The sequence below is a fragment of the Nomascus leucogenys genome, chromosome 12 (genome assembly GCF_006542625.1).
Source record: "Nomascus leucogenys isolate Asia chromosome 12, Asia_NLE_v1, whole genome shotgun sequence".
NCBI classification, from domain to species: Eukaryota; Metazoa; Chordata; class Mammalia; order Primates; family Hylobatidae; genus Nomascus; species Nomascus leucogenys.
This window is the reverse complement of record NC_044392.1, coordinates 58,400,777-58,689,134: the sequence shown is the minus strand read 5'-3', so window position 1 is coordinate 58,689,134 and position 288,358 is coordinate 58,400,777. Positions and strand designations below refer to the sequence as shown.

General features: G+C 37.8%; 1 protein-coding gene, 1 long non-coding RNA gene and 1 pseudogene across 3 annotated transcripts; all 3 read left to right on the top strand.

Moving 5' to 3' along the window:
• The first annotated feature begins 12,216 nt into the window (after window positions 1-12,216).
• On the top strand, window positions 12,217-34,699 carry LOC101178232. The gene is made up of 3 exons (XR_179132.2): window positions 12,217-12,466; window positions 13,282-13,395; window positions 34,487-34,699. It is a non-coding gene; the product is annotated as an uncharacterized LOC101178232 (long non-coding RNA).
• Window positions 34,700-73,736: 39,037 nt separating this feature from the next.
• Window positions 73,737-250,194, top strand: MAN1A2 (mannosidase alpha class 1A member 2). 2 transcript variants are annotated; one of them, XM_030824769.1, is made up of 13 exons: window positions 73,737-75,406; window positions 108,744-108,999; window positions 118,293-118,389; window positions 130,061-130,179; window positions 136,219-136,299; window positions 156,107-156,201; window positions 174,259-174,382; window positions 180,137-180,230; window positions 213,807-213,922; window positions 217,434-217,653; window positions 220,034-220,206; window positions 223,472-223,587; window positions 244,148-250,194. In XM_030824769.1, the coding sequence occupies exons 1-13, from the start codon at window positions 75,105-75,107 to the stop codon at window positions 244,278-244,280; spliced, it is 1,926 nt and encodes a 641-aa protein (XP_030680629.1). In that variant the 5' UTR covers window positions 73,737-75,104; the 3' UTR covers window positions 244,281-250,194. The 2 variants fall into 2 exon arrangements, with proteins under 2 accessions (XP_030680629.1, XP_030680630.1); XM_030824770.1 differs by lacking the exon at window positions 73,737-75,406 and adding an exon at window positions 100,832-100,862.
• Window positions 250,195-270,264: 20,070 nt separating this feature from the next.
• LOC100593003 lies at window positions 270,265-270,773 on the top strand (annotated as a pseudogene).
• Window positions 270,774-288,358: the final 17,585 nt, after the last annotated feature.

The window sequence follows — 288,358 nt, the reverse complement described above, 5'->3', positions numbered from 1 at the left end:
ACCAAATTATTAGTTATCATTTCAGTGGGTTTGTGAACCAACTTGAATAGTCTTCCTCAGCCAAATATAGGATAGTTTTATTTTTGGAATTGATTTTGACTACAGAGTATCTGAGCTTGCTTGCCCACTGGCTAGAATTCTGTTAGTTACCTGATATCCTTTTAATAAATTCCTCTTTTGCTTTGAGTAAGTCAGAATTATTTTTTACTTTCAACTAAGAAACCAACAAATGAAACTTGCCTAGCATGACTGAAGGCATAATTGATGTTCAGTAAATGGTGATTTCCTCCCTAGGAGTCAAAAATCTAGTATGACTTCTTTTCAGATTTTAAAAACTGTGAGGGAAACTTCCTTCCTATGAGAACTTTCCTCTTCCACGAGGGAGATTCTGCCTCTGTTCACATCCCCTGCAGCTCCCCTACTCTCCTCTACTCAAGGGAAGAATGTCTGGAAGCCAATTGATCACAGTTCAAGGTTTTCACTGGGCCCCAGTAATCAGTGGGCAGGGCCACTGTGTCGAAATGTCAGCACCCAGTTCCTGTTCTCCTGCATTTTCTGCTTCCTATTTCCTAGTGGTAAGCAGATATAAGATCTCTTAGGTCTTCCTCAACTTGATGCTAGAGAGTAAATGCATTTAGTATTCCTCTTAGAGGTTGGATCTCTTTATCAAACAATATGCCTAAAATTTCCATTTGAAGAGAAGTGAAAAATCCCAGTTACACATTGAGGCTTAAGACATGCTCAAGTTTATCTTTTACCAGAAAACCCTGCATTGGGAATTATCAGGTGCTGACTTAGCTAGTAATCATATCATTCATTGATTCTCATTTTCTGCTATTCCTTTCCTGGCACAGAACTCCCTTGAGAAACTAAAGGCAAGATGAGACCATTTAAGGACTCAGATATTCTTGGGTTCCTCACAGAGAAGAAGACGGGTGATACCACCAAGTAACACCAAAACCCCTCCCTCATTCTTACAGAACCACCAAGAGATGGGAAACAAAGTGCAAAAGAATATAGCATGGATACTGACATTTCAACACAGTGACTCTGATGTTTATGCTTAGGGGCTCTGACAGGTCGGCATAGGGTAGAAAGGAGCAGAGGAGGAGGCAAGTGGGAGGAGAAGGAAGGCAAAGCGAGAGGATGGCCTCCTCTGCGGTCTTCACTCGATTCTCTTTACCTCACTCCAATCTCCCCCATTAATTCCCACCTATACATCCAAGGAAGAGAGTGATAAAAAGGGTAATGAGGATGAGTCAAGTTCAAAGGTATTTTATTGGCCACATTCTTTTTTTGGGTGTTCATGTCTTCGGAATTTCTCTTTTGTACCTCTGGTGTGCTAAAAGCACGCTTATACCACCTATGCTCCAGCTTTTAAAGAGAGGCTCATTTCTCTCTCCTTTTGTTGGCATGGTTTTCCTTGGATTCATCTTTTCTTGCTGTCAGAAAGTTAAAATAACAAAGCCTGAGAAAGAGGTATAAACTTAGGGGGAAAGTACCAAGACAGTCACTTGGACATTTTATTATTATTATTATTATTTTGTAAGGGTCTTGCTATGTTTCCCAGGCTGGTCTCGAAATCCTGGCCTCAAGTGATCATACCCGCTTAGCCTCCCCAAACACTAAGATTACAGCCATGAGCCACGACATCTAGCCAGGGCCTAGTTTTAGCATTAATTTTGCCTTTAGATTAGACAAAAAGAATCTTTCAATGGTTATCCCTGGCTTTGCAATGGCCTAGGGTAGTGTTTGAAGCCAAAACATTCTTATAAAATGCATGCATTTGCCTGGCCCTGTCCTCTGAGCATTATGTCTCCCTTGTGGCACTCATGGACAAGGGCAAAGCTCTGGCAGGGCAAGATTTGGGTGTTCAGAACCTTGAGCCCAAGCCCAATACTACCCCCAACCCCAAATACCATGTCTTCCAATTCAAATAACATGGGTGATAATGGGCCTGCCATTCTAAAATCATGTCTGGCTAATGGCTTGGCAGGTGAATAAGCTGCTGTGAGCCTACCTGAGCAGTGGCTGCTCTTGGGACCAGAGGATGCAAACACACACAGCTGTGAGGAAGCCCCAGCTCTTGGGAACTGTTGCTGCGATCTCCAGGTCTACTGGCCTTGCTTCACTGTTTTCTGATGTCTCCATCAGCCCCATCCTGATGATCTCCTGGTACTCCCCGACTTTAAGGAGACCTGTTTGCTATAGAAGCTCTAGGAAATGCATAATGGTATGAGGTGATGGCTTCCAGTAATGGGCCTTCACATTCTGAAGATGATGTGGTTGAAATGTGAATGAATCACTCTGCTTGGGAGATGATCTTTCCAAGACAAGCTCCTGAACTGATGCTGCCTTATCTTCTTACGTTTGTTCCTTTGTTCCCGAGTCACTTACTGGGGCTTCAGCTGCCATCTCAGGTCCTCTGCTTCCCTCTTCTGGTCAATTGAAGGGAATCTTTATAGCCATTTAGAGCTCAGGGGAAGGATTAATATATGATGCTACCTAGTAATAGAACCAAATAATAATCTCTTAGTGATCACTTTTCAATTCACAAAAAGCTACACCCAGGTACACCCAGGAAATAGGGTAATTAAACATAACATTATTACCTATTAAATATGCTCACACTAAGGCAGTCATAACATCTGTTCTACTATACAGACCCAGAGGGAAGATGTTGAGCCAGCAGTTCAACATGTGATATCAATGTGTGTTTTTGTAGAAAGGGTTCTTTGGTCAAATATATTTGGAAAATCTTAGGGTAAAATAAGTTACACAGGTTTCTTTACTAAAAAATTGCTCAGGGCCTTTAAATTGATAATGTGAATTGTGAATCTCCGGATTAGCATTCTATTCTGTAGAATATTCTGAGGGAAATGTGACACTAGACATTAAAAACGTGAACCTGAAAAAGAAAGATCTTCACATTTTGAAATGGCAAGTGTCATCTCACCTAAGCCAACAGCAGGTCCAGCGAAGCAAATGACCATTAATACCTCTTGAGTTGATATCAGCCTCAAGTTTTTTTAAACCACAAAGCTTAGAGTTGGGAAAAGGACCCTAAAGGCCCTAAAGGTCCTTTGCAGACCAATCCCTCCATTTTGTAGATAAGATGACTGAGACTTAGAGAGCTATAAAGTATAGTCTCAAAACTCAGTGAAGAAATACAATTTTACCATGTATTGGTGGGAATCCAGGACACACCACCGCTTGGCTGAGAGGAGCTGTCCATCACAAAAAGACTGCATTTTGACATATTCGATAAGCAGGTTTTTTTTTTTTTTTTAAACTTTGTTTAGGCCGGGTGTGGTGGCTCACACCTGTAATCCCAGCACTTTGGGAGGCCGAGGCGGGCAGATCATCTAAGGTCGGGAGTTCGAGACCAGACTGACCAACATGGTGAAACCCTTTCTCTACTAAAAATACAAAAATTAGCTGGGCATGGTGGCTCATGCCTGTAATCCCAGCTACTTGGGAGGCTGAGGCAGGAGAATCGCTAGAACCCGGGAGGCGGAGGTTGTGGTGAGCCGAGATCATGCCATTGCACTCCAGCCTGGGCAACAACAGTGAAACTCCATCTCTTAAAAAAAAAAAACAACTTAGTTTAGAAGAGTATATATCAGGCCATCCGCTTCACTGGAAAGATGTACGCAAGATGCTGCAGCCTTTAACAAAACAAGATCCAACTTATTATTCATTTATAAACCCACAGAAGGCACTTTTATAAAAAGACATCATCCTCATTCATGCATCAAATGGAAAGTCAGGAAATACAGTTTGTGTTAAACTCCAAAGGGCTTTGATGCTTTTTCATAAATGTTAGCACATTTGGGAGAACACCACAGCCTTCTGTGTTAGCTGAGACTATTCTGGTTGCTAGTGACAAGAACCCAGCTTGAACTAGTTTAGGCAGAATAAAAAGGAGGGTGGGGAGTAATTTATGGGAAGGCTCACATAACAAAAGGAAGAGCTGGCTGGGCAGGGTGAGTGAAAGAGCCATCAAGATTATCACCTTCACCTCTTGCATTTCTCTCTGTCAGTCAGCTTTACTCTTCTACTGCAGATGGGATCTGCCCCCTCATGGGGGTGGTGGCTCTGTTTGGCTCATAATTTCACAACTTCCCTACCAGAAGCAATGGTCTGTAGTTCAAAGGTCCCAGAGAAGGGCTCTGATTGGCCTTGCTTCTTCAAGGTGTACCTTTCTGAGGTAAGGGAAATAGGTCTTAATAGAGGCAGATAGCCTGGTAGGTATCAGTATGGGTTCTGAGTCAAACTGCTTGAGCTCAAACACTGGCTCCCCTGCCTACTAGCTGATTGATCTTGAGCAATTTACTTAAGCTCTTTTACCTCAGTTTCCTTATCTATAAAATGGGGACAATAATCGTTTACAGGTTTTATATCACGATTAAATGAGATAAAATATGTAAACAATTTTATATGGTACCCATCGCAAGGCAAGTAATCAATAGTCGTTAGCTATTCTCATTACTGGTTCAGCTTGGAGGGTTAGGAGGTCATGCTTAGATCAATCACCATGGCAATTTAATGGAAAAATTAAGAGCATAAGCTCTGTGGTCTGATGATGTGATTTCAAGTTCCAACTCCTGCACTTAATAGCTATACCTTATGCAAGTTGTTTAACTCTTCTGTGCCTTTGGTTTCTTCATCTATAAAATAGGGATAATAATCATTCCTATCTTATAAGATGGTTGCAAGAAATAAAAGAGATGACAAATTTGAATCATTTAGCATCTTGCCTAGCACATAGTAAGCATGCAACGAAGTTATTATTATTATCTTTAAGGCTGTGCAGGCGGTCTACCAAAAGATGATATCTTCCATTTGAATCATGACAGTAGGAGTATTTCATTCATTTACTCAATTAATATTTGTTGAGTGCTACTATTATGCTAGGCACTGTGCTAAATGTTAAGAATACAGGGTGATGAGCAAGACAGATAATGCCCTGGGTTCATGAAGCACGCATGTTAGTAAGGCTTTAAGCAGCGTGATATTATTCTGGGCAGGACAAACAACAAATGTCCACTATACCTACCAACTATTAAATCCCTAACTTCTGGCTGAGTGTGGTGGCTCACGCCTGTAATCCCAGCACTTTTGGAGGCCGAGGCAGGTGGATCACCTGAGGTCGGGAGTTCGAGACCAGCCTGACCAACATGGAGAAACCCTGTCTCTACTAAAAATACATAATTAGCTGGGCATGGTGATGCATGCCTGTAATCCCAGTTACTCAGGAGGCTGAGGCAGGAGAATCGCTTGAACCCAGGAGGCGGAGGTTGCAGTGAGCTGAGATCATGTCATTGCACTCTAGCCTGAGCAACAAGAGCGAAACTGTCTAAAAAATAAAATAAAATAAAATAAAATAAAATTAGCCAGGTGTGGTGGCACATCACTCTAATCCCAGCTACTCGAGAGGCTGAGGCATGAGAATTGCTTGAACTTGGGAGGTGGAGGTTGCAGTGAGCTGAGATAGTGCCATTGCACTCCAGCCTGGGTGACAGAGTGAGAGATTTGGTCTCAATAAATAAATAAATAGACCCCCTAATTTCTCTGTTGATAACCAGTCCTTGAGATTTCTTATCTTCTGCCCTGTCTCAAAAACACAGTCACACTTAACCATTATATCTCTTTCTCCTTGTAAAGGGATACCTCTTTCTATTCTTGGTAGATAATTATGACTATGTATGAATGTACATATGTACTGTATGTATAAATTATATTATATGTATATATTCTTTATGATATTTTGACGATCTGGTAGATCACTTACCTGTCAGGGGTTTGGGAGACCTACCACCTTGATTAGCCTCAAATTTAGGAGTAAAACCAGGACAGCAGAAGGTCAGCTTCTCCAAAAGATAAAAGAATCCTTCAAAAGTTGGTTAGTAAACTTACCTCACATTATATACAAAAATCATTCTTAGGTGGATTATAGATCTAATGGAAAAAGTAAAACAATAAAGCTTCTAGCAGATAACATAGGAAAATATCTTTATGAATTCTGGATTAGGAAAGGTTTCTTAAACAAGATCCCCAAAGCACTTAAAATAGTTTGAAAAAGTTGACTACATTAAAATAGTTTGAAAAAATTGACTAGATCAAATTCAAGAACTTCTGTTCATTAAAGTGCATGACTAAAGGAGAGAAAAAGCAAACCTCAAAGTGGAACAACATTTTTCAACATTTGTGTATAATCAACAAGGGGTTCAGGGTTCATATCTAAGATACATAAAGAAACCTACCAGTCAAAAGAAAACAAAAACAGACAACACAACAAAAAAAAGGGGCAGAAGATTTGACAGATAATGAATATGAAATGAGCATTAATTCTCAACCTCATTTGTTAGCAGGGAAATGTACACTAAAGCCATACTGATACACCACTATACCTCACTAGAGTATCAAACCAAGCTTACAAGGTTGTAGAACATCAAGAACTCTGAAATGTCATTGATGGAAGTGTAAATTGGCACAATTACTACAGCAAACAGATTGACATTATCAAATAAAATACAAGATATGCATAATTTATCACACAGCAATTCACCTCCAAGTTATATACCCTCATAAAACATATGTTTATGTGCACCAGTATACATGTTTAAGAATATTCTAGCAGTACTGAATAATAACTCCAAATGGAAACAACCTAAATGTCTATCAAGAGTGAAATAAATAGCAAATTATGGTCTATTCATACTATGAAATACTATGAGAAATAAGGAAAAAAGTACAGCTACATGACACACAGAGGATGAATCTTAAAGACACAATATTATGTGAAAGGAGCCAAACAGTACAGAATATATACTGTATAATGTACTTTATATACAATTTTTGTTTTAAGACTGAATCTCGCCATGTTGCCCAGGCTGATCTTGAATTCCTACGCTCTTGCAATCATTCCCCCTCAGCCTCTGGAGTAGCTGGGATTACAGGCACATGTCACCCAGCCTGGCTCTATACACAATTTTTTAAAAGGCAAAATTAAAAAAGTTTTAGAACTAAAACTATCAAAGAAGAATAAGGAAGTAAATACTATAAAAATCAAGAGAGTATTTACTCTTAGGGAGAGTGAGAGGTTACAATCAGGAAAAGGCTTTTACAGCTATTAGTGATGTTTTATGTCTTGACACAAGTAGATTACACAGAGGCTTGTTTTACAGATTGTTAACTCGTATATTCATTTTAAAAACCTTTCTGTTTGCATGTTATATTTTACACACACTCGCACTCAAGAATAAGTATAGTGCAGACACAATGGACAAAGTCAGATAAAGGGTAGGACTGCTCAAGTTCAAAGTCACAGAGCTCTCTAAAGGGGGGGTTGAAGGTCACCAGCTTAAAGATCATCACCATCTTAGAACAAGCACTTATGCAACTTGCTACTAAATGAGAAAAGTGGTGGCTTGCCCAAACACATTATGTATTCTATTGATATAACTTGTAGAGAGGGATTTAGTTATAGAGAAAATATACAACAAATATTAAATCCATAGGTTTCAAATGATCAAAGCTAAAAGTCTCCCAGAACCCCTATCTAGGGATGCATGTGCGACTCCACAAATTTATAGTCATTGGAGGGGAAACTCAGGGGACAGATGGAGAGTTCCAATCATCAGAGCCTCTGCTGCCAGGACATCCTTCATCCTAGCATGCCCATTTTTCACCAGACCTGGGCAACTGACTTGCTCCCCAGCTGCCACAGCTTCTCCAGCAGGAATTGCAATCATGTCTGCCCTGCACCATCACCTCCTCACCATTGTGATAATGCCATTTTGCATCCTTCTTGTCTTCCCACAGCTTTCATGTAATCGAGGGGTTTGTATGCTGGTTTGTTTGGCTTTGGCTAGGAAGAGAAAAGTTTCTATCATAAACATGCTCCTCACATTTTCCCCATGCTGTTTAGTTCATGGACCCTTCCTATATCACTCTCATACTGCCCTTTGCATCCTCCCTAGTGCCAGCAGCCAGGGATTTTTTAATGTTTATTGGGCACTTATAACTCTTAAGCTTCATAATAATGTATGAGATGGGAGTATTATTATCCTTACATAGGCTTAGAGGGGTTAGGTACTTAATTTTCACATCTCTGTTCCTTGCTCCTACTCACACACGTCCCATACAAATCTAATAATTTTTAAATATTTTCATTGAAATAAATATATTAAAGGCAATTTTGAAAGTGAATTTAATTTCTAATCACACCATTCTCACTCATTTTTCTGTTTTTCAAAGTTTTGCCATGTACATATATGTTATAATTACATGATTATATACTTTTTTATGTTTTTTAATCAGAAATCTTTTATCTTTTTCTTGAGCTTAAATAACTCTCAAAATCTCATTTTGGGATACAGCTTAGCATTGCATTGAGAAGATAAATAATAATCTGCTTAACCATTCCCATATTATTGGGTATTTAGGCTTTTTTAGTTTTAACTAATAAATATTGTGTGCAATAATACATTTATTAAAGCGAAATATAGAATTTTACATTTATCCCTGTTAAATTTAACTTCATTAGCTTTTGGCCAATTATTAAAACATATCAACAGCTTCTTGAATTTTTACTTTGCTATCCAATGTGCTTGCATGATTCATGGATTTGATGAGTCATTAATTAAAGCATTGAAAATGGCAGACCGAAGGACAGAAGCTTACAGAGGTATATGTGCCAAAAGCCACACTAGAATGTTCAAAATAACACCCATGATATTTCCAAACTTGCAATAGCCCAAATGTCCATCAGCTGCAGAATGTACAAACAAATACATATGCACAGAATGGACTACAATATAAGAATAAAAATGAATGCACTACAGCTAGAACCATTACTTGGATGAATCTCACAAAAAGAAGCCAAACACAAAAGAATACTTACTCTATGGTGCCATTTTAATAAAGTTAAAAAAGTAGACAAGACTGATTTATGGTGTAAGGTATCAATATATTGGTTACCTTTAAGGAGGAGGGGCAGTTTGTGATTGGAAAAGCATGCAAGGTAGGCCTTTGAGATGCTAATGAATGTTTTACTTCTAGACCTGGATGATTGCATGGGTGTGTTTATTTGGTGATAATTCATCAAGCGGTACTCTTAGGATTTGTGAATTTTTCTGTGTTTTACAATTCAATACTAAGTTTATTTATTTTGTTTTTATTTGTATTTATTTATTTATTTAAGATGGAGTCTCACTCTGTGGCCCAGGCTGGAGTGCAGTGGTGCGACCTTGGCTCACTGCAACCTCAGCTCACTGCAACCTCCACCTCTCGGGTTCAAGCAAGTCTCCCTGCCTCAGCCTCCTGAGTAGCTGGGATTACATTGCCTGCCACCATGTCCGGCTAATTTTTCTATTTTTAGTAGAGATGGGGTTTCGCCATGTTGGCCAGGCTAGTCTTGAACTCCTGACCTCAGGTGACACACCTGCCTCGGCCTCCCAAAGTGCTAGGATTACAGGTGTGAGCCACTGTACCCGGCCCAAAGTTTATTTTACAAATAACAAGAATAATGAATTCAAAAGTTCATAGTGACAGCTGAACACAGTGCTGTGTGCCTGTAGTCCCAGCTACTTGGGAGGCTGAGGCAGGAGGATTGCTTGAGCCCAGGAATTCAAGGCCGTAGTATGCTATGATTGTGCCTGTGAACAGCCACTATGCTCCAGCCTCAGCGACAGAACGAGACCTCATCTCTAAAAAACAAAAGTTCATAATGATGCTAACAATTACACATAAATCGATGAAAATTAAAAAGATAAAAATATAAGATTGGAGCCAGCTTGGAGTGGTAAATAGTGAGTTCAGTATGAATATGTTGAAAGGGAAGTATTGGAAGAACATGCAGGTGAAAATCTTCAGTAAATAGTTTTATATATGGGTCTGGGGCTCAGGGTAGAGCTCTGAGCTGGAGAGGAATATCTGGGGAGTCATCAGTGTATTGATAGTAATTGAAATCATGGAAGTAGATGAGATCTTATACAGACCAAAAAAAAAGCAATCTGAGGAGAGAACCTTAGGGGATTGTCTAGACTTATAGAAAGAAAGTTCATGAAGGAGGTGAAGAAGGAGCATTCAGAGAGAGAGAAGACCTAGTAGAGAGCAGTAGAAGCCAGGGGTAGAAGTTTTAGGAAATGACCCCAAAATGCCAAATGCCAGAGATACAGAAAGCAAGTTAAAGACTGAGAAGTCTCCATTGGGTTTAATAACTAGGTCACATGTGACTTTGGTGAGAATAGAGTCAGTGGCATAACGAGGTCTAAGATGGGTTTTCCACATGGATGTCATCTAGGAAGACGGCAGAGTTTGGGAAGGGAGGAGGAACTTAAGTTTGGTGGGGTTGGTGATAAGGAAGTGCAGAGAACAAAGTAGCTAGATGGCATGAATATTGAGCAGCACTGTTCTAAAAGCAGCGTGGGGCCTGGAAGAATGCTGACCACCTACCTTCCCACTCTTCGGTATATAGGACTAAAAAATTCTCAGCCTCGGGCCGGGCGCGGTGGCTCAAGCCTGTAATCCCAGCACTTTGGGAGGCCGAGGCGGGCGGATCACGAGGTCAGGAGATCACGAGGTCAGGAGATCGAGACCATCTTGGCTAACATGGTGAAACCCCGTCTCTACTAAAAATACAAAAAATTAGCCGGGCGTGTTGGCGGGCGCCTGTAGTCCCAGCTACTCGGGAGGCTGAGGCAGGAGAATGGTGTGAACCCGGGAGGCGGAGCTTGTAGTGAGCCGAAATCGTGCCACTGCACTCCAGCCTGGGGGACAGAGCAAGACTCCGTCTCAAAAAAAAAAAAAAAAATAAAAAATAATAAATAAATCAATAAATCAAAACGAAACAAAAAACCAAAGTGGGAAAGGAGGTACCTGACCGATGAGTTCATACAGGCTAATCTTTCAGACTTCTGGGGTTCATTCCAATAAAGATTTGATTTAATTAAAGAAGAATCTATAAAGTGTCTATTTTGCATGCAGAGCAATATGAGAAATACATAGAAGAAGCATGTGTAATAGGCTGCATAATATCTCCCAAGGGCATCAGGTCTTAATATCTATGATTAACCTCTATTTTTCAAATATGTTAGTGTTAACATATCTGGGAAAAGGGTCTTTGCAGATGCAATTAAGTTAAGGATTTTGAGATGAGAAAATTATTTGGGATTATCTGAGTGGGCCCAAAATGCAATCACATGTATCCCTAAAATAGAGAGGCAGGCTGGGCACGGTGGCTCATGCCTGTAATCCCAGCACTTTGGGAGGCTCAGAGGGGTGGATCACGAGGTCAAGAGATCAAGACCATCCTGGCCAACACGGAGAAACCCTGTCTCTACTAAAAATACAAAAATTAGCTGGGCGTGGTGGCAGTTGCCTGTAGTCCCAGCTACTTGGGAGGCTGAGGCAGGAGAATCACTTGAACCCGGGAGGCAGAGGTTGCAGTGAGCCAAGATCGTGCAACTGCACTCCAGCCTGGCGACAGAGCAAGACTCTGTCTCAAAAACAAAACAAAAAACAAACAAAAAAGAGGCAGAGGGAGATTAGACACACATACACAGAGAAGACCACTTAAGGACGCAGCAGAGAGAGATTTGAAGATGCCGGCCTTGAAGATGGGAGCAATGCAGCCAATGAAACAAAGAATCCCGGCAGCTGCCAGAAGCTGGAAAAGGCAAAGAATGGATTCTCCCCTAGAGTGTCTGGAGGGAGCACGACCCTGCCCACACTCTGATTTTGGCCTAGTGGTGCTGATTTCAGACTTCTGGCCTCCAGAACTGAAAGAGAATAAATTGCTATTGCTTTATGTCACCAAATTTGTGGTAATTTGTTATAGCAGCCACAGGAAATTAATACAGCATGTAACAGTTTGGAAACAGCCCAACTCTCTGGAAAGGACATAGGAATAGGTATGCTGACTTACACACACACACACACACAGACACACACACACACACACATCCCCCAAGGTGATGAAACAAATAATACAGGGTCAAATCCAGCATTAAAGTGCGTGCCATCCAGCAGCAGTATTTTATGGTGTAGATGTCTTAGTTCACTGGAATCCCTGGTGTCATTTGGTGCCTCTCACTCAGCATTTCCACATAGGCCCACCTCACACATGACACCACCCATCACAAGGCCCTGCACAAGGACCAATCCGAACCTCAAGCTCAACACAGACAAGAGTTCTGTTGGAACTCTAGGAAGAAAGCCATTCTCTGAAACCACTTGTTCTCTGAAACAAGTGCTGGAGCACTTGTCAAGAGTAAATAGAAAAGGAATAAAACTTGCCTCTTTTTTTGAAAAGCCCAGCTGGACAATGGGCATATTCAATGGCCAAGGCCTCCTCTAATTGCTGGCTTGGGAAGAACTGGAGATAACTCAGCAATGGAGAGACAAGGAGGGCTCCTAGGGAACAACTTGGAGACCAAGGAATCTTGCTGAATGCCAGCAGGTGGTAGACACCAGGTGGTGGCTCTTTAGTTGCCATTACAGCCCTGAGGATTGAGTGCGGATTTATTTCATCTTGAGAAGTTAATATTACTTAATCACAGAAAGTAAAGGCTCCATGTAATTTCATTGGAGCAATCAATGAAAGCATGAGAAATGCCATGCAAAGTCATAACAGTAAATACCCCTAGCACCACATTCCGGCTAGCAGAGGTAACAGTGGAGGTCTGTGGGTAGACACTCTCAAAAGGTTAGGAATGTGTACTTCTCTCCCTTCCTGAACACCTCTAACTCCTCTAAAGTGTGACCCATTAGCACTGTTAGCATCCACTAGCTGTGTAATCCTTTGGTTTGAGAATTTAGGGCAAGGACTCTGGCCATTATATTTTCTGCTTAGATGCTGAAAAAGGCAGGGCTTCCCTTCATAGTTCAGAATGGTCAGTGGCACCTTCATAAAGTCCTTAACAATCAGTCCCAGATTAAGGTCCCTGTCAGCACAAGCCTTGTCCAGGTGACAGTTTATTTTCTATTGCCCTTCCATATGGAGAAGAACAATGTGAGTTGTCCCAGTGACCAGTATATTATGATACTTCTGACTGTGACTGCACAGGCTGAATTAACCTCCCTGTGATTTAGAAGTGGATGGGTCTGAATTTCATTATAGATACGACTTCCATGTTCTTCTCCTTGGCTAGGGCACAGGGATTCTCTTGGAGGGGTGTTGTAATTACTATGCAGATTGCTTTCCTATCATTTGATTGAAATTTCAGGAAGAAGGAAGGTCATTAATGTAACTTCTTCCTCAATTTCTCATTTTAGAAAATCTGGAAGTAGAGCCAGTATAATTCAGCATAACTGAGCCCACTGAGCTCTCCAGGGAAGTATAAATTGAGCACAGAAGCTCTGAAATGGATTGTAACCACAACTTCAGAGGTATTCTCAAAAGATCCATTCTCTTGGAAAAAAGTTTGCCAAGTGGAGCTGGATCCACAGCTGCCACTCAAGGCCTGTTTTCTGCAGAGTGCTGTTAAAGAGACTTTACCTGCTTCATAACCCATCCAGTGGTGTAAAGCAGAGGGTGTGAGGGCAGCCACTGCAGGGGTGAGTTCATGGGTTATTCTATGGGTCTATTCAGAAAGAGAGCTGCTGTTATGTCAGACCCACAAGAAGCAAAGCATGCATTAACCAACGCACCACCCCATCATTTTACCCCCAGAGCCCATTTGGCATCAGCCACCATAAGTAAGGCAAATCTGTTGAAGGCAAGACACTTGTCAGGCCAAGTTCCCACCATGGCTTTTAGCTCATTGAAGCCTGAACTGGACATACTGCTGTGATTCCACTTCATTCTCCTTACTTAACCAGTATATCAAGAGTGAAATAAAGGACACTTACTGAAGTATCAAAATAGTATGAGATCAGAAAGAATCAATATCTACTAATAAAAGATGGATTAAACTAGAGTACATCTATACCATGGGATACCACATATCCAGTAAAAAAAAAAAAAAAAAAAAAAAGACATGGGCTGGGCGTGGTGGCTCACACCTGTAATCCCAGCCCTTTGGGAGGACGAGGCAGGCAGAACACCTGAGGTCGGGAGTTCGAGACCAGCCTGACCAACATGGAGAAACCCTTTCTCTACTAAAAATACAAAATTAGCTAGGCGTGGGGGTGCCCACCTATAATCCCAGCTACTCAGGAGGCTGAGGCAGGAGAATTGCTTGAGCCTGGGAGGCGGAGGTTGCGGTGAGCCAAGGTCAGGCCATTGCACTCCAGCCTGGGCAACAAGAGCAAAACTCCATCTCAAAAAAAAAAGAAGAAAAAAAAAACAAAAGAAAAAAGAAAGACATGGATTGACATAAACCGTATGAAATTCCTTCAAAATATATTAAATGAAAAGGGTAAGGTGCAGAAACTATGTATCACAGGAACACTTTGGGTAAATACAAAATTATTTGTAAACGTACATATCTATATAGTAGTACATAAATGTTATACATATAAATTTTATGCTAGACATTTTTTTTTCCAGAATATTCAAGGAAGTGTCAAGAGTGGTTGCTTTTGGGGATATAGGGCTTCTTACTTTTACTTCTTTCTATATTTTTTAATGCTAAGTATATATTGTTCTTAATTTTACTTTCATAACAGCTTTCCAAAGTCTCTCCGACCATCCCTCAGAAGACTTTCCAGCCTCTTCCTCTTGACTCCAGGGTAACTTCTATGGTTATGTAGGCTGCATTCTGAACGTAAGCTCCTAGCCCATGGGACAGAATCCAGTCTGAAGCATGCTTGTCTAGCTGTGAACCCTGTCACTGTGCTGCATCCACTTAGAGGCATATCTTTTTTTAATTACCCAAAATGCCACCATATGGGCTGGTGGCAGCTCTGCACAGCTCTTCATTCTACCTTTCCCTACCACCCACCCTTTATCTCCGCCACAGTTTGATTTAGTTCTTGCTTCTCACCTACCCCCTTCAGTTTACCTCTTCAGAACATCCCTCACATCCTGCCTTCCTATGCATAGCCCGGGAATCAGTGAAACTCTAGGCCCATCCACTGCCATGCCCAGCCCAGGCCTGAAATCAAACAGCCCTCCCAATTTACCCGAAGGAAAGCCAGGCAAAGGTGCTCCTGCTGCCCCAACTTCTGCATGCATACCTGCTGGTATTTATCGTGCATAGTTTACGGACGGCAGCTCTGATTATCCACACAAAGGGCAGTAGGCATTGGCACGTATCATTCAAAACAGCAGATGACCACAAAATTAGGGCTTTGGAAAGTTGTCCTTGGAAGGTCATTGGTGATTCTTTTTAATATAGATTTTGCCACCATAGATTTACTCGAATTAAAATTAACTCATATTCTGTTTCATATCTACTGAATATAGTAGGACTGAAGTAAAAAAAAATCTACCAGCGATTAAATTGACCAGAGATAAAAAAAAAAAAATGTTTGGGACAATCTGCCTAGAGGGGGCTATATTTAAAACCACATTAAGTTTTTCCTTTCTGTTTTAACATAGTAGCCTTTTCTCAATACTAATATTCAACCTAAGGCCAAAGTACACATTCTTCAAACTTTTTTCTTATCTTTTATAAAAGTCTTGTGTGAGTGCATATGCTATTAGTGAAATTGGTTTTACAAAGCACCCAAAACCTGCTCTTATTTAGTTGTAGCTACTTGAATGTCTGTCAGTTTCAACTCACTTTCTTTGCTGCTCCAGTCTCTGAAGGGAAAAATCACCAGCTTATTGATCTTTACATTGCTGGCACTAATACCATTATTTCGGCTTGCTTCTTTGTCACAACTACAAACATAAATGAAACTTCACATTTTGACTGTTGACTTACAGTACCAGGAGGCTTACAGTACCAGAAGGATAAAGGTTTCCAATATATTAGTTATAATCACTAGGGGTGTGTGTGTGTGTGTTGGTGGGGGGGGTTGTTTTGTTTTGTTTTTCTTTTGAGACGGAGTTTCAAAAGGCTGCAGTGCAGTGGTGCAATCTCGGCTCACTGCAACCTCCACCTCCCGGGTTCAAGAGATTCTCCTGCCTTAGCCTCCTGAGTAACTGTGATTACAGGCATGCACCACCACGCCTGGCTAATTTTGTATTTTTAGTAGAGATGGGGTTTCTCCATGTTGGTCAGGCTGTTCTTGAACTCCCAACCTCAGGTGATCTGCTCATCTCGGCCTCCCAAAGTGGTGGGACTACAGGCATGAGCCACTGTGCCCAGCCGTGTGTGTGTGTGTGTGTGTGTGTGTGTGTGTGTGTTTACTCATCTTTTGTAATGGTTATTCCTGACTTAGGATATTGGCACATTTTATCAGAATAATATATATCCACAAAGCCATACTGCTCCTACATGTGAGGATTTAGTTTATGCATTTATGAATGGGTCTATCCATATCCATTCATGAATGGACATCTTCTTTAAAAAGTATAAAATAGATTATTGTATTCTATAACTATGAGAGCATTAAGAAACAGTAAGTTTTCTTTCTTTCTGTTTTTCTTATTTTCATGGGGTCTCTACTGCCCTGCATGTGGCAGTCTGTATGCTACATGTGATCGCAGAGTTTCTACCTAAGGAAGGAACAGGAAGTATCTACCTAGCCCACAAAAAGACATGACTGTAGCAGCAAACTGCAGCTTATAGCTCCCAGATAAGTTTGTCAGGATGGAAATGTCAATTTGAGCCAATGTGCTTTCTGTTTTTATAAGACAATTTAGGGAGGTGGAATGGTTGTCACAGTGTAGGAGTTGTTATCAAGAGTTTTAAATTCAATTGAGAAGGAACCAGGAGGTACATACATAAGCAAGGAATGAGCAAGGCATTTCATAATTTAGCCAGAAACTGACACTTCCCTCATATCCTTTACTGCAAATATTTTTTTTTCTTTTTTTTTTTTTTGAGATGGAGTCTAACTCTGTCACCCAGCCTGGAGTGCAGTGGCTCCATCTCAGCTCACTGAAACCTTTGCCTCCCGGGTTCAAGAGATTCTCCCACCTCAGTCTCCCAGTTAGCTGGGATTACAGGTGCCCACCACCATGCCCAACTAATTTTTGTATTTTTAGTAAAAACAGGGTTTCACCATATTGACTAGGCTGGTCTGGAACTCCTGACTTCAGGTGAAGTCCACCTGGCTCGGCCTCCCAAAATGCTGGGATTACAGGCGTGAGCCAACCACACCCAGCCTACTGCAAAGATTTTTAAAAATCAGTGATGATAACCGTAATTGCTAACAGTTATGCCATGCAGAGATGACCAGAGTTGTTCTGTGATGAGAGGAGCCTTGTTTGTAACCAACTTATTGCTTCATGCCTGAGAGCAAAAGTGGCTTAGGTTTAGCTGGGGTTAGATCTAGGGACTGACACTTACTAGCTATGTGACTTTGGACAAGAGGCCCACTTTGTTACCTACAAAATGGGGTTCGTAATAGTGCCTATCTAGTAAGGTGACTGAATGGATTACGGCTAACAATACATGTGAAGGGTTTAGCACAGTGCCTAGCGCATAGTAAGTGCCCAATAAAAGTTTACTTACCGTTCTGCTTAAGTATTTGAAAGCAGTTTACCTTGTTAAGTAGACTAACCCACTGAATATTTTTCAACAAATGCTCTTTCTCAAAACATAAACAAATAAACTCCAATCAAGTCTGGGTGAAATTATTATAAATTCCATATTAGCGGTCACCTAAATAAATGAGGTGTCACTGTTTTCCACTATCTGTGTCAATACTTCCCTCCTTTTGTACAGATCAGTGAGAGCTGAATTAGCCTAAATAAAATGTTAAAGTTGTAATGCCCAAGTGGAACTTATTTAAGGAGTGATTGTGGCTAGAAAGTGGTCTGTAAAAATAGCTCTCGCCCTTACATCACATCACTTGCTTCCAGCGGCGCCTTGAAGTCGTCCTGACAAACAGGCCTGCCCTCCTGCAGACCCAGGATTCTATTCTGCCTCACACATCCCCAACACAACTGCCAGCTGAGTTCTAATTGCAGAATCTTCATTACCAGGGATGATTGAAACTATAAAAAGAACCCAGCTGAATTTTTCACATCCTGCTGGGTGAGCACAAGGACCAGCTCTCCTGTTCCTGCTCCCTCCCCCCAGCAATTATCCTTGGTACATGTGTGGTCTGGCTTCTGCAGGGAGCTCTGAGCAATTGATAGATGTTATCTTCCTTCTCCTCCAAACCTCCCTGCCCAGGAGGTGTGTTGATGACCGTGACAAATATGCCTGGTCTTCCTCCACAGCTGTGGAGACAGGAGGTTCATTTCTTAACCTTTCCTACCTAAGTATCTTGTCCAAAGTATCTTGTCCTAAGTATCTGTCACCTAGAAGTGACAGATCAGAGAGAGATAAGAATCATTTCTCCTAGCCCCCTAGGCCTTTGTGACAACCTATTATACCCTATGTGAAAATTTGCCTTTTTTTGTTTTGTCCTTTCTTATTTCAGTGAGCATTTCTAAAGCACCTGCTGAGTGCTCAGTACTGCATTAATTGTAGTGAAAGGGGATAGCCAGAAATAAGAGGTCACCAAGGAATTTGAAATCTAGCTGGAAGGCAAAATGCAGGACTGTTCTTGGTTCTGTAGCTAATAACTTTAAGAATCAAGGAAAAAATGCATGCAAGTTTTACATAAAATTTATGCAAAATAACTTTTCCTATCTGAAAGAGAGACAAAAAGAGCACATGTATCTGTATATTTAGAAAGAAAAAGAAATGTCTGGAAGGATGTGCATCAGAAAAGTTAATGGTAGCCATCTCTGAGACGCTGTGTAACAAAACAATTGAGAAGGTGGTCTCTGAAGACACAATGACACAATCTAGGTTTAAATCCTAATTCTGCCCCTGACTATTGCCTTGTGCGTGTTACGTTTCACCTAAGTTTCAGTTTTCTTACCTATACAATGGGATGGTAATTGTAGTATCTGCTAGGTTTGTTGTGAGGATTAAATAGGATAATACAGATAGAGCATTTAGCAGTGTCTGGCATTTAAATTCAAGTGCTCTAAAAATGCAACTGTTTCTAGTGATAAGATGTTGGAGGAGAGGCATAAGAAGGGAAGTCTTAGAGGAGGCACGACTTGAACTGGTCCCTGGTGAATAGTGAAGACTAGAATAGTCAGAGGGGAGAGCCAGGGGCATTCTGGGTTAGGGAAACATCTTGAAGAAAGAGACAGAAAGGAGCCTCGGCTGTTCTCAAAAAGAGAGAGGCCTGTGCATGAACTAAGGAAAAGGTTGCATAAGGAGACACACAGTGGAGACAGAAAGTTTTGTTGCTTTCTCTTTTGCCCCAGCCCCTACGCATGCGCAGCCTCTCCCATCATCAACATCCCTCATCAGATTGGTACATGTTACAACTGATGAGCCTACCTAGGCCCATCATTATCACATAAAGCCTATAGTCTAAATTGAGGTTCACTCTTGGTGGTGTACATTCTGTGGGTTTGGACAAATGTCTAAGGACTTGTATCTAGATGGTCTGGTTTTTTCATCTCCCTGACTCCCCTCCACAAAAAGAGATGCAGCAATTAGGACAGCAAACAAAACCAATAAACAAAACCACCTGCAGATAACATCTTGAACAAAACCAGGTATCAAGGCACCTCCGTAAACTCCAAAATATCAGAGGGTGAGGCCAAAGCACCAAGTAAAATGACCTTATTGATGTGAACAACAAACTAGAAGGAAGCAGAGGAAAGACAAGGAACATATGACAGTTCCAAGAGCCAGGGAAATCAGAGATCACTAATAAATACTTGGCCTCAAAAGGAGGGGACTCCACTGAGGGGATAAACTGCACAGACCCAGCTGAGGTCGACTCAGGCTCTAAATGGTGGTTTGTAGTTGGCCAACTTCCCTTTCAGGGGGAGATTCAAAATAGAGAAAACTTTTTAAATGATTCTGCCTGCCCCAACATTATTGAGAGACAGAAAAATTGAGTTCCAGGCCAGTAGAGGGGTGGTATGTTCACTGTATGACTCTGGAAGCCTGCTGTGAGGAGGAGGGATGGACAGGAACAGAAAGGGATACCTCAGTGCCCCTTCTTTCTGCCTTCCCATCAAGACAGTACAACATCTATGGAAAAAGAAAACAACAACAAAACCTCAACCAGTACCTAGGACAGAGCTATGAGAACTTAGATTATGGCAGCAGGGTCACCTTATGAAGAGGCAACAACCAGCCATGATCAAACCCAGACTCTGATCCGTTGACTCCCTTCATCTTCCTTACAATCAACAGGAATGACCCCAGTGAGAGGCTGAGATTAGGCTTCTCCCCTCTACATCAAATGTCCTGTCAAATAGCTGACACCTACATGGCAAAATGAAATTGCAGTGAAAAATACCAGATAACTGAAGAATGCAACCACTAAAAGAAAGGTAATAAACTTCATCACTCCTACTAGGTGGGATAGATGTTAAAAAATTAAAATAGGCTGGGCATGGTGGCTCATGCCTCTAATCCCAGCACTTTGGGAGGCCAAGGCAGGCGGATCACTTGAGGTCAGGAGTTTGAGACCAGCGTGGCCAACGTGGTGAAACCCCGTCTCTACCAAAAATATAAAAATCAGCTGGGCGTGGTGGCACATGCCTATAATCCCAGCTGCTCAGGAGGCTGAGGCAGAAGAATAACTTGAACCTGGGAGGCAGAGATTATAGTGAGCTGAGATTGTGCCCCTGTACTCCAGCCTGGGCAACAGAGTGATACCGTGTCTCAAAAATTAATTAATTAATTAAAAATTAAAATAATCATAACGTATACTATCAAAGACAGAGGTTATCGTATATTGTTTGTTGTTGTTGTTGTTGTTGTTGGTTTTTTGTTTGTTTGTTTTTGAGATGGAGTCTCGCTCTTGTTGCCCAGGCTGGAGTACAATGGCACGATCTCTGCTCGCTGCAACCTCTGCCTCCCAGGTTCAAGCGATTCTCCTGCCTCACCCACCCAGGTAGCTGGGATCACAGGTGCCTGCCACCATGACCAGCTAATTTTTTGTATTTTTAGTAGAGACGGGGTTTTGCCATGTTGGCCAGGCTGGTCTCGAACTCCTGACCTCAGTTGATCCACCCACCTCGGCCTCCCAAAGTGCTGGGATTACAGGCGTGAGCCACTGCACCCGGCCTGATCGTATATTGTTAACATGAAGTGAATACAATCATTTTTAAAAGAACCAAGCAAAAATATGAGGTAGAAAAAATATAACAGCTTAATTAAAGAAATTAAGTGAAGAGAGAAAAAGCAGAATAGATTCAGAAAAATCTGAATTCATGAACGCAAGATTCAGTTGAGGAACTTCACAAGGCACCAGGAAGAAAAAAGTGAAAAAAAAAATTAGAAAATTTTAACATCCATGTAATAGAAGTCCCAGAAGGAAAGACAAAGGAATTGTGGTAGATTGCAAAACTATGCTCCTCAGTGAATCTCACCTCTTACAATGCATGATCAGTCCCACCTCGCATTCATGCTGAACTTGATCATTTGCCTTATTTTGCCCAATGGGACATCCATAAATGCGATGCAAGCAAAAATGTGTTAAGTACATGTGCTTTGGGTTTGGGGTGGGATATGTGATCATGTAACTTACTTTAGCCAATGAAATATCAGTGAATTGGAAGCAAACAGGCTTAGTAAGCACTTGTGCCAAAAGCTGCTCTGACCATCTGAGGAAGCCTACTATAGCCTTCTTGAGGACGAAAGATCACATGGAGAGAGGGGCCTAGCCACTGCTGTCTAGATGAACCCAGCCCCCTGGATTCTCTCCAGCTGAAAGCAGCCACATGAGTACGGCCAGAGAAGAGCAGTGGAACCACCCAGCCAACTCACAGAACCACAAGAAATAACTGTTGTTCTTTCAAGCCACTAAGTTTTGGGTAATTTGTTATGTATTTAGCAATAGATGATTGATATGGGAGATAATATATGAATAAAAAACGACCTAAAATTCCCAGAATAAAAGATTTTAGATGAAATAAATATTTTAGATAGAAAGACTAATACAATACCAAAAGAAGAAGAAGAAAAAAAGGCGGAAAAAAACCTCCCTTAGAATTTATAGTATAATTCCAAAAGGCAATTCTACAATCATGCAGAAAGAGAATATATGACTTACAAAGTAACACAAATACATTTGACATCATTTGTCTCAATTGTGACATGGGAATCAACAAGTCAATGGAGTGTTATTTCCTTTTTTTTTTTTTTTTTTTGAGATGGAGTCTCCCTCTGTAGCTCAGGCTGGAGTGCAGTGGTGCGATCTCGGCTCACTGCAACCTCTGCCTCCCGGTCCTGGTTCAAGCAATTCTCCTGCCTCAGCCTCTGGAGTAGCTGGTAGCTGGGATTACAGGCACGCACCACCATGCCCAGCTAATTTTTGTATTTTTAGTAGAGACGGGGTTTCACCATGTTGGCCAGCCTGGCCTTAAACTCCTGACCTCGTGATCTGCCCGCCTCAGCCTCCCAAAGTGCTGGGATTACAGGCGTGAGCCACCATGCCCGGCATAATGGAGTGTTATTTTCAAGGAGTAGAAATAAAAGGACTTCTAACCTAGAACTAAACTTTCCCATTTAAATGTGAAGATTCAATAAAGATATTCTTGGGTAAACAAGGCTAAAGGAACTTTAACATGCAAGAGACATTCCAAAAAATACTCCTTGGCTAAAAACTAATGAATTAACTCATCAACTCAAGAAGTTAAATACAATAAAGAAGAAAAACAAAACCAAAAGTGTTTTCTTCAAAAAGATTTGTAAGATAGACAAACCTCTGGCAAGAGTAATGAGGGAGAAAAAGTAAGATACAAATAAATAAGATATAGAATAAAAATGGAAAATAACTAAAAATATAGTAGATTTTAAACGTAAGGAAAGAATATTATGAGGAATGATATACTAATAAATTTGATTACACAAATAAAATGGAGGCAGAACCTTCTCAAGCAAAATTATGAGGCAAGAAGAAATAAAAGACTGGAATCAACTATAATCAATTAAAATAGTTATCAATAACTCTGTACCTAAATGTGCACACACACACATACACACACACACACGCACCCCTCTTCCATGCACACCCACACATGCCTCAAGTAAATTTTATGAAACTTTCAAGGAATAGATACTCTCTCTTATCAAAGATGTTTCAGAAAAATTTAAAGGCCTGAAAGTTACCCAACTCATTTATATATAAACCGGGTTCCAAAATTGAAAGGACACAAAAAAGCATCCTGTATGCTCGCAACAGCCAGCTGAAAAATATAATATAAACAAAATACTATTTTCAATAGCAACAGAGTAATAAAATATCTAAGAATTAACCTAAAAAAAGAACCTCATAGGGAAAATTTAAAAACTCTATTAAAGGACTTAAATGTCTATGCACAAATAAAAAGACATACCATGTTTGTGAATGGGGAAAGTTCAAAATTATAAAGAGGTTATTTCTCCTCCAACTTAATCTGCCTACTATAATTTTAATATTTTAAGATCTTAAACATATACATGGAATAAAAGTTTATAAATACCTTGCAATCTTGAAAATAATGAGTTCGTGACAAGAGGGAGAGATGACAAAAGAGAAATAGGGCAGAACTCACTGTGGCAGATATTAAGTATAGAACATAAAGCTGTAATAATAAATATATTGATATACTGGAGGAAAAAATCACATGAAGGTGTACTGAAGACAAGGAGATCAGCTGAACTCTCAGATGATCACAAAAGTACAGGCAAGGAGTGATGAGTCTCAGCATTATCTTGGTAGACTAGCAGTGGGAACAGCATAGCAGGGGCTGTGAGATATATTTTATCAAAAAGCCTGGAGGATTTCCCGACTGAATGGATATAGGGGTCAAGGAAAAGAAAAGATTGACTTGTGCAATGGGAGATGAGTCTGACAAGATGGATTAAAGATAGACTGTGCGGGATCCTTTGTAAGAAGCTAATCTTAGAAATGTTAAGTGTTGAGGCAGCATAGGAAATGAATCAACAGAGAAAGAGGCCAATTAAGCTAATTGGAGAAACACCCATTAAACTGTTGCAATTGTCAGGTAGGGAATGATGAAGGACGGAACTAAAACTGTGGGAATTGGGATGGGAAGCGGGGAGGTACAGATGAGAGATATTTAAAATGTTGAATCTAAATGACTTGGTACATTAGCTAAAGTGGATAGCAAAAGAGAAGGATTCAAGAAAGCTCTGAGTTTTCTAGCTTTGTTAGGAGGTAGGTGGCAGCAGCCTTAGTCAAGGAAATTCAGAGGTCACCATTTCAGCCAGAAGTCAATTTAACTTTGAATATCCAAGTTTGGATTCTTCCTACAAACGGGTAACTGGAAAGGAAGCTCTGGAACTTCAGAGAGAGGTTAGGCCTGCAGATATAGAATCGAGCATCTGACCAGAGTTTGGGAAAGTAATCGAAGCCATGGATGTGGCCATATTTCACAGGAAATGAACATAGAAGAGGAAAGTCAGGTGGTCGAGTTCTCCAGGAGTCTGTGGTCCCAAGGCAGAATCCAGCACTGCCTTTGAGAGGCACAGGGAATGCCAGGAAAAGTGAGAGCCACATTTGGCAACTGTCACATCACATCTGCTCTCTGTGGCATGGTTTCCTCACTGACTATCAGAATACATAAATATATGTAGCACATCAAACAGACAAATCCACTCTGCACAGATCTGCCTAAATATTTAGACAGAGCAAAGCAGTGACAGAAATGATTAAGAAATTGAAATTCCAGTCACTAAAGGTGATCAGTGAAACAGAGAACAGCTCTCATTTCAACCTCTCATCATCAGACCCGTGGTTGACTTGTCACTTCCAGAATGAGGAACTAATAGTTCAGCAAATGTGGGAGGCTTTGTGGATTTCTGATGGTGTGTGGGTTAGCCTTTAATTCTCCTTTGGTGAATTTTCTTCTTGTGGCATTCAATCATCAGAGGTTAGGCTGGGGAAGTGAGCAAAGGGCAGGGGATATGTGCAGTTAAAAGAACATTGAATTTGGCACCAGAAGATTGCATTCAAGTCCCAGATCCACGGGTTACTACCGATATGACACAGCCTCCCTGAACCTGTTCTTATCTGTAAAATAAGAATGTTAATTGCTGACCTGCCTACCTCCCAGGGCAGGTGAGAGTCGAGAGGTAATGTGTGTCAGTGGTTTTTGAACTGTGTTCTTCGGGGTTCCGGGCTTCCTCTCTGAGCCCTTAGGTGCCACAGCTACAAGGGGGAATGAGCTTAAGAGGTATAACCAGAGGCAGTGCTTTCGCTCCCCCATGCCTGGCTATCCCAAAGCAGCCCGACTTCTATCTGTATCTGCTGCTAAAAATACAGAGGGCAAACTCACTGTCCTGGATTAATGTTGGATGAAAAAGAACATGTGGCTGAGCGTGGCTCATGCCTATAATCCTAGCACTTTGAGAGGTTCAGGTGGGTGGATCACTTGAGGCCAGGAGTTCGAGATCAGCCTGGCAAACTTGGTGAAGCCCCGTCTCTACTAAAAATGCAAGAATTAGCTGGGCGTGGTGGCATGCATCTGTAATACCAGCTACTCAGGACGCTGAGACAGGAGAATTGCTTGAACCTGGGAGGCAGAGGTTGCAGTGAGCCGAGATCATGCCACTGTACTCCAGCCTGGGTGACAGTACGAGAAGACTCTGTCTCAAAAAAAAAAAAAAAAGAAAAAGAAAAACAACAAGTATCTGAAATGAGCTTTTTGGATTATCTGTGAACTGCAATTTCTGGTATCCTCTCTTCATTATCAGATAATTAAGAATTCCTTGTATGTAATTTTTTATTATAATAAGTTGGCTCCTAGTACTATCCTAAATTACATCTCCTATAAGACCACAGATTTACTTATCCTGATTACATCTGTGGACTGGGTGCTGAGTTGCCAGGTGAAGACTGCTACCATCTTCAACTACTCCTGGTTTAATTGCAATGCCCCATCCTGCAGCCCAGCAGAATTGCTGTGAAGATGCAATGTCCCAGCTGTTCTCTACTGCAGAGACACCATTCAGGAGACTGAATCCCTGCTCAGCACCGAGTTCCTGGGGAAGAACTCAATTTCCCTCAAAGTTTTAACACAGGCTGGGCACGGTGGCTCACGCCTGTAATCCCACCACTTTGGGAGGCTGAGGCAGGCAGATTGCCTGAGCTCAGGAGTTTGCGACCAGCCTGAGCAACATGGTGAAATCGCGTCTCTACTAAAATAAAAAAAATAAACAAATAAATTGCCGGGCGTGGCGGCGTGCGCCTGTAGTCCCAGCTACTCGGGAGGCTGAGGCAGGAGAATTGCTTGAACCTGGGAGGTGGAGGTTGCAGTGAGCCGAGATTGCGCCACTGCACTCCAGCCTGGGCAACAGAGTGAGACTCCGACTCAAAAAAAAAAAAAAGTTTTAGCACATTATTTCACACCATTAGACCAAGCTCCATCACAAAAGAAGGTGCCAGGGACAAGACGCAGAGCTTAGGTTTTCTGCAGGCAGATCATTAATGATTTTACTCTGGTGTGTCTTAACAGGGTTCCCAGGAGCTCAGGATCTGAATGGTCTGTAGCAAAGTAATGTGAAATGGGTTGACAAAGGAAAGAATCAGCTCTGCTCTAGTTTTACAAAGAGTGGCATAAATCCTGATCAAGACAGTAACCACAAGAGCTGGAGCTAATTAATTATTATTTGTGTATAAGAATATCATAAGTTACCCATGAGTCCCTCCTTTATAGCAATAACACCCAAGAAATAGTAGTCAGAAATAAAAGGAGTATTTACTTTAGGAAAGCTCTTAAATTCTCAATTATCTTAACCTCTGAAGACTGCAGGGCTTTCAATCTGCATCTTTCCAGGCAGTAGTTTTTGTAGTCAACCCACTGTTTCCAAGGTCTGTTTCTACCTTCTCAGGGATGCGTCACACAGGGTTTGTCTCTCCTCAAGTGTTGCTTTCTCTAATGCCATCTGGTCATCCAGCCAGGACATGGGAGGAAGTATGGCAGATTTTGTCATTTCTTTCAACCAGGGAAAAGGGAGGATTGGAATAGTGTTTCCTAAAGTTATGTTCAAGGCCTTGGTAGTTTCTGGATATTAGCCCTTTGTCAGATGAGTAGGTTGCAAAAATTTTCTCCCATTCTGTAGGTTGCCTGTTCACTCTGATGGTAGTTTCTTTTGCTGTGCAGAAGCTCTTTAGTTTAATTAGATCCCATTTGTTAGTTTTGGCTTTTGTTGCCATTGCTTTTGGTGTTTTAGACATGAAATCCTTGCCCATGCCTATGTCGTGAATGGTATTGCCTAAGTTTTCTTCTAGGGTTTTTATGGTTTTAGGTCTAACATTTAAGTCTTTAATCCATCTTGAATTAATTTTTGTGTAAGGTGTAAGAAAGGGATCCAGTTTCAGCTTTCTGCATATGGCTAGCCAGTTTTCCCAGCACTATTTATTAAATAGGGAATCCTTTCCCCATTTCTTGTTGTAGTTTCTAGCATTATAGGAAAATGAGAAAAGTTTTGGGTCTTGAAGTATGGTGAGCAACAACACCCTATGTAGGAGCTAAAGGGAAATTCCAGAATCCTTCCTTCATTTGCCCCAAGTTGGAGCAGGAAAGAGGCACACAGCCCTGTTGGCAGCTAGGAGAGCCATAGGATCCCAGCTCCCATCAGCTTGCATCATGGAGGTCTGGAGTGAGGACCACGTAAACTGACGGCCAGGTCCAAAGTACAGAGTCCATACTGTCAGACCTAATTTGGAGATTTCTAGAAACTTATCAGGAGCTCCACTTGCTTCTTCAGAGAATTTAAGAACACAAGAATTACCACATGAGCTCAAAACATGATCCATCCAGCCTAGAAGTTGCTTTATCATGAAAACTCCGGAGATGTGTTATGGCAGGACATGCCGCCCCCAAAGCCTCAAGCCCCAGATGTCTTTAGCTATTGAGAGTATTTCTAAGAGCAACTCTCCATAATTTGGAAGAACCCTTCTATAGCATAGGCTGAGGAGAAAAACAGAAACTGGGAAGAAAACTAGTTAGTTGTGGAAAATCTATTTGTACAAAGCCCTGTGGTAGGTTCTTTTACAATAAGCATCTTTAAGACTTTCAATAACCCTATGAATTCGGTAATATTACTGCCCATTTTCCAAATGAGGAAACAGAGAATTAGAAAGGTCAAGCCCTGTGCCCAAAGGCACGTCACTAATAAGAGATAGACTGAGATTTTCTTCAGCCTTTGCATTCAATTAACTAATTGCTAAATCCTAGGGGTTCTGCCTCTTAAATAAGTCTCAAGTCAGTCTCCTCTTTGCCAGTTTTATTACCATGAGCCTGCTTCAAGCCTTCACTGTTTTGTTTTGACCATTGCAATGACCACTTAACTGGCCTTCCTACATGTCTCACTACCCCTGCTTTCCCCTTCCCTCCCCACCCCACTCCACCCACTACAGCATCCTCCATTCTAGCCATGTTTTGCCCATACCACTCACTATAGACTGCTTTAATAAAGTCTTTTTTCTTCCTTTAAGTCCCAACTTATGGCATCACCCCCTCTGTGAAGCCTGCCCTGATATCTCAGGCAGACTTAGAAGCTCCTCCCCAGTGCAGTACCTCGCGCATGGGTCCTTCACAGCAGTGGTTGCACTGCAGCAGAATTGGCACTTTAAGTGTCTATATCTCGCCAGACTATGAGCCTTTTACAGACAGGGACCAAGTCTCTTTTCATCCATTTATCCCCCACACTTACAGTGTCTTGCCTACAGTAGGCACTCAAGAACTTGTTGAATAAAATGAATGAATGGAATGAGTGAAATTTTTAAATACTTATCGAATCAAAGAAATGAGTAAATGAAATTTTAAACAAGTTATCTCCGACTCAAAAGATACACTAATTAAAGAATCTTGAATCATTACTAGAATGTTAGATTTCTCTTGTAAACACAAAAGGAACTAGAAAAATAATTATAGAGTAAACTTGATATGTAAAATTTGAATTTCAAACAGATGAAATAATATTATTACTCACTTCAGCTACAAAACGTACACATGGAACCATAATACACTATATTTATGTAACACTTTATAGTCTTCAAAGGATGTTTATATACTCTATTTCATTTGAATCTAACAGCAATCCAGTAGGATAAAGCAGAGGAGGTGTTTATTAACCCAGTTTTTCAGATGAGGAAACTAAGGATCAGGGAGGTTAAAGTGACATACCCAAAGTCACACAGAGGCAGAAATAGAACAGGTCCTGGCTGGGCGCGGTGGCTCACACCTGTAATCCCAGCACTTTGGGAGGCCTAGGTGGGCGGATCACGAGGTCAGGAGATCGAGACCATCCTGGCTCACACGGGGAAACCCTGTCTCTACTAAAAATTAGCCAGGTGTGGTGGTGGGCGTCTGTAGTCCCAGCTACACGGGAGGCTGAGGCAGGAGAATGGCGTGAACCTGGGAGGCGGAGCTTGCAGTGAGCCGAGATCGGGCCACCGCACTCCAGCCTGGGCGACAGAGCGAGATTCTGTCTCAAAATAAATAAATAAATAAATAAATAAAAGAAATAGAACAGATCCCAAGAATTCTAAGTGCAAGTTCAACAGTCTTGTCTACCAGGTGACCTCTGATAGCAGGCTTTGATCATTCCATTGACAGTGAAAAGGTACAATGATTATCATTCTCACTAACTTCGAAAATCCCCTCCTGACTACAGGCAAAAGGGTCCCGGGCATCTTAAGGGGCCAAAAGACTGAGGGCAGGCAACTCCTTCAGAGTCAAGACTCCATTCCGTTTGACAAGTCTCAATCTTTCTAGCAGACAGCTGACACTATGATTGATTCGGTTGCTCCATTGTCTCAAGCTCTAGGTTCCTTTCTGAAGGTTGTGGCCCGAAAGGATAGGTGGGGCAAAGTCAAGGCATGGGAGTGGGGCAGAGAGGTAGTGAGGGGAAATAGAGGCAGACAGACCTGGGTTCAAAATCTAGTTCTACCTCCTTGCTTTTCCAGATGGACATCCAATTGCTCTAGCACCAGTTGTTGAAAACATTTTTTTTTCTCCATTGGATTGCTATAGAGCCTTTCTTGAAAATCATTTGACTGTATGTGTAAATGGTCTGTTCTAAGGCACTCTATTCTGTTTCAATGATTTATCTGTTTCTCCTGATGCCATGCAGTCTTGATAGTGTAGCTTTATAATAAGTCTTGAAGCCAGGTAGTTTAAGTCCTTTAACTTTGTTCTCTTCAGCATTTCTGTAGGCATCCTAGGTTCTTTGCATATAAATGTGAGAGTCAGTTGACAATTTCTACAAAAAACCCTAGTGAATCTACAGAACAATATGGGGAGAAGTGATATCTTAACAATATTGAGTCTTCCAATCCATAAACATGGTATATCTATCTATTTATGTAGGTCTTTAAAATTTTCTCTTAGCAATGTTTTATACTTTCCAGTGTAGAGATCTTGCACATCTTTTGTTAGATGTATTCCTAGGTATTATATGCTTTTGCTGTTATTGAAAATAGAATTATAGGTTTTATTTTTTTATTTTGCAATTATAATAACAGCAAATGTGAATTTACCTTGGAGTTAATACAGCTTAAGCTCCAGAGTTCTCCTTTGCAAAGGCCCTTTGCAAAACCTTCTGAGGTAGCCTAGCAGTTTTATAATCATAATTTTATATTATTTTTATTAAGTAGGGCCCTCCAAAATTGTACACCATCCAGACCACACAATACTCAGATTCATCCCCTGCCTGATAGTAACGTTCTTGTCTCTCTGAGAGCCTCAGTATTCTTATCTCTAAAATTGAAATAATCTTTATCTATCTACCAAGCTTATTTTTTCTAATGTGGTAAAACACACGCACACACAACAAAATTCACTGTTTCAACCATTTTAAAGAGTACAATTCAGTGACATTAAGCACGCAATGTTGTGCAACCATTACCTTTATCTAGAATTCTAGGTGCAAGTTCATCAGTCTTCTTTACCAGGTGACCTCTGATAGCAGGCTTTGATCATTCCGTTGACAGTGAAAAAGCACAATGATTATCATTCTCAGGAACTTCTAAAATCCCCTGCTGACTACAGACAAAAGGGTTCCAGGCATCTTAAGAGGCCAAAAGGTTTTAACCTTTTTAAATTGTTAAAATGGCTGACCTTTTCAAATGGTTTTAACTATTTTAAAGAGTACTGTTCAGTGATATTAAGCACACAATGTTTTGCAACCATTACCCCTATCTAGTTCCAGGACTTTTTCATTATGCTAAAAGGAAATCCTATAACTGTTAAGCAGACACTACCCATTCTCCCTTTCCACCCTACCCCTGGCAACAACTAATCTGCTCTATTCATGGGTTCGCCTTTTCTAGATATTTCATATGAATGGAATCATACAATATGTGGCTTTTTGTGTCTGGCTTCTTTTATTAGCATAATATTTTCAAGATTTATCCATATCGTAGTATGTATAATAATTTCTTTTTATGACTAATATTCTGTTGTAATATACCACATTTTGTTTAACCATTCATCTGTTGACGTACATTTTGGCTGTTTCCATCTTTTGGCTATTGTGAATACTGTTGCTATGAACATTGTGTGCAAGTTTTTGTTTGGGCACCTGTTTCCAATTCTTTTGGGTGTATACCCAGGAATGGAATTGCTGGGTCATATGGTAATTCTATGTTTAACTTATTGAGGAAACACCAAACTATTTTTCCTCCTAGAGTTATTTTGAGGATCAAATGAGCCAACACATTTGTAAAGCTTTTAGTATAGTGCCTGGCACATAGCAGGAACTCAATAAATCCTTACTCAAAGATATAATTTAAATTATACACAAGTTATCAGCAATAGAGTACATCTGCTGTAAAATGTGTCATATGTTGGAGGGAACAATTAGTCCCTGCTCCTGATTTTTTGTGTGAAGTGACCTCCATTAGAATAATATTCCAAGCCTCTTGCTCCATCCCCTTTCTCATTCCTTCCAGAAAAAGAGGAGTGATTTACCATCTGGAAGACCAAAGTAGGCCTATTCTTATCAGTCCATTTTACTGTTCCCTTGGGATCTACATGCCTGTAGGGAGCATGTATTCCAACCTCCTCTACAATTCTGTGCCATAAAGTTTTAAAGGGCACAACCCTATATTGGAGGTCTGAGGCTGTTTCACTCAAAGATTGGCATGGCAGATGTAGTGGGCAAATTTAATCTCAGGGCACAGTACTAGCAAGTATACTCACTAATGGAGCCAAACCACCTTCTCTAAACACCTTCATGGGTAATAAAGATTGTATTTTTGATTTACAGCTGCCTGACTCCTGTGTATCTTACACAATTGGTTCTGTCAATGAGAAGAAAGGGATATTGTATATTGCTTTCCTCCAAAAAAAAAACCCCTGATATACCCAGGTAAATTAACAAGGCTGCTTCAATCCCCAAGTTCTCCTACTTCAAATCTAAGTAGGTTAAAAAACAAACTTTAAATTGAGATCAAATATAACGAGTGACTGTCTTTTTCAGAGAGTTTTTTATTCTTTGATCTTGGAAAAGTTAAAATTAAAATAGAAAGGCATTGGACTATTCTGTGGTATCATTATAGTAAACCTTGATATAGAAAATGCTTTGCAAGCAATTCTCCATTGTGGAGAGCCTTTATTTCAACGTCCCTATATTCTTAAATTACCAACCTTGAGATGGCATTTGTTTTCATTTTTGCACTTAGTAGAGCATGATATCACATTCACTCTTTTTTTCTCCTGGAGTGAATGCAGAATTGATAAGTAGCGAATGTCTTCTTTTAATTCAATTCAACAAACATTTGTTGAGCACCTGCTATGTGCTAGGCACTGTGCCAGGCATTCTGGGGGAGACCAAAATGTGTATCCTTCAGTTTCATATGCAAACGGCTTTTAGTCTAGTGGCAAATGAAAAAAATGATACCTACATAAGTATGAGGCAAATTGTAGCTGATTTGGCTTTAAACGGGTTTCAGCCATTTTGTTTGGATGATTAAAATCTAATACAACTCTACAAAGGAAATTGGATTCACAATTTTTATTTCCTTACTATTCCCATGCTAGTTATCCTCCCTTCTGTCGGATTAAATTTCTCTCTTCCTTTGGAAAATGACATGTTTTCTACAGTTGCAAACATATTCCAACCTATTCAACTAGTTTATTAGCTTATTTTATCTTTATGAACCCATCCTTTAAACAGCTTAATTGAGTAATTTTTTGCTGCTGTTATATTTTTCAGACAGGTAATAGGCAACATCAGGCTAGTGAATGAACAAATTAATGGATAAATAGAATTCCAGACTGAAACTCAGAAAACTTGAATTTTAGTTTTATCCCAAATATATCCTTTAGAAATTCCTTTCCCCAAAGTTACCTCTCAGGGTTTGGGATCACACTGTCTAAATTTATGTGTTTGTTAGGTAGACTGAAAGGAGCAGAAAACAACAACATCTAGAGTATTTATGTCCAGGAAAACCTAAGTATGAACATATTTCCATAGATGGATACATTGATCCTTTCAAGGCCCAAATGAAAGCTGGCTGTAGCAAAATTATTTAAATGGGGCTATGAAGCCAGGCTGCTCAGCCTTGAATCCTGGCTCTTTCCCCTGCTAGCTGTGTGACCTTGGACAGGTGAGGTGACTTGGTTTCCTCATCTGTAAAATGAGGATAAATCATATTGTCTGCCTCGCAGATTTGTTTTGGGGAATAAAAGTGAGTTAATATTTGCAAAGCACTTAGACCAGTCCCTGGCACATGGTAAAAACTCTGGAACATCAATTGAAGTGCAGTCATGAGTTTGGGATACAGAAAGAGGGCTAAAAAACAGTGCCCCCAAAGGACATAAGAAGGTAGAAGGAGGTAGAACGAAGTGAAACAAAAGAATGGGCCAAATGAAGAGAAAGTGGTAAATGAACACAAGGCAAGTGTTTGGCTCAGAGAAAGATAGTGACTCCATTGCAGAGTATAGAAAGAAAGGACCCAAACCTTTTTGTTTCTTGTTCTATATGACCCTGTGCAACTCACTTGACCTCCCTGTCCTCTAATTCCTCCCCTACAAAAAAGATGACAGGCAGTAGAAAGTAGTGGTTAAATACCAACATCACCATTGACTAGCTGTGTGACCTTGGGCAAGTTACTTAACCTCTCTGGGCCTTAAGTTCAGCTGTTCCATGAGAATATTAATAGCTCCTAACGTTGGGGCTCAGAAAATGATACCCCAAGCATGGTGCTTTGGCATGCTGAGTATTTTGAACTAAAGGAGATTGGAAGCTTCAGAAGCAGCCTCAGAACCAAGGTTTCTCCAACCTTCTCCTGCCCTCCAGTCTCTTGCCCCTCTTCCTTCCCCAAAGTGTCACAGAAACCAGAATTCCTCCTCCCCAATGCAAGTCATAGAAACTGGAACACCTCTACCCCCAAAGAAAACTGTAAAACCTAGATATTTCTCTAACTTTCTCCTGCCTTTCTGTGTAGGAGCTGGTCATAAAGAAATTCTCTGACTTACTGTGTCTGATTATAGGTTTTAAGACCCTCATTCCAGAGTGGTACTGCCTTGTGTCTGGGAAGAAGGAAGGCCACACAGAGAGACTAAGAAGAATCCTAACAGACAGGCCTTGCTGAGTTTCCCCCTCAGTCTCTTACTGTTAGATCAGACCTCTTTGGTCCAACCACATTTCTACACGGTTGTCCATTCTTCATCGAATCTAAGAATAAAAATGGATAGTTTTCCCTGGGTCTTTGGGTCTTCATTTCTGAAGGCTTCCTGTATCAGGTAAGCCTTCGATTAAAGAAATCTGTTCTGTTTTCCTCTTGTTAACCTGTGTTTTGTTACAGAAGTGTCAGGCGTCACCCTTATGATGGGTGAGGAAAGGTATCAAACAAACACTCAAGAGGTCTCAGGATATCAGTTTGCATGTAAAAGCATTTTATACACTTCAGAGGCCTCCACCCTATAAATATTAGAGATTATTACGACCTTCAAATTTATTTACTGTTTTCCATTTAGATAGTGACATGGCCTAAACATTTTCCTTCTGTCTTCATCCAACTGATTTTTAAAACAAATTGAGAATCTCGGTCAGTAGTGAGATTTCATAGCTTCTATCTCTCCTCTCTGTGGGCTGACTTCTTAGCTAATTCTCTCCCTTTGGATAGCTGTAAAAGCAAGAACTACTGCCAGGACAGCTCTTATCAAAATATTTTAGCACTTCTGCATCTGGTCCTGGCCATAAAATAGAAGTGAAGAAACACTTATGTAAAGCTTTCAGAGCTGTGAAGGAAAAAGAAAGCTCTTATATTATTGGCTCTGGTTCATATATCTCCGGGACAGCAAGGAAAAAATAACTAAGATTTAAACCAAAAAGGCATTCAGTGAAAGAAACTTAAAGATGTGACATGAGCACCAGCAACTAAGATAAACAAGAGAGCAAAAAAGAGTCAATGTTGTTGAGTGAATTATCTTTCCCCTGAGCTCCGTTCAGCTCTGTGTACCCAGTAAACTAATGAGCTGGGCCAGTGGGAGAACTCAATGATGCATATGCTAACAACTCAGCTTCCGAGCAATTGTTCCCACCCTTGTCCGATTGCTGTGCTGGCAGCTCACGTCCATACCAGTGGGTCCCCGGATCCCAAAACCTCTTCCTCCTCTGCAGTCAAGTTCTTTCTGTCCCAGCACTTCTCATGATCAAATAGGAAATGGATAACAAAGACAGCATTCATTTAATATTTACTGGGCATCTACCATGCTCCAGGCACTGAGCTAGGATCTGGGGTATGCAGATAAACAAGACAAAAGCCTTGCATTCAAAGAATTCTCTTAAGTAATGAGAAAGACCATAGCAGTAAGATGTGGCAAGAACCAAGGAGGTGGGGTGCCCTGAGCGCACACATAAAGGAGTTACTGTTCTCTCCGAAGGAAGTGGGAAAGACAAACGCCTTAACGTGGCATTTCTTATATATCAACTGTCTTATAATCCTCATGACATCTCTTATGAAAGGGATATGATTTGTATCACTTTATAGATTAGGCAACTGAGGCTCAATGTAATTAAGTCACTTATTCCATGTAACAAGACGCTGAATCTGATTCTTACTCCAAAGCCTCTGCTCTTCCCAGGAAACTTATTTTGTTGACATGACAGGATGATGATGCTGCTGGGATTCAAAGGGAAAGGGAAAGGGTGGGTAGGAAAACTAGGTGAAATTGAGTAATTTCATGGCAGAGAGGGAAGGTAACTGAAAGAAACAGGGAGGAGTGAAGAGAGAGATTATATGAAGAAAGAGAGAAGGCAGCATTGTTGTACTGAAGCCTGCCCTAATCTACACTCATATTCAGGAATTTTGCTATCTGGTTGTTATACCCTTGGCAGCTTAATCCACAATGGTGGGAGTATTTATAGGACAGAAATTGGCAAATCTTACAAATTAGTGTGTTTCTGTCTCCCAGAGACCCAGTTAACCAGCACACCACTGGTGAGAAGGCTGGGAGAGCACGTGGATAGCTGTGGAAGCATTTACAAATAGTAAATTTCTTTTGGGGGAAAACTGAAGTCTTAAGTCATACACATCCCATCTGTTCACATACCTCTATTTCTAGTGATGAAAAAAGTGTGCTGAATGGAGACACTGGTGTGTAAACGCTAATTGATTTTCCTCTTTCACATGCTATAATAGTGAGGATTCTTTGGATTGTAAGTGACAGAAACCAGTGTAACCGGCTTGATCGAAAAGAGGGGTTTATTTGCTCAGACACTCTTATCAGCAAGTCCAGGGAAGGATTTGACTTTAGGGATCCCTGAGAGTTAACAAGTGCTGTCGGTTGTCAGTTCCAAGTTCTTTTTCTCCCTCTCCATTTTTCGCCCTTATTTCTGGGTGTTTGCCTTGCTCTTTCCAAATGCATAGATACATACTTTCTATGCAGAAGTAGTGCAGAGAAGGGAGTCCTGAGTAGGAAAGGGATGAAATGGCCCCAGGCATTGCCAAGCTTGCATCACACCAGCTTGGTGACCCCAGAGGAAAGAGACAGCTTTTCCCTTCTAGCATCCAACTCTATCCCAGGGCACCATTGTGATAGTCCTGGCTTAAGTGATACACCATGTCAGGATCAATCACTGTGTTCAGAGGAATGGGATACTTTGATCGGCTAGACCGGGGTGATGTGCACACCCCTGATTCCAGGGAAAGTAGGATTCTGTTTGGAAGACCTACCTGGATTGGGGTAGGTCAAGAGGGTACAGTTACCAGAAGAAGTGAGGGAAACATGTTAAGTGGACTAAACCAAAAGATTTCCTTTATATCTGCTCATATTATTTTTAGGAGCACTAGCATTCTGGATCTTTAGGGTACCTTAAATGAGGCACTTAGATGACATGAGGAAGAATGCAATCATTTGACCTTATGGTTATCTCTCTACAAAGTTGATTTATTTTGAACAAAGTCCAAAATCCTTGTGAAGTCCTGATGAGATCTGGCCCCTGCCCACAACTACATTTCTAGCCTCCTTCTCTAACACTCCCTAGCCACCCCAATTCTCCCTTCATTTATGCCACTTCAGTCACACTGGCTTTCTTTCTATTTCTAGAAGAGGCTGTTCATTCCATCTCCCAGCTTTTCAATGACAATTTACTCTGCCAGAAATGCTCATCTCCTAGACATTCCCATGGCTGTCTCCTTCTCATAATTCATCTCAAATATTACCTTTCAGAAAAGGCTTTTTCTTAACCACCAGGTACAAACTCACTGTTGCCCCAACCATAAACAACTTCTATCTCATCATTCTGTTTTATTCCACTTGCATCTAGCACCATGTCACCTTTTCTTTTTATGAATATGTTTCCTTGTTAATTGGCTCTCTCCCTCTATTAGAAAGTAAGCTTAATCGGAGCAAGAACCATGTCTGTGTCTTATTCTCTGATGTGTCCCTCTATCTTAGCACAGTTCTTCATTCATAATAGTGCTTAACAAATACCTGTGTGATGAGCAAAGAAACAGAATCGCATGTATAGTTGACCCTTGAACAACACAGATTTGAACTGCATGGGTTCACTTATACACAGATTTCCTTCCACCTCTGCTATCCCTAAGATAGCAAGACCAACCCCTCCTCTTGCTCCTCCTCTTCGGCCTACTTAACTGAAGATGGTGAGGGTGAAGACCTTTATTATGATTGAGTTCCACTTAATAAATAGTAAATATATTTCTCTTCCTTATGATCTTTTCTCTAGTTTACTTAATTGTAAGAACACAGAATATAACATCTATAACATACAAAATGCATGTTAATTGACTATTATGCTATCAGTAAGGCTTCCAGTCAACAGTAGACTATTAGTAGTTAGGTTCTGGAATCAAAAGCCATACACAAATTTTCGACTGCACGGGTGGCTGGTTCCCCTAACTCTCGCATTGTTCAAGGATCAACTGTACTATGCTACTGTTATCAGCAGAATGAGCTTGAGGCAAGAGAAGAGGTTCAGGATTTATGGGTTATTAACTCAATGTTCTTGAGGCATTCCCTCTGTCTTCTATCCTGCCTTTCCTTCCACTTAAACTGCTCAAAAGTAAATGATAATCACTTTATGGCCAAAGCTAATGACATCTTTTTGATTCATCTTATCTTGATCTTTCTGTTGCCTTTGACACTATTGCCCAATTACTGACTTGATTTTTCTTTTTCTAGTTTCAACTTCCACAATTCTATGATATCTTCTCCCTCCTACCTTTTCTGCCTTTCCTTATCTCTCCTTTCCTGGTTTCAGGTCTTCCCATTAATCCTGGGTATCTATCAAGTCTTAGTCTGTTTTATTTGCATATTTACCATCATGACAACACAGATCAGCCCAAAAGCAACTTCTAGAAGCCATAAGATGTACAGGATCAAGAGCTCTGTAAACTAACCAAAAATAGGAACCATAATTCTCAGTGCTATTGACATAAACTTATAATGATTTTTCCAGGAACTTTACTATCTAAATCATTTATATAGTAATGAGAATGGATTTAGGAGTATTACCAAGGAAGTTATCAATCTATTCACAAAATCTGGTGTCAGAAGATATTACTTTAATGCAAAGGGAGAAATTAGAGATGAAGATGAATATTTATACCTAAAGTTCTTCCTCACAGTCTTATTCATGATTTTAAAAATAGTATGAGAAGAACCAATGTTCAATAAAGGAGGAATAAATAAGATACCTTTAGACATCATGATTGTTTAAAATATTTAATGTATGAGCAAATAATCTTGCTATAATCCTGAGTGAAAAATGGAGGACACAAAATATGTAGGAAGAGAGAAAAACAAAGGGCAGACTCTTTTATGAGTGATTTTCAGTATGTCATTAGATATTTTTATACTTCTAAAATATTTTCTAAACTGTCTACAATAAGCAAGTATGATCTTATGAAACTATTAATTTTCAAAAAGAGTATATTACTTTACAATAAATACCTTCGATAGGCTGGGCGTAGTGGCTCACGCCTATAATCTCAGCACTTTGGGAAGCCGAGGTGCGTGGATCATCTGAGGTCAGGAGTTCAAGACCAGCCTGGCCAACATGGCAAAACCTCATCTCTACTAAAAATACAAAAATTAGCTGGGCATGGGTGCTTGCCTGTAATCCCAGCTACTTGGGAGGCTGACGCAGGAGAGTCACTTGAACCTGGGAGGAGGAGGTTGCAGTGAGCCAAGATCGTGCCACTGCACTCCAGCCTGGGTGACAGAGCTAGACTCTGTCTCAAAAAAAAAAATAAATAAATAAAAATAAAAATAAATAAACACCATTGATACATTTATTTGCATGTATAGTGTATTTCACAATGTAATTTTTAAAAACATGACTTTGGATCATATTTTTTAAAACGACAAAATACACGCAAAGTTCTGAGAAACTATGATCCATGTGGAGGTCAGGGGTGTGTCGGTCCACATATAGACAGGGTGGAATAATTGTAACTACACTAAGGAGTTGCCCATCAACTGTCCATGTGGAAGGAGGAAGTGGCAGGGTAAAATCTGGAGTCAGCTTTTAAACTTCTGTCAGTGAAGCTTGGCCTTGTTTCATTAGTGCAGGAGACTGTTTGTAGATAGTGGCTTCCTGAATTTTACAGACAAGCCTCATAATGAGAAAAGAACTGAAATTACAGATGATGAGATAGATATTTAATAGACAAGAACAGCTGATATGTAGAAAATGGGATGCTGAGTCATAAGTTAAAATGCATAATTTAATTACTAGAGATAATCAGTAAATCTTTACATCCATGAATGGAATAAAATACAAATTACATAGCACAATTCAGGGCTTACAAGCTATGAGACTAAAGCAAAATAATAAAAAACAGCAGCTAAGTTAATTGACCATTTCCATTTTATTAATTGAAGAATGATACGGCAATCATTTAAATGGAAAAGAACCATATTTTGTGGAAAATACATATTAACCATTCCAGATACTTTCTTCAGTAAAATATTTTCTTCCTGTTATCAGAGTATTTTTATTATTGGTGCTCTTAATATTTAAAAAGTATGTAATATCTCTGGGCCTTAATTTTCTCATCTGTAAAATAAGGGTGTTGGGGCACTGGTTTTAGTACTTCATTCTATGAGAGTGGTACTGCAAAATTTTCACAAATGTTTTATTCCATTTCATGGAAGCTGATATTGACCAAGACTGTGATCATTATCCCTATTCCTGGATTTCAGTTTCTGTTTATCAAACAGCCTTATTGATCTTATTGATAAGCTTTATAATTAACAAATAGTATACATTCAAGCTTATAAAATAAATGTATTCTGATGTTTCAAAATGGTTTTACTTGTTGAGTTCTTTGTCAGATTTTGTTGGGGGAAACACGGTTTTATTGCTTACACAACAACAATGACAACAACAAAATTGAAAAGGATTGAGCTTCAAGGTTTGCCTGGCACTCAGACTCTGAGAGTATATACAAGTGGCATTCCCAAGCTTGTAGGTCCAAGAAGTCATAGATGCAGGCTTTTCCCTAACCTCGCTCATCACCTCGAAATAATACCCTTTCCACTTTAAAAAGTCACTCAAAGGATTTAATCGTCTCTTTGCACTTTGCAAACTGTCCCACAAGGGAAGAAGTTCATGCTATATCTGTAGGCGAACAAAGCAAACTACAAGGAAATATGAATACTTCCATCTATTTTATAAAAAATATGTAGCTGAATCTAGACAGATAAGTGCTAGAAAGATATAGATTGTGTTACCTTTATAGATGCACTAGGCGCTATATGAAGCGCTCTTTTTTTAAACTCATGTTTTGTCCTCAGTCTCTCAAATGAGGCAGATATTATTATCATCTTCATTTTACAGATGAGGAAACTGATGCATAGCAATTATTTATAAAACTTACCTTACAAATGCATAGAAAAAAATTCTGGAAGAATTTACTCCAAAAGTTGTAAGACTATGTGTGATGTTTGCTCTTTTGCCTGTGTATAATCTCTAAAAAGAGTTTGTATCACTTATGTAACAAAATGAACGGGGAGACTGTCAGTTCCCACGTTCGCGGGGAGACTGTCAGTTCCCACGTTCGCGGGGAGACTGTCAGTTCCCACGTTCGCGGGGAGACTGTCAGTTCCCATGTTCATTTTCCCATGTTCTCATTTGGCGTGTGAGCAGTGGAGGGCTTGGGATCACAGACTGCGCCCTGCTTGGGAATGGGACTATGATCCATAAAGATTTGCAGATGGTTTTCTGCTCTGTGTTATATGGGATGGTAGTGATTTTTATTCAGTTGGAAGGAAGGGCTGGGTGCGATTGCTCATGCCTATAACTTCAACAATTTGGGAGGCTGAGGCAGGAGGATCACTTGAGCTCAGGAGTGCAAGACCAGCCTGAGCAACAAAGTGAGACCCTGTCTTTCCAAAAATTTAAAAATTAGCTGGGCATAGTTGTGCCTGGCTGTGGTCCCAGCTACTTGGGAGGCTGAGGTGGGAGGATTGCTTGAGTCTAGGAGGTCAAGGAAGTCAAGGCTGCGAGTGAGCCAGGATCATGTCACGGCACTTCAACCTGGGCAACAGAGCAAGACCATGTCAAAAACAAACAAACAAAAAAACCATTGGCAAGAAGAAGTGGTTACAATAACTTGGAAAGAACCCTTGCTCTAGGCCTCTTGCATTTTATTAAGGGTGAGTCTTCAACATTCCCTAGCAGGCTAGGATCATTCTGTCAGAGCCAAACCCCAGATAAGTCAGGCTTGCAGAAATTGTGTATTTATCTACCTGCGTCTATGAGAACCAGGGAACTAGTGCTAGCTCATGCCACTATTCTATTGAACTGCTTATTTTTGGTTTGTGTTATTAATCTGCATTGTTTAACTTCTTCAATGAGATTATAAATTCCTGGGTAGAAGTGATGCTCTGGGAAATACCTCTTCATTTTTCCCAGAATGGATTAAACATAAAAAGTGTTTGATGAATGGTACTTGAATGAAATGGAATCAAATATATATATATATATATATATATATATATATATATATATATATGGTAGATTTTTGGCAATTTGGGGTATTTATTTTCTGTAACAAATAAATCAATAAACAAAAAATGGAAGGGTCTTCCCTTTCCCTTCCCTTCCTTTTCCTTTCTCTTCCCTTCTTCTTTCTGAGCAATTCCTTCCTAAATCCATTGTATGGGGCAGAGAAAGGTAGACATCCATTCAGTTGGGTGGCCTGGTGTAAGATGTCAGAGCCCTAATGGGATGGGGGCTCTACTCAGGGACAGGGGCAGCAATGATGATAAGAGATTGGCTGTATACAGGGGATTTGATCTAATAAAAAAATTAAAAATAATGGGAACCAAGGTTCTCGTTGTAGAAGAGAGTTAGAAATAAGGAAAGAGAGAAAATTAGAATGAACACTGTGGTGTTGAATTGATATCAGAGATACCAGTGTGAACTCATCGATTTCAGTAAATATATGTAGATATGGAAATAAATTTAGATGTAAATGTGTTTATGTATATCTTTGTCGATACGTGTGTGTCTGTGTGTGTCTGTCTGTGTGTATATTCCTTACCTAAATACTTTTCTTTGTCGTGTTTTCAATTCCACATTTAATTCATCTGGGATTTATTTTTATGTGCAGTATGAGATGGGTGCCACATCTTTTTGACCAAATAGCCAGCCAATTTTCCCAACACTGTTTATTAAATAATTCACCTATCTCCATTGATCTGAGATGTTTCCATTCTGATATGCACATATTAGGTTGACTGTAAACATCTTAGAAAAGCAACATTGATCTTGTTAATGATGGAGCAATGCTGACACATCTCCATTTCTCCTGCTCTAACATCTGGGGCATCAATAGCCTATTTCCAACTGAGTGTTCAAAAGACATCCTTAAGGTCAACACTTCCCAAACTAAACTGATCCCATTTGTCTTCATGAATTCCTGACCTCAGAAAACAACATCATCAGCAGCCTAACTGCCCAGTGATCTTTCAACTACTCTGACCCTGTCCTCCCCTCTCACTGTTAAATCCCTTCCTTCTTTCCCTATTCTCTGCAACTCCTGAGTTTGGACTTTTCCCGTGAGCTATTATGATTATATTATATTTATTTCCAATGTAATATTGAAAATCTTTCAAAAATTGAAAGAATCCATGAGAAAATAAAGCATTTGGCCCGTTTGACAGTCAGGGCTGATTTGATGAATCTGAGTGACCAGATCCCATCTAATCTACCTTTCACACTGATTTCTGAATAATAAATAGAAATAATAAGTAAATAAATATAATATAGTCATATGGGCCTGTGCCTGTGATTCTGCAACTCAAAAACCTTCAAGTCTGTATGTTGTCTTAAACACCATAGCTGAACATTCAAGGTCACTGGGGTTGACCTTCTAGATGTTCTTTCTTCTACCTGACTTGCACTTTCATCACTTGCATTAAGCTCCGGTCCTGGAACATGCCAAATATTTTCCCAATTTTGTACTTTTTCGCCTTGCATGGAAAGCTGTCCCTTTCCCCTCTATCAAAAATTATATTATCTTTTAAGGTCCAGCTTAAACACAGCCCTCTTCCATAAAGTGCTTCCCTAATCCTCCAGCTGGAATTATTACTTACCACCTGTTTTCAAAGCACTTTGTTTGTGCTGTATTGTACTATGTGTTTCATTATGCTTAGTATGGAAGTGCTATAAGCTTGGTTTTCAGATCCAGATTTTGGCCCCTGAAGCCAGGACTGCATCTTTGTTACCTCTGACCACCGCCTACAGCTAGCAGTTTTAGTTCACTCACTTTGGCACCTAGCTAAGTGCTCTTACCCCTCTTCTCCTCTTCCCTTCCCTTCCACATTGATTTAATGAGCCACAATGTATACCAGGCACTGTTCTAGCACTTAGGACACTGTGATGAACCAGATAAAGTTCTTGTCCTTATGAAGCTTATATTTTACGAGGAGTCTTAACCCTTTCAAGAACCCTGTGACATAGGAGCTATTGTAAATTATTCAGGAGTTGAGTAACATATTTGGTAAGTAGCATAACTGGAATTCAAACTCAGATCTATGTGATATCACTTGTCCCTAGCACCGTAGCTTGTTGAAATATTTGTGGAACTGGAAATAAGTTTGGTACTTCAAGAGGATTAAATAGGATACTTCTTTAGATGCTGAACTGAGGGGAAAATAATTATGTGCCACTATTGAAAAAGCCATGACCCCCTTTGCTCTCTCCATATGCTCAGGAAATAAATATAGAAACCAAGTCTTATAGCCAAGTTTGATCTCCAATTCTGACTGAGGGCCCATGTTGCTTTATTACAGAAAGTTGAAAAGAAAGAGAAACTCACATTTTTTTTTGAGGTAGATGCATCTACATATTTTATTTTTTTTAAATCTTCATAAAAACAATGCAAGGTAGATATTGCTGTCTCCATTTCTACAGGTAGAGAAACAGATCCAGAGGGGTTAAATAACTGTCCACAATCATAGCTATTTCCTGGTATTACGTTTTGAATAGGAATTTTATAAGCCACATATAGAACTTATATCAATTGAATCATTTTAAATGTACATGGAGAAGATTCTATTTAAAGGACTCCTATAAAAGGTAGATTAATTCAATAAATGGTAATGGGATTTACTGATTTGCCATTTTGGGGTAAAAAAAAAAAAGACAAGTAAAACTGGATCCTTTTATCACCGCTTATACCAAAATAAATTCCAGATGGATCAAAGATTTACATGTAAAACACGAAATCACAGACGTCCTAGAAGAACTCATGGATGCATATTTTTATAATTATAGAATGGGCAAGACTTTACAAAATTTAACCCCGGCTGGGCATGGTGGCTCACGCCTGTATACCTAGCACTTTGGGAGGTCAAGGCAGGCAGATCACCTGAGGTCTGGAGTTCAAGACCAGCCTGGCCAACATGGTGAAACCCAGCCTCTACTGAAATACAAAAATTAGCTGGGCATGATGGCAGGTGCCTGTAATCCCATATACTCGGAAGGCTGAGACGGGAGAATCACTTGAACTCGGGAGACAGTGGTTGCAGTTAGCCAAGATTGTGCTGCTACACTCCAGCCTGAGCAGCTGAGTGAGACTCCATCTCAAAAAAAAAAAAAAATATATATATATATATATATGTATGTATGTATGTATATAACCCCAAGCTCAGAAATTATGAAAGAAAAGATTAGTAAATTTGATTATATAAAAATTTGAATTTTGTATAGCAAACTTTAGTCTCTTTAAAAAAAAAAATAAGCACAGGTTAGCTGTGCGTGGTGTCTCATTCCTGTAATGCCAGCACTTTGGGAGGCCGAGGCTGGCGGATCACCTGAGGTTGGGAGTTCAAGACCACCCTGACCAACATGGAGAAACCCTGTCTCTACTAAAAATACAAAAAATTAGCTGGGCGTGGTGGTGCATGTCTGTAATCCCAGCTACTTGGGAGGCTGAGGCAGGAGAATCACTAGAACCCAGGAGGCGGAGGTTGCAGTGAGGCAGGATCGTGCCATTGCACTCCAGCCTAGAAAGCAAGAGCAAAACTCCGTCTCAAAAAAGAAAAAAAAAAAAAAAAAAAAAATAGGCAAAGGCAAAAAGAAAAAGAGGAGAAATATTTTCTTTCACTTTTTTTTCTTCTACCCTTTCTTACCTTCAAGGAAAGGAGAAATATTTTCTTTGGTTTCTAGACCTTAGGTAGATCTCACCAAAGGACTGCTTGGGTATTTGAAGCCAAATCCCTGCAAGTAATGCAGGACTGTATGGCCTGGCCATGCCTCACATGACAAAGTGATAGTCGCCAGCCAATCAGAAACAGAATTGGGGATCAGTATCTATCCTGGACTGTATGTTTCCTGCAAGTCTCAAATTACAACAGAATTCACAAATTACTACCTGGGGACTTGATGGAGGAAAATAATGTGATTCACTGCTTGAGGCTTCAAAAATTGAAAGAATGAATGTGGAAGTACAGCATTTGGACTGTTTGATAGTCAGGGCTGATGTGATGAATCTGAGTGACCAGATCCCCAGAGCTCCCTGTCATTCCTTCTTGAAGCTGGGTTTCAGTCATAGGAGAGGGAAGAAAAGCAAGAAAGGGCAGGTGAAATCTATTTGATTCTTGGTGGAAAACTAAGTTTTCTGTGCGAAGTGGTGCTTTACTATTTTTAAAGGATACTTACCTGACAGGAAACTATAACTGAGTTTATGTGACTTTTCTCAGCAAAATTATGGAACATCTCCGTACAGTAAACATTGGGGACTGGGTTAGAGGGCTATAGGGGACTTGCTGTGTATTTGTGTTACATTTATATTTGCCAAGTGCATATTCTCTCTTAAGCTCTTTCTTAGGCATAACAAATGTGAGCTTATTTGGGATGAGAAATAGATATTTTATTTTGTATAGCTGTGCTTCTATTCTCCATAGTTACACCAGTATTTATTTTCTAATGAGACTTTCTGCATTATGCTGAAGCTTTGCAATAGGAAGACCCGAGTTTAGGAAGTCCATTGACCAACCCCAGCCTAGTCACCTTTGCTTTGTAAGGGAATCTCAGTGTTTGTCATTGACCCAATCCAGTCTAGTCACCTTTGCTCTGTGATAGAACCTCAGTGTTCGTGGGGTGTGTGTCAGAGGGAGAAAGAGAGATAGTCGAAAGAGGGGAGCATAATCAAAGAGCTCTAACACTTTGAGGCCCAGGTGGCTCTGATGTGGGATATCCTTAAAGGAATATGACTCTGGTAATCTTCTCCTTTGCATTTCAAAAAAGATTAAGCCTGGCGCAGTGGCTCACGCCTGGAATTCCAGCACTTTGGGAGGCCAAAGTGGGCAGATCAGTTGTGGTCAGGAGTTTGAGACCAGACTGGCCAACAAGGTGAAACCTTGTTTCTACTAAAAATACAAAAATTAGCCAGCTGTGGTGGTGGGTGCCTATAATCCTAGCTACCTGGGAGGCTGAGGCACGAGAATCACTTGAACCTGGGAGGCAGATGTTGCAGTGAGCCAAGATTGCACCACTGGGCAATAGAGCAAGACTCAGTCTCCGGAAAAAAAAAAAAAAAAAAGATTAATGAGCTGTCATAGAACCCTGAGAATGAGACATGAGACATGGAGAAGACAGTGGAAACCAGGTGAATCTTCACACCTAAAAACTTGAGTAAGAAGACAAGGGAGAGAAATTCCCAAGCACACCTTATCAAGCTGGGCAGTTTCTCAGTGCCAGCCTCATTAGCAAGCTGGAGTGGATGTGTAGAAACACTCACATTACTTCATGGAAACAGTTAAACAGTGGAACCCAGAAAAGTTTGGACTTAGGGCAAATCAGCAAGGGGATAGGGTGAGGGCAGGAAGAGTGTGCTCAGAGATGTTGCAATTTGGGTATAAATGCCTATGAGGCCTCCCAGGCAAGAGAAGTCTGAATACTGTTACATTTTAGGGTTCATTCAGGATTTTCCTGAATCCTAATGCTGTACACCTCTGTTGCAAGGACAAACTATTCCAAGAATTACGGTCAACTAGTATTTGGAAATGGTGATACTGTAGGGGCACTAATGCATGGAAATAGGTGTGGAATCTGAGCTTGTTTGTGACTGCCAGTAAATAGTGAAGAGCCTGAAATGAAAAACACCTGACAGGTTGCTTGAACGACCCTGGAAAGGGATAAAATGCTTGGCAAGTTTTTTAGGAAGGGGGAAGAAGCAAATGTAGCCTTACTAGAGCTTAATACTTTGCACCCTCGGAGGGATGTTGGGAAAGTATCTGGAAACTAATCTTTCAGCCCAGTCTTTTTTTTTTTCTTTTGAGATGAAGTCTCGCTTTGTCACCCAGGCTGGAGCGCAATGGCACGATCTTGGCTCACTGCAACCTCCGCCTCCCAGGTTCAAACGATTCTCCTGCCTCAGCCTCCCGAGTAGCTGGGATTACAGAAGCATGCCACCATGCCCGGCTAATTTTTGTGTTTTTAATAGAGATGGGGGTTTCGCCATGTTGGCCAGGCTGGTCTTGAACTCCTGACCTTAGGTGACCCACCCGCCTCAGCCTCCCAAAGTGCTGGGATTGCAGGCATGAGCCACCGTGCCCAGCCTGAATACTTAATTTCTGTACAGACTGAAGCTACTCCTAGATCAAGATAGACAAGGAATGTCAGACATGACGCAAATCCTTAAGTAATAGTTCACCCAGTGGATTTAAGCCTAAGCAGGCCATGTGTCATATGCATATGAGCTCAAGTTCTGGAACAGACATGGTGGAAACCATGGAGGCGAGAGGCAAAAGCTAAGTGTGTTTCTCAAGAGTATCACCACAGCAGCCCTGGGAGGAGAGACATTTAAACTCTGGCTAGGGAAAACCGTGTGACACTGCGAAAACTGCATGTACCACAAGTGAAGTAATAATAGCCCCAAACACAATCCTAACAATAGCTTACATTTACTGATTGCTTACTAAGTCGCAGTCATTGTGTGGAGCACTTTACGAGCTTTATCTCGTTTAGGAAATTGAAGGCGGTTGATGGAGAACTTTAGAGGCTTGACATTTGAGGTCATATATATCCTAAGGGATGTTGTACTTCAATAAGAGTGGTAAAATGTTCAAGAACTCTTCAGGAGGTATGCGGAAGTCCTATAAACTGTAGAGCTACACACGTAAAATTGCTAAATTATCAGTGAACAAATTTTTTAAAAGCTTACTTTTTAAAACTGGAAATCCTATGGTGGAAGATGGTCAAGAAGAAAGCATGGATTAGACTCTCTGTGAACAAGCAATTATTGGGGCTGCCTGGAACAGAACACTTCAATCAAAGCCCCAGCTGCCAGTCCAAGGACAGGCTCCTAATTCCTTCCAGCTGCCAAGACTAGAGACAAGCAGCATGAAATGCCTGTCCAAATCAGGGGGGAGTCACCCAGACCAATTGGGACAGTCACTTAACTGCTAGAAAGGCAAAGGCCTTACTTCACCCTAGGGCTTCTGAGAAGGCTGGTAAGTGGCCTCCTGCCAGCTTCAAGGGTCAGTTGGCCAGGAAAAAAAAATGTGAAACAGGGTGCCCATAAAACGGCTAAACAAAACTGTGCTTTCATGGACAGTGCAGAGAACAAGGCTGTATGCAAACAGAAAATGATCAGGATGAAAACCCATCTTTACTATTCCCAATGTAAACTAGCATTATAGTGAGTCAGACATGGCAATGTGGGCCAGGACATGAACTGGTAATATCACAATAGCAGTCCTTAGGCATGCAGAGATTTAAGGATATCAGAGTGGAGTTGAAAAGGAACATAGAGAGATTTGGTGTTCAAGCAGTGCAGGAGAGTGGATCCCAAGCAATGATTTCTTCTCAGTCTCCCCATGACCTATACCTGACCTACCTCCCTTTGCAAGAATCTGATGGATTAGGGTTTGTGGTTTTAGCATAAAGGTTACCCCAACCTGCATTTTTTATGGGAGGACAGGGTCTTGCTCTGTTGCCCAGCCTGGAATGCAGCGGCACAATCACAGCTCACTGCAGCCTCAACCTCCTGGGCTTAAGCAATCCTCCTGCCTCAGCCTCCCAATTAGCTGGGACTACAGGTGTGTGCCACCATGCCCAGCTAATTTTTTTTTTTTTTTTTCTTGAGACAGAGTCTCATTCTGTCGCCCAGGCTGGAGTACAGTGGCGTGATCTCGGCTCACTGCAAGCTCCGCCTCCCGGGTTCACACCATTCTCTTGTCTCAGCCTCCCAAGTAGCTGGGAGTACAGGTGCCCACCACGACGCCCTACTAATTTTTTTTTGTATTTTTTTAGTAGAGATGGTGTTTCACCGTGTTAGCCAGAATGGTCTCGATCTCCTGACCTCGTGATCCACCCGCTTTGCCCACCTCAGCCTCCCAAATTGCTGGAATTACAGGCATGAGCCACCACACCTGGCCACTAATTTTTTTTTAACTTATTTTGTTGCTCAGGCTGGTCTCAAACTCCCAGCCTTAAGCAATCCTCCTGCCTCAACCTCCCAAAGTGCTAGGATTACAGGCATGAGCCATCACAAGCAGCATCTTTATGCACTTTGGAGCTGTGGGTAGGGTTCCAAAGGCTTGAATTTCCAGAAGGAAGGGAAGAAGTGGATGTGGATGGCAGTGGCTGTGTGCTTGAAATGGAAAGATAGGACCAAGTGAGAGGTGAAGCCAGCTGGACTTCCTGGGTCAAGTGGGGACTTTGAGAATTTTTCTGTCTAGCTAGAGAATTGTAAATGCACCAATCAGTGCTCTGTGTCTAGCTAAAGGATTGTAAATGGACCAATCAATGCTCTGTAAAATGGGCCAATCAGCAGGATGTGGGCAGGGCCAAATAAGGGAATAAAAGCTGGCCACCCCGGCCAGCAGCAGCAACCTGCTCGGGTCCCCTTCCACGCTGTGGAAGCTTTGTTCTTTCGCTCTTCACAGTAAATATTGCTGCTGCTCACTCTTTGGGTCCACACTACCTTTATGAGCTATAACACTCACCACGAGGGTCTGCGGCTTCATTCCTGAAGCCAGCGAGACCACAAATCCACCAGAAGGAAGAAACTCTGGACACATCTGAACATCTGAAGGAACAAACTCCAGACACACCATCTTTAAGAGCTGTAACACTCACCACAAGGGTCCGCAGCTTCATTCTTGAAGTCACTGAGACCAAAAACCCACCGGAGGGAATAAATTCTGGACACACAAGGAGAAGCTGCATGAATAAGCACCTACTCCAGTTTATTGCAAGTACTTCCTCCACACTGTGGGCAGCATGTTGGTATCACAGAGATCTGGACATTCTCTTCACCCACCCCTGCAGCCCAAAGCCTACAGGAGATAGGCTTGTGAAGGAGCCAAAGGCATCTACTGGGTCCCCAAGAGTAAACTTAGAAATATTAGAGCATTCCACTGCTAGGCGAAAAAACAGATTAAGGGGAATATAATTCCCTAAAAACAAATGTTTCCTTTCTGTCAATGAGACTAAGTGGTCTTCAGGGAAACAGCATAAAACAGAGCTGCATGATCCTTTTCCCTCTAGGGGAAAAGTTTGCAAAGATTGTATTGCTTGGGTAAATGAGATCACCTGAACTAATTCCTAATTGATAAATGACAAAGTTTTGAAGTCTCATGGCCTGTATGCCTTCTCTTCATGGCAGTGGGGGGGAAAATGGGTGAAAAAAGTGGTGTACATTTTAGCACTCTAAATAGATGAATTAAACCAGATCAGTGTACACGATACCTGCCCCAGAATAGTAACCTGATGGACAATCACTGATTATCAGTGTCTCTTTGAGGAGACTGTGAAAACCTTATGATGACTGAAGGGAATAAAAAAACACCATGAAATAATCTGTGTATAATTTCAACTGGAAAAATTTGTAAGTGGAATGAGTTGTCTGTAGGCCTAGATATTATCAACAAGTATGCTTTAAAATAACATATAATGCTATAAAGCAATAGGAAGATAACAAAAGTTGTTGGAGGGGGTGGGGCATGATGTCTCACACCTGTAGTTCCAGCACTTTGGGAGGCTGAGGTGGGTGGATCGCTTGAGGTCAAGAGTTCAAGACAAGCCCAGCCAACATGGCAAAACCCCATCTCTACTAAAAATGCAAAAATTAGCCACGCCTGGTGGTGCGCACCTGTAATCCCAGCTACTTGGGAGGCTGAGGCATGAAAATGGCTTGATCCCAGGAGGCAGAGGTTGCAGTGAGTTTAACATTGCACTCCAGCTTGGGTGAGAGAATGAAACACTGTCTCAAAAACAAACAAACCAAAAAACAAAGTTAATGGAGTGATTCTAGGCTGGTACTTCTCAAACTTCTGACATTCTAGTACTACCACCTTCAAGATTTTTGCCACATCCTTGTATTTAATGTTTTTCCTTAAATTGGTGAGTATTTTAAACTTACATATACTTTTTTAAGGAAGAAACTTCATATCATGACTGTAAAAGAAAACCAGTATCATTTGCCATAAATAGGAGGTAACAATGTAAACAAGTACTTACGTAATAAAAACCAAAACAGTGTTGTAAAACCCTAGCTAGATACCATTACAAGCCAAAGGCTCTCAGCCTGAGGTCTTTTCTCTCTTTTAAAAAGGGAGATTAGCAAGTGATAGACCATACAAGGACCAAATGGAAACTTTCTCCTTGGAATAATGAACAGGAGTGTGAGAGAAGTGGAAAGGGAATGACTCACTCACTATGTGATTCAATGCCATTTAATGTTGTTGTCTGGGTACCACTGATAATCGTCTCCAGTGTCAGTTAGGCTCAAATCATGATTTGTGTTCTGTATACTGTGGGAAACACAGTTCTTGACCCTCTTAGAATGATGTAAACCTCATCCACCCAGAATAGAGTGAAAATAAGATGGGAAATCAGAGAAAAAAAGGTATTTAAAAACTCTTAAAAGCAGATTAGGAAAATTAAGAAGCAGCAACATGGCAGGAGCAAAAGATACACAACCATAAGGCAAAATATAAAAGAAGGTGAGAGGATAAACTCAATGTTTGAAAGTAAGCAAAGACAGCTCACAAAAGGAAGAAGCAAAGCTAATTAAAGACTGAAAGTGGATATGAAGTGACATCACATCCAATCAAGATAAGCATGAACAGAAATGCAGAAAGCTATCCAAATAAGCACATGGGCTAAGTCTGTAGGCCACATCAGCTGTTACTCCCTGCCCTCTGTTCTTGAGGGAAAATGGGGGAGGTGTGAGAGAAATGGCTGACACTTCTGTGTGTGCACCATGAGATCATTACACAACTGAACCTACTGATGGCAGGAACAGGACCGACTGGAGAATCAGGCATTTCAGCTACTTTCAAACAAACATATTCTTCATTTGCCCATGATTTAAAAAATGCGCATTTGTCCAGCTGAGTTTTACTTCTCAGATAGCTGTTTTGCATGTAGAATTTAAATTGCCCAGTACTTAATTTGTTTTTCTAGAAGGCAATAAAAGGTAATTTATAACTGGTAGGTTCGGTGGCCAGAGAAAGTGATAAAATTCTAAACCCAAGGCATTGGTATTCAGTGCTTTTAGCTGTTCCTCTATATAATCCAATTTACAGCAAAGTAAAGATGGGTCACTTGGGGCTTCTATAGTTGCCATTTATGCCTCAGAAAATAATAGTTAACGATTGGGGCAAGGTAAATAAATAGAAGATCAATAAAGCTCAAGGTGAAAGCTGTGTTCAGATCACACCAGAAGCTACACATATGCTAATTAACATAAAACTGTTTCATTGCTGTAAACATTCCACTGTCTGGATTCTAACAGTCACATGGGCATAAAAAGCATCAACATGTAATAACATAATTAATCTATCTAATATAAACTTTATAAATGTATTTTTAAGCTTCAAGACTGTTTCTCGAGTACTGTTACAAATGTGATTTTCTGAATTTTGAAACTTCCTTTCAATTTTCTTTTATTCTCACATTGACAGAATGAAGTGGGAACCATATTTATGATAAGACTTGCTAGATTTTAATGTAAAATAATTTTAGAATAATATTTTACATTTATATAGTATGTTACAGTCTATAGAGTATTCTCACATCCCCACTGACCTTCACCATGACTCCGTGAGGCAAGTAGACTTTACAGAGGAGTTAACAGGCTCAGCAAGATTGAATGACTTGCTCAAGCCCACACAGCCAGTAAGTGAGGTTGACATTTAAAATGAGCATGTGTTGAAGCTAGTGTGTGTTGTCAGGGGAGAAGAGGCTGACTATGTCCTCAGAAGCCTCCCAGGTGACCTTACTTCATGAAGTCCCCAGGTTATATGGTCTGTCCCGAGCTTGTCAATGTCCCAGAATGTTGCAATCCAATTCAACCGAAGTACCCTGATCAAACCCATAGGAGACTGAATTCTAAACCAGTAAGCTGGTTTGTTTGTTGTCAGAAACATTACTGCCATGTGAACCGGAAAGAATGCAGTTGCTGGTACCACCAGTATACTCTCTTCCTGTAGGCAGAATTACATGGGATGACGCACTACAATCATGAGATTAAATGATAGGCATGGAGGGAGACTAGGAGACAGATGTTGAGGAGCGGGCAAGGAAAAAAGTGACATGTATTGATACAAGATGCCTATCATTATCATGACCAATTTCATTATTACCTGTACTTATTGTCTTCATCTGTCCCATTCTAGAAAGGAAGAAATTGAGACACAAAAAGATTAATTAACTTGCCCAAGCATTTGTTGGATTTCATTTTTAGGTAGTGCTTCTTGAGATGGATTTCTCACACTTAAGCCAGAAGGTACTCGTTCTAATTACAGCAGAAAAAAAGATAGAACCCACATAGTGGGTTGGGGCATACAAGCTTGCAAGGTGTAGATATATCTATGGGTAAAAACTCACATTAAGGGCCAGGATGATTCGCTTTGAGTCTTGGCTCCTCAACTGGCAGCATCAGTGAATTTATATTATGTATTTATTTAAATGATACCCTCAGAAATGTAGCCCCCTCTGTAGGTGATCTTATATAATGGATCCAGCTGAGAGGTGGTTCAGGACTTGAATTTAAAGTTTTCAAAAATTTCTTGGAAATTTTTTATTAAAGAGTGATATAAACACCCTATTACTAATATTTAATCTGATGAGCAGCCATAGGGGACCCTTATGCCTTCTCCTTTTGCAATTTTATAGCTTCCACATTATTTTTTAGAGGTTTAAATATATCAGCTCTTCACGACTCTGTAGGTTTTAATTATCAAAGCAGCTACATCAATTTTTACCAAAAGCAGACTGACCTTATTTTATAACTGAAACAAAGTCCAAAGCTTGGTCCCAGCAGCAGGCAGTTAATAGGTCATTCCATAAAGATTTACGTACACTTTGTGGATACAGAAGAATTTTAAATAGGGGAAGTCAAACTTATGGACTCACTTGTCTTTCATTACTTTAGGCAAGATAGGATTTACTTCAATTAAGAGCTGTATCCTGGCTGCATGGGGCTTATTTTTATGAAGACTCAAAAAAAAAAAAAAAAAGAGAATACTAAATTCAGCAACTAATCTTAATATACCTTTGGGGGTAATAAACACAATAATCAAGTTTTCTTTTGTTTCAGCATGAAGGTAGCTTCACTGCGGGATGAGAGAAACAGGCAGTGTTTCATAATTATATTTATACACCTGACATAAGAAAAATATTCCTCCAAAGCGAAAGCAAAACCTAGGGCAGAAATAGCTGGGTGTTGGAGGGAGGTGGGTATGTGTGTAGGAGAGGGTGAGGGACATGTTTCTATTACCTCTTGGATCTAGCAGTATCAAGACCAACCTATCTTCTAGCTCATTTTGCCACTGCAAAATTCTTTAGGAAAAAAAATCTGTGATTAAAATCCTCAATCTCTGCATCCCTCATTCCCATACCCACTGTCCTCTTCCCTGAAAAAATCTGCTGCCAGCGCCTCTTCCGTGATCTTTTCTTGCATGGGTTTTCTCTCTAGAATAACAGCTAAATCAGGAAAAGGTCTTGGGCACAGCTCACTGCTTCAGTGACTACCTTGAGACCAGCTGGGGACTGACAGTCTCAGACTCCGACCAGTTGCCACAGATGCAATTGCTTTGAAAAGCAGATTCTCTTCTCTGCTAACCTCATGCAGAAAAATGAAAATGAGAAATGCAGTGATATTTTATTTTTCATTTTCTCCTGCTCATTCTAGGAAATAGAACCAAGGGAATGTATTGGAGTGAAACAGGGTTTTTCTTAGTAAATAAACATTCCACCTGCAGAATCAGTACCAAATGCGGGTTTGAGAGTGTTCTAAACAACACTATATGGCCATTCTTCATCTTCTTATCTGTGAGGGACTAGGGCAGTGGTGGAGGGAGTGTGTGGAGAATAAATGGTCAACACTTAGAGAATAGACCTCATTATGCTCATTTTTAAAAAATAGCATTCAAACAGGTGTAAACTTTATAATTTTGTCATTCCAGAGAGTAGTATCCTTTTAAACATGTTTTGGATGTGGTATGAGGAAATAAGATTGTTGTGATGTTCTAAGGTCTCTTAATTAGGACTATTGGTATTTTCTGCAGTACAAGATATCCATTATTTGCAATTTAAAGACCAGAGCACCTTTCCTCACAGGTGAGAGATGGAGAGAGGCTGCACTTCAAAGTGAGAAAGATACAAGTGCAAGTGGAATGGATGTGGCAGCTTGCTACCTAACAGAATCCACATCATTTAGCCCTAATGCAGTGAACACATGCCCCTAATAACCTGCCTTATTCCTGGCTCTCTCTCCCCCGTAAGCTCATACTGCCAGTTAGTAGTCTCTTGCATCTCCTGAGTGGCTGTGCTTCCTTAGTGAGGGGGCTCACTGGGGCCTGGGTGCCTAAATAAGCAGAGATGGGGGCACCCCATGTGATCCTGCCATGTAATCACTGCATTGTCTTCACTGCGAGAAGGGCAAGGGCCTGGTTCCCTACAGTCCAGATGTCTTATGAACCAGCAGTAAATATCACCCGGATTAATCAGATTGAGAGAGATGCTGCTTAGCTCAGGGACTAGAGGAGCTTAGCCTCAGGAAACCAGACTTCAGAATGAGAGTCAGAATGATGGGAAGCTGGAAGGCAGAGAGGGGGCAGACCTGCCTTGCCAGTGGGAGAGAAGGCTGGCATCTTGGGAGGTGAGTTCAGTGCAGTGGTTATGAGTTCAGGCTGTATGGCTAGGCAAGCTGGTTTTCTACTGACCAATTGATTGTGGGCATATTTCTAGAACTCTACAGTTTCTGTGACAGCCCCAAGTTTCCTTCCCTCTAGAATGGAAATAACTATGTTCTGAAAATCCAAAGAGACAATGTATATAAATTGCCTGGCATAAAATAATGTTAAATATTATCATCACAAGCAAGTAGAGGCCAGGTACAGTTGCTCACACCTGTAATTCCAGCACTCTGGGAGGCCAAGGCAGAAGGATTGCTTGAACCTAGGAGTTTGAGACCTGGATAATATAATGAGACCCCATGCCAACCAAAAAAAATTTTTTTTTTAATTAGCCAGATGTGGTGGCATGAGCCTGTAGTCCCAGGTACTTGGGGGTGTGAGGTGGGAGGATCGCTTGAGCCATGGAGGTCGAGGCTGCAGTGAGCCGTGATCATGCCACTGCACTCCAGTATGGGCAGCAGAGCAAGACCCTGTCTTAAATAAAAAATAAAAAAAAAAAAGCAAATAGATATGGATTTTTTAAATGGCATCTGGGATGAGACTGACAGTTATTTTTTCCTTGTGCCTAAGTTCTTGCTTGGGCAAGTAGATAGGCACGTGCAGCTGGACTTTAAATTATATCTTTTACTTTGGTCCTGCAAATGTTGATTTTTGTGTTGGGTTAATTTCTGTGTGGAGGAGCTGGCATGAAGGCAGGCTGAGCTATCAGTTGGGGATTTTCCCTTTATGTTCTGCCTGGTCTCTGTAAGTTGTCTAATGAATATCAATCAGTATTAATAAATGTCTACCTGAGAGAATTGCAGAGCAGTAACCACTGACCTTTCATCCTGTCTCCCGTTTTCTGGGGTTTTGATAGCTACAATTATAGTTGTAACATCCATTTTTATTAAATAAGAAAAGGGACACAATTAGGAAATTGAAAGGTTTCGTTGCACTTGGCTATGCTGCTTTATAAAACATGTACTGACTATTAACGCTAACTCTGCCAGCTGCTTTCCTCATACTATTTTGGTCGTTACAAGAACCTACAAGAAAGTTATTTCAGCTCTACTTTACTGAGGATCAGAGAAGTTAAGTAGCCTGTTTTAAGTTAACAGCTTCAAGTGGCAGAGTCCTAATCCATCAATAGTTAGAGCTATCTACCTATTTGCTCCTCAGATATTTTTGGATTGCCTCTTACGCGTTGTTCACCATACTAGGTGCTGAGGGGATAAAGGTCAGTGACACCTACCCCATCCTGGACCTCACAGAGCTGCTAGCCTGTGAGGCTAGCAAGGCTGAGTGGAAGGCTGACAAGTTAGGCAACTGCAACTCCATGTCACAATGTAGAGGGTGTGGGGTGACACAGTCATCCCAGGCAGAAAGAACAGCCTCTGCAAAGGCCCAGGGGTAGGAAAGAGCAAGGCACTTTGGGGGAAGCGCAAGGAGTTTGCTATAGTGCTAAGTGCTACGTGATAAATAAGGGCACAGGCAGAATACTGTGGGCTCTCAGGACAGAAACCCACTATGTCTGCCTGAGGAGTGTTAGGTTGAATTTGAATTTATTTGAGGAATTGTGCTGTCAGACTCTCAAATATTTTGCAAAGCAGTAATAATAAGCTCTGGGGATGCTGATGTTCATTTCTCTGATTAGAATTTTCCAAAAAGGAATGGGACTTAAGGCTCCTCCAGGTTTGTTTCATGTTCCTGTGCCCCAACGTGAGCTGAGGGGCAGCTCTGACTGGGTCCCAACACATCAAGTAAGACATAGCCGAGACCCGACTGGCCAATATGGTGAAACTCCGTCTCTACTAAAAATATAAAACATACCCGGGCGTGGTGGCGGGTGCCTGTAGTCCCAGCTACTCGGGAGGCTGAGGCAGAAGGATCGCTTGAACCCAGGAGGCGGAGGTTTCAGTGAGCCGAGATCGTGACACTGCACTCCAGCCTGGGCGACAGAGCAAGACTCCTTCTCAAAAAGAAAAAAAAAAAAAAAGACATAGCATGTGTGTATGTGTAGATGCATATGGAGGTCCACTGTAGGATCCTGGTGTCCCAGAGGGGTTAAAATATCTCTCCTAATAACATCATTTGGCTCTGTACACCTAACACTTTTGTGCCAGACTATTTTCTTGAGCTGGTGAGGTACAGACTCATTGTCTTCATAATAATCCTATCAGGTAGGAGCAATTATTCCTAATGCTTCAGATAAGGAAATTGAAGCACAAAGAAGTTAAGATATCTATGCTCACACAGCGAGTAGGTACTATAGTCAGCACTTAATCTCAGAGCAGTGTGGGCCTAGAGTCTGTGCTCTTATTCGTAGTCCTCTACCCCAGACTGTACCTCTCCTCCCATCATTGCTGAAAATTTAGAACTTTCAAAAGTTCATGAAATCATTAACGTAAATTATGAAAGATAAGCCACAGTTCTGTTCTCTGGTACATAAGAATCAAGACCATTTATGGGCAATCTCAGAAATAAACCTACCACATCTGCCCCCAGTGCCTTTGACTCATTACCTCTATCCCTTTGCCAAACAACCAGATGTTGTAAAGCTGGTTACCTTCAATGGAGCAGTAAGCAAAGGCACCCCACTCAAACCTTGTGATCTATCACGGCAGTGGAGTCACTGCCTGTAGGTGGATATTGTGTTTGTTTTTCTCCCAAGCCTGAATCCTGGCTCCCCTGCAGAGAGAGCTCCATAAAGGCTCAGCCAAAGGTGAATGGCAGTGACACTGTGGCAGTCTTTTGTTCCTAATGAAGCACCCTAGGGTTCATTATATGACCAGGTTCTACCCCAGGAGATCCTAATTTAGTAGCTTAGGGAAGAAGCTGAGGCATGCAGATTTAAAAGCAAAACAAAACAAAACAAACTCCATGGGTGATTATGATATACAGATAGAACTGAGAACCCCTGGAATGGGTTAATTGGATGGAGGTCTTTTACCTGCCTGTGAAAGGTAAAGAATGCCTGACATCAATAATGATAATGATAACAAATTAAATTAGTAGAATGAATGAATGCTTCCATGAAGTCTTGGGATTTAATTGCTTCTTATTTGGTAATTTAATTGGAAATAAGCATATTTGGGGGTCTATAGTTCCTAGCCTCAGCATCATCAAGAGACCCATCTTTTATAAGAAGTTATGACCTGGCTCAAGTTAGTTCTCTCTGTGTCCCTCACCCATAATTGACTCTCAGCTCTGTGCCCCTTGGTTCATCTTCCCTACAGGTTGCATTTAGATTGCTCCCCAATATTCCTTTTTCTATCTTTATGCCTTGCATAGTTTGATTGGTTACCCTGGGGTCCCCAGCTCTGCTTTTATATATACAGTAGAATTAATTTCTTCTTCTACTATTACATTACCCTAAGTGAACCTGATGCCCAGGAGCTGCTGTGACTAACCCATTTCCGTGTTGCCTACAGAAATCAGTAGATAGAGAAGTTAAGGCAGAAGAGAGGTTCAGTTTAGATGTAGAAAACAACTTTGTATGAAATAGCAAGACAGACATTTGATGAGTCTTTGTTTTACCTAAATTAATAGAAAAAAAGTCATCATCTTGTGCGGACATCGTGAATATCTTGCTGAAAAATAAGAGAAAGCACTAAAAGACCTTCCCAAGTTACTTGTTATTATGTTATATGTTATGTTATTATGACTAACATTGCTTCTGAGGAAATGCAATTAATTTTTTTTCCTGTTGGATGCTGATTCTATCTTTGAATCTTGATGAATTTTTCTGAGTAGTGTGTGTAAATCTTGTGTATTATTCACATCCACCGGTGCATCACTCTCTTCCTTCCTTCCTTTCTTGCAGTATACATTTCTAGGAAACATGAAGATTAGAAGGAAAAATTACCAAAAAACATAAAAACAAAAGCAACTCAACCGTAATACATTTCTGGCTCAACTGGAAATGTAAAGAACTATAATTTAATTCTCATGGCCTAATTTTGTCCATGCTGTTTAAAACCATTAAGTGATTATAATTTTGAAAAATACCAGAGAAGCATAGTGCATCTGTTCTTTCATCTTACATTATAGAGAAGAAGAAACCTACAACATCTACGTTATAGAGAATAAGAAACATACAACATTAAGTGATTATAATTTTGAAAAATACCAGAGAAGTATAGTGCATCTGTTCTTTCAGCTAACGTTATAGAGAAGAAGACACCTACAACATCTTGATAGCAGGACCTCTGTGTTTTTAGCATGTCTCCATTAAGGGAGTGATGCCTGTGTAGCAGATGAGAATGAAATGATGCTTTGGGTTGGGTGACAAAATATAACGTTTGTCACTAAAAGAGAAGAGCCCATTTTGCTATTTTGCTTGCACTACCCTTCAATGGAAAGGGCTGCAATTGAAGAAGCAATATGGTCTGGAGCAAAATTATATGATAATGACTCATAATAAATAGCGGACTCTGTGTGTGAAATTTAATGTAGTATCAGTCCTCGACTAAGTGTTAACATTAAAAGTCAGATACAAAAAAGATTTTGTCTTTTCAAAACGCATCTTTATCATCATTCAAGAGGCAATACTAGAGTCAAACATCTCATTATAGCTCTATTACTACCAGGAAACTTCCAGTCTGCAGACTTCCAAACAAATTCCTTTTAATGGGAATTAAACCAAACCAAAAGGTTTTGTGACTATTTGAGCAGTCCTGTTCTGCATTACAGGCTAAAACTTTATTCAGCTTTTTAGCCTAATAGGCTGCAGTTGCACAGCACATTTGGAACTTTAAAATCTATATCTCATTTGCATTTTGGAATTGCTATAAAATAAATACAAAACCTTAAAATTAATAATTAGAAATCTGTAAGTCCTTTAAACCTTCTTCATGCTGGAAGATAAGTAAAGTAACTTTGGAATAATAGCTCCTTAATTTCCAGCATTTATAAGTAACCTCAGTTTGGTTGTATAATATGTACCCACCTCCCTAACTCCAGCCAATGCAAAATCATTTCTGAAGGATAAACACATATTATAAACTCAACATTAGTTTAAGGTAATTAATAGCAGCTAAGAAAAAGAAGGGAATGTATGTGCTATGAAATCTGTGACTGTAAGAATTCACAGGTCAACAGATTGGATTTACTTGATCCTAACAGCAGCTGTACACAAAGGAAAGCAAAGTCTTCGCTGGTTTATTACCTCAGTAGTTAAGCATTTAGGAGTGTTTGAAAATCCACTATGTATAGGAAAGTAAGAAAAGTTGGCCAGGTGTGGTGGCTCATGCCTGTAATCCCAGCACTTTGGGAGGCCGAGGTAGGTGGATCACCTGAGGTCAGGAGTTTGAGACCAGCCTGGCCAACATGGTGAAACCCTGTCTCTACTAAAAATACAAAAATTAGCCGGGCAGGGTGGTGGGCGCCTTTAATCCCAGCTACTCGGGAGGCTGAGGCAGGAGAATCGTTTGAACCCAGGAGGCGGAGGTTGCAATGAGCTGAGATGGTACTACTGTCCAGCCTAGGCGACAAAGTGAGACTCCACCTGAAAAAAAAAAAAAAACTGCAATAAAAATATAATCATAAAGAACTATCATTGTTATTTGAAAAATTATTTAGAACATACACGTTTCTGACATTGTTAAGGTGTGATTTCCTCTAGATTACTGAAAAGTCCCCTAAGCATCAGTAGTTTAAAATAGAATGCTTTTAGATAGATATTTTTAAAAATTGATTTACATACTCCTTGTGTACTGAATATAATTTAACTTTTTAATGAACAAGTTTGAATGTCAGAATTGTGGGACTAGCAGTTAAGTGCTATAATCAAAAACAAGGGGAAGCAATATCTTCTTCTCTCCCCTACCCACCACATGTGCTTTTCCTCCAAGATGCCATGTATCAAGTTGTCTAGGGGAGAAGTACGTATGTTATCTTTGATCCCCTCTGCTGCCATCCCATCAACTACGTTATCTGAATGCTTCTTTAAATGCCTGTTCTTTCTTTGCCAATAATACTGCTATAGTTCAGGCCATTAATATTTCCATGTTAGATGACAGGAAGTTTTCTAACGGGTTTCTCTGCCTTTATGTAGTCTGACCACCCTGAAGTCCTTTTCCATTTTATAGCTAGAGTGATTCTTCTAAAAATGTGTATCTTATCTAATCATTCCTCTGCTTAAAAACCCTTTAATGACTTCCTACTGCTTTCAAAATAAAACCCAACTACTTAATGTGGCCTCTTTCAGGCCCTATATGATTCAATTCACTATTACTTGCTTTTTGTCTGCTTGATCTAGCTGTTTCTGATTGTTAGAATCTCTCATTCATATGGTGGGCTTGTCAATTTATCTTGGTAATTCTAGAGGTTTTGCTTTCTATAATGGAAAGCTGTGTTGTTAGGTACCTTAAACTTCTTGGTAGTGACCCTCTATTTCTATTAATACATTTGATTTAAAAGACTATTTTTTGTCTGAGATTAGTAATGTTTCATCAGCTTTCTTTTTGTGTGTATTTCGATAATTCATCTCTTTATTCTCTCATATTAAGTCTTTTTGTTTAGTTTTGTGGGTTTTTTTTTTTTTTTTTTTTGAGACAGGGTCTTGCTCTGTCTCCCAGGCTGGAGTGCAGTGGCAGCCTCAACCTCCTAGGCTCAAGTGATTCTCTCATTCAGCCTCCCAAGTAGCTGGAACTACAGGTGTGTGCCACCACACCAGGCTAACTTTTGTATTGTTTGTGGAGATGGGTTTTTGCCATGTTGCCCAGGTTGGTCTTGAATTCCTGGGCTCAAGTGATCTACCTGCCTCAGCCTCCCAAAGTGCTGGGATACCAGGTGTGAGCCACAACACCTGGTCTAATTTTGTGATGCTTTAAGCCAAGCTGATAATCTCTGTCTTTTAAAAGTAATTTAAATCTGTTTAGTTATTGTGCTTATTAATACAGATTTGGAATTAATTCTACTTCATTTTTATATTTGTTTTCTTTGCTATAATTTTTATTTTTTATTTTTTGAGACGGAGTCTTGCTCTGTTGCCCAGGCTGGAGTGCAGTGGCACGATCTCGGCTAACTGCAAGCTCTGCCTCCCGGGTTCACACCATTTTCCTGCCTCAGCCTCTCAAGTAGCTGGGACTACAGGTGCCTGCCACCACGCCCGGCTAACATTTTTTTTTGTATTTTTAGTAGAGATGGGGTTTCACCGTGTTAGCCAGGGTGATCTCGATCTCCTGACCTCGTGATTCGCTCACCTCGGCCTCCCAAAGTGCTGGGATTACAGGCATGAGCCACTGCGCCTGGCCTATAACTTTATTTTTTAAAACTTTTTCTGCTTTGCGTTAAGTTAGCAGTTTTCTATATTGGATCTCCCCAACACTTGGCCACTCTTTCCTCTCTGCTTATTTAGAAGCTCTAGATGGTATTTTTATTAATATAAACTATCTTAAGTACAAAGTATTCAGAGAAGCCAGGCACAGTGTGGCATGTTCCTGTAATCCCAGCTACTTTGGAGGCTGAGGCAGAGGACCCCTTGAGCCCAGGAGTTCAGAGCCAGCCTGGGCAACATAGTGAGATCTTGTCTTTAAAAAACAAAACAAAACAAAACAAAACAAAAACCAAAGTATTCAGACAAAGTCATTATTTCTAGCCCTATTCCAAACAAATATGACAAAGTCCTTAGCTTACTTTACCCATTTTACACTTCCTTCCCTCTTGTTATTTTTTTAAACAAAAAGTGGTTATTATTTTTAATTCTACCACATATTTTAATTTCTTCCCTCACAAATATCTCTTATATGTTTTCCTCTGGGCTTATTTTTCTTTAGTAGTTCTTTGGGCATTGGTCTGTTGGCAGTAAGCTCCCTTAGTCTTTCATGATTGAAAATGTCTCTTTTATCCTCTCCCTTAAATGGCAGTTTATCTGGAAATCAATTTCTTGGTTGATAGTGTTTCATTCAGCACTTCTATCATTTAGTTGTCTTCTTGTTTCTATTGTTGCTTTTGAGGAATCTAGTTATAGTTCCTTCGTAGATAATCATTATTTTTTCCCTTTGGTAGCTTGTGATTTTATCTTTATCTTTATTGTTCTGTACTTTCACTATAATGTGACAAAAGTGTTAGTTTATCTTTATCTATGTGCTCAGTACACATGATGTTCTGATGTTTTCATTAGAAAACCTCAGCCATTTCTCTTTTTTTTTTTTTTTTTTAAGACGGAATTTCACTTTTGCTGCCCAGGCTGGAGTGCAATGGCATGATCTCGGCTCACTGCAACCTCCGTCTCCTGGGTTCAAGCGACCATGCCCAGCTAATTTTGTGTATTTTTAGTAGAGAGCAGTTTTCACCATGTTGGTCAGGCTGGTCTCGAACTGGTGATCCATCCGCCTCAGCCTCCCAAAGTGCTGGGATTATAGGCCTGAGCCACCGCACCTGGCTGGCCATTTCTTTTTCTTCTCTACTCTTCCTTTCAGTGTTTCCTTCCAGAACTTCTATTACACATATGTTGGAGCCACTCAATCTAACCCCAGGAATCTAAACTTTTCTTTCACATTTAAAATTTCTAAACTCTGTTCTGGGTGAATTCTTTAGTACATCCCTTTAATTCACTACTTTTTCTCTTTGACTTTGGTTAGCTCCATATATCTTTTGATTTCAATGACCATATTTTTATTTTTCAAATTTTTATTAGTTTTCTCATATTTACCTGTTTTTTAATTCAGCCTGTATCTGTTCCTTAATTTCCTGTCCTTTCAAAATGGGTGCTATGCATCCATTTATTGCATATCAAATTCAAAAATATTTAATTTAAAAATATTTGCCAGATGGTTCCATAGAATTATTTTTATTTGGAGTAAATACATGCTCTGAGTGTCCATTTTGTTGGCTATCTTTCATAGTATTAGATATTTTTATGTGATTGAAACTTGGTGGTCAGGCTCATTTTGAGGGGAAATTTTTATTTGCTTTTTCCTGTTTTGTTTTAGTTTATTTTCTTTTTCTCACTCCTTCTGGGCTCACCTCCATGCTTAGTGATTTTGCCTCCATGTGTCTCCCCAGACCTCCATTCTAGAATTAGATCTAAAGCTGGCATCCTCATGCTCCTATTCCTAGTGATGCCACAGGCCAAGTCACATGGCCAGCTGCTTGGCTTGGTTCCTGATTCCAAGGCTGTGTCTTTGTTCTTCTACTTTCCCAGGTAGTGGGTTGGCAGTGGTTTATTTTCAGCCTCCTTTCAGGAGTTCCTGGCTTCAAACACTAAGCCTGGCTCCTGCCCTCAACTGAAGCATCTGTAATTCCTTTCACCTTGCAGGAGACAATAATCTTGGCTTTTGAGCCTGAGACCACAGTGAGCTTGTAGCTCCAGCCTTGCTGAATGCTTTCTGTTTGGTTCCAGTTTAGATCCATGAAAATGATCATTTTGTTCTTGAGCCTGGTTATGTCTTTTTGGTTTTCTCTATTTTTCAGCCATCATTTCTCTTTGTGTGGAGGAAAAGGAGTAGATGAAAGCATGGTGTTACTGCACCAAGTTGAGTAGAAATATTTCTGTGTGTACTTCTCCATTTTTACCTCTCACCATCGCTACCTGACAGTTTATGTTCTAGCCATAATGAACTACTTTCAGTTTCCAGCGGGTCAATAAATTGCATGCCTGTCTCCCAACCCCCAACTTTGGATGAAATAAGACAACAGACGAAAGTCAAATAGAGACTTGAAAAAACTGTTATCTATATTATATCTATCTACCCTTATGCGTCATTACAGATAAGCTAATAAAACTAGGTTATAGATCTGTAACCCAAAAGGGCTTGCCAACATTCTCTGCTGACTCTCAACCCCCACAGAACCTAGCCTTGGAACAGCCCGCTAAAGGGGAAGTTTGGGTCTGCAGCCAAACGTGTTTATCCGAGATCATTGTCTGCACTGATCTAGGGCAGAAAGAGAAAAAAAAGAAGGAATTTATTAGATTAGTTCCATCCAGTCAAGAACTATGAGCTAATGAATGTAATAGTACTCACCAATCAAGTAACTCACTCCTGAGTGTGAAGAATAGTGGTATAAGAAGCCAGAACTAGCACTCCAGTAGAAATTCCCCTCTCCTCCCATGGAAACATGGTGCCAAGGGAGAGGAGGTTCCCGTAACACCTTAACACACAGGCCATGCTCCTTCTCATTCCTCTAAGTCTTGTCTCTTTCTTTTTTCTTTCTTTTCTTCTTCTTTCTTTCTTTCCTTCCTTCCCTTCCTTCCTTCTTTTCCTTTTTCTTTCTTTCCTTCCTTCCTCCCTCCCTCCTCTCCCTTTTGTCTCTTTCTTTTCTTTTTTTTTTTGAGACAGAGTTTTGCTGTTGTTGCCCAGGCTGAAGTGCAATGGTGCAATCTTGGCTCACTGTAATCTCCGCCTCCTGGGTTCAAGAGATTCTCCTGCCTCAGCCTCCTGAGTAGCTGGGATTACAGGCATGCGCCACCATGCCCGGCTAATTTTGTATTTTTAGTAGAGACAAGTTTTCTCCACGTTGGTCAGGCTGGTCTCGAACTCCCGACCTCAGGTGATCTGCCCACCTCGGCCTCTCAAAGTGCCGGAATTACAGGTGTAAGCCACCGCGCCTGGCCCTTTTGTCTCTTTCTTTTGAGACAAGCTCTTGCCAGTTTGGAGTCTAGTGGTACGATCATAGCTCACTGCAGCCTTGAACTCCTGGGCTCAAGCTGTGGGAGAGGAGGTTCCCTTAATACATGCCATGCCCTTTCTCCTTCCTCTATTCCTTGTCCCCCCTCCCTTCTTCCCTTCCGTTCCTTCCTTCTCTTCCTTTCCCTCCTTTCCTTCCCTTCCCTCCTCCCCTACCCTTCCTTTCTCTTCCCTCTCTTTTCTTTTTCTTTTGAGACAAGGACTTGCTCTATTACACCTTGAACTCCTGGGCTCGAGCTATCCTCCACCTCAGCTTCCTGAGCAGCTAGGACTACAGGCGCACAACACCGTGCCTGGCTAATTTTTAAATTTTTTTGTAGAGAGACAGTCTCACCATGTTGCCCAGGCTTCCAAAGCCGGGATTACAGGTGTGAGCCACCACACCTGGCCCCTAAGTATTTTCAAAGGCTCTTCCTTCCTCTCTTTATCTGCCAACTCTTACTTTTTCTAATGCCTATAATAAAAACAATAGTTAATACTTATTGAATCCCAACTATGGGGGGAAGCACTATCACATACATTATTGAGTTTAATCCTCATAACAACCCTATGAGGTGTGTATTTTTATCCTGATTTTATGGATGAATAAATTAAGAACAAGTAAAATTTCCTTTGTTTCCAATATAATGCAAGTAAGTGTCGGAGGCAAGATTAGGCCCAGGTTTCTCCAACTCCAGAGCCCATGTTCTTTTTATCATATACAGCTGCCTCTCATGTTTTATTCATCCCTGGATGCCTAGAACACAGCATAACACCAACAGTGAGTGCTCAATAATAATGAATGAATATATAAGTCAATGAAACATATTTTCAAACTAGCTGCCGAGTGGATTTAAAACAATTTTAATGTAAGGATTTATAAAGAATTCCTAACCTCTTTTGGAGTCAAATTCCTTTTCATAAAGGTGGATATAAGGATCCAGCTTTGAAGGTTTCTGTAGGGGTTGCTAGGTTTGATATACCTCTGCAGTCACATCTGTCCAGCCCTCCCAATTTTAGGTTTTCTTCCCCTGGCCGACCACAGAGACATCTTCTCTGCTGGTTTCATTCTGCTTTTGTCCCTGCCCAAACTTGTTGCCTATGTGAAAGAGTGGATTTCTTCTAGTCCCTGATCACTTATACTTGTAAAACTACTGAAGCTTCACATACTACTACCAGCCACAGTACCTCCATGTAAAGATACACTGTGTATTAGTCAAGACTCTTGAATGTAAGCCACAGAAACTAATTCTGACTGAAAAGGAAATTTCTAGGCTTATATAACTGAGAAATTCCAAAGATGAAATAGCCTTAGATAGACCTGGATTCAGAGAAGTAGATTTACAATGAGCCCAATGAAGTTTAAATTTCTGGGTTACTAATTGCTCGGTCCTGTCTTTGGCTCTGGGAGAGGTCCTAGCAGTGTGTATACATAATCACGTTTTTCTAAATCTTGTAAAAATAAAATATTTCAATCACAATTGGTTAAGATTGTGGTTTCTTTTCTACTCTGATTTCCTATCCGTCACACTGCTTCATTGGTCGCATGGGTCCTGTGGTGGTGGTGTGGTCTCAGCATTATTAAGACATACTCACTTGTAATGGAATTCAGTTTAGCAAAATCCTTTTTTTTTTTTTTTTTCCTGAAATGGAGTCTCACTCTGTCGCCAGGCTGGAGTGCAGTGGTGCGATCTTGGCTCACTGCAATCTTCGCCTCCCAGGTTCAAGTGATTCTTCTGCCTCAGCCTCCTGAGTAGCTGGGATTACAGGCGCTCGCCACCACACCCAACTAATTTTTGTATTTTTAGTAGAGACGGGTTTTCACCAGGTTGGCCAGGATGGTCTCAATCACCTGACCTCATGATCCACCTGCCTCGGCCTCCCAAAGTGTTGGGATTACAGGCGTGAGCCACCACACCTGCCCTAAAATCCACTTTAATAATTCATTTTGTATTTGTAATTTTGTATTATTTTTCTTAAAGAGGACTCCTCAAATTATGTATGCTTCTGGCCCCACAAGACCCAGATCCACCCTTGCCAAGAGCACAAGTGATACCATGTGGATACTTTCTCTCTCAGTGTTTCAGCTCTTTTCTTGTCTGTTTGCTTCATTAGTAGCAAACTTCCTCACATGGTGGCAAGAAGGCCACTGGCCGCTCTAAGGTTACAGCACACTCAGGGCTGGGAATTGTAAGGGAAAGAGATACCACTTTTGCTGATGACATCAGGAAATGACCTAAGGAGGGTTTGGATTAGCTTGATTTGAGTCACTTGCCCTTCTCCAAACCAATCATTATGGTCAGGGAAATGTGGAACACAGGTTAGTCAAATCTGGGTAACATTCCTGGATCTAGTTAATGGCGGGAGCAAGTGCTATGGTGGGTGGTTGAAAGGTCATCCCAATCTAGACCCATGGACTAAGACTGGGGAAAAGATAGTTTTCTAAAGGGATGCTAGAGAAACTGGAATTTCATGTTTCCAAGTCACACAAACACTACAACCATCAGCAACCTATTTTTTGAATAGAACAAACAAGTCTTTAGAGCATTTTAGAAACAATAGCTCATTTGATCCTTAAACAGTCCTATAAAATAGGTAAGGACTATTATGTTTTATAAATAAGGAAACGCAGTAAGGAGTAGAGCTAGGTTTGAAATCCATGTCTTCTGACTCCTAGCTCAGTACCTCATATACATTTAAAGGGCTTCATTTTATTAATGGATTTAAAGAGGTAAAACATTGCCTGAAACAAGAGGGTACTGATTGCGAAAGCACGAATACCATCTATGTCTTGATTACAGAAACATGTTGGCAATACCCATTAGTCATTCTAAACCCATTTTACTTGCAATGTAATAGCACTGCCCCACCATTTTCACTTTCCCAGCTCAAGAGTGTTGTGAGATTAGGGCCAGGCAAGCTATTTACTGGAAGAGTAGAGCAGGAAGTGTTCTGCGTAAATGGCAGGAAAAACCAGCTATGGGTGCCTGAGCATGCGCTGCTCCCTAGGCTGGAGCATAACCCTTCTCTTATGGTTCAAGGCTCACCTCAGGTGACACTGGATTGGGGAACTTCCCCAATCCACCTCCTCTCACTCTGGTGGCCCCTTCAGTGTTCCCATAAAGCCCATGACACTTTGGTCCAACAGCATTCTTCCCACTGTCTTGTAATCGTCAGTGTTCATCTATTCCTCCACACCAGACTGCAAGCTCACTGAGCATAAGGACTCTGACTTATTTCTCCAAATCCCTAGCACCTGGTACAGGATTTGTCAAATAGTAGTCCTCCAACAAATGAGTCTTTTATAAGCAAATGAGCCTCAAGTACTTTGGCTCAGAGAGGCAGCCAAGCTTTTTTGGCTTTGCTGACTTTCACGGATCTAACTTGAGGGCTTCACAGCACTGAACTTCAGTTTATCCCTGACCTCTGAGGAAAATGCCTCATACAGGAAAGCAAGAGCAGAAGGAGCAAGGCTGAAGCCTGTTATTTCCCTACACATTCAGTGGTCACATCCAGTAATTTCTCCTCCATTATCTTCCTCGTACAATTTGGGCACCAGTTGGAACAGGTTACATAAGTAAATCAAAAGCCTCTTTTTGCATACCAGCTTTATATTTTTTTCCTGTAGCACTTCAGTTTCACTTAAAACAGAGCTGGGGTGTGTGTGTGTGTGCATGTGTGTGTTTGTGTGTATAATAGGTGTGAAAATGGTTTCAATAATAGAAAAGTCAACATATGGTTGAACAAATACAAGTAACTTCCACATTGCAAAACACGAGTGGATCTTAGGAGTGGTCCTCTAAATCTGCAGGAGTAAATTTTGTTAGTAATTTATTAATTCTAATTTCTAAAATGTTAATTTATATGGATTTGTAAAAGGGAAATCATCACTTTGGAATCTCTGATCAAAGGTTAACTACCCTTTGAAAATGAAATATTCTTTTTAGGCTCTCTGGAATGCAATCCTTCCCTGTTGTATGTGTACACACACATACACACCTACATAGAACAGGCTGCAAACTGTTTCTGCTGACTGCCTTCAGATGGGCCGGTCTGTGTGTTCATCTTGATATTACTGAGTCCACCTATTTGAAATCTGATCTTAACTTTTTCAGGCACCAGTTCTTTTATAATTTTTATTTAATTGTAAATATAATACAACAGAATACAATGGAGAAAATCATATGTAATACCGGTATCTTAACAGAATAGTTGCAATCTTTTTCAAATATTCTGTCTTTTTCTGTTTTTAAGTGCATATAATTATAATTAATGGATACATTTGCAACTTTTTTTTAAACAACATGGTTTTTTAAAAACTCAGACTTGCCTTTAGAAGAGTAGATATATGTAATACTGTATATACAATATTTTCGTTGTTGGTGTAGGAGTGTGATAACTGATGGTATCATCAATGACTTTAAATTGCTGGCTGCATTTGGACATCTGCAATAACCTCTAAATTGTCTTTACTCTCATGAAGGAAAAATGAATTCTGCAAAACAGACAAGCAAAGAAAAAGGGGTCTTCCCCATCAGCAATGAGGTCTTACTTGCTTAAGCTACACTTGTCAACTAGGTTATGTCGGGTTTCATGATTGAAATCTCTTGTGGTTAAGTTTGGTGTTAACCTAGGTAATATTTACTTTTCAAGATTTATATAACTTGCTATTTCATTCAGAGTTCAGTATTTATTTCCCCTGAACTTTTCATGGAAAATAATGATCTCAACAGTAGGAAAACAGTGTGTTCTTCCCCACACCCCCCGCCTCACTTTGGCTTACAGAGTCTCAACATTAGAGACTTATTCTTAAATTTGGCACATTTTATAAAGACACATTGGGAAGGCTAAAAGTTTCTTACATCTACTCTTCACAACTGTCCAACATAAATCTCACTAGGGACCAGGCACTCCTTGCTTACCAGTCTCCCTGGGTGAACTGGTGAGAGGTGACCCTCAACATTTTTACTTTTTATTTGGTGAAGCAGGATCAATGACAATGAGTTCTTTTGTCATGTGGTAGGCAGTTAGATATGCAGAGCTTCTAGAAATAATGCAGACTGGGAGACTGGAATGTAGTTACAAGTGTGCCAATGAACATGAGACATTTTTGCTTGATTTTTAAGCTAAGGCTGACTTACTCTCCTGACATTTAAGGGCCTCCTCTCTAATTCTCAGTCATCAATAAAGGATGTGTACAGGGAATAACAATATTAGAGCAAAAACAACCTGCAAGTAAATCGGATGCAAAAGTCTATGTATCTTGCAAGGAAATCTTTTGCACTTAATCACAACATGGCTCTCCTCAATACTATGGAGAACAGAATTGATTCAGATTGTTTTTAAGCCTGAACGTAAACAATATTGTCGCCTTTTTGGGTTTCAGCACCTCCTTATTCATCCCTATTTTCTCTTTTATGGGAAGGGGGGTGGTGAGGTGTGTGAAGATGATAGAACGTGCCCCAGAAACTGAACCATGAAGAGGCGCTTGTCATATCGGGGGTACCTAGATTCCTCTGAAAGGAAGCCCAGCTGAAGGAGCAGGGTCACCACTTTATTTTAAAAACGTAACATGGCACATGTTGGTGCTCCCTCTATTAATCGAGCCTCGGCGGCCCAACAACGTGAGCATGGGCTGCTGCATGGAAGTTTGAGACCCTGTTGCTGAATCCTCGGGCCTGACGGTCTATCGCTGAAGACAAGACTTCCACAGAATCACACTAAACGTTAACCTAAGCCATCAGAAGCCGATAACTCCGGTGACCCTACATTTCAGCGAAACCTTCGCGACCCAACCCCTCGCTCCCTCTCGCCCAAACGCTGGGTCAACCCCACGAACTGGCGGTGGCAGGGCCCTGGGCACCGGTGAAGTTCTCGGGGCAGCGCAGATCGGCGATCTTCTCTTCTTTCGCGCTCAGACGGCGGCGGCAGCAGTATGCTTTCGGGCTGCTGGAGCCGGCAGCGGCGCGAGGCCGGAGCCCGGGAGGCCAGGGGGGTGGGGGAGGGGCGGCGGCAGCGGAGCCGGGAGCGTGCGCGCGCACCTCACACTCCGCGGCCCGGGGACGCCCACTCGCGAGTCGGGGCCGGTAGGCCGGCCCGGGTCCCATCGCCCCCGCCCTCCGGTTCCTCTCCGGCGTGAGCCCAACGGGTGTCGGCCCAGCAGCTGCTGCGCTCACCAGGTCTGGGGAGGCAGGGTACGGGGACCAGGTCGCAGCCCCGCGCGGCGTGGGCGCGCTGCCTCTCCGGCAGCCGCCGCCAGAGCGAGCAGCTGCGAGCCACCGGAGGCGGCGCAGAGGAGGCCCCCGCGGCTGGGCAGGAAGGGGACGCGGCCTACCTCTGCCCGCCCGAGGCGCGGCTGATCCCGCGCGCCCAGGGCCTCCCGCCGCTCCAGGGCTGAGCAAGGAATGAGCTGGCGCCTGCCCCGGGCTCTCGGAGCGTGGACCGCGGCTCGGCTTCTTAGGCGCGGGGGCTCGGCCACTGCGGCGGGCGGCCTAGCTCGGGGAGCAGGCGCCGGGGTTCACTGAACCGGCCGCGGAGAGGAGGAGGAAGAGGAGGAGGAGCTCGGCGGGGGCGGCCGCCGCGCCTCCCCTCCCCCAGTACACGCCGGGGCTTCTCAGTGGCCGCCGGAGGAGGAAGTTCCGCTCCCTGACAGACCCGTGTGGTAGCAACAGCGGCGGCGGCCGCGGCGGCTGGCCGGGCTCAGGTATTTCGGACGCGATTGCCCTTCGCGCCAGCCGTCGAGTGGGCATCCGCGGAACTCAGCCGGGCGCCGGGCTCCTGCCAGGCAGCGCCGGGAAGCGCGGGCGGCCGAGAACTCCTTCCTGCTACTTCGCCCAGCGCCGCTGCTTCGGCTTCCCAGCGAGGTGGGAGAGCTTCCTCCCTGTTTGCAGACGTCCGTGGGAGACCCTTATTTTTTCCACCGCCAAGGTTGAGAGATTCTGGAATAGAAGCGTCGAAGGAGATCAAGTGAACCTTCTACAACTCCTCGTATGTCGCCAGGCTCCCTTTCGGGGCGGAAGACTACGTTTGAGCATCTCACCGAGGTGCGGGAATGGAAGAACCCACCTTGCAGCTTTTCTGCAGTGTGGCTTGCCTGATCTACCACTAGGAATGAAGAGGAGGCTTGTAATAACCCAGTGAAGTACAGATGTTAAAGAGGATATCGCAGGACCTAAACTTGTGATCGTCTGGGGGAGGTCACACACGTTTCTGAGTGGGAATGGACGGGCGTGAATGACGTGCCCTCTTAAAAAGCACAACAATCCTTTAAGAGGAGCGAAATTGAGTTTTCCCATTTCGGCCAAGATTTTGAAGACAGTTCAATGTATTGTACATTGGACATAAGATGAGAACTTTCTAAAGTATTCTCTCTAAGAGCGTAAACGATGACTACCCCAGCCCTGCTGCCCCTCTCTGGACGTAGGATACCACCTCTGAACCTGGGGCCGCCCTCCTTCCCACATCACAGGGCTACCTTGAGACTTTCTGAGAAGTTTATTCTTCTCCTTATTCTTAGTGCCTTCATCACCCTGTGTTTTGGGGCATTCTTTTTCCTTCCAGACTCTTCAAAACACAAACGCTTTGATTTGGGTTTAGAAGATGTGTTAATTCCACATGTAGATGCCGGTAAAGGGGCTAAAAACCCTGGAGTCTTCCTGATCCATGGACCCGATGAACATAGACACAGGTTTGTTTATTTCAGAAGTTCTGGTACTAACATTTGGCAGAGCAAGGTACGGTGATTGGATCGAATCTGTCTTTTTTTTTTCTTGCAGTAAAATGTAATTTTTCGAGTCGTAAGTATTGTATTGTTACTTCAAGACTGGCTGAATAAAACCATAGATTGGAGGGACTCATAGAGTCCTACCTAAGTCATTCTTCTGTTCGGTTTTATATAAGAAAAACATTTGCGTTTAGAGTCGTGTCTAATGTGGACATCTGGGAAGGGAGGTATGAAAACTTAACCTAAAGAAATGGTGACATAAGCTGTGCCTGCATTTATTAATAACGTGTTGCAGTCAGTCATTGTGCCACCATGTGAAATCAAAGCATCGAACCTTGACAGCTCTTTTGGGTTTGCTCTCCCAGAGGGCTCTCATTTTCTGGCTTGTAGTTGAAGCTTAGTAGTGAATCTTAGCTTTTTAGGATGACAAACGTGGGCAGAATATACCTGTCATTTCTTAACGTGAAAATATCCTGATTTTTGTTCTTTTTTTGGAGATGTGTGTTGGTGCTCTATATGAAATCAGTTAAGTTAAAAGGTATTGAATCCTAAGTTATTGCACTTTGTGAGGCTTGTAGACAAGATTTATTTTTGCGAAACTTAATTTTGCTCTCTCTTTTAATGTAATAGATGGACTGTGGCAAGCAACTATTAGAATTTGGTTGATTAAGGGGTTGACATCCTTTCAGATCACTAAATCTAAAGTGAGCTCTGGGGAGAGCATAGCCAAACTAGGATAAAATGGGAGCTCTAGTTACAATTTTTATAATTTTTATATTTGTACTCAAAAGAAGAGTTTAGGAAAGTAGTTGACTTTTCTTAAACCTGCCATCTTTTCCTTGTTTCTTAAAATAATTCTTGAGTATGTGGGAAAAAAAATCATATGTTGAATTCATTTTCCATCTGATGATAGTTTTAACTTTTTGTCAAGCAACGGAAAAGCTCAGGTTCACGTGTAAGCCTACATTAAATATTTGGGAAAATGCACTGCTTTATGAGAACTGGTTTTTCTTTTTTTCTCAACCTAGTTAATTCATTACTTGTGTGATGGTTCTTTGACTTTTGGATGAATTTTATGGAGTAGTTACTTCTAATATTGTTTCATGCCATTCTTTTGTAACTAAGTTAATTTGGAATTTTTGCCATTTTCAGCTACTGTACTCCTGGATTTCTTCAATTTTGCACTTTGCTTGTTGTGACTTTAAGAAAACACTAATATGATCTGTGAAATATGTTACTGAAAAATTAACAGTGAAAGTAGTTTTCCTTGAAAATCTTATTTCCCATGGTATTTGTATAACCTAAGAAATATATTGAAAAAATGTGTTAAGGCTGTTTTTAGAGCTGTTTCACAGTAGCCACACATTAACATTACTTAGCTCTATTATTAATAGTATCTGTCATGTACTAGGCAGTTTAAAAAACACATTTTGCATGGTCTAAAAGTTTAAAATAATATGACCACATTTTAGTTTAAAAACATTTACACAAAAATAGTAAGTGGAGTTAAAATATGAAATTTGAGTGAAAATACAGATATGTGCCTTTTATTCACACTTTTAACAGTCTGTATAGTTTAAACAAGAATTCTTAAATTTATAAAGCCCTTGCATATATATGCATATGTATTTAGCTATCTAAAACTATTGGGTTCCTGAGTTTGGAATGAGAGATTGGTTATTGTTCTGATAGCAAGGGGTGGTTTGTGAGCCATGCCCTGAGTTTTGGCTAGTTAAGAGTCTGGATAGCAAGTGATACATGTGAGTCTGGATAGATTCCAATGCAGTTTTTGGAATCTGTTCGGTTCCTGAGTTTAGGAAAACGAGAATTCAAATAGTGAGAGTTCAGGTAGCAAAGGATCCTTGTATTATCTCTTTATATTTCTTTGGTTATATCAGTTGACATTTGCTTTAGCATATTATTTGCTGTTGTTTAGTATATCAGAAAAGAGTCTGTAGTAACAAACTTTCTTTTACTTTGACCAAGGAAATACTTTTTAAATTAAGTGTATGTTTAAAATGTGGAAACAGAAAACATCAAATGTATAAACATTAACTTATTTAAAAATAATTCAGAAAAATAGCATTTTTACAGTTGGTACTAAGATCATATGTATTTTGGGTATGGGTCAGAACTTACCTAATTTAGAAAAAACAAATTGACAGTTTATCTTCATTTAGTGTGTGTGTGTTAAGAGTACAGGATAGAGGGCTGAGGAATGTTACTTTAACTGATAAGTAATGGAAAATAAGTCATGGCCACCATTTATTTGCAGTACTTAAGAGATACCTGTTTAGTTAGTATTTCTTTATTAATAGATTAGTATAATAATTTGGTGTTTAAGTTCTGGAGTCAGACTGTATAGATTCATACCCTAGCTTGCCACTGATTAAATTTATGATACTGAGAAATTTTAAAACTCTATGTTGTTTCCTTTGTATCACAGTGGCATGTATCTACAGATTGTTTTATTGAAAGAGATAGTACATGCAAAGCACTCAACATAGTTCCTGGCATTTAGTAAATGATCAATAAATGTTAGCTATTATTATCATCAGTGATTATAATTGTAATGGAATAGTTTTATTCGGAATCTATTTTCCTTTAAATACTGTATCTTTTCTGAAAAGTTGGGTACAGTTTGCTTAATATTTAAAAGTATGCTAGGATCTTATTGTCTAAAGGAACATTTTATAACCAAACTGGTTGGCAACAAATGTATGCCTACTGTGGCAGGCCCTGCTTTTATGAAACTTTCCATCTAGGGAGAGATGATGGGCATTAAATAAATAATTTTGTTTTTGAGGTGTGATGAATGTTATGAAGTTGTACTCAGTGCTATCAGAGCAATGAGTGACCTAGTCTATAGAGTTGGGGGTGGAGGGGCAGTGGGAATAAAGAAGACTTCATTGAGCAAGTGTGCCTCAGAAACGTAGAATGAGTAGGAGATTGCTTAGTGAAGTGGAATTGGAGGTTGAGGGGAGGTTGAGGGTCAAAGCAGAAGACACAACATGTGTGGGAACTCTAAGGGAAAAAAGCTCGGCATCACTAAGGATCTGAGAAATGTTAAGTATGGCTGTTGTAGAGTGTGTGGGTCTAGGTGATGAGACTAGATGAGAGGTCAGGTTTGGCCTGCTTACAAGTTTTTTGGCCTCCTTATTGTTACAAAAGTTTGAATTAGTTGTCAGCATTCACAGATCAGGAGATTTCATGTAAAAGTCTGGATTTCTGATTTCTCTTGAAAAACTAGAGGTTATGGCAACATCCAATGTATTTTCAGATGGTAATATTCAAGCCACAACCCAGTAGCAGCTGCTCCCTCTAGCGGGGTGGGGGGGCATGTGCCACTCAGAGTGCGAAATAAGTAAATACAAATGAATCAATATTTAACCTGGTTATTGTTGAGTTTGCAAATTCTAGTCAGGATTCTAGAGAGTTTGTAGTTAAGTATTTTGGTCTTTATCATAAATACTAAGAGAAGTTATTGAAGGATTATAATAAAAGCAAGAGAATAACATGATCATTTTAAATTAAAAAAATTAAATAATCACTTTGGTTGCAGTGATTACTTACTGGATGGTAAGAAGCAGGAAGATAACAAGTTAAGAGGGTCTGGGTCACAGAGGATATATTGGCTTAGACCACAGTGGTGATAGTGGAGAATGAGATAAATTGGTGGAGAAAAGTGGTTGATTCAAGAGGTGTTAAACTATTAAGTTTCACAGAAAATGGTGGTTGGTTAAATATGGGGCCAAAATAGAAAGAAAAGTGAGTCCAAGATAACTTCTAGGTTTCTGGGTGACATGGCCATGGATTAGTAAGAAATATATACTATATTTAATTAATGCTCTAATTTATAGATAATAGTGGTATTACATGAATTTAGTATATTTTCATGAGGAAACCAATATGTTCCCTTCTATTAAGTAGTTCATAAATCAGAATTTTCAAACACTGTAGATACACTTTATAGATGATAAAGATATATCAAATGTGTAGTTTGATATTGATTATGGTTATTTATAGTATCTATGATTTTGCAGTACCCAAAACCAGAAGTGGTCATAATATACATATTGTTATAAGCTAATATACATAAAGTAATATACATAAGTATACTTTGTATACATAATAGGTCTCAATAATTAAAAACTTACTGTTTTTTTTTAAAACTGACATTTGTTTTATATAATGGCATTTTATAGATGGGCTTTGTGAGTTAAAAAAAAAACCCCAGCTTATGAGCTGTTTATTTGAATAGCTAATAAGCTTCACCCTCCAGTCAGAATTTTGTTAGTCTGAATTGAATACTTGAGGGTCAGGTATATGTTTACCTTTGATAGTTTCCTCAAAGGCATTGAGTTATAAATAAGGCTGCATCTTAGTTCTACTAACTAGCTGTGTGACATTGTGCTAGACGTGGTCACTCAAACCTGTGCGCTGTCCAGTACCATAGCCACTAGTTATATATGACTATTGCACCTAAAATGTGGCTAGTCCAGGCTGTAGTGTGCTTTAGTGAGTTTCTCAAGTTCTTCATGTCATGATTTGTGTTTTTTTTTTGCTTGATTCAGTTTTATTACAAGAGTAGAGATTTCAAATCTCAGTATTGCAATTTTAATTTTCTTGTCATCTTTCTTCGTCTCATCCCTCTTCTGGACCTTTTTTTTTCTATCCTGTTTTTTATTTAGGGCTTTCTGCTCCTGTTTGGGCGACGTCACATTGTTTTATGCACTAATATTAAAGTCTGCTGGATGTTCCATTTCCCTTATAAATTGCTCATGGTTATTTTTCCCACTTCCCTTTACTCAGACATGAATTATTGTGAGGTTTGTTTATATTTGACATTTGTCAACAACAGACTGGTGTAGATGCCTTTGCTGCATTTGGTTTTTTTTTTTTTTTTTTTTTTGTGGTCCACTTGTATACTGAATGAATACCCTTTTCATCTTTGTAGTTGGAGAGAACAAATTGATCTATACAGCTCTCAGTCTAGTTTCCTCTGTTATGATGGTAGCCTCTTCAGTAGTCTCAACTGTTTTTGGTGCTAGAATAGATTTTTATGTAATTCCCAAACTCAGGGTACATTTGGAAGTGTGGACAGTCACTAAGATTCTTCTTGTCTTGCCTCTTACCACACAGAATGCAGTTGTTCATCAAACTTCACTCGCACAAATCCTCCAAGAGTTGCTCTGTGACAAAATGTAGCTAGATAAAAAGGTAAGAATTAGGAAGGGACTGTGTGGAAAGGGAGATTGAACTGCATGGAGGTCTCTGTCGCATTTCGTCATTGAGACAGACCATTGGGTCCTTGAGATAGGGTACAATTGGAATAAGGTAATAGTTTAGACATTTTTTGTTTCATGAAGTAAGGTGTCATTCTGGCAAATCTAGTTTTTTTTTAGTAAGTTCTTTCAGATTCTGACAGTAGCTTCATGATGGCTCTTATGTTTTTGATAGTCTGAGTTTTCATCATTTTCTGTGCCTTTCACAGATATAGTAATTTAGAAGAGGCTGTATGTTCTGGGGCGGCTTATCAGATGTATACACTTGTTTAAAGTCTAATTTTGATTTCTGACAAAGTAACAGTGACTTTGCTTTTGTTAGTTCAGCATTATAAAATCACTGAATATCTCAGTATGTTTCATTCTTCTCAGAAATGAGGAGTATTATTATGGCATGGTTAAAATGTAGAATGCCAAAGTGTGAGTCTTGATTTTCATGTAGGTCAGTGAGGGTTGGACATTTCAGGAGGTGACATAATGTACAACGTCCGTAATAAGTGAAAAGTATTTATTGGATATAGTTAAATGTTCCAGGGAATTCAAAATTGTTCAAGTACTAGTTTATTTGCTCTAAAAGCTATAACTTTTACACAGTTTTTCTTGGGTTTTATAAGAAGATTTTCAGGGCTATGAAATATTTATTTTCTCTTGTTAATATTTCTTTTGGGCTTTCTTGGTAAATATCAAATTCATAATCAGAATATTCTTCCAATATTATAATGGATTTATATAGATTATTTAGTCTCTATGATATGTAGTTTAAGATTTTGTTTTCTATCATCACTGTTTATTGTAAATCTTTGCTTCAATTACTTTGAGTTTTTTCACTTAATGTTATTTCTAATAGCATTTCCTGATCTTCAGGTTCTTGTTAATATTTTACTTGTTAACGGCTGAGGGTAGCCCACATCCACATGTCTTAGTCAACTTTTTGTTGTTAGAATACCACAGCCTGGTTAATTTATAAACAATAGAAATTTATTTGGCTCATGATTCAGGATGAGAAGTCCAAGAGCATGGCATTGGTATCTGATGAAGACCTTCTTGCTGTGTCATCCCATGGAGAAAGGTGGAATGGCAAGAGAGTGAGTGAGAGAGAGCAAGAGGAAAGTGGGCAGAAATCATCCTTATATCAGGAACCCACTCCTGTGACAATGGCATTAATTCATGAGGGCTCTGCCCCCAGGACGTAATCACCTCTTAAAGGTCTTACCCCTCAACACCGTTGCCATTGTTGCATGGCGATTAAGTGTCCAACACGTGAACTTTGAGGAAGACACATTTAAACCATAACATCACGTATGGACTTACTCCCTTACCTCCCCTGTCATTAGGTAGTTTTTCTTTTTTTAATCTTTCTCCTGTATTGTTCATGATTGCATATTTAAAGTGTTTTTTAATCATTTGCTTACATGTGTGTCTCTTTCAATAGAAGATGCACTCCTTGAGAACAAATTACTATATTTATGTTTGTATCTCCAATGTTTGAAGTACATTTGGTCCTTAATAAAATTATATGCCTGTTGAATGAATGTTGTCCATGGCAAGGTAACAAATTCTACAAGAGAAGATATAAACAAAATACAAGGAAGTATTGAGAGATAAGATGCAAAAGCAGGGGGAATGATGTCTTAAAGTGAGAATACAGTCTTTAATAAAGTCCCTTTATAAAAAATAATAAGATTAGGAATAATTTGTAGTTGCCCTATTTAGAACATACTTCTTTAAATGTATCTAAAATATTTTGCATGCCTCCACGTGGATTTTTTTCTTATTTAGGAAAAAAGGAAGAAAATAATAGAGAATATGTGACACGTGTTTTCATATATTTTCTTTAATCTTTATGTCAGATTTGTAAGTTAGGTATTAATATATATATATTTTTTTGAGACAGGGTCTCATTCTGTGGTCCAGGCTGGAGTGCAGTGGCACAATTACAGTTCACTATAGTCTCAAACTCCTATGCTGAAGTGATCCTCCTGTCTCAGCCTTCTGAGTAGCTGAAACTATGGGCATGAGTTGGGACTACAGGTGTGAACAACCACGCTAGGTTAAGTTTTAATTTTTGTAGAGATAGGGTCTTACTTGTTGCCCAGGCTGGTCTCAAACTCCTGTGTTCAAGTAATCCTTGTACCTTGGCCTCCCAAAGTGTTAGGATTACAGTTGTTAGCCACTGCACCCAACCGAATCTTATTTTTATAGATATGGACACTTTCAAATGGAGCTCATGCCTAAGATTGGAAAGTTGGTAATGCAGAAGCTAAGTATCTTCTAGAAATCAGTAGTACATGGTAAATGTTAATTTTTTTTTTTTTTAAGTGAAAGCAAGTTTATTAGAGGAGGAAAGAAACAAAGGATTGGCTACTCCATAGGCACAGCAGCCAATTTATTTTTAACTGGGCAAATGTTTTGTTTACTATTGTTTGAAAATTATAGAATATTTAACTTATATGGGAGGTGGAGGTGGGAGGATTGATTGAGGCCAGGAGTTTGAGACTAGCCTGGGCAACATAGTGAGACCCTGTCACTGCACACACTCACCCATGCACGCACATGCACACAGCAGGGCATGGTGGTTGGTGCCTGCCTGTGGTCGGAGGCTGAGGTGGGAGGATCACTTGAGCCCAGGAGTTCGAGGGTGTAGTTAGCTATGATTGTGTCCCTGCATTCCAGCCTGAGAGACAGAGGCTCTGCCTCTTTAAAAAAAATTAACTTCTGGTTTGGGCTGACTCCACATATTTCTTGGATAGGAAAATCATATTGCTACTTTTATTTTCCCTAGTTGTGCAAATTCTGTCAGAAAAGTTTATTTTCACTGCTATTGAATTTTTGCTAGAACTTTATTCCTGTTAGAACATGGTTGTAATGAAGTCTGCACTGGAGTTTTATTTTCAGATTGGGTATTAGGATTTGTCATTTAAAAAAATCTCCTTCAAAGGGCATTCTTTCCAATGATCTGTTTTTGAATTTAATGTAGTCCAGAAGGAAGGCATTATTATATATTAGAAAGAACATTGGACTCAGTGTTAAGAGACAGGGGCTTTAGTTTCACCGTTGTCCTTGGTTGTTGAAGTATATTTAGATAAGCTATTCAACTTCTCTGTGCCTTGATGTTCTTATTTATGAAATGAAGGAATGGATTGAATCTTTAAAGATTTTTTTCTAGCTCATGCATATGAAATACAAGTAATTTTATGAAGTAGGGAACTGAAGAGTGTGCAGTAATTTAGTTCATACGTCTCAAATATTTCAAAGATAAAATGTATTCTACTAAAGGAATTAGTGTCTTTTTTCGTATATAAAAATTAGTTTAAAATCACTTTGGAAATGACTAAAATTTATTTACATAATATTATTTACATAATAAAATCTATACCGATTTAAAATGTGAAGATGAACAAAATGACTTTTATACATTCTTGTTTCTCGTTAGTTTTAAAGTATAGTTTATTGAGCATTTTATATGCCAGCCTGAAGGTAGTGGGTATATTTACAAAATTGTTTTCAGGTGTCATTTCTTGAGCCCAGTTATCAATTACACGTCTTCACCTGTTACCTAAGACTTTAGGATAGATTCTGTGGAAAACAGTCCTTGACCGAGGCCTCAGACCCTTTGAAGGCTCTTACTGCTCCTGTGGCACAATTTTCTTTGATTTAAGGCTATAATTTCCTTTTTTAAAAAAATTAATTTTAATTTTTTAAGAAACACCTCTCATGGGAAGGACTATAATTTCCTAACCTTAATATTGAGAGATACCACTGAAAGTGTTCTCTCCTGTTCTCCATATCTTAAGAACAACTTTTGGGACAAGTTATACAAATAGTTTTTTTAAAAAAAGAGGAAATTAAGTAATCTGGAGATTACAAAGAACATAGGTGTTGTTTTTCCTTTTGACTTTTTTAAAAAATATTTATATAATCAACCTGTTATGTAGATCTCTTGGCCTCCCCTTAGTGATGTTGATATTACCATTAAAAAATATTAGTTACAATCATTTATTCAGCAAGTGTTTTGAGTGTTTATTAGGTACCAAGCATTTTGCTAAGTATTGGAGATTATTAGTGAATGTTACAGAAGATTAATTTTGACTATTGAAAAATTCAGATCTTAGACTCACATCTTAATATTTTTCTTAAAGCATATTATTATGTTTGGAGCCAGATTCCAGGGGTCTTAGAGATAACTTTCCACCTATGGGAGGTTCTGGTACAGGCATTTAGGTCATTGGCATTTTTTAAGAGTTCAGATAAGTTATTGTTCTGTCTTTCCCCATTTTTGTTTTCTTTTTTAAGATGTATTTAAGATCATTAATTTATGGTTTTTTTTGTTTGTTTGTTTTTGTTTTTGAGACAGATTCTCGCTCTGTCGCCCAGGCTGGAGTGTAGTGGCGCCATCTCGGCTCACTGCAAGCTCCGCCTCCTGGGTTCACGCCAGTCTCCTGCCTCAGCCTCCCGAGTAGCTGGGACTACAGGCACCCGCCACCACGCCCGGCTAATTTTTTGTATTTTTAGTAGAGAAGGGGTTTCACCGTGTTAGCCAGGATGGTCTCGATCTCCTGACCTCGTGATCCGCCCGCCTCGGCCTCCCAAAGTGCTGGGATTACAGGCGTAAGCCCACTGCGCCCGGCCCTAATTTATGTATTTCTAATATACGGTCTGGGTTATCTGGTATAAAGAAGATGGATGCTGTGGTCAAGAATAGGTCGAGGCAGACATCAGGTCCAGCATGACTCAGTGAGTTTGGAGTGCAGGCATACAACTCCTCTTATTATGTAACTATGTCATGTGAGGCGCATTAGGTGATCACCCGTGTGAGTGTGTGCTTGGCTTGGAGCCACTGTGGCCTTTGAAAGGTCTAATTACCCTGCTAACGTGGTACAAAAGGCTCGCACCAAGGCTTGCTCACGCCCAGAGAGTAAAGCCATGTTGAAACTGTCTATGATTCCTCCAGTGTTTTTCCAGCTACCTGCCACACACCCACCAACTCTCTTCAGACCTCAGTTAGAACCTGACATCTGGAAATAAGAGACAAATATTTTGAAGCTTTTTGGTAAGGAATCAGGCTCTGGCATCTGAAAAGAATTCCTAACATTGCGTGAAGTTGAGATCTGGTACATTTGTATGTACAGTTGGCCCTCTGTATCCATAGGTTCCACATGTGTGGATTCAACCAACTGCAGGTTGAAAATATTCAGAAAAAATTAAAAAAGATGATTGTGTCTGTACTGAACATGTACAGACTATTTTTTCTTGTCATTATTTCCTAAACAATACAGTATAACCAATATTTACATTGCATTTACATATTAGGTATTATAAGTAATCTAGAGTTAATTTTAAGTACAGGAGAGGATGTACATGGGTTATATGCAAATACTACACTATTTTATATAAGAGACTTAAGCATTTGTGGATTTTGGTTTCCAAGGGAGGTCCTGGAACCAATTCCTCATGGATATCAGGGAACAACTGTGTTTATATTTAGCCATATATACATAAACATATTTGCATATGGCTATATATGGTTATAGCTGTATGTTTATAATGTTATACATGCATACATGACTTTTTTCCAATTAGTTGGCAGTCAGGTGGCATCTGATACAAAGTTTGTATGTGTTTGGTGTATCTGTTAAATATAATAAATGAGAATTATTTTCTATTAATTTGTGATGTCATTAATAAGTATGTTTTCATGACCTAGATTTTTTTTTCCCCTCTACATAAAAAGATTGGTAACACTCTGGGTAAGGTGAACACTCAGCCTCTGGCTCTTCTTCAGTGCTGTTGGTGTAAATGTAAATTAATAGCATTTTCATAAGGAGCAATTTATTTATATCAACTAATTTATAGTGCATGTTCTTTGATTCAGCAATTCTTCTAGGGATTTATCCTTGGGAAATTTTCACATCAGTGCACAAAGAAGTGTTCAAGAATGTCCCCTGAAGCTATAACATGACATATTGTAAGTGACCTAGATGTCTGTCAGCAGGGTATTAGTTAAATAAATGATATATCCCATCCCAATATATACAAAGGATTTTTTTGTTTTTGTTTTTGTTCGTTTTGTTTCTGGTGCTGTGAATCTTTCTGGTTACTCCCAAAAGCACCACACTATTTTAATTTCATAGTTTTATAATAGTATGCCTTCATATCTGGTAGGTTAAGTTTAATGTATCATTCTTATTTTAAAAGTTATTGGCTCACGCCTGTAATCCCAGCACTTTGGGAGGCCAAGGCGGGCGGATCATGAGGTCAGGAGATCGAGACCATCCTGGCTAACACAGTGAAACCGCTTCTCTACTAAAAATACAAAAAAAATTAGCCGGGTGTGGTGGTGGGCACCTGTAGTCCCAGCTACTTGGGAGGCTGAGGTAGGAGAATGGTGTGAACCCGGGAGGCAGAGCTTGCAGTGAGCCGATATCACGCCACTGCACTCCAGCCTGCGCGACAGAGTGAGACTCCGTCTCAAAAAATAAATAAATAAATAAATAAATAAAAAAGTTATAAGCGTACGTGAAAAGTCTTAATGAATAATATTACTGAATGTGACGTGTAACTACTAGTTAGCTTTGTCAAATCTTAACATTTTCTTATTTTAGCTGGATTACCTTTCTTGAAGTAAATTCCTATACTGAGTTGGACATTGTCATTGTCAGTACATGGTTTTATATTTCCATAACGTGTATTTGTTGATATAAATTATATACAGTTTTTCATGTTTTTAAACATTACTTATCATTCTGCAAGTTGTTTTCCCCTTCATGTTATCTTTACAATTTGATGTTTGGGCTCTGGTTCAATTATATAATTATATTATCCGCCTATTCAGTGATTAAACCTCAAGTTATTTGTGTATTTCCCTGTTGATAGATTTTTAGTTTTTAGGTTTTTTTTTTGTTGTTGTTGTTGCAAAAACATTCTGTACATATGTTCTTGGGCACATGTGTTTTTCTCCAAGGTAAAAGCTTAGAACTATAGTTATACTGGGTTGTAGGGTATGTGTATCCTTGACTCTAAATTTTTTTGTTTACAGCCCCTGAAGTGGTTATTATACCAGTTTATACTTCCACCTGCATCTTAACAAACCATGATATTGTTAGACTTTAAAACTTTTCCAGCCTGATGTCAATTTGTTTGTACTTCCCTGATTACTAATGAGGTGAAATACGTACTTTCAACCCATTTATTGGCTGTTTGAGTTTCTTAATCTTTGAGTTACTTGTTCAGTTTTTTGCCAGTTTTCTTTTGGGTTGTTGCCTTTTTCTTATTTATTTGTAGAAGTTATTTGTACATTCTGGATGAATTCTGTGTTAATATGCATTACACGTTTCCTCCTGTGAATACCTTATTTTTATATTTGGATTATGATGTTTTTAGTTTTACACAAGTTTGAAATTTTAATATATTTAAAATTGTTAATATTTTCATTTATGGTCTCTACTCTGAAGTAACAGTTTCCTGTATTTTCAGTTCTGGTAGTTGTAAAGTTTTGTTTTTCACACCTAGGGATTTAATCTAGTTGTTGATTTTTGTGTATGATGAGGTGGGGACTGAGTTTATATTTTTCCATATGGGTATCTAGTTGTCCCTGTGTGACTTACTGAAGAGTCTGTTTTTTTCTCATGGATTTGTAATGTCATTTCTGCAATATAAATTTTTCATATATTCATAGGTTTGTTTATGATTTCACTTGGTTCTTTTGTATATTTCTGTTGGAATAACATGCTGTTTTGTTAAGTATAGCCTTTAGATACATCTTGACATTAGATAGTGTGGGCTCTTCTACCTTGCTCTTCAAAATTTTTTGCCCTTAATTCTAAGCTCTTTCATAAGCATTTATTTTTTTATTCAGGTAAAGTTCATTTAACATAGAATTAATCATTTTAAAGTGAGCACTTAGTAGCATTTACAACATTCACATGGTTGTGTAACTACCACCTCTAGTTCAAAAGCATTTTCGTTACTCCAAAAGGAAACTCTATACCCATTAAGTGGTTACTCTCCACTCCCTCCTCCCTGCTTCCCCCTAGCCTCTGACAACCATCAATCTGCTGTTTCTATAGATTTACATGCTCTCCATATTTCACATAAATAGTATCATGCAATCTAAGACCTTTTTTGTCTGGGTTCTTTCACTTAGCATAATGTTTTTGAGGTTGATCCACAGTGTAACAGGTAACAGGTATTAGCACTTCATTTCTTTTTTATGGCTGAATAATATGCCATTGTTTGTATATATGTGATTTGTTTATACATTAATCTGCTGTTGGGCATTTGGGTTGTTTCTACCTTTGGCTATTGTGAATAGTGTTGCTGTGAACATTTGTGTGCCTATATTCGTTTTGAGTACCTGTTTTCAGTTCTCTTGGTTATATACCTAGGAATGGAATTACTGGATCATGTGATAATTCTATGCTTAGCTTTTTGAGGAACCACCAGACATTTCTGTAGCAGCTGAAATGTTTTCTGTTTCCATCAGCAATATAGAGGTTCTAATTTCTTTATATTCTCTCTAATATGCATTCATTAAAAAATTACATCCATCCTAGTGTCTTTGAAGTGGTGTCTAATGATGAATGAATGAATAATGATGAATAGGAATGAATAATAATGTTGAACACATTTTCAGGTGCTTGCAGACCATTTGCGTTTTTGAAGGAATGTCTATCCGGGCTTTGTCCATCTTTTAAATTGGTGGTTATGTCCTTTGCACAAAAGTTTTTAATTTTGGTGAAGTCCGATTTATCTGTTTTCTTTTGTTGCTTGTGCTTTGGGTGTCATATCCAAGAATCAGTTGCCAAATCCAGAGTCATGAAGATGTACCCCGGTTTTTTCCTTAAGATTTTTTTAAAAAGAGTTTATGGTTTTAACTCTTACTTAGGTTGTTGATTCATATTGAGTTAATTTTTGTGTATGGAGTGAGATAGAGGTCCAAATTAATTATTTTGTTAGTGGATATCTGTTTGTCCCAGCACCATTTGTTGAAGAGACAGATTTTCCCCTATTGAATAATATTGGCACTCTTACTGAAAATCAGTTGGCTATAGATGTATGGGTGGGTTTCTGGACATTCAGTTCTATTCCATTCATCTATGTGTGTGTCCTTATGCCAGTATACACTGTGTTGCTTAATGTAGCTTTGTAGTAAGTTTTGAAATTGAGAAGTGTTCCAGGTTTGTTATTCTTTTGCAAAATTGCTTTGGCTATTTGGAGACCACTGACCATTCCTTATGAATCTGAATATTGGCTTTTCAATTTCTGCAAAAATGACTGTTGGAATTTTGATAGAGATTACATTGAATCTGTAGATTGTTTTGGTTCTATTATCATCTTAATAATAGTAAGTCCTCCAACCATGACCACAGGATATCTTCTCATTTTTGAGGTCTTCTTTAATTTTTCAGCAATGTTTATAGTTTTCAGCATACAAGTGTTTTACCTTCTTCATTAAATTTATTCCTGGGTATTTTGCTCTTTTGTATGGTATCGCAAATGCAATTGTTTTCTTAATTTTCTTTTTTGGTTTTTAAATTTCTGGTGTATAGAAGCACAACTAATTTTTGTGTTGACGTTATATGCTACAATTTGCTAAATTCGCTTATTAGCTCTAGTAGTCATTTCATAAAGTCATTGGGATTTACTATCTATAGGATCATGGTCATCTCTGAGTTGAATTAATTTTACTTCTTCCTTTCCAATTTGGATGTCTTTTATTTCTTTTTCTTGCTTAACTGCTCTTGCTGGAACTTCCAGTACAGTTTCAAATAGTAGTGGTGAAAGTGGGCATCTTTGTCTTACTCCTTATCTTAGGGGCAAAGCTTTCAGTCTTTCACCATTGAGTATGATGTTAGCTGTGAGTTTTTCATAAATGCCCTTTATCATGTTGAGGAAATTCTCTTCTATTTTTAGTTTGAGCATAAGTCCTTTCACTCTATTAATGTGATAGGTTACATTCGTTGATTGATTTTCTTATGCTGAACCATCCTTGCATTTCTGGGATAAAGTCTACCTGCCTATGCCTGTAATTCTTTTAATATGCTGTTGGATTCAGTTTGCTAGTATTTTGAGGATTTTTGCATCACTATTTATAAGGGATATTAGTCTGTAGTTTTCTTGGAATGTCTTTGGCTAGCTTTGGTATCAAGATAATTACTAGTCTCATAAAATGAATTAGGAAATCCTTCCTCTTCTGTTGTTTTTAGAAAAGCTTGAGAAGGATTGCTGTTAATCCTTCTTTAAAGGTTTGGCAGAATTCACCAGTGAAGCTAGCTGGTTCTGGGCTTTTCTTTTTTGGGTGGTTTTTGCTTCTTGATTCAGTCTCTTTACCTGTCACAAATCTATTCAGATTCTCTTCTTGAGTCAGTTTTTGTAGTTTGTTTTCAGGAATTTGTCCACTTCATGTAGATTATCTAATTTTTTGGTGAACAATTGTTTATCATATTCTTTAAAAAAGGTTTGTTTTTTTTTTTTTAGCGTTGGGGGTCTGTGTTGCCCAGGCTGGAGTGCAGTGGTTATTCACAGCTGTGATCGTGGTGCACTGCAGCCTTGAACTCCTGGCCTTAAGCTATCTTCCTGCCTCAGTCTCTTGAGTAGCTGGGACTACAGATGCACACACCAAACAAACCGGGCCATAAGATTCTCTTTTAAAAATCTTATTTATTTCTGTAAGGTCAGCCGCAGTGTCTGCACTTTTATTTGTGATTTTAGTTATTTGCATCTTCTCTGTTTTTTTTTCTTTGTCATCTAACCAGAGTTTTGTCAATTTTGTTGATCTTGTCAAAGAACCAACTTTTGGTTTCCTTAGATTCTCTCTATTGTTTTTCTATTCTCTGTTTTATCACCACTCTAATTTTTCATGTTTTTGTCTGTTGTGCAGGTTATGGGCTTGGTTTGCACCTCTTTTTCTAGTTCTTTAAGTTGTAAAGATTATTGATTTTAGACCTTTTAAATGTAGATATTTACTACTATTAATTTTCTTCCGAGGATTGCTTTTGCTGCATCCCATCAGTTTTGGTATGTGTTTTTGTCTTCATTTATCTGTATTTTCTAGTTTTTATATGTCCTTAAATTGACTTCCATAAGTATTTTAGAATGAGGTTATGAAGATACCATCCTTATGCTTTCAAGTTTTGCTTTAGTGCTTCCTATTGGTGGAACCTAGTAGGGAACCAGCTGACAAAAGAAAGATGTAATTTGCAGGGTCTAAGCCTCAGCATCATGAAGCATAGACGACGGAATTTGGAATTATATAGAAGAGTGGATTTGGAATTGAAAATTTTGGTTTACTTACTGATGCTGTCTGGCTGTCTGAATTTTAGTGTATGAACTTTGATTAGGTCTTGATAAGCAGTCAGTGGAACAGCCTATGAGGGACCTCTTCCTTGTAGAATTGGAATTGAATAGCCAGCAGCTCACCTCAGACAAAATGGATGCCTGGTGGAATGGGCCTTTTCTCAGTAGAGCCTTGCAGAATTTTATGACTTGTGCAGTCTGAGGTTTTGCCCCAGGTAGATGAGCAGGAGGGTGTCTTTCCAGTAGTAACAGAGACAAGCTCTCTTAACCTGTGCTGGAGGATATACCAGTTCTCAACTCAGACATGTGATAGACTTGCCAAGAGAAGAACCTATATAGGTGAGTTCCTTGCTAGGTTCCAGGTCTCTTCCTAGGTTCCTGACAGTGCCTTCTATCTGAATGTGTAGTAGTAATTATGGTCTGGTTGACTGCCTTCCTGCATTCCACCCTATTCTCATCTACACCATATTCAGAGTAACTTGGAGTGTTAATCATGTAGGTAGGATCCTTCTCTATTTTTCAGGGACGTTGTGATGGATCAAAGTTTTCTATTCTGTATTGTTTGGCTTGCCTTAGCAAGAATTGAGGGGGTGGGGTGGGGAGTTAAAGGCATGTGCTTAGATTTTATTCCCAGAATACTTTTCCATTTGTATTACAAATAATTACAGGAGAGGAATCCTGGATACAGACAGTAGACAGCCACTATAACACATGCAGAAAATGTATTTATTGGAAGGATGTTAGACTGTAACACATGCAGAAAAGGTATTTAGGTTGGATATTAGGTTGGATATTAGGTTGCTTCAGAATTGACATAAAAGTCTGAAGAACTAGGTTTAGTAAATAGGCATTAAGTGAAGCCAGATACACAGAACCACTGTCAGTGCTGCTGATTAATGAGCACTGGTTATGGCATTGCTACCTCTGGATACTGGATGTCTCTGCTTCCAGAGTGATTTCTTAAATTGAGTCCTTGTTTCTTTACAGGTGTATAGTACCAGCCGTAGCATCTCATTGCTTACACATAGGTGATAGGCAGTACCCTTGCTGGTAGATGTTAGGAAGATTAAGTATCTTGAATTTTTCTGGCTTCTGTAGGAAGAGGAGGGATTCTGCTACCATTATACTAATTAATTCCTGAATGTTTTGGCAGCTTAAGAGACATAAAGGAAACTGAAAGGAATCCTGCATTTCATTACAGTGACTTATAATAAAATAAGGGGATGATGTTTTTATTTGTGCTGTGCTATTTAGAAATGTAGATATAAATAGAATTTTCTAGACTCTATCCTTTTGGCACTTTCTGTTCATGGGTTTAAAGTAGGGGTTGGTACTGTTCACCTGAGAGGGAGCTTGGAAACATGGGGACATTTTTTGGTTGTTACAATGATGGGGATGAGGGCACTATTGCATTTAATGAATGTGGGCTGGGTGTGCTAAACATCCCATGGTGCCTTGGTGGTTGTGCACAATAAATAATTGAATTATCCTCATAATGCCAGTAGTGCATTTAAGAAAAACCAGGTTATACGGATATCTTGGTGAAGGACTAAAAGTTATTACTAGCTTCCTTTGCTTCACTGTCTGAACCCTCTGGCTGAGGATTATTTCTCATTTCGTTGCTTTGCTGTTTTCTTTCCTTAGTTCAAGGGACTTGATTCCTTTCAAGCTCCAAAAATGTTATTTTTAAACTCTGGCTTTGGCTGGGCTCAGTGGCTCTTCCCTGTCTCTAGAGTCCCTGTTTCTCTAGAAAAAAATTAAAAAATTAGCCAGATGTGGTGGCACACACCTATATTTCCAGGTACTCGGAGGCTGAAGTGGGAGGATCATTAAAGCAGGAGGCTGTAGGGAGCTATGATTGTGCCACTGTGCTCCCACCTGAGTGATAGAGTGAGACCCTATCTCTAAAAAAAAAACAAACAAACAAAAACTGTGAAAAGGTGCCTGGTAGCATGGGAGAAAATATTTGCAAATCATATATCTGATAAGGCATTAATATCCAGAATATATAAAGAACTCCTACAACTCAACAACAACAAAAAACCTGGTTTAAAAATGGGCAAAGGACTTGAAAAGATATTTTTCCAAAGAAGATGTACAAATAGCCAATAAACGCATGAAAAGATGCTCAACACCACTAATCATTAGGGAAATATAAAGCAAAACCACAATAAGATACCCCTTCACATCTATTAGGATGGCTGTTGTGAAAAAAAAAAAAACAAAAAAAACAAAGTAACAGGTGTTGGAGTGGATATGGAAAAATTGGAAACCTTGTGCATTGCTGAGAGGAATGTAAAATGGTGTAGCTGCTGTAGAAAACAGTATGGTGTGTTCCTTTCAGCAGTCTTTGTATAGCCAGTAGTTGTGATTCTAATAAAAGTAGCAGTTGGTTTGGGACTGATAGTGGTTGTTATGATTTCAATTGGGTGTTGCTGACAGTATGTGGTTCTTGGTATCTGTGAAGACAAACCACATAAGCTATCTCATTTCTATCTTACATGAGTGGTGTGGATCATTCCATATCGGTAAGTTCACTAACGCAAATAAAGTACATTTAAAACAATGTAAAAGGTAGTAGTAAATGCAGAAGTATGGAGGTAAAGGTGTACCATTAGTTTTTAGGCTTCAAGGCTTGGAGCTCAGGGTCGGCGGCTGTCTTAGTTTGCATGAGCTGCCTTAACAAAGTACCATGGAGTGGCTGGTTTAAGCAACAAACATTATTTCCCACAGTTCTGGAGGCTGAGAAGTGATGAAGATGCTGGCTGATTCAGTTCCTGGAGAAAGCCCTCTTCCAGGCCTGCAGACTGCCACTTTCTCTGTGTGTCCTCTCATGGTCTTTTCTCCATGTGTGCTTGTGAAGAAAGAGACAACAGCTCTCTTTCTCTTCCTTTCCTTATAGGGCCCCACCCTCACTACTTAATCTAATCCTGATTACCTCCCAAGGGCCCCCTCCCCCCGCCCGTCATCTCCAAATACCACCCCCCATCATCTCCAAATACTCTCACTTTGGGAATTAGGGATTCAACATATGAATTTTGGGGGGACACAAATATTTAGTCTATAATTGAATCAGTCTGAGAGATAATATCTTAGTAACAAACCAGATAAATCTAGGCTGACCACAGAAACAAGTTGTCAGTTTGGAGAGGCCAGACAGAAAGGAAAGATGTGAGCCAATAAGACAAATTAGAGACACTTGAAGAGAGGGAAAATTCAAAGCCTGAGAATGGAATGGCAGAGATTTGAGAAATTATCTATAATAACAAGGAGTGATGGCTATAACAATTTTGTTTTGGGGTTCTTACTGCCTTAGATATATGTAGGCAGAGGAGACATGGTAAAGATGCTGTATCAGGCTGTTCTTGCATTGCTATAAAGAAATACCCGAGACTGGGTAATTTATAAGAAAAGAGGTTTAATTGGCTCACAGTTCTGCAGGCTGTACAGGAAGTATGGTGCCAACATCTGCTTCTGGAGAGAACCCAGGAAGCTCATAATTGTGGCAGAAAGTGAAGGGCAGAGGGAGTAGGCATCTCACACAGTAGGAGCTGGAGTGAGAGAGTGAGTGGGAGATGTCACAAACCAGGTCTCATGAGAACTCACTATTGTGAGGACAGCACCAAGCCATGAGGGATCCATCCCATGACCCAAACACCTCCCAACAAGCCCCACCTCCCCAACATTGGGGATTACAATTCAACATGAGATTTAGTGGGGTCATATATTAAACTGTATCAGATGCCTGTAGTACTAATAACAGCTTTGGGCCAAGGGCTGCACAAAGACTGAATGGGTGATGTTTTACTCCACAAGATAAGAATGGTGTACCAAAACCTTTTTAAAAATAATATTTACAATAAATTATTTTCATGTCTTCACAGATACCCATAATGACTTTTTGCTTTGTATTGATGGTGATTTCTGATAATCAACATCCTGGTGTATCAGTGCTGTTTCTGACCTCTTTCTGATGGTAGCTTTTGATGAAAACATACAAATTTTTGGTAAAGGATCTTTACGGTGATCAGAAATCCACTTCAACTTTTATCCTTTATACTTCAAAATGTCAATGAGAATGACTACTTAAGATACCAAATCCCATCTAAAACAACCCCCCAAAATCTCATACAATATTGAAGCTAAAAGAAAGAAAGAGTTACTGTGTGCATGATAGTTTCTTCTTTTTCCTTTGAGTTTTATACCTTTTTCAGTTTCTGATTTGTTACAGCAGCGGTCCCCAATCTTTTTGGGACCAGGGACCGGTTTCATAGAAGATAATTTTTCCAAGGACAGTGGGTGGGGTGGGGGATGATGGCTTCAAGATGAAACTGTTCCATTTCAGATCACCGTGAGGAGTGTGCAACCTAGATCCCTCACATCAGCAGTTCAAGATAGGGTTTGCACTCCTGTGGGATTCTAATGCCATCGCTGATCTGACAGTACGTGGAGTGCAGGTGGTAATACTTGCTTGCACAGCTTACCTCCTGCTTGCCAGCCGAGTTCCTAACAGGCCCTGGACTGGTACTGATCTGTGGCCTGGGGGTTGGGGATCCCTGCATTACAGGAAGGCCAGGCCTTATTTTATTTAGAACCTGTATACTGGGGTAGTGATTTTCAGTATTTTTTGCATTATGTGTTTTAAAACTACAACAAAGCAATTTAAAGGTTTTATAAGGTTTATACCTTTTTTTTTCTTTTTTTTAGTGTGTGTGTCTAATTGCACTGCTAGAACCTGTAATAGATTTTTGAGTAGATTTTTGTTCTTGATCTTAATGGGGAAGCTTTCGGTCTTTCACCCTTGAGTATGATGGCTGCTGTAGGTTTTCAATAGGTGCCCTGTATCAGATTAGGAAATACCCTTGCATTCCTAGTTCGCTGAGAATTTTCATCAGGAATGGATGTTGGATTTGGTCAAATACTATTTCTGCATCTCTTGATGATCATGAGGTCATTCTTTTTAAGTCTTTTAATGTAGCAAGTTGTTACATCGATTGAGTTTTGAATGTTAGACACCCTTTGGTAATTATTCTATAATCTTAAAAGTAGTTTTCTATGTTTATGAGGGATATTTGTTTGTTTATTTATTTATTGTATTTGTCTGATTCTGGTATCAGAGTAATATTGGCCCCATGAAATGAGTTTGGTTTTCCATTTTCAGTGTCCTGAAAGAGTTTCCATAGAACTGGTATTGATTTTTACCTAAATGCTTGATAGAATTCATCAGTGAAATAATCTGAACTGGAGTTTTCTTTGTGGAGAGGTTTTAACTATACATTCAGTTTCTTTAATACATACAGGCTGTTAAGGTAATCTAGTTCTTGAGTTCACTTGAGTAGTTTTTTTTTTTAAACAAGGAATGTGAATTACTGAATTTTTGATATAAAGTTGCTAATAATAGTTTCTTACTGTCATTTGAGTATTTGTAGGATTGTAATTGTATCAGTTCTCTCATTGCTGATATTGGTAATTTGTGGTTTCTCTTTTTTCCCTTCTCTTGTCATTATTAGAAATTTATCAATTTTATTGATCTCAAATAACTAGCTTTTGGATGTATTGGTTTTTCTCTGTTCTTTTGTATTTTAATTCTTGTTTTGCTTTTATCTTTATTATTTTCTTTCTTCTTCTAACTTTGGGTTTAATTTTCTCTTTTTTCCATTTTCTTGAGTTAGAACCTGAGGTTCTTGATATAAGATCTTTTTTCCCCCAATGTAGATTGCTATAATTGTCTCTTTAACTTTTCTTTTTTTCTTCATATTGGCATTTAGTGCTATGAATTTCAGTCTAAGAAGTACTTTAGCTTTATCTACAGTTTGATGTTTCCATTTTCTTTCGGTTCAGGGCACTTTCAAATTTCACTTTTTAAAAAATGCCTTTATTGAGATATTATTCACATACCATACCATCCACCCATTTAAAGTATACAATTCAGTGGTTTATTCAGTTTGGTATATTTAGTATATTCAAAATTATCTGCAATCATCACCAGTCATCTAGTTTTACTTTTGATTTCTTCTTGGACCTGTGATTATTGAGAAGCGTTTTATTGAGTTTATAAATATTTGGAGACTATCCAGATACTTTTATGTTACCTGATTTCTACTCTAATCCCATTGTAGCAAAAAACATACTTTATATGGTCTGAATACTTTTAATTTCATTGAAACTTGTTTTATGGCCTAGAAAATGGTCTGTATTGGTACATGTTCCGTTTGCATTTAAACAGAATGTATATTTTGTTGTTGTTGAGTAGAGTGTTCTGTAAATGTCAATTAGGTCAAGTTGGTTGACAGTGTTGTTCAAGTCTTTTATGTCCTTATTGATTTTCCTTCTATTTTGATCAGTTATTGAGTGAAGGATGTTGAAATTACCTACAACATTGTGAATTTGCTGACTTCTTTCATTTCTGTCAGTTTTTGCTTCAGGTATTTTGAAATTTTTTTATTACGTGTGTAATGTTTATCATTGTTATATTCTCTTGACATATTGACTGAGCTCATTAATACAAAGTGACCTTTTTTATACCTGCTCTAAAAGTTACTGTCAGATTTAATATAGCTGTTCTCACTTAAACTTTATTCAGTTACTTTACACACTGTAAAATTTACCCATGTTAACTGTACAGTTAGGTGGGAGCTATGCCTCCTGTATATAGGATGATGATTTCCAAATCTGTGTTTTCAGCCTTTGACATCTGAAGCTATGAGCTTTGTTGACTTTTTAAACTTAACAGGTCTAAAATCATACACATTCATCTCTTTCTCACTCCTTCCCTTTATCCCAAATCACCCTTTCTTTCTTTATTCTTGGTTCGGTTAATGGTATCCCTTTCAATCCAGTCAGTATTGTGAAAAATCTATTATTGTTAATTCCTTTTCCTTCTCATGTTTAATCACTTGCCTAAATTTCTAGCTTTCTAAGGTCACTTGTTTTGGTCCTTCTTCTCCGTATCTACTTTAAATACATTTTATTAGGACCTTGTCATTTTTTGCCTGGGAGGATTGCTGTGACCTCCTGACTCCTTTTCCTACTTCCAGCTTTATATCCTCTCCCTTTGTACTCCCACATTGCCCCAGGTCAATCCTGAGGAGGCATTCTTTCCAAGATTTAAGTACAGTCATGCCATTTTCAAGTTGAAGTTCTTTAGTGCCTTGCATTTTTCCCCAGGCTGCATTGTTAGGTCAATTAATGATTGAGCTTTTGTCTTCTCTAGCTTCCTTGCTAGGCTGTCTGTCCTACTTTACTGCACTCTCCCCTACACTGCACACTATACATTAGTGGCCACACCAAGTTAATTGCTAACTAGTAAATTGTGTTACTTCTTCTGTGTCTTTGTACACTCTGCTTTCTTCGTCTAGAATGCACTTATTACTTGATCTGCATGGCAAACTCTTATTATTTTAATTTTTATTCGAAGATCATGTATTTCTTTTGCTATTTCCCTATGTAAATCTGCTTTCTAGTCATATACCTGTATGGTTAACAAGTGACTATTCTTTTCTATGTACGTCTTACCTTTTCTGTAGCTGTCCGTGGTATTTATTTTCTCTTTCACACATTTTGTACTTACTTTGTTTGTGTATTCATTAGATTGTGAACTCTTGTGGGCAAATCATGTGCCTTATTTTTCTCTGTATCCCTTGCCTTTCACATTTGGTAAATTTTATTGAGTTAAGCTGAAATTACTTGAATGACAGATAACCACTGATTTAATCTGAAATTACCATAAACGCAAACTGAAATCCTTTGAAAACCCTAGTTAGAATAATCTATAACTGCTTTCTACAGAAACAAAATCTTTTAATAGCCAAATAGGTGACCTATACCTAACTAAAGATAAAGACAGTAAGTTTGTGTTGATGGTCCATGGCTGCATTATTAAAGTGGGAGTGCTAAAGCACTTAGTATTTTGTAGAGGCCACATGACCAAAGTAATTGGATTTGGTATAAAAGCTTGAGGTTCTGTGGATTTCTCAGTGCTTAGCCTTAAATCTTTTTTAGCCTCTTTCATGTGGCCAACCAATTCATATTGAGAAACAGTTGGGCTTCTTCATTAACATGTTGTTTTAGGAATGGGATTACTGTTAAGGAGTGGTGATCTCAAATGTGATACAGTTTGTCCTGTTTGGCTTTGAACTACAGTCAGTACACTGGAAAGTATGTGATTCTTAAAATGATAATGTTCAGAAACTTTTGGTCGTTTGTAAGACAGTATTATTCTGTGCAGGTAGAGTACGTTCATTTGCTGTTGAAAATCATCTTAGACCAGATTTGTAAACATCTCCCTTATGATAACACCGTTTTAATTAACCTCTTGGTTATTTCCAAGTTTAAGGAGATCTTCTTTTTATTACCTTGAAGGCATGGCATTTCTTTTTGGAAGGTCTTAAATTCCTTCAGGCACTTGCCAGTAAAGCAGTGTAGAATGCTGTTGTTTCATTATTTTCTGTACCAGTTGCTGACTATCCTATAGTCATTTCCCAAAATCATTCTTGGCCTGTATTGTGCACAAGTAACTATTTATATAACTGCTTCAACTATTTTGTGTGTGTGTGTGCGTGTCTTCCTGGATTCTCTGAAATTCCTTTTGAATATTATTAAAATATAGGATGTTTGAGAAGGCTATTTAATATCTAACTTTGTCATAAAAAAACTTTTAGTATTGGCCATTGTTACTTATCTTTTAAAAGGTAGCATTACATTGTTGATTCATTCATGCCTGGCTAATTTTTTGGTATTTTCAGTAGAGACGGGGTTTCACCGTGTTAGCCAGGATGGTCTCAATCTCCTGACCTCGTGATCCGTCTGCCTCGGCCTCCCAAAGTGCTGGGATTACAGGGGTGAGCCACTGCACCTGGCCTTCATTTTCTCTTTTTATGTTGCTGGCTGGCTAGGACTTCTAGTACAATCAAATAGAAGCCGTGATAGTGAGCATCCTTACTTGCTTCCTTCACTTTGAGAGAGAATTACTTCTGTACTTTGATTATCAGGAATGTGATTTGCTGTAGTTTTTGGAAATATATTTTATTAGGCCGAAGAAGTTCTCTTTTTCTCCATTCACTTTCTTCTTCTGTTTCTACTGAATGAGTGTAAGGGCAGAAGTGACCAAAAGGCTGGAACACTATACTTTTGAGGTTACATTGAAGATGATAAAACCAATGATCAGAGGCCTGTTGGTAAAGCAGGTTTGAGGAAGAGGCAGCGTCAAAGGAAGGATCAATTTTTAACGGTGGTGGATAGAAGAGTGATGTAAAGTGTAGGAAGTGGAAACAGCAAGTGTAGTACTGTTTGAAAAAGTAAAGTGAAGGAAGGGGAACACCAATGAAGGCTGAAGTGGAGGCAGTTTTGAGGGGAGTTTTTATTTATTTTTAAAGGACAGGTGAAACTTCATATTTGTAAGTAAAGGTTAAAGCTCCAGTAGAGAAGGAAAGAGGGAATATAAAGGAAAATTTTTGCCAACCAAAATTCCAGTGTAATTTTATGTATCCCTATGTAAATTAGAATCATCCAGAATGCTTCCAAACATGATTCAAGAGGCTCAGCGGCTTAAGCAAGACAGAAGTTAATTTCTGTTCACACATATGAATTCTGCAGGACAGTTTCAATAAGAGAGGCTGAGAAATAGAGTTTTTATTTAGCAGGATCATGGGCTTAGCCAAAACTTGAGGGCTCTAGGACTAAGGAAGAAGAAAGAAAAGATTTTGGGAGACAGTTTTCAGTATCTGCACAGTACGTGTGAGAAAACTCTTAAATAAAATTTGTCTCTCTCAGTATTTGCATAGTGTTTAAGAAGTCAAAATGCATTTGTCTGTATCTAGACTCTTACTAGCTCCTTGACCCTGAACAAAGTATTTTTCTCTTCATGCCTTAATTTTTTCATAATAAGGTAGAGAATAATGGTGTTTGATAGAGAGTACCTCGTAAGTTGGTATGAGAATTAAATAAGATAATATATGTAATTGATGAAGCCATTGCCTTGTACATCTAAGCTACAATTACTAGTTTTGTTGTCATTTGCCCTTGCTCTTCAAGGATCAGGGCTGTGTTGAAGGACAAAACACACACACAAAAAATAAAATAACAAAAACAACAAACAAAACCTTATATTACTTATGGGATATCCAAAAGTTAATTAAATATTACACATCAAGATACAATTGAAAAGAGTAACTTCAAATCTCATGAGAACTTGTAGATATAGAACTAGATTTTATTTGAAACCTTGGAAGGTACTCAGCCAAACTGCAAAGTTTGAGGGCGCGGTTCTTCACATGACCACTCTCACATCTGGCACCACTTGCAAATTCAGAAGGCTCCCCAGACCACCCTCTGGCTTGATAATTTGCAAGGACTCACAAAGGGATTACAGATTACAGGGATCGAGATTAAAATCAGCCAAGGGAAGAAACACATAGGGTGAAGTCCAGGAAAGTTCCAAATGTTGATCTGCCAGTGTCCTCTTCCCATAGAGTCAGGACATGTTCTTCCAGCACCAATGTGTGACAGTATGCATGATTGCCAACCTGGTAAACTCATTCAAGCTTCAGTGTATAGAGTTTTTATGGGGCTTCATTATGTAGGCGTCATTGATTGATTACTCAATTGCCTGTATGGTTGAACTCAGTCTCCTAATGGACTGATACTGTGTAACCCAGAGCCTTGTCCTAAGCCATATTGTTGGTGTTTATGACATGGCTAGCTTTTACTTTAAAACTGTTAGTTGTGGCCAACCCTACCTGAAGATCTGGTATGGCCAGCACCCATCATAAACAAGCAGACTTCTATCAACTATGACACATTACCTCCCAGAAGCTGAAGTCAATGGTGAGACTTCTCTTTGCACAAGGCCAAATTCTTTACTACACAGGAAGATACAAGACACTGATGAAAAGGAATGATCTTTACAAATGAAAGTCTAACATAATTATCTGTTGAAAATACCAAAGTTAAAAACAATCTTAAAAATATATAAGAGAAAGATCATCCAAGTGAAAATAAAACCCCCAGCTGGAGTAATTTAAAAATCTAGAAATTTGGCTGCCAAAGCAAAATTTGAGGAAGCATTTGCATGGAGATCAAAATGAAAATAAAATTTTGAGTCATATAGGGAAGAAAACTAGCAAGAAAGTTCATAGTGCTACTAAATAGTGCTACTAAATAATTATTGTGAAAACTCAAGGAAAAAAGGAAATAAAGTACATTATTTGCTTTGGCAGTTGTAAAGATTGCTGCATTCACTTGTAATTTGGAACAGAGAAGTTAGAAGGATTGAAATTATTGACTTACATGTGTATAGAACATTACTTTTTACTTGATTCCAAGGTAAGTACAAGGAATTACTTAGCAAAAAAGGGTTATAGTGTTTTTAAAGTGGTATAGTCAGAGTAGTGTATGTTTTCCTATCTCTGTTAATGAAGGTACTAATCATGGAGGCTTTTGTTTTAGTGATTGTTCCAGGTTGTAGTGTGAGGCATGGGCAGAGCTGGGACTAAAATCTTTGTCTCCTGACTTTTGGGTTAAGTATACTTTTTTCTAACTGCAAAATGATTCCTCTTGGAACCCAGTTAATAGGAGGTCTGATTGAATTTCCTGGAATTCTGGAGTTTCTCTTAGGACCAGTCTGGTTAGTCTTTTCTTGCCCTCTAGTTGATATTGGTTCTTCTGAAATAGTTTACTCACTAAACGCTTAAGCAAATAGTGCTTTTTGAGGGACAAATAAAAATAGATCTATAGATTATTTAGATTTTCAAAATGTGTTTGAATAAGGCTCTTCACAATATTGCAACAATGTAGGTTCTCTGATGAGCAAAGTTTGACTGCCTTAACAATAACAAGTGGGATAAGATGATTGGAGCTTTCCTTTAGAGCAAACATTTAGAGGTCTCAATTTTTTATTTTTAAAAATAATTATAAAAATTATTATACATGTTGCTATCAAATGTACTTTTCACCTGTGGAGGAACAACTGATGCTAACACGAAGTTAATAGCAATAGTAAGTGAAAATGGAAAACTGTTACATGGCAGTGTTATTAAGGGGTCTCACCATAACACCATGTCATTAATTTTAATATGGATTTTAATATTTAATATGCATTTGTATTGCCTACCCTGTAGTGAGAGCTGCTGTTTATAACCCTTTTTTTCTTTTTTTTGGAGACATAGTTTTTTTTTTGGAGACCCAGTTTCGCTTTTGTTGGCCCAGGCTGGAGTGCAATGGCACGATCTCAGCTTAGTGAAACCTCCGCCTCCCAGGTTCAAGCAATTCTCCTGCCTCAGCCTCCTGAGTAGCTGGGATTACAGGCACCTACCACCATGCCCAGCTAATTTTTGTATGTTTAGTAGAGACGGGGTTTCACCATGTTGGCCAGGCTGGTCTTGAACCCCTGAGATCAGGTGATCCACCCACCTTGGCCTCCCAAAGTGCTGGGATTACAGGTGTGAGCCACCACACCCGGCCTTACAACTCTTTTGACTGTTTGTAGCCTCATGATGGTATATAGACTTTCTATATCATATTTACTTCAGATGGGGTCTTAGAATCTGTATTTGCATTTTAGTGTTTTTAAACACCTACTATATGCCAGGTATTGTCCTAGGCATTGAGGGATACGTTGGAACAAAAATCAGATAGGGTCTCTGAACTTAATGGAGTTAATAGTCATCAGGAGAGACAGGCATTACTCAAAGAATCACATATGGTTGAGTACTATGAAGGAAAGATACATGGTGCCATCAGACTGTATATTAGGGAGATTTGTCTAATCTAGGAGATACCTGAAGAAGTTATGATTGATCAGTGACTTGAAGGTAAAGAAGAAATTGTAAGAGTGTTTTAAGCGAGGAAACCTCATGCATATGGGATGCATATGGGGCTATTGATGGGAAAGAAAATGATAGGTAAAAGAACTGCAAGAAGGTGGCTGGGCACGGTGGCTCATGCCTGTAATCCCAGCACTTTGGGAGCCTGAGGTGGGCGGATTGCCTGAGCTCAGCAGTTCGTGACCAGCCTGGGCAACATGGTGAAACCCCGTTTCTACTAAAATACAAAAAATTAGCTGGGCGTGGTGGCGTGTGCCTGTAGTCCCAGCTTGTTGGGAGGCTGAAGCAGGAGACTCTGTTGAACCTGGGAGGCAGAGGTTGTGGTGAGCCAAGATCGTGCCACTGCACTCCAGCCTGGGTGACAGAGGGAGACTCTATTTAAAAAAAAAGAAAAAAAAAAAAGAAGAACTGAAAGAAGGTGTGTGGCTGTAGAACAGAGAGCTAGAGGAGTATGTATGAGATGAAGCTTGAGAGATAGATAGAAGGTACATTATACAGAATTCCTTAATAGTCCATAATATAATAGAATTCCTTAGGATAAGGGAAGCCATGAAGTGTTTTAAGTGAGAGTGAGGCATAGTCTGAATAATTTCAGAAAGCACATTGGGTCTATAGTATGGATGGAGAATAGCTTGTGGGTGGGTTGGGGAGTGGTTGGAGAGTGAATGTGTGAAGACTGTTGGAAGCGTATTACAATAGTTCAGGTGAGGCATGATGGTAGCCTCCTTATTGTGGTTCCATCGCACGCTAAAAAGAGTATGCAGAAAAGGAGGACTATGACTAAGTAAGTTCAAGAAGTGTTGTGTTAGGCAACTCTATTGCAGAACATCTCAGGGCTTTTAAAATGCCCATGTGCATGGTGAAACTCTGCGAGGGGATATGGGATGTTTTGTGGCATATATGTCTTGCCCCCCACAGGGTGGGCTCTAGAAAGTGGTGTGTAACACCTGTTCGTGGAAGCTCATTGGTAGGTGAAGATGCTTTCTGAGTGATAACATATGAGCTATTGCAAACATGGTTGGGGATTCCACATGCCATTTAGCAATAACTTGGGGATAACATGGTACTTGGAGATAGAAATGGAAAGCTTGTTTTCCTGGGGAAATCTCCCCATTTGTCATCAGGATGGAAAATTACCCTTGAAAGAGCCAGTCTTCCCCATTTGATGTTGCTCTTCTTTGGGGCCCATTTCCAGGTCCTCTGTTTTTCTGAATCTATGTGCATGCTTGCATAGTGAGTGGGTGAGTTGGGGAAATTCTCGGCTGGAAATGTCAGAATACCCACTGATAGTTACTCCGTAGAATCTGAAATCTTGGGACAATTGAGGGCCGTGGCGGTAATTCATAATAGCAGGCACTTTCCCTCTTTCTCTTCTGTCATGAACCATGTTGGCCATTTGACCTCAGGCTTATTGTCTCTTGATTGCAAGATGGCTCTCTTAGCTTTAGGCTTCACAAATACATTTGAAGACAGGAATAGGTGGTTGGGTGGGTTTAGACTTAGCAGGTAAATGTCCTTTTCTCAACTGGCTCTGTGCATTTGTTAATCTGTAAAGGAAAATTCCTGATAGTTCCCTTTTTTCTCTTTGGTTGAAATAGGGTTTTATGGCTACCCTTAGCTGCAAGGGCAGCTGGGAAAGACTTGATTAACATAGACGGATTATGATCTGTTCTCTGGGGGTAGTAGTAGCACAGTGTTTTTCTGTTGGTAAAATGTGGGGCTGGGATTGGAAGGCTCTTGGGTGTTTCTGCCTTGGATATCTTATATAAGACTTCAATCAGCACCTATGTGCTGATGATGCCCTTGTCTGCCTGAGTCGCCTGAAAAGATCAGCCCTCATGTCAGTTTCTCATGGATTCATTCAGGGACCAACCTTAGTTCCCTGCCCCATTCCTCCCACATCCATCCAGTCTGTAGGCCCCATGGATTCTTCCTCCCTGCTGAATGACCTTTTGTGTTACTGACGGTCTAGCCTACTTCACCTCCCTCTCCCTTTTCTCTCTCTCGTTTCTCTTATCAGCACCTTTTCAGTGCTAATAACTCATTTTTTCTCTAGTGTTTAACATTTTATTGTTAATATTACATAATATTAGATTGTGAATTTTTCTTTTGGCATACAGGTTTATGATTTAGCACGTGCTATTCATGTAACTACCATCATAATTATATATGTAACAATTCTATCATTTAAAAAAAAATACTCCCTTGTGTTATTCCTTTATAGTTAGCCCATCCGTCATCCATAATTCCTGGCTACCACTAATCTATTCACCATGCCTCTTTTTTGTCTTTTTTGAGAATATCATATAAATGGAATCATATAGTATACCTTTTGAAATTGGCTTCTTTCACTCAGATAAGAATGCCTTTGAGATCCATTCAAGGAGTGTGTATAAACAATTCACTCCTTTTTATTGCTGAGTAGTAGTCCGTAGTGTGGATATACCACAGTTTTGTTTAACCATTTATTTTTGGAGGATACCTTGATTGTTTTCAGTTTTTGCCTATTATGGATTAAGCTGCTATAAACATTTGTGTATAGTCCTTTGTCCTCCATTTTTTTTCATTATGGCAAAATACAATTAACATAAAATTTACCATCTTAACCATTTTAAATGTATACAATTCAGTAGCATTAAATACATTCATATTGTTGTACAACCATCACCGTCATCCATTTCCAGAACTCTTTTCATCTTGTAAACCTGAAACTCTGTACCCATTAAACAATAACTTCTCATTATCCCATCTCTGGTTCCTGGCTACCATCATTCTACTTTTTGTCTCTAGGGTTTTGCCTTCTTTAAGTATCTTCTACAAGTGGAATCATACAGTATTTGTCTTTTTGTGCCCAGCTTATATAAAGGTTTTTTTTTTTTTTTAAATGATCACGAGTCTTTATTTCTCTGAGATAAATGCCGAGAAGTGCATTTGCAGGATTCTGTGATAGTTACATCTTTAGTTTTTTTAAAAAACACAAACTTTTCCAAAGTGGAAAAATTTACACCATTTTACATTCTCACTAGCAATGCTATAAGTTCAGCCATCTGCAGAGCTTGAATTAAATTTCTGGAGAGATGACCTATTGACTCTCGGGTTAGGTGTTTACCCTTAGAGTAGTCATCGTTGGTTGATTGATTTGGAAAAGAATGGTTTACAGTAAGTACCACTCTTGTATTCATTCCTGTGGATTGGGGTGGATATAGAGGGAATATTGAACTCTCTTTCACAAAAGTAGGGCTGAGTAGAAAATGGTGTAGGTGTCCATTGCAGTAGTGGTTTCCAAATCTGTGTGTACACCAGAATCATCTGAGGAGCTCTTCATGATACAGATTCATGGGTTTCATGTAGACCTACTAAATTGGAATCTGTTTTTAACAAGAGTTCAAGAGAGTTTCAAGTAGTCATGCCCACATCAGTTGGGAATGTTACATTATAATATCTATGCACTTTTGAAAATTTAAAGGTTTTAGAAGCATATGCTGTACTATATAAATGAAAAACTTCCTGTTCTCTTATCTTTTCCTCTTTTTCTTTGGCCTTATGTTTATATTTTTGTCTCTTCTCTGATACTTATTCTATTTTTGTTTTCTCTCCTCCGTTTAGTTTTCACTGGTGTCTATTTTTTGCAAGTGTCTGTGGATAAGTTACTGTTATCTCTGCTCTTAGTCTGGAAATTGTATAAAGAGATTATAAACAGAGTTTGATCTTAGGTATCCAGGGTGCCTTTTCTTTCTCATTCCAGATCCGAATCTGTCTCACTGATAATTCTTTCCTTTTAATGGCAAAAGTAGAAAACAAGTTCCTGGGTTTAATGGAGAGGTCTTTATGTTTTATATTTAAAGGTTGACATTCTTAAGTAGGCTCACTCTTACGTTTTATTTCCTTCTTTTCTCACAGGGAAGAAGAAGAACGTCTGAGAAATAAAATTCGAGCTGATCATGAGAAGGCCTTGGAAGAAGCAAAAGAAAAATTAAGAAAGTCAAGAGAGGAAATTCGAGCAGAAATTCAGACAGAGAAAAATAAGGTAGTCCAAGAAATGAAGATAAAAGAGAACAAGCCACTGCCACCAGTCCCTATTCCCAAACTTGTAGGAATAAGTGGTGGAGACCCAGAAGATAATGACATAAGAGAGAAAAGGGAAAAAATTAAAGAGGTAATAAGCTGAGTTTTGTGATATGGAGTGTTTATGGATTTGTATTTGGATATAAACAAATTATATAATCTATGGTATCCTGTTTTGATCTGTTTGTTCTTGGGTCGTAGTTGTAGTATAGTTTCCAGGTTGGTAATAAGGACTAGAACTCTTTCTTGTTTTTTTTTTTTTTTTTAAATGTTAATTATAATGTAATTATTGGACACTTAAAATATTTTTGATACAACTTTTGGATGGTTAGTGCCACTCATTCTTTGTTCAGAGATCTTTTGAAATTCAGCATTTTATTAATAATATATTTGTATATAACTTATTGTCTAAGCAGTTTCTTAAATGTTCAGTTACAAAGGGACTCTGCTAGATACTATGCAGATCACCTCATAAACATGCTTCTAAAGAGCTAGCATTATATCTCCAATTTTTTAAGGAATATGTCATGATATCCCTCAACTATACTGTAGATTAACACATTCCTTCCAAAAAGTCTCCATGGATTGAAAAATGGGAAAGAATTGATTTCAAAATTCTTTAAATTTATTTAGCCTCAGAAGTCTTTCAATTTGTTATTCTGTAGTTACTTAAAAGTAAAGAGAATACCAGATGGGAAAAATCTAGTGAATATTTGAGTTAAACTTTGTTAATTAGAACTCCTGAAAATTCTGGGTGAAGTTTGTAATTATACTGCCTGTGAAGACAAATATTTTATCAGAGTGTAATTGTACCAACAATATTTCAGAAGGTTTAATTATTATGAAGTAAGATAAATTTAGTTCAAGTAATCAAATATCTATTTGGATATATTCTAGTAATAGATACAGAAGGTATAGCAGATACTTTAAGCTTAGCCTTATGAATTATTATAAAACGTTGACCTTGATGGAGTAGAAATAGAGCTGTGCTCTGATTTTACCTCACCTCTAGAGTCTGTTTTATATGTAGACTACTTAAGGCACTTCCTTCCGACAGTGTTGGGAGAGACAATGATAGATTTTTTTTCAGATGCCTGACTTGCTTTTTTTCAGATGTCATTACAATGTACTGAAATACTGTTTTCAAATACCTAATAATTCAGATAGATAACCATGTGTGTTCAGGGGACCCCCAGATGATCCTCAGGGTCAGTGACTCACCAGAAGTACTCATGGAACTCAGCATATAGAAATATATTTTAGTTTGCTGAACTTTTATCCTGTTATTTTACTGAAGTTATTTATTCTTACAGCTTTTTTGTAGATTGCTTGTGATTTTTCTTATACATAGTCATGTCTTCTGTGAAGAGATACTTTTACTTTTTCCTTCTTGATTTTTATACCTTTCATATTTTTTTTCTTGTCATACTGCAGTGGCTAGGAGTTCTAATACATTGTTCAAAATAAGTGGTGAGAATGGACATACTAGGTTTGTTCCCAGCTTTAGGGGTTAAGCGTCCAGTCTTTTGCCATTAACTATGTTGTGTCAACTGTAGGTTTTTTAAAGATGCTGTTTATTAGGTTGAGGGTGTCTCCTTGTAGTTGTAGTTTGAGAGTTTTATCATGAATGAGTGTTGAATTTTGTCAGATGCGTTGTCTTCATTTTTCTCTAGATGACTGTATGATGTTTTTCCTTTATTCTGTTAACATGGTAAATTACATTGTTTTTTGGATGTTAAATTAGTCTTATATTCCTGGGTTAAACTCCACTTTGTCATGGTATAGTATCTGTCTTAGATGTTGCTAATTTTTCTTAAGGAATTTTGCATCTGTGTTATTGAGATACATTGGTCTTGAGTTTTCTTGTAATATCTTTGCTTGATTTTGGTGTCTGATTAATGCTGGCTGCATAAAGCAAGTTAGGAAATGTTTAATGAATAGTACGCTGTTAAATGAATAGATTTTTGGTCTACTATTATATAATTCATCTGATACATAATTAAATAGTCTGCTGTTGTATAACTCAGAACTCCTTGGGTTGTAAGACACTCAGCTCAAACTAAGTGATACAAATAGTATTTATTGGTTTAATGGCTCTAAACAAGGGCTTCAAGTTTGGCTGAATCCAAGCCTGTAGATATTATTGTGAGTGTTAAGCATCTGTCTCTTTCCTTTTGCTAGTTTCTCCATGCTGGCAGAGAGCCATTATGAGCTCCAGGATTATATATTACATAGACCATGAGATTGCAGAATAAAAATGTCCCTCTATCTCCTGATGTCTATAACAATATGTGTAAAAAGAACTTGATTGTTCCTACTTGAATCACATGTATCCACTCACTTTGTTTAGGGCAGGGGTTGACAGCTACAACCGTGGGCCAAATTCTGCTTGCTGTTTGTTTTTTAAAAATAAATTTTAGGCCGGGCACGGTGGCTCACACCTGTAATCCCAGCACTTAGGGAGGCCAAAGTGGGTGGATCACGAGGTCAGGAGATCAGGACCATTCTGGCTAACATGGTGAAACCCCGTCTCTACTAAAAATAACAAAAAATTAGCCGGGCGTGGTGGCGGGCGCCTGTAGTCCCAGGAGGCTGAGGCAGGAGAATGGTGTGAACCCGGGAGATGGAGCTTGCAGTGAGCTGAGCTTGCGTCACTGCATTCCAGCCTGGGTGACAGAGCAAGACTCCATCTCAAACAAAAATAAATGAATAAAATAAATTTTAATTTGAACATAACCGTGTCCATTTACTTACATATTATCTGGGACTGCTTTTGTGCTGTAACAGCAGAGTTAGTTTGTTGATCTCTGGTCTAAGGATAAGGGATTTTCTAGCTAGGCTGAGTTAATTGATGGTAGAAGCAGAGCCCCTTGATTGACAGCTCTGTTATATGTGAGGAAAGGGGAGCTGTCCCCAAAAAGACTTAACATTTCTCAAAAGGAAGGAATCCCAAACAGATATGTACCTCCTGAAGAAAGAGGACTTGTCTATTATGCCGATTTTTTTCCTGTCATATAAGATGAGATTAAACATAATTATGTATGTTTTCATACTGATACAAATTTTTTTATTTGTTTATTTTTATTTTTTTATTTTTTATTTATTTTTTTATTATTATACTTTGGGTTTTAGGGTACATGTGCACAATGTGCAGGTTTGTTACATATGTATTCATGTGCCATGTTGTTTTGCTGCACCCATTAACTCGTCATTTAGCATTAGGTATATCTCCTAATGCTGTCCCTCCCCCCTCCCCCCACCCCACAACAGTCCCCAGAGTGTGATGTTCCCCTTCCTGTGTCCATGAGTTCTCATTGTTCAATTCCCACCTATGAGTGAGAACATGTGGTGTTTGGTTTTTTGTCTTTGTGATAGTTTACTGAGAATGATGTTTTCCAGTTTCATCCATGTCCCTACAAAGGACATGAACTCATCATTTTTTATGGCTGCATAGTATTCCATGGTGTATATGTGCCACATTTTCTTAATCCAGTCTATCGTTGTTGGACATTTGGGTTGGTTCCAACTCTTTGCTATTGTGAATAGTGCCGCAATAAACATACATGTGCATGTGTCTTTATAGCAGCATGATTTATAGTCCTTTGGGTATATACCCAGTAATGGGACGGCTGGGTCAAATAGTATTTCTAGCTCTAGATCCCTGAAGAATCACCACACTGACTTCCACAATGGTTGAACTAGTTTACAGTCCCACCAACAGTGTAAAAGTGTTCCTATTTCTCCACATCCTCTCCAGCACCTGTTGTTTCCTGACTTTTGAATGATGGCCATTCTAACTGGTGTGAGATGGTATCTCACTGTGGTTTTGATTTGCATTTCTCTGATGGCCAGCGATGATGAGCATTTTTTCATGTGTTTTTTGGCTGCATAAATGTCTTCTTTTGAGAAGTGTCTGTTCATGTCCTTTGCCCACTTTTTGATGGGGTTGTTTGTTTTTTTCTTGTAAATTTGTTTTGAGTTCCTTGTAGATTCTGGATATTAGCCCTTTGTCAGATGAGTAGGTTGCAAAAATTTTCTCCCATTCTGTAGGTTGCCTGTTCACTCTGATGGTAGTTTCTTTTGCTGTGCAGAAGCTCTTTAGTTTAATTAGATCCCATTTGTCAATTTTGGCTTTTGTTGCCATTGCTTTTGGTGTTTTAGACATGAAGTCCTTGCCCACACCTATGTCCTGAATGGCATTGCCTAGGTTTTCTTGTAGGATTTTAAAGGTTTTAGGTCTAACATGTAAGTCTTTAATCCATCTTGAATTAATTTTTGTATAAGGTGTAAGGAAGGGATCCAGTTTCAGTTTTCTACATATGGCTAGCCAGTTTTCCCAGCACCATTTATTAAATAGGGAATCCTTTCCCCATTTCTTGTTTTTGTCAGGTTTGTCAAAGATCAGATAGTTGTAGATATGCGGCATCATTTCTGAGGGCTCTGTTCTGTTCCATTGATCTATGTCTCTGTTGTGGTACCAGTACCATGCTGTTTTGGTTACTGTAGCCTTATAGTATAGTTTGAAGTCAGGTAGCATGATGCCTCCAGCTTTGTTCTTTTGGCTTAGGATTGACTTGGCGATGCGGGCTCTTTTTTGGTTCCATATGAACTTTAAAGTAGTTTTTTCCAATTCTGTGAAGAAAGTCATTGGTAGCTTGATGGGGATGGCATTGAATCTATAAATTACCTTGGGCAGTATGGCCATTTTCACGATATTGATTCTTCTAACCCATGAACATGGAATGTTCTTCCATTTGTTTGTATCCTCTTTTATTTCATTGAGCAGTGGTTTGTAGTTCTCCTTGAAGAGGTCCTTCACATCCCTTGTAAGTTGGATTCCTAGGTATTTTATTCTCTTTGAAGCAATTGTGAATGGGAGTTCACTCATGATTTGGCTCTCTGTTTGTCTGTGATTGGTGTACAAGAATGCTTGTGATTTTTGCACATTGATTTTGTATCCAGAGACTTTGCTGAAGTTGCTAATCAGCTTAAGGAGATTTGGGCTGAGATGATGGGGTTTTCTAGATATACAATCATGTCATCTGCAAACAGGGACAATTTGACTTTCTCTTTTCCTAATTGAATACCCTTTATTTCCTTCTCCTGCCTAATTGCTCTGGCTAGAACTTCCAGCACTATGTTGAATAGGAGTGGTGAGAGAGGGCATCCCTGTCTTGTGCCAGTTTTCAAAGGGAATGCTTCCAGTTTTTGCCCATTCAGTATGATATTGGCTGTGGGTTTGTCACAGATAGCTCTTATTATTTTGAGATATGTCCCATCAATACCTAATTTAGTTAGAGTTTTTAGCATGAAGGGTTGTTGAATTTTGTCAAAGGCCTTTTCTGCATCTATTGAGATAACCATGTGGTTTTTGTCTTTGGTTCTGTTTATATGCTGGATTACATTTATTGATTTGCGTATGTTGAACCAGCCTTGCATCCCAGCGATGAAGCCCACTTGATCATGGTGTATAAGCTTTTTGATGTGCTGCTGGATTCGGTTTGCCAGTATTTTACTGAGGATTTTTGCATCAATGTTCATCAAGGATATTGGTCTGAAATTCTCTTTTTTGGTTATGTCTCTGCCAGGCTTTGGTATCAGGACAATGCTGGCTTCATAAAATGTGTTAGGGAGGATTCCCTCTTTTTCTATCAATTGGAATAGTTTGAGAAGGAATGGTACCAGTTCCTCCTTGTACCTCTGGTAGAATTCGGCTGTGAATCCATCAGGTCCTGGACTCTTTTTGGTTGGTAAGCTGTTGATTATTGCCACAATTTCAGAACCTGTTATTGGTCTATTCAGAGATTCAACTTCTTCCTGGTTTAGTCTTGGGAGAGTGTATTTGTCGAGGAATTTATCCATTTCTTCTAGATTTTCTAGTTTATTTGCATAGAGGTGTTTGTAGTATTCTCTAATGGTAGATTGTATTTCTGTGGGATCGGTGGTGATATCCCCTTTCTCATTTTTTATTGCATCTATTTGATTCTTCTCTCTTTTCTTCTTTATTAGTCTTGCTAGCGGTCTATCAATTTTGTTGATCTTTTCAAAAAACCAGCTCCTGGATTCATTAATTTTTTGAAGGGTTTTTTGTGTCTCTATCTCCTTCAGTTCTGCTCTGATTTTAGTTATTTCTTGCCTTCTGCTAGCTTTTGAATGTGTTTGCTCTTGCTTTTCTAGTTCTTTTAATTGTGATGTTGGGGTGTCAATTTTGGATCTTTCCTGCTTTCTCTTGTGGGCATTTAGTGATATAAATTTCCCTCTACACACTGCTTTGAATGTGTCCCAGAGATTCTGGTATGTTGTGTCTTTGTTCTCGTTGGTTTCAAAGAACATCTTTACTTCTGCCTTCATTTCATTATGTACCCAATAGTCATTCAGGAGCAGGTTGTTCAGTTTCCATGTAGTTGAGCGGTTTTGAGTGAGTTTCCTAATCCTGAGTTCTAGTTTGATTGCACTGTGGTCTGAGAGACAGTTTGTTATAATTTCTGTTCTTTTACATTTGCTGAGGAGAGCTTTACTTCCAACTATGTGGTCAATTTTGGAATAGGTGTGGTGTGGTGCTGAAAAAAATGTATATTCTGTTGATTTGGGGTGGAGAGTTCTGTAGATGTCTATTAGGTCCACTTTGTGCAGAGCTGAGTTCAATTCCTGGATATCCTTGTTAACTTTCTGTCTCTTTGATCTGTCTAATGTTGACAGTGGGGTGTTAAAGTCTCCCATTATTATTGTGTGGGAGTCTAAGTCCCTTTGTAGGTCACTCAGGACTTGCTTTATGAATCTGGGTGCTCCTGTGTTGGGTGCATACATATTTAGGATAGTTAGCTCTTCTTGTTGAATTGATCCCTTTACCATTATGTAATGGCCTTCTTTGTCTCTTTTGATCTTTGTTGGTTTAAAGTCTGTTTTATCAGAGACTAGGATTGCAACCCCTGCCTTTTTTTGTTTTCCATTTGCTTGATAGATCTTCCTCCATCCCTTTATTTTGAGTCTATGTGTGTCTCTGCACGTGAGATGTATTTCCTGAATACAGCACACTGATGGGTCCTGACTCCTTATCCAGTTTGCCAGTCTGTGTCTTTTAATTGGAGCATTTAGCCCATTTACTTTTAAAGTTAATATTGTTATGTGTGAATCTGATCCTGTCATTATGATGTTAGTTGGTTATTTTGCTCGTTAGTTGATGCAGTTTCTTCCTAGCCTCGATGGTCTTTACAATTTGGCATGTTTTTGCAGGGGCTGGTACCTGTTGTTCCTTTCCATGTTTAGTGCTTCCTTCAGGAGCTCTTTTAGGGCAGGCCTGGTGGTGACAAAATCACTCAGCATTTGCTTGTCTGTAAAGTATTTTATTTCTCCTTCACTTATGAAGCTTAGTTTGGCTGGATATGAAATTCTGGGTTGAAAATTCTTTTCTTTAAGAATGTTGAATATCAGCCCCCACTCTCTTCTGGCTTGTAGAGTTTCTGCCGAGAGATCAGCTGTTATTCTGATGGGCTTCCCTTTGTGGGTAACCCGACCTTCCTCTCTGGCTGCCCTTAACATTTTTTCCTTCATTTCAACTTTGGTGAATCTGACAATTATGTGTCTTGGAGTTGCTCTTCTCGAGGAGTATCTTTGTGGCGTTCTCTGTATTTCCTGAATCTGAATGTTGGCCTGCCTTGCTAGATTGGGGAAGTTCTCCTGGATAATATCTTGCAGAGTGTTTTCCAACTTGGTTCCATTCTCCCCATCATTTTCAGGTACACCAATCAGACATAGGTTTGGTCTTTTCACATAGTCCCAAATTTCTTGGAGGCTTTGTTCATTTCTTTTTATTCTTTTTTCTCTAAACTTCCCTTCTGGCTTCATTTCATTCATTTCATCTTCCATCAGCGATACCCTTTCTTCCAGTTGATCGCATCTGCTACCGAGGCTTCTGCAATCTTTGCGTAGTTCTCGAAACTTGGCTTTCAGCTCCATCAGCTCCTTGAAGCCCTTCTCTCCATTGGTTATTCTAGTTATCCATTCTTCTAATTTTTTTTCAAAGTTTTTAACTCCTTTGCTATTGTTTTGAATTTCCTCCTGTAGCTCGGAGTAGTTTGATCGTCTGAAGCCTTCTTCTCTCAACTCGTCAAAGTCATCCTCCGTCCAGCTTTGTTCCGTTGCTGGTGAGGAACTGCGTTCCTTTGGAGGAGGAGAGGTGCTCTGCTTTTTAGAGTTTCCAGTTTTTCTGCTCTGTTTTTTCCCCATCTTTGTGGTTTTATCTACTTTTGGTCTTTGATGATGGTGATGTACAGATGAGTTTTTGGTGTGGATGTCCTTTCTGTTTATTAGTTTTCCTTCTACCAGACAGGACCCTCAGCTGCAGGTCTGTTGGAGTTTACTAGAGGTCCACTCCAGACCCTGTTTGGCTGGGTGTCAGCAGCGGTGGCTGCAGAACAGCGGATTTTCGTGAGACCACAAATTCTGCTGTCTGATAGTTCATCTGGAAGTTTTGTCTCAGAGGAGTACCCGACTGAGTGCGGTGTCAGTCTGTCCCTACTGGGGGGTGCCCCCCAGTTAGGCTTCTCAGGGGTGAGGGACCCACTTTAGGAGGCAGTCTGTCCATTCTCAGATCTCCAGCTGCGTGCTGGGAGAACCACTACTCTCTTCAAAGCTGTCAGTCAGACAGGGACATTTAAGTCTGCAGAGGTTCCTGCTGAGTTTTTGTTTGTGCCCTGCCCCCAGAGGTGGAGCCTACAGAGGCAGGCAGGCCTCTTTGAGCTGTGGTGGGCTCCACCCAGTTCGAGCTTCCTGGCTGCTTTGTTTACCTAAGCAAGCCTGGGCAATGGTGGGCGCCCCTCCCCCAGTCTTGCTGCCGCCTTGCAGTTTGATCTCAGACTGCTGTGCTAGCAATGAGCGAGACTCCGTGGGCATAGGAGCCAGGTGCGGGACACAATCTCCTAGTGTGCCGTTTTCCAGGCCCGTTGGAAAAGCGCAGCATTAGGGTGGGACTGACCCGATTTTCCAGGTGCCGTCTGTTACCCCTTGCTTTGACTAGGAAAGGGAACTCCCTGACCCCTTGCACTTCCCGAGTGGGGCAATGCCTCGCCCTGTTTCGGCTCATGCACAGTGCGCTTCACGGACTGTCCTGCACCCACTGTTTGGCACTCCCTAGTGAGATGAAACTGGTACCTCAAACAGAAATGCAGAAATCACCCGTCTTCTGTGTCGCTCAGGCTGGGAGCTGGAGACTGGAGCTGTTCCTATTCGGCCATCTTGGCTCCACCTGATACAAATGTTAATTGAATAATGTACTAATGTAGATCTAGAAGAATGGGCAAGGATATAGTAATAGAACCCAAAATTGTATGAAATAAACAGTTTGTGAAAATTTAAATTGATGGATTTTAATTTTTCTCTTTTCAGATGATGAAACATGCTTGGGATAACTATAGGACATATGGGTGGGGACATAATGAACTCAGACCTATTGCAAGGAAAGGACACTCCCCTAACATATTTGGTAAGTTTACTTTTTCTAATTACCATTTCCATTTTCTACCTCCATCTTTTAAAACAAGATGTAACTTTTCAAAGTACTTTCTAAAATCTGAGTATTTCTGTGGAACTATAATTTGAAGAAACATGTATGATTTTTTCAAGTGTCAGTCATGATTAAGTTCCAGTTACTTTGGAGTACACATGTATGTGGTAGATTTTCTATTTACATGTGAATGCTTTAGTCATTTATCTGAGTATTTTAAAGTTTTTTTTTTTGGTATTTTTTTCTTTAGTGTCAGGAAAAGTGGGCACCTACTTGTCATTTTTTTCTTCAACACAATACCTATTCTGATATTCACATCACAGAGGAAGAGGGGAGGGATAGGAAATTCTTGTAGTTCTATGTACTTTTTTTTAAAAAGTTACATACTTGGGATGATTGGGTTACTGAATTCAGTGGGTTATGTTGTACATTCACAGCTCCTAAGGAAAAATTAACAATGTGTTCTGTGAATGAAGGTTTGGGGAAGAGCTGTGTTCATCTTGAGTTTGTTCATCCTACTTTCCTTGAGCTCAGTTCACTTATAAAACTTCCCAGTTTAACTTAACCAATTTAACAACTTTTACTAAACCCAAAGATAAGTCTTCAGAATTGTTAAGCTACTCTTTGTAGTCTTCACTCCTTTCCCCCATTTTAAATGCTTCTTGATGTGACTTGATGATTATCTTTTAAATAATGATAGATGAAGGCAAGAAAATTTTAATGGGCTAAAAAGACACAAACTAGTTATATGCAATCTGATTTTATTACCTGTAGTAAACCATCACAATAATTCAAATAACAGGAATTTTCTTTTTGACACTAGGGAAGGATTTTTCTAATGCTGTGACTTTTGTTATAATTTGTTCATTGTTGCTTGCTTTTGGTCAAAAAAGAAAATGTCTTAAAAAATAATTTCTGTTGGGTTTCAGAGATGTTGTGGTAGAGGAGTAAAGGAAAAAAATTTCCTCTAGGTAATCAGTGACTACTAGAGACTTCATAATATGATATTTAATTTATCAGCCATTATGTAATGAAATAAAGTATATTTTCTTAGCAGAGTTTTGGACTGGAAAGTTCTTACTGCTTTGTGGATGTCACAATATGAGGCATTAGTGCAATACAGACATTCCACGGTGAAACCCCGTCTCTACTAAAAATACAAAAAAATTAGCTGGGCGTGGTGGCGGGCACCTGTAGTCCCAGCTACTCGGAGAGGCTGAGGCAGGAGAATGGCGTGAACCTGGGAGGCGGAGCTTGCAGCGAGCCGAGATTGCGCCACTGCACTCCAGCCTGGGCCACACAGTGAGACTCCGTCTCAAAAAAAAAAAAAAAAAAAAATTTTAGAACCTCCCTTCAAGTAACTGTTCCTTTATGTTAAACTCAATGGTAAATTGTGAGCCTTCTAAAAAATTGGAGTATAAAAATATATTGAAAATAAAAATTGGATGTCAATTTTTTATTTTTTTCAAACAATATTTTTCAGAACATCTAATATATTAATATTTATCAAATAGATACTGGTCCTATCTGTTTACCAAATAAATATTGCTGCTTTAGTAAACTTTAAAGATAGAAGAAAATTAATTTTGACACTTAGGAAACATCTATTGTGAGAAGAAAATTATAGTGAAATGGTAGAAAAAGAAAATCTACAGAATTTTCAATAGTCAAAATTAGGTGCTGCTTATTTTTTATTAAATTTTTGAGTGGTTACAGTTTCTTTTCCAGCCAGGTAAGCTAAGTAGGAATAGATCCATTATTATGTTTTGTCTTATGTTTGTAGCTATGCAGTTAGTTAAAGGATTATTTTTTATAGTTTAATACTTTGTTTTCTACTTACTCTGTTTTGTGTATCTCAAATTCTTGCCAGTAAGTACAATTTGAGTTTTTTTAATCTATTTTTTATCTTTTTCTTTTTTAAAAAATGGTAAAAGTCTAAGGGAAGGGTGGTAAGTAGTTCTCAGTGTCTCATTTGACATCTCAAATTTAGTATGCCTTTACAGAATAGGAATATATAGGTGGATACTGAACCTTTGCTTGCAGTATTCTAGATTTTAGGGAAAACATTAACTTAAAACACTCTCCTTTTTGTTAGCCTTGATTATTAAACAATTCTTTTATATGGTAACTGAGATAGGGGCTCCTCTGACTTCTGTCTAGTTAGTTCTTGGCATCAGAGTCCTCTTTACATGCAGATAACAGAAAATCCATTGCAAAATGGCTTAAGCTAAAAAGAAAACTTAGTCAGCTGAATGAATTCCTGGTGTATATCTGATTCTACCTGAGCTTTTTTACTTTTCTTTTCTGTTTTCCTGTGTGTTGATATAATCAAGCTGGTTTCTTAGCAGGATGGCTGCAGCAGTTTGAAGCTTCGTATCTTCATACTACCACATCTGTGGGAAAGAGAACATTGTAGAGAAGAGAGCACTCGGATGTCTTAGAAATATAATTGAAATACTCACTGTTTCTTATTGTCTCTGATTAGGTCTTGTGCCCATTGTTGAACCAAATGCTGTGCTTAGGAGGATGGGACATGTTCTTTTTGTTTTGCTTAGTTAGGGTCTGGCTCTGGAGCCAGGAGAGGGGAGAAGGAAATGTTGCTGGATGTAAGTTAGCACTGATACTAATTATTCTAACAGTGATTAATAGTTAGAATGGCTGGGTGCAGTGGCACATAGTCCCAGCTCCGCAGGAGGTTGAGATGGGAGGATCACCTGGGGCCAGGAGTCCAAGGCTACGGGGCGCCATGATCATGATGCCTGTGGATAGCCACTGTGCCTAACCTGGGCAACATAGCAACATAGCAAAACCCTTTCTCTTAAAAAAAAAAAAAAAAAAACCCAGAATGAGTTCTTCCTATTTAGATGTTCTGGAAAATAGAAAGTTTTGTTAGGGATAGGTCTTTTTGCATGTAGAAGAAGTTATTTTAATTTGGAAAAAGAGTATTCTTTGATTTTGCAATGCTTTCTGAGGGGTGCATTTTATTTTCCAGGTGTGTGTGTGTGTGTGTGTGTGTATTTATATGTAAATATGTTCCTTTTGTTATTTCTGACTTAACTGTGATTTGATTTGTACATGTTTTGTTGAAGATTGTTGCTTCTATATTAATAAAAGATACTGCTCTGTACTTTTCTTGTATTATCTTTGTCTTGTTTTGATATCAGTGTAATGCCAGACTCAGAAAATGATTTGGGAAGTGTTTTCTGCTCTTCAGTTTTCTGGATGAGATTGTTTAGGATTGGTTTTATTTTTTTCTTTAATGTTTGGTATATGTTGCTGAAGAAACCACTTGCATCTGGATTTTTTTTTTTTCTTGAAGGTTTTTAAACTACAAACTTAATTTCTCTGATAGTAAGGACCATTCAGTTTATCTGTTTCATTTTGGGTGAGTTTTGGTAATTTGTGGTTTTTGAGTAATTGGTCTGAGTTATCTAAGTTATTGATTTTATATGCATAGAATTGTTTGGAGTATTGCCTTGTCATTTGAATGTCTCTGGCAGCTTTAGTAATAATCTCCTTTCATTTCTAATATTAGTGATTTATGTTTTGTCTCCTCTCTTGTCCTGCTAGAATTTTATTAATTTTATTGATCTTTTCAAAGAAACAACTTTTGGGTTCATTGATCTTTGTAATATTTTCTTTGTGTTTTCATTTCTTTGATTTCTACTCTTTACTGTTTTCTTCTTTTGCATGAGGGTTGATTTTGCTCTTGTTTTTCTAGTGTCTTGAAGTAGAAGCCTAGATTATTGACCAGAGATCCTCTTTTCTAATGTATTTATTACTGTAAACTTTCTAACTACTGCTTTTGCTGCATTCCTGAGGGTTTGATATGTTTTCATTTTCATTCATTCAGTGTTTTAAAATTTTCCTTGAGTAAGTTTAAGTATTTAGAGTTTAAAAAAATCCTTCTGTTACAGATTTCTCGTTTTAATTCTGTTAGGATCAGAGAATGTACTTCACATAATTTTAATTCTTTTAAATTATTTTGGTTTGCTTTCTGACACAGGTTTGTCTTGGTGAATTTTCCATTTGTGCTTAGAAGGAATGGTATGTGTATATTCTGCTGTTATTGTGTGGAATATTCTATTGATGTCAGTTAGATCCCATTGTTTAATGGGGTTGTTCAGGCTATCTCTATCTTAGTTGGTTTTCTGTCTCGTCTGTCAGTTACTGAGAGAGGGATGTTGAAGTCCTCAACTCTTATTTTGGACTTCTTTCAGTTCTGCCAACTTTTGCTTAATGTAATTTGAGGTACTCTTGTCAGGTGTTTGTCCACTAAGGATGATGTATTCTTAGGAGCACCACTAAAGCCCTAGTATCAAAACCAGACAAAGATATTTATAAGAAAAGGAAACTGTAGAGCAGTATCCCTTATGAACATAGACATAAGAATATTTAAGTAAATTTTAGTAAATCTTGTTGAGTAATACAGTTGTCCTTTGGTATCCATGGAGGATTGGTTTCAGGACTCCAGAGAATACCAAAATCCATGGATGCCCAAGTCCCTTTTGTAAAATAGTATATAATATTTGCATATAACCTAATCATATTCTCTCATATATTTAAAATTATCTCTAGATTACTTAGAATACCTAATACAATAGAAATAGTTGTTATTCTGTATCTTAAAATTTTTGTTTTTTTAAATTGCTGTATTGTTATTTTTAAAATTATTTTCCCCAAATATTTCCATCTAGTGTTGGTTGAACCTGTGGATATGGAACTGGTGAATACTGAAGGCTGAGTGTATATTACATTATGACTAAGTGGAGTTTGTCATAGAGATACATGGTAGGTTTTACATTTGGAAATTAGCTAGTGTAGTTTAAGATATCAGTATAATAAAAGAGAAAAATCATAGGATTATCCCAGTAGTTGGAGAAAAAGCATTTAATAACATTTAACATCCATCGATGATAAAAACTGTCAGCACACTAAAAAGGGGTTTTCTTTAACCTGATAAAGAGAATTTCAAAACAACAACAATAAGCAAAAAATACAAAATACCCCCCACACACTTAATATTGAAAGACTATATGCTTTCCCCTAAGATTGCAAGCTAGGCAAAGGTGTCTACCCTCTCACTGTTGTGTAACATTGTACTGGAGATCCTAGCCAGTGCACTAAAGCAGAAAAAAGAAAAAAAAAAAGAATAAAGATTGGAAATGAAGAAGGAAAACTATCTTTACATTTTTAGTCAACATAATTGCCCATAGAGAGAATCCTAAAGAAGGTACCAAAAAAAGGTACTAGAATAAACAAATTTAGTAATGTTATAGGATACAAGTTTAATATGCAAAACCAATTATGTGTCTTGGTATATTTGCAACAAACAGTTATAAACACAGTTTAAAAAATAAAGTCATTTGCAGTAGTATCAAAAAATATGAACTATATGTGTATAAATTTGACAAAATATGTACAGAACCTATACACTGAAAACTTCATGTTGTTTTTGAGAGAAATTTAAAAGGACTTAATGGAGAGAAATGCCATGTTCATGAATTCGAATACTCAATATTGTTGAGATGTTAATTCTTTCTAAATTTATGTTTAAATTTAGAGCAGTCCAATCAAAATGACTAGGCTTTTCTGTAGAAATTGGCAAGTTGATTCTAAAATCTATGAAAATACAAAGCACTTAGAATAGTCAAGTAATTTTTTAAAAAAACCAAGTTGAAGGATTTGCACTACCTGATTTTATAATTTACAGTAAACCTACAATTCAGGACAGTATGGTTTTAGCATAAGGATGGGCATAGAGATCTGTGGAAAAGAATAGAAATAGAAGTGTACATACATGGTTAATTGATTTTCAACAAAGATGCAGAGGTAATTCAGTGATTAAAAGGATAGCCTTTCCAACAAGTGGTGCTAGGTCAACCGTATATTTCTATGGGAAAAGAATGAGCTTTGCCTCTTCCTTCAACATTGCATACGAAAATGGACCACAGAGCTAAATATAAAAGCTAAAAGTAAAAAAAATTTCAGTAGAAAACACTCGAGAACATCTTTGTGACTTTGAGGTTAGCAAGGATTTTTTAGAATACAAAAAGCATCAAGTATAAAATAAAAATGTTGGTAAATTGGACTTAATGAAAATTGAAGATTTCTGCTCCCCAAAGACATCAGGAAATTGGAAAGACAAACCACAGACTTGGAGAAGATATTTGAAATATATACATAAGGATGTATACAGAATATATAAATACTTCCCCACCCAAGGAAGTATATGAATAACCAGTAAGCACATCAATAAGCAGGGAAAGTAAAATTCACACCACAGTGGAATATTTCTACATACCCATTAACATGTCTAAAATTTGAAGGTCAACAGTACCAAATATTGACAAGGATGCTAGAGCAACTATAACTGTTATACGTTGTATTGGGAGTGTAAAATGGTACACTGTGGAAAGCAGTTTGTCAGTTTCTTATAAACTTACTGTATAGCCTAGCAATTCCACTCCTAAATATTTCCTTGGTGCTCACAAATGAGATCAGGTGTAGTTGTATGTTTCTTAGTAAATTCGATTTTTTTTCCACCAATGATATACAGAATTTACAAATTGAATTTTAAGATCTTTTTCCCTATGTTATATACAAGTTTGTATAGAATAGGAGTTATCACTCTTAAAATTAAAGTAGTATTCATTCTATGAAACTTACAGAATATGGTTATTTTGATAGCAGGTAGCTCTTTGAAAACTTCTTTATTTCCTCTGTTTTTCGGTCTGTTTGTTTAGATTTTCTGTTTCTTCTTTCATAAGTCAAAAATAGTATTTCTCGAGAAAGATCAAATTTATTGTGAATATATGAATAAAATGGGCCTTTTATAATTTTAAAAAATTTTCTCTGTGCTTATCTGTTGTTACATTTTTCTTTATTATTTTGTGTTTTTGTCTTGTCTACCTTTTAAAAACGAGGTTAATGGTAGATTCATTGTATGGTTCTTCATGGAACCATTTCTTGAATTTATTATTTCAATAATTTTCTTCATTTCTAATTCATCCATTTCTGCCTTTAGTTTTTCTCATTCTTCTATTATTTTGCTCAAATTTGTTTTTTCTTAGAATATTCAGTTATTTTCATTTGTTCTTACTAACTAGTATAAATATTTTAAGTTTTTTTGTGAGAACTGCTTTAGTTGATTCCCATGCTCTCCTACCAAATTTTTATGATGTTTTATATATTTTGCAATGTCATGTTTTGCTGCTTCTTTGACCCAAGAATAGTGTTAGGCTTTTTCATTTTTTCCTGTTCAAATCTTGACTTCCTCTAGGTAAACAATCGTGATGATAGCCAGTAATTTCAATTTTACACTTTTCTTCCTTGAGCCCTTTAGCTCATGGCACCTTGTGCAACTAACCAAGACTGGTACAGAATAGGTGGGTCAGGCCTTTCTCCACTCCAGAATAGTCAATACCTTAGAGAAATATGTACTTAGAGGACTAAATAAATAACTAGGTAACTGGAGGAGCAGAACTATCTACACAAATTAAAATAAGGACACAAACACTAGTCTCAAGGATTTAAAATAAGTTTGGTAAATGTTTTCGATGAAATGTCAAAATTAAAAGAGATACATATTCAAGACGTTATGCAAGAGATAGAGATATATGAGTGATTAAATGGCTTGATACCATTTCTATCGTAATAAAAAGCTGAGGAACGTAACAAAAATAAAAAGCTGAGGAACGTAACAACACATAACTAACTTTCTGGATAATATCAACATGAAGGGAACTTAGTAGGTAGAAGACCAAGGAATTTATCAGTGTGTTGAAGTACTTGTCTTGTTAGCTAAGAGATTTTGTGTAATTTTGAGTACTTGTCTTGTTAGCTAAGAGAAGATAGATGTATTGATAAGTTGAAGAAATTATTAGGAACACATGAACAAGAAAATGGCATGTAAATTAAGAACAACCATCATAAGAACAAATTTGTGTAGCTTTAAATCATTGGAAGAAAACAATTTCTACTCAGTAGAAAGAGGAATGGAAAAAGAAAAGAGGAGAATAGTAAATGGAAAATGTGAACTAAGTAATGTTGAATGCTGGCTCTGAATATGTCACCAAGAAAACCTGTTGATAAGACAAAGCTATTAATTATTACTTTGGTAAGGAGATCAGTACCTCACTGGAGTCATAGCCTTTCAGAGTTTTGGAGTATAAATCATCATTTGATACTTTCTATTGAAGAGTTGATTCCCATGCTCTCATACCAAATTTTTATGATGTTTTATATATTTTGCAATGTCATGTTTTGCTGCTTCTTTGACCCTGTCTGTCTGGAAGTTCCTGGAATGAACAATAAATTTTTTTTGCAACTTTTATCTTTCCGGGCAAAAGCTCCTGGAACAGTAAATTCATGTTGAAGACAATGTAATATAGTAAAGCCATGTTAATGCAGGCAGTAAGCTGTGTGGATCATTTGCGTTTTCATAGAACATAATAATTGCATTAATGGGATTGGGGAGAACCCATCTGCTCCCTGATGTTTATTTTTTTGCTGTACTACTAGATTTTTTACTCTACTAGTAGCAAAACTAGGTGGTTTTGCTACTATTTTATTTAGGATTTGTACAGTTATATTCATTAGTAAGATTGGCCTGTTCTCTTAAGTTTTCATTATCTAGTTTTGGTATCAGGCTGGTTTTGAATTAATTCTTACCTCTCTTCCTCCCTTTCTCTCTTGCTTTCTTCCCCGCGGAACATTTTTTTAATGACAAGGATTATCTCTTAAAAGTGGATACATTTTATTATTTTGATTTTCTCTACTCATATTTTGTTTGATGGTTTCCGTTTTTCTTTTTTTTTATGTTTTCTAACTTCTATTGTACATTTCATTTTATCAACATAAAATTAACCTTTGGTTACTAAAAAAAATATATTGATAGATGGCAAGCATGCTTCCAAAGGGATTGGACTTGTTGTAGTCAATTGATGTTTATGATTTAAAAAGAAAAAGAAAACAAAACCTGTTCATTTAAACAATCATTATTATTTCCAGGTATTTTATGAGGGAAGGGCTTACACAGACATTTCTGTAATTAATTATTTTTCTGCTTCCTTAGAGTTAATTATTCACAGTTACTTTGCATAGTTACATGAGTTAGCTCTTCCCAACATTAGTAGTATTTTTTTGTTTTGTTTTGTTTTTGGAAAATTTTCATCTAAATCACCATGGGATGTAATCACCATTCCACATGTTGCTTTGTTCAGTTGTACAGTACCTACCTTAGCCTTTGTAAAATTTGGTAAATATTACTGCTTTCTGGTTAAGTTCTGTGGAAGAAGGCAGAAAAAAAAAATTGCACCTCCCTTGTCCCTTGTTGAATTAAGAGTACACAGACTTCTCTTTCTCTTTTTTTAAAATAAGTATCTTGGCAGTTGAAAACAGGTGCTAATTCAGTTCATTCACAATATGAGAAAGATCAATGTACATTTGAAACTCTCTTCAGAGCAGAAAATTGTTAAGAGTTGAGCAAAACAGAAAACAGAGTCCTTTTCTAAATATAGCAATGTCATATGACCCCACTGGTCTTTGTACTCAGAGAATTAAGGTATTAGACACATTGCTCCATGGATGCAGCATATAATTACTCTGGGGAAGAGGCACTATGACCAACGAGCACAGATATTGATATAAATGTTGGGCTTGTGTCTGTCCTTTTTGATCTAAGGAAATAGACTTTTGAATGTTGCTGGGACATCCCCACATGACAGCTTGTCATCTGTGTAAACTTTCCCACTGCACACAGAAAACAGTTCTTCCATCTCTTCGGTTTTATTTTTATACCCCTTTTCACAGCAGTCGATGTTTAAACACTTTTCAAGCAGTAGACTTTTTTTTCTGTTTCCTTCTTTAACTGTGAGGTCTCAAACTAATGCTAATTCAGTTTTGTCGGTTATCATGATCATTGTTTTTTTCTGAAGAGTGGGTGATTTTTTTTTTAAAAGAAAATATATACTTTTATTTTTCCGTGATTACAAACACAACTGAATATCAAATGCACAAAGTAAGAATTATACGGGGAAAAAAAATCAGGTAAGTTCATATATATATCACCTTTTCAAGGCTATTTCCATCCAGAATAACCTTGGTTTGCCAGGGCCAATAGAAAGAAGTCACAAACTCGCCTTTAGTCAAATTTGTGTGTTTGCTTTCTTCTATAATTCCAATACCTCCACCATCAACGACTTGAGATAGCTGCCAAGGTGTTATATAATCAGTGCCAGTGTCTTCCTTCATTCTACAACGAAGGCTGTCACTTCACACTTGGAAGGTTGCACAGCGGCCAGGCAGAGCCGCTCCTCACTTCCCAGACGGGGTGGCGGCCGGGCAGAGGCGCTCCTCACTTCCCTGACAGGGCGGCCTGGCAGAGACGCTCCTCACTTCCCAGACGGGGTGGCGGGCAGAGGCGCTTCTCACGTCCCAGACGGGGCGGCCGGGCAGAGGCGCTCCTCACTTCCTAGACGGGGTGGCAGCCGGGCAGAGGCTGTAATCTTAGCACTTTGGGAGGCCAAGGCAGGCGGCTGGGAGGTGGAGGTTGTAGCAAGCCCAGATCACACGACTGCACTCCAGCCTGGGCAACATTGAGCACTGAGTGAGCGAGACTCCGTCTGTAATCCCAGCACTTCGGGAGGCCGAGGCGGGCAGATCACTCGAGGTCAGGAGTTGGAGAGCAGCCTGGCCAACACGGCGAAACCCCGTCTCCACCAAAAACACAAAAACCAGCCAGGCGTGGTGGTGTGCACCAGCAATCCCAGGCACCAGGCAGGCCGAGGCAGGAGAATCACGGGAGTTCAAGGCAGGGAGGCTGCAGGAAGCCGAGATCATGCCGCTGCACTCCAGCCTGGGCAACAGAGGGAGACCGTCAAGAAAGAAAAAAAGAGAGAGTGAGGGAGAGAGAGAGAGAGGGAGAGAGAGAGAGAAAAGAGAGAGTGAGAAAAGGAGGAAGGAAAGGAGGAAGGGAGAGAGAGAAAAGAGAAAGAGAAAAGGAGGAAGGAAAGGAGGAAGGAAGGGAGGGAAGGAGGGAGGGAGGGAGGAAGGAAGGAAGGCAGGCAGGCAGGCTGGTTTCATTTTTGCAATTTGATCTACCTGCTTGTTGATTGCTAAGGATTGTTATGTTTTTTTTCCCACTGTGGTTATCCAGCCCTGTTGTACATTTATTATTATTTTTAAATATATTTTTTGTCCTTTCTATGAATTTGGACTAGATCAGAAGGACATGGTTGTCTTATTACTTAGCTTTGTCATCGTGAACTACTCTCCCCTTTTCTTGAATTAATCCCCTTTTTTTTTTCTTTCTCAGTTAAGTAGATAGATATCTTGTATTCTGACCAGGCAGAAAATTAAGGAAAAGTATGCTTTTAGTTTTCTTTTGTCTTCCTATTTTTAGTAAAGTATTATTTTTAGTAAAATATGTTAAACTATGTATATTATCTAATATACATATAATTTCTAATGTAAAAGCAAACAATATTGGGTATTCTAAATTTTTAGTCCTTGTACTCTTACTTTAGTTTACTTTTATATGTAAGTAATTAAAATACACTGAATGTGAAGGGAATCTTTTTTCCCCCCCAAAGAGAACAGGAGCCTAAAGGGATCTTTTTAATGATAATTTTTTTCTTCCCAAATATAGGAAGTTCACAAATGGGTGCTACCATAGTAGATGCTTTGGATACCCTTTATATCATGGGACTTCATGCTGAATTCCTAGATGGGCAAAGATGGATTGAAGACAACCTTGATTTCAGTGTGGTGAGTGTATGATTGATAACTAATCTCTTAGATTGGCCATGAAAAGGCACAATGTCTAACTGCTATTGTCTGAACATTTGTGCCTTCCTAAAATTCATATGTTGAAACCTAATCACTAATATGATGATACTAGAAGATGGGGACTTTGGGAGGTGATTAGGTCATGAGGGTTGAGCTCTCATGAATGGAAAAAAATATATATATATATTTTAAAGTTTAGTGATTTTCATAGTTAGGCCTACACCCATTCTTCTGGCACTTTAGCATGGTTAAGTGGCACTGCTTAGGTTTGGCATAGTTGTTAAGTCACACGCCCAGCACAGTTGCATTCTTGGTGTGCAACTTGAGAAAGTTCCTTATCTTCCTAAACCTGCCATAAAATTGCTATTCCATTATAGTATTGTGAGGATTATTTGAGATAATCTGGTACATATTAAGTGCTCAGTAAATAGTAGCAATTATTTTCATTATCACCAGTCTTCACCTAAAAGATGTGTGGACTGTTTTGTCATATTCACATCTTTTGTGTTATTTATGCTTGCTTTTCCTTTTGACTGTATTATCCTTCACTACTTCTCTATGTACTTCTCTCTGGCAGACTCTTCGTTATTTAAATTGTGATAAAAGTCCATAATTATTTCTTCTCTGATGCCTTTCTTGGTGCCAACTAGACAAAAATGGTTCACTTTCCTTTATATTACTGTAGCATTTGGACGTATCTCAATAAGAACAATTTTTATTATCAGTTAAGTTTAGGTTTGATGGTGAATGATAGAAAACCTAATATAAAATAGCTTAAACGAGATAGATATTTATTTTTTTTCATGTAAATCAAGTACAGAGATAAGCAGTTCAGGGCTGGTTTGGGTGGCTCCTTGATCATCAAGGATCTAGGATCATTTGTCTTGTTGCTCTGTCGGCTTCAGTGTATATCTTAGATCTCATGGTATAAAATGGTTCCTAAAGATCCAGGCATTTTATCCAGTTGACAGAAAGAATGTGACTGTTCTTTAAGAAGACGTCTCAGGAGGTAGTCTCCCCATTTTTGCTTGTAGAGTTTACTAATACAGCCTCAACTAACTCCAAAGGAAAGCTGAGAAATGTCTTTTTTTTCTGTGTAGCTATGTAGCCTTTATACAACAGATTGTGCTTTTTGTATCTTGTTTAAGAAAGCCCTACTCCTAGATCATGAATATATTTTCTTATATTTTATTCTGAAGGTTTTAGAGTTTTGCTTTTGTATTTACTCTTTAATCTAAATGGAATTGATTTTTTTTAATGTAGGATGAAGTAGGCCACTATTAGTTGATCCTAGTACCATTTCTTTTCCTGCTATTTTTATATGCCGCATTAGTCATGTATTAGTCATATTATAGTTTATTCTTTAACATTGGCTTTTTTCTTTATCCATATATCAATACTAAACTATCTTAACTACAATTTTTTTTTTTGTAAGAAGCTTGATGTCTGTATCTGAATCTTGGTATCTGATCTTGTTCTCTGCGGAAATTATCTTAGTTCTCAGCTTTTTGTTCTTTCAAGTTCTGGAAAACTGTGTGGAAATTTTGATAAGGATTGCATTTAATTTGCAGATTAATTTGGGGAGAATTAACATCTGTGCAATACTCCCATTCATTGACAGTGTTAGGTAACATGGGGTACCTTAAAATGGCGCCGTACGTTAAGATGGGGCCGGTTCTGGGTTCTTCTCCCCTCCTTGACCGGGCACTGTCTGAACCCGCCAAAGGAGGGCCCATCAGAAAGAAGCATCTCCCGCCTTCCCTTGGGCCCGCCCCTAGCCCAATCCACGTAGGCCCAAGGGATATAAAACCCAGCACACCAGCAGCCCTCTCTCTCTTCTCTTCCTTCTCCTTGCGTGGTGCCGCTCGATACCTCCAATGAAGATCTCTTGACTGCGACGGGTGTAGTTTGGTCTTCGCCCGGCCCCTTTCAGACAGGACAGCTTTATTATGGCTAATAATTCCCTTGTATATCATTGTTATCAGTCAGGGTTCAATCAGGAACCAGACTATACCATTTATTTTAACTAGAGAATTTAATGTTTAGAATTGTTATCCAACTAATGGGGAACCAAAAAGGCAAAAAGAGAGCATTGTGATATCACCAGAGATATTAACTCTAGGAAACAGGAAACAGCTGCCACCTGTGGGGGCTGTAAGAACAATGGGAAGAGGTTGGGATCATTAAAATGCAGTAGCTTGGGCTGTATAGAACTAGTACCTGTGCTGCCCAGGTGTTACTGGTACCTCAGGAAGACTGTGTCAGAGCTGGGACTCAGAACTCTGAGGAGGAGACACCTAGCCAAGTGCTTGATATCGGTAAAGGAAACCATGAGGCTGATTTGGGGATTGTGTGTCTGTATGTGTGATAGGGGAACAGTACTCTGGAACCAATTGCCACTGCCAGGGTGAACCTGGCTGGTGTGACACTATCAGAAACTAGAAGTAAACAGGAGGGAATAAGACTCTTCTTCCTCCAGTCTTGCATTGTCTTTTTAGAACCTCCTAATGTTAGTGCCTAAAAGGGAGCCAGCTGGTAAATTAAATGCATTTGTGTAGTTCCAACTCCCATATACCAAAGTAGAGTATAGAAGAATGGATTTGAACCTGAGAGAAGTAGCGTAATCATCAGCACAGTCATTTTTGTTCCTTTCTTTCAACCTTTAAATGTCATTACGTTTTAGCTGCTTATTTTGCATATATAGTATGTATTTGGGTTTTGTTATTTTTATCCAACCTTAGAGTCTTTTTAACTATTAAGTTTGATATATTTACATTTACTATGATAACATATTTGGAGTTAGGTCTTTCATCTTTGTTTTGCTACCTATATTATGATTGTACTTTTCATTTGTTTTTAGTTTGTTTTCCTTATTTTGGATTAAATTACATCATCTCTCTTTTTCCCTCTACTAGTTTAACATTATACCTTCCATTTCTATTGACTTTGGAGATACCCTTGAAGTTTAAATATATATATATATGTGATATATATATATATTTTATAAAAATATATTAAAACTGAGTTTTATCTCTTTTTTGTGTTTGTGCTCTGGTGTCAGGAGCAAAACAATAAACAATATATATGTTTAAACTGTAAGAGTAACTCCAAAGTAGGCGTGCACACACACACACACACACACACACACACACACACACACTTTCTCTCTTTCTCTCTCTCTCTCTCTCTCATCAAAGTATAGTATATATAAGTATATATAAACTTTAAGTATAACCCTAAGTCGGCAGTTTGAAATTAATCAATTTCAGACCAGGAGTCATGGCTCGTGTCTGTAATCCCAGCACTTTGGGAGGCTGAGGCAGGAGGGTCGCTTGAGCCCAGCTTGGGCAACATAGTGAGACCTGAACTCTACAGAAAATAAGTCCCAGCTACTTGGGAGGCTGAGGAGGGAGGATTGCTTGAGCCCAGGAGGTTGAGGCTACAGGGAGCCATGATCATGCTTACTGTACTCTAGCCTGGGCAACAGAGTAAGATCCTCCTTCTGAAGAATATAAGGATTTTTGAATGCTTTAACTTAACTCATCTCCCTTTTGTTTTATGTGTCATTGTTGTCCAGTTGATCCCAAGTTATATTTTAGACCTCCAAATTAAGTAATAGATAAATAAGTGCACACATTTATCAAATGCAACAGGCACTGTTCTAGATTCTGTGGATATAGTAATCCACAAAACAGAGTTTTATCTCTTTTTTGTGTTTGTGTTCTAGTGTGGGGAGCAAAACAGTAAGCAAGTTATATATAGTACATCAGAGGGTGATGATAAGTGCTGTGGAGAGTAATGGTGGGGTACTGCTATTAGTATTTTACATGGGGTGGTCATGGAAGAACTCTTTGTTAAAGTGACACTTCTGAGAAGAGACCCAAGGGGAGCCATGTGGATATACAACTCTGTCTTAATAGATATTAAAACTAAGAATAGAGGTACAGTTCCCTTGTCTTTCCTGCTTCTGTTATACTATTGCAAAGTGTGTTTTCAGTTTAATTTTAAAAAGGCAATCTATTTTTTCCCTTGTTTTAATATTTTATTTTTCACTTTGTTGTTCCGTAATTCTATTACCATATGTCTATGTGTGGGTTATTCTTTAAAGGACTCATAATGTTTCATCAATCTGAAGACTTATGTTTTCGTCAAGTTTAGTAGATTCTCAGTTATTACTTCTTTCAAAAATGTCTCTATCCTATTTTTCCATTCTGTCCCTCTAGAATTTCTCATACCTTTTGTTTTTGTAGTGAAGGAAGATTGTTTTACAAATGAAACTGTTTTATTACCATGTGATTATATATAGTTAGATGATGATGTGTTAATTAGGGAAATAATGCAAGGTAATTGGTATTAATATTTTATATTAGATAGAAAAAATTTCTGATAAGGTGACATTTATTCAGAGACCTGTAGGAAGTGAGAGTGATTTGTTCAGTTATGTGAAAGGAAGGCATCCAGATAAGAGGGTAACAACTGTAAAGACTGACATAGGAGTCTCACGTTTGACAATTCTGGGTACAGCAAGTAGGCCCATATAATTAAATGAATCAAAGGGATATTAATACGAGAGATGTCAAAGAGGTTGTAGGGGATCTGAGCATGTTAGATCTTGTTGGTCATTTTACTCTGAGTGTTATGTGAAGGCATCGTAAGGGTTTGCACAGAGTAGTGACCTAAACTGATGTAAGATTTAAAAGGCTCATTTTAACTATAGTGTGCTGAATAGAGGGTAGGGGAGGAGGGTAAGTATTAAAGCAGGGACTGGTTGGAAGGTTATTGTTGCAATTCTGGTAAGGGATGGAGGCCCTCCTACCCTTTTTTCCTTCCTCCTCATATTTAGTGAATGTCTACTATGTGCCCTATAGTATGTTACATGTTGGGAATATATGAAGTAATATTAAGCACTTTGCTTTCATGGTGGGATGGAATGATGATCGTGCTATCAAAAAATTACATTATATTGTAAAAATTCTATACTGAAGAAATATGTTAGCATTTGATGTGCCTGCCTATGAATGTTGGAAAGACTTTAGAGTAATACAGTTTCCTTTTAATTTTTATTAAAATTAACTATGAATGTTTTTATGTTAGTTGTATATCTTCTGTAGATTCTTTGATTATGTTCTCTGCCACTTCTGCTTTCTTTCCATGTGTTAGAATATTTCTAGCAATATCTATATCAATATGTAAATACAAACATAGAGACTCTATTTAGTAGGGTTATTAATATTACTATATTTGTGCTGTTTCCATCTGTTTGCCATTTAGTTTTGTTCATGATTCTTTTTCTTATAGGTAATTTGCATTTTAGAAAAATTTCATGTCATCAATTTATCAAAACTATTGGTTTTATGCTTAAGTACCTGCTTTTGCAAGGAAATTTATATATTGCCACACTTCTACTTTTTAAATTTTTTTAAACATTTATTTCCAAATAATTTAGATTTCATTTTGATATTTGTGAAGTTAGTATTTATGTTAATTTCTTACCCAGGAGGCAATTTTCCCAACATTATTATTGAATAATCCATCATTCTGCCATTTTTTTGGTGCCTCCTTTAACACTTATTATATATTCTAGGAAAAATACTTAAATCCAGGAGGAGAGAGAGAAGTAAAAATTATGCTGTAGTGATTAGAACAGAAGAAAAAGGACCACCAGTAAAGAGTGCTATTCTAGAATCATGACCCAGAATTCTAGAAATGAAGGCTTTCATGAGGAAGGGCAATAGTTAACAGTGTTAAATATCCTGATAATTTCACAGTACTGTGTAAGGTACATAAAAAATGGCTTGTTGGTTTTGGGAATTAGGGAGCTGTGGTGACAGCAGTAGAGAAGTTTCAGTAACATTAACAAACGAGAGGAGAGATTGCAGTTGCATGAGAAATGAAGGTGCAGAAAGTAGAAAAATATTTTCCACAGGGTGTTTGTGAAAAACAAATGAAGTATTGATAATATTTTGAAAACTATAAAGCATTACGTATTTGTGAATGTTTTCAATATGTTTTTCACAGAATTCAGAGGTGTCTGTGTTTGAAGTCAACATTCGATTTATTGGAGGCCTACTTGCAGCATATTACCTATCAGGAGAGGAGGTGAGCAGAATCAAGCAATGCATTGTTTGTTTTGGAGGGGAGGGTTGGAATTTAATAAAATGAACAATTTCCCTAGAAGCATATTATTTTTCTAAATTGGTAATATTGAACCAGTCTAGAACTGGATGCTTCAGGCAGAACTATTCCTTGGGAATAATAATTTTTCCATTTTGAGAATCTCAATAAAACATGAATTCATCACAGATCCTAGCATTGTATACACCATGTCTCCTTTGCAAGAGGGATCCTTCTCCAGGATTTTGCCATTGCAATTAATTCCATGGCCCAAGTAAAGGGGGAAAATAAACTAATAAGGACAAAATTAAAGAACGAATCAGAAAGAATTAATGTGGATCCTCCTAAGACCAAAAATTAATAATTCAAACTTACTGTTTAGAAATTGAATCCAGTTTTTGGCTATAAATAATAACAACTCTGAATTCTCCTCTCTGGAAATCTTGGTACAGAACACATGGAGACACTTGAGACCTAAGGTGATGGAGAAGTGGTTGTAGGAAATTCTCTTTTACTATTCAAATAGGTTAAAGAATGAGGTTGAAGAGTGGGAGAAACAGAAACTAAAGGAAGAGGTTATAAGTCATTTCTTTGTTTCTTGAGAAACTGTTTCACCCATGTTTTAAAATTGGTTTGTTGATCTAGACAACTTGTAAGAGCTCTTTGTAGATTTAAGAAAATTCACCTTTTGTTATATGTATTATAAAGATATATATCTATGTTAGCCGTATTTTGTTTAATTTTTTTTTGTTGTTAACGTCGAAGTAATCATTTAAAGGATTTTTTTCCCCCACTGTTATGGCTTCTAGATTTCAGTCCTTAGAAAGCCTTTCTTATGTCTGTGTTATTACAAAGCAAAAATTCCCATTTTCGTCTGGATTTTTATGACTTCATATACTTTTATCTATATATTTCATTTATTGTTCCTTTGTGTGTAAAGAGTGAGCTATTTATGTACTACTTTTTTTTTAGAAGAAATATGTTTAAAGATGCTGGTATTTAATATATAATATTAGATTACATTTATCTTAATGTGTAATTTTATTGTCAAATTATATTGTGTGATTTGTTTATACCTCTAACCTATATTTCTATAGTCAGAACATTTAAATTCACGTTTAATAAAATAGAAAACAAAGATATATACTCTGGCCAAAAGGTTATCAAACTTTAGTATGTATTAGAATCACATAGCGTGTTTTATAAAAATGAGGATTCCAAGCCCTACCCAAAGGACCGATTCAGTGGGTTTAGCGTGGAGACCATTATCCTACATTGTTCATGCCAAATACTCCTTGCTAAAGGTGATTTTGGAAACATGGGTTCTATATTTTGAGAAACTGACCTGGCCTATAGGAATAAAATCATTGTGAATTGTTATTTTTAGTAAGGTTTATTGAGGTATTATTTACGTACAGTAAAATTCAGTAGTTTTATGAGTTTTTACAGTGCATAGTATCGTAATCACCAGCACGATCAAGATACAGAATTTTATTATCCTAGAAAATTTCCATTTACCATTTTATAATTACCCTATCCCATTGCCAGCCCCTGATAACTACCTCTTTTCTGTCTCTACAGTTAAGAATGCTGGCTTCTTTTACTTAGCATAATGCATTTGAGATTTATCCATGTATTAGTAGTTTATTCCTTTTAACTGTATTACAGTACTCCATTATGCATTTTATATATTTATCAGTGGAATTATTTACAGTTTTGGAGATTATGAATAAACCTGCTATAAGCATTTGCCTATAGATTTCTGTGGGAAAATAATTTTTTATTTATCTTGGATAAATACATGGGAATGGGATTTACTGAGTCAAAGGTTAAGTGTATACTTAACTTTGGAACAAACTGTCAGATTCTTTTCCAAAAATTGCCTCTCATTGTTGTGAGTACTTTGTATTGTGAGTCTCTTTATTATTGTTAGCCATTCTAATAGATGCATAGTAGTATCTCATTGTGGTTCTATTTTGCATTCCCTGATGACAAGTGATGTTGAACATCTTTCCCTGTGTTTGTCATATGTATTTTTTGAATTAGCTGTTCAAATCCCTTGCCCATTTAAAAATTTTTGTTGTTTTTTTGAATTATTAAATTGTGATAGTTCTTTACATGTTTTGGACATAGGTCTTTTGTAATCCATACATTTGCAATTATTTTCTCTATCTGTGGCTTGTCTTTTCGGTGATTTAACAGTATCTTTTGAAGAATTGATGTTGTTAATCTGGAAGTACAATTTACTAATTTTGTCTTTTATGGTTCATGCATTTGCTATTTTGTTTAAGAAATGTTTGCCTAATCCAACATCACAAAGATTTTCTCTTAAGTTTTCTTCCAAAACTATTATAGTTTTACTTTATTTGTACTTTTAAGTCTGTAATTGATTTTGAATTAAATCCTATATATGCTGTGAGGTATAAGTTGAAGTCTATTTTTTCCCATATGGATGTTGAAAAGACTACTTTTTCATTAATTGACTTTGTACCTTTGTTGAAAATCAGTTGATTATGTATGTGTGGGTCTACTATAGACATTCTGTTTTGTTCTCTTGATTTATGTGTCTGTCTTGGGTACTACCACATTGTGTTCATTATTATGGCTTTACAGAAAGTCTTGAAATCAGGTTGTTTTCAACTTTATTCCTTTTCAAAATTGTTGTGGCTGTTTTAGTTACTTTTCCTTTTTGTATAAATTTTAGAATCAACTTGTTTATTTCTATGAAATCTACTGGGATTTTAATTGGGATTATAAATTTTGAGTGATTTGACATCTTCACAGTATTGAGTGTTTCAATCCATGAATATGGTATATCTCTCCATTTATGTAATTATTTTTTTATTGGTGTTTCTAGTTTTTAGCATACAGATCTTGCATGTATTTTGATAAATTTATACCTATTTCATGTTTTTGGTAGTTCTGTATTTTAAATTTTAGTTTCCCATTGTTCATTGTCAGTATATATAAATACATTTGATTTTTTAAAAAAACCTTTAATAAAGACTTAAATTCTCAGCTGTCTCAGGACATTTTGTTTCTTCTAGAAAACTTTGTGATACTATCATTTAAAAAAATGTGCTAAAAGGTACACAACATAAAATTTACCATTTTAACCATTTTAAGTATGCAGTTCAGTGGCATTAAAAACAACATTTGCATTGTTGTGCAATATGTAATTGATTTTTCTTTTTTTCTTTTTTTTTTTTTTTTTTTGAGATGGAGTTTTGCTCTTGTTGCCCAGGCTGGAGTGCAATGGTGCGATCACAGCTCACTATAACCTCCGCCTCCCGGGTTCAAGTGATTCTCCTGCCTCAGCCTTCCTCAATTGATTTTTATATTGACTTTTTACCGTGTGATTTTTCTAACTTCATTAATTAATTCTAGTAGCTTTAAAATATACTTTAATAGATTCTTTGGGATTTACCTTATAAACAATCATGTCACTAGTAAATAGAGATGAGTTTTATTTTTCTGTATAGAGAATGGTTATTTATTTATTTTTGTTCTTTTCCTGCTCCTTCTCCTGAGGCAGAGGATGGTTTTATTTGTGTGATCCTTTTCTTTTTCTTGCCTTACTGCATTGCCTAGGACATCTATTACAAAGCTGAATAGTAATGGGTAAAGTAGGCATCCTTGCCTGGTTCCTGATCCTAGGAATTGCAGTGATAGCTTTATTCTCTTCCACAATCATGGCATATGGCTTCAAAAGTACTGTAATCCAAGAATGTTTATTATTTCTCTTGGTCTGCTCCTTTAACTCTCCACCTTTCGTACCTGTAAGATTTTTGCCTCGTTTATCCTTTCTGTGCCCTGGAGCGAAGATAGTTCCTGGAAAAACTAGTCCCAGAGGGAGAGCTTTTGCTCATGACTTGGGAAGGAGTGCTTCTGCTCATGACTTGGGAAGGAGTGGGATTTATGACTTGGACCCCTAGTCTCTTTCAGTCCCCTCAGCTCTCCTATATGCGTTTCACTCCTCTGCCTTGAGTCTGCAGTCTGCTGTGTACCCCATCCTCCATCTGCCTCAGCCTTACATACAAACAGTAAGTCTGGGCTCTTCCTCTCAAAGGTCACTCAGAGAGGTGCCTTTCTTCATAAAACCTTTGGGATTTAGATTTCCCCGGGAAGGATGGAACATTCATTCTTGGGTCTCATCTTTTCCACTTGACCCAAAACTTCCTCCCCACAAAAATGTCTTTAAGAATCTTCTGAGCTGCTTCATCTGCTAACTGCCAATTCTCTAACACTGAAATGTGGTAGGTAACTGGACATATTTGAAGGACATCTTTATGTAAGAGATGTATGGAGTCAGGAGATAGCCACCTTCGTATATTGCTCTGTGCCAAGAGAAATAAAACCAATTTCTTTTTCCAAAAGAAGGAGACAAAACAGGAGAGGGGGAAGGGAAGAAAAGGAGGGGGAAGGGAAGAAGAGGAGGAAGGGAGGAGAAGGGAAAGGGGGAAGGAAGGGGAAAGGAAGGAAGAAAAGGAGGGTGAAGTGGGGAGGGAAGGGGGAAGGATCAGAACTGTATCTATAAAAAAATGCAAAGTTTTAAAACTTGGAAAGGAAAAAACAAAACTCCAAACCCAAGTTACTTCACCGGCAAATTCTACCAAATATTTAATATCGATTATATGTAAACTTCTCCAGAAAAAAAAGAAGAGCAGTTTTTCAGCTCATTCTATGAGGTCAGCATTAATCCTATGTGACACACACACACAGAGGTATTAAAGTAAAACTGTAGATCAGTATCTCATGTGAATATTATAGATGCAAAAAATTCTCAACAGTATATCACAAAATCAAATCTAGCAATATATAAAAAGGGTAATACAGCATGACCAAGTGGGGTTTCTTCCCAAGAATGCAAGGCTGGTTTGATGTTCAAAAATCAACCAATATAATTCACTATATCAACAGACTAAAGAAAAACATCATATAATCTTATTACATAACCACAGAAACATCTGACAACATGTAACGTCTGTTCATGATAACAACTCACAGCAAACTAGAAATAGAAGGGACCTTTCTCACAGTGATAAAAGGCATCTACAAAAATCCTATAGCTAACAATATTCTTTTTCTCTTTTTGTATATGTTGTTGTTATTATAGATTTCAGTTTTATGCTGCAAATCCATAGTACGTTGCTGCCATTTTTACCTTAGGTGGTCAGTTATCATTTAGAACTATTAAAAATAAAAGAAATGCCTTTTTGTTTGTCTTCATGTCAGTCATTTTTGTTGGTATTTTCTTTTTGCAGGTCCAGGTTTCTGATTTTTCAGGTTTTTCAGATACTTTATTCCTTCTGTGGGAAGAGCTTCCTTTAACATTTTTTATAGTATAGGTCTATTGGTAGTGAGTTCTTTTAGTTTTTGTTAGTCTGAAAGTCTATTTCCACTATATTTTTGAAAAATTTTCTTTGGGTATAAAATTTAGGTTTACAGTTTTTCCTGTCAACGCTTTATACTTTATAAATGTCACTGCATTATCTTATAGCTTGCAAAGTTTGTGATGAGAAATGTCCTTTAATTGTTTATTCCTCTATATGTAATAGGTCTTTTTTTTTTCATTTGGCTGCCTTTAAAATTTTCTGTTTATATTTTGTTTTGTATGAAGGGTCTGAGTGGTTTTACTTTGTGTGTGTATGTGTCGGGCAGTGGGGGTATGAGTAAGACTTATTTATTTTGCTTGAGGTTCTTTAAGCTGCTGGGGTCTGTAGGTTGATATCTTTAATTATTTTCTAAAAAATTCTCAGTTATTGTTTTTTAAAATATAGACATCCATTGACTTATGATAGGATTATGTCCTGATAAACCCATTGCAAATTAAAAACACCCTAAGTTGAAAATGCATTTAGTACACCTAACCTACCAAATATCATAGCTTAGCCTATCTTAAACATGCTCAGAACACTTACAAATTAGCTTAAAATTGGGCCAATTCATATAACACAAAGCCCAGTTTATAGTAAAGTGTTGAATAGCTCGTGTAATTTATTGAATACTGAAAACGAATAACAGAATGGCCATACGAGCACTTGAAGTGTAGTTACTACTGAATGCTTATTGCTTTCATACCATTGTAAAGTTGAAAAATCATGAGTTGAACCATCCTAAGTCAAACTGTCGTAAGTTAGTGAACATCTGTATTTTTTCTTATCAATACTTTAAAAATGTCACTACATTACCTTATAGCTTGCATAGTTTGTGATGAGAAATTTGCTTTAATTCTTTGTTCCTTTATATGTAATGTCTTTTTATGTATTGCAAGAGCCCCCTGCCCCACTTCTGGGATTCCAATTATATACATATACTAGGCTATCATAGCTCTTGGACTCATTGTTAGATTTTGAGTTTAGCCAAATTTAAATGTTTTTTAAAACAAAAAATGAGCACTTATCAGAAGATATAACAGAATCAGCTTCCTCTAAAGCCTATCAATCACAGTGATCAGGATACAGTTTAAAAATTACTCAATGTATGAAAAAAATAGAGAAAATGATCCATTTTTTTTTTCCAAAAGTCAATCAATGGTGACCTGTTCTAAGGTAACCCAGATACTGGCATTAGTTGACAAGGATGTTAAAGCAGCTGTTATAACTATGCCCAGTGACATAAAGGAAAATATTTCTGAAATGACCAAATAGATGAAAATCTCATCAGAAATGAAATAACATGGAAATTCTAGAATGAAAACTTCAGTGTTTAAAACAAAAAGTCATTGTGTTGACTGTCATCATTGGAAAGGTAAGAGTCAGTGAACTTGTAGATAGATCAATGTAAATTATCCAGTGTGAAGAAAGAGAATTAAATATTTATTAAAAATGAATGGAGCTTCAGAAACTTGTAGGACAGTATTCCAACATACATATAATTGGAATCCTGTATGAAGAGAGCAAATAGCTATAAAAAATAGTTGAAGAAATAATGACTGTATTTTTTCTATATTTGGTGATAGACCTGAATTTCAAGAAGCTAAGTAGATCCTAAACATGATAAATACCAACCAAATGTAGGCATATCATGGTCAAACAGCTGAAAGCCAAATACAAAGAGAAAAGTTTGAAAGTATTCAGAGAGAAATGACACATGTTACATGTGGAGGTACTTTAATTTGACTGATGGCCGAACATTCATCAGAAACCACAGAGATTACTTTTTCAAAAGTTCTTTAAAATTACGTGAATGCTTAGGCAAAAACCATAGCATTTTATATTGGGTTTATAACATACATAGATGTAATACATGCAGCTGTGGAATAAAAGACGGAGGGAGGAAATGGAACTACAAGATTGTAAGGTTTCTCCATGTTATATGAAGTTACACCATATTACTCTTAATAGTCTGTGAAAAGTTAAGGACATAATTAATCCCTAGGACAAACACTAAAGAAAAATATTGCAAACACGTATAGCTTAACCACCAATAAATAAACTGTAATTATATATATATACATATATATGTGTATGTGTATAGATATATATGTGTATGTGTATATATATATATGTGTATGTGTGTATTGTTGGATCCTTCACATACACATATATATACACACATACACATATATATATATACACATACACATATATATATATACTTTTTTTTTTGTCGGGGGGGGGACAGAGTCTCATTCTTGTCACCCAGACTGGAGTGCAGTGGTGTGATCACAGCTCACTGCAACCTCAACCTCCTGGGCTTAAGTGATCCTTGCACCTCAGCTTCCTGAGTAGCTGGGACCACAGGTGCACACCACCATGCTTGGCTAATTGTTTTATTTTTTGTAGAGGTGGGGTCTCTCCATGTTGCCCAGGCTGGTCTTGAACTCCTGGGTTCAAGAGATCTTCCTGCCTTGGCCTCCCAAAGTGCTGGGATTATAAGTGAAAGCCACTGCGCCCTGCCTAGAAAATATTTAAATAAAAAAACAGAAAGGAAGGAATAGAGGACAACAACAAAAAGCAATGGAAATGGCGAACAGAAAACTAAAAATAATATCATAAACCTATATCCAGTAATATCAATAATGCCATTAAGTTTTAATGAATGAAATATTCTAAGTCAAAGGCAAAAATAGTTAAAACGACATAAAAGCAAGACCAAACTATTCACAGTCTAAAAAAGACACACTTAATAGACAGGTTGAAAGTAAATGGATAGGAAAAAAGATACATAATATATGAACAGCAAGTGTAGAAAGGTTTAAATGACTACATCAATATCAGAGTATACTTCAAGATGAAAAGTATTGTCAGAGACAAGAGGAGACCTTTCATAATGAAAAAAAGGATCCATTCATTAGAAAGACATAATCACAACATTAAAACATAAGCAAATGTGTAGGCATCAAATAACAGTGCTTTGAAATGTATGAATCACAAATGGAAGAATTAAAAGGAGATTCCTTTTTAATTTTTTATTAAAAAGGTAATTCCACAAAGATTGTTGGATCCTTTAACATTCTTCTCTTAAATTGATAGAATAAGCAGATAGAAAATCGAAGATGATGTAGAAGTCCTGAATGACACTGTGAGCTATTTTAAATGAATTGATATTTATTTATAGAGCACTTTACTCAACAACTGCTGAATACACTTTCTTTTCAAGTGCACATGGTATGTTTACCAAAAATAAGTTGTATGCTGGATCATAAAACACATTCAGTCAATTTAAAAAGTTAGAAATAGTACAGAGTATAGCCAGGTTCAATGGCTTATGCCTGTAATCCCAGCACTTTGGGAGGCTGAGGTGGGTGGATTGCTTGAGCTCAGGAGTTTACGACCAGCCTCGGAAAACATGGCAAATCCTCATCTCTACAACAAATACAAAAATTAGCCGAGTGTGGTAGCATGTACCTGTAGTCCCAGCTACTCAGGATGCTGAGGTGAGAGGATTGCTTGAGCCTAGGAGGTTGAGTCTGCAGTGAGCATGATCAAACTACTACACTTCAGCTGGGGCAACAGAGCAAAACCCTGTCTCTCAAAAACAGGAAACAAGCACGATCTTTGACCATGATGGAATTAAATTAGAAATCAATAATAGACGTCAGGAAAAACTTCAAATATTTGAAAATTAAGCAATATGTTTTTAAATAAATAGACATCAAGTAAGCAATTAAAAAGGAAATTGAAAATATTACAAAGTTGATTCTTTCAAAGTATCAACAGAATTGATAAACCTTTTTAGCTAGATTGATCAAGAAATAACAGAAGACAGATTACCAATAGCAGGAGCAAATGGTATTGCCAATATTAGGCTATATTGCAGATTCCACATGCATTAAAGTCATAATAATGGAATATTATAAGCAGTTTTTTTGCAAAATTTAATAACATAGACAAAACAATTTTTCTAAAACAATCTTATTGAAACTGAGTCAAAGTAAAGCAAGAAGTATGCCATTTGCAGTATTAATTGAATTCGTAATAAAAAGCTATTTCACAAAATTAACTCCAAGTTAAATGGCTTTATTGGTGAATTATATCAAATAAGAAAGAAATATCATTCTTCCACAGAGGAATAGGGAACATTTTGCAACTCTACTTCAGAGGCCAGCATAGCACTAACATCATAGCCTGAAAGGCAATATAGGAAGAGAAAATTACAGACCAGTATACTTTTTTTTTTTTTTTTTTTTTTTGAGACGGAGTCTCACTCTGTCACCCAGGCTGGAGTGCAGTGGCGCGATCTCGGCTCACTACAAGCTCCGCCTCCCGGGTTCACGCCATTCTCCTGCCTCAGCCTCTCCGAGTAGCTGGGACTACAGGCGCCCGCCACCACGCCCGGCTAATTTTTTGTATTTTTAGTAGAGACGGGGTTTCACCGTAGTCTCGATCTCCTGACCTCGTGATCCGCCCGCCTCGGCCTCCCAAAGTGCTGGGATTACAAGCGTGAGCCACCGCGCCCGGCCATATACTTTTTAAATACATTTGCAAGAATCCTGAACAAACTATTAATATTTGTAAAGCATAGCTAGCAATAGTATAAAAGATATTATATATAAGAATATAAAAGATAAAAGATATATAAAAGATACCTTTTATATTTTTATATAATATAAAAGATACTTTTTATATTTTTATATAATATAAAAGATACCTCTTATACTTTTATATAATATAAAAGACACCTCATATTTTTATATAATATAAAAGATACCTCTTATATTTTTATATAATATAAAAGATACCTTTTATATTTTTATATAATGGAAAAGATACCTTTTATGTTTTTATGTAATATAAAAGATACCTTTTATGTTTTTATGTAATATGAAAGGTACCTTTTAGGTTTTTATGTAATATGAAAGATACCTTTTAGGTTTTTATGTAATATGAAAGAAAGATACCTTTTAGGTTTTTATGTAATATAAAAGATACCTTTTAGGTTTTTATGTAATATAAAAGATATCTTATGTTTTTATGTAATATAAAAGATATCTTTTATGTTTTTATATAATATAAAAGATATCTTTTATGTTTTTATATAATATAAAAGATAATATGTCAAGAAAAATTTCTTTTATCGTAGGAAAGCAAAGTTAAACATTTGAAAAAGCAGTTAATGTAATTAATCATATTAATTAACAGTAAAGGAGAAAATCATATAATTATTGCAATAAATTTAGTAAAAGCATTTGACAAGATGCAACACCCATTCATGATTAAAATCACTCAGTAAACTAGTACAGCATGATTATTCCCAATCCAAAAACCTGAAATGCTCCAAAATCCTAAACTTTTTGAACACCAACATGGAGTGCAAGGGAAATGCTCATTGTAGTGTTTAGGATTCAGATTAGAGATGCTAAACTGGTGTAATGCAAATAATTCAAAATTTAAAAAAATCCAAAATTGGAAACATTTCTGGTTCTAAGCATTTCGGATAAGGGCTACTCAACCTGTACTAGAAGGTAATTATTATTTTTCATTCTGATAAGGGACACCTACAAAAACTCTACAGCAAACTATATGTTAATTATAAAATATTAAAATATTTTTACCCAAGGATCTGGAATAAAGGAAGGTGTTCTATTTTCACTGTTTACATTTAGCTATTCACTATTTACATTACATTACACTGTAATGAAAATCTTAGCATTGCAAGAAAGCAAGAAAAACACCCTGTTCATATTCGCTTGTATAGTTTTTTTGCTAGATTCCTTTTGATTTCTGAGATACACAGTCGTGTTGTCTGCAAATAATGACAGTTGTACTTCTCCTTTTTTTCTAAATTCTGTGTAGCCAGGAATGCCATCGCAATACTGATTCGTTGTAGTCATTACTGCACACACGTTGGCAGTTTGCACTGATGGTCCCACTGATACTGGATACTGTCCTTAAAAATTTTTGGAAATGAGATGAGCTTGCCACTACCTATTAGCTGAATGGCTAAATGGATTCCCCACCATCTCTGGTCTCTAACTTCCCTTTACCTAACCTAATTTGCATACCCCTGAGTAACAAGAGAAAGGCCGTGTTGCTTACTACCTTAGTTGCAGAGGAGGCTTGGAAATGTGATTATATGGCATTTGCAGAAGCTTTAAGGTAATAGATGGAATGGAGTTTCTTGTTTGCAGACAGATAGAATGACAGTTTCCATAGAAAGTAGAGGGAGTACTTTCTAAAGAGGTCAAAAGCTGTAAAAGAGATCATCTGAGGGATCTATTTACTATTTCCTGAGATTCTCCAGACTTGACACTTACATTAAACCACAGTATTGTGAAACTATTTATTTAGACCACATTGTTTTATCTCCCTGTGTTTATAGAGCTATATCATGATTTTCTGTCTGTAATAGCCTCTCACCCTTCCACATTCTTTGCCTGGTAGAGACTTTCAAGACCTTACTGAGGTTAATTTATATGCAATAAAATGTACCTATGTTGTATGTATAATATGTAATTAAATGTATACTTTGCATTTTAACAAATGTGTGATAAACTGTTAGAATATAAATTGATATTATCTTTTCAGAAAATAATTTGGCTGTGTGAAGTAAATATTTAAAATTTAAAATACTCTGACCCAGTGACCCACTTCTAGGAATCTATTATCTAAAAGTAACAGAGTAGATACACAAAGGTATACTCAAAAGGATGTTAATTGCAGTACCATTTGTAGTAGAAAATATTTGAAAAAGACCTGAATATTCATCCATGGGAGAGTGACTGAATAAATTGATATATCTGTTACCATAGGATAAAGTTCAACTATAAACCTACATTTATATATTTTAACTAGGAAAAATGTGCTTGATATATTCAGTGACTAAAGCAAGTTATAGACAAGTAGTTGGTTACAGCTGTGTGTGTGTGTGTGTGTGTGTGTGTGTGTGTGTGTATCCATTCAGTCAGCTAGTCATCACAGTATTTTGCCAAGAAATAATGGCAACTCAGACTAAGATGGTGTTGTAGAGAAGAGAGATATAAATGATTTCAGGGTATTTTGGAGATAAATTTAAAAGGATTGGGTGATTTTTGGAGGGGGATATAAGACAGAATGAATTGATTTTGTCTCTCAGGTTTCTGTTTTTGGTGCTAGTTTGATGGTAGGATAGTTATTAAATAGCAAATGCTTGAATACTAGATTAGAGGGGGAAGATCATGAGTTAATTTTAGGTATTTTGAGTTTGAGGAGATTTTGTTTATATTTAAGTGAAAATAAGTAGTAGAGAGATGTAATGGGTCTGGTGTTCAATGGAGAAGTATTGACTAGATATGTAAGTTTGGGAGTCAGTTGCTGGGTAGCTGATAATTGAAATCAAGCACATTGTGAAATTGTCCAGAGAGACAATTTAGGATAGGAAGAGAAAGGGGCCTAGAATTAAGCCCCAAGAAATACAACATCAAAGGCCAGATAGATGAGGATAAACCAAAGGAAGCAGGGAGATTATAGGATTATTGAACACAAAGGAAGAATGTATTTTAAGGAAGAACTTGTGAATAATAACAGAATGCTTTTGCTCACATGTGTGATCAATCCTTAGTAAGATCTATTTCAGTGAAATGATGGCAGCAGAAGCCATGTTGGAATAGGTTGAGGAGTGAATAGAAAGGAGAGGATATGGATATAGTAAATTAGACAATTTTGTAAAACTGGAAAAGTTACTTGTGTTATTATGTCAGTAGCAGCCAAACATGGAATAAAAATCCAGCTACTTAATTGTATGTTATGTATAGAAAAAAGGGATAGAAATACATAAAAACATTAACAGTATTTGGGTCAAGATAGAGGAACTGTTTATGATTTAAACTTTTTTATTTTTTAGTTTTTCTATTTTTGAAACTAAGCAAATATTTTGTAATAGGTAATAAAATATAGATTATTGGCCTTTCGTGGTGGCTCATGCCTGTAATCCCAGCACTTTGGGAGGGCAAGGCGGGCGGATTGCCTGAGGCTGGGAGTTTGAGACCAGCCTGGCTAGCATGGTGAAACCCCGTCTCTACTAAAAATATAAAAATTAGCTAGGTGTGGTGGCAGATGCCTGTAATCCCGGCTACTCGGGAAGCTGAGGCAGGAGAATCACTTGAACCCAGGAGGCGGAGGTTGCAATGAGCCTAGATCATGCTGTTGCACTCCAGCCTGGGCAACAGAATGAGACTCAGTTTCAAAAATACATATATATGGATTATTTATTTTTCAGAAGTCTAGTCAAGAGACAGAATCCATCTAGTTACTTGAACAGAGAAAATTTAATATAAAGATTAATTAGGTATAAAGTTGTTAACTAGGTAAATGCTAGATTAAAAAGAATACTCTGTAGGAATCATAGAGGTGGCTCCTACAGGAAGCAAACAGGGTTGACATAATATGGGGAAGAGGTTTTAATTAGTAAAACTTAGAAACTTTAAGAGGAAGGGGTATCCGAAGCTGAAACTCAGACCTCTGATGAGAGTGGGCTAGCAGGTTATTGCTGGTGCTGATGTCTTTGGGGTGGGTGATAATGACTGATGTCTTTGAGGGTGATAAAGCTGGTTCTACAAGTATTGGAAAAACTTCCAAATGGATCCAGCTGCTGCTATAGGAAGGAACTCCCCTTGCTGACATGAAGGCTTAGAAAAGCAGTCCAACACTGGGGCCTGAGCATGTCCCTGCACATTTGTGCTGGATGTACCAGCAATGCAAGTCCCTGACTGCTCTTTACCCATATAATCACAACTGTGCTTGTAGGGATGAGGTAATGTCTTACCCCGGATAAACAGGCTTACTTTCGCTTACCATAGAAGAGATACCACAAGCTGAATGTTCTCCTATAATGTAACCCACTGTGTGTACAGGCATTCATCATGGGCCCTGTGCATCATCCCAGTGTGATTGGGGTGGAGGTGGAGCATGTATAGTCCAATGCAAATGAACTTGAAGCTTTGGCTGCTACTTTGCTATAAATAATAAAGCCTTTTATCTCTGACCCAGTAGTCTTGTGTCTTCTGCCAACATTTATGAAACTGTGGAAGGCTGACTTATTAGCTTGCAAGTATAATAAAATCTTAGATTTCATTTTGAGTTTTAAAATTATCATTTGCAGGTGCATTTTAAGAGGGAAATGTGTGTGAATGTGTTTCTGTCTCTTTGTGTTAACCCTCAGTTTTGCAGTGACCTTCACTTGGTCCTGAGGAACAGCCATCTAGCCTTTAAGGGTACTTGTGCTCTCACGGTGATACTGAAAAATTTATCCAGAATGCAGTATAGAGAGTCAAAGAGGGAAAATAAGCAAAAGAGTTGAGAGATGAAAATAGATTGAGAGGTTTCAGAGAATATTTGGCAGAAATCTCAGATGAGTTTAATGGAACAAATAATATGTGAAAAGATAATCAAGAACAAAGAGGAAATATTAAAAGCTACCAAAGAGAAAGGGCCGATTACTTAAAAAAGAATGACAGCTGACAGTGGAGTTCTCAGTAGCAATTGATGTCAGAAGATTTTAGAGTGGTATCTTTAAACTGCTGAGATAAAATAGCTACCAACCCAGAATTTGAATCTGTCATTCAAGAGGGAAGATACAAGATAAAAGACAAAGAGGTATACACATCAATTAATAAAATATTTTTGAGGAATTTAAATATTAACTATAAAAATTAAGATTAGATAATGCAAGGTGTAGGAGTGTGTGTGCGCGCGCGTGTGTGTGTGTGTGGGGTCAAGAACATGGACTTTAGAGCTGGACTGCCTAGGTTTAAATTCAGACTAACTGCTTAACTACCTGTATGACCTTGGGAAATACATTACTTATTCATTTTATATCAGTTTTTCTACTCTGTAAAATGGGGGCAAAATTAATACTTACCTCACCAGCTTGTTGTGAGGATTAAATGAGTTAATATGTTTGTCATCATCATCATCATCATCATTATCCCAACATTTATGTAGAACATATTAAAAAGTCCTTAAAGCCCTTGTATATTAATATCACATATTAGGGGGATAGAGTTGGTATGGAAATGGGAGGAGATAATTTGATTATTTTAAATCTCTGCACCTTTTGTCTTAATTTAGTCAATACTTGTTGAGCATCTGCTATATGCCAGGCACTGTTTTAAGCATTGAAAACAAACAAATTTAAAACAAACAAATTCTTGTACCCCTATGGCTTATGTTTTACTGTGGAGGAAATAGGCAATAAATAAATAAGATAGATATGTGAGAGAGTATGTATGTATACACATATACAGTCATGTACCACATAACTGTGCTTCAGTCAACAATGGATATGATGGTGGGTCCATGAAATTATAATGGAGCTGTAGAATTCTTATTTCCTAGTGATGTTTTAATGATCCTGACCCTGTGTAGGCCTAGGTATTGTTTGTGTTTGTGTCTTAGTTTTTAACAAAAAAGTTTAAAAAGTAAAAAAAAATTTTAATAGAAAGTAGCTTATAGAATCAGGATATAAGGAAAGAAAATATTTTTGTACAGCTGTAAAATGTATTTGTGTTTTTAAGCTAAATGTTATTATAAAAGAGTCAAAGAGTTAAAAAAAAACTCTAAAAAGTTTATATGGTAAGGTTACAGTAAGCCAAAGTTAATTTATTATTTTGAAGGATAATTGTAAAAAATAAATTAGTGTAGCCTAAGTGTACAGTGTTTAAATCTACAGTAATGTTCAGTAATGTCCTAGGCCTTCACATTCACCCACCACTCATCCTCTGACTCGCCAGAGAATTTCCAGTCCTGCAGGTTTCATTCATGGTCAGTGCCCTGTACAGATACACCATTTTTAATCTTGTATTCTATATTTTTACTGTACTTTTTCTATGTTTAGGTAAACAAATACTTAGCATTGTGTTAAAATTACCTACAACATTCGATACAGTAACATGCTATATAGGTTTGTAGTATAGGAGTCATAGGTGTACCATATAACCTAGATGTGTGGTAGGCCTTACCATCTAGCTTTGTGTAAGTATACCCTATGATGTTTGCACAATGACAAAATTGCCTAATGATGCATTTCTTAGCACTATCTCTGTCATTGTACATGATGGAACATACACTGTTAGCAGTAAGCACCAAGGAGAAAAATAAAGTGGGATGGGGCATAAAGGATTTTAAATTTCAAATAGGATGGTTAGGGAGTCCATGAAAAGGTAACATTTGTGTGAAGACCTGAAGGAGATTAGTGGGTGAGGATATTTTTTGTAAGAATATTTAATAGGCATAGCAAATAAAAAGACAGTGAAACAAAAACATACCTGGCATCCTTAGAGAACAACAAAAGAGGCAAGTGGAGCTAATATAGAGTGCCTGAGGGACAGAGTGAATGAAGGAGAGTGCATGAAGGAGGGGGTGAAGCCATAGAAGGTAATGGGGATACATCTTTGATATAGGTATATACCCTTTGTAAGGACTGTGGCTTTTGCTCTGAGATAGGGAGCCATTTGAGGATTCTAAACTTCTAACACTCCCACATTGACTGCTAGATTGAGAATAGGCTGCAAAAATATTATCTTAGTAACTTAAGCACTCTAATAAAGAAAACAAGCATAAGAAGCATATATAGATCCTAATGTCACTTCCCTCCTCAAGAATCTGCAGTGGTTCTGTGTTACCTATTGTGTTGTCTTACTTTTTTTTTTTTGGAGACAGAGTCTCGCTCTGTTTCCCAGGCTGGAGTGCAGTGGCGTGATCTCGGTTCACTGCAACCTCCGCCTCCCGGGTTCAAGTGATTCTCCGGCCTCAGCCTCCTGAGTAGCTGGGACTGTAGGTGCGCACCACCACACCTGGCTAATTTTTTGTGTTTTTAGTAGAGATGGGGTTTCACCATGTTGGCCAGGCTAGCCTCAAACCTCTGGCCTCAAGTGATCCACCCACCTTTGTCTCCCAAAGTGCTGGGATTTTAGGGGTGAGCCACCATGCCCAGCCTAACTTTCGTTACTTATACTTTAAAGCTCTTTGTGTTAACAAAGATATCATGAAAGAGCCACTCATAAATTGCTGGTAGAAATATAAATTAGTAAAGCGTATATGGAGGGCAAATTGGTAGTAACTTACCAAAATTTCAAATGCTTATACTGATTGAGACAACAAATTCACTTCTGGAATTTATCTTAAATAGCCATATGCTGTAGAAACAAATTAAATGTCCATTAATAGAGGACTGAGTAAATAAATTACAGTGTATCCATAAAAGAGGAAATTCTGCAGCCACCAAAGAGAATGAGATGGTAGCCCTTTGTAGGCTGCTTTGGAAAGCTCTCTAAGGTACAAAACAATATGTTAAAGAAGCAAGTTCAGAATGTGTGATATTCTGTGTTAGAGAGAGACAGAGACTCTGAGTGTGTGTAAATTGCAACAGAATTTCTGTTTTTGTGAGGTTTGGGAATGAAGATTTTATGTGACTTGACCAGAAACCATGTGTACCATGGGACTGATTTGGCACAAAATACAAAGAAGCTAACAGGTGGTTGCATTGTAAAAGGAATTGTGTGGCTGATGGACAGAACTGAAAAAGAGACTTAATTTTTTACTTTTGATACTTTTTGGATTTTGTATTATTTGCCTGCATTGCATACTGAAAACTGATTTGCTGTTGCCTACCAAAATATTTTTCTGAAAATAGAGAAGATAAGTCTAAAATACATTGTTAAAGAGTTTATATATTTATAAATTAAGATTTATATACTATGTAAGGGATTTTTTTTCTCAATGACATTAGGGTGTTGTTTTCTTTTAGACCTGTCTACTATAACTGTTTATATGTTAATTGCTATTAATGATACAATATTTTTAGTTGAAAATTAGACAATATATTACTGGTTTATTCTGGAAGTGAATTGAGCATGCTTTCTATTTAGAAAAAGTTTATATTTGTAGGTCATTTTATCACTTTTAAGTTTATATGTAGAAAAGATGTGATACAAAATGTGTGATTAACAAAGATATAGTATTAATATTAGTTTCTAGATAAGAAAGTTAATTTCTTTGTCTTTATGGTAAACAGAAGCAATACTGTTTGCTATATAAGGTAACTTGTCTTTACTAACATGTAAATGTTAATAAAGAGAGAACTGATTTTACATTTGCTTTTCCTAATTAATGAGATGAATATGAGAACATTATTACAACTTTGACTTTATAATGTTTTTCTTTGGGGTTTTGATGTTAAAGTAGATATTGAAGGAAATGGTAAATTGTAGATGTGTGAATATATCTAATTAAAAGTTCTGCTAAGAAGCTTTTGCCTTGTTGAGGGAACTTCGGAACATCTTAATGAGGGACAGAGTGAAGGAGAGTGCATGAAGGAAAGAGTAGTGGGGATACATTACCTCTATGATATTTCCTTATTTACTTGTACATATTTCTCTCTAATATTTTCTTTCCCCAGTAATGTTGGTATGCTTTGTTATAATCTCAACTGAAAATTTTGATTCATTCCAGATCTTCAATTACTTATTATATTATTAGAAGAATCTAATAATATTTTTATCAAAAGTATTTGGCTGCAGTAAAAAGATGGAATTTTAAATAACCACTCAATTTGGAGACCATTTGAGAGGGGATAGACTTGATACATATAGGAGAATGTGCTACTTTTCCTAATAGAACATTATGACCCAGTCACAGTTTGGAATCTGTTAAGTCAGTGGTCTCTAAAGTTAAGTACACACACTTACGTATTGGGATATACTAAGAAAATAGTAGAAATTTTACTGTATACATCTTGATAATACTACATACTAAGAAAATAGTAGAAATTTTACTATCTATATGATTTTAAAAGTTTGGAAACCACTGATATTTAGGCAATTATTTTTGAATACCAAAAAAGCAGCAATTGGGACTGACAAATGAAGCATTTATAACTCTCAAAGTAAACTTAGCATGTGAACTCAAATGTTTTCTTTCCTTTTTTATAATATGATTAAACCTTGATGGAAAATTTTGAGACATAACATGTTCAGAGTAATTTAAGGGCATTTGTGCAAATTGAGTTACCTCTTTCTTTTGCTTATATTTTGAACTAAACCTGTTTACCGTGGATGAAAAGTCCATAGCCTAATGTTTCTTCTTGAATTTTTTGCCAGCTGAAAATAGACTATCAACACCAAAACTATGTCCTTCCTTTTCAATTAATTGTTGTTTTAGGCCTTTGCATGGTTAACTTTCCTTAGTATCCAGTTTGCAAACATACTCTCTGATTGCCAAATGCTGCCTGGTACCAATGAGATGCCTTTTCCCACCCTGTGCTCCCATGTACCCAGTACCTTGTGCTATGTATACTGTGTGAGAGAGAGAGAGCAATAAGTAAATGCGTACTAATGGCTATAATTTATGAATATTCATGTTTTAAATCTCAGATATTCAAGATTAAAGCAGTGCAATTGGCTGAGAAACTCCTTCCTGCCTTTAACACACCTACTGGGATTCCTTGGGCAATGGTGAATTTGAAAAGGTAACTCTATGTGGGTATTCTTATTCTGGAATAATTATTTTGACCTTTTTAGTCTTAGAAATTTCTAATGAGTCACCTCCACATTTTTTTTAAGACTTATATTGTTTTTCTCTCTATGTATAATCTTTGTTTTCTTTTGTGTATATGCATAAATGTGTTTCTTTAAAACATTTTCTGATTTTTAAAATAAGTCCTTTGAAACAGGTTAACTGTCTTAATTAACTTCATTGCAGTTTTTACTACTTGTTTCTCTAAGTCTAGATTTCTCTTCCTCACCTGTATGGTATACAATATTTGTTTCTTTTATTTGCTTATTCATTTCCATTTAGTGCTAGAATAGAGTCAAAGTACATCCTCTCTCTTTTTCTTTTTATATACCACCTGCTGATCTTCTAAGTGAAAATAGAAAATAAATACCTAGAAATGAGGGCTTCCTATTGCTGAATGTCATATTGAAGATAAAGAAAGACATAATTTATGATGTTGACTGCAGGGTTTTTATTATAGCATCTACACTATTGAAGTTCAAAGTGAACTCTTAAGCATCAATCTTTATAATCTGTTTTATAAAATATTGGTTTTTTACTTAGAAATAGATGAAATGTTTTCTTTGGACAACTTTATAAATTATGTAAAGATGCACAATTAACATTTGAATAATATCAACATATTTGAACTTGCATTTAAGTAATTTATGCGGACTGAAATTTGTTGTGCTCATTTTTTCTCTTAGTAAAATTTATTCATCATAATGTTGGAATTTGGAAATTACCTAAAAATTTGATTGTTGTTCTCTTTGCACTCAGACCCTTTAGAATAAAAGTTAGGAACATTTATTTTTCTGAAGATGTGAATCTATGACATTATTTTTAAAAACGACTCGACTTTAGTAAAATTTTTCTAATTGAAGAACTTTATTGAGTTTAGATTTACATTGAGATGTCAGCAGCACTTAATACTGAACATTAAATCTAACTTTACTATCTCTGATTTCATGCACTATATATAGTGCAGATTACCTCTTTGGTGAGGAAAAAGCTGGCTGGAGTTCCAAAGCAAGCTCCATGGAAGGATGTGGCCAAGTGATGTTGTGTATACGCTTGTTCTCTTTCCTTAGTTTTGTGACAGATTTTGTGATATTTCCTTCAGGATCATCGTCAGAATCAGGCATTATTATCTACTTAGATAATAATTAAAACTTAATTCCGACAGGAAGACAGACTGGAGGCTCTTTTTTTGTCTACATAGAGGGAAAGAACTTGAAAATCAAGTTTAAATTGCAGAACTTCTAATTTAAGATTGAGATTAAAGTAAAAAGGTTTCCAAGGACCATGTTGTAAGCTTTTTATAAGATTAATTTTAATTTAATTTCTTTGGTATGTAAACAAATACATAATTTTACTTGAGTTTTTATATCATAAATGTAGTTATTTACCTATTTAAAAATTTTTAGGTGTGAGCCACTGCACCTAGCATTATTTACCTGTTTTTGAAATTTTTTTTTTTTGGCTGGGGTCTACGCATTTCCCACCCATAGGCCTTCCCTCGGTCTTGATGACTGAAAGCCAACCCATCTTAATCATATTTATCTTCTACAATATGATACAGCAGACAGAAATAAAAGCAGAGCTTTTTTTGTAATGTTTATTTGGTTTATCACTTTAATGGCTTGCTTTTCTGCTTCTTATCTTTCTCACTCAATAATACTCCATGGAAATACGATTCCAGGTTACTCAGTAAAGATCTAAATAAATCTTTGTGATGAATACCAAGTGAGAAATAGGATAGTTATACTATAATTTATTCATTAATTTTCATATCAGTGGTATTTGTTTCCATTATTTTCCTACCACAAACATTGCTACAATAGCATCCTGTTATACATGTTCTTGTGTAGTAGGAATTTTATTTCTTGGAAAATGGTTCTCAAGAATACAATTGCTGGATCAAAAAGCATATGCTTTTTTTTTTTTTAATCTGTGGGACAGATGTCCAGATGTAGCGTTCCTGGATCAAAGGGATATGTATTTTTAAATTTAATAGATATTGCCAAAATGTGTTCCAGAAAGGCTGTAGTACATTTCCACCAACAATGTGTGAGAGTCTCTAAATGTCTGCAGGTATAAATTCTTTTTAATTTTTGACACAATGGTTGCTATAAAATATTCATTGTTTGTATTTTCTGACTAGTGAATTTGAACATCCTTTTCATAAATTTATTGGGCATGTAGATTTGCTTTTTGGTGAATTGTCTATTCCTAAGTTCTGCTTGAGTTCTTTGTCTTTTTCTAATTAATTTATAAAGTGTTTTGTAGATTATAGAATTAATTCTTCTTTGTCTACTCTTCTGCTAGTCTGTTGTCTTTATAATAATTTACGACTCTTTTAAACTTTTATATATACAAATACATGTTTTATAACTTTTAGTTTACAATCTTCGTTAAAAAATTGTCTCCTTCTATATTTTTTACATTCTTCGAGATTTCCATAAAAGCTTTGAAATACTGCTTTTCTAAAAATAATTGAAGTATGGCATGAGTTGTGGAGTTTTCATCAGTTATATCAATTTCCTTTATCACATTGAGGAAATTTCCTTCTTTTCCTATTTCACTGAGATGTTCTTGTTGTTGTTTTATCATGAATGGATGTTAAATGTTGACAGATACTTGTTTTCCATCTATGGAGATAATCATAAGGTTTTTCACCTTTATTCTTTTAATGTGGTATATTACTTGTAAGATTTTCAAATGTTAAATCAACCTTGAATTCCTTAGATATTCCTTGGCCATAATGTATCCTTTTTATATTTTGCTGTATTTTATTTCCTAATACCCTTTGAAACTATATGATGGATATTGGTAGGAATTTTGTTTTTGGAATGCCTTTGTCAGATTTTGGTGTGAGTTACTTGGTCTCATTAAATGAGATATTATTAAATTACTAAAATTGTTGTTTGCAGAAGTAATTCATGGAGTACTGTAGTTACTTCTTTCTTAACTGTTTGATAGATAGACCTAAATGCAACTACCTGAGCCAGAAATTTTCTTTGTTGGAAAGTTTTTAATAACAAATTAAAATTTATGTGTGTGTGTTTGGAGGCGGCTGGTTTAGAGACAAGGTCTTGCTCTTTTGTAGAGACAAGGTCTTGCTCTTTTGTACAGACTGGAGTACAATGGCACAATTACAGCTCACTGCAGCCTTGACCTGCCAGGCTTAAGTGATCCCCCCATCTCAGCCTCTCTAGTAGCTGAGACTACAGGTGTGTGATACCACACCCAGGTAATTTTGTTTATTTTTGTAGAGATGGGATCTCACTGTCTTGCCTAGTCTGGTCCCAAACTCCTGATCTCAAGTGATTCTCCCTCCTTGGCCTCCCAAGGTGCTAGGATTACAGGTGTGAGCCACTGCACCCTGCCCAAATTTTCATATGTGTGTGTGTGTGTCTCTGTGTTTATATATATAATGTATATATGTAGATTTATATGTATACATATAAAAGAAAATTTATATATAAATTTATATATGATGTATTTATATATGAGATATATAAACATATATCTTATATTCAGATTTTGTTTTATTTTGTGTCAGTTTTAGTTAATTTTAAAAAAATTTCTTTATTTCACTTAATTAGAAAATTTGGTGTAAAGTCGTTCTTCTGTTACTTTGTTTTACCTTTCATCTTTGTAGATTCTGTAGCAACAACCACTTTCATTCCTGATTCTAGTAATTTGTATTCTTTCTTTTCTCTTTACTAGTTTAATGAGGCATTTGTCAATTTTGTTAATCTTTTCAAAAAAGTACTTCTGTTTTTGTTAATTTTTACTTTTTTTTGGTTTTATTGATTTCTGGTTTATTTTTATTATGTCCTTCTCTTTTCTTATTGGAGTTACTTTGCTCTTTTCTGGTTCCTTACATTGGAACTGTAGGTTGTATCTTTCTACACTGATCTTATACCTTTCTGTCTTTCCTCCCATAAACTACTGTTTTTCTGTAGAGCTATAAATTTCCCTCCAAGCACTGCTTTAGCTGCATTCCAGAAATTTTGATTTTTTTTGTTATTATTCAGTTCAAAATAGACTTCTCATTTCCTGTAGAATTTTTTCTTCAATGCATTAGTTTTTTATAATTGTGTGGTTCAATTGCCAAATTTTAGGTCGTTTCTTAGATATCTTATTGTTTTGATTTCTAATTTAATTTCATTGTGATCCTAAAAATTAAAATTTGAATCCTTTCAAATTTATTACAACTTGTTTATAGCTCCGCTTATGGTCTTTCTTGGTAAATACACTTGATAAGGATGTGTATTCTGCAGTTGTTGGGTGTAACATTCTGCATATATCAGTTAGGTTAAGGTGGTTAATGGTGTTTAGATCATGTATATCTTTCCTGATTCTTTTTTGATATAATTGTTTTATGCATTCCTGAAATGAAGTGTCAAAATATCCCAAGTATGATTGTGGAATTGTCTCTTCTCTATTTCTGTCAATTTTTTGCTTCAGGCATTTTGAGGAAGCTTTACTCTTAGGTACTTACACATTTATTTTATGCTTTCTGATGACTTGAGCCTTTTGTTATTCCACTGTGTCTTCATCTCTGGTAATGTTTTTGTCTTGAAGTCTATCAGATATTTATGTAGCCGCTCTACCTTACGCTTACTGTTTTCGTGGTTTATCTCTTTTTTTCCATTTATTTTCAGCTTCACTGTATTGTTTTAACTATAGTCCTGCTTTTGAAGACAGCATATAGTTTGGATCATAATACAACTTTTGTTATTCAGTCTGACAATATTGACATTTTACATCATTTAGCAATAGATCTAAAAAATTATTCTGTATCAACACTTTATATATAATCTCATTATTTTTAAGAGCTTTGTAATGCTTATGAATATATTGTGACTTAAAATTAATTCTGTATTAGTGAACTATTAGATTATTTCTAGATTTTAATACTATCAAAAAATATTAGAAGAAGTATCCTGCATATGTTGGGAATGGTGTGTGTGTGTATGTGTACATATACATGTGTTGGCATGACTTTGGTAGAAATAGTGGATCAAAGAATTATATACATTTTTTCTGTTGGTAGGTACTGTCTTCTAGAGAGGATATGCCAGTTGACATTTCCTTAATAAGTGTGTGAGAATGGCTCTTATCAAAGCTTTTGAAAATATGGTTTACTTTTATTTATCAGATAGGTAAATATAAAATCTTGTTCCAATGTTTGTTTTATTAATTTGTGAGTGAGATTGAGTTTATTTTATTCAGTAGATAGCTTTTTTATGTCCGTTGTTTTTGATTGGCTATTTTTAAAAAAATCAGTCCTTATGATATTTTTGTGTATTAGCTAGATTAGTACTTTGTCATATAAATTGCAAATTTTTTTGCTATTAATAGTATAGTTTCAAGTTGGGTAATGTGATGCCTCCAGCTTTGTTCTTTTTGCTTAGGAATGTCCTGGCTATCTGAGCTCTTCTTTGGTTCCATATGAATTTTAAAATAGTTTTTTCTAATTCTGTGAAGAATGTCAGTGGTTTAATGGAAATAGCATTGAATCTATAAATTGTTTTGGGCAGGTAGTCATTTTCGTGATATTGATTCTTTCTATCCATGAGCATGGAATGTTCTCCCATCTGCTTGTATCCTCTCTGAGTTCCTGGAGCAGTGGTTTGTAGTTCTCCTTGAAGAGGCCCTTCATTTCCCTTGTTAGCTGTATTCCTGGATATTTTATTCTCTTTGCGGCAATTCTGAACGGGAGCTTATTCATGATTTGGTTCTCTGCTTGTCTGAATATGTTTAAAAGAAAACGGAACATGTTTTAAAGAAAGAAAATAAAATTCAGATATCCAACAATATACTTTTATAATATCCATAATCCAATCCAAAATTACTTTACTTTATGGCATGCAAAGAAGCAGCAGAAAAATGTAGCCCATTATTCTGTAGCCCAGAGAAAAATCTGTTCATAGAAACAGACATGGAAATAACAGAGGTGATGGAGATAGCAGTAAAGGACTTTACATAGCTATTGTAAGTGTGCTTGAGGATTTAAAGGCAAATGTGAAGGATGAGAAAAGAGATTTTAAAAAGGACCTAAGTGGAACTTCTAAAGGTGAGAAATATATGAAATAAAAAATTTACTTGACAAGCTTAAAGGCAGATTTGACACTGCATCAGAAAAGATCAGTAAGCTTGAAGACAAAACAATAGAAACCACCTAAACTGAAGCACAGAAAGAGAAATAAAAAGCTGGAGTATGGAGAGAAGCATATCCGTTGACCTATGGGGCAGTGTCAGATGGTTTAACATATCTGTAATGGAGCGATGGGAGTGGCGAATTTGGGAGTGGGAGGAGTGGCAGAAAAACTACAGGCATGAATTGTTTTATTGTGCTTCACTTAATTGTTCTTTGCAGATATTGCTTTTTTCCTTTTTATTTTAAACAAATTGATGATTTGTGTCAACCCTGTGTTTAGCAAGTCTATCGGGGCTATTTTTCCAACAGCATGTATCACATTTTGATAATTGTCACAATATTTTAAAAGTTTTCATTATTATTACATCTGTTATAGTAATCTGTGATCAGTGATCTTTCTTATTACTCTAGTAATTATTTTGGGCACCATGAACAAGCAGTCATAGATGATGGCAAACTTAATCACTAAATGTTGTCTCTGTTCTGACTGCTCCACAGATTGGCCATTTTCCCTTCTCTCTCCTTCTCCTTGGGCTTCCCTACTCCCTGAGACAGAACAATACCAATAAATAACCTTTCAGTGGCCTTGATGTATTCAAGAGACAAGGAGAATAGCATGTCTCTCACTTTAAATTAAAAGTTAGAAATAGGCTGGGCGTGGTGGCTCACACGTTTAATCTCAGCACTTTGGGAGGCTGAGGCATGCAGATTGCTCGAGCCTAGCAGTTCGAGACCAGCCTGGGCAACATAGTGAGTCCCTGCCTCTACAAAAAATACAAAAATTAGCTGAGCATGATGGTGTGTGCCTGTAGTACCAGTTACTTGGGAAGCCAAGGTGGGAGGATTGCTTGAGCCCAGGAGGCGGAGCTTGCAGTGAGCTGAGATCCTGCCACTGCACTCCAGCCTGGGTGACAGAGCCAGACCCTGTCTCAAAAAAAAAAAAAAAAAAAAAAAAAAAGCTAGAAATAATTAAACTTAGTGAGAAAGTCATGTCAAAAGCTGAGATAGGCCAAAAGCTAGGCCTCTTGTGCCAAACAGTCTGCCAAGTTGTGAATGCAAAGGAAGAATTCTTGAAGGAAATTAACAATGCTATGCCAGTGAAACACACAAATGATGAGAAAGTGAAGTAGCCGTATTGCCGACTTGGAGAAAGTTTGAGTGGTCTGTGTAGAAGGTGAACCCAGCTACAACATTCTCTGAAGCCAAAGCCTAACGCAGAGGAAGGCCCTAAGTCTCTTCACTTCTGTGAATGCTAAGAGAGGTGAGGAAGCTGCAGGAGAAAAGTTTGAGGCTTGCAGAGGTTGGTTCACGAGGTTTAAGGAAGGAATCTGCCTCCAAAACATAAAGGTGACAGGTGAAGCAGCAAGTACCAGTAGAGTGGGGTGTGGCTGAAAAGATGCCTGAAAATGTGGAACAACTTTGGAACTGGGTAACAGGCAGAGGTTGGAGAAGAAGACAGGAAAATGTGGGACAGTTTGGAACTTCCTTGAGACTTGTTGAATGGCTTTACCTAAAATGCTGATAGTGATATAGACAATAAAGACCAGGCTGAAGTGGTCTCAGATGGAAATGAGGAACTTCTTGGGAAATGAAGCAAAGGTGACTCTTGTTATGTTTTAGCAAAGAGACTGGAGGCATTTTGCTCCTGCCCTAGAGATGTGTGGAGCTTAGAAGTTGAGAGAGATGATCTAGGGTATCTGGCGGAAGAAATTTCTAAGCAGCAAAGCATTCAAGAGGTGACTTGGGTGCTGTTAAAGGCATTCAGTTTTATAAGGGAAGCAGAGCATAGAAGTTCAGAAAATTTGCAGCCTGACAATGTGACAGAAAAGAAAAGCCCGTTTTCTGAGGAGAAATTCAAGCCCACTGCAGAAATTTGCATAAGTAACCGGGAGCCAAATGTTAATCCCCAAGACAATGGGGAAAATGTCTCCAGGGCATGTCCAAGGTCTTCATGGCAGCCCCTCCCATCACAGGCCCAAGGCCTAGGAGGAAAAAGTGGTTTCGTGGGCCGGGCCCAGGGTCCCCTTGTGTGTAGCCTAGGGACTTGGTGCCCTGCATCCCAGCCTCTCTAGCTGTGGCTGAAAGGGGCCAACCTAAAGCTTGGGCTATGGCTTCAGAGGGTGCAAGCCTCAAGCTTTGGCAGCTTCCATGTGATGTTGAGCCTGCCAATGCACAGAAGTCAAGAATTGGGGTTTGGGAACCTCTGCCTAGATTTCAGAGGATGTATGGAAATACCTGCATGTCCAGGTAGAAGTTTGCTGCGGGGACACGACTCTCTCTCATGGAGAACTTCTGCTAGGGCAGGGCCGAAGGGAAATGTGGGGTTGGAGCCCCAACACAGAGTACCTGCTGGGGCACCACCTAGTGGAGCTGTGAGAAGAGGGCAACTGTCCTCCACACCCCAAAATGGTAGATCCACCAACAGCTTGCATCATGCACCTGGAAAAGCTGTACTCAATGCCAGCCAGTTCAAGCACCCAGGAGGTTGGGCTATACCCTGCAAAGCCATAGGGGCAGAGCTGCCCAAGGCCGTGGGAGTCCTCCTCTTGCATCATTGTGACCTGGATGTGAGACATGGAGTCAAAGGAGATCATTTTGGAGATTTAAGACTTGACTGACCCAATGGATTTCAGACTTGCATGGGGCCTGTAGCCCTTTGTTTTGGCCAATTTATCCCATTTGGAATGGCTGTATTTACCTAATGCCTGTACACCCATTGTATCTATAAAGTAACTAACTTGATTTTGACTTTATAGGCATGTAGGCGGAGGGGACTTGCCTTGTCTCAGATGAGACTTTGGATGGTGGACTTTTGAGTTAATGCTGAAATAAGACTTTGGGGGACTGTTGGGAAGGCATGATTGGTTTTGAAATGTGAGGACATGAGATTTGGGAGGGGCCAGGGACCGAATGATATGGTTTGACTGTGTCCCCACCCAAATCTCATCTTGAATTCCCATGAGTTGTGGGAGGGACTCAATGGGAGGTAATTGAATCATGCTATTCTTGTGATAGTGAATAAGTCTCACGAGATCTGATGGTTTTAAAAAGGGGAATTTTGTTACACAAGTTCTTTTCTCTTGTCTGCCACCATGTGAGATGTGCCTTTCAACTTCCATCATGATTGTGAGGCCTCCCCAGCCACGTGGAACTGTAAGGCCATTAAACCTCTTTCTTTTATAAATTGCCCAGTCTCAGGTATGTCTTTATCAGCAGTATGAAAATGGACTAATCCAGCGTGATGGTGCATGCCTGTAGCCCCAGCTACTTGGGAAGCTAAGGTAGGAGGACTGTTGGAGTCCAGGAGGTGGAGCTTGCAGTGAGCTGAAATCGTGCCACTGCACTCCAGCGTGGGGGACAGAGCCAGACCCTGTCTCAAAAAACAAAACAAAACAAAACAAAAAAAACAGAAAAAAACCCAGCCAGGCGCGGTGGCTCACACCTGTAATCCCAGCACTTTGGGAGGCCGAGGAAGGTGGATCAGCTGAGGTCAGGAGTTTGAGACCAGCCTAGCCACTGTGATGAAACCCCATCTCTACTAAAAATACAGAAATTAGCTGGGCATGGTGGTGCACGCCTGTAATCCCAGCTAGTTGGGAGGCTGAGGCAGGAGAATCGCCTTAACCTGGGAGGCGGAGGTTGCAGTGAGCTAAGATCGCGCCACTGCACTCCAGCCTGGGTGACAAGAGCAAGACTGTCTCAAAAAAAAAAAAAAAAAAAAAAAAAAAAATGGAAATAATTAAGCTTAGTGAGGAAGGCATGTGAAATAATTAAGTCTAGTGAGGAAGGCATGCCAAAAACTAGGCCTCTCGTGCCAAACAGTCAGAGTAGTTGTGAGTGCAAAGAAAGAGTTCTTGAAGGAAATTAACAGTGAACACATGAATGATGAGAAAGTGAAATAGCTATATTGCCAACATGGAGAAAGTTTGGGTGGTCTGTATAGAAGATGAAACCAGCTACAACATTCTCTTAAGCCAAAGCCTAATGCAGAGCAAGGCCCTAACTCTCTTCACTTCTGTGAATGCTAAGAGAGGTGAGGAAGCTGCAGAAGAGTTTGAGGCTTACAGAGGTTGGTTATAAAGTTTAAGGAAGGAAGCTGTCTCCAAAACATAAAGGTGACGGATGAAGCAGCAAGTGCTGATGTAGAAATTGCAGCAAGTGATCCAGAAGATCTAGCTAAGGTAATTGTTGAAGGTGGCTACACTAAACAACAGATTTTCAATGTAGATGAAACAGATTTCTCCTGGAAGAAGATGCCATCTCATAGATGAAGAGAAGTCAATGCTTGGCTTTCAAGGATAGGCTGACTCTTGTTGGGAGCTGATAGAGCTGATGATTTTAAGTTGAAGCTAGTTCTCATTTACTGTTCTGAAAATCCTATGGCCTTTAAGAATTTTGCTATGTCTACTCCCTGTGTGGTCTGTAAGTGGAACAACAAAGTTCAGATGAGAGCACATCTGTTGATAGCAGAGTTTAAGCCCACTGTTGAAACCTACTGCTAAGCAAAAATCTCTTTCAAAATTTTACTGCTCATTGACAGTGTACCTGGTCACCCATTTTCTGCAGTGAAGATGCCCAAGATTAATGTTGTTTTCATACCTGCCAACATCCATTCTGCAGCCCATGGGTCAAGGAGTGATTAAGACTCTCAAGTCTTATTATTTAAAGAATGCATTTTGTAAGGCTGTAGCTGCCATATGTAGTGATTCCTCTGACAGATCTCAGCAAAGTAAATGGAAAACCTTCTGGAAAGGAGTCACTATTCTAGATGCCATTAAGAACATTTGTGATTCGTGAGAGGAAGTCAAAGTATCAAACAGGAGTTTGGAAGAATTTAATTCCAGTCCTCGTGGGTGATTTTGAGGGGTTCAAACTCAAGTGGAGGAAGTAACTGTAGATGTGGTGGAAATAACAAGAGAACCAGAATTAGAAGTGGAGCCTGAAGATGGGACCGAATTACTGCAGTCTTATGATAAGACTTGAATGGATGAGGAGTTGCTTCTTACAGCTGAGCAAAGAAAGTGGTTTCTTGAGATGGAATCTACTCCTGGTGAAGATGCTATGAACATTGTCAAAATGACAATAAGGATTTAGAATACTACGTAAACTTAGTTGATGAAGTAGTGTCAGGATATGAGAGTGGCCTCCAAGTTTGAAAGAATTTTTACTGTGGACAAAATGCTATCAAACCTCATCACATGCTACAGAGAGATCTTTCATCCTACAGAGAAATCAAACAGGAAGAATCAATCAATACAGCAGACTTTATTGTTGTCTCATTTTAAGAAATTGCCCCAGCCACCCCAGCCTTCAGCAGCCACCACCCTGATGAGTCAGCAACCATCATCATCAAGGCAAGACCCTCCACCATCAAAAAAGAGTATGACTTGCTGAAAGCCTCAGATCATTTGCATTTTTAGCAATAAAGTATTTTTCAAATTAAGATATGAACATTATTTCCACATAATGCTGTTGCACATTTAAAAGGCTGCAGTATAATGTAAATATAACTTCTATATATACTGGGATACGAAAAAGTTTGTGTGACTCATTTTGTTGCAATATTTGCTTTGTGGAAGTAGTCTGTAACCAGGCCCATAATATCTCTGAGATATGCCTGTTTTTAAAGAAGTAATGTCTAGAAATTTTTCAGATTTGTTAAACAGCTGTAAATTCACAGATTCCAACATTTGATGGAACCCAGCAGGATAAATATAAAGAAACATGATGTCTGAAAATCTGTGACTAGAAAAAGAAAAGTTAAACAGCCAGAGAAGAAAGACATTTACACTGGGGAACCAAAATAGAAATACTTCCTTCTTATCATAAGCAATACAATCCAGAAAACAATTGAATGCATCTTGAAAGTGTTGAAAGAAAAAAGTCGATCTCGAATTCTATAGCCACTGAAAATATTCTTTAATAACAAAGATGAAATTAAGACATTTTCAGGCAAACAAAAGCTTAGAGAATTTATTGCCAACAGACCTGTATTGTTAGAAATTTTAAGGAACTTTCTAATGACACCAGATGGAAAAACAGATTTACACAAAGAAGGGAAGGGCACTGGAAACAGTAAATATTTGAATAAATATAAAAAGCTTATTTTTTCTGTTTTGGCCTTTGTTTAAAGCAAAAATAATAACTCGCATAGTGGCGCCTATAATATACATAGAAGAAAAATTTGTTACCACAGTAGCACAGAGGATAGTATGGAGATGTGAAACCCCTACATTATATGTGAAGTGGTATAACGTATAAAGGTCTACTGTGGGAAGGTTAATGGTTTATGTTGTAATGCCTAGAGCAGTCATAAAAAAATAAGCCGGTAAAGAAAATGGAATACCAAAAACTACTCAGTCCAAATGAAGGCAGGAATAGAGAACGAAACAACTAATGGGAAAAATAGACAATGAAAAGGCAAGATAGTAAACTTAGGTTGGTAGGATGTAAAATGGTAGAGACACTTTGGAAAACAGTTTGACTGTTTTTCAAATGTTGATCATATCAACAGGATATAGGTAAATAGTTGTCATATTCATCCAGTGGAATACCACTTAGCCATAAAAAGAATCTAACTGCTGAGACACACAGCAATATGGGTGAATCTTAAAGACATGTTGAGTGAAAGAGCCAAACACAGGAGCATATACTGTATGATGTTTATATGAAATTCTAGAACATGCAAGACTAATCAGCAGTGAGAAGAAGCAAATTGAGAGTTGTTTGAGACTTGGTGGAGGAAGTGTGTGTGTTGATTGCAAAAGGGATCAGGACATGTTTTGGAAGGATTGACTTGGTTTGTATACCAGTTTTTGTTTTCATTTGTCGTAACCATTGAATGTTGTACCTGAAAGGATGCATTTTTGTATGTAAATAATATGTCAATACATATTTAAAAAGAAAAATAAACCAGATTCTGCGCTTGGCTGAAGGGCTGTATAATAACAAAAAATAACATTACCTTATAATTGAAGGACAATCTTAACTTTGAAAACATATTTAGAAAAAAGTTTTGTAAAAATACAGAATTAAAATTAGAAGAGACCAATGAGTATTTAAAATGTAATAGACAACTCAAATTATGCTTATGCAGTTTTCCAAAAGGATAGATGAGAATGTGTTAACAGATTGCTTTGGTACTGAGAGGGATTGGAAGAGGTAGAGGGCTTAGAGAAATACTTTTTTTTTTTACTTTATGCTTTTTCAGTGCCATTTAAATTTTAAATCATGAGTATATTACATATCTCCTCAAATCAAAAATCAGACTTCATTTTAAAATAAAAATTAAAGCTATTATATTCATCTGCTGTCAAACAAGGAAGTTTTTTACTTAAAAAAGTTTTAAAGCATCTGCTGTAATAAAAAGGTGAGAAGAAAGCCATTCTTACATTTCAGCTTTACTTGTAGACTAGTGTATTATCTGTCAAAAGCCCTTAAAGCTTGTTTCTTTTGACCCAGCAATTCAACCTTTGTTAATGTACCCGAAGAAATTGGATGTATGGACTAAGGAAGATATCTACAAAATTATGTTTATCACAGCGTATTTCACAAAATCATAAGTACAGGTCGAATGTTCAAGAGCAAGGTCATTTGTTAAGCAAATTTGGTAGTCCATAAGGTAAAACAATACGTTGCCACATAAATGATATCATAGATAAAATATTTACATTATATTAAAAATATTTTATAAGCCAGATTATGGCATCATATAATGAGAATGACCATATAGTGTGTTATTCATAAGAGTATAATTTAAGAATGAATGGGGGAGCTGAAATAATTAAAACTATTTAATTTTCTGAGTATTTAATCACTGACAAATTGGTTTTATTTTATTGGGTATCCTGTAAAATAATTCTGCTATAAACCTGTTTTCTAAAATGAAATTATTAAAAACATACATTCTTGTATATTTTTCTAAAATTGAAATTATTGGCACTTTCAATTGACTCTTGTGTGCTTTTATTAGAGAAGGTATTCTCCCTACAGTTGCTCAGAGCAAATTCTGCTCAATTTTAGGATATTCTCAATTCTAAATTTTTGCATATTAAAATGTTTAAATATTTCAGACCAGATATTTTTACAAATCCCATTCTTTTGCTTTCATTCAGAATACCTTCCACAAATCTGAGGTATTTTTACATTGACTTTTATTTGTAATTATTTTAAATAATCATCCAGTTTAGATGATACAGAATCATAGGGCTTCTCAATTTCATTCCATTGAAGTATACAATATAAAGAAATCTAATTGAAAATAGCTCCATCAAACCATTATTCCTACAAATGAAGATACTTAAGCTTACACATTGAGTGCTTTAATTTCTTTAGTTCATTCTTCGCTTTTGTTGGAACGCATTTCAATATCAGCGTGTTTGCAAGCTTTGTTTCTAATAATTGCAGTTTACTGAAAGCGTTACTCCGTTCTTTCAATACATTGATTAAATATATTCAACTGACTTTGAACAAAATGCAAACCAAAATATAGAAGACTCATTATCAAAACAATTTAATGTGATTGTAGACCACTTAGGGTGATTTACTGTCAAGAGTTTACCAAACATTTTTAGAATCTTTCCTTTTGCTGGTGGTCAGGTAAGAGAAACATATGTTTTGCTTGCTTGTTTTTGTTTTTTGGTATTCATTGCAAATTTTTTGTTACTCAGGTTCTCTGAGTATATACGTAAATTTTAGTATCCAGACCTTTTATTTTGATAAGTTGAAAAAAAACATAGCATTTGCATGAAATGATGATCCGGTTATTTTTTGGCAGCTCATCATCATTTTATAGTTGGAAATTTTGTCCTCAGCAGTGTTATATCTTGTTCTTAGGGATTTTCTTATTTTTCTGAGTTGCTAGGATATATGTAAGTATCAAATTTAATATTTTAGATTCTTCCTGTGACACTACGTAAAAAATTTAAAAACCTTATTTAGAATTTAGTATTTTGAAAACTGTTCCTTTTTGACTTTTGGCTAGAAGTTCTTTTTATAGAGAATGGCAAACTGTTGGACTTCCTAAGTCTTATTTTTATACTTGACCACACTATAATTCATCCACTATGCTGAAACCTAATCTTTCTAAATGGTATGCTTTATTCCTTAAGTATTATGTTTTAATCCTTAAAGTTATTCATGGCTTTCCATCACACTTAAAGACTAAAATTTTACCATGGCCTACAAAATTATTTTATAGTCCAGATTATACCTTGCTTTTTAACCTCATCCTGTGTCATTCACTTCCCCTTACTTTCTGAACTCTAGCCAAACTAGCCTCCTTCCTTTCCCTCAAGGCCATTACATTTGCTGTTTCCCTTACTGGGAATTCTGTTCTTCCAGATCTTTTCATTAGTGGCTCCTCATCATTCAGGTCTCAGTTCAAATCATATCATTTTAGAAACATTTTCTCTGAACATTATATGTAAAAAGCCTTTTTTCTAACTCACTTTCTATCCCTAGTACTCAACATTCTATTTTTCCTTTTTAATTTTTCTTCACAGCAACTATCACTATTTAAAATGATCTTATTTATTGTAAGAGCAGGAATAGTTTATGTCAGGTTCACCACTGTCTCACGGCATAGTAAACACTTACATTTGTGAAATGAATTACTGTCTTATGTAGTTACTATATCCATATTTATTCTTTGATTCTCACTTCTAGCTATAAAATATCCTGGTGGTATTTGCCTTCCATATTTTCAGACAGTTTAAAAATAGCACCAAACAATGAAGGAACTTTAAGCAAGGTTGTGATATGTACTTAAATCTATTTTAATGTTCTCTAAACACAAATAAAATATAACGTATTGAATTGACAGAATACAAGTGAATATAAGATGAGAAATATATATATATATATATATATATATATTTTTTTTTTTTTTTTTTTTTTTTGAGACAGAGTTTCGCTCTTGTTGCCCAAACTAGAATGCAATGGCGTAATCTCGGCTCACTACCATCTCTGCCTTCTGGGTTCAAGCGATTCTCCTGCCTCAGCCTCCTGAGTAGCTGGGATTACGGTGCCTGCCACCATGTCCGGCTAAGTTTTTGTATTTTTAGTAGAAATGGGGTTTCACCATGTTAACCAGGCTGGTCTTGAACTCCTGACCTCAGGTAATCTGCCCACTTCGGCCTCCCGAAGTGCTGGGATTACTGGCGTGAGCCACTGCACCTGGCAAAAATATTTATATTTATACTTCTCCCAAAAAATAAGACAAGATCCTAGAGAATGGTCTAGAGTTCTTGTAGGAATAACCTGGGAACTCTGCTGCTTGAATCGTCTAGACTTCCAGTTCCAACCATGAAATACCTTTTATCAGACTACCCTCCTACCAAAAGCAGTCATGAAAGCTAGACAAAATATATAAAACCAAATGGTTTGAAGACACTGAAATGCAATTAACTCAGGTGGAACTTGAGGGGCTGTGATCCTAAGGTCATTGCCATATAAACATTGGCTTTTTCCGTGAGGATATGTTCTAAATCACGTTCAGAGCAATAGAGGCCATATCTAAAGTGGCAGTCATTTCAGGCAGAGGAGACAATGGACAGGCCCCAGAGCTGCTAAAATGACTGAAACATAGGGACAAAATCTCATGTAGAAAGAAATTGCAGAGGAAAAGCCCAAAATTTATGGACAAATTTCCCTCAAGTCATTGGTGATTCCATAACCACATTTGGTGATTCCATAACCACATATATGGGGCAAGCAAGACTCAAAGAAACCCAGCAGAAAATAGCAGAAGAAATTAAAGGGCTAAGGAGAAAATTTAACAGCCACATGACAGTGGGGAAACCGAGGTTAGGCCGCTTAGGTGCCCTTGGTAAATACCCCTGGCTTCCAAATGAAATTCCCAGGGCCATTTTTGGAGGTTGGGGTAAAAACGGAAATGGACTATTTTTAACAAAACCTAAAACACAATGTAATCTGCGTTTACTCAGTCTGTGTTCAGAAGAAATTTAACCTTTTTAGAAGATAATGTCATTCAAAGCCTCTACGATTTTTCATTTATGTAGTCTGGCTTCAGATAAAAAATTACTAGACAGATTAAAAAAAGAAAACACAAGAGCATATTCTAGAGATTATATCTGCACAAATGAAATGTTTAGGAGATTATTCACAGAAAAATGTTCATGATAACAAAATATTGGAAATAGCCCAAGGGACCATCAACAGGGAATTTATTAAATTGTGTATATTTATGTAATATATTAACTGTCACACAGGCACTATCATCATTTGGTGCAAGCCAGTTCTTTATTGTATGATACTGTCCCGATCATTCACTACAGGGCAGTTTATAACTTTGGATCTGGCACAATAAGTGGAGGTTGCACATTTAAGTTTTGAGACAACTCAAAATGCTCCCACACATTTTCATTTGCCTCTAGGGTGGGGCATTCCACTTGAGAATCATTAATATTATGGAATTCTGTACAACTGTAAAAAAAAAATGAGAAAGCTGTGAACTGATATGGAAAGACCACCAACTTGCTATGTTTTGTTTAAGAAAGGAGGACAATGAGAATATATATTTGGATTGCCTACGTTTGCATAAAACATTCTGTAGTAATATGTAAGAAATGAATGAAAGTGATTTTCTGTGGGGCCTGATGAGGTGAATGGAGATGAGAATGGGTGAAATATATTTACTGGATTTAAAAACTACTGTTTTAATTTTTAGAACATGGATTTATTACCTATTTAAATTTTTAATACAATTTTAGATATAAATAAGCTATTGTGTCAGATATAATAATTTATAAGAGATCTATTTAAAATTTACGTATTCATTAAACAAATGTTTTGGTCTTTTCCCAATCCTGTCTCCTTTTACTTTTCCTTTTCATTCAGTGGAGTAGGGCGAAACTGGGGCTGGGCATCTGCAGGTAGCAGCATCCTGGCTGAATTTGGTACACTACATATGGAGTTCATCCACCTCAGCTACTTGACGGGGGACCTGACTTACTACAAAAAGGTTTGTTTTCTTGCCTTCTATTCTTTGTTTGTTGTAAAGAGTCCTTTAAGATTGGCCCAAAGATTTGATTAATGCTTAAAAGGTTTGCCTTTCTAGATATGTGTTTATTAGGGCTCTAGCCTTTATTTTTTCTTTTGAAGTTACTCAAAGAAATGTCCTATTTAGAACATATTTAAAATATGTATTGTTATTTGAGAAGTTATAAGCACTATTACATTTTTCAAAAATGTCATTGCTATTTTTATGCAGCATTGTGCTGCAGTACCTACCCAGCCTGGTAAGACAAGAAAAACAAAATAACCAGATGTTTAAGAATTGAAAAGGAAGAAAGAAAACAGTAGTTATTCACAGATTATGTGATTATTGACCTAAGATATTAAGTCAGTCTATATTTAAATTACTAGAAATAAGAGTTTAATATGTTTTTTAAATAGATGATCGATATGGATGTTAAAAATCAGTAGCGTTTCTCTACACCAGCTACAAAAGGCAAGAAAATGTCATTTTGCAAAAAGATATCTTATGTAATAGAACAAAAGTATATATGTTTCCTACAAATACATCTAACAAAAGATAAACAAAGTTCAAATTTTTACTCAGCCATGGAAAAGAATGAAATCCTTTCATTTGCAGCCATATGGATGGAACTGCTGGAGGACGTTATGTTAAGTGAAATAAGCCAAGCTTAGAAAGACACGTATTATGTGTTCTCATTCATATGTGGGAACTGAAAGAAATGGATCTCGCGGAGGTAGAGAATAGAATGGTGGTTATCAGAGGCTTGGAAGGGTAGTGAGGAGAGAAGGATAAAAAGGGGTTGGTTAGTGGGTACAGAAGTACAGTTACATAGAATGAGTAAGATCTAATGTTTGATAGCACAGTAGAGTGACTATAACAATGATTTGTTGTATATTTCAAAATAGCTAGAAGAGAAGATGTAGAATGTTTCCAACAAAAGAAATGATAAATGTTTGAAGGGATGGATGTTTCAGTTACTCAAATTTTATCATTACACATTATATGCTAGTATCAAAATATCATGTACAACTCTTTCATATCCATAAAAATTAAAAATAAAAATTTAAAGATACGAAACTTTATTAAATGATATTGAAGAGGATATAAATAAATGGAGAGATATATTTATGTACAGGTAAACAATATCATAAAAATTTCAGTCGTCCCTAAATTGATTTGTAGCATAAATTCAGTGCCAATAAAATCTCTAATGGCCTTTTTCCTCCCAGTGGAACTCGAAAAGACACTTCTAGAATTTATATAGTAAAGAAACATTCTAGACAATTGTGAGGAAAAACACTGGCTAGATTTACATTGCCAAGTTATCAACATTGACAGTGTAGTATTTGCTAATAGGGACAAACAGACTGACAAACAGAATAGATAGCTCTTAAACAGACCTACATATATGTAGAAACTTGTTTTAACAAGTGTCGCACTGTGGATTATAGTAGTTAATTCCAGGAATATTAAAGGTTTAACTTTAAAATATAAAACCCTGACACTTTGAGAATAAAAAATATATGCGCTTGGGGTAAAGAAGGATTTTTACAATGGGAAACAAAAAATATTACCTAGTAAAAATACCCTATAACCCAGCAATTCCATTATTTGGTATGTATATTTACATTATATACATAGAAGCATTGTTTATATTGGCAATTTATGTAACAAAATACAAAATAGTAGTGAAAAATGAATTATATTTATATCTGTTAGTTAAAAGAATATGATACAATTTTTATAAAGTTCAAAACAAAGCTGAACAGTGTATTGGTTAGGGATTCAAAATGGTTTTGATAAATTGTTGAAGTAAAAATAATATATAGAGATGAATCTCTAAATTAAATATTTTATTTGGAAGCACAGAACTCCAATTCAGGGCATACACACAGAGTAGGGTGGTTGGTCCTCAGTACATCCAGAGAACAAAGAGAAGGTTGGAAGTTTTATTAGAGGAGAAATGTTATGTATAGTTTTGAAAGGAAATGTGTTGACACGAGTAAAGCTTCTAGAAGCTGTCTGGCTCTGATTGGTGACGGCAGTAGATAAAACTATAATCTTAGGGTTATAGCAGCTGAGCTGGTGGAAAACATAATTTTTGGAGCTGGTGTTATGTGCCCCAGGTGATTTTCTGCTGGGCCCCTTGACTCTGATTTAGTTGGGTATGACAAGAATGATCCAATTCGTATAATTTGCTTTCACAAAGTCAAGATAATGACAAATATGAAACTCAAGACTACAGATACATCTGGGATATAGGCAGTAGTATGTGAATGGGCAGTGGTAAACAGACCATCAAAGGTGTTTGTAGTGTTGTATTTCTTAAATTGAGATGTGAGTAGAGTCGAGAGATATATGTATATTCCTTTCTGTGTATGAAATACTTCATCAACAGAGAAGAATTTTCAGCAAAGTGGAACTAGATGACAGAATTTTCCCTGTCCTGACTAAATGAATAATAAAAATTAAATATTTTTATATTAATTATATTAATAAAAATTATTTTTTGTATTATATTAATAAAAATATTAAAGACAATAAAAATTCATCAAAGGCAATAAAAGAAGGAAAAGATATAACTTCATGTCATGTTTGATAACCAAAATAAAAAAAAAAAGATTTCTGATTTCTGGAATGAGACATAAACCAGACAATAACCAGATGTTGAAAAATTGAAAAGGAAGAAAGAAAACAGTAGTTATTCACAGATTATGTGATTATTGACCTAAGATATTAAGACAGTCTATATTTAAATTACTAGAAATAAGAGTTTAATATGTTTTTTAAATAGATGGTCAATATGGATTTAAAAATCAGTAGCGTTTCTCTACACCAGCTACAAAAGGCAAGAAAATGTCATTTTGCAAAAAGATATCTTATGTAATAGAACAAAAGTATATATGTTTCCTACAAATAAATCTAACAAAAGATAAACAAAGTTCAAATTTTTACTCAGCCATGGAAAAGAATGAAATCCTTTCATTTGCAGCCATATGGATGGAACAGAAAGTATGGCAATTGTGCAAACATACTGCTGGAAACAAAAGCAGAGTGGTATATAGCATGTAGAAGACTGATAAAGAATCCAGTTTCAAATTTTAAAAACAGTAAAAAAAAAAAAAAGTCACCATGAATAATTCATACTGTAATAGAAATTAAATTTAACAGAGTTAGAACTCAAAACCAAAATAAAACAATAAAGTGATACAAAAATATTGTGGAGCTAAAGAAACAAGCTGAGACCTAAAATGATGTATCCCCATAGCTAATGGAAAACAACAAAGAGCTTGTTGCACCTAGTTAAAAACTGAATTACTTACATGGAATAAAAGCAAGAGATAGTCAAAGGAAAAGCAGAGATTAAAAAGATAATAAATTTGTAAAATAAACATATAATGTATGGGCCTTCCTGAAGTAGAATACCTAAATCATAGGAATTAACCTAAAAGCAGCAAGAAGAAGAAACACTGCTGGGCACAGTGGTTCACACCTGTAGTCCCGGCACTTTGGGAGGCCGAGGTGGGTGGATCGCTTGAGCTCAGGAATTCGGGACAAGCCTGGGCAACATGGTGAAACCACTTCTCTACCAAAAATTAGCCATGTGTGGTGGGGCATGCCCGTACTCCCCAGCTACTCAGGAGGCTGAGGTGGAAGGATCACTCAAGCCTGGGAAGCAGAGGTTGCAATGAACTGAGATCGAGCCATTGCACTCCAGCCTGGGCGACAGAGCAAGACTGTCAAAAAAAAAAAAAAAAAAAAGAACACTGCAAATTCCATTTCTAACAAAATTAAGGGATACTTGATACTTCCTATCACCAAATAGGAAGAAAAGTAGGCATATAAGCAGTAAAGATCAGAGAGAGGTTTGGTATAAACGGAAGAGAGGATGTTTGGGTCTGCAGACTAAAAAATACAAAGTCAGTAGAGCACAGTTCTCTAAATTAGGTGATGTAACTTGACATACAAAACTCAAATTCTCATGAGCAGCAATGAGAACAGGATCACAGGCTAATGGTGAGTACTTCTTTGGACCTTAATAGATGTAATGTGTTGAGAAGCTGGAAAAACAGAATTGAGTAAGGATTCTCACAGACAAGCTGTTTGCACCTGTGGACTTTGGTGAGGGAAGGGAATGAATGACAGATTCACTATTGTGAGCAGTGCTGCATTTCCAATCTCAAGTGGCTGGGTAGAAGCAAAGTCTAAAAAAAACATATTTATGTCTGAACTCTTACCTGGTGTTTTATGTCAAAACTTTCATTCAGGAAAATAGTAATGAGTAATTTGTTAAAAAAAGAACAGGTACAGAATTTGTACAAAGATATTACCGTAAAAAAGGAAAAGGAGGGAAAATTGTGGGCACAAAATACGTAAAAGAGCAATTGAAAATTCCAACCAAATATCACCATGAGAGAAAACATAATAAAGCCTTCATCTCTGTAGAACAAGTATATAAACAGAGATACAAGAGCTCAGAGACAATAAGATGTGATATCAGTAACAAGTATAAGAAAAATAGTTAACAAAATGAAGGCCAAAATGGAAGCAATACAAAGAAAAACAGTGTTCAAAATATAAGGAGCTTAGAAGACAAAATTGAGAAAAGCTAGTAAATGTGTGGAAATAAAAAGAGACAGAAAGAAAATGATAGATAAGGAAGAAAGAAAGAATCGAATAGTATACAGTTTTTGGATGACAGAAGAGTTAATTTTCTCACCTTTTATAACATCATTCAGAACTATCTAAAAAGTGGTCTATGGAATTTTTGAGATTGAGATTGTTATACATAGTGTTGGTCTCAAATGTGAAAGAACACAGGAAATACAGACAGCATCCCTGAGTCCATTCCTAAAACTACTTAAAGACAAAATCCAGCCAAATGAATGACGATGGGAAACTTTGTGGCAGAAGAATTAATTTTGTACTCAAGTCCAGAAAAGTGAAATAATATCAGGTCCTCTGAAAAAGAAAGTTTTCCCGAGTCATTTATACCAGCCAGGTTATTTATCAAATGTAATGACAATATTCTCAAACAAATAAGAGTACAAGGAACATAACACCTCCTCCCACCTCCAGGGGCCCCCTTAAAAGCACTTACAAAGTTCACCCAATCTAGAGTTGAATCAAAATAAATCCCTAGGAAAGTCTCCAGCTTCTTAATATATTTCATGATTTTTCTTCCCCCCTTACCCTCAGGGAGATATTTTAAAATTTGGAATTTCAGGAACTTGAAGATATCTATTGTGGGAACAATATTTAAAGTTCAACAGTTTGTTTTACTTCATTTACTTTTTGATCTGTTCAATTCAAATTAATACTTTACAAAATACAATGGCATTTTATGATTCAATTCCTGTGAAGTTATCTCTGTTCTTATATTTGAATATATATGTGTTGACTGTGTCTGGAATGACGTTTAAAATGACTGATGTTTCAGATGGTATTTCTCGGTAGTAGCATGTTGAGATTTAAAATGGTTTCTATCTGTGCTGTTTTCTCTGTATTATTTTTATTATTGCTTGATTTTAAAATAATGAACACATATCATCTTATAAAAATGAGACATTTAAGAAATAGAAGGCTTTCCTGACTTCCCCCCGCCCCTCCAACACACACACAAAGGCAGGGAATAGGTGTAGATTCTGAGTAAGAAAAAACACAAAGCCTACATTAAAACCAAGCCTTGATGACACTTATTTTTATTAATTGCATTCTTAATTTTATTTTACTCAGGTTATGCACATTCGGAAACTACTTCAGAAAATGGATCGTCCAAATGGTCTTTATCCAAATTATTTGAACCCCAGAACAGGGCGCTGGGGTCAGTGTAAGTATTCTAGTATACCTGAGGCTTTCTTAAAAAATTATTTGTCTGAAAACTCTTTGCTTGATTTAGTAAAAAGTACACTACATGGAGTTAGAAACCCTCAGTGTCTAATCTTGTGGTCTGCTGGTGCTGTTCTTAGGCATGTTTCTGATCTCTCTTAGCTTCAGTTTTCCCACTTATAAAATGGAAATGTTAATAATATGTCTAAGAGTATTTTATTTCCTGTATTGCTAAAATATAATGTGGCAGTTTGAAGGTTGTACTTAAAAACTCTTATTAATAAATTATATCTTCATGTAAATAAAAGCACTGCTTAGGAGAGGGAGGTAAAAGAGGAGTATGAAAAACAAACGAGTATTTACTAGAAGGGGGGCAGTTGTTCTTGGATAAGCCATGTCCATTCATTTTAGAAGAAGGCATCCTGGCCTTCATTATTTACCAGTCTCTGTGCTAAGTTCTTAGAAGAGATTGAGATGGAGAAAGAACATAGGGCTTGGCCTGAATTCACAGGCTGGCAGGATAGGCTGACACATAAATGTTACTGTACAGGAAGGAACCAATTGTTATATGAAACTGTGGTAAAAATGATTCCCTCTGCCTGAGGGGAAAGTATTTTGTTTAGGGAGAGGGTAATTTTTCTTATTAGAGCTCATTTATTTTTGAAGAAATTGATTTTTAAAAGTAACAACTAATATTTATGTGGAAATGTGGAACTTACAGAATTGTAGTAACTGTAGGTTTATCAATGCTATTCTCTTTTAAAAGTTAGGAAAACAAAAACAAATAATAGAGATTGCAACTTTGCCGCTAATAAAACATGATCCAGTTATTTTTGAGACTAATAAAATCATAAGTAGTAAATAAGAGACAAAAGTAACGATCATTTAATTTTAGTATTGAAAACTCTGCTGATTCTGCGAGTAAGAAAATATGCTGGTGTGAGTACCAAGAATAGGAAAACATCTGCCCGGGAATTGTCTTTTTGTTCCTTTCTAGGCAATTGTCTTTTATTTTATGAAAAGAAAGCAGATAGGTCAATATAATTATGTCTTTCGTGGATCTGGGAATAGATCTCAATTTTCGACTCTTTTTATACTTACTTTTCCTGTTTCCTGAAATTATTTACATATGACTCATTTTTCTCTTTATTTTGAAGAAGATAAAAGCTCTAATGCCTAGACTGAGTGGGAATGATATTTTCTGGAAAAACAAAACCCTGAGAGCCACATTTCTAAAATGTAAAAACATAGTTTTCTTATTTCAGATAAGAGTGACTGGATTGGATGTCTACTTAGTAATCTGGATGAATTCTATTATAAATCTTTACCCCTGTGAGTTGTATTGAGATTTGAGAATATTATGATAATGTAATGATATAATAATATATATGAAAAATTATGTTCAGTTCCTGTCTTAGACTGTATGCCAGTGTAAATTCTATATGGTATTACTATTTAAATGTAAAAGATGAAATCATGAAAGTACTAAAAAAAGGATTGAATATATAATCAAGAAAGCCTTTTCTAAGCATGTCGCATAAAACAGAAACTACAAAAAAAGATGTCAGTTTTCCTGTATATTATTGTTAACCTCTGTATTAGTCTGTTCTCATGCTGCTATAAAGAACTGCCTGAGACTGGGTAATTTATAAAGGATAGAGGTTTAATTGACTCACAGTTCCACAGGGCTGGGGAAGCCTCAGGAAACTTATAATCATGGCAGAAGGGGAAGCAAACACATCCTTCTTCACATGGTGGCAGGAAGGAGAAGTGCCGAGCAAGGCAGGGAAAAGCCCCTTATAAAACCATCAGATCTTGTGAGAACTCACTCACTATCAAGAGAACAGCATGGGGGTAACATCTTCCTGTACCCACTCTCCAGAGTGTATATATTTGTATGCTTTTTGAGCCAGCAACTCATTTCCAGCTATTTATTCCAAATAAATTTTCAGAGCTATATATTAAAGTTTATTTACAATAATCTTGGGGTTGTTTATAATAGGGATAATTTGGAAGCAATCTAAAGCAGTTCTGTCTAACAGAACTTTCTGTAATGAGGAAAAGATTCTATTATCTGTATTATCCAATACAGTAGTCACTAGCCACGTGTGACCATTGAGCACTTGAAATGTTGCTAGTATGGTTGTGGAATTACATATTAAATTTTAATTTAATTAACTTACATTTAATTAGCTACTTGTAGCTAGTGCTTCTGCATTGGACAGGGCAGTTTTTAAACGTCTTGTAATAGGGATTTGGTTAAATACATTTTGGCCTGTCCAGATATAGTATACTATGCAGCCATTAAAAGTTATATTTTAGAATACCTGACATAGATAAATATGACATATCTAGAAAGATATTTAGAAAAGGAGAGGAAACACTATAGAAATAGAAACCAAAGTGTTATGTGTGGTTTTCTCTGAATTTGTGTTTTTATTTTCTCCTTTTCATTTACTGTTGCTATCCAAATTTGATTATGAACATCTATTACTTTTGATGTTAGCTTAAAAACATTTTTAAATAAAAAGAGAATCCCATTTTCCATGCCAGTATAAGGATACTCAAAAAAGTAAATCATAGTTTGAGAATTGCCAGCCTTAAAATGATCAAAAGTAGAGCATTGATGACATGGAGGCAGGAGAGTCGCTTGAACCCAGGAGGTGGAGGTTGCAGTGAGCCGAGATTGCGCCACTACACTCCAGCTTGGGTGACAGAGCGAGACCCTCTCTCAAAAAACAAAATAAAACAAAACCAAATCCAAAAAATGGAACTCTTTCTCTTCAACATTGTGTTGAGAAAACTGAATAGCCATGTGAAAAATAATGAAGTTGAACCCTTACTCTATATTATCTACAAAAATTAACTAAAAACAGATCAAAGACTCTAAATTTGAGAACCAAAACTGTATGTAAAACTCTTAGAAGAAAACATAGGGGCAAATCTTCATGACCTTTGATTTGACACTGGATTCTTCAATATGACACCAAAGGCACAGGTAACAATACAAAAATAAAAGGTAAATTGGATTTGATTAAAATTGAAAATTTTTGTGCATCAAAGGATACTATCTATGAGAAAGAAAGACAACCCACAGAATGAGAGAAAATATTTGCAAATCACATATCTTATAAGGTTCTATACACAGAATATATAAAGAACTCCTACAACTCAATAACAGAAGGCAAACTACCTACAACTCAACAACAGAAGGCGAACTACCAAATTAAATAATGGGTGAGGACTTGAATAGTCATTTCTGCAAAGAAGATACGCAAATGGAAAATAATTACATGAAAAAGATGGTTAACATTAAAATACAAATAAACTCACTGAGATACCACTTCACAGCTACTAGGAAGACCATAATCAAAAGGATGAAAAATAAGCATTGGCAAGGATGTGGAGTAATTGGAACCCTTGTACACTGGTAGTAGGAATGTAAAATGGTGTAGCTGCTGTGAAAACCTAGCAGTTCCTTAAAAAGTTAAACAGAATTACAGTATGACCCAGCACTTCATCTCCTCTGTATATACCCAGAAGATTTGAAAACAGAGACTCAAACAGATACTTGTAGCCCAGTGTTCGTTACATTATTTATGGTATCCAAAAGGAGAAAGTAACTCAAATGTCCAACAGATGAATGGGTAAACAGTATGTGAGTATAAACATACAATGGACTATTACTCAGCCATAAAAAGGAATGGAGTTCTGATACATGCTATAATATAAACAAAACTTGAAAACATTATGCTAATCAACAAAAGCCAGCACAAAAGAACAAATATTGTATGATTCCACTTATATCAAATATCTAGAGTTGTCCAATTCATAGAGACAGAAAGTAGATTAGAGTTGACCAGAAGCTTTGGATGAGAAGAAAGTGGAGAAGAAAATGGAGAGTTATTGCTAGAGTTTCTATTTGCAGTGATGAAAAGTTTTGGAAATAGGTAGTAGTGGTGATGGTTTTACAGCACTGTGAATATAATTAATGCTGCTGAATGGTACACTTTCAAAATAGTTAAAATGGCAACTTTTGTTTTATATACATTTCATCACAGTAAAATTTACAACAAAAAAGATAACTTTTATTCCTCTGTTTTTTTTCCTCACAAAATACAAATTACTCTGTAATGTATTCACTCTCAGCAGTTTTTAATTTCAATGTTATAGAAAAAACCATTCACTGGTTATTTTGGCAGAAGATCTTTAAAATCCTAGCGAGCTGCCCTGATATCCTTTTAGCAGCTGTAGTCCTTACAAAATTGGCCAATTTGTTCCTTGTAATGTTTTTGTATATTTTATATCAGCCTCTGAAAAGTATATCAAATTTTATTATTATCTTTGAGCTATATACATCTGTCATATTTATAAATAGTCTGCAAAACAAACATTTAATTGAACTGAAATTTAACAATTCAGCTTTGGCTAACTGTATTATAATTAGAGTAATGATGATGTCTGTGACATGCACATAGCAATCACAGAGAATAATTACTGGTAATTACCTTCAGGAAAAGTACTTGGCAACAGATGTAAAAGAATATAGTAAGAAACCTAGATTTAAAGGCAAATTACTAGTTTTTTTTTCTTTTCTAAAACTTTTTTTTTTTTGCTAGTTTTCTAAGCATGATACTTAGCCTATGTCATTTAGTGATTAAAGTGAAGAAAATACAGGAAATCAGTCATTACTGATTCATTATTTTATATTACTAAATTTATAATTGTGGAAAAAACAAGAATGGATATGTTATTTTGAGTTAGAAAATGAATTCTGATTGTCTTGCTTAATAATTTAGATAATTTATTTAACTTCTCTATGCATCTTTCTTTATCTGTTCTCATTGTACTTATTTAATAGAAAATTCATGTGGGTCATATTTATAATATATTTGAAAATGCTTCAAATTAGTTTTTATTCTAGAATTTCCCATAAGAAGACTTCAAGAAATAGCTTCTGTTAGAAACCTGCTATTAACTGTATAACATGTTGAAATAAATCATATGAATCATTGCTATTTAGGAGTATTTTATAATATGTTAATCAATTTCTGAATATCAAAAGGACCTTAGAGTGACATGGTTTATCAAATTTCACATGTAGGCATATACTCTACAGGAAAGAGAAGTAGCTTCAAGTTCCTTAGTGGTATCCTTTTGCTTTAATGTAATTTCAGATGGTCTGTAAAGCAAGATGGACAGAATTCTCACTTGAGAAGGTTTTTTTTTTGTTTGTATATTTTGTTTTTATTGAAGATAATTGACAAGAAAATGTAATATTCTCTGTTCAATAATAAGGTTAATTTTGTTTTAATATGATTTGTTATAACATTTCTAATTCACATTCTTCCTTTTGCACTCAGTGAATATATATACTCTGTTAAAAGTTAAACAAGGCATATACCATAAGGTGTCATATTCAGACACTGACAAGAAACCGGATCAGGTTTTGAGAAAACTAATGAAGGAACAAGATTACTTTTATTCTGTTAAAACTGTCTATAAAACACATTGTAATAAATAGGCTAAATTAGGAAAAGGAAAGGCTTAAAGCAGAAGGACATACTAGAAAGCTAATATAATACGGATCTGGATCTAGGATAGCTGTCTGTGGGAGTGGTAGTCATCATAGATTTTATCTTTTCGTTTGTTTCCTACATTCATTCTTCACTAAGTCTTGTCAGTTCTAACTATTTCTAAAATATTCGTTTCCCCATTTTAACTGTACCTTTTTCCATTTGGAATACCTTCTGCCTTCTCTATGTCCTCTTATCAATAAATTCCTACCTATTCAATGGAAACAGAAAAGGAAAATTCTAAGTTAAATAAACTCTTTAAATATAGTAATCTCTCTTGCAACCACCTGTTAGGGAAAAGGAAAAATATTAGGGTATATATATATATATATATATATATACCCATTAAAAGATTAATATCAATTTTATGTGTGATAGTATTATAGGAATATATTTTCTCTACAGGATGTTTGCATTCATTAATTTCACTGGTACTAAATATCAACCACTGTTCCAGATGCAGGTATATAGATGTGAACAAGTAGACAGTGCCCCTAATACCCTTGGAGAACTTACATTCTGTTACATTCTGCTGGAGAGATATGAAATAAACAAATATATGATGTGATGTAATATAATGGTAAGAATTTCTTTTTTCTTAAAGCACTTTTAGTTTCTAGGACAATACATTCTTTTGCTTTTCTCATAGCCTTACTTAGCTTCATGCTTCACTCAGTCTTTTTATTATTATTATTAGTTTTCTCCTTTACTCCTAGCCTCTTAGTGTTGGAATGCCCTAGAGCAAGCTCGCCCAACCCAGGGCACTGGATGGCTTTGAATGCAGCCCAACAAGAATTGATAAACTTTCTTAAAACATGAGATTTTTTTTCACAATTTTTAAAAAGCTCATCAGCTATCATTAGCGTTAGTGTATTTTATGTGTGGCTCAAGACAGTGCTTCCAGTGTGGCCCAGGAAAGCCAAAAGATTGGTGGATAACCCTGCTGTAGAGGTCAGTCCTCCATTCTTTCTTCTCTCCAGTGTCATAGTTTTAAATACCATTTACATGCTGGCATCTCAAATCTAGAACTCTAGTCCTCACCTTGTCCTTGGCCTCTGTACTCATATATCCAATTATCTACTTGACGTTTTTACTTAAATATCTTATAGATACCTGAAACTTAATGTATCTGTAAGTGAGCACTTCATAATAATTCTATCCACCTCAAAACCTGTTATTCCTCCAGTCTTTCTCATTTCAGTTAATGGCACGTCTATTCTTGCTCATGCTATAACTTGTTGTCGACCCTTTACTTCTTTATCTCACACCCCACTCCAGTTTCTCAGCAAATTCTGTTCTGCCTTTGAAATATGACTAGAATTCAGCTGCCACTACCCTGAGCCAAGTCACCGTCTCTTGCCTGGATTGTTATAATAGCATCCTAATTGGCCTTTCTGTTTCTGCCTCTGCCCCTTTCAGTCTATTCTTAATACAGGAGCCAGTAATTTTTTACAAAGTAAGTCACATTATGCCATTTTGTGCAACTCTTCATTACTTTTCATGTCAGAGTAAAAGCCAAAGTCCTTTTGGGGCCCTGTGATCTGGCTCTTATTGTCTATTTGCCTTCATTTATTCTTCTCCAACTACTTTGGCCTTCTGTCACTTGTTGAATCCATTAGGCACTTCTCTGCCACAGAGCTATTGCAGCCACTACTCCCTTTGCTTGGAATGATTTTCCCAGAGATATTCACATGGCTTAATCCCTCACTTTCTTCAGGTTTTTTTACTCAAAAGTTACCTTTTCAATGAAGTCTTCCCTGGTCACCTTACCTGATAGGCAGAAGTACAGAAAATTGAAAGATATGTTTTATAGATTCCTTCCACCGAGTGGTCCATACTTTCTCTGTGAATTAGAAGGCATTTAACTGCTGATAGCAGAGAAGAAGGTAGAGCAGTAGAGGACTTAAGACAAATAACAAATGTCTTCTTCAGGAAATAGGAAAGAACACTAATGAAGGAGTTATAGAAAAGTTGACAGGCAGTGTCGAGGCTCATGTTGATGGTGAAAATGGTAAATTTGGAGATAATAGTAAAACAGACTGACAGCTGGGCTGATCCACAGCTGATGTTTCACTGGTGGGTACAACAGGAGAACGGTGGAGTAAGGGTCTTGAATGGTTAGACAAGAGGGATTACCTGTTACTTCCTTTCCTATTCAACCTGACTGCATAGGATCCAAACTTATTTGAGAATATATGTATGTATACTTTTCTCTTTCTATTTTATCTAACAAATCCCAAAACTCGTATCAACCCAGCCACCTACTTTTCCCATTTACATACAGAGTCAACTAAGCATTGCTGGTAAAAATAACAGGACAGGTTAAAGTTATTATAAACGTACAATTTCCAGTTTTATGTGGATCACCAGTATTCCATGAGTTTTTTTTTTTTGCTTTGATCAATTTACTTTCCTATTCTTTACTCTCCTTAAGTCTTCTATGTAACCCCTCTATCCATCTCCAACTCTTCTTTTGACCATTTCTTTATTCTCAAGTTCCTAGGCAATTTTAGTTTAGATATATCTTTAGTAAAAATAGTATTTATATAGATTTTAAAAATTTCAGTTCGAGAGTCTCAGTGTTTTAAAAACTGAGTCAAAACAACTAAATTGGTGGAGGTTACTGATAGATTTGGACTAATTCCAAATATCCTTTGGTTTTGTTTGTTTACTTTTGAAAAACTGCTTTATTAAGATATAATTTACATATAATAAACTGTACATATTTAAAAGTACAACTTGGTGTTTTAAAATAGGTGTACACCTATGGAAATAATGATCACAATCGAAATAGTGAACATATCTATCACCCTTTTCCTCATACCCTTTCGTGTTCCTTCTCTCAACCTCCTCCCTTCCCCCTCCCCCAAAACAACTACTGATCTGCTTTCTGTCATTAAAGATTGGGTTGCCTTTTCTAGAATCTTAGATAAATGGCATCCTTTATTTGTACTCTTTATGTGGCTTCTTTCAGCATAATTGTTTTGAGATTGATCCATGTTGTGTATATCAGTAGTTCTGAGTGGAATTCCACCGTATGGAATACCATAGTTTGTTTATCCATTCTCCTGTTGATGCACATTTAGGTTGTTTCCGGTTTGGGGCTATTGCAAATAAAGCTGCTATGAACACTGACTTACACACCTTCATATGTTTTCATTTCTATTGGGGAATGCTTAGGAATAGGTTGCTTTTATCAAATAGTAGATGTGTATGTTTAACTTTTTAAAGGAACTACCAAGTTGTTTTCCAGAGTACATATACCATTTTACATTGCTATCAGTAGTGTTTCTCCATATACCTGCCAACACTTGATATAATCAGTCCTTTAATTTTAGCCATTTTATTTCATTTTATTTTCTTTTTTCTTTTTTGAAAAATTATACGTGAAGTTCTGAGGTACATGCACAGAACGTGGTTTGTTACATAGGTATACACGTGCCATGGTGGTTTGCTACACCCATCAACTCGTCATCTACGTTAGGTATTTCTCCTAATGGTATTCCTCCCCTAGCTCCCCATCCCCTGACAGGCCCCCAGTGTGTGATATTCCCCTCCCTGTGTCCATGTGTTCTCATTTTTCAACTCCCACTTAGGAGTGATTACATGTGGTGTTTGGTTTTCTGTTCCTGTGTTAGTTTGCTGAGAATGATGGTTTCCAGCTTCATCCATGTGCCTGCAAACTCATCCTTTTTTATGGCTGCATAGTATTCCATGGTGTATATGTGCCACATTTTCTTTATCCGGTCTATCATTGATGGGCATTTGGATTGGTTCCAAGTCTTTGCTATTGTGAACAGTGCTGCAGTAAACATATGAGTGCATGTGTCTTTACAGTAGAATGATTTATAATCCTTTGGGTATATACCCAGTAATGGGATTGCTGGGTCAAGTGGTATTTCTGGTTCTAGATCCTTGAGGAATCACCACACTGTCTTCCCCAATGGTTGAACTAATTTACACTTCCACTAACAATGTAAAAGCATTCCTATTTTTCCATAACCTCTCCAGCATCTGTTGTTTCCTGACTTTTTAATGATCGTCTTTCTAACTGGTGTGAGATGGTATGTCCTTGTGGTTTTGATTTGCATTTCTCTAATGACCAGTGATGATGAGCTTTTTTTCATATGTTCGTTGGCTGCATAAATGTCTTCTTTTGAGAGGTGTCTGTTCATATCCTTCGCCCACTTGTTGATGGGGTTGTTTGTTTTTTTCTTGTAAATTTAAGTTCCTTGTAGATTCTGGATATTAGCCCTTTGTCAGATGGATGGATTGCAAAAATTTTCTCCCATTCTGTAGGTTGCCTGTTCACTCTGATGATAGTTTCTTTTGCTGTGCAGAAGCTCTTTAGTTTAATTAGATCCCATTTGTCAAGTTTGGCTTTTGTTGCCATTGCTTTTTGTGTTTTAGTCATGAAGTCTTTGTGCATGCCTATGTCCTGAATGGTATTGCCTAGGTTTTCGTCTAGGGTTTTTATGGTTTTAGGTCTTATGTTTAAGTCTTTAATCCATCTTGAGTTAATTTTTGTATAAGGTGTAAGGAAGGGGTCCAGTTTCAGTTTTCTGCATATGGCTAGCCATATGTTTTCCCAACACCATTTATTAAATGGGGAATCCTTTCCCCATTTCTTGTTTTTGTCAGGTTTGTCAAAGATCAGATGGTTGTAGATGTGTGGCGTTATTTCTGAGGCCTCTGTTGTATTTCATTGGTCTATATTTCTGTTTTGGTACCAGTACCATGCTGGTTACTGTAGCCTTATAGTATAGTTTGAAGTCAGGTAACATTATGCCTCCAGCTTTGCTCTTTTTGCTTAGGATTGTTGTGGCTATATGGGCTCTTTTTTGGTTCCATATGAAATTTAAAGTAGTTTTTTCTAATTCTGTGAAGAAAGTCAATGGTAGCTTGATGGGGATAGCACTGAATCTATAAATTGCTATGGGCAGTATGGACATTTTCACGATATTGATTCCTCCTATTCATAAACATGGAATGTTTTTCCATTCGTTTGTGTCCTTTCTGATTTCCCTGGGCAGTGGTTTGAATTCCTGGACACATACACCCTCCCAAGACTAAATTAGAAAGAAGTCGAATCCCTGAATAGACCAATAACAAGTTCTGAAATTGAGGCAGTAATAGTCTACGAACCAAAAGAAGCCCAGGACCAGACAGATTCACAGCCAAATTCTATCAGAGGTACAAAGAGGAGCTTGTACCATTCCTTCTGCAACTAATCCAAACAATAGAAAAAGAGTAAAATCCTCTGTAACTCATTTTATGAGGTCAGGATCATCCTGTTACCAAAACCTGGCAGAGACACAACAAAAAAAGAAAATTCCAGGCCAATATCCCTGATGAACATCGATGCAAAAATCCTCAATAAAATACTGGTGAACCGAATCCAGCAGCACATCAAAAAGCTTATCCACCATGATCAAGTTGGCTTCATCCCTGGGGTGCAAGGCTGGTTCAGCATACACAAATCAATAAACATAATCCATCACATAAACAGAACCAATGACAAAAACCGTGTGATTATCTCAATAGATGCAGAAAAGGCCTTCGACAAAATTCAACAACCCTTCATGCTAAAAACTCTCAATAAACTAGATATTGATGGAACGTATCTCAAAATAATAAGACCTATTTATGACAAACCCACAGCTAATATCATACTGAGTGGGCAAAAAGTGGAAGCATTCCCTTTGAAAACCGGCACAAGATAAGGATGCCTTCTCTCACTACTCCCATACAACATAGTACTGGAAGTCCTGGCCAGGGCAGTCAGGCAAGAGAAAGAAAGAAAGGGCATTCAAACAGGAAGAGAGGAAGTCAAATTCTCTGTTTGCAGATGATATGATTGTATGTTTAGAAAACCCCATCGCCTCAGCCCAAAATCTCCTTAAGCTGATAAGCAACTTCAGTGAAGTCTCAGGATACAAAATCAATGTGCAAAAATCACAAGCATTTCTGTACACCAATAATAGACAAACAGCCAAAATCATGAGTGAACTCCCATTCACAATTGCTTCAAAGAGAATAAAATACCTAAGAATCTAGCTTACAAGGGATGTACAGGACCTCTTCAAGGAGAACTACAATTTTAGCCATTTTAATAGATGTGTAGTGGTAACTCATTTTGGTTTTAATTAGCAGTTCCCAAATGACTAATGATGTTGAACACCTTTTTTATGTACTCTTTGCTATCCATGTATCTTCTTTGATGAATTATCTGATCAAATGTCTTGTCTACTGCCTATTAAAAAACAGATTATTTTCTTAATTGTTGAGTTTTGAGATTTCAATATATATTCTGAATACAATTCCTATATCAGATATATTCTTGGAAGGTATTTTCACCCAGTCTTTTAATTCTCTTAATAGTGTTGAAAACAGAAGATTCTAATTAGGAAGTCCATTTTTCCAATTTGCTCTTTATGAATTATATTTTATGTCATATCTAAGAAATCTTTGCCTAACTCAAGCATGCCTAACCCAAGCACACAAAGATTTCTTCCTATGTTTTCTTCTAAAAGTTTATAGATTCAGGTTTTGTATTTACATCTGTGAGACATTTTGAGTTGATTTTTCTATAGGGATCAAAGTTTATTTTTTTTTACATATAAATATTCTATTATTTCAGCATCATTTGTTGAAAAGGCTTTCCTTTTTTCACTGCATTGCCTTGGCAGCTTTGTTAAGAATCAGTTGTACATTTAAGTGTATGTTTATTTTTAGACTCTATTCTGTTTGTCATTAAATCTATACAATCAACACAGTGTATACCATCCTGTTTTGATTAGTGTAGATTTATTATAAGTGAAACCAAATAGTGTTAGCCTTCCAAATTTGTTCTTTCTCAATAGTCGTTTTTGCTCTCTAGGTCCTTTGCATTTTCTTTCTTTCTTTTTTTTCTTCTTCAACTTTTATTTTAAATTCTGGGCTACATGTGCAGGATGTGCTTGTTACATAGGTAAACGTGTGCCATGGTAGGTTGCTGCACAGATCAACCCATCACCTAGGTATTAAGCCCAGCATCCATGAGGTATTCTTCCTGATGCTCTCCCTCCCCCTGTACCTCCCAACAGGCCCCAATGTGTGTTGTTCCCCCATGTATCCATGTGTTCTCATCATTCTGCACTCACTTATAAGTGAGAACATGTGGTGTTTGGTTTTCTGTTCCTGTATTAGTTTGCTGAGGCTAATGGCTTCCAGCTCCATCCATGTCCCTGCAAAGGACATGATCTTGTTCCTTTTTATGGCTGAATAGTATTCCATGATGTGTATGTACCACATTTTCTTTATGCAGTGTATTATTAATGGGTATTTAGGTTGATTCCATGTCTTCGCTATTGTGAATAGTGCTGCAGTGAACATAAGCTTGCATATACCTTCATAATAGAATGATTTATATTCCTTTGGGTATATATCCAATAACAGGGATTACTGGGTCAAATGGTATTTCTGCCTCTAGATCTTCAAGAATTCACCACACTGTCTTCCACAATGGTTGAAATAATTTACACTCCCACCACCAGTATAAAAGTATCCCTTTTTCTCTGTAACCTCACCAGCATTTTTTATTTTTTGACTTTTTAATAATCATTCTGACTGGTGTGAGATGGTTTTTCATTGTGGTTTTGATTTGCATTTCTCTAATGATCAGTGATGTTGAGCTTTGGATCAATTTGATCAATTGATCAGTTTGGGATTGATTTTGATTGAATCCTTATTCTTATTGTGCATTATTTTTTTTGCCTCTGCATGCCTGGTAATTTTTGACTAGATTCTAGGTGCTGGATATTTTTTTATCCCTAGAAATCTTCTTGAACTTTGTTTAGGGATACAGTTAAGTTACTTGGAAATAATTTGACCTGTTTCTTGTTTTGCTGTTAGGATTTTTTAGGTGAATTTGGTGCATTGCTCAGTGAGGCAAGATCTTCCTGAGTACTCTACTAAATGTCCTGTGAATTATGAATTTTTCTTGTCTGGCTGGTATGAACATCCACTGTTACCAGTAGGCTCTTTGTAAGCACCAGGCAGTGTTCCCATCAGTTCTTTCATGTGGTTCTTTCCATTTTCACCACAAGTGCTGCTCAGTACTCTGCTGAATACTCAAGGGAGATCCTTTGCAGATCTCTGGGGTTCTCTTTCTGTGCACATTTGTTCTCTCTGGTATACTGTCCTATAAACTGTAGCTCCCTCAGTCTTTCCAGACTCAGCCTTATTTCTGAAACTTAGAGAGTCCATAGGTCTGTGCCTTAATTTTTTCTCTGTGCCTTTGCCTGAAAATTTTCTTGATGCAATAATTACAGGCAATAATGGGACTCACCTTGTTTGTTTTCCATCATTTAGTGATTACTTCCTCTGTTGTCTGATGTTTATTGTCTTGAAAACCAGTGTTTCATGTATTTTGTCCAAAGTTTTTGGTTGTTTTAGGTTTCAGGCTAAGCTCAAGTACCCATTACTCTATTTTAGCCAGAAGCACTTTTTAAAAAAAAAAAGTCAATTCCTATTATGTTATTTTTCCTCCTATTTACTGGGCATTCTTAAAATATCCTACCCCATGCTGCTTCATTTTTTTACTCATTTGAGTATTTGCATATATGTATATTTCCATCTTTTTCTAACAGTTGCCCTTGAATTTTAACTTATATCTTGTTTATATTTTTTCTAACAACATCTAGACTTAATCATTACTGTATCTTCCCTCTTAACAACATGAAAACTTGTGTACTTTCACTGCCCCATTGCCTAGCCTTATCACGAAGTTGAGGTTCAAAGAGTTAAACCCTCTGTTCATTATTGCTTTTTGCACACTCCATTCTATTCTCCTAGATTTTTTGCTTTAATTTTTAGAACACTTCCTCTAGGAGTTTCTAATGGTTTGTTACCTACACCTTTTCCTCAACCCCACCCAGATGACCTAAGTCAAGGTGAAAGAAAAGATCCTTTTGCAAGAAATCTCTTTACCTATAAACTCATTTATTTGCCCACTTGATCTTCTGTTTCTCCAGTCTCAGAGAATCCAGCATCCACTGTTCTGCCCAGTATTTATCCATTGACCTGTGCTCTGGATCCTATCTTCTCTAAACTCTTGAACTTTTTCTTTTTTGGTGTTTGCATTTACTTATGCTATATTAAACTTCTTGGTTCCTTTCTCATAGCCAGTAGGTCCCTCTCTCTACTTCAACTGTTTTTCAATGCCATAGATTCCTTCTGGCAAATATTATGTACCTCTTCATGTCTTGGTGAAGCCTATTTAAAAAAAAAGGAAATAGTCTATTTTTCTTGTTTGCCTTCTGTTCACTTCTCAGTACATTGCATTCTGGGCTCTGCTCCCCATCACTTCACTAAAAATAATTTGACCCTCTTACTGTCCTATAGACTAGTCCAAAAAAAGGACAATGTATTAGGTATTGCTGTATAACAAACCCCTCTAAAATTTAGTAGCTTAAAACAATTTTTTATTTCTCTGGAATCAACAGGTTGCCTGAGTAATTGTGCTGATCTGGCTTGGGCTTTGCTTATCTTATCTGGATTTGTTCATGTGTCTGCAGGTAGATGACAAGTTGGCTGAAGGCTAGCTTGGCCCCACTGGGGAGGACTCAGCTCTGCTTCATGTGGTCTCATCATCTATCAGGAGATACCATGCTTTTTACATAGTAGTAACAGTTCCACAAAAAGAAGTGGAGCATGCAAGGCCTCTTGAGGCTTAGGATTGAAACGGGCACACTGTTACGTTTTACCAGATTCAGTTAAACAAAGCAAAATGCAAGGCCAGTCCAGTTTCAAAGGATGGAAATTTGTTTCATGTTCTTCATGCAGCTTCTTAAATGTTGATATTCCTAGGAATTTTTCTTCTAACCCTTTCCATTTTGCCTCACCAACCTCATCTCTTTTTACAGGATGACAAAATTTGCCCTATATATTGGTGACATCCAAATCAGCAATTAGCAAACTATGGGAGACCAGCCTGTGGCCTGTTTTTATATGGCCCACTAGCTTAGAATGGTATATAGATATGTATGTAGATATAAAATACTTTAAGTTCTAGGGTACATGTGCACACGTGCAGGTTTACATAGGTATACATGTGACATGTTGGTTTGCTGTACCCGTCAACTCATCATTTACAACTCATCATATGTCTTTACAGTAGCATGATTTATAATCCTTTGGGTATATACCCAGTAATGGGATTGCTGGGTCACCTGGTAATTCTAGTTCTAGATCATTGAGGAATCGTGACACTGTCTTCCACAATGGTTGAACTAATTTACACTCCCACCAACAGTGTAAAAGTGTTCCTATTTATCCACATCCTCTGCAGCATCTGTTGTTTCCTGACTTTTTAATGATTGCCATTCTAACTGGCGTGAGATGGTATCTCATTGTGGTTTTGATTTGCGTTTCTCTGATGACCAGTGATGATGAGCATTTTTTCATGTGTCTGTTGGCTGCATATATAGACATATATATATGTCTCAAAAGAAGACTCTTTTGAGAAGTGTCTGTTCATATCCTTTGCCCACTTTTTGATGGTTTTTTTTTTTTCTTGTAAATTTGTTTCAGTTATTTGTAGATTCTGGATATTAGCCCCTTGTCAGATGGGTAGATTGCAAAACTTTTCTCTCATTCTGTAGGTTGCCTGTTCACTCTGATGGTAGTTTCTTTTGCCATGCAGAACTTCTTTAGTTTAATTAGATGCCATTTGTCTATTTTGGCTTTTGTTGCCATTGCTTTTGGTGTTTTAGTCATGAAGTCCTTCCTATGCCTATATCCTGAATGGTATTGCCTAGGTTTTCTTCTAGGGTTTTTATGGTTTTAGGTCTTAGGTTTAAGTCTTTAATCTATCTTGAATTAATTTTTGTAAAAGATGTAAGGAAGGGATCCAGTTTCAGCTTTCTACATATAGCTAGCCAGTTTTCCCAACACCATTTATTAAATAGGGAATCCTTTCCCCATTTCTTGTTTTTGTCAGGTTTGTCAAAGGTCAAATGGTTGTAGATGTGTGGTGTTATTTCTGAGGCCTCTTTCTGTTCCATTGGTCTATATATCTGTTCTGGTACCACTACCATGCTGTTTTGGTTACTATAGCCTTATAGTATAGTTTGAAGTCAGGTAGCGCGATGCCTCCAGCTTTGTTCTTTTTGCTTAGGATTGTCTTGGCAATGCGGGCTCATTTTTGCTTCCATATGAACTTTAAAGTAGTTTTTTTCCATTTCTGTGAAGAAAGTCATTGGTAGCTTGATGGGGGCATTGAATCTATAAATTACTTTGGGCAATATGACCATTTTCATGATATTGATTCTTCCTATCAATGAGCATGGAATATTCTTCCATTTGTTTGTGTCCTCTTTTATTTCGTTGAGCAGTGGTTTATAGTTCTCCTTGAAGAGGTCCTTCACATCCCTTGTTGGATTCTTAGGTATTTTATTCTCTTCGTAGCAATTGCGAATGGGAGTTCACTCATGATTTGGGTCTCTATTTGTCTGTTAGTGGTGTACAGAAATGCTTGTGGTTTTTGCACATTTATTTTGTATCCCGAGACTTTGCTGAAGTTGCTTATCGGCTTAAGGAGATTTTGGGCTGAGACGATGGGGTTTTCTAAATACACAATCATGTCATCTGCAAACAGGGACAATTTGACTTCATTTCCTAATTGAATCCCCTTTATGTCTTTCTCTTGCCTGATTGCCCTGGCCAGAACTTCCAACACTATGTTGAATAGGAGTGGTGAGAGAGGGCATCCTTTTCTTGTGCCAGTTTTCAAAGGGAATGCTTCCAGTTTCTGCCCATTCAGTATGCTGTTGGCTGTGGGTTTGTCATAAATAGCTCTTATTATTTTGAGATGCGTTCCATCAATACCTAGTTTATTGACAGTTTTTAGCATGAAGGACTGTTGAATTTTGTCAAAGGCCTTTTCTGCATCTATTGAGGTAATCATATGGTTTTTGTCATTGGTTCTGTTTATGTGATGGATTACGTTTATTGATTTGCATATGTTGAACCAGCCTTGCATCCCAGGGATGAAGCCAACTTGATTGTGATGGATAAACTTTTTGATGTGCTGCTGGATTCGGCTTGCCAGTATTTTATTGAGGATGTTTGCATTGATGTTCATCAGGGATATTGGTCTAAAATTCTCTTTTTTTGTTGTGTCTCTGCCAGGCTTTGGCATCAGGATGATGTTGGCCTCATAAAATGAGTTAGGGAGGATTCCCTCTTTTTCTATTGTTTGGAATAGTTTCAGGAGGAATGACACCAGCTCCTCTTTGTACCTCTGGTAGAATTCAGCTGTGAATCCATCTGGTCCTGGACTTTTTTTGGTTGGTAGACTATTAATTATTGCCTGAATTTCAGAGCGTGTTATTGGTCTATTCAGAGATTCAACTTCTTCCTGGTTTAGTCTTGGGACGGTGTATGTGTCCAGGAATTTATCCATTTCTTCTAGATTTTCTAGTTTATTTGCATAGAGGTGTTTATAGTATTCTCTGATGGTAGTTTGTATTTCTGTGGGATTGGTGGTGATATCCCCTTTATCATTTTTTATTGCATCTATTTGATTCTTCTCTCTTTTCTTCTTTATTAGTCTCGCTAGTGGTCTATTTTGTTGATCTTTTCACACAACCAGCTCCTGAATTCATTGATTTTTTGAAGGGTGTTTTGTGTCTCTCAGTCTTTCGGTTCTGCTCTGATCTTAGTTATTTCTTGCCTTTTGCTAGCTTTTGAATTTGTTTGCTGTTGCTTCTCTGGTTCTTTTAATTGTGATATTAGGGTGTCAATTTTAGATCTTTCCTGCTTTCTCTTGTGGGCAATTAGTGCTGTAAATTTCCCTGTACACACTGCTTTACATGTGTCCCAGAGATTCTGGTACATTGTGTCTTGGTTCTCATTGGTTTCAATGAACATCTTTATTTCTGCCTTCACTTTGTTATTTACCCAGTAGTCATTCAGGAGCAGGTTGTTCAGTTTCCATGTAGTTGAGCGATTTTGAGTGAGTTTCTTAGTCCTGAGTTCTAATTTGATTGCACTGTGGTCTGAGAGACAGTTTGTTGTGATTTCTGTACTTTTACATTTGCTGAGGAGTGCTTTATTTCCAATTATGTGGTCAATTTTGGAATAAGTGTGATGTAGTTCTGAGAAGACTGTATATTCTGTTGATTTGGGGTGAAGAGTTCTGTAGATGTCTATTAGTTCTGCTTGGTGCAGAGCTGAGTTTAAGTCCTGGATATCCTTGTTAACTTTCTGTCTCATTGATCTGTCTAATATTGACAGTGGGTTGTTAAAGTCTCCCATTATTATTGTGTAGGAGTCTAAGTCTCTTTGTAGGTATCTAAGGACTTGCTTTATGAATCTGGGTGCTCCTGTATTGGGTGCATATATATTTATAATAGTTAGCTCTTCTTGTTGAATTGATTCCTTTTCCATTATGTAATGGCCTTCTTTGTCTCTTTTGATCTTTGTTGGTTTAAAGTCTGTTTTATCAGAGACTAGGATTCCAACCATTGCTTTTTTTGCTTTCCATTTGCTTGGTAGATCTTCCTCCATCCCTTTAATTTGAGCTTATATATGTCTCTGCACATGAAATGGGTCTCCTGAATACAGCACACTGATGGGTCTTGACTCTTTATCCAATTTGCCAGTCTGTGCCTTTTAATTGGGGCATTTAGCCCATTTACATTTACGGTTAATATTGTTATGTGTCAATATGATCCTGTCATTGTGATGTTAGCTGATTATTTTGCCCATTAATTGATGCAGTTTCTTCCTAGCATCGATGGCCTTGACAATTTGGCATGTTTTTGCAGTGGCTGGTACTGGTTGTTTCTTTCCATGCTTAGTGCTTCCTTCAGGAGCTCTTTTAAGACAGTCCTGGTGGTGACAAAATCTCTGAGCATTTACTTGTCTACAGAGGATTTTATTTCTCCTTCACTTACGAAGCTTAGTTTGGCTGGATATGAAATTCAGGATTGAAAATTCTTTTCTTTAAGAATGTTGAATATTGGCCCCCACTCTCTTCTGGCTTGTAGGGTTTCTGCTGAGAGATCTTCTGTTAGTCTGATGGGCTTCCCTTTGTGGGTAACTCGACCTTTCTCTTTGGCTGCCCTTAACATTTTTTCCTTCATTTCAACCTTGGTGAATGTGACAATAATGTGTCTTGGGGTTGCTCTTCTCAAGGAGTATCTTTGTGGTGTTCTCTGTATTTCCTGAATTAGAATGTTGGCCTGCCTTGCTAAGTTGGGGAAGTTCTCCTGGATAATATCCTGAAGAGTGTTTTCACACTTGGTTCCATTCTCCCTGTCATTTTCAGGTACACTAATCAAACGTAGATTTGCTCTTTTCACATAGTTCCCTATTTTTTTGGAGGCTTTGTTCATTTATTTTCACTCTTTTTTCTCTAACCTTGTCTTCTTGCTTTATTTCATTAATTTCATCTTCAATCACTGATATCCTTTCTTCCACTTGATCAAATCGGCTATTGAAGCTTTTGATCAAATCGGCTATTGAAGCATCACAATGTTCTCTTGCCATGGTTTTCAGCTCATCAGGTTATTTAAGGTCTTCTGTACACTGTTTATTCTAGTCAGCCATTTGTCTAATCTTTTTTCAAGGTTTTTAGCTTTCTTACAAGGGATTTGAACATCCTCCTTTAGCTCAGAGAAGTTTGTTATTAACGACCTTCTGAAGCCACTTCTGTCAACTTGCCAAAGTAATTCTCCATCCAGCTTTTTCTCATTGCTGGTGAGGAGCTGTGATCCATTGAAGGAGAAGTGCTTCGATTTTTAGAACTTTCAGCTTTTCTGCTCTGGTTTCGTCCCACCTTTGTGGTTTTATCTACCTTTGGTCTTTGATGTTGGTGACCTACAGATGGGGTTTTGGTGTAGATCACGTTTTTGTTCATGTTGATGCTATTCCTTTCTGTTTGTTAGTTTTCCTTCTAACAGTCAGGTCCTTCAGCTGCAGATCTGTTGGAGTTTGCTGGAGATCCACTCCAGACCCTGTTTGCCTGGGTATCACCAGTGGAGGCTGAAGAACAGCAAATATTGCAGAACAGTAAATATTGCTACCTGATGCTTCCTGTGGAAGCTTCGTCCCAGAGGGGCACCCATCTATATGAGGTGTCTGTTGGCCCCTACTGGTAGGTGTCTCCCAATTAGGCAACACGGGGGTCAGGGACCCACTTGAGGAGGCAGTCTGTCTGTTCTCAGAGCTCAAACGCCATGCTGGGAGAACCACTGCTTTTTTCAGAGCTGTCAGACAGGGACGTTTAAGTCCATAAATGTCTGCTGCCTTTTGTTCAGCTATGCCCTGCCCACAGAGATGGAGTCTAGAGGCAGTAGGCCTTGTTGAGCTGCGGTGGCCTCCGCCTAGTTCGAGCTTCTCGGCTGCTTTGTTTGCCTACTCAAGCCTCAGCAATGGCAGACACCCCTCCCCAAGCCAGGCTGCCACCTCTCAGTTCGATCTCAGACTGCTGTGCCGGCAGTGAGCAAGGCTCTCAGGGCGTGGGACCCACCGAGCCAGGCATGGGAGAGAATCTCCTTTTCTGCTGGTTGCTAAGACCTTGGGAAAAGTGCAGTATTTGGGTGGGAATGTCTCATTTTTCCAGGTAGTCTGTCACAGCTTCCCTTGGCTAGGAAACGGAAATCCCCTGACCGTTTGCACTTCCCAGATGAGGCGATGCCCCGCCTCACTTCAGCTTGCCCTCCCAGTGAGATGAACCAGGTACCTCAGTTGGAAATGCAGAAATCACCCGTCTTCTGCGTTGATCATGCTGGGAGCTGCAGCTCTCAGCTGTTCCTATTTGGCCATCTTCAATACTACCAGTGGTTTTTATATTTTTAAAGGGTTGTTTAAACAAACAACATAGTTATCAGCAACTCTAACAACAAAGCAGAGGGATATGCAACAGAGATTGTGTGCTATTTTGCCCTATTAAAAATAAATTCTGGCCGGGCATGGTGGCTCATGCCTGTAATCCCAGCACTTTGAGAGGCTGAGGCAGGTGGATCACAAGGTCAGGATATTGAGACCATCCTGGCTAACATGGTGAAACCCCATCCCTATTAAAAATACAAAAAATTAGTCAGGTGTGGTGGCGGGCATCTGTAGTCCCAGCTACTTGGGAGGCTGAGGCAGGAGAATGGCATGAACCCAGGAGGCAGAGCTTGCAGTGAGCTGAGATTGTGCCACTGCACTCCAGCCTGGGTGACAGAACGAGACTCCATCTCAAAAAAAAAAAAAAAAATTTCCCCCATGTTAATCAGTATTTCATTACTGATCTTTCTTGGTTTATAAACTTCTATCTGTACGTGTACAGGATATTTGTGTCTGAGTATTTTGCGGTACTTTAAACTCCATATGTACAAAATTGAGTTCAGTGTCTTTGCTTTAACACTTTCTCCTCTTAATTTCTTATTTCACCCACATTCTACATAGTCTTCCTGGCTTATGCCAAAAACCTGACAGTCTGATGAGATACCAATCCACTGTTTCCACTTTTTTAGTAACACATAAATCTTCATTTCTTATTATCCTTAGTTAATTTAGGCCTTCAGTTCAATGTTACCCATTACCAATTCAACCTTAGTACTTCTTGTATAATCTAATAATTTTCTTCCCATGCTTAAAATGTATTTGATATATTAGGAGTAGGGTGTAGGCTGAAGCCAGAATGTGGAGGATTAAGGAGCAAGTAGATTATGAAAAAGAAGCAACATTTAAGTTCAGACTCTTGAGAGAGGAGCAGAATGGAATTGTGCATTCAAGTATTTCTATAAGATACATTCTTATTACAGTCAGCTGAGTGGTTTGAAATATTTTATGTAGAAAACTTAAAAGCTCTAGGCACAAAGATAACATTTACAGAAGATTTAAAAACTCCAAAAGGGAATCTTTAAATCAAGATTTTTATGCATTTTTCTGATAATCTACATTAATGAGATTTTATAAGTTTTTAAAATTTATCTTCATAATGGATATTTAATGCAAATAATTGAATGTAGTACAATTTTAGTATTGGGCAATTAGGAAGGTGTTTAAAAATGTATACATGGAAATTTTATTAAAACTTGAAAGAATTAATACTTCAGATGTGATTTAATATGTTCATTCAGCAAACATTTTTGTTGAACCTGTATTTGGTATTATGCTAGGTATTAGTATTTATCCCATAATCCATTATTTGTTTTCATAAACTCAAAAAGAGTGAGAGTTCAAAACTTCATTTATTTTTTTAAAAAATACAGTCCAGCTGATTTTTTTTGTTTTTTTTTTTGAGATGACATCTCACTCTGTCACCAGACTGGAGTGCAGTGGTGTGATCTCGGCTCACTGCAACCTCCACTTCCTGGGTTCAAGTGATTCCCCTGCCTCAGCCTCCCTAGTGGCTGGGACTACAGGCGTGCACCACCACACCCAGCTGATTTTTTGTATTTTAGTAGAGGCAGGGTTTCACTGTGTTGGCCAGGATGGTCTCCATCTGCTGACCTTGTGATCTGCCTGTCTCGGCCTCCCAAAGTGCTGGGATTACAGGTGTGAGCCATTGTGCCCAGCTCCAGTCTAGTTGATTTTAATAAAACAAAAAGTACCTTAAAAGTTATTATAATTGAAATGTTACTTATACTAGAAAATAGAAATTTAGCTGTTTACTTGATAATTGTGTATAAGCATACATTATTATCAGAAATGTGCTAGGTAGGCACTGTAGGGCATGTAAAGAAGCTTAAGCCAATGAAATTAGTGTCTGTTGTGAAGTTGTTTATAGTTTACCAGAGAGTTAATTTTCTTTAATTCATGTTTCTTAGAATATTAAGTAAGACTTTTCAGATTCATTATCTGATTTTTTTATCTATCAATTTTAAAGTAGATTAAAATCTTTTATATTTGCCAGTTTCTCAATGTAATTTTTATCAGTTTTGCTTTATAGATTTACTTTGTTTCCTTAGGACACCAAAATATACTAACTTTAAACTTCTTTTTGAAAGGTTTCTCCATTATTTGCTTTTTTAAAAATACAGTGAATTCTCTGTTTGTATAGTTGAATTTCTTAGCAATTCTTTCATGATTTTAATTTTTCCCATGGGCACTGGAATTTTCATTTGCAAGCTTATCTTGAGTCAGAGCTTCATAATATGTGTATTTCTCTCATGACTCCCCTCACTAACTCTTCCCTACTTTTAGTTTTATTATTACTTTCACAGGTTCATCAGTTCAGAACTTAGTATTTTTTATACTGGAATCACAGTTGTCTCTTCTCTTGAAGATATTACACATTCCCATAATATATCAGTTTATCTCAGTTCTTATTGTGCAGCTGTTTCTGCTGCTTCGTTGTAGTTTAGGAAAATAATTTTTTATAGCCAGAGTCTCCACCACAACTGAGTGCTTTGAATGCTTTTCCTATCTTGCGGGAAATAAACTCCTAGATGTCTTTGCTTACTTTATTTTCAAGAAATAGAAACTTCTGCCTTTGACACTATGAATTTCTTTGTATTTCTTCTTGACTGCAGATGTTATTTTGTTTTTGAATATGACTATATATTTTTAATATTTAGTCTTTTATCATTGGTATGTGTTTCAGGTATGGGGTGGAATTTTGCATCAACTTTTAAGAGCATCTTGACAAAGAATCATTATATAACCACAGTTGACCCTTGAACAACACAGGGGGGTTAGAGCCACCAACCCCTTGTGTAATCAAAACTTCACATATAACTTTTGACTCCTCCAGAATTTAACTACTAATAGCCTACCGTTGACCCAGAAGTCTTACCAATAACATAGTCAACTAGTACATATTTTGTGTGTTATATATATTATATACTGTATTCTTAAAGTAAGCCAGAGAAAATAAAATGTCATGAGGAAAATCATAAGGAAGAGAAAATACATACACAGTACTGTACTGTGTTTATTGATGCTGTAAATTTATGTTGTCTGTTTACAAGATGAATAGTCTGTGTCAAATGGTGGCAACTACAGTGGCAAACCTCAATCTACGGTACAAATCAAACTGTCCAACTTTTTGTTGTAATATCATGACTTTTCGCTGCCTCTTGGGAGCACTTTCAGATTGCTAGTGGCACTTCATATGGGTCCCATGGTGTTATTCAAGGTTTACACTACTGCGCCAAACAATGAAAAATACACAAGAACCACGAGAAATCACTTTTTACTGCAATATGCAATTTACTGAAGACACAGAGATGATTAGTGTCACAGGTTGTTTTAAGTGGATGCTTATAACACTTGAGCTCACTGCATAGCAAAAAGAGGTGTCTGTGAAATTATTACAGTAGTAAAGTATGTACTGCAATTAATCTTACACATTTATGATTTAATACTGCATCTTTACATTTGTTTACATTTCTCTTGACTATCAGTGGCACCGTGTATGTCTGTGTATATGTAAGTTTTGATACATTTTACCTTTTTTAATAGATTTGTATATATTTCGTGATACTAAATGGTAAAATAGACTAGTATCTACACATATGTTATTAATTCATGACACACTCAACTTTTTCTTAATATTTTCTCTATTTCTAGACCATGTGGCTTGTCTATGTGTTTTTCCACATTGTTGCAAATCTTAAAGATCATTTCAATATATTTATTTTTAAAAATTCATGTGTAAGTAGATCCATGCAGTTCAAATCTGTGTTCAAGGGTTAAATGTTTTATGATTTTTAAAGGGTTTTTCTGTGCAACACATTTTAAAAAGGTTTTCTATGTAAAATCATCTTGAATAACAAAGTGGTTATAAACTTCCATACCATAAAGAAATACAGGAATTAAACCAAGATTCCTTTAGCTTCCATGTGCTTTGGTTTTTATTCATGATAAGACAAACAATGGGAGCAGATTATGAGACAGAGGAATAAGAAGTTAAACATGTATAGTATTAACTAATTGCAGTTATCAAAGAAGTAGTGAACTTGATAAGGTTATAGTAGTACTTCTGCTTCATGGAAGAAGATTGAACTATAATGTCACCACTGTGGCCATTCGTCTTTCTTGAGACCATAATGAAATGAAAGTAGAGAAATATTTATAAATAGGCATAAACTCCTAATAATAAAAAGATTTGAAGGCAAGGGGGAGGTAATAAATGGACAAGATATTTCAACAAATTTGCAGAACACAGAGTGGCTGGGAATGGCTACAGAGGGACTACAGGAAAGGTAACTGATGGAATCCCAGAGAGATTTTGGGTTCATAAACAATAGATACCAGTAAACAGATATATGCAAAGTACAACAAAAACCAAATATTTATTCAAGGTCATTATATGGAACATGGGCTCTACCTGAAATCCTTATGTGCCACCTCCATCCCTGGTATTTACCACTAGAATAACTATACAGCCCTCTTTTTTAAAAAATCACATGATTTCATTGAGGAAAGTTAAAGCTTTCAATATGGATGTTAGTTTCCCAAAATAAAGTCTCCCTTCATTGTGAAATTTAACCAGGTCCACAGTACCGCAATATCCATTCCTGATTCTGAAGCAAAGCCTACCAGTTAGCCCATCCTTCCTCAAAGCATTCTACATAGAAAGCATCCAGTCAGTATTCCCACTCAGGGGATAGAATTAGTGACAATTAGGTCTACTCAGTGGAGGAACACCTGCTATTCAGTAGAGAAAACCCACACTAGCTACCCAGAACTTTATTCTTAAGCACGGATAATTAAATAATGGTTGACTACTACAGTGGGATATCATACAGAAATGCAAATAAATGATACATAGTTACATATAACAACATGGTTGAATCTTGAGCTATAGAAGCTGGACGTGAGAATACAGTTACATTTAATTAATATATTAAATACACCAATAGGCAAAATAAGCTCATAGTAATTGGGAGAGGGTATCAGATGGTAAGTGTATTAAAAATTCAAAGAAGTAGTTACCCCAAAAGTTAAGATATTGGTTACTTTTTTGGTGGGTGGGAATTATGATTTTGTGGGATACATGGAAGCTATTGTTTTGACTTTGGGTTATACAAGTGTTCTCTATAATAAGGAGAACATTTATGTTTTATATGCTTTTCTGTATACATGTTAAATTTCACAGTAAAAAATATAGTCAAAAAAGGGATCCCACAGGAGACAGACAATTCTATAAACACTTTTAATTCTCCATTTTAGTCAACTAGGAGAAGGTATATTCATAGAGTAAAAATAGGATGCTATGAAAAGGAAGCAATTAGAAAATGAAAAAAGAGTTCAGATTAAAAGTATGATTGCTGACATTAAAGCTTCAGTGAAGAGACTAAAGATAAAACTGATTTAATAAAGTTCCTGGAATATACGGGGAGAATAAAAGACTGAAATTTGAGAGAAAATAATAGAAACTCAGTCCAGGAGGTTCAGTTTCCAATTAATGAGCATTTCAGAGGAGATAACTGAGAAAGTGGAGTACAGAAAATATCAAAGAAATAGTAGAAAAGATTTTTCCCAGAGCTGAAAGATACTGATCTTTAGTTTGAAAAGTACCTAGCACAATGACTGTAAGAACAAACAAATAAAAAAAGACTATACCTAAATTTAATCAGTGTTTAAGTGAAGATTCTAAACCTTGGAGAAGAGAGCTGAGTGTGAGGAAGTAAGATTGGGAACATATTAAGCCTATTAAAAAATAACATCAGATTTCTTATCAATTATACTGGATGTTAGAAGGTATTGGAATGGTACTTTCAAGAAGCTCTGGGAGAAAATTATTTCCAACCTTAAATTTGATACCCATATGAAACAAAATTAAGTGAGAGAGCATAGCAATGATATTTTCAGATGAAAAGGCTTACATCCCACACACTTTTGTGGGAAGTTATTTCAGAATGTGATTCAGTAAAACAGGTGTAGGCAAAGACTTAGGACTGAAGAAGCAATAGGCATAACTCTGGAAAGCAAGAAAAGAGAAGTGGCAAGATGACAGCTGTGGAGTATGCCTAGAAAATGACCAGATTGGGAGGAAGGTCTCTAGTGGAATAAGGAGCGAGGGGTGACTCAGTATAAGTAACATGGTTGCTAGGCTAGGATACAATAAATGATTAGGGAAAGTGATGGGAGACAATAGGAAGCCAGTAAGAAAATCTGGAGAAAACTAAAAGCTATACAAGAAAGTCGTAGTTAAAACATAAGGACAACTAAAATGCAGCATATTTTACGCAGTTGATGTCTAAGAAAAGACTGGGCAGCTGATAAGATGGTAGTGTCACTGAATGAGTCAAGACATTTTGACATAACCGCAAAATAGAGGTTATAATATTGATGGCAATATTTTGTCATAGTTGTTTTGATACATACATATTTTAAAGTAGTTCCTCTTCAAATGTAAAATCATTGCTCTGTTGTTCATTACCAAAAAATGTGCTGAAAAAGTACCACTAACCTTAACCCCATCCCAAATGCCCATTAAGTATAAGGGACTCTCCCTGTCTACTCTATTCATTTCTGTATTGTTTTAATATTTTACAAGTTATGTGTTAACTTCTATGATTTTTTGTGATTATAAAATGTGTCAATTTGTTAGAATTAATCTAGCTTCTAACTATAATCTATTGTATAAATCCATCATATATTACTGTCATTATAAAATTATTAATGTAAGTATGATGAGTATGGAAAGCTATTCAAAATTTAATTGTGAATTTCTTGTTCTATCTGAAATGTAGAATAAGACATCTTATTATTGCCCTGTCTTCTCCTCCTCCAAGTGACTTCTATAATACCCAGCCACTTAATGTTCGAGATTCAGGAAGCTTTCATAAAGCAGAGGTGTCCTTTTAGATATTTAGATGGAAAATAAAGAATATCATTAATCTTAGTTGAAAGCAAATGGCTTTTTTTTTTCTTCTTGAGACAGAGTCTCACTTTATTGCCCAGGCTGGAGTGCAGTGTTGCAACTTCTGCCTCCCAGGTTCAAGGTATTCTCATGCCTCAGCCTCCCAAGTAGCTGGGATTACAGGCGTGCACCACCATGCCTGGCTAATTTTTGTATTTTTAGTAGAGATGAGGTTTCACCATGTTGGCCAGGCTGGTCTGGAACTCCTGACCTCAAGTGATCCGATCACCTTGGCCTCCCAAAGTGCTGGGATTACAGGTGTGAGCCACCACACCTGGCTGCAAATGGCCATTTTATATAGTGTTCAAAACCTGGCAAAACAAATTTATGGTGATAATAGAAATTAGAAAAAAATGGTATCATTGGGTATTGACTGTAAAGGCCACATGAGGAAAACTTTTATGATGCCAGAAATGTACTATAGTTTTATCTTGATTGTGGCTTTGTTGGTATATACATGTGTAAACATCAAAATTATACACTTAGCATTAAATTAAAAAAAGAAGTGAGAAGTAATAGCATTTGAGATGAGGTAAAAGTGAATTATGGGAATATTAGCAGACATACTGGTTAAGGTGAATGATAGCTCTTTTCCCCCATTTATTACTTTCTACAACAAAAGATGATTTTTAATTATATAAGTTACATGTATTTAGATAATTATAAGTGTCTAAAGTTAAAATTGAAGGGCTCCTTCCTTAGAGCATCGCTTGAGCCCAGGAGTTTGAGATCAAATCTTTTCTATGTATACACCAACATTCTTTAAACACACATTTTGAGAAGTATCAAAATGTATAGATAATTCTGAAATTTGCTCCCCCTGCCCACTCAACAGCATATAATAGATATCTTTTAGTGTCGGATTATAGATGCACCCTGATTCTCTTTAATGATTGTGCAGTCCTCCATAGTAAGTTTATATCGTAACTTAGCCTCCTCCCTAAACATTTCAGCTTATCTTTGGTTTTTTACTAATGAAAATAATTCTGATTAACTTTTTTTCATCCATATTTGTATATTTCTGCAAATATTGTTATAGGATAATTCCAGAACTACAATTCCTAGGTTAAATTTTGTTAGCTGCTGCAAAATTGTTCTTCAGTTTCAACAACCGGGAACCATAATCTTGCCAACCTCTGTAAGCCTCAAAGTCTTCTCCTACAGCTTCCTCACCTCTCTTAGCATTCACAGAATTGAAGAGAGCTAGAGCCTTGCTCTGGATGAGGCTTTGGCTTCAGGGAATGTTGTAGCTGGTTTGATCTTCTACCCAGACCATTCAGACTTTTCCCATGTCTGCAATATGGCTGTTTTGTTTTCTCATTATTCATGTGTTCACTGGCATAGCACTTTTAATTTGGATATTATCAGTCTTTTAAAATGTTCGCTGATCTAATGGACAAAAATGGAATCTCACTGTTTTAATTTGCCTTTTTCTGATCATTAGTGAAATTGGGCATCCTTTCTTATGTTAATTATAAATTGATGTTTCTTTTTTTGTTGTGTGTACCCTATTTTAATTTTCCTTATTTGTCAGGAGTCGTCATTTATGAGAGTAATCCTTTTCTTGTTATGTATGTTGCAAATTTCTTCTCCAATTTCTAGTCTTTTAGATTTGTCTTTTAGCTTTAACTTATGAAGCTATCCATTTTTCCTTTATGACTCCTTCATTCTGTATTTCGCTTAAGATCATTTACTTAGGAAGACCAGATATGTTCTTATATTTTGTTCTGGAAACTTATTCTTTTGCATTTTATGTTTAAATCATTAATCATCCACAAATGTATTTTGTGAGCTAAATATATGAATATTAGTATGTTTTTTTTTTTTTCCCATAATGGATAGCCAGTTTTTGCTGTAAGTCACTGAATAATCTGTCTTTTCCTCACCAATTTAAAAACCAGGGGTAGTACTATATGAATGAATAAGGGTTATAAGAAATGTACTTTTTTTTTTAATGCAGAGAGGAGGATGTCAGTTTTGAAGCAGAGTTCAAGGATATAGGGCAGGGTTTGTAGAAAATCAAGGATAAAAGAGTATGGTTGCCTTGGGAGCTGTAGTGTCAAACTGGATAGGTTTAAAAGTGTAGGTGGGATGAAGTAAGAATATATCTAGGACAAACAAATATAGGCATACCCATATGTTTATATGCTTAGCTATATGCTTTGCTTTACTGCACTTCACAAATATTGCAGGGTTTAGTGTGTGTGTGTGTTTGCAAATTGCAGATTTGTGATTACCCTGTGCTGAGAAAATCCGTCAGCATCATTTTTTTGACAGCATGTGTTCGCTTTGTGTCTCTGGGTCACATTTTGGTAATTCTTGCAATATTTCAAATTTTTTCCTTAGTATTATGTATATTATGGTGGTCCGTAGCCAGTGATCTTTGATATTATTGTGTTTGTTTTGGGCAGCATGAACAGCACCCATAGAAAATGACAAACTTAATAAATTATGTTGTGTGTTCTGACTGCTCTACCAACTGGCCATTTCCCTGTCTCTCTCCTTTGGCATCCCTATTCTTTGAAAGACAACAATATTAATATAAGGCCAATTAATAACCCTACAATGTACACCTAGTATGCATCAATATTAATCCTTTAATGGCCTCTAAATATTCCAAGTAAAAGAGTCATATGTCTCTCACTTTACATCAAAAGCTAGATATAATTAAGCTTAGTGAGGCAGGCATGTCAAAAGCCAAGAGAGGCCAAAGGCTAAGCCTGTTGCACGAGTTAGGCAGATTGTGAAAGGAAAGGAAAAGTTCCTGAAGGAAATTAAAAGTGCTATGCCAGTGAACACATGAATAATGAGAAAACAAAACAGCCATATTGCAGACATGGGAAAAGTCTGAATGGCCTGGGTAGAAGATCAAACCAGCTACAACATTCCCTGAAGCCAAAGCCTCATCCACAGCAAGGCTCTAGCTCTCTTCAATTCTGTGAATGCTAAGAGAGGTGAGGAAGCTGTAGGAGAAGACTTTGAGGCTTACAGAGGTTGGTTTATGAGGTTTAAAGAAGGAAGCTGCCTCCAAAACATAAAGGTGACAGGTGAAGCAGCAGATGCTGATGGAAACACTGCAGCAAGTGATCCAGAAGATCTTTTTTTTTTTTTTTTTCAGAAGATCTAACTAAGTTAATTGATGAAGGCAGCTACACTAAACAACAGATTTTCAATGTAGATGGAACAGGTTTCTACAGGAAGAAGATGCCATCTCATAGATGAAGAGAAGTCAATGCTTGGCTTTCAAGGACAGGCTGACTCTTGTTGGGGGCTAATGCAGCTGTTGATTTTAAGTTGAAGCCAGTGCTCATTTACCATTCTGAAAATCCTAGGGCCTCTAAGAATTTTGCTACATCTACTCCCTGTGTGGTCTGTAAATGGAACAGCAAAGTTCAGTTGAGAGCACATCTGTTGATGGCAGAGTTTACTGAATATTTTAAACACACTGTTGAGAACTGCTAAGCAAAAAAGATCTCTTTCAAAATATTACTGCTCATTGACAATGCACCTGGTCACCCATTTTCTGCAGTGAAGCTGCCCAAGGAGATTAATGTTGGTTTCATGCCTGCTAACAACATCCATTCTGCAGCCTATGGGTCAAAGAGCGATTAAGGCTCTCAAGTCTTATTTAAGGATTGCATTTTGTAAGGCTATAGCTGCCATACATAGTGATTCCTCTGACAGATCTCAGCAAAGTAAATGGAAAACCTTCTGGAAAGGAGTCACTATTCTAGATGCCATTAAGAACATTTGTGATTCATGGGAGGAGGTCAAAGTATCAACATTAACAGGAGTTTGGAAGAATTTGATTCCAGTCCTCATGGGTGATTTTGAGGGGTTCAAACTCAAGTGGAGGAAGTAACTGTAGATGTGGTGGAAATAGCAAGAGAAACAGAATTAGAAGTGGGGCCTGAAGATAGGACTGAGTTACTGCAGTCTTATGATAAGACTTGAATGGATGAGAAGTTGCTTCTTACAGATGAGCAAAGAAAATGGTTTCTTGAGATGGAATCTACTCCTGGTGAAGATGCTATGAACATTGTCGAAATGACAATAAAGATTTAGAATACTACGTAAATTTAGTTGATAAAGCAGTGTCAAGATATGAGAGTGGCCTCCAAGTTTGAAAGAATTTTTACTGTGGGCAAAATGCTATCAAACCGCATCACAAGCTACAGAGAGATCTTTCGTCTTGCAGAGAAATCAAACAGGAAGAATCAATCAATACAGCAGACTTTATTGTTGTCTCGTTTTAAGAAATTGCCCCAGCCACCCCAGCCTTCAGCAGCCACCACCCTGATGAGTCAGCAACCATCATCATCAAGGCAAGACCCTCCACCATCAAAAAAGAGTATGATTTGCTGAAAGCCTCAGATGATCATTTGCATTTTTAGCAATAAAGTATTTTTAAAATTAAGATTTGAACATTGTTTATTTAAACATAATGCTGTCAACACAACTTTTATACCTACTGGGAAACCAAAAAGTTTGTGTGACTCACTTTGTTGCAATATTTGCTACATTGCAGTAGTCTGGACGCAAACTTGCAGTATCTCTGAGGTATGCCTGTGTGTACTAAAATTTGTATGAATAGTAATCAAGAGGAGCAAGTCAACAGCTACTTATGTTATGCAAGGTGATATTATAAAGGAATTCTTGGGCTTTTTTTCTTTTTGTAGATGTATTTTAATTTATTATCTTTGGCTTAGGAATTACCATTAACCATTGTACAGGAACATGTCTAAGAGTGAGCTCTTTTTGCTTAACATCAGATTTAAGTTGAGCTTTCATATTTAGTCATAAGTTATTTATTTAAAGCTATTAATATATAAAGGGTAATTATCAATTCTGGAAAAGTTTGGCTCTATGACAGTGTACAAACTGTAATTCAAGAAAAAGACTACTAAGTATGCGAAGCACCACATCCAGAGAAAAAAGATTTTCTAGAAAATTGGATACACATATAGAGGAAAGTGATTATGTGCGATTACTTATGGGACTAAATTTGAAGTATGTTGGAAATAGGGTTGTCAATGTAATTTTAAAATTATTGACCTCTAACATAGTCATTATAATTGAAAATATTACTTTATTTGTCTTGTCTTCCCTTGCCTTTACCTCTATCCTTCTGTTTTCTCCTTTGTTACAGATCATACATCTGTCGGCGGTCTGGGAGACAGTTTTTATGAATATTTACTGAAAGCATGGTTGATGTCAGATAAAACAGACCATGAGGCAAGAAAGATGTATGATGATGCTATTGAGGTGATTATTTCCAGAACATTTTTCTACTTAACAGATGGGATGTACAGTGTATTTGGTAGTGACTAGATGAATATCTTATAACCATTTTATTGTAGACATTCAGTAAATACATATAAGCATTTTATTATATGCATTCACTATAGAGTTTGTTACTATTTTAATAGAAAAGCCTCATATTAAGTCTTCTTTTATTTGTGACATTTTGAAGAAATTTTTGAAGAAAGAATTTATTGCAGTCCAGGTGCAGTGGCTCACGCCTGTAATCTCAGCACTTTGGGAGGCTGAGGTAGGCAGATCACTTGAGGTCGGGAGTTCAAGACCAGCCTGGCCAACATGGTGAAAACCCATCTCTACTAAAAATACAAAAGTTAGCTGGGCATGGTGGTGCATGCCTGTAGTCCTAGCCACTTGGGAGGCTGTGGCAGTAGAATCGCTTGAACCTGGGAGGTGGAGGTTGCAGTGAGCTGAGATCTCATCATTGCACTCCAGCCTGGGTGACAGAGCAAGACTTTGTGTCAACAATAAATAAAATAAAATAAGAATTTATTTTAGTGTATTCATGAAAATTGATTTTATTTACTTTTAGTTAATGTTTACAGAGACTGGAAAAACTTCTGACTTTATATACATTTTCATAAACATTTTTTCTTTCAAATGAACCCTTGAATCTACACATTGAGAGCCTTATGGGTAAATACTTAAATAATGACAACACACTTATATAGTATTTTATACGTGCCAGGCACTGTTCTAACCCTTCTTACATATATGAGATCATTTAATCATTATCACCATTTTACACATGAGGACCTTAAGGAACAATGAAGTTAAAGTAACTTGCTGAAGGTCGCATTGCTGGTAATTGATGGGGCCTGGAACTGAACAGGCTGGCTGCCGAGCCAGTGCTTTTAACCACTGTATTATATTGTTTCATATTTAAATGACTTCATACCATGATATTGTGACAGTTTATAATTGGAACAAGATTCATTCTAGGAAGAATTTATATGGAGTATTTCTAAGAAAAAACTGTGAAATAGAAAAGTAAGTCAAAAGTGTGTTAAGTGTGTTTAGCAGGTTATTAGCTTCGTGCTCTATTATAAACTGATACCTACCTAACAATTTTAGTTATTTTTTAAAAGTTGTATATTTTGTATATAACAACACTGTGCTGATGTCAGTAATTAGTTGTCAGAGTTATAATTTTTGTTTGGTTTGTTTTTTTCATTAAACCAAGAATCTTATCCATTTTATATCCCTACTGTTTAGGCATGTAATTTGTTACAATTGTTTTTAAAAAATGCATAGGAGTTGAACTTAATATGTGGCTCACAGTGTTTTGCCACTGTGTTTATAGGTACTCAACAAGAGTTTATTGAGATATTGTGTTAAATAATAAATTGAACTAAAGGTACAACCAAGAATATAAATTTTAGTAGGAGAGCTTTATTCTCTTTTATTAAAATTTAAACCTAGAAAGTTGTATGATCCAAGATAGGTTATTATCTGGGAAGAATTTAATATTCTTAGAACCATATTGTTGAAGACAGCTCTTAGTAATTCCCACTAGACTGTGGCCTCCTTTGAGGGCAGAGACTAATTTATTTATCATTATCTCAGCACCTAGCACGATACTTGAAACATAATAAGTATTCCGTAGTATTCGATAAATGCATGAATATATTTAATATTATTATATTTGAGAAAATGTGATATATCATATACCATGTAATAAATTAATTTTGTTTGTTTTCTTGTAATTTTCTTTAAAACTATTTTGACTTCTGCTTAATTTTTTCCAAAGGAAAAAAATTATATTTGTCTTTTTTTTAATTGTACATGCTTTGAAAGGCATGATAACTGTTTTGAAAGTTAACCTTATAAATTCACACTATTTTTCATGAATCATCTGCTATATGTTATGTATCCTGTAAATATTTCTGTACTTGCTTTCTTTTCCCTGTTTTTATTAGTTTTATTAGTTTGTTAAATCAAGAATAGGTACCTAATAAATGTTTTTTAATAACAGTTGATCAGCTTTCACTTTGAGACATGATCTCAAGTATGCAGTCTTTGCAGTGTTAATTATTTTCAAAAACTATTCTGTTAGCGTATTGTAAAATAAATGACATATGGAATGTATGAAAGAGATAGGAATGACCACTTAAGATTCATTCTAATTTGAAATACATTATTTTTAAACTTTGTCTTTCTGAGCTATTTTACTTAAATTATTCCATACCCATCCTACCTTCCCCTATCCTTACAGATACCCATATCCCTTGTTTCTACTTTCTTTTAAAATTATTGGTAAAAAGCCCTAACTAACTGCCTTTTACTTTAGTTCTAGTAAGTCCAGGTGGATATGCTTGGATATCTTTTAATTGTAATATGGTAAGATTTAGGTTATAATGAACAGAAATGACAAACATATGGATACCATCTTTAGGCATTTTTGGAATACCTAATATGTGGAAAACATGGTACTATCATGAGGTTCAAAAAGATGAAAAATACCACCCCATACTCAAAAAACTAATCTTTTTGTGCTTCAGAGTACTATGGTTAAAACAATGACAAAAACTTATAATCCAAAGATAATTTCTTATCATTTTGGTTATCAGCCACCTCTCATTCCCCAACATCAAACACAGTTATCTAAGAGCACCATTCATTTATAAAATTACTTAATAATTAAACATGTATTGAGTGCACACTGCATTATATGCCTTCTGGAATACAGGTGATGAGTAAGACATAGTCACTACAGTTCTGTAAAACTCACATTATTATTATGGAGAATACAGAATAAAATTTTCCAAGGCTGATTGTTACTAAACTTGTCAGAGAACAACTGACAGTAAAAATACTCCTTTTTGTCAGAAAGAAAAGTTAACCACTAATCATGTATAATAGTTTCTACTAAAGAAAACTGAGTTAATGGCCATTGCTTATACTTTTCCATAGAAATACCTCTAAAGGTAGAAAATAGCTCATCTCAGCAAAGTCTAAGAACGTATTCCAAAGGAGCAAAGCTCTTGAAAATCTCATTTTAAAAATGAAATGTGATTGTTATACTCTGATATACTCAAGTTTAATATAGACTATTTCTCTCACCATTCCTACATCTTTTGAGTAAAATGTATATTCCAGTAGGATAGACAGTGTTTATAATATGGCTTCTCTTATCCATGACAAAGCATCCAAAACAAATGCGTGAGTTTGAGAAGTAAGGAACTAAAGATAATATTATGTAGAAGGTAATCTTTAGGCCAAGTCTCTCCTCTTCCACTCTGTCTTATTATGGTAGTGATTCAGGTATTGGTTCCAGATTATATGCAATTTGATCACCCACTGCAACATTTACTATTAATTAAGTCTCTTAGTTTGGGAAAGTTACTACTTTATAGACTACCATATTACCCAGGTTTTATAATGGCCAGAAGGATATAGTAAGTTTGAACACTAATAGTTTGCATCTAAAATTTTGAATATCTTTTCTTTCCTATAGGCTATAGAAAAACATCTTATTAAGAAGTCTCGTGGAGGTCTTACCTTTATTGGAGAATGGAAGAATGGGCACTTGGAAAAAAAGATGGGGCATTTGGCCTGCTTTGCTGGGGGAATGTTTGCACTAGGAGCAGATGGTTCCAGAGCAGATAAAGCTGGTCATTATTTAGAGCTAGGGGCAGAAATTGCACGTACTTGTCATGAGTCATATGACAGAACTGGTAAGAATATTAATAAGGCTAATTATATAGTCTAAAATAATCTCTAAGTTAAAAATGTGTTCAGCAATAAGGAGAATATATAGGCACTTTTTACTTCCAAATAGTTTACACCAACATGGCAAATCATTTTCTTAAGAACTTGAATTTTAATTCTGGAAATGTGTCTCTGCATTATTTTTTAAATTCTGAATTCTGCTGCTGTTTCTGTTAAAGATTTTGAAGTAATTGTTTTAAAGACAAGAATCGTGGGGTATTTGGGAATATATGGAATAACATTTATTTTAATATAAGAATCTATTTTTGCCATATCAGCTTCTATAAAAATAGTTACTTAAAAGAACATAAAATTGACTGATTTCAGTTATATTGCCTTGCCTATCCTCTTGTGATAAGAATAACCAAAAGATAATAATATTTATCTTTATTGGTATCTGGCTAACTAGTAGTTTTTCAATTAGTTCACCAATAGTTTTTGGAATTGTTTATGGCTTTAACTAAAAAGATCCTCTGACATTGCATTGGGCAAATACTTTTTGAACTCAGTGTCCTTGGAAAAGGACATGATTCCTAAATGGTGACAAAAATTGTTTTGGTTGGGGCTGAGAAAATTTTTACTCTTTTTATGTATAAAGCACAGATGTACATATAGTCATAAATAGATACACAGTATATATTTGGTATTAAAATTTTATAGAGGGAGAAGGCAATTAGGCTTTTTTAAAAAAGACAAAAGATTTCTTAGGGGTGCAATAATGAAAAGGGGGCTGAAAAACACTGGACTAGACCTTCCAAGGTTTTCTCTGGCTTTAAAAACATGAGTTTCTATATGAAGTAATAGATAATGAGCTCCCTGAAAGCCAACAAACTAGAAATTTCTACTTGATTTCAGAAGTTGAATTGTTGATTTTATCAAATAACAATTTCTGTTTTAGGGTTAATTTATCATCAGATACCATGAAACAAATATGATTGACCTAAAATTTATGCTAGTTCATAAATCTGTCAAGTTATTTTTATACAGTAAGGAATTAAACTTATGGCAAAATTGATTCTTCAGTTCTCTCGTTAACTAAATAAGGGTTCCATTTCCTGAAAGAATGTAAGTCAAGAGGATGGTGAAGTAGTGTTATTTTAGGGTAGTTTAAGTGTTGGTGTATAATACATATAATGGCAGTGATCTGAGTTCGAAATAGAGGCTAAATTATTGTGTTGATACAGAATGTCAATTATGCACTTAAAATATAGCTAAAATTAGTAAAACATTGAGGACCAGGATGGATATTCAATTTTATATTAGGATCCATGAGAATAAGGGTTGTTATTTTGCAGATTTTGACTGAAAATCAAATAATAGACCTAAAATAATTGAATTTCATATAGCATACATTCTAAAATATGGTATATCATAGTTATTATAATTAAATATTTACTCCATGAAACAGGGAACAGCCATTATATGCCAAGTATTATGCTAGATGCTTATAGGTTAAAGTATGAACAAGATATATTCCCTGCCTTTCAGAAATTCATAGTGTACCAGAGTTTGAAAGGATTTCCTTATATTTCTGATTTTAATGTTTCATAATGACTTTGCTGATGCTGATTCTTGTTCTGATTGTCATTTTCACATTGCAAGTTGATGAACCTGTGACCCTCTTTGTTATGGTAAACCAAAAAATGATTATTTGATTTGTGTCCTGTATTTTCAAGTCTTCCGTTATTTTTACTTGTCTTTAATCTCAATTTAGATCCTTTAATTAAAAAGTACAATCCTAGTTTTGCTAACTTTCCAGCAGGTTATTATATCCTCTGCTGTGTTTTCTTATAGCTGTGCTATAATTTTTGGCCACCATATTTTAAAATATCCATTCATTTCTCCTTAGTAGTTATTCCAGCTAAATTTATACTGTAATTATCTACAACTAAATCAATTCATAATCTAAGCTCTAAAATGTTTTCTGTGTGTATTATGGCAAAATGTCTTTAAAATTACCTTGCCTTTAAAAAAAAATCCACATAGTATCATTATCTATATACTTTTATTTTGGACCACAATGGACTGTATGATGTGCAAATGTCTAGTTTGCATTTGTTTTCAAAAGATTACTAGACTCTTATTGGTAGAATTAGATTTAGCAGTATGTTGATACACATTATTCTGAGAAACATGTTAGAATAACAGGAATGTTTGTAAGTCTATTTTAAGAAAACCAAATGTGGATCTTTTAAAATGACTCATTTTGCACTGAGTGCAAACAGCAACAATAAAAATAAACAACAAAAATTACTTCATATTCTATTCTTTCAGGAAAGAAAGAAGTCCTTGCAAACAAACTTATATGGCTTATTTTGCTCAGTTATTTCTTTTGTCATGTTACAGCATTAAAGCTAGGTCCTGAATCATTCAAGTTTGATGGTGCAGTGGAGGCTGTGGCTGTCCGGCAGGCTGAGAAGTATTATATCCTCCGTCCGGAAGTAATCGAAACCTATTGGTACCTATGGCGATTCACTCATGATCCAAGATACAGGCAGTGGGGCTGGGAAGCAGCACTGGTAAATAAGCCAATATTCCATTTTATCTGCAAGAGTGTTAACTCATGCCCTCCTATGATGCCATGTACCCTCACCCATGTTACCTCATTTTTAGTATCTGTAGGGCAGTGTTTGTTTATCTGATGAAGAAACTCTTAGTCAATTTAAGTTTCTGGGCAGTAGAAATAAATCTTACAATATATATTAAATATATATTAAAATATATTTAAAATATATAAATATATATATTTCAAAGGAGGAATTTTTAATGGTTAGGTAAAGGAAGCAAGTGGTTTACTCTTAAAATGTTAGTCTTTCAGGGAATCCATAGCTATCAGTATCTAGGGAGGAAAAAACTATGTCTTTTATGAAAGTATAGCTTATTCCCAGGGGTAAGGGGTTGTTTTTTTCTTTGAGATTTACTAATTGTGATAAATAGCACTAATTATGGTGACTATTCGCATTCAAATTGTTTAACTTAAGCTTACAATCTAGATAGAATGACTAAGGGCATCCCAAATGAGGTCAGTAGTGCTGGTAAATTGCCCAGACAGGAATGTATGAGATATGTTTTAAGGCACGATGTATACCAATTTATGTAAAGAGAATGTTTCACAGTGGCAAAGTGGGAGAGAAGATTGGAGGCATTACATAGACAGCCTTATACACCAAATCAAAGGTTCTTAGTTGTTCAGGAAATAATATGTGTGCACAACTCCCTACCCACAATACACACTCTCTTAGTTACTTCTGTCAGCTACTGCGTAAGTGCTGTCATATGGGAAGTGGTAATAGAAAGTTCTTTGCTTATCCAAAAAGCCCTTCAAATCTTTTCTTTTTTCCTTAGCATCTTCTACCTGCAAAAGCTCCTTGACTTTTGAGAATTCCTTACAGAACTGCTAAATGTTTTATAAGGGGGAAGGAACTCCTGAAGGCTTTTTTCAGTGGGGAGTAACTGATTGTAATCCACAAATTGGTGGGTTTGGGAGACCACAGCCATAACCTGGGAATAATGTGAGATCTTGAACTAAGGGGACTACACTTATTTTTCACCTGTCATTCAGACCTAGATAGTCCTCCTGGACTTTAACAATAAGAGCATATTAATGGAAACAAGTGGTTACACAGAAGAGGAACAGATGCAGCATTTATTGATGCTGCTTTTCCTTGGCCCCCTGGCTCCAGAATTGGGAGCACAGCTACTAGTGAAATTCTCTGTGTAGGAGGGTGCTGCCACAGTTGAGAAGACAACCAAACTATTGCCACAGTGGTTTGGGAATAGAATACACACACACTTCTATTGTTAGCAGTGGCTTACTAATGCTTCCGTAAATTAAGCACTATTTTACGTAAGGGAAATAGGTAAAATAATCATATAATGAATCTGTTTCACTTGAATGTCCCCTGATATTTAATGCTCCTTATTTAGAGGAATGAGGGGGATATGTCTGAATCATGTGAGGAGTGGAAAGTGGTGGCAGAAGCACTTTTTGTCGTTGAGGAATACTTTAAGATAATTCATCCTTTTCCTAATGTCCTTTTTTCCTGTGTGCTTTCTTCAAGTATGGCCCTACTTTTGTCTGTTAAGGAGAGGTGTGACAGAGTCAAACTTTAGTCCATGTCTGTCTAAATTTGAATTATAGGAGGTAGAATTTTGCTTTTGTAGCCTATATGGACAAACACAAACTCAATGTATAATCGGTCAAGAACAAGAACTAGAGTAGTTATACTCTAAATTCAAGTTTCAGAAGTGTGCAGTAGAAGTGATGAGAAGAGGGAGGAATGGAGGCAAAAGAGGCGGTGTCACATCTTAAATAGTATTTGCTCATGCATCACCATTGGCCTCTCCTCTTGGGTGTGAAGAAAGCAAAGGGAAGGCTGGGTGAGGCAGAATAGCAGTATAGCATGTCTTCTGTAGCCTTAGTTATTCTGTTGACATATTCAAACTTCCAGACTTGCCCTCATGACTTTAAATGTCTTAAAGATTAGTCATGCCTCCCCACTACTTTCTTATTATTCTTAAACCATTTTGATAGTTCATATGGTGGTGAAGACACATGATTATTGTGAAGAAAAGTACTTAAAAACTCTTGTATCCAAAATTTCTTCAGAATATGTTAGAGAAAAGCACCAAACCCCTTAAATTTAGTTATAATCAAAATGGAGCTATAAAATGAGCAGATTGATTAAATAAACACCTTTTTAATGTTAATTAGCTTTTCATAGGAAGGAGAAGCCCAGAAGAGTAAGAAAAGTAGCAAGACTAGGAAGAACAAGCCATGGCAGACAGCGATGATTAGTTAAGTAACCATGCCTTCACTGGATGACCTCGCAGGGTTAGGTAGAATAGAAAAACAAAACAACCACGTGTGCTTTCCACTTTTCATGATTGGCTGAATTCTGGACTGTGCTGTACCTGCATAAGCAGACTGTTTGGTTGCTTTGAATTAAAAAATAAGGTTGTGAATAGATTCCATTTGATTCGGTATATTTTATTTAGGCATGCCCAAAGATGCAAAAAGAGTAAGAATTTTAACTCAGTCAAGCAGTAAAGCACAGTAGTTAATAATGTGGAGCAAATTACTCTGTGCCTCAGTTTTCCTATCTGAAAAGTGAGGCTATTAACCTCATAGAGTTCTGAAATTCAAATGTGACTATATTTAAAGCTCTTAGAACAGCTTTCAGCACATAGCAAATACCTTATAATTGTTAACTCTTTATATTGTAATTATTATTGTAGTAGGTGGGCTCTTTCTGCCAGTTGGTACCACCTGTAATGGCTACTGATGGGATTATGATAGTGCAATGTCTGGCACATAGTAAATATTATCTCTTACTGCTATTACTATAGAGTGCTCCTAAGTAGTATTTTTTTTAGCATGTTGTGGATTATTGTTTGTCCTTGGAAGTGATAAAATTGCAATAAAAATTGTTAATCGAACCTGACCTCCATCTTGATTTGTCAGAATTAATGGACCTTTATTTTGCCAGACAGACCCCTCATTTAGAAAAAATAGCTTTAATTTGATTTCTAAGAGGAAAATACAAGATGTCTTAAAAAGATTAAAGAGTTTGGAGACAGAAGTTCTATAGGAAACATCCTGTTTCTCGTATGAGTTAATTTTTCCAGTATGAGAATATTTCCTTTTGGTAATATATTATTCTTAAACCATCAAATTTTCATACAAATCTTTATGAACTTTTGACTATTGTCCTTCAAAGTTTTGTTGTCCTTCAAAACTTGAAATTCTATGAAATTGCTTATTTTGTCTGATCTCTTTCATAGGCCATTGAAAAGTATTGCCGAGTTAGTGGTGGATTTTCTGGAGTCAAAGATGTATATTCCTCTACTCCTACACATGATGATGTACAGCAGAGCTTTTTTCTTGCTGAAACATTAAAGTAAGTATATAGCTTAAAAAACATTTTTATACTAGACTGGTTTTGCTGTGTGATCACTAGATGATGAATTATGACTATGTGACAGGTTACACTAAATTTTGTTGTAAATATCTTTTTATGTAACTGGGTATGTAAATTTTTAGCTACATCTCAAGAAGAATGACTTTGACTATTAGGTAGGTATTTTATCAAAAAAGTACTTAGTACCTGTTAAAATTTTTTGTTCTTTGCTCTTTATTGTGCATTAAAACCACCTGGAAGGCTTCGTAATACACAGGTAACTAGGTCCACACCCACAAAGTTTCAGTAGATCTGGAGTTTAGCCTAAAAATTTGCATTTCTAACAAGCTCTCATGTGTTACTGATAATGCTGGTCCTGGGATCATACCTGAGCTCCCTACTGTAGCTAATGAAATCTGTCAGGAATAATCATGCAGTTTTGATGGTACTAAATGACATATAGACACTCATCCTCCCGACGAGGCTCACTGTAAAGATACACATAAAAGGAACAATGGAAAAGAGTAGACAACTTTATTTTGGTCTTATACTCAAAACCCCAGGTAGAGCTCTCTGTAAACAGACCTGGAAGAGATGGAGATTGTAAATACGTCCACTTCCCTAAAGACTGACCAAATAAATATCTCTTCTTACTCGCTCTTAAATTTATTATTTGTATTTCTTGCATATCTATACATGAATGCCTTGTAAACATTTTATTTTTTCAACAAATGTGTATTACCAGGCACTGTTAAGCCACTTGAGGATGTTTCAGTAGGCAAGCAGGACAAAAATTCCTGCCTTCTGGATTTTACATTCTAGTATACTTGTAGTTTACATTCTCATGTATTATAATTAAAATGTACCTTTCTCGAACTAAGTTTCTAAATGTCTATCTTATTCTAATTTTTCTTTCATTACCCCTAGTACTGTTTTTTTCCTGTCTTTTTAGCTTATACATTATATAATCATCTGCTTCCTCCTTTTAATATATCACCAATTCTTTATGCTTCTTTCTGTTACGTTTCTTTATTTTGCTCCCTCCTTTCCATTTCTACAATTTACCCTAATCCAGCCCCTTATCACTGCTGGGATGGTTTAGAACATCTGCCTGGTACTCAGTTTCCTACATCTAGATGTTTCTTATTCTGACTTATCCTTTGTGATTAGGCTTGAGACTGTAGAAGTTGAAAGAGCACTAGACTAGAAAATAAAGTGATGGGAACTTTAGTTGTACACTAGCTACATCTAGCTGAATGAACATGTCAAAATAAAATTTTTTGCTTTTGGTTTACATGTCTGTAAACTATGGAATTTGGCCCAGATTGTGTAGTATCTCTCCTGTTTTTTTTTTTTAAACTTCAGAAAAACTGTAAGATAGGACAATGATTATTTGTGTCTTTTCACCTAGTTTTGCCACATTTCCTTCTCTTTCTTTCTGTATACATTCACATATACACATAGTTTTACTTTTTTTTTTAGCTCTTTGTTTTGCTGGACAAGTTGATGGTGATCAACAATATATTTCAACAGTAGCTTTCAAGAAAAGGTCATTATCTTACATAATCACCATTCAGTTCTCACACTTGTGAACCTTAATATTCATATAATACTGTTGTCTAATATGTAATCCCATTTTCAAATTTCTCCAGTTGTTCCAATAATGTACTTTATTTTTGTTTAATGCCAATTCAGGATCCAGTACGGGATCATTTGTTACATTTGGTTGTCATTGTCTCTTTAGTCTCCTTTAATCTAGCACAGAGTTTTCCTGTTTTTCTTTTATCTTTTATGAAATTGACATTTTTAAAGTATTCAGGCTAGTTGCTTTGAGGAATGTTCCCCGTTTTAGATTTTTTTCTAATTGTTCCTCATGATCAAATTTAGATTAAACATTTTCAGCGTGAATATTATATGGATCTGTGTTCTTATTGTTGCATCTCTTAAAGAGACACATAATAGTTTAGCCCATTATTGGTGATTTTAAGTTTGAGCATAGGTTATATTTGATTATTGTCATGTAAACAATGTTTTTTCTTTTTGTAATAATAACTTATCTGTGGAGTGATAATTTTGAGACTGTGTGAATATTCTTTTAATCCTAGATTCTGTTCTTAAACCAACCTAATGTACATTCAAATATTTACATATATATAAAGTTCTCTTGCATTTGTCTGTTTTATGTTTCATTGCTTCTGGCAGGAATGCCTTTATCGTTTCTATCATTTAATGCCTCTCTCATTTCTAATTTCAGTTCAAATTTCACCTCTTTGCAGACTGGCTTTCACAATTAATTCTCAAATCCCTCATCACTACAACTTGGAGCACTTTAGTACATGCATGGCATAGGGCTGGAAATAGATGGTATGCTGCCTCATCCCCTTGTACCTATATGGAATATCACCAGTTAATCTTGCTACTTTTCCTTGCCAAGTTCAGTCAGAACTCTTCTCAACACAACAGTATGCTAGGTAACCAGTTATTTATATATAGATATATATTTGCTACAATTTTTGCTTTTAGAAAAACATACATCTGGAGCAATAAAAGTGAAAAAGGTCAAACAAAAAGAAACATACAAATAATTATAACATCACCCTTGCTAAGAAAATTGTCACAGTTGAGCAATACATTCAGCATTGCACTTCCTGGCAGCTAAAGCAAAAAGGAATCATTCTGCACAGTGTCATTATCATTTTTGGGAGTTGAGAGAGCATACTACTTTGACAAATGAGACAGAATTTTTTATGTTGCTAAATTATAAAATGACTTAAATTGGATAACTCTATAAAAATATTGAACTATTAAGTGAACCATGTGAAATTACCCTTTTAAAAAGGATAATTTGAATATTGTCAATTTAATATGGTTCAACCTAATACATAATGGTAATGGTAAATGTTTTGAAAATATTTATTTTGTTTGAAACAGTGATCTTAGGGAAGACACAAAAACACTCAATCTGATTTACTCTTTATAAAAACTGATGGCATAATATTAAAATACAATTGAATAAAGTCATTTCTGTGAAGATCTAAATTAATGTAGCTGTAGTCTTATTGTAAAAATAGAGCTTAAAACTTTATAGAGGAATGAAGATAAGTATGGTCTCTTAAATATTTCTCAAATATCAGTTAATTTAAATAGGCTTTGTCAGAAGCTGTCAGTTTAAGATTGTATATTCTACCAATTGGTGGGAATTTATTGCAGATTCATTAAAAGGCAACAATCAATGTGTTTTAGCTACCAGAGATGGAAACTGATTGTCACGGCAGTGGCAAAGTTAAATGAAAAAACCTGTATTTTTGACGTAAGTTGAGGGTCATTTTACCTTTTACATGTTGTCATAGGTGCTATACCATGGATTAGTTATTGCTATAGATACACTTTTTTCCCCAGAAAAGGCCATGTCTCCTACTTTTTTTGTTTCCCTCAATAGTCCTTACTTCATGTATAATATTTAGCATATATACTGATGGCATAACAAAAACTATGTAATGAGGAAGGTCAGAGATAGATTCCTTCAAAGTTTCTAAAACTCATACTCTAGTACAGGAAATAAAACACATGCAATATATACAACAAATTTTAAATACATTAAGTGCATAAGAGAAATATTAACAAAATGCAGAAGTCTTTTAGAGAAGAAAGAGTTTGCTTAACCTGGAAAACAAGGGAAGACTTCCTGGAAGTAGTAGCATTTGAACTAGACTTGAAGGCAAGATGGGTAAAATAGGATGAACTGGTATTCAGGGGAATAGCTATAAGGTAGACCATGGGATATTAAGAATGAGATGAGAGCTCTAAAGGTGGAATTGACAAACCTGAATATCTAATTAGATATAAGGAGATTCAGTAAGAAGAAAGAATCAGAGATATTAAAGTTTCCAGTGCCAACCTGACTACAGTTTCTAATCAGCATGTTAGTGTCTTACTTTTAAATATTAATAAACAGTATTGACTTAGAAATGTTTATTGAACTATAAACATGTAAGATTTGGCATATTTGTGTATGTACATTATACTTTGACTTTTAAAGTTCAAAATATGAATATAACAAGGCTAAGAAAATATCCAAAAATAGAAGGATATATTTCCAGCTTGAAAGACACCATCAAGATCCCAGCATAGAAGATGAACACAGACCCACACCAAGGCACAGCACCTTGGAATTTCAAAACCACTGGGGTTAAAGGAAAGATCTCAGCTTCCACAGGGAGAGAGAATAGAATAAAGTCTCGTAGATCTGGATTCAGAGTGGCTTCAGACCTCTCAAGAACAGTCATGGAAGCTAGAAGCGTTGGAGCAGTTGATTCATGAGAGAAAATTAATTCCAACTTAGAATTCTGGGTTTTTAGCCATGTAAGGTATCAAAAATCCACTTCCAATCCTCTTTCTCAGTAAGTTTTTGGAGGATATGCTCCATGAAAACTGGATATAAACCAAAAAAGAAGACATGAATACAGGAAAGAAGTGAAAGGAAGATTAAGGGATAATATATTGAGATTGAGGAGGACAGAGGCTCTAGAGAGATTTCTTCAAGATTAAATGTATAGACTGTTTATTTCTGAGTATTTTGAGACAAGAATTAGTTGCTGAAGATTTTAGGTGCATTATTACTAATAAATACAAGTCAGCTTGCTTTTTAAATAAGGGGAGGAGTCGTGTAAGAAAGAAAAGCCATGAATAGCTTTTAGTTAACATATGAACTTGTTTAAAGACACTTGGTTGGAGTCTTGATTGTTTTGTAAGAAGAGCTAAATGGTACTGCTGTCCCCTCTCCAGCTGCAAGAAAGAGAAATATGTTCTTTGATAATGGCTTTTGTCCCTCCAAGGATTGTTTTATTCATGGTTTTAGTGAAATAGCAGTTGGTCAAAAGTCTCTTAAGCTGAAAGAATTGCGAGGAAATTAGCAGACAGAACACCAAGACTCCTAGGAGCGGTTTTCTAGCAGTAGCACTTGAATTGTTGAATGAATATCTCCCACATGGATTCTCTATAGTTCTGTCACTTTATACCATTTACTGTCGTAAGCCTCTTATCAAAAACTTTGAAGGAGTGTATTATTTTATATATGTACTTCAGTGTCTACACCCATTCACCTAGATCTTTCATTGAATTAGATTTTCATTGCACCTTACCTCAATTCTGTTGCACATTTATTTAAAGATCTGATAAACTGAGAAAAGTATACATTTTGAGGATACATTTCAACCATTTTTTTCTGAGTTCGTATATATCAGGCATTAGGCAGCTCAGAAATCGCAAGTTAGTTGGAAACATAGTCTTTAACAAATTTGTTATTAAAGGAAAGAGAAATAGCATAAAATTAAGATCAAATTTATCACCACAGTATGTCTACTTTCACTGGTATCAAAGTCTCTGGGGCAGAAATTATGTCTGTGTCTCTTGCTTCTGTGCTTTTTTCCTCCCTATCTCTTGAAATTCAAACTTTGAATATAGTAGTAAAGTTCTGGAAAGCTATATAAGAATATGTCTTATATTCCTATATATACTTATATACTTAAGAATAAGTAATCTTAAATAATGAGAGTTATGGACAAAGATTTATGTACAGAGATGTTTATTGCTGTTATAAAAATAAGTCGTTATTTGTTACATAATAGCTGAATGGTTAAGTAAATTATGGGACATCCACAATAGTATCATGAAGCCAAAACAATTGTATTTTTATAGACTTTTCACAGTATAATATTAAGTGGGCTATTAAGTCCACATGTGCATACGTAACACATAGATGAACATGTTAATAGTATTTCAACAATATCAAAATGTGAACTGTAGTTTAGCTTAATTGAAGTTTAGTTTTTAAAAATACTTTTTGCCTCTGTAAATATTTAAAAACATCTTTAAAAATACTCTATTTTGAAAAAAATAGGCTGTATCCCTGCTAAGTACCAAAACTAAGTTTCTGTAGAGCAAAGCTTTAAATATTAAAAAAAGAAATAAAATCATGAAACAATTGGAAATTTTTTTCAACCCCGGGGATGAAGATGGCATGATGCAAACCCCAGAAATCATTGAAGAAAAGATTGATAATTTAATTACATAAAAATAGAAAACATCTGTACAAAAAAAAATTACTAAGTAAAGTAAAAGACAGATGGCACACTGGGAAAACATTTCTTAAAATTAGAAATTATTAAGAAAAAATACTAAGCCTACTAAAAAAGGTAGTAGCAGTTCTTAGAAAAGAAATGGCTGTAAATACATGAAGAATGCTTGATCCACTTGTAAGAAATAAATGAAATAATTGATCAGATACTATGTTTTATTTACTATCACGCTGCTTAAGATTTAAAAGTTTGTGTTCTGGTGTTGGCAAGGATGTAAGAATCTAGTCACTTTCAAACACTCTAAGTGAGAGTACACTGGAAGTATATTCTTTTTCGTTGTTGTTGTTAAGGAAGCAAGGTCCACCCGTGGCCCCTGCCCCGACTTGGAAGTATATTCTTAAAATATCCTTAAGTGTGTATTATCAATACTTCATTTGTCCTGATAGTCTATGTGAAATATTAATATCCTCAGTGCTTTAGTTTAGTGTTTGAGTTAGAACAAGCATGCATGCAGTCAACGTGTTTGTTGAGCTATATATACATAACAGCATAGCACTTGTCATATTAAAATCAGTTGTGTAAACACTATAATGTGTAGCTCTACTACAATGTGTAGCTCCTAAAAAATCAAGTTGTTTTTTTTTTTTTTTTTTGAGACGGAGTCTAGCTCTGTCGCCCAGGCTGGAGTGCAGTGGCGCAATCTCGGCTCACTGCAAGCTCCGCCTCCTGGGTTCACCCCATTCTCCTGCCTCAGCCTCTCTGAGTAGCTGGGACTACAGGTGCCCCCACCACGCCCGGCTAATTTTTTGTATTTTTAGTAGAGACGGGGTTTCACCGTGGTCTCGATCTCCTGACCTCGTGATCCGCCCGCCTCGGCCTCCCAAAGTGCTGGGATTACAAGCGTGAGCCACCGCGCCCGGCCCAAAATCAAGTTGTTTTTAATACAGCTTTTTTTGAATTATAAAAATAGCATGTGGATATTGCAAAATGAGTTAAATAGTGTAGAACTGAAGAAATGACAAAAAAAAAATAAGTTTCTTTGTGCCTCACATCCAATCTCACTTCCCAAAGAGAATAATTATTAAATAGTTCTTGATATAGCCTTCTGGAAATTTTCTGGATATATGCAAACATATAAAAAGATATATAATATATATCCTTTAGCCTTTTTTCTCCATATATAAGATTATATATACCTATTATTCTGAAACTTGCATTTTCACCTTTTTATCTAGGAAAGGTTTCCATATTGGCATATATAAATCCACTGAGGAATGTTTTATAATTTGTTTAATCAGTACCCTATTGTTAGATATAGAACTTGGTTCTGTTTTTTTGCTCTTATAAATAGTGCTGCAGTGAATGTCCTTTTACATATATCTCTGCTCCCTGTGTGAAGATAAATGTTGGTTAGATTCCTAGAAGTAAAATGGATGACTAGGGCAGTGGCATGTGCATTTGATATAACTATAATTAAGCAAAATGAGCTGAGAGAGCGAACTCTTCAGAAAACTTCTCAGAGAATTTCAGAAAATTAATTAGAAATGGTTAAAATCAGATGGGTATTCTGAGAAGTATGGAAACATTTAGGCACTACCTGATAGTGTGTAGTAAGATTTGAATGAACAAACCTTTTGTTTTAAGTAAATCTTAGACAACAGAGTAACTCACTTAAAACTTGTTTTCTGTAGGTTAAGAACACAGATGAAAAGTCACACAATCAGATTCTTAGGAAGTAAATGGAATGAAAGTTTCAGTGTTTGCTCACCCTTTTAAACTAGTGCTTTCTGGAATCCTTAATTCCACCTCTTTGTTCTTTATCAAGATGTGAGCTCTTTTTCTACTAAGTAAATAGTGATTAAAATATATAGACAATACAAATGTAATATAGGAAATGATTTATCCAACAAATGTTTGTTGTTAAGTGCCTGATGTGTGCCAGCTGTTTTGTATGCTAGGGCTACATCAATGAATATAAAATAATCCTGACATAAAATAAGTTACATCCTAAAAATTTCATTCACTCTCTCCCTAACTTATAATTATGCTGTTTTGAGTGCCTGCCTGTAAAAATATGCCCTATGTGTATTATCCAAACACTTCATTATTCTTTGTCCTTGCCCTCCTTTATTTTTCTTCATAACACTAACATCATCTGTATTAGTCCATTCTCACACTGCTATAAAGAACTGCCCAAGACTGGGTAATTTATAAAGAAAAGAGGTTTAATTGACTCACAGTTCTGCATAACTGGGGAAGCCTTAGGAAACTTAAATCGTGGCAGAAGGGGAGGCAGGCACATCTTACGTGGTGGCAGGAAAAAGAGCATGTGAAGGAGGATCTGTCAAACATTATAAAACCATCAGATCTCATGAGAACTCATTATCAGGAGAACAATATGGGGGAAACCACCCCCATGATCCAGTCACCTCCCACCACATCCCTCCCTCTACATGTGGGGATTATAGGGATTACAATTCGAGATGAGATTTGGGTGGGACACAGAGCCAATCCATATCACCATCTGACATAGGTGTGTGGTGTTCTTGTTTGGTAGAGATGCAGGTCTTGCTAATTGCCCAGGTTGGTCTTGAACTCCTAGGATCAAGCAGTCCTCCTACCTTAGCCTCCCGAAGTGCTGGGACTACGGGTGTGAGTCATCATGCTCAGCCTAGATGGATTTTTTTTTTTTAATCTATCTTCCAGTAGAATGTAAGCTTCATAGCTGTAGGGACTTTTCCTTTTAACTGCTATGATCTCCCTAGCACCTAGCACATGAGGCACTCAGTAAATATGTATTGAGTTTGTTGATAAATTTTTAGTCTGTTAGGCAAGAAAAGAACTTGGCTAAATTGCATCTTTACTCTGATCACTCTTTAGTTTTTAATTATATCATTTTATCAGTTGCGTTTAAGGCATTACCTGATCATCCTGTATACAATTTCAAATTGTTCCCTTACTCCCTCTTATTTTTCCCTGCTTTACTTTTCTTCATAGCACCTATCTTCCAACATAGCACATAATTTTCTTAAGCATTCCCCAATTAGAATATACACTACATGAAGAGTTTACAGTATTTTTGTATATTTGGGTTATTGTTTTATCCCCAGTATCTACAGTAGGGCCACTCATATAATATGTATTTCAGTATTAAATGTTTGCTGAATAAAGGATTGAATCATTTGATTTCAAAGGAGACAACTAAAAAACCCCAGCAATTTTATAAGATCTTGTATATAATAAGAGTAGGAGGGGCAAAGAGAATAATAGACCTACTTTACTTCCTGGTTGGGGCTTAGAGCTTCATCTCAAAATTCACTTAGTTTTAGGAGGTGGCTGATAATGAGTCAAAGAATTGATAAAGCAAGAAGAAGGGACCCAAGGAAAAATGTGAAAGCTGAGGATGTCAGGGCTGTGAATTTGTTTTCAGTAGAGAGTCAAAGGTCCGGATGCCCACATAAAGGAGAAAAGCAGAAACAGTACAAACTAACTGTTGTTAGAAGTTACACAAAGTTGGTAACCTAGAAAAGTGGTTCTCAAACCTGAGTGTGCATCAGAATCACCTGGAAGGCCTCTTAAAACATGGGATGCTGGGCTCTGTTGACAGAGTTTCTGATTAATAGGTCTAGAGTGGGGCCTAAGAATTTGCGTTTTTAACAAGTTCCCAGGTGATGCTGATGCTGCTGGTCTGGGGGAATCACACTTTGAGAACCACTGACATCTGTGACCCAGTAAAACACTTATGGAGGCAATTAGGGATTAAGAAATTAACTATACTGGCAGAGAACCTAGCATAAAGTCAGGTGGGCAAGTCTTTGCTTAACTGCTATATTTATGTAGTTCAGTCTCTTCAAATATGTATACTGGAAGACCAGAACCGTGGTCTTCACATTTTTAAGTGCTTCCTATGTCCTGACACAATGCAATCTAAATATTAGGCACTGGGATACACACATACATACACACACACACACACACACGAGCATGTAGGAACACACAGTGAATTTCACTTCTACTATTTAATATAAGCATTTTTCCAGTTTCAAAAGTTTAATCTTTGAAATATGCTTGCAAATTTCTTTTGCTACAGTAGAGGGAGCTGCAACCCAAATTTTACTTATGTAGCAATACACAATAAGGCTATTCTTCTCCATCCTTGTTCATTAGTCTTTTAAAAAAAACTTTTAAAATCAGCTTTATTGAAATATGTTAAGTGTACAGTTTATTGCATTTTGGCAAGTGTTTAAGCCTGGGTAAACATCAGCCTTAGTTGATACATGGAACATTTCCATTCTAATTTGGCAGTCAGTTCTACCCACCCCCAAACTTTTATCTGCTTTCTGTCACTATAGATTGCTGCTTGTAGAATTTCATATAATTTGAATCATGCAGTATTAGGGAGGAGGTAAAGGATAATCATTGTTTAAGGGGTATAGAGTTTGAGTTTTACAAGGTGAACAATGTGAATATACTCAACACTACTGAACTGTATGCTTTAAAATGGTTAAGGTGGTAAATTTTATGTTACGTGGCTTTTACCACAATAACATTTATGTCTGGCTTTTCTTACATAATATTTTTTAGGTTAATCCATGTTGCATTTATCAATAGTTCATTCCTTTCTATTGATGAGTATTATGCTCTTATTTGGATATACCACATTTTATTTGTCCATTCACTTTTCGATGGTCTGTTAATCATGTGTTTTTGAAAGGAATCAGAAAAAAAGAATTGTTTACGATTTGGCTACACTTAATCTTGCTCTTAATTTTTTCTTTCTAGTAATTTTCAAATTCATCCCTTAAAAGTAATTTCATCTAATTTACTATTATTAAATAAATATTATAAAATAATTTGCTATTTATTAAATTAAAATTCGAAATATTTTTAATCTGGTGCTTCTAAAAGCAGAAATGTAGGAGCTAAAATTTGTGGCAACAGTTTTTCTCTCAAAACTCAGGTAAATATTGTTGCCTGCAGTTTATTGCCCTAAGTTTGTCCTGGTTTTTAAAAAAATTTCATTGTCTTCTAGTTCTTCCTTTGCAAACAATTTTACTAAGCAAGTTATTCTTGATATTTAGTTTGGTTTGCTAACTTACTTTTTCTAAGGGAACGTGTTGTAGTAGTGTAAAGAAAGCTAGTAATAAATGAATAGAGTAATAGATTCATGATACCAACTTGATACCAATTTGTGATACCAGCTTACCTCTAGGAGGTAAGTATATGTGCACTTCACTGTAAAATTCTTCCAACATTTCTATGTTTGGAAGTTTTACAGGCCAGACACAGTGGCTCACGCCTGTAATCCCAGCACTTTGGGAGGCCAAGGCGGGCGGATCACCTGAGTTCAGGAGTTCGAGACCAGCCTGGCCAACATGGTGAAACCCCGTCTCTACTAAAAATACAAAAATTAGCCGGGCATGGTGGTGCATGGCTGTAATCTCAGCTACTTAGGAGGCTGAGACAGGAGAATCACTTGAACCTGGGAGGCAGAGGTTGCAGTGAGCCAAAATCATGCCACTGCACTCTAACCTGGGGGACACAGCAAGACTCCATCTCAAAAAAGAAAAAAAAGAAGAAAGTTTTATAAAATATTGGGCGCCAAAGGGAGGGGAAAACTAGTAAATTATCCAGAATAGGTATTGGTACTGATGTTATTGTCGTATCTTCTCATAGTTTTAATTCTCTCTTTTACTGCTATTGTTATCTTCATTTGCTTATGAAGTTATTCTCAGTATAAGCAAATGAATGCACAGTTAGCTAGCTATCGGACTATTAAAGCAAATTCCCTGAGCAAGGTTTTGAAGTAAGTTCAGAGAAAACTCTGTTAGTGGCTTTGTCCATAAAACATCAATAGTAGTATGACTTTTAAATTTCTAAGCAAAAGTGACTAAGTAATATATTTTGGAGAGAGAGAATCAGTGGGATCATTGTGGGTGAGGATTCTCAGATGAGGGGAAAAAAGGGTTAGAGAAGACTGAAAAACAAAGCCACTATTTCCTTTTGTTTATCTTTTATCTTGTCTGTAACTGGATCTTGAAATTAGCCTCCTACCATGAGAGAACTATTTTTCCAGCTGGATGAAAAAAGTAACATTAAGTCCCCTATTCTGCTGTTTTCTGCTCACTTACTCCTGGAGACAAGCTAAGTCAAATCAATATGTACTTATTAAGTACCTGCTTTCTCAGAGTTGTATTTGAGAATTAAAGTATATGAAACATATACTCTACCCATAAAGAGCTTGGAGTCTGGTTTAGAAATCTCTTACATTTAGGCATGGACAAATTTAATAAAAGTACAAAGTATATATGCAGTTGGCCCTCCATATCAATGGGTTCATGGATTCAACCAACCATGGATTGAAGACATAGTTTTTTAAAAATTACATCTGTTTTGAGCATGTATATATCTTTTTCTTGTCATTATTCCCTAGGCAATATAATATAACAACTATTTACATAGATTTAAAGTGTATGGGAGCATATGCATTGGTTATATGAATATACTATACCATTTTATATCAAGGATTTGAGCATTCAAGGATTTTTGTATCTGTGAGAGGTCCTGGAACCAATCCCCCATAGATACTGAGGGACAACTGTATTTGGTGCTAAATAGAAAATAAATGTTTTAGAAATTCAGAGAAGGGAATTTTGGTGCAGGCTAGAGTAGTCATGAAGAAAGACTAAAATGATGCTGAATTAGTAAGATGTTAATAGGTGGGGTAAAACAGAAAGTAGAGTTTGAAAAGAAGGATTCAGCCTGAAAAAATACCTTTAAAAAAACACTAAAGAAACTAGACTGACTAAAGTACATTCACTAGGAGAAGTAGTAGGAAATAAGAGTTTTAGAATCAAAATCAGGGAAGCAGCATGGATGACCCTTGAGGACATTATGCTAAGTGAAATAAGTCAGCCATAAAAAGACAAATATGGGGTGATTCCACTTCTATGAGGTCTCTAAAGTAGTAACATTTATGGAAACAAAGTAGAATGTTGGTTACCAGGGACCTGGGGAGGGGAATGGAAATGAGTTTTAGTTTTGCAAAGAACAGCATGAATACATTTAATACTACTGAACTATATGCTGAAAAATGGTGAAGATGGTAAACTTTATGTCATGTGTTTATTACCACAATAAAAAAAAGTAAGGAAAGCAATGGCATGCTAGAAAGGGAATTATAAGATAAAATGCAAAGCACTCATACTTTAACTCCAGCCTCCTCTCCTCCAACCCCTTCAATCCAACTTTTCCCCTCTTTAAAATTATCTTTCTCCTATCCCACTGTTTCCCTCCATTATTCCTAAAATATTAATATTGATGGCAAAATCACATTTGAAATATTACCTTGATATATAATTTATTTGGATTCTTGCAGTAATTTAAAATAACAAATTATATTCCAGGTAAACAAATATGGCTAAGATGAAACTAGAACCCCAAAGGAAGAAAAGTAACTGGTTATTTTAAATTACTACTACAAATGCAGTTGGATTAAAGAAAATATAGATGTATTTAATGTCCATTTTCACAAAAGTCTAGGAAGTCATGGTATGAAGACAGAAAGGAGCTAGTCATCATGAAGAATCAGAAAGGATTTCTAAGAACAAGTTCTTGCTGGACCATCTAATGTTCTTTTTGGATTGTATTAATAATAGACATGAGGGTAGGGGATTCCATGAACATAATTACATGGCATTCAGCAAATTGTTTGACACAGTCTCTCACAATGGATGAGTGGAACTTCTGCTTACTCTAAAGATGGAACCAGATTTACCCTTCTGCCTGAAATAAATGACAAAATATATGTGAAACAATGGTTTTGAAACACCAGACAGGAGGCAATGAAGGACAGTAATCTCTGAGAGATAGGAAACAAATGAAGTGAGCCCTGTAATTGCCCCAGCTGACTGTCTTGATAGAGTTTCCAGGACATGATACAGGGAGGGGACTTGAGACAAAGCCCAGAGTGCTCCCTGAGGAGATGAAGCTGTGAGTGTGGGGAAACTAAGGTAGCTAGAATTCACAGGACAGTACCAGAGAGAAGAGAGCTGCAGAGAGAAATAACCAAGGGAACACACTGGAGTGTTCAGCAGAGTGCTGATCATCACGTGCATGTGAAGAACCTACCTGAGGTGAGGGAAAGAATCATCCTAGAGGATTAAAGGCAGCAGTTTCTGGCACTCACATAGGGCCACATAGGGTTGCAAGAACAGTGCCTGTTACCAGCAACCAGACTGGAAAAATTCATATTCAAGTGGCACTGGGTAGAGTGAGTACTCAGGAAGGTGCTGCCTCAATAGTGGGGAATAACCTGCTGCTTTGGACCTATGTAGCAAATAATGAAAGCAAGACCTGAAAGGATCAGACTGTTTCTAAGTGATCTAACTACATCCCTGAACAAAACTCAAGATTTATATAAAGGAATATAAAAATAATTACCACTCAACAAAGTAAAATCTGTAACGTCTAGCATCTTAGTCAAAGATTAGCATGTATGCCGAGAGGCAGTACAATGTGATGAATAATTATGAGAATAAAACCAACTTAGAACTGATAAAGATGTTAGAATTAGTAGACAATGACAGTTAAAATATTTATGATAACTATGTTCCCTCTATTCAAAAAGTTAAGTAGAGACCTAGAAGGTATAAAAACCCAAATCAAATTTCTCTAAACAAAAACTGTAATGTTTGAATTGAAAAATATACCAGATGAGATTATTAGCCCGTTAGACATTGCAGAAGTAAAAATTAGTGAACTTGAAGATTTAGCAATGAAACTATCCAAAATGAAACAAGAGCAAAAAATAAGAATCTGATAAAAATAGAAAGTTATCAGTGATGAGCTATGAGACAACTTACAGTGGCTTAAAATACATGAATTTAGAATCTCCAAAGAAGAGGACACAAGAAGGTGGACCCAAAAAAAACCCTTTTTTTGAAGAAATAATGGCAAAAAACTTTCCAAACTTGGTGTAAACTATTTACCCACAGATCCAAGAAGCTAAACAAACTCCAAGCACGAGAAACATGAATGAAGAAAACTTCACCAAGACACATTATAATCAAATTGCTCAAAACCAGGGGTAAAGAAAAAAATATTTAAAGCAACCAGAGGAGAAAGAAAAATTAGGTAAAAAGGAACAAATATAAAAATGGCAGCAAGAATCAACCATGGAATTTTAAACCATCTGATGTAGGAAATTGAAAGATTTAAAGTAATTTTAATGAGGATCTTTATATCATGACAGTTCATGAATTTCATAAAAATAAAAATATTTGCCACTGAAGATTGATCCAAATTCTGAAAAAAGCAAGAGTTTACTATAAAACAATGACAAAAACCTATTATAAAGAAGCTCATCTGATTACCTAGTGAAAATGCATAATTTAAAAAAACTCAAAAAGTGCCAACATGAACTATCTAAGAATAAAAGAAAACTTGTTATTTAGCAGCACATATACTTTGGCAATGAATACTGGAGAAAAGATAAAACTATTTTTACTTTTCACATTGTTCTTGGAAAATCACTGTTCAAATCCCTTTTATAAGTACGTATTTACTAATAAAAACATGGTAACAGAAAGGGGTGTAGTATATTTTAAATGTTATATGTTTTCTTTTATGATGAAATGTTACGGATGGCCCACATCTTTTATGAGGTGAAACCATTCTGTAAAAATATTAGCAAAAGAAAGTAAAATTGATTAAAAAAAACAGTAAAGAAGAAAAAATTTTTAAAAAGAATGATAGTTGCTTTAAACTTTAAAACAACAGCAATTAAAAGAGACAGAGGTACATTATATAATGATAAAAGGTCTTGTCCAACAGGAAAATGTCACAATCCTAAACATATATGCACCTAACACTGGAGCTCCCAAATTTACAAAACAATTACTGATAGACCTAAGAAATCAGATAGACAGCAACAAAACAATAATGGAGGACTTCAGTACTCCACTGACAGCACTAGACAGGTCAACAAGACAGAAAGTCAACAAAGAAACAATGGATTTAAACTATATCCTGGAACAAATGGACTTAACAGATATATACAGAACATTCCATCCGACAACCGTAGAATACACAGCCTGTTCAACAGCGCATGGAACTTTCTCCAAGATAGACCATATGATAAGCCATAAAACAAGCCTTAATAAATTTAAGAAAATTGAAATTCTATCAAGGCCTCTCTCAGACCACAGTGGAATAAAACTGGAAAGCAACTCCAAAAGGAACCTTCAAAACCATGCAAATACATAGAAATTAAATAACCTGTTCCTGAATGAGCATTGAGTCAAAAATGAAATCAAGATGGAAATTTAAAAATTCTTTGAATTGAACGACAGTAGTGACACAACCTATCAAAACCTCTGGGATACAGCAAAGGCAGTGCTAAGAGGAAAGTTCACAGCCCTAAATGCCTACATCAGAAAGACCAAAAGAGCACTAACTGACATTCTAAGATCACACCTCAAAGAACTAGAGAAACAAGAACAAACCATACCCAAACCTAGCAGAAGAAAGGAAATAACCAAGATCAGAGCAGAATTAAATGAAATTGAAACAAAAAAAAAAATACAAAAGATGAATGAAACAAAAAGCTGGTTCTTTGAAAAGATAAAATTGATAGACCATTAGCAAGATTAACCAAGAAAAGAAAGAAAATTCAATTAACCTCATTAAGAAACGAAACAGGAGATACTACAACTGACACCACTGAAATACAAAAGATCATTCAAGCCTACTGTGAACACCTTTACACACATAAACTAGAAAACCTAGAAGAGGTGGATAAATTCATGGAAAAACACAACCCTCCTAGCTTAAATCAGGAAGAAATAGATACCCTGAACAGACCAACAGAGAAGCAGCGAAATTGAAATGGTAATTTAAAAATTACCAACCAAAAAAAGCCCAGGAACAGATGGATTCACAGCAGAATTCTATCAGACATTCAAAGAAGAATTGGTACCAATCCTTTGACACTATTCCACAAGACAGAGAAAGAAGTAACCCTCCCTAATTCATTCAATGAAGCCAGCATCGCCCTAATACCAAAACCAGGAAAGGACATATCCAAAAAAGAAAACTACAGACTGATATTTTTGATGAACCAGACGCCAAAATCCTTTACAAAATACTAGCGAATGGAATCCAACAACATATCAAAAAGATAATCCATCATGATCAAGTGGGTTTCATACAAGGGATGCAGGGATGGTTTAACATATGCAAGTCAATAAATGTGATATCCCACATAAACAGAACTAAAAATCACATGATGATCTCAATAGATTCAGAAAAAGCATTTGGCAAAATCCAGCATCCCTTTATGATTAAAACTCTCAGCAAAATCAGCATACAAGGGACATACCTCAATGTAATAAAAGCCATCAGGCCGGGCACGGTGGCTCACGCCTGTAATCCCAGCACTTTGGGAGGCCGAGGCAGGCAGATCACAAGGTCAGGAGATCGAGACCATCCCGGCTAACACGGTGAAACCCCGTCTCTACTAAAAACATAAAAAATTAGCCAGGCGAGGTGGCGGGCGCCTGTAGTCCCAGCTACGCAGGAGGCTGAGGCAGGAGAATGGCGTTGAACCCCAGGGGGCGGAGCCTGCAGTGAGCCGAGATCGCGCCACTGCACTCCAGCCTGGGCGACAGCAAGACTCTGTCTCAAAAAAAATAAATAAATAAATAAAAAAAATAAAAGCCATCTGTGACAAACCCACAGCAAACATAATAGTGAATGGGGAAAAGTTGAAAGCATTCCCTCTGAGAACTGGAACAAGACAAGGATGCCCACTCTCACCACTCCTCTTCAACTAGCACTGGAAGTCCTAGCCAGAGCAATCAGACAAAAGAAAGAAAGGGCATCCAAATTAGTAAAGAGGAAGTCAAACTGTCACTGTTTGCTGATGATATGATCATTTACCTTGAAAACCCTAAAGACTCCTCTAGAGAGCTCCTAGAACTGATAAAATAATTCAGCAGAGTTTCCGGATACAAAATTAATGTACACAAATCAATAGCTTTTCTATACAACAACAGCAACCAAGTGGAGAATCAAATCAAGAACTCAGCCCCTTTTACAATAGCTGCAAAAAAAAAAAAAAAAAAAAAAAAAAAACACTTAGGAATATACCTAACCAAGGAGGCAAAAGACCTTTACAAGGAAAACTACAAAACATGCTGAGAGAAGTCATAGATGACACAAACAGATGGAAACACATCCCATGCTCATGGATGGGTAGAATGAATATTGTGAAAATGACCATACTGCCAAAAGCAATCTACAAATTCAATGCAATTCCCATCAAAATACCACCATCATTCTTCACCAAACTAGAAAAAACATCCTAAAATGCATATGGAACAAAAAAAGAGCCTACATAGCCAAGGCAAGACTAAGCAAAAAGAACAAATCTGGAGGCATCACACTACCTGATTTCAGACTATACCTCAGGCCATAGTCACCAAAACAGCATGGTACTTGTATAAAAATAGGCACATAGACCAATGGAACAGAACAGAGAACCCAGAAATAAAGCCAAATAGTTACAGTCAACTGATCTTCGACAAAGCAAACAAAGTGGGGAAAAGACACCCTTTTCAACAAACGGTGCTGTGATAATTGGCTAGCCACATGTAGAAGAATGAAACTGGATCCTCATCTTTCACCTTACACAAAAATCAACGCAAGATGGATTAAGGACTTTCAGACCTGAAACTATAAAAATTCTAGAAGATAACATTGGAAAAACCCTTCTAGACATTGGCTTAGGCAAGGATTTCATGACCAAGAACCCAAAAGCAAATGCAACAAAAACAAATAGCTGGGACTTAATTAAACTAAAGAGCTTTTGCATGGCAAAAGGAAGAGTCAGCAGAGTAAACAGACAACCCACAGAGTGGGAGAAAATCTTAACGATCTATACGTCTGACAAAGGACTAATATCCAGAATCTGCAACAAACTCAAACAAATCAGCAAGAAAAAAACAATTCCATCAGAAATTGGGCTAAGGACATGAATAGACAGTTCTCAAAAGAAGATGTAGAAGTGGTCCACAAACGTGAAAAAATGCTCAACATCACTAATGATCAGGGAAATGTAAATCAAAACCACATTGCGACACCACCTTACACCTGCAAGAATGGCCATAATCAAAAAATCAAAAAACACTATATGTGGGCGTGGATGCAGTGATCAGGGAACACTTCTGCACTGCTGGTGGGAATGTAAACTTACACAACCACTATGGAAAACAGTGTGGAGATTCCTTAAATAACTAAAAGTAGAACTACCATTTGATCCAACAATCCCACTAGTAGGTATCTACCCAGAGGAAAATAAGTCATTATACAAAAAAGATTCGTGCACGCGCATGTTTATAGCAGCACAGTTCACAATTGCAAAATCGTGGAACCAACCCAAATGACCGTTAATCAATGAGTGGATAAAGAAACTGTGGTATATTTATACGATGGAATACTACTCAGCTATAAAAAGGAACCAATTAACAGCATTTGCAGTGACCTGGATGAGATTGGAAACTATTATTCTAGGAGAAGTAAATCAGGAGCGGAAGAACCAAGCATCGTATGTTCTCCCTAATATATGGAAGCTAAGCTATGAGGACACGAAGGCGTGAGAATGATACAGTAGACTTTGGGGAGTTTGGGGGAAGAGTGGGAGGGTGGCGAGGGATAAAACACTACAAATATGAGGCAGTATATACTGCTCAGGTTATGGGTGCACCAAAATCTCTCAAATCACCACTGAAGAACTTATGTAACCAAATACCACCTGTACCCCAATAACTTATGGAAAAAAATGAGTGATAGCAGAGTCCTCATCAGAACCAATATTCCTGCTGAACATAGATAGAACTAAACAAGATTTTGACAAATCAAATCTAACAACAGATTACATAGATAATACATTATGACTAAATGGGTTTATCCCAGGTGTGGAGGGTTGATTTAACGTTTGAAAATCAATCAATGAACTAAAAAAGACCACCTCAGTAGACAGAAAAATTCTTTGGCAAAATCCAACACCCATTTCTGATAAAAACTCTCAGCAAACTACGAATAGAAGGAAACTTCTTATCCTAATAAGGGCATATATGAAAAACCTACAGCTAACATCATATTGAAAAACTGAATGTGTTACTCTTAAGATTAGGAACAAGACAAAGGTGTCTGCTCTCTTCACCACGTCTGGCCGGAATTTTTTTTAAACTGTTTTATTTCAGCAGGTCTAGTTGTTCATCTTACTGGATTTCTTATACACTATTCTGAAACCTCTTGTCTTTGTGTTTAGATCATTTGGGTGACTGAGTTTTATTTCTTTGATGTTTTTCATCAAAGCTGCTCAAAATAGGTTATTGGTTTTCTGTGCCATTATAAGTGAGCTCACTTCATGTTCTTGTTGAATTCTAACTGAAGCTCATTTCTCCCCTTTTTATTTTCAGATATTTGTATCTGCTGTTCTCCGGTGATGACCTTTTACCTTTAGACCACTGGGTGTTTAATACAGAGGCTCACCCTCTGCCTGTGTTACATTTAGCCAACACCACACTTTCAGGTAATCCTGCTGTTCGATGAAAGCAGTTCCAGAAGGACCATTCTCGCCTGTGTTTTGTTTACATGGACCATTATGGAAATTAGTTTGAAGAGGCGGCTTTTGAAAACCTGGACCTCTATGTCAACATGACAGGGTGAAACTATTCCCCCTAAGACTTTTCATCTTGTAGATACATCAACTTTGAAATTATTCCATTTTATACCTGACCAAAACATGTTCTGATATGTGTAGGACAGAGACCTGGATGTGCTTTGATCATTAATGAGGTGGTCACATGAGAAATGATGCCTGTTACTACTGTATCGTTTTTAGAGTCCTGAAGTCTGGAGGCTAGACTTCCTGAAAGCAAGCCAAGAATGTAGAGCACCTTGCAGGAGTTCAAGATGGCCTTCGGAACCAATTATATATTTGTTTCCTCTTACAGTGGAGCAGCATTCAAATCAAATATTTACATATTGCTTATCACTCTTTCTCCATTTTAATAATGGAATGAACTAAAATAAACAAGAACGAAAGAATAGTATAATTGTATCAGTAACAAGAAGACTCAAAAAAGAAACAGGAGTACCTATCCCTATCTGAATTTTCAAGTTCCCCATTGGATGACCAGACTGGCAACCATTTCAAATCCCAATCTATTTCATTGAAATTTCTTGGTTAAGTTTAATTTTCTCTGGGGGCATGATCTCACAAAGAATACTCAAGTCTTTTTCTTCTTATGGAATCATCGAAACTGCTATTTATCATAATCACCACTTATGAGCCTGGGTTTGGGATTTTGTGCATGTAGTTCAGTCTAGTGTTGGTAGTATGACAGAAAGTGGGGAAAATGCTGCAGTTTGTTGCCTTGAAACCTAAGAGCAATCCTTGGTTTTGTTGGTACATGATTTTTCCAGACCAACACATCTACCGAGTAAATTTTATTCACTTTAATTTCATAATAAAGTTAGTAGAGTCACTCAACTTACAACTTTATTTATGTGGCTTGGCAAAAATCACTATACTATTAGGCAGCTCTAAATTTGCCTTGATAAGCTAAATAAATTACTTTTATAACTTACTAAAGCAAAACAAACTGGAACTTTCTAAAATATTCTATCTGGAATAGGGACAGGGGATCTTTTATTTATAATCTCATCAGTTGAGTGAGTTGTTCACAGATATTTTATGTTTTTTAATTTTCTCCAAGAATATTTATAGAATTCCAAAGAATCAGAATAGTTTCAAAATAATTTTCAGTGATAAAAGAGTGGTATAATTAATCATATTGCACTAAAACTGGGATATATCTAAGGGACTTTATCTTACTATCAGTAGGTTTTGCATTGATATTTCTTTTTAAATAAACTACTAGTTCTTTATATTTTGACAAAAAGAACTTAAATTTTATCAGGAACTGTAAGATAAATATCTAGTGCTTATAAATTTTCTGTCCTTAAATTTATGTGACAGTGCAAGATACTTTTGCTCTTTTCATTTAATATAGACATCTTCCATTGGCATTAATAAAAGTTAGAAACAGTATAATTAGTATAACATTTACTCTGAATTTGAAGATTTCATGAAACAAAGTTTGTACAAGAAGCCCACCTTGGAATTCTGAAGGCTTATTTTCTTGTTTGATAAGCTTTTCTTTTAAACTTAGCTTTTAAGTTGGGAAAAGACTTAATTAATTAATATAATATTTTCTAAGGTTGATCATCTTATACCATGAATCATTAATTTTGACAGTTCTGCTGATGATCCATAAATGATAACCACTGCAAAATTTTTCAGTATAAAATGTTTCACTGCAAAAAAATTTCAGTAGAAAATAAGGATGCAGGGCCAGTTACAATAGTCCTTGAGAGAGTTAAATTATAGCACATGTTTTGACATTGTAATATCTTTTACTCCTTGAACATTTAAATTCCTAAATGAGAAAGGTATATATATTACTGTAACTGTAGAAGGGAAAAGGGAAAGTATTTGGTTCTAAAAAATGTTAACCTTCCTCGTAAAAGTAGCACAAGCCCACTTAATGAATCACTGAGAAAAAGTGAAAAACTTGAGTTGGCAAAGATGCAGAGCAGCAGTGCAGACGGCAGTGAACTCTCTGAATTCTCTTTCACCTTGTTTAGAAGAATGCAGAGTAAAGGGACCTTCTTGGTTCCGCAGGAACTTCTCAAGGGATGAGGAGACAGAACCCCTACTTCCAAGTGCTCTATTTGTATTACCCAGATGACTGAAGCTTAAGAGAAGGCAGGGAAGTATACAAGCAGAGCCAGTTCTGGTACAAACAAAGAATTTGACAGGGACAATGGAAGGGTCTTCTTTACCACTCCTTACCTTCTGTGTGATGGAAAGATTAGAGCTTATAAAAGTACTTCCATTTTTTTTTATTCTCCTGAATACCAAAGGCAATTAAAGTCATCCACAAATGACTTGCCAGTGTCATGTTTTATTTTTGTTAGAGATTTTTAAATTATTTCCTTCAAGATCAATTCTTATCCCATATAATGCTTAGCTTCCAAGTATATTGTTTACTTTCTTCTGTCTTTTACAGCTCTTTGCATTTTGTAGACCTTAATACTCAGGTTAAATATTCATTGCATTTATAAGACCTTCTGCAAAAAGCCCAGAAATGGTCCTTTCCAGGTGCCTCTTCAAAGAGCTGACATCTTACCTTGTGCCTTTGGCACAAATGTGCAGAATAGATAGATCAGTTGGTGCATAATCGAAAAAAATAGGAATTTTGAACACCCTTCTACATTTATTTCTCTTCATTTTAGAATCACACTTTTTATGTTAAACCAGATTTATTATTATTATTATTATTATTCAACCAGTATTAAATTGTTAAAACCAAGAGAATGGGGCCCTAACCAAAAAGAAGTCTCAACTCAGAAAAATAAGTCCCCAGTCAGGTGGTTCTTACTTTCTTGTGGGTTGCACATTTTATGTCTCTCTAACATCAGCGTATTCCTGACTTTAAGCAGGTGTTTATATGTAAAATAAAACCTGGGTATCGAAGGGAAATGCATTCTTTTTACGGAGTATTGACCCTGATCCTCTATGATGTCATATAGAGCAACTCAGGGCTATACTTGCTAGATTTTAACCAAGCAGTTTGAAATATTAATCATCATCCTCTCATCTTCTCCACTCTCCATTGCCAAAGTCTTTGTCAAAACTCCAAATTTGTTGATAAAAGATTGTGTTTGCCGTTCTCATTATAATGCAGTTTCTCCTTAAGCCTGGAGTTTTTTGAATGAGTGCATGAGTAAATGAGAGAATGTGTGAACGAACATTTATGAAGTATCTAATATGTGCCAAGCATTGTGCCTGACACTTTCAATCATTAGAATGTTTTATGTGATTCCACAGCATTTTCTGTATGAGAGTAGCTCACAACATTTTAAATGTTTCCAATATGAATCGTGTTACAAAATTCTTAATTTTATATTTCATATAAATTAAAGAGGAAAAAGAAAAGGTTTATAATATATTTTAAGACAATGTGTTACTATATAATACTAACAACCATAATTGTAGTTAATAAGTAATATCTCTTGAAAATGTCAAAGAAATACTTGATTTCTGATGCAACTTTGACTAAAATATTTACTTTAGAAATAAAAACATTCTTATTTTGCTATATCACTTTAATTGCATAATTAAAAACGGTGTTTTATAGAAATGCTGGTTATTTTATATTCAAAAAGATTTTGTCACATAATTCGTGGGTAAAACTTGCAGTTGTAAATTGTCTCTGCTCTGGTATGGGCCCTATTAATAGTCCCATGCTGTTAAATATAAAGAAAAATATACTAAAATATTCAAAGTTCCAAATAACAGTTCCTAGTAATAGTATTTTGAGTTATTTTTCTTTAGGTTTCCTTATACTCAAATTGGCTAGCTCCTATCTTTTCCTCTCTCTCTCTCTCTCTCTCTCTCTATATATATATATATATATATATATGAGATATATATATGAGATATATATATGAGAGATCAAGATCTGTATATGCATATAAATACGATTATACACAGATAAATTTTAATACTCTGTTAATTAACAAACACAGTTGAAAACTGGTTTCAGCTGCACAAATAAGCAGAGTATTTGAGTAACTATATATGATATAGAGAGATTTTAATCCATTTATCCTGGCTCAAGAACACTGATAAGGATGATTTTCTGTTACTTCAGCTCATTCAGATCATGATGGACATGCTCTTTTTGATCTATAACTGGTCAGCAAGCTTCCGGATAATATTTTAGGCTATGGGAGCTATACAGTCTCTCTTAGTACTCATTTCTGCTGTTGAAGTATCGAAAACAGGTAGAGATACTATGTAAAGAATGGGCGTAGCTGTGTTCCAGGAAAACTTTATTTACAAAAGCAGATGGAGGGCTGGATTTGGCCCGTGGGTCATAGTGACCCCGATCCCAAGTTTATTTTGTGTTAGACCCTCTAACCTTTGATCTGCATCTTTTCTGTTTTGATTTACGTAATTCATTTTTAAATCAAAAAGATGTGCATATATATGGTTGTGTGTATCTGTATAACCTAAAGCTATAATATTTTGTTGTCTTGAAAGTAGATATACTCTTCCTGGAGTCTGTTCAGGTTTCAGGACGATTGACTATAATGAAAGAGGCAGAATAGGGTAAGGGAAGATGGGTATGCTATCAGCCATTATCTTTGCCTTGTCATTTAATGCCATAATTTCAGATTCTCTATGTAAAACGAAGGTCTGTGTATTGTCAAAATACTATACTCTCCAAGTTCTCCTGCTCATTGACCCTTGGACCAGGATTCTGGATTGCTGGAGCTGCAGAAATTCATCCACTTGGGTACTCTTAGAGCTCTACAACAAGAATATGATAGAATGTCTGATCTTTGTGCTGCAGAAAGCAAACTTTTGAAGAATTCTAAGCAACAGAAAATGGGTTATGTGACTCACCTGCTATTTGGCAGCCACTATTCCTTTTTTAGACTGCAGAACGGTACTGTCCTGTTACCTCTAGAATAGCCTGAGTCTGAGGAGTGCAGACAAAAGATGTATCCAAAAGGAGAATCCCTTTCTCTTGCATAACTCTCCTCAATTCCTTTACAAGTCAGTAGCATTATTTCAGAATGTCTATATGCATCATTTTCAACTAAAGCATACCTCATCCTTAAACTTCCACTATTTAACAGCTAATCCATTTCAAACTTGGTTTGAGCCTAGCAATTGCAGAACTCATAAAATTGCTTGTGAAATTACACACCATATTACTAGCATGTACATTGCAGTGCACCAATCATGCTAACAGATAATAGATTTTTCTTTAAGAAATTTATCAAATATTTCACTATTTTGGGAAATTTTAGAGGAGGGGAAACCTGTATTCAGAATGATAGAGGGAGCAGAGACTTACCGTCTGTCTTCCACATTATAAATGAACTGCCTTTCCAGGTCCAACATGCTATCAGGTTGCTTCAGCTCGGTGTGAATGTAAGTGTGGGGACTCAAACACACACACCTATACACATACATAATAATATGCAGAGGATTTTAAACATTTGCAAATGTCTTGTGGCTATTTGATTTCTACAAAATTCTGTAAGATGTATACCAGAAAACATAACAAAGATAAGCTCAGTTCTTCATTGGGAAAAAATATTTTTAAAGAAAATTTAGAAGTTTTTGCTGAATTAAATAAAGTTTCTTTCATTTTAATTACTGGATTTGGAAGTTGAAATGCCATCCTTCAATATCACTGGTCTCAAATTCATTGATAGAATTTTTTCTTAAACTAATAAGTGGGGTAAGTATAATCTCCTAAATTGGTACCCACTGGCTGCTCCTCACTGGTTTCCAGTCATGTCCTCTAGTATGTGATTTTTATAAATTAAAGGTAATATTGTATATTAAAGTTCAAATAAAGATGTTCTTTAAGTGAAAGTTCTTTGTTTAGCCTTCATTTTTACCCAGTGATGACAGTTCAGTTTCTTCCTAGGTACAGAAGAGCAACGTTGGCTTTTACAGTAACTGGTGGTCATCAGTCTCTCGTTCAGAGAGTATTTCTTTTGGATCAGCTAATCTTTACATTCTTGATGTTATAGAAAGATGAAGAGCTTGCTTAGAGAGTTGTATTTTATTCCAACTGATTTTGAGAAAACAAACCATAGACTTACAACCTTATAGTATTACTGTGATGTTATCTCTAAGACCTAGTCCAGTCCAGCCTCTGAGATCCTTAAGCTTAAAGACTGCCTCAGTCACTGGACCTCATTCTGTCACATTAAAATCTGACCTGACCCTTCTTAAGTGATTTTTGGGCAAATGTAGGCCCAAAAGGCTTGCGCAATAGTATCAGCTGGACTATAGATAGTGGTTTAGTCTGTCAATACTGTAAAAGCAAAGGATATTTAAAACCCCTTACCCGGGGAGCATCAAATAAGGTAGTGGTAAAAACCTTCTGAAATAACAGCCAGTTTACATCCTTGATTTCTTAATTCTTCCTGGCACAGTGGATTTCAACTTGATCAAAATTTTAGACTTAAGAAATTACATTGTGGATGTATCAAAATTAATTGCAGACATATTTTCTGGAACAACTAAAACTAAAACAGGACCAGAAAAAATTAAAAAAATAAGGAGCTCTAAGTAACTATAATTTGATAAAATCTGAGCTTCTCTCTGTTTGCCAGATAACTGAAATATCCATCTTTATTTCATTGGATTGCAAAGGAACTGTCATTATGCAAATAGTGCTCGGAATGATTCAGATAGTGAGTGAGCCTGCACCCTTACCTCTTGGTTGACCTAACAAATTTACTTTTATTGTAAAATATATCTAACATAAAATTTGCTATTTTAACTATTTAAGTGTACAATTTGATGTCATTAATAATTACATCAGCAATGTTGTGCAACATATTGCCACTATCTATTTCTAGATTTTTCACCATTCCTAACAGAAACTGTGTAACCATTAAGCAATAACTCCCCAGTGCTCCCTTTCCTCCCCCAACTCCTGGTGTATTAGTCGGTTCTCACACTGCTAATAAAGACATACTCGAGAATGGGTAATTTATAAAGAAAAAGAAGTTTAATGGACTCACAGTTCCACATGGATGGGAAGGCCTCACATGGTAGAAGGCGAAGGAGGAGCAAAGGCATGTCTTAGCATGGCAGCAGGCAAGAGAGCTTGTGTAGGGGAACTGCCCTTTATAAAGCCATCAGATCTCATGAGACTTATTCACTATCACAAGAACAGCACAGGAAAAAGCCCACCCCCATGATTCAATTACCTCCCACCAAGTCCCTCCCACAGCACATGGGGATTATGGGAGCTACAGTTCAAGATGAGATTCAGGTGGGGACACAGCAAACCATATTACCTGGTAACCTTGAATCTACTTTCTAGACAAATTTCTTAACCCTACTAAATCTCAATTTTCTTGCCTCTAAAAGAGGGATAATACAGGACTTCTAGGATAATTAAATGAGAAAAATCCAGGCACCTAGCCCAAATTTAGCTTAAAGCTTTAGTTGTTTTTACGTATTTTTGTTAGCAGATTGGAGTAATTGTTTCTAAAGGAACAGAAAAAAAATAATAAGGGCAATTAAAATACGGCAGTGAAGAGCCAAGAAAACATCTAATTATACCTTCTCATTTTAGGCACAAGGAAAGTGAAACCCAAAAGGGAGGGTAAAATGAAGGCATTAGATGATCTTTAAGATAGTCTTTCAGTGTTATCCTTCATGGTTCTATGAAATAAGACGTGTATTTTTTGTTGTGGTTATAAAAAGTTTAATAATATGCAAATACATGAATAATGCATGTGAACCAAGCACTTTAAAAACTATAGCAGAAGTCACTTTTTGTTGGATACACAGCAAAAATATATACAAAAAGTTAATCGCAGTTATCTTTATATGGTAAGGATATAACAATTTCTTGCAATTTCCTTTTAAAAGAAATTTTTACTGAGGTATGATTTACGTAAAATATTCCCACTCTAAGTGTATGATTTAATGATTTTTTAGTAAGTTTATAAAACTGTACAACCATCTCACAATCCACAAAGATCCCATATGTTGATTTGCAGTCAATCTCCATTTCCATCCCAGCCACTGGTAACCACTGGTCTACTTTCTGTCTCTGTAGATCTGCCTTTTAACTGGACATTTCATATTAATGAAATACAGTATGCGGTCTTTTGCATCTGGCTTCTTTAACCTAGCATAATGTTTTGCATTTAAGGTTTATCAATGCTATAGCAACTATCAAGAGTTATTCCTTTTTACTGCTAAATGAATTTCATTGTATGGATATACCATATTTATCCATTCACTAATTGATAGACATTTGGATTGTTTCCAGTTTTTGGTTATTATGAATGATGCTGTTAAGAATATTTGCATACAAGTCTTTGGGTGGATATATGTCTTCATTTCTCAAGTATATACCTAGGAGTGGAATATCTGAGTCATATGGTAAAGTTATGTACAACTTCTCAAGAAATTACCACACTCTCTTCCATAGTACTGTTTTTACATTCTCACTAGCAACGTATGACGGTAAGGGTACCAGTTTCTCCACATCTCCACTAATACTTGTTATTGTCTTTTCATTATCTGCCTTTTTTATTATAGCCATTTTAATGGGTGTGAAGTTGTATCTCATCGTGGCTTTAATTTGCGTTACTCAAATGACTAATAGTGTTGACCATCTGTGATAGTAGCTGTTCATGCCTTTGGTAAAATGTTTATTCCAATATTTTGCCCATTTTAAAAATTGAATTGTCTTATTGAGTTGTAAGAGTTCTTTATATATTCTATATTTTCTCTAAGATTGTGGTTTCTTTTCAATTTTTTATTCATGTCTTTGACATGCAAAAAATTTTAGTTTTAATGAAGTGCAGTTTATCAATGTTGTCTTCTATGGATTGTGCTTTCTTTCCTAATCCAAAGTCACTAAGAGTTTAGACCTAATTTTTTTTCTAAAAGTTTTATAGTCTTAGCTTTTACATTTAGGTAGGTCTATGATTCATTTTGAGTTAATTCCTCATGTATATGAAGGGTCTAACAATGTTTTGTGCATGAATGCCCAGTTATCTCAGTATTTATTGAAAAGACTATCCCTTTCCTATAAATTGCTTTGGCACCTTTGTGAAATATCAACTGACATTAATTTCTGGACTCTTAATTTTATTCCATTGATATATGTCTTTTCTTATCCCAGTATCATGCTATGTGATAACTAGCATTAGAGCAGTAGTTCTCAGCCAGGGGGTGACTTTGCCCTTCCTCCCTTCAGGGACATTTGGCAATGTCTGGAAACATTTTTGATTGTCATGACTGGGGGTAGGGGGTGATTCTGGCATCTAGTGGGGTAGAATTCAGGTACTTCTTTTTCCTGAAAATGGGCCACTGTTTCCTGTTTCTTTGCATATCTTGTAATTTTTTATTGAAAACTGGACATTTTAGATAACATTATTGTAGAACTCTGGGTTCTGATCTCATCTCTGTGACCCAGGGAGGTGATAGTTGTTGCAACTGCTGTTCTGTTTGTTTAGTGATTGGTGTAGACTAATTCTTTGGAGGCTCTTTTCCCCATGTTGCACAGTCATTGATGTCTTTGCTTAGTTTTATAAAATCTTGTTTATATTTTTTAAGCCTGGCTTCCTAGGAGTCAGCCCTGTGTCAGTGTAGTTTAGTGGTCAACCAGTGATTTGTCAGAGGTTGTACCCAAATACCTTTGGCTAGGAAGGGCTTCTGCGTGTTGCCAGTGGATCCATGCGTAAGCTGGAGAACACATTCGAAGTTTATGCAGTTTACAAGTCTTCCCAGCTTTTACTTCACCCGAGGCCTTATGTCTAAGGCCTCACATTTAGTCAGGAATGTTCAGAGGTAGCTAGGGCTTTCTCTGGTTTCTCTTAAATTGTGCTCAACCTTGCTCTTGCATTTATCCTTCCATGCCACCAGAGATGTGTGGCAAGTACACTATGGCTGTTTCATTCCGCGAATCTCCCTGTTAAGTTTCTGGCTTGTCTGTCAATCTTTTGCTTGCCCCAACCAGAACCTCAGGCTAACTGCACTGGCCTTTCCCATTCGTTTGCTACTGAGATTCCTTTCGTTTCTAACAATGCCCAGGAGCACGGAGTTTTTCTGCATTCTACTCCAAATCAGGTAACCCTCACCGCCTGTCCTGCCCTGATAGAGCTGCCATGCTGATGGAGCTGGAAGGGGATGAGAGCAGCTCTGGGCTAAAACATCACAGACACACTGTTCTTTCCTGGTTCGGGAGTTTTTCTTGGATAAATACTTCTCATTTTGTTGTATGCCTTTGGTCAATTTCCAGAATCTAAATGGTTCGAGTTTTTTAATTGTCCATTTTATTCCTTTTGAGGGAAATGATTTGCTTAGCTTCTCACTCTGCCATTTGCCATTCCAGAAATGAATAGATAGATGTGTATATAGATACCTTTATTCATATTCTTTATAAGTTCCTCTACAAATTTCAGCCTTTATTTTTATTTTTGAGACAGAGTTTTGTTCTTGTTGCCCAGGCTGGAGTGCAGTGGCGCGATCTTGGCTCACCGCAACCTCCGCCTCCCAGGTTCAAGCAATTCTCCTGCCTCAGCCTCCTGAGTAGCTGGGATTACAGGCATGCACCACCACAGCTGGCTCATTTTGCATTTTTAGTAGAGATGGGGTTTCTCCACGTTGGTCAGGCTGGTCTCGAACTCCCGACCTTAGGTGATCCACCCGCCTCGGCCTTCCAAAGTGCTGGGATTACAGCAGTGAGGCACTGTGACCGGCCTATTTCCAGCCTTCTTAAAGCTTTACTCTTCCCATCTGAAAGGCCTTTATCCAATTCCAGCAAAGCCCTACACGTCTTTCGTGTTCTCACAAGACTAAAAGCTTTTGCAGAACCTTTCCTGATTTCCCAAACTTTGAGTGATTCTTCCGTGTTTGTACATCCATAGTTTGTTCATAACTTCTACAGCTCTTCACATTCTGCCTTATAATAATTATCTGTGGATGTGTCTTTACCTCTTCTATTAGGTTAACAGCTCCTTAAGGATATAGACAGTATCCTAGTCATCTTTTTATTCCTCTTAACAACAAATTTACTGAATAAACACCCTAGTTCTCAGAGGCCGATACTCTTTCCACCAGGCCAGGCTGCCTCATTTAAGGGTGATCGTAGTCCATTACTCTTGATTCTGAGTTTTCTATCAATCAAAGCTTCATCAAAACCATACACACTAAGAAAAGTCTACACCTTATAAAAATGATATGGCATGTATTGCTTTCTTTTTCTGCAAATGTAGAAAATACACAGCAAACAATGATTCACAGAGTGTCGGGAGGGCCTAGTGTCAGGGATCCTTAATTAGTAAGGAATCCAAAATTGTAGTCCTTGGTCTTCCCCTGACTGATTGGTCGTAAGGCCTTAGGCAAGTTATTCAACTTCTCTGGACCTCAGTTTATTTTCTGTAAAACGGAACTGGACTAGAGAACATTGGAATGTAATTCATGAGATCATTAATATAGTTATTCCACACATTTTTTGAGCTTTCACCTACTGTTTGCCAGAAGCTTTCATAGGCTTCAAAATATATATAGAAATCAAAATAAAATCTGTACCCTCAAACAGGACTGGCTTGCTTAATATTGTGGCTTTCAGTATTGTATGGGTAGAGTACAATCCTAATCAAGCTTAACATAGATTTGGGAGGGAGGAGGATAATGAGGAAAGTAACTGACACTGGAACTGAATTTTAAGAGGTAATTGAATTTGAAAACAAGGGGAAAGGGAGCTATTTGATAAGGCAAAGATACTTGACGAAGGGGCCAGGACTATGAGATCCAAAGCACAGGTAGGGAGACTGGCCTTGAACTTGAACAAGGACATCCATTTTACTGAGAGCCATAAGACAGCTCTCTCCTGTAGCTCTTAAAGGCCTTGAGTGGGGGTCCAACAGGGGCACCTACCAAGATCCCCAAGAGTGATTCTCCCTTTTAAAAGTCAGCGTTCAATCCTCCCCCAGTACCAAAGAGCCCATAAGATGCAAAAGTGAATGTTACTTAAAATGAGGTTAAGGGACTCCCCTGGGAATAGCTTTCAAACATACTTATCACTCATCAAAACTTCGAACGACTCAAAATGAATTTGGTGTGGGCTCAGTATTTTGAAGCAGTTCAGCAGTAAGAGTCTAGAAATTTACGCCACTAGAGGGCAGTAGTATGTTTCTCCCCTCCCTTTCCTCCCTCTCCTCTGTCTCCCCTCTCTCTCTCCTCTCCCCTCTCCCCTCTCCCCTCTCCCTTCTCCCCTCTCCCCTCTCTCCCTCGCCTCTCCCTCCCTCCCACTGTCAACTGATTGAAGTCTGGGAGGCTGGAGATACAGTGAAACACCTTGCTTAAGTTTGTCAATACACCCTGCCGCTGGCTGACAGTAGGATGCCAGGGTTCTTGGTTGTTCAGGCAAGCCTACGATACCAGCAGCCTGCTGGGGCCTCCACTGGAACCGAGTCAGTGATGAAACGCTCTACAAACAGAAGACTAAAAAGACTTTCCCCTTTCCTTTAAAACGTGACTGCCTTCTTTGAAAGACATTGAGCTAATAGGTAAGAGTTATTAGAAGATGAAAAATGTAATCTCGTGACAGAAGAGAAGCCTAGAAAAATTCTGATTTGAACCCTACGAATGATTTTAGCCCATGTAGAACAATAGGTGTGTTGTGGAATAGTTTATTTCCTGACATAAACTGTAGTTGTCCATAGTTGTTAGGACATTGAGGTTAGGGGGCTGGAATTGAACCTTTTGAAGTAGGGAAGAGCTATGTGGTGATGAAGAGAGAGTGGTGAGGAATTTATAACTTGAGCTTTCAGAGAGGAATTACCCATTTGAAATTTGAGCAATGAGAAGTTTGTAGGTTGTGACAGGAGTCTAGCTGCAACAAGTAAGGGAAAGACATTCTAGGAAAAGGAGACATTGACGGCTCGGAGGCAAGGAGGGCAGTTTACAGCACCCAGTCCTTCCGAGCAGGGCTGCTGAAGGGTTACCACAGTGCACGACCCATTCAAAGAAGAGCAAGAGGCTGGAGCAGAATGAGCTAGGGGAAGGTAGAAGAGGAGACCAGCAAAGTAACAGGCTCCCATCTTGGAAGACCCTGTAATCCCTTGTCAAGAGTTTGACTTTTGGCCAGGCGCAGTGGCTCTTGCCTGTAATCCCAGCACTTTGGAGGCTGAGTGGGAGGATCACTTGGGCCCAGCAGTTCGAGAACAGCCTGGGCAACACGATGAAACCCTGTCACTACTAAAACTACAAAAAAATTAGCCAGGTGTGATGCACACCTGGAGTCTCAGCTACTGGGGAGGCTGAGGTGGGAGAAGCCTGGGAGGTCAAGGCTGCAGTGAGCCTTGATCATGCCACTGCACTCCAGCCTGGGCGACAGAGTGAGACCTTGTCTCAGAAAAAAAAAAATTTTGACTTTTACACCAAGTAAAATAGAAGCCCCAGGAGACTGAGCACAGTTGTGACATGATCTGCTCTGTTTTCAAAGGGTCGCTCTGGCTTCTGTGTGGAAAACAGATGGTAGGGGAGCCATGATGGGAGAAGGGACACCACTTTGGAGGCTACTGAAATAATTCAGGTGAGGAATGCTGGTGACTCAGACCAGTGGTGAGGGAGAACAACTATGGTCTATATTTTGAAGGTAAAGTTGACGCGATTGATTATGGGTATGAAAAAGAAAAGGTTTGACTCCAGTGTGTTTGATCTGAGCAGTTGGAAGAATGCAGTGACCATTTTTGAATGGAGAAGATGAAGATCTAGGAGGGGTGCAATGATGAATTTGTTCTTGAACATGTTAAATTTTCATTTCTTACTAAACATCTACCTGTTTACTGAGAGTAAGTAGTTAACTATGTGAACCTGGAATTCAGGAGAGGTCTGGGCTGGAGATACAAATTTGGACATTTGTCAAGGTATAGCCTGTAGACTTGAGATCCCTTAGGATAAGCCACTTAGAGGTTGAGAAAAGAAATCACCCAAGGGCTGAGCCCTGAGGCCATCCAGTGTTTAGAGGTCTGTGGGATAAGAAGGGAGCAGAGAAGACCAGAGAGAGCCAAGGGACTCGGGGGGGAAAACCCAGAAACCAAGGAGGAGGGAGTGAGCCACTGATGGATTAAGTAAAATGAGTCCTGAGAATTGGATTGGGTTTGGCAACGTGGTGATGACTGGTGATCTTGACAAAAACTGTTCTGTAGAATAAGGGGGCAGAAGCCGGCTCAGAGGAGGTTCAAGAGGAAATGGAAGAAGAGGTAGAGACAATGAGTGTAAACAACCCTTTACAAGAGTTTCACTTGCGATGAGGAGCATAAAAACAGGTGGTAGCCAGGCATTAGAGACAGAGGATCAAGAAGAGATTTTCTTTTGGAGGGCGGTATTACAATCTGTTTCTATTCTCACGGGAATACTCCCTCAGAGAGGAAAAGTTAGGTATTGCAACAGAGAGGATAATTGCAGGAACCATGTCCTTAGGTCGGCGGTAGGCGTGGCCTCACCGGAGCGTTTGGACAGTTCCCTCATTGTAACCGGAGGGAAGCTGAGCACCGGGAAGAGAAGCAGGTAGTACGAGGGGCAGCACAGGGGAGTTCTCTTCTGATTGCTTCTATTTTCTCAACGAAATAGGAAGTAAGATTATTAAGAGTGGGAATAGGGGAGAAGATGTCGTCATTTAAGGCGAAAGAACTTGAGAAAAAGGATAAGAAATAGTTTTATAGGAAAGTGGCAGTCTGAAGGGTAGGGAAACTGCCTGTTTTATTTTCTGTCAAACTGGACTAATGTTACCTGTGGACTCTCTACCAACCCCCCCACTGAGGACAACTTGAAAAGCCAAATAAAAGCAAAATAAAAAAGCAGTAGCTCGCACCTGTAATCCCAGCACTTTGGGAGGCCGAGGCGAGCATATCACCCGAGGTCAGGAGTTCAAGACCAGCCTGACCAACCTGACAAAACCCCATTTCTACTAAAAATACAAAAATTAGCACGGTGAGGTGGCACGCGCCTGTAATCCCAGCTATTCAGGAGGCTAAGGCAGGAGAATTGCTTGAACTCGGGAGGCAGAGGTTGCAGTGAGCCAAGATTGCATGACTGCACTCTAGCCTGGGCAACAAGAGTGAAACTCTACCTCAAAAAAAAAAAAAAAAAAAAAGAAAAAAAGAAAAAAAATCTTAAAAAGAAAAATCTTTTAAAAAGCATTGAAGAACCAAAAGCCTAGTGAAGGATGACCAGTAGGAGGAATGAACCCAAAGAAGTAAACTGCCCAGCATTCCAGGCTACCTTGACCTGAAGGCATTTGTTAATAAGGAAGAAACATCCAGGACACTGAGTTCCTCAGCTGTGCCTGGAGGGGAGCATCGAAATCAGCCACCCACCTGCACTCCCAGTCCTTTTAGGCTCACCTTCGATTCATATGTCTATGGGATGCTCTAGGAAGAGGAATAAGGCAGAGCCTCTGCCTTATAATCTGCTGGGTTTGAGGAAGGGGAAGTCAGGCAGTTGTCCCTGGAGACTGGATTGTTTGTTTTATCTTATCCGCCTTAGGACGCAGAAAGCAGTATGGCAAAAGGAGAGGACCCCCGATGAGGAAGGAAAAGAAGGCTGTGTATGGTAGATCATACCTGTAACCCAGCACTTCAGGAGGCTGTGGTGGGAGGACTGCTTGAGGCCAGGAGTTTGAGACCAGCCTGGACAACATAGTGAGACCCTGACTACAAAAAATAATAAATTAGCCAAGCGTGGTAGCTCACACCTGTAGTCCTAGCTACTCCGAAGGCCGAGGCAGGAGAATTGCTTGAGCTATAACTTCATCTGCAGTGAGCTATGATCGTGCCTCTGCACTCCAGCCTAGGCAACAGACTGAGACCTTGTCTCTAAAAATGAAGAAGATAGACGCAGAATGGGAGTAGCAGTAGGGTCGTTCGGGGATTCTTCACGCAGGACTCCAATCACAGACTCCACAGGTTCTGCTAACCTCTGGGAGCAGGGAGCTACAGAGAGCAGCAGTCCCCACCTAGCACCCCAAGATCTTGTATCTGATACTGCACTTCAGAGGTTCCCTGTCCTCACAGGGAGGTATCAGCGTAGCCCCTCCACATTGTTCTAGCCTCATCACCCACCACTTCCTGCTTCCCAACTCACACTGTTCCAGCACCAAAATGGGTGAGTGGTTCAATTGGCTGATGGGGAAGATAAATAGACCGGGCCACTGGAGTCAGAGGGACAAAGAATGTACACCTGTGGGGTGTACATGCAAATGGAGAAGGGGGAAGATGTGAAGCTGGCATTGAGTGCAAGGATCTATGGGTACATGTGTCACTGTGTGACCAGTGAGAGGGGTTATATATCACAGGGGTTACTGTCGTGGGTGGCCCCCGCCCTCTCTGCTGGAGTCCCACCCCACTTGACTATGCAGCCAGGCTAACATAATGGAGACCAGCAGAAAGCCCTGTACTCCTGGGCTTAGCAAAAGGCACTTCAAGCGAGAAAGAGCAAGGCCAAAGGTAGCCAGCTGAGCCCTGTAGGACCAAAGCATCACCCACCTCCTATTCCCAGTCAAGGCAGGCAGCATCACTGAGGAGACAGCCTGCTGAGGCTTTGGACTGTCAGCGTTCTTCAGTGCAAGGAGCAAAAACCAACTCTGGCTACTTACATAAAAGGTGTTTATGGAAGGATATATGGAGGCTCAGATAGTCTGCAGAAAGTCAGAGGCCTAGGCTTGAAGAATAGGCAGACAGCAGAGGTTTTAGAGGCCAGGCCACAGAAACCCCCAGACAGGGGCCACTTCCAGACAGCCCCATTGCTGGACCACCCCAGACCTGTTCTTAGTGTCCCCTTGCTTTACAGCCTCATGTGAGCTTTGAAGTTTGTGTTTAGGTGAACAGTGTCTGTTGCATATTCACTGTATGATCTTGGGCCACAACTATAACATCTCTTTCTGAGCCTCAATTTTTTCATCTGAAAAATGGGATAATTATACACCTATTACAGAGTGATTGTGAAGATTAAATAGATTGTCCCACATGGCATCACTAGGCCCGACCAGCTGAGGCTCAGACCATCCTTCCTTCCAGAACAGTTTGTCCTGTTGGACCAGAGTCTAGAGCAGAGGAGTCTAGGACTTCACTCAGAATCACCACTTGGCTCCAGCCTTACTCAACACCTTCCAGTCTACCACGACTTTTGTAAGTGGAGGGTAGTTGCCGCATGTCCTGTGAAGACTATTAATCTCTCTACACCTCAGGCTCTTCTCATTCAGCTTAGCAATAACACCCTTATAGGTCAAGCCCTTCTAAAATGCCAGGCACTCTGCTAATCACACTGCAAACATCATCTCATGTATTCCGCATAACAAACTGAGGGAGGTAGTAGCATCACTCACATTTTCAGGTGAGGAAACTGAGCCTCAGAGAGGCTAAGGGGCTTCCCCACGGTTATTCGAAACAAAAGCTTGCACTCCTAACCACTAGGCAATACCACCTCTAACAATGGCTGGTTGAGTCCGCCTGTGGGCCCAGCCCTCACCACTTCAGCTTAGAATACGAAGCCAACCATCCCTGAGAGCCAGTGCCCACTGGAAATGTTACAGGGATCCTTCACTCCCCTGCAGAGCTTGGGGGGCCTCTTCTTCCACAGCTTGGTCTAAGTTTGTTGCCCGGGCTGGGTGAGTTTTGCTGGAGCTCTGGGCTGCCCGACAAGGGTCTGCAGCTGACCGGGACCTCGGAAGCCTGGCCAGGCCACCCTCCTGGCTCCCAGGAAGCAACACCAGAGGAGGAGGAAGTCATGGCCTTGAGGTTACCCTCTGCCTGGGGTAGGGGCCAGGGTGGGCTGCAGCTTCCAGGAGCCGTGCAGGACCAGCTCTTTTCGGCACTGTCCACAGCGCAGTCCCTGAAGACGTCAGGACTGAGAAGAAAACTGGAGACTGCTGGAAGCCTCCCAAAGGCATGTCTGGCAGGGATATTCTCCTGAAAGGGCACCCGTGTGATGCAATCCGCAGTTCCCTCTGGGCATTCAGGGCCTCAGCGCTCTTCAGACCAATACTGGGAAATGGCAACGCTGTTTGTGGAGAAAAGAAGGAAGCAGCTCACACCTGGCTCCATTAGAGATGGCACATTTTATTTTGCCCCTTTGATGAAATGTTTCCAAGACACACAAAGTGAAACATGCTGAGGGTTTGGTATTTTTCCACTTGACAAACATCTGTGATTTCAAAGGCACATGGTGCTCCTCACATACTTTATTCCTTTCCTTCTTTCTTCATCCACATTCACTGTCAGCCTAGCTCAGGAAGAGGGCACTGAAGATCACCTGTGCATACTCAGCTCAAAGTGCGTTTCTGGTGTTGTGGGGAGGCCCAAGGGAGACGGCTTGAAGAGATGCAGCAGCCTCATTCACCCAGAGCCCATGGCTTGTTGTTCATGGGCCAGCAAAGTTTCTTGAAAAGTAACATCAGGGAGCAGAATACTCCTTGGCCTCTCCAGGAGCCAGTGGATGCCAGAAGAGACCTTGGTTGATATGGTTCCTGATTTCCCTGCAACACTGGGAGAGCAAAGGCTGCAGAGAGCCCAGCCACAGCCACTCAGCACACCTTAGCCACACAGTGATGCTTCCCAGAGCTTTCACTTTCTTGGACTTAAGAACCACAAAACTCCTCCTAAATGAAACTAGACGTTTTTAATCATCTAGCTTGAGGGGGACCTAGAGATCATTTCTGGGTGTACTTTGCAAATTGAAAAACTGCAAAGCGGGGAGGGGCTTTTTAAAAAGTCATGCAACATTTGTTTGTTTACAAATCACATTAGTAATCATTAGTGCTGAGTTACTGTAGGATTTACAATGATTCATTGTATTTAGTCCCTACCATCCAGAAGCTATCAATATATTGTCATTTCTACTTTGTTCTCAGTCTGCTTTGAAGCAGGAAAATTATCTAGAAAGAGCTTCATTCCACTTAGTCTTTTTGTAAATAATTTTAAAATCTGGTTTTTGTTGGTGAAAGTGACTCATTTAACAGTTAAGCTAAAGACATTTTTGGGTGGAGTGAGTGTAGCCATTGTAGGTTTAATTCAATTCGACAAGCATTGATTGGGCATCTGTTCTATGGCAAGGACTAAGATAGACACCAGAGGTGCAGAGGTGACTGAAAGATGGCACATGTTCTCAAGAATATCACAGCAGTCTAAACATACCCAAGCTGCATGGTGGACTCTGTGCTATAGAACAGGCCTAATGTGCTGTGGGCAGAGAGAGTTGGGAATTAGGAAAGCTTCATGAAGAAGGTGGCATCAGAGAGTTAAAACACTGCCTGCAACCCCTTATATCTATGGGTCCTATCTTTCTTTTTCTCTTCCAAATCTAGTCTGTTTATTAATTCATGTAATCGTGTAATTCACACATTTGCCAAATAGTCATTAAGCCCATGATGTCCCAGGCACAGTTCTAGACATGGGAGACACACTGGTGAGTAAGACAATTTGTGTACTTTTAGTAGGGCGAGGATGGATGATGATAACTTACAAATGAATAAACAAATAGAATGTCAATTGTAATGGGTATTGTAAATAAAAGTAAAATAGTGTGAGGTGTACAAACAGTGAGTGCAGATGGGGAAGGCATGTGTATCCTGTATTAAACACAGTGTTAAGGAAGGCCTGTCTAAAATGGAGATATTTGTGCAGACACCTGAATGGAGGGACAGAGGGAGCCACGGGAGTTCTGGGCTGGCAGTATTCTTCGCAGAGGGAAGGAGTGGCAAGCACAAAGACCCTGAGGCAAAAACACATGTGATGGCCCAGGATGGCAGGAGGACAGCGATGAGCAGAAGGATGGGGAGAGCTAGGCTGGAAAGACAAGCAGGGGCCAGATCATGAAGGCCAAGGTAAGGAGTATGGATTTTTTTTCTAAGGGTGGTAGGAAGCTACTAGAAGCTTTGAAGGGAGTCATATGATCTAATTTGTATTTTTGAAGATTATTACGGTTTTGGGGTTTAGAATAAACTTTAAGAGATCAAGAAAGGAAGCAAAGAGAACTTGAGAAATCTTTCCCATTTGAGAAATGAAAAACACAGTTGACATTTCTGATATAGGGAAAATAGAGGAGTAAATCTGGGGAAGGAGGACTTCATGGACTCAATTTTGGTCATAAGTGTAAAATGCTCACCAGCTATCTGAGTGGAGATTTTGAACAGGCAGTAGGATATTTGAGTCTGAAGTTCAGGAAGTAGTCAAGAATACCCATTCCACCCAGAAGGCAAATTAGATAAGGACTAACAATAGTTCTTTAATATTCAATACCCAGGAAGTTATTAGAACCTTTCTTTTTTTGCCATAGTAACATTCATAGAATGACAGAGAGGTAAAAGCCAAATTGTGGGGGTGAAGATAGTGAGTGTAGATTATTCTTTCAAAAGAATCAGATTTCAGCTTTGTTAATTCTATTTTTTCTTTGCGTTCTACTTCATTAATTTCTACTGTTTATTATTTACCTCCTTCTATTGTCTTTAAGGTTTCTGTTCATTTTCTTGAAGTGGAGACTTACCTGATTAATTTCTTCTTTCCTAATACAAGCATTTAAGGCTTGTAAAAATTTGTTTGAAAGGTTTCTTTCAAGTATTTGCTTCTAATGTTGAATTTGTTTCAAATATTTGGAAAAAAGGTCAAATATTACATATGCTGCTTTCAATAAGCTTTGATATGTACTGATTTCACTATCGCTTACTTCTAAGTATTTTTAAATTTTCGTGATGAATTCATCTTTGACCCTGCCTCCTGTCTTTATTTCAAAAAGGATGCAATTGCAAAGATGAGTTTACTGCAGAAAACCAACAAAAATGACAGATTTGAATAACAAACAAATGGAAATTCTAGGAATGAAAAATATAACCACTGAAATGAAAAACACAGTCAATAGATTAAACAAAAGATTAGACACATTGAAAGAGAATGTATCCAGAGTGCTGGAAATAAATATAAGAATAAATAAAAATGAAGGAGAAGTCAAGAGCAAAGATATCAAAAAGTCAGAATGAAAATATTCTAAACAATACTCTGAGTTCAGGGCAGGAGCACTGGAGCTGAATCTTAGGAGAGGAATGAAGATATGGATTGACTGCAAGACTTTATGATAGCCACGTACAGTCAACTTTGCAGTAACCACTAAAAGAATAGAAACAGCATGTAAACATTCCAAATCTGTAGAGAGAGAACACAATGAAGTGAAGGAAATAGCTTGGTAATTTTTATAAAAGGCAAGAATGAGGAAAGACAGGAATGATCAGGCTAAGGTGAAACAGTGATGTGCTATTTATGTGAGGCATAACTAAATGATAAGAATATGGAAAAGTTAAGTGTCCCATCCCACACAAATTGAGGGGTTCAACATAAAAGAGACATGATCAGACTTGTGCTGTAGGAAGGTGATACTGACTGCAACCACCTGTAACGTGGGATGTGCACTGTAGGAGGACAAGATGGAGGCCTGGGCTTGGGAGCTTTGAGCTAGCTTGGGCCTGCTCTGAGGCTGTGGCAGTGACAGTGGGGATAGGCTGGGTGGGCTGAGGAGATGAAAAGGCCATTTCAGTTATGCTGAGATAAAGTTAAAATGACAGCCACTGGCCTCTGGTCTCAAACAGGGAAATCAAAACCTGGCCTGCATTGTGAACCCAACATCAAGGGTTTGGGAATTGTGTAAGTCTGACCTTTGTTCACTTCCAAGTGATGTCATCAGTTCACGGGGCCTCTGAGCCTCCTAATCCTACCGTTGAGGCAGGTGGCTGTCAAGCTGTCACGTTGAAAACCTGCCTCTGGAGTTGTTGTTTGGGGCTCTGCTCCTTCAGAAAGTAGAGAGAGAAACTCACACTATATCTGAAAACTACCAACCCTCATGTTATTCCAATAAAAATAATCTCTTCCACTTAAATAAAGCTTGCTTTGTTCAGATGTTTGCTCTCACAAGTTCTTCACAACTTGCCATGGGAGGAGATGCTATTATTTTATTAGGCTGTGCGGATATTATTTTTCACATTTCTTTTTACTGAGAGGAGACAGAGATCCAGAGAGTTGATATGGTTTGCCCAAGCTCACCCAGTGTCAGTGGCAGAGCTGAGGGTGCAAACCAGGTTGTCTGGTGTGGGCTCAGGCTCTCTGCGCTGTCAGGTTTGAACTCATTTTGGTAATAGGAGGGAGTCAGGAGAATAGAAACTGGCCAACTCCAGCCTGTAGTTTCATCCTCTGCCACCCACTAGTCTTCCTCCTTCTTTATGTAAAGAGTGTTTTTTCCCCCAACAAATAAGAAAATTTGGGGATAAATATAAAACCCTGCATTTAGATTTTAACAGTAGGTTTCTCAAGTTTAAGCTGGAGGAGGCAGTTCCTGAGAAAATGAACAATATCCAAATGATAGTAGTTCCTTAAAGAGAAAATAGAGGCAGAAAAGAAATTAAAAAAAAAATTCCCAGAACTAAGAAAAACATGACTTTACAAATTGAAAGGACTCTCCAGTACCTATCACAGAAAAAAAACAGACTGCATATCTGAAACTGTGGCATTTCTGAACACTATGAACAAAGAAATTTGGAATGCTTCTAGAGAGAGTAGGGGGATAAAAAGTTCATATAAAAATGTTCAGGAATCAGAATGGATTTGGATTTCTCAAAAGTAACCCTGGAAGCAAGAACATGTGGACCATTGCTTTCAATATTCCGTGGGAAAATGATGTTCAACCTAGAATTTGTATTCAGCCAAATTATCAAGCGTGTAAGGAGCATAAAGACATTTTCAAGGCCAGCACGGTGGTTCACACCTATAATCCTAGTACTTTGGGAGGCCGAGGAGGGTGGATCACCTGAGGTCAGGAATTCGAGACCAGCCTGACCAATATGGTGAAACCCCCTCTCTACTAAAAATACAAAAATTAGACGGGAGTGGTGGTAGTCCCAGCAACTCGAGAGGATGAGGCAAGAGGATCACCTGAGCTGGGAAGGTCACGGCTGCAGTGAGCTGTGATCAGGCCAATGTACTCCAGCCTGGGAGCCAGAGCAAGATCCCATCTATAAATAAATAAATAAATAAATAAATAAATAAATAAATAAATAAATGACATTTTCAGACAAGCAAGGTCTTAAAAAATTTACCACCTAATGAGAGATGGCTACACTAAGATCAGTATTTAGCTGAAACCATAAGTCACTATTGAATGAATGAATGAAATGGAATGAAACCCTGAGACACATGAGTAAACTAGAAAATTTATTTTTAAGTCTTACTTATTAATATAATTTTATTATTAAGTTTAAGAGGTCAGTTTTTAAAATTCGTCATTAGAATTCACTAATAATAATTTATCATCACTTCAATCTGCTGAATTACTCCTGTGTCATTACATTTGTCATATAAATAGAAACTTTGAACTGAGGCTGGTGAGGACACAAGCTGTTTTTTAGTATCTTCTTGCCTGTACAAGGCACACTAGCGGTGCTGTTGCTCCCAAATAATTAATCTTTTCTTTTCTCCATAGTAACTAAGGTAATGTTTATTTCCCTTTCAACTCCTACTTGAAGATTTGATTGCTGGTAAAGATGCTATTTGAAGCATATTGAAGTTTTGTGCCATCTGAATATTTCAGAAGGAAATTTCAGATTTTTGCCCTCACATACATTGTGTATTTCTTTAATCTTTGGATAAACAAGGGTGTAAATAAACTAATGTAACTAGATTTCAGAATAGCAATATCTATAAATTTCCATCTGTATTTAAGATTTCATCGCATGCATATCAGTGTCAGCATCTTTTCTTAAGTAGAATGAAAGGTGGGTCTTTCAATAAGGATAATTCAAGAAAAAGTTATCCTCTCAAGATCCATGATTTTGATTACTTCTCCAGCAGAGTCCAGTATATGAATTGATTTCTCTCCAATCAACCTTTGGGCATTAGCAAATCCTGCTAACAAGTTGTCATTATTATTATTACCTGAAGCATACAATATTAAGGTATTTTTAAAAATCAAGCTATTTTTAAATATGTGATGGCTGCTGTTCCATCTTGTTTTAACATCTCATGTAAGTAAATAACAAAACAATTTCAAAGCCATGCAGGTTCTCTTTAAACCAGAATGAAGAGAATGGCTCACTGTCTTCATGCTTTGGCCTGTGATTCAGTTAAAATATACTATTATAATTACATTTTAAATACACAACTTAAGGATGTGTACAAAATGTTTTGCTTGTGATTCCTAAATCATTCATTACCTTCACCACGTTTTTCCCATGGTCAGTCTATAGATCTGTTTTCTACTTTATGAGTATGTCTGTCAGTTTCACCATTCTCTTGGTCAAACTGCCTTACCCTGATCTCCCACCTCATTTCTTTGCAAGCATTCATCATTAATCCATTGTATTCTTGCTTTGTCACCCACGCTGGAGTGCAATGACACGATCTCAACTCACTGCAACCCCCGCCCCCCGTGTTCAAGCGATTCTCCTGCCTCAGCCTCCTGAGTAGCCTGTAGCTGGGACTACAGGCACATGCCATCACACCCAGCAAATTTTTGTGTTTTTAGTAGAGACAAGGTTTCACCATGTTGACCAGGCTGGTCTCAAACTCCTGACCTCAAGGGATCCACCCTCCTTGGCCTCCCAAAGTGCTGGGATGACAGGCATGAGCCGCCTGTCCCGGTAGTGACAATCTTTAAGAACAAAGTCTGTTTCTGCACATCCAAATGACTAATGTTCAGGATACAGAAATAGCACATTAAATAACATTATTAAAGTTTCTACTTCTGGGAATGCTTTTTGCAGACCAACCCCCCCACCAAAAAAAAAAAAAAGTTATAAGAGCAAGACAAAAGACAAAAATAAATCTCTTTAAAGACATTACATAGCTATTAATAGATACAGAGTCAGTTAGAGTTAGGTGGCCAGACTTGAGTGGCGAGAATATCAGAGCAAAGAAATACATTTTGAGATAAACCCAGAATTCTGCAGGGCTTTTTCCTTGAGGCATTTGCCAATTTAAAAGCAGCACAGGGCTGAGAAGCTAGGAAGCTGGGCAGCAGCAGACACTTAAATAAGGCTAGAAAGCTGAGCAGAGCTTTCAGCAGTCTAACAAGCCTAAGGAAACAAAAATTAGAGTTCAGGTTTCACCAAGAAAAGGCCCCAGTAAACACTCTAGACCTCCCATTAAGACACCCAGAAGCTATACTCTAAGAGGTAAGGTAAGCCAGAAATAAATGATGTTCACAGAAGACTAAAACCTAGTCCTGAACCAGTGTAATCCCAATGTGATTAATAGGGGTTAATATGATCTGCTCCGTCTCTACTTCCCTCCCAGAGAGTTATACAGCAGAAGAGAGAATTCATCACCAGGAAGACAGACTAACTGAAAATATCCATCCTAAAGTTCAGGGAGAAGGGAAAAAAAGAGATGGAAAGTACAGAAAAGACCATGAGACATATGTGATACAGTGATGAGGTCTAATATATAACAATATGTAATAATCTCAGAAAAACAAAAAGAGAATGGGGCAGAAGCAATATTTTAGGAGCTACTAACCAATAATTTTCTAAAACTGTGAAAAAAAATTCAGTCATCAGATTCAAAAGTTCTATGAGGCTGGGCGTGGTGGCTCATGCCTGTAATCCCAGCACTTTGGGAGACCAAGTCAGGCGAATCACTTGAGGTCAGGAGTTCAAGACCAGCCTGGCCAACGTGATGAAATGTTGTCTCTACTAAAAAATATAAAAATTAGCTGGACATGGTGGCACATGGCTGTAGCCCCAGCTATTTGGGAGGCTGAGACAGGAGAATCACTTGAACCTGGAAGGCAGAGGTTGCAGTGAGCCAAAATCACGGCACTGCACTCCAGACTGCTGACAGAGCGAGACTCTGTCTCAAAAAAATAAATAAACATAAATTAAAAATTGAAGGAAAAAAAAGTGGGATTTCCTGGGCTATTATGATGGTGATGAATTTCAAGTGGTTGTGGCAGTATCGCTTCCCGCCCTTTACATTACAGCTGAATGTGGCCACTTGGCAGAAGCAGCTGGCCATGTGGTGTTCGTTGGTTCTGTCCATCTGCTGCCTGCACAAACAGTCCAGCATGATGGTGATGGATGCTCAGGAGATCCTGCTCTTCAGCAACATCAAGCTGTGGAAGCTTCCTGTGGGACCAAGCCAGGTTGTATTAGAGGAACTGAGGAAGAATGGGAACTTACAGTGGCTGGATAAGAGGAAGTCTAGTTTCCTAATCATGTGGCGGAGGCCAGAAGAATGGGGAAAACTCGTCTATCAGTGGGTCTCCAGGAGTGGCCAGAACAACTCCATACTTAGCCTGTATGAGCTGACCAATGGGGAAGACACAGAGAATGAGGTGTTCCATGGACTAAAGGAGGCCTTCTGTGGGCTCTGCAGGCCCTACAGTAGGAACATAAGGCTGAGATCATCACCATCTCACTCAGAGACCAGTGACGGCTGAGGTGTCGGGTCCATCTGTCAGAGACCTGCTTCCTTTTACTTTCTATCTCCCAACTTTCCAGGGCTTTCAGGAGGAGACAGACTCAGTGGACCCACACATTGAACCTGTGAATCCAACAGACTCAAAAGGGCTCCAGTCCTGAAGCCTGGGACCCAGGGGTGGGTTTCTCATACCCCACATATCTGTCCCTGGGATAGGGTGAGACTGAGGCACTCCAGACAAAAATGTGCTTCTTCAAAGCTTGCCTACTTCCTTTCTTATCCTAGACTGCCTCTGAGCCAGGGTCTGTAAACCTCACACTTTATGTGTGTTCACATGTGTAAGTTCATACACACATGCACCTGCACATGCTTCTGTCTCCTCCATCTTCTATCCCCTTAGCTGCTGTTGCCTCCCTTCTCAGGCTGCTGCTGGATCTTTCCTAGGGAATGTGGAAGCCTGGCTGCAGGCAGCCGTCCAAGCAATAGAAAGATAGGAGGCCCATGGGCCTGGCACTGACAGGCAGGGCCCAACATTGATTTATGTTATTAAAATCTCAACCGCCCCCACTTCAGACAATAAAAACTGAGCTATATGCTGCTCACAATAAATTCAGTTGAAATATAATGATTAGAAATGTAAAAAGTAGTAAGAAGGAATAAGGTACGCCATGGAAATACTAATCAAAAGAAAGCAGATATAACTATATTAACATCCAAAGCATGACAAATCGTATCTCCATTGCATAAAAGAATATAATCAGGAGTGTTTTTTAATATCTTTTTATTTAATCTGGAATTCATAGCTTGAACAAATCTCAAAAATCCATCATCTTTTTTTTTTTTTTTTTTTTTGAGACAGAGTCTCACTCTGTCACCCATGCTGGAGTGCAGTGGCAGGATCTCAGCTCACTGCAACTCCCGTCTCCTGGGTGCAAGCAATCCTCCTGCCTCCGCCTCCTGAGTAGCTGGGATTACAGACACCCGCCACCATGCCCGGCTAATTTTTGTATTTTTTATTAGAGACAGGGTTTCACCATATTGGTCAGGCTGGTCTCAAACCCCTGACCTCAGGTGATCCACCCGCCTTGGCCTCCCAAAGTGCTGGGATTACAGGCATGAGCCATCTCAACCAGCCAAAAATCCGTCATCTTTAATTACTGAAAACTTATCATAGTCTATTGCAACTCTTTGAACAAGTATATTATTTACATTTTTATCCTCCAAAGACTCAAAACTAAAAAAAACTTAAAGAACTCTTGTGATGTCTGTTACTTTGATATTTTATCAGCAAGAAAAATATGTTTTGTTTACCTCAGTTTTTTCTAAAATTGTGAAATGTATTATTTGTGTCTTTATTATGTCTACATTGAAGATGATTAATCATGGATGATGTTGTACATGGTTTTGGAGTTTTTTCTTTTCATGAAATGTTGAGAGGACAAAGCATATCCTCACAAGCTATGACAAATTTTTTTGAAATACTTTTGGCCTAAAGGGAAATAACAAAAAGTTAAATGTAGTTATTAAAGTTTATTTTGTTAGTGTTTTGAGTGCTAGTACCTCAAACAATTCTATAATGATATGAATTGTGATATAATCTAATCTTTATTATTCTTCCTTGTATCATTTAGTTTTTAATTAATATTTTATTCAAAAAGGATATGAAGTTCTTCCTATGTTTATGTCACGAATCCACTCTTTTTTAACCTTCAAATCAACAGACACTCTTTCCTATATATTCAGCTATTTGGATGTTTTTAATAATTGTTTTCATACGTAAAATTGCTCATTACTTTTTGTAGCATTTCAATTTTTTTAATAGTTTGAGGGGGTGCCGGTGCAGGTTCGCTTCATGGATATGTTGTGTAATGGTGAAGTTTGGGTTTCCAGCGTGTCCCTCACCCCAATAGTAAACACTGTACGCAACAGGTAATTTTTCAACCCTTACCGCCTCCTACTCTTACCACTTTTGAAGTCCCCAGTGTCTGTTAGTTCCTTCTGTATGTCCATGTGTACCCACTGGTTAGCTCCCCTTATAAGTGAGAGCATGTAGTATTTGATTTTCTGTTTCTGAGTTATTTCACTTACAGCAATGGCCTCCAACTCCATTTATGTTGCTGCAAAAGACATAATTTCATTTTTGTGGCTGTGTAGCATTCCATCGTGTGTGTGTGTATGTGTGTGTATGTATGTGTGTGTGCATATATATATATATATATATACACCACATTTTTTATCCAGTCATCTGTAGATGGACACTTAGGTTGATTCCATGACTTTGCTATTGTGAATAGTGCTGCAATAAACATATGAAAAACTATACCATGCAAACAGAAAACAAAAATGAGCAGGAGTAGCTATACTTATGTCAGATAAAACAGACTTTAAATCAATAACTGTAAAAAGGACAAAAAAGGTTATTATATAATGATAAATGGTTCAATTTAACAAGAAGATATAACTATCCCAAATATATCTGCACCCAATACCGAAGGACCAAGATCCATGAAACAAATACTACTAGACCTAAGAAAAGAGACAGTAATGCAATAATGGTGGGGAACTTCAACACCCCACTGACAGGACTAGACAGATCATCAAGGCAAAAAATCAGCAAAGTCTTAAACTGGACTCTAGGCCAAATGGACCTACCTAATAGACATTTACAGAACATTCTACCCAACAACTGCAGAATATACATTTTTCTTATCTGAATGTGGAACATTCCAGAAAATAGACCATATTCTTGGCCATAAGGCAAGTCTCAATAAATTTTCAAAAAATCATATAAAATATCTTTTTAGACCACTGTGAAATAAAATTAGAACTCAATATCAAGAGGAGCTGTCTAAAATATTTGAATATATGGAAACTAAACAAGTTGCTCCTGAATGATCTTTGAGTAAATGATGAAATTAATACAGAAATTAAAAAGATGGAAACAAATGAAAAGAGACACAACACACCAAAACTTCTGGGATACAGCAAAAGCAGTGCTGGAAGCTTATAGTGTTAAATGGCTACATTAAAAAGATAGACCTAAAATCAACAACCTAATGTCACACCTCGAGGAACTAGAAAAATAAAAACAAACCAAACCAACAGCTAGCAGAAGAAAAAGAAATAGCAAAGATTAGAGCAGAATTAAATGAGGTTGAGACAAAAAGAAAAAAAACAAAAACATGATACGAAGGATCAATGAAACAAAAAGTTGGTTCTTTGAAAAGATAAACATAATTGACAGACCACTGGCTAGACTAGCCAAGAAAAAGAGAGAGAAGATTCAAATAAACACAATCAGAAATCATAAAGGTGACATTACAATTGATACCACAGAAATACAAAAGATCAATTGAGACTGCTTTGTACATCTCTATGCTCACAAACTAGAAACCCTAGGGGAAATGGATGCATTCCTGGAAATGTACTACCTTCCAAGACTGAACTAGGATGAAATAGAAATCTTGAACAGACCAATAGCAAGTAATGAAATTGAACTAGTAATAAAAAATTTCCTGACCAAGAAAAGCCCAGGGCCAGATGAATTCCCAGCCAAATTTTACCAGATGTTCAATTTTTGAATAATACAAATGCATTTTGTGTTTGGGAGTACATATTCAAGTAACTGATAGATTTACAACGTATAAAGCACACAAGTAGATTCTCACTCCAAAAGTCATCTAAAGTGATTACTGATATTTGAAGGTGAATATTCTAATATTAGCAATAATTTGAATGGTGTGGCTTATTCACATTACTGACGGTTTAGCACTAATTAGATATGGTGGTAACCCTCAAGGTCACAAGATTATTGATTAGTAAAAATTTATAGATGCCAGAAATTACATTTAAGTATGCATTTGGCTTTTTGGCCTTTTTAAGGCTGAGGCTTAACACCAAGGCCAGAATTGAACTATATGCACCCTATTCATACTATGCACCATTTCTTAGGAGGTCTTTTACCAAAACAAAAGTATAAACCAAGAAAGTGGCTTCACATCTCCTATAGGTTCTGCATCAATCAAGTTAGTACTAAATTATGCCTTGCTTTCCTTAATATTTTTATTATTTATTTATTTTTAGACAGGGTCTCGCTCTGTTGCTAGGCTGAGTGCAGTGGCGAAATCATGCCCTGTTGCAGTCTCAACCTCCCTGGTTCAAGTGATCCTCCCACCTCAGCCTCCTGAACAGCTGGGACTAAAGGAGCATGCCAGCATGTCTGGCTAATTTTTTGTATTTTTGTAGAGATGGGGCTTCACCATGTTGCCCAGGCTGGTCTCGATATCCTGGGCTCAGGTAATCTGGCTACCTTGACCTCCCAAAGTGTTGGGAGTACAGGTATGAGCCACTGTGCCTGGTCACTGCTTAATGTTTGTATAACTTAAACCTACCAAACTATTAATCTCTTTTAAAATGGTAAATGTGTTGTGGGCAGAAACCTTATCTTAGTTGTGTTTTGCCTCTTTAATTTTATAGGGAAATAATGATAATTTGGTAATTTTCCTCTAAGGATTCTTTTATTATTATTATTATTATGATACTTTAAATTCTGGGATACATGTCCAGAACATGCAGGTTTGTTACATAGGTATACACGTGCCATGGTGGTTTGCTGCACCCATCAACCCGTCATCTACATTAGGTATTTCTCCTAATGCTATCCCCCCGAGCCTCTCACCCCCGCAACAGGCCCTGATGTGTGATGTTCCCCTCCCTGTGTCCATGTGTTCTTATTGTTCAACTACCACTTATGAGTGAGAACATGCGGTGTTTGGTTTTCTGTTCCTGTGTTAGTTTGCTGAGAATGATGGTTTCCAGCTTCATCCATGTCCCTGCAAAGGACATGAACTCATCCTTTTTTATGGCTGCATAATATTCCATGGTGTATACATGCCACATTTTCTTAATCCGGTCTATCACTGATGGGCATTTGGGTTGGTTCCAAATCTTTGCTATTGTGAATAGTGCTGCAATAAACATACGTGTGCATGTGTCTTTATAGAATGATTTATAATCCTTTGGGTATATACCCAGTAATGGGATTGCTGGGTCAAATGGTATTTCTGGTTCTAGATCCTTGAGGAATCGCACACTGTCTTCCACAATGGTTGAACTAATTTACACTCTCACCAACAGTGTAAAAGCATTCCTATTTTTCCACATCCTCTTCAGCATCTGTTGTTTCCTGACTTTTTAATGATCGCCATTCTAACTGGCATGAGATGGTATGTCCTTTTGGTTTTGATTTGCATTTCTCTAATGACCAGTTATGATGAGCTTTTTTTCATATGTTTGTTGGCCACATAAATGTCTTCTTTTGAGAAGTGTCTGTTCATATCCTTCACCCACTTTTTGATGGGGTTGTTTGTTTTTTTCTTGTAAATTTGTTTAAGTTCCTTGTGATTCTATATATTAACCGTTTGTCAGATGGATAGGTTGAAAAGAAGAAGATGTGTAATTCAGGAAACAGTTTCAACTTAAGAGACAGAAGGAGAAAAACTCGAAATGACGGTGAAAGGAGATTTCAGGATAACAGCTGTGTACCAAGTATAGATGTCAACCAGTCCAGAGTGGAGTATGGTCAAATGGATCCAGAGATAGAGCCCCAGGAAGTGGAAAATGATGGAATACCCTCATTTATTTGAGTGATTGAGAGGAGTTTTCAGTGGATAGGTGAAAGCTGGGGTTGTATCAGTGATGAGTGTATAGAAAACTATATCAGATGCAAGCTCCCTATATCTCTTCTAGCTATTCTTGAAGCTAGGCCAACTAGCCATTCCTCCAGAGTTTTTCTCCTTCCATCTCTTCCAGGGTTGGATAAAACACTACAGCACAGGGTGTGGGATCTAGGATCCCCAGTGGGCAGCCCATGAAGGGACTGGGTTAATGCAATCTAGAAGTACAAGGGAATAAATTCACATGAGATGAATTTTACCAAACAAGAATCCAGAGACAAGAAGGAGCCTGGAGGACAAACCACTTTTCTTCTTTTCTTCTATGGAGGACATTGAAGCATGATTTATTCTTGCAACCCATCTGGAGAAGTCTCGGGTGCCAAATGAACAGACCTGCTGAACAACCTGCTGTGTCACTGAGTGGCTCTTTATGCAGCAGCAGCCAAGTGCAGTAACATGTCATTTTGCATTGCTTCACATCTTTATTTGCCTCCCTTCCTTTTTCCTCAACCTCAATGATCTGGATTTGCATCTCCCAAATAAAGTATCAGTACTTTAATTTTTGCTTCAGACTCTACTTTTTAGAGGCGAAAACTAAGCAAATAATTAAAGAAGAAACTTCAAAGAAAACTAAAAGTAGGGCAAGAAAGAAAAAATAATAGAGTGGCTATTATTATTATTATTAGGCTCAGTCCTTAATAGAATTTAGTAATAACATTATAAATATTAAATATCCAACAATTGAGATATAGCTACACTGGAAGAATAGGGTGAGGGAAGAGATATTGTTCATGTAGTAGTGGTGGTTAAACAGAAATAAATCCTTATCTTCACTAGTAAAAAGTCAATGAGACTGAAAAATAAAAAAAGTTAAAAAAGAAAAGAAAACTAATGGAATTGAAATGATTCCCCTCTTGAGAAAAGGAAATAGGGAGTTGACAATTCCTCTTTTTTAAGTCTTACTGAATTAAATCTGACTCTTCTGTCATTTAAGTCTTACTGAATTAAGTCTAACTAACTCTTCTATCATGTATACTTATAACATTGATTTTAAAAAACACATTTCTAATGCTAGTTACTGATGAAGGATGTGGTTTTATTGTTGTAAGCTATAAAATCAAACTAAGGTAGATATTTAAACTCTGAAGAAACTTCAGTTTTGTGAAGTGACTCCACATTTTACACTTCCTCTAGCTATGTATAAGATCTTATCCTAGCTGTTCCACATCCTCTCCAACATTTATTATTGTTGATCTCTTTTTATTTTAGCATTTGATATTGTCTTTTTCATTTCCATCATTCCCGTTGATATGTACTGATATCTCATTGTGGTTTTAATTTGCATTTTGCCTAATGCCTAATGCCTAATGAGGTTGAGCATTTTGTCATGGGCATCATGGGCTTACTGCCCATTGGTCCCTCTTCTTTTATGTTCTTTTTAATTGACTTGTTTCATTCTTTAGTTATAGGAGTCTTTATGCATGCACATACAAGTCATTTGTCAATGTTATGTGTTGCAAATATTTTCTCCCAACCTGTAACTTATTTTCTCAATTGTGTCTTTTATTTCGAAAAAGTTTTTAAATTTTGCCGAAATTGCAATTTAGCAATTTTTCTTTTATGGCTAATATTTTCTGAATCCTCTGGAGAAAACTTTTTTTCTTCTCTAAGGTGATGAGGATATTCTTCATGGTTTTTTTCTAGTAACTTTCTAGCTTTTCCATTTAGGTCTGTGGCCCATTTATTGATGTGATTTTCCTTTCCTCATATATCAGTATTCTATGCTGCATAACAAATTACTACAAACATAGTGATGGAAAACAGTGAACATTAATTGTCTGACAGTTTCTGTAGGCAGGAGTCCAGGCCCAGGTTGGCTGAGACCTCCACTCAGGGCCTCACAAGAATAGAATCAAAATTGTCATCCGGTTTTTGTTCCTTTCCAGAGCTTGGGGTCCTCTTCTATGCTGACGTGGTCATTGGCAGAATTCAGTTGTGGCTGAGGTCCCACTTTCTTGACGGCTGTCAGCAAGGGGCTGCTCTCAGTTTCTAGAGGCCCCTATAGCTCAAGGGAGAGTCTCTCATTCCAGTTGGCTAAGACGGAGTCTTATGCGAAGTAACATAATCATAGAGGTGACATCCATCACTGGTGCCATACTCTGTTGGTTAGAAATAGGTCATAGATCCTGCCCACACTCAAGAGGAGAGGGTGTAGAGCCAGGAGGCAGAGATCATAAGGACCATTTAGAATTCTGCCTACCTCACCTCATCACATTTCCCATATGACCTAGTACTTCCCCTCTGTATTAGTTCATTTTCATGCTGCTGATAAAGACATACCTGAGATTGGGCAGTTTACCAAAGAAAGAGATTTACTGGACTTACAGTTCCATGTGACTGAGGAGGTCTCACGATCATGACAGAAGGTGAAAGGCACATCTCACATGGAGACAGACAAGAGAAGAGAGCTTGTGCAGGGAAGTTCCCCCTTTTAAAACTATCAGATCTCATGAGACTTATTCACTACCATGAGACAACATGTGAAACACCTGCCCCCATGATTCAATTACCTCCCACTGGATCCCTCCCATAACATGTGGGAATTTAAGATGAGATTTGGGTGGGGACACAGCCAAACTATATCATTCTGACCCTGGCCCCTCCCAAATCTCATGTTCTCACATTTCAAAACCAATCATGCCATCCCAGCAGTCCCCCAAAGTCTTAACTCATTTCAGCATTAACTCAAAAGTCCACAGTCCAAAGTCTTTGGACAAGACAAGTCCCTTCTGCCTGTGAGTCTATAAAATCTAAAGCAAGCTAGTTACTTCCTAGATACAATGGGGGCACAGGCATTGGGTAAATATAGCCATTCCAAATGGGAGAAATTGGCCAAAACAAAGGGGTTACAGGGCCCATGCAAGTCCAAAATCTAGCAGAACATTCAAATCTTAAAGATCCAAAATGATATCCTTTAACTCCATGTCTCACATCCAGGTCATGCTGATGCAAGAGGTGGATTCCCATGGTCTTTGGCAGCTCCACCCCTGTGGCTTTGCAGGGTACAGCCCCCCCTCTGGCTGCTTTCATGGGCTGGCACTGAGTGTCTGTGGCTTTTCTAGGCGTGTGGTGCAAGCTATCAGTGGATCTACCATTCTGAGGTCTGGAGGATTGTGGCCCTCCTCTCACAGCTCCACTAGGTGGTGCCCCAGTAGGGGGGCTCTGACCTGATATTTTCCTTCCACACTGTCCTAGCAGAGGTTCTCCATGAGAGCCCTGCCCCTGCAACAAATTTCTGCCTGGACATCCAGGCATTTCCATACATCTTCTGAAATCTAGGTGGAGGTTCCCAATCCCCGATTTTTGACTTCTGTGCACTCGCAGGCTCAACACCATGTGAAAGCTACCAAGGCTTGGGACTTACACTCTCTGAAGTCATGGCCTAACCTCTACATTGTCCCCTTTCAGCCATGGCTGGAGCAGCTGGGACACAGGTCAGCAAGTCCCTAGGCTACACATAGCACAGGGACCCTGGGTCCAGCCCAGAAACCACTTTTTCCTCCTAGGCCTCTGAGCCTGTGATGGGAGGGGCTGACATGAAAACCTCTGACATGCCTTGGAGACATTTTCCCCATTGTCTTGGGGATTAACATTTGGCTCCCTGTTACTTACGCAAATTTCTACAGCCGGCTTGAATTTCTCCTCAGAAAATGGGCTTTGCTTTTCTGTCACATTGTCAGGCTGCAAATTTTCCGCTCTGCTTTATGCTCTTTGTGCTCTGCTTCTCTCATAAAACTGAATGCCTTAAACAGCACCCAGGTCGCATCTTGAATTCTTTTCTGCCTAGAAACCTCTTCCGCCAGATAGCCTAAATCATTTCTCTTAAGTTCAAAGTTCCACAAATCTCTAGGGCAAGGGCAAAATGCCACCAGTCTCTTTACTAAAACATAACAAGAGTCACCTTTGCTCCAGTTCCCAAGTTCCTCATTTCCATCTGAGACCACCTCAGCCTGGACTTTATTGTCCATATTGCTATCAGCATTTTGGGCAAAGCCATTCAACAAATTCTAGGAAGTTCCAAACTTTCCCACATTTTCCTGTCTTCTTCTGATCCCTCCAAACTGTTCCAACCTCTGCCTGTTAACACAGTTCCAAAGTCGCTTCCACATTTTGGGGTATCTTTTCAGCAGCGCCCCACTCTATTGGTACCAATTTACTGCATTGGTCCATTTTCACACTGCTGATAAAGACATACCCAAGACTGGACAATCTGCAAAAGAAAGAGGTTTATTGGACTTACAGTTCCACGTGGCTGAGGAGGCCTCACAATCATGGCAGAAGGTAAAAGGCATGTCTCACATGGTGGCAGACAAGGGAAGAGAGTTTGTGCGGAGAAGCTCCCCTTTTTAAAACCATCAGATCTTGTGAGACTTATTCATTATTACAAGAACAACATGGGAAAGACCTGCCCCCATGATTCTATTACCTTCCACCAGGTACCTCCCATAACACATGGGAATTTAAGATAAGATTTCGGGGGGGCGGACACAGCCAAACCATATCACCCTCAGAGGTATTTACCCAAGAGAAATGAAAGCATATGTCCACAAAAACCTGAACACAAATTGTCATCAGCACTTTGTTCAAAATAGCCAAAAACTATAAACAACTTGTATGTCTAACAACAGAAGAATGGAAAAGCAAACTATGATATATTCATGCAATGAAATACTAGTCAGCCACAAAAAGGAATGAACTGCCAATATACATTTTGATATAGATGAATCCAAAAAATATGCTGGGTGAAAGAAGCTGGCCACAAAAAAGTACCCATGATATGAACTCAATTATATGAAGTTTGAGAAGAGGTAAAACTAACCTATGATGATAGAAATCAGATCAGTGGTTGTCTAGGAGGTAGAATTGACTAGGAGGGGGCATGAGGCAACTTTCTGGAATAATGGAAATGTTCTGTGTCTTGATATGCATTCATTAAAACTGACAAGTTTGGGGTTCACTATATGTAAAGTATACCTCAATTAAAAGGCACACATTATTTCAGAGCAAGCATTTATTGGATATGGGATTTTGGCAGGGGTCATTAAACTTTAGTGTATATAGGAATCATTTGGGGTGCTTTTTAAAAGTGCAGATCCCTAAGCTTCACCCTAAAGATTCTGATCTAGGTCATCTGCAGTGGTGCCAGGGATCTGCATTTTTAATAAACAATTCAGGTTATTCTGGCACTGCTGGCCACTGGAATAACCTTGGAGGAACACTGTTTAAGATATGTGCTCCCACGAACTGGCTCTCTCCCTCCATCATTCTCATTCTGAGCAGGGGCTTCTCATAGCTATCATGCCATGGCAAGGGGACCTAGGACAAATTGCTCAAATCTCAAGCAGAGAGAGGAGGAGAGACAGCTTGTTGTGCCTCTGGTGGGCCAAGGTACTCCTTACTCCCTGAATTTTTATGTATCTTGGAGGGGAACTCTCTTGCATGAAGTCTCCCTGGGCACCAGTGAAGAAAGCTCGGGTGTGTACTGCCTAGGCTGTGCCTCAGACAGGCTGGAGAAGGAGCAGCTGCCTCCTCCCCACTTGCTCATGACCAGCCCCAGCCCTGGCCTAGGGGTACAGCCTTCACTGAGCATCAGCTCAACTGTAGCTAGGCCCAGAGCCCAGCAAGTCTCAGAATGGGTGCTCTCAGAGTGTCATCTGGGGAGCCTTGAGGCTCCCAGGGGCTCCATGGCTACACTTTTGGTTTGGCCCAAGATTATGTTTTACTGTTGCTCCACAGTGCACATGAGACTTTTGTCCATGAGGCTTCCTCAAAGGTAGAGCCGTCTTTTCAGAAACTCATGACAGACAGCAATGGGTGGACAGGGGTTGTGGGGCCCTGTCCATCTGCAATGACCACAAGATTGAAAGTGATGAGCCCAGGCAGGTGCTGTGTGAGTCAGATTCAGTGTGTACTTGTCATCCCAAGGCCACTCTTGGCATCAGATGCAAGGCTTCCATCTGCCCCAGGGGGTTGATGGCTCTCCCTGCACCCTGCAGGTATTAAGCTGTGCACCAATTCTGGCAGCCAAGCCAAATCAGAAGCCAAAGATGGAGGATGGAGTAACTTGAAAGCACTCTCTACTATGGGAGCTTCCTATGTGCCAGCAAAGAAGCCTTATGGTTTCTGGGGCCCAGGCTGGTCTCACCCAATGCACAGACCCATGTTTAAGCAGAGAGGGTTGTGTTGGACCAGGATGCACCAACCACAGGAGGGAAGAATAAATACTTGAGAAATACCTACTAAGTGCCAGATGCCCTGCTGGGTGCTTTACATGCATTATCTCTAAGCCACACAACAGTGCTGTAGGCTAGGCCTTGGTCCATCTTGTAGATGAGAATCTGAGGCTTAGAAAGCTTAAGTAACTGGTCAAAAGGCACACAGTGCAAAGTGGAAGATCAAGGATCCATCTACCTTCACAGCCCCATATTTCTTCACTAAGGTTCCCCTGGCCCATTACCAGAAAGAAGTGTGAGGTGGGCAGCTGCTGGAGGCTGAGAGCTAGTGGTTGGTACAGAAGTCGCAGGGAAAAATATTCTAGAACCTGTGTGCTCCCAGAGCACAGCCACAAGACTGGGCTAGAGGCTACTCAGCAGCACAGCAACACCTAGGAAGTTTCAGCAAATGCTTTCACCTTCACCATCATTGTCGTCATTGTCATTATTGTTGCTATGCTGCATAGCCTGATGACTGACGACACCTGTGCACATCCCTTCTTTTATTTGAACTTACCCGGGGAAGTAGGTGTTACTATTCTGTTCATTTTTCAGATGCACAGAATGAAACTCAGAGCAATCCTGTCTCTCGGATCCTTCCTTCCTAGTGGGCTAGAGAGCTCTCAGGACAGCCCCTCTCAGGGATGGGTGGAGGGCCTGGAGCAGGCTCCCCATCCCTGTCAGTGAGGGGCCCTGCCAAATATGTGTGGGTGTGAGCCCTCACCCAGGTGAGGGAGGAAGAGGACAGGCCGAGTGGATTACTGAGCATTTGAACTCAGCCTCAGAACAGCAAATATTGATTCAAGAAGCTGCCCAAAGGAGCTGACATTTTTATAGTCAACAAATAAAGCGGAGCCCCTCCCTGGCCCCTCAGTCAAAGGCCCTTTCTCTCTACAGCTGCCAGGGTACATTTCTGTCACCGCGTGTGAGAAGAGGAGGAAGAGCTGGTGGGAAATGTCTACAGGGGCCTGGCTGACATCATCACCCCACCTTTAGAGAGAAGTGGGAGTCCCAGGCCCCAGGGTGCGACCTCGGTGAACCAGCCAGCTATCTGACAGGTGCCAGAGTCCCTTGGGGTGGAGCAGAACCTGACACTGGAGCCCCCAAAGACAACACACCCCTCCCACACACAGCTTCCTCATGTGGTGGCTTTTGGCAGCCTACACAGTTCTGGTTCCCTCATTCATGGATGAGGACCTGAGCTCCAAAGAGAGAGATGGCTTTCCAATGTAAACAGCCAGAGAGCAGTGAGGGCTGCCCAGCTCCTCTGTTTCAAGGCAAAGGGAGGGTCTGCGCTCAGTAAGCTACTCAGCTGGGAATGAGAACTCATCATCTGCCAGACAGCTGTCCTTGCCCTCTGGGCTCGGCCAGCATGACCCACAGCCTGGCATTCCTGAGCCTGCCTTCACGCTTTGTCCAGCAGGTCTCTTTACCTGAAATCCTCCTACCCAAGCACTTTTGCAGGAGGACTCATCATGCATGACCCTGCTCACTTTTCACCTCTTCAGGGAATCTTCCTAACCTGCTCCCCACCCTCACTCCCACCTCTGGCAGGCAGAAACCACTGCTCCTTCCTTGGTGCTCCCAAAGCACATGCTTCCTTCCTGTCTTGTGGCATTTATGCTATTTTGCCTTGGGTGGATCATTTCTTGGATACTTGTCTCAGTCCTTCTTGGTCAAGAGCTCCAGCAAGAGGTTGGTTCATTTCTGTTGCCCCAGCGAGCCTAGAAAAGCCCCCAGCACTTGGCAGGTGCTCAGTCAATGCTTGCAGCGTTGAGTTAGAACAATCCAAAACATGTGGCTAAGAAACCAGAGTTGCAAATTCAGCTGCATCTAGACCAGGGAAGGAGGCTGGCCATGCCTCAGGCAAGCCCTCCCTCGGGAGGGAGATTTGTGCAGGCCCCAGGAACTCAGCCATTATTTCCTTTACTGGCCTACCCCGCCTTCTATTCACCCATCTATCCATCACCTAGGGGTTGAACTTCTACTCTGTGTCTGGTGCTGGTTGGGTGCTAGGAAGGCAAAGGCCAGGGCACACACCCATGAACTCTGCCTGGAGCTGCTGGAGCATGCCAGGGTATGTGGTGAGGGGAATCTAAGAGGCCTTTTGCTTTCAGATTGGTCTATGGGTCAATTGCGGTGAGCTGTGGCTCCAGGGACTGTGGCTTTTGGGCTTCAGGGAAGAGAGGGCAGCTCTTCTCAGGACTGGCCCCAGGCAGAACTGTGGAGTAAGCCCCATTATCATTATTGCTATTCACCGAAAGTCCTTCCCCTTCTAGGCATGTGGCAAGATTAGATTTCTCTGCCCCTGTGATGGGTCGGTCCATGGAGCTAGCTCAGGGGAGCAGTGGCACAGATCACTTCTGAGCTGGATGTACAACTGGCCAATTTAATTGCCCATGTAAGACCCTCAAAGGTGCTTTTCTCTGGAGTAGGCAGTTCTGCGCCTTGAGGTTATTCAAGGATCAGCCGTGGGTCCCAGCAGTGGATCTCTGCATCGAAAAGTGTCCAAGGCAGCTCTCCAAGTGGCACCATTTCCCACATAGCAGGAAGGGGAGCCAAGCGTGCAGGCCAATGACTTATCTTTAGGAAGATGACCTGGAGGTGTCTTTGTTCCTGTCTTTTAGCCTGTACTTTGTCACATGGCCACACCCACCCACAAAGGAGCCTAGGAAATGTAGTTTCTAGTGGGGCAGACGTGTGCCCATCTTAAACTCAGCCATGTTCATTACTAAAATGAAACAAGGGAGAATGGATACTGGGGACAATTCGTGGGCTTCAACAGACTCACTCACCATCTCTCTCTAAACAAATGCCTGATTCTCCCAGGCAAGCCCTGGCTGCCCACAGCCCCTCCCTGAAACCGGCTGAGCTGCTGACCTTTTCTCTCCTCTCACCATCAGCCTTCCAGCTCTGAATGGCCATGAGCAAAATGTCTCTCTTCCTAGGGCTTCCTTTCCTTATCTGTCAAAGAAGGGTTTAGAGCAGTTGATTTCTGAAGTTCCTTCCAGAACTAACATTTGATCACTGTGGTTACAGGCAAGTCCTTTAACCTCTCTGGATTTCAATTTCCTCATCTAGAAAATAGAGATAAAAATAGTTCTTACCTCCAAGGGTTGTTGTGAAATCATCTATGGTTATGCCTGACATTTAAGAAATAATCAATAAATGTTTGCTGTAATCAAAACGATATGAGTTTCACTTGTCACTTCCTTAGAAAGAATCTGACGTACTCATTCATACTAAGGTCTAAGGCAGGGTCAGCAAATATCTGGCACAAGGGCTGTCATAACCCTCCCTTCTGTTACCGACATCACTGATCAATGAGGGCATTCTCCGCAGTAAGCGAGGATACAGCCACTGGATGCAGCCTCCTGGCTTTTCTCAACCTAGGGCTGTGGCAGCCTCCTCCTCTAGGAAGCCTTCCTGGTTCAACCCCAGGCATGATGAAAAACAAGAAGCCCACACATACCCCTAAAATGCCTCTTGTTCCTCCATATTATATTTTCTTTTTATTTGTTAGTGCCCCAGCTAGCCTGTGAGTTCCATGCTAGAGGGAGTAAAATCAGTTTCTCTATAGCCTAGGTTAGTCCCCAGAACATTGTAGATGCTCAAAAAGTGAATTCTAGATCCTGTGGCTGGCAAGTAGGGGATGTTTGGGGGATGGGCAGTGTGCTGGCTTTATAAAGTGGATGGCTTTATAGAAGCCCATGTTCCTTGCCTCTGGAAGCTGCTGCAGGAGCTGTGGGGAGGGTCTCCCTGCCCACATTTCCCCTGCAGGGCTCCCTGGGCACCTCCAAGTGAGCTGGTGCAGCCACCACACATGGGGAGAGAACAAGGCCAGCAAAAATGGAGGCCCCAAGACTGCTCCGAGGGAGATGCCCTCCCCAGGCCCTGTGGGTATCTGCTTGCCCCGCAGGCTCCCAGCTGCAAGGCAGTTCCAACTTAGCAACTAATGGACCTGGGAGAGCTCAGGCACCTGCCTTCTGTTCTCGCAGACCTGTGATCAGCATCACCTTGGCGATAGAGTGGAACATGGGGTGGAGTGGGGGGAGCTGCCATCTGTCCAGTCAATGCAGAGAGGTGCTCCCTGCTGGGGCTCAGGCAGACCAGGGAGGGGGGAAGGGGAGTGACCACACTGCCTTTGGGGGATCCTGTTGAGCTGCGTGGAGTGCTCATGGACACAGGAAAAGCATGGACCTGAGACCTGGTTTCCAGTGTCCTGGCTCATGGCCAGACAGTGTCGTCTGATTTTTTTGTCTGTGGAATATGGTTGCCAGACCTGGGTCAGATGTGACCCATGCAGAGCATGTGATGAGAGCCCCGGGAAGGCCTGTGTGTGCCATCTGCCTACCCTCTGGCCTGTCACAGGCCCTGAAATACCAGAATCAGGACAAAGCCAGGAGGATCCCCTTGCTAAGAAGACTTCCTGGTTACTCAATCTATTATTGCAGCTGAAGAATCTGAGACTCAGGGAACGTTAAGTGACTTCCAAAAGTCACACAGCTTGGAAAGCAGGCCATATACCTCCAAGCATAGGGCTTGCCTCACTTTCCCACGGGACTCTGTGGCAGGGACCTCCATTTCTCTACCAAATCCTTGCTACCACGCTCTTGTAGCAGACACAGAATCCAATGGGCAAAGGGTCACTTAAGAATAATATTTTGTAAATATTAAAAATGTTATGTCCATGAACTGGAGTGATCCAAACAGCACCCCTGAGCCAAGTGCTGGGGAGTGGGATAGGTGTAAGCCATGGATTCTGACCTCCAGGACCTCAGGGCTGGAGATGGACTCACAACTACTGGATGGTGGCGCCTCACGTGTTCAATGATGGGTTGGTGGCATTGCCCTGGCATCCTTGGATAAATAATAATATTAGCACAACATACACCTGTTGTGCAGGGAGAGTATGTGTTGAACTGTGTTTTGGGCTTTCCCCTCACTCCCACTGCTTCCACGTTTGCACCAGCCTTCTCCAAGGTCAGACAGAGCCATCCATTGCTTTCAAGAGGACTGGGATGTTACAGCAGAAATACAAAGGAAAGAAAGTCATTACGCAGATTTTTTACTTCCAAAAGAGGTTTTTAAGTCTCCCTTTCAGAAGCAATAGTTATGAAAGTCATTGCTTTTAATTTAGAAAATCAAGGAGCATTGAGAGGTAAAAAGATTTTTGCTAATCCAAATTGATCACACTCACTTATTCAACAGGTATTTACTGAGAACCTGTTTTGTGACACACTGTTCTGGATACTAAGGCTGTTGTTTGTCCATATACACAGTGGGAAAGAGAACAGACAAGGAATTATTCTGCCCCAAGAGGGGTTGGCATTACCCTGCCTTGTGGGTTTGAGGGTGGGGGTAAAGTTGAGGTGGGGAGTGTGGAAGGAACAGATGGAGTCCAGTGGAGCCTCCCAGACCAGGCGTCTTTGGGAAGAAGAGGGAGTCAGTGTGGAGGACACTGTCCAGCTCTGCCCAGGCACCTACAGGCTCCCGTAGACATGGCATTGCCCTTGGGGGGGGAGTGTCCATAGTGCACGGAATCTGTGCCAAGAACTGGCACAGCCCCTGACATCCCATGGTGTCCTGGACCTCCAGGAAGAGAGGTGTTCCTCCACGCCTCCAGATTTGAGCCTGCATGGCAACGCCT

Excerpts from the sequence above, each read along its gene's own strand:
- MAN1A2 (XM_030824769.1), top strand. The coding sequence starts at position 75,105 with ATGACTACCCCAGCCCTGCTGCCCCTCTCTGGACGTAGGATACCACCT. Across the intron at positions 213,923-217,433 it reads TGTATGATGATGCTATTGAG|GCTATAGAAAAACATCTTAT; the intron begins GTGATTATTTCC and ends TCTTTCCTATAG. Across the intron at positions 217,654-220,033 it reads TGAGTCATATGACAGAACTG|CATTAAAGCTAGGTCCTGAA; the intron begins GTAAGAATATTA and ends GTCATGTTACAG.